This window comes from Pinus tabuliformis, chromosome Q (genome assembly GCF_031772625.1).
Source record: "Pinus tabuliformis cultivar Carrire ecotype Pingquan chromosome Q, CPIR1, whole genome shotgun sequence".
NCBI classification, from domain to species: domain Eukaryota; kingdom Viridiplantae; phylum Streptophyta; class Pinopsida; order Pinales; family Pinaceae; genus Pinus; species Pinus tabuliformis.
The window spans coordinates 1,039,617,998-1,039,906,355 of NC_142296.1; the positions used below are offsets into that span (position 1 = coordinate 1,039,617,998).

Genomic DNA, 288,358 nt, shown 5'->3' on the forward strand with positions numbered 1-288,358 from the left:
TATAGAGCCTTCTCGTATTCTACGACCCACAGACACACTTTACACTTCAACTCAATCACTTAGACTTCTCATGCTTCTATTCGTTTTCTTTTTGTTTCCTTTATACTTAGAGTCTCACTCTATTTATACAATCCCATGGTCCACGGACCGTGGGTAGGTTTATCCAGCCGACATTAAATTACAAAAACTAGGGTGGACAACCCTGTGACTCTATTATACTTTTGTGCCCCGCGCCCGCAATTCACAGAGTTTTTACAACAAGATTCAGTCAAAACTTGGGCTTTAAGCCCCAAAACATGCCTTGGGGGGATTCCATCATGTATGTCCATGGGGTAAGTGGGGAAACTGAAGTAACCCGAATAGTGATTTAATACTCCCCGAAAGACCAAGGCCTTGTCCTAGCATTGAACCAAAACATAGAAGCTATAGTTCTACCAATGTGTCACCAAGTGTTGTAGTGGCTACAACCACCCTCCAAAATTTTGGCCTGGACCAATTTCAGAGCCTCCTTGAGATTTTCACTTGATGACTGCACACACTTGGGTTCACTCCGTGAGCTTGTGTGAGTCTTTGCATCTGCCTTGCTTGTTCATTTCATTCAAGTTTCTGCATGATGGTGTCTAAGTCATGCTTACAACCATGTTCTGGTTATGCTCAAAGTCTTCGCTTCGTATGTGCTTGTTGTGTTCGTTATGAAAGCATCTATCACATCACACAGGGCATCACATTCACTGTCGCGCAAGCGTCGTCTTGATTAATGAACGATCAATCACGAGTGTCGCGCTTGTCACTTGCACCGTTGGTTAGTCATGTTGAACATTTGTGTTTGGATGGTTTGGGTCATTTCATTGTTCACACACTTAGTCATTTTTGCTGAAGTTCTGACAACCAAACTCCCCTCTAATAGCCGGGCCATCACCCTGCTTTCGACTTGATTGACTGTCAACCAGAACATGGCAAAAGCACCAAGCTAGACTTTTTAAGTTGCGCTGCCTGTCAGCAATTCAATCAACCCTCGTGCTGACCACTCGGATAGTTGGACCCGATAGTCACCCCGGGGCTGATTCCCCTAAAAAATTGCATAGAGGCCACTGACCTTACTCACTCAGCTAACTGAGGAAATTGCACAGACAGGCGGGATAGACACCAAGTGCCTGTCCCTATCTCCCTCAAAAATATGCGCAATTTTCCTAGTTAGACATCTCGATAGTGGACCCACTGCTCATCTCGGAAATTGCGCAGTTTCATGAGTAGGCCTTCCGCTTCCCAAAAGTCTGCTTTGCTCAGAAATTACGCAGAGATGATCAACAGGCTGACCTCCCGACCTCAGTGCAGTTTCCCCTACCAGCATCTCCTAGCGGCAGACTTCTAGTTCCCTCCAGGAATTGAGAAATTTCTTCTGCCAGTGACTGAGCAGCCAACTACCAATTCCCTCTGGGAATTGCACAGTTTTGGCTGCCAGTCCCTCGGGTAGTTCCCCCAAAAACTGCGCAATCCTTGCTTGTTGACCCTCCTCATAGCCCGACCTGTTCCTCCAGAAAATTACGCAAATTTGGCCTTCCAGCCCCTACTGCCCACTCATTCCAGAAACTGCACAGATCCTGGGTACCTTTCCTTCCTGCAGTCCAGACTGTCCCTCCCAAGATTTGCACAATTTTTCCTTCCCGCCGAGCCAAACCTCGCAGAAAGTCACTATCGACTTGGACTGTCCATCTCCATCACTTGGTGACTCTTGCACAATTTTCATCAGCAGTGCCCAGAGCCATCATCCTGCTTCGCAACCTTGCTGCCTCTCCCAGTCACCTGCATCCTAAATGATCATGTGTCATGGTAGACTAGGAGGTTTTGGATTTGATGTCATCTCGTCACGAGTGACTGCAGATACAGGTACACCAACAAACATGGCAACACGAAGAATGGGACAAATGAATGGAGCACATGGAGAAGGACTGTTCTCGAACTGTGGTAAGGTCAGCAACACACTAAGCTGCTGCTTGCTGGATCTATTGCATACGTTGTTCTGAGACCTCTGTGTTGGAAGTGCTTCTCTGTATTAATTCGTGCATCCCCTGCATTTGTGTGAGCTTGCCTTCAATTTCTACTGTGATGGTGAAGGCCTTATCGATCCAAGGCTGACCGCGTGCCTTCAGGACTACTTCCTTGTGTCGTGCCGCATCCACCTATTCTTTCAACGCTTTAGCCTATTTCATCTGCACGAGCCTCTGAGTCAGTGCCACCGTCTGCGCAGTTCCTTTGATGTTGTCATAATGTTGTTGGAGTTCTCACGCCTCTGTCTCTAAGTGCTGGATGTTGGGGTCCTCCTCCAAATTTGTGAGGATCTCAAATGATTATTCCAACATGCTGGTGCAGTCTCGCACTGCATTGCCAATTTCCTCCAGTCCCGCGGTGATAATGATAGCTCACTCTTCTTTGACTTCCAGGGGGGTGGACGACTACGCTTTTAACAACAACTCGATGATCTGAAGGTTCAGTACCAACTAAACCTTTGTCATTTCTTCCCTCGCCTCACGTACCCCTGCTGCTAACCTATGGATCTGCACCTCTGCTGGCATGTTTGCTGGGATGGCCAGGTTCGGGACGCTTTGGCAAGCATCGCCTATTACCTGTACCAATAGTTGATTCTGCGACACCACTTCATCACACTGCAAGCTCAATTGTTCCATATTGATTTTATGCTTGCTGAGGACTTGTAGTGTGCGGATCTCCTAGCTCGCAGCTCAGCTATTATCCCATCTTGTAAAACATATAAGGTCTCTCATGGGAGTGCAGCTATGTTGATACCGAGACCCTTTAGTACACTAACCGTACGTCCGTTGGCCTCATTTATTGTCACTGGTGCCCCTTCTGGCAGCACTATGGTATTCATCATCCACGCGCGCAACATCTGTTCTGCTGCCGTTGTTCTGACTGCAAGGGTGGTTGAAAATATACCAGCCTGAGGAGGGCATACCTGCAATTCTTGCAACTGTGCTTAAGGGCCCCCAACAAAATCTGGTTCTCCTGCATGAAATTTTGGAGGGCCTCAGAGGTGACATTGCACACTGTCTCGCCGATTTCGTGCAGATCACCCTCGGTTAGGGTGGTCGGGTCAATCGACAACTTCGATGCCTTCACCTTCTTACGCGACCCTGCCTGCTCGGCTGGGTGCTAGCGCTTTAACTGTGTTGACACGGTTTGTGGGTCCATGCCTTCCTCTTCTTCCTCTGCTTCCTCTGCTTCCTGCCCATGCGAAGGCGATGGTTGGCCCTCGCGCGCCTTCGTGGCTGCCTCCTGTGCTGCAGCCTGTTCCTACTCAAGTGTTGTCTATGCAGCGTCCCGCGCCGCCGACACTTCTACTGCCACTACTTCCTTCCTTCGCTTTTTTGCCAACTGTGCGATGCGCAACTTGGCCTCGTCTTTCATTGTGCCATTGACTTCTCTATCTCCACGATGTCTGGGGTGCACCACTTTGGCGGCCATGCCTCCAATACATTAAAATTGATGTCGTTTGTGGCTACGAAGGGTAGCTTTATCGACTGTTTGGTTGGGTCCTTGCGCGCTCTAATCTAAATGTTGTGGATGTTCGCTTTGAATTTCGCAAAACTTTGCAGGATGTGGTAGACAGTGGGCGAAAACCGTGGCTTGCGGTTGATCTCCATTATGAGGTTCATCTTCATGAACACCCAAAATATTTTGCTGTCGTGGATCCTCTTGGCATCCTTTGTGGCCTAGAGTGAAGCATACTTCACGACCTATGGAAAGTCCCTGTCAATTATGGGGAATTGAATATCCTCTGGTAATTCCCCTACCACGAGCACTATGGACAGCAGAAGCCATGCATAGTGGTATGTTTTTCCCTATTTCTGAGCTTCGCTGTAATTCTCTAAAAACTCCTTGCAGAGGAACTCGGACCAATTAAATTGGACCCCCTCCGTGCACTGCTTAGCTAGTGTGACCACCGCCGCGGGTACTTCGTTTGTGCAGCACTTGCGCATAACCTTACTAGCCAGTATTTGGGTTGCCACTTTCACTGCTTTGTCACTGATGTTGGATATGGCATAGCCCCTTTTCTTCTTCTGCAGCTTGAATTTTTTCTTCATGGCCTCCGCGATGGCCAAGTCACTGCTCTTCCCCTCCGAGATGTTTGCGAGGTCTTCTCCTTTGCATGGAAGCCGGGAGATGCGGTGAATCAAGTCTGCCGTGATGGGGATGGGCTCCTCCAGCCACAAACACCCATCATGCACTAGGAAAAGCAGCTGCCTGATGACGAAAATTATTATTGGGGCACAGTAGAAATGCGTCACCTAGAGCAAGTTTAGTAACCCAGCCTTTTCTGCTTCGCGCAACCACTTTCATGGCTTTAATTTTGTAACCCTCGCCGCGGTGTTTTGCGTGGGCTTCATGAGGTGCTTGGTCTCAAGGTGAGGGAACTTCTCGTGGCCAGCGAGGTCCCAATCTTCAAATTTTAGGCTCGGCACTCGTCCTAGGTGCGTGCCCTCAAAAATAATGTTGTCTGGGAGGAGTGGGATCTGGAGCGAGCTCTTGGTCTCGTCCAAGTCCTTGGGCACTTTAGCCTTTCCTTTTCGTGGGGGGATATAGGCGGGAAACTTTTTCGGGGGTGTGCAGGCCGAGTTTCCTCCTCCATGCCTTCAACGATGATTAGGTCCTCCAGGTCTTCCTCTTCTTCATCGGTCTCTATGGTGACGACTTTCCCCTTCTCCTCCACTGACAACTTGGTGCACAACAGGTTCTACGAGGACACACGTACAAGAACCATTGCTTGTTTTTCCTTCTTGGGTCTTGGTGTGCGTGGTGATTTCAGGATTTCTGCCACAATCCCGACACCTTCCGGAGCATCCCCCATAGTCAGGGCCTGCACGACCTCCTTGGCGGTCATTTCAGTTATCTCCATAACATCCTTAGTTGTTTCCATCGTATCTATCCAGAAATCTAGCACTCGCGAACTTAGGGGCTCAATCAACACTTGACACACAATAATCAAGGCTCTTCTCAATAGCTTAATTCACAAATGACCAAGTGTTGTTTGTTGGGTAGCTCTTTGTATTTTATAGTGCTTTTTGAATTTGAATTTGAATTCTCCGTTGGCGGCATATTTTCCCAAATCTTGCCCATAATGTGTCTTAAATGCGTGCCGCCCACTTCATTTGGTCTCAAGTTGAGCATCCCATCATGAATAGTGACTTCAACAGTCACTTTCTGGTCAACCTGCGTGGCAGCGTAGCCCACCGTGCACGGTCGCGGACCTTGTGACTCTTTGCTTCTGTGCGTAGCTCTCGGGAAAAATAGTTTATAGTCTCGTGCTTCCTTTCAGCTACCTGGAGCACTAAGACTGTACTTCCTTTGACTAGTCAGGTGGTCGCACCACTCGTGTAAAGTTTCATCTTATTTACATCATGTTTCCTAGAAAATACCCACCTTTTATTGTTACGGTCGGCATCGCACACTTTACCATTTGCAACATACTACCCTAGTCAATATGCTTAGCAATGTGCGGTCCAAGCCAAGGCATCAGACTGATCAATTCGTGGAGATATGCCTTAAACCTATCATCGTGATCGTACACATCCTGCCTTATCACCTTGGTTTTTTTGTCGAGAAAATCTTCCTTTATCTCGTCCTCTAGCTTCTTGACTTTCGCGTCCACCAGAGCTTTTTTCTTCCTTAATCGTACCCTTTCTTCTTCAAGTTCTTGGAGTCTAAAATTTCCCTGTTGGATTTCTGCTTCCAAGGTTCCGCGAACCGTCGTATCTACTGGTGTTATCATGCGCAGTCTAAGCTCTCCAAGTACTATAAGGCTTACAGCGGTTGCTTCATACTCCAGCCTTGGCGGTGCCTGTGTGGTAAGGTTCTTGCACGCGGTCCTATAAACCCACAGAACCACTGGTACGCGGAGGTCCTAGTCAGTTCACATCACATTGTGGACCTTGTTCAGCGCTTTGTGTACTTTGTTAAAAGCTTTTGCATGGATATTCTTCTGCGCACTTGGTCTTTCCATACTTCGTGGTCCCAACCGGAGAGGTTGTTCACGCCATTGCCTTACCTGCACCTACTTATCGATCGTGTCCTCTACTGCTAGGACAGTGTGCATTCGTGCAGGTTTCATGCCATATGCCTGTATCTGCCTAGATAGGTGGGTGTGCGGGTTGGTTCGTTTGTCATACTTGTCTTTCAATTGCATCTGAGGCTTCCCAAACCCCATGCGCATCATACTTCTGCATTCGCGCCAGTCCTCAAAACTTCTTTGGTGCGTACCCCACCATCTTGCGGGCATAACTCGCAGTACCCATCTTAGAGCATCGAAACGCTGCTGTTCGGTACTTCTCTTTCAAATTTGTTCAGGAAGTCATCCACCTCGCTCAACCCGTCATACGTAGGCAGATCTTTGACCTCTATTGCTACGTAGCGTAGCGACCTTGTCATCATGTTACAGTTGAGCGTGGTTACTTCGTGTAACCGGTTCTGCCATTGTTCTATCTCCTCGTCAGAATCTGATGTGCAGGAGCTTTTGTGTTCCCATGAGATTCAACCATATGTGGTTCGATTTACCCAGTCCTGCTCCCACACGGCTATTTTGTAGATACAGTCCAAGTCATCGTCGCTTTCATAGTCCCATAAAAATTTTATCACTAACCTTCATAGTTGCACACGTGGCTATCCCTTTTCCACGAATAATGGGGGTTGACGCGACATTCTCTCGAATTATAGGTGTGAAAACTGGAAGGTCAACTTTTGAATGGGATAACTTTTTCATACATACTCTGATTGACGTGCTTCTTGCGTCGTTGGAAATATCTTTGTGTGTAGAATAACATGAAATGGTGCAACTCAAAAGAAACTTTTACCCCAAAAAAATGTCATTTGATGCCTCAAAATTCTCCTAGAAGGTTTTAGACCCTTTTTTGCCAAACTGGCTCCCATCGATAAAAACGGTCCCGTGAGTTGATTCCTCCACTTTTTCCACTCCAAATGCATCGATATGGATGACAAACAATATAATGATACAATCCAGATCAATTCAATTTAGTTTGAAATAAATAAGAAAGAAAGTACTTTAACTTTAAATATTTTAATAATAGTGTTGTAAACATAGCCAAGACATCAAAAATAGGAAATTCCCATTAGTTGTCTGACACACATGTCTATCTTTGGAATATCCACTAGATGAAAAAAGGATAGCTTCCTTATATATAAACTATTATGTCTATAAGCATATATATGCCAAAATATTGCAAAATTTGAAAATATTTACAACAAATATGAGTTAACTGAAGGAGGGATTACATCCCCACACCCTAACCTCCCAAATTATGGGAGGATTGGAACATTTAGCTTAGACATATCTTATTCTCTATTACTAATGTTATTGCTAGAGGAGGAGGGTTCCACATGCTACTTGCTGAGAGATATATGCAACTCTTCGATATGTTTATGAAGGCTAGTTAGTTCATCCTCTATTTTATGCATCATAGTGGACTATGATCTACTAGAAACTCTATAGTAGTAGTCATTCTAGAGACTATTTATTTATATTTTATTTGTTGGGAATTTATTTCTTTCTGGAGTTGAGAAATCCTCTCCATAATCTGCTTATACTCCTTACTAGTTTGATGTGGCATAGCTATGGTTTTCCACTTATACCAACTATATCAACTAATCATGGCACACAATAAAATATAATTTAACTTATATATCAAGCCAAATACTAAAGGAAGTTCCCCACGAGAATTGGATATCCCTTATGCCACTAGATTGCATTAGTTCTAACTTGAACTTGCCAATTCTGGTGAGCACAAATAATCTTGAAATTTAACCACTGGAACTAAATTCTCCCCACAAACCATTGTTTGATGTTTTTAGCGTTAAGGGAGATCTATTCCAATATTGACTAATAATTCCAATAGGTAATATATAGATCTTGCACTTCCCTAAGACATGGCATGTACCACCACAAATAGAGCGGGTACAAGCTGACAAAGAGAATCATGTTTCTTGCACTTGTTCCCAAAATGTCAATGCTCGTGACAACCCAAATTCACTAAAACATGCATTTATGAAATCAATTGACCCATGACACTTACTCCAGAGAATTATCCCACTCTCATGACATAATATAGTATGCACACCTTGATATGGATGGCGATTCTTATGCCAATACTTTCCCAAAGATCCTGATAAAGACAACTAATGCCTAATACAGTAAATACAAGGATAAAAGAATTCCACTAAATTTGACAAGACAAGTCTTCAATAGTGCAATGCATCCCATGAAATATGAAATGCAAATTTAAATAGAAGGATAAAGTGAAAAGTTTTCAAAGAGGCAAGGCTAAAGGGACATCACTTTTTGAGCATCTAAAATTCCAAATTCCTTTTTTGAGAATGTTGTATGCAGAACATCATGTTACCTTCTAGAAATTAAGGAATCCACACTCATTGAACCTAAGTGATGTCCTCATAATTAATTCAAAACCCTTACCTGATATCAACCTTTTATTCCACACACAACATATCATTAGAGAATCACTTCCACCTCAAATGACACCCCCAAATTATGCATCAACGGGCTTGGCAGGGATCAAATTTACTTCCAGGTACATAAATCATTCCAAAAGAGTACCTATTAACCTTGTTTGTGCATGAGAAGTGCAGCCTACCATGAATTCCCCTGTCATAACCGATTGAGAGCATTGATTACAGACCTAAAAATATATGATTAAGTATCCTCAACAACCTTTTACATGTGATGACATAGTGTGGTTCTGCATAGACCAATCTCTACTATACATTATTAAAATAATTCTTAGATGTCTCTTTTTCCACCCTGATATCACCTAGCACCAACCAATGAAACAAAGCTTTAAGTTAATTTTGTTTAACATAATATTATGGGATGAGACAAAATAACTTATTGTCATTGATCATGATTCCTCCTATGGTTAATGAAGAGCCTATATTATCCAGGGAATCTGTAAACTAATTAAGTTGTCTCAAAACATCATGCATTTCATATGAATTAAAATTATTTAAAATCCCCTAGATTTTCTTTATAATAACTTTCAAGTTTTCCTAACTAGGCTTTAAATAATTATTCTAGGGTCTCTAAAAATTGATATACTTGAAAACTTCCAAGCCTATGCTAGCATTAGTCCCTGAAGAAGGGAATATGCCTCAAATCGATTTTTGGATCATGACTGGACACCCCAATAAAAGGTTAATTCAATCAATTCGTTGGGGAAAGAATAGTCCCCTGCTCTAGCTACCCATGGGTTATTTTTAGATGCTCCACTAAAACGAAAAATGTGCCAAGACTTTAAGTGTATCCACTATTTGAACTCTATATGAAATAAATGGAGTTGTAAGGAGCAATGAAAAGATATTCTCAAAGAGGAAACCAAGGAGCAAGAGGAGGGATGAATCATTTGATACATCCAAGTTGTTTCACTTACATCTAGGCCCTAAAAAAGAATGGAGTAAGATCTCAATTTCCAGTGTTCTACCATCAAAGAGAGTTCTCTCAAGGAAAATTATTAAGCCAAGGAATTTTTATCTTAAGAAATTATTATGTTCTAGGTAAGCTAAATTTTCCAAGAAATGAATTTGGGAAGAGCTACCCAAACCTATTTAAAGGGGGATTTCCCTTGGAGGGACCTGGCATAATTTTGTGCCAAGACTCAAACAATTTTTTCATAGTGTATGGACAATTTAATCTTATAGCTAAGGACTGAAGTGGAATATTCCAAAATTATTTTGTGAACTAACATTCAAGAAATATATGAGGAATATTTTCTTTAGAAGATAAGTATAAATGGAATATGGAGGGGCCATGACTACCCCTCTTTAAGAGTTTGTTAGTTGTAAAAATTTTCCAATGGACAAGTGACAAACTAAAGAAATTGATTTTGGGAACACCATTGGGAGTTCAAATGTTTCCCAAAACCTAATATTTTGTTGGTTCTCCTTGAGGAAACAACGAAGTGGGATATCCTTCTTTTATTGAATATCCTGAAAATTTCCAACCATAATTATCCAATTGTTCATGGTGTTTGGGGGCACAACCTTAGAGTAGAACCTTAACGATGCATATTGATTCCTTTAGATGATATAGAACCCCATGAAAATCCCATCCTCATCCCAACATCAAATGTTAGTTAAAGAGAATTGGTTATGTTGATCCAACCATTCATGAAGAGAAGGGGAAATGTAATTTCCCCTAGCGGAGGTCATCTCGTGATACCACACCTCCATATATTGATTAAATTTTCTTTACCTAGGATCCAAGGTAGGTTATCCTATATCAAAGGTGCGGAAGTAGATATGATTTCCAAATTTATGATCCTCCTCTAACTAATAAAGGTGAATCAAGACAAGCCATCCTATTCCCTATGAAGTATTTGTGATATATAACAATTATCCATCATTCTTTTTTTGAAGAAATTAGCCTCTAGACTAGATTTTCTCCAATAAATATATTCATTAGAGAGGTGTCCCTATTTCCCAACCCACCATGACCTTTCAGAGTACAGAGATCCACCAATTTGACAAGATGATTTTTTTTAATTAGATTTTTCCCTTGGCACAAAAATTTCTTAATAAATTGAGATATTTTTAAAATGATTCCAAAGGTATCCAACAAGTCTGAGAATTGAAAGAGGAGTAGGGATGATAATAGTAATTTGATTAATATAACCACGCCAGTTGAATTTAGCCATGGTGATCCCTTTGCTCAATTCTTTTGCCAATTTAGAAAGAATGTGGAACCAAGATAAATGAAAAAAGGGGGTTTATGTAAAAAGGAATACCAAAATATTTGAATTCCATCTATTTTTCAACCACACAAAACACCATATATCTATTAATTTGTCCTTTTTCCCTCTTACAAACATTCCAACTATAAATTCGACTCCTTTGAATCAATCAAACCTTCAGAAGCTGAAACATTTTTGCAATTATAACTGACACTCATCCTAATAACAAAGTATCATCCACAAATCGCTAATTATTATATTTTTTGTGTTGTTCATATATATTATTCCAGGAATCATTTTGATTCTTATTTCATGGTCTACTCTCATACTTAAGGCATCAACCATGAGAACATATAGCATAAGAGAGAGATGGAAACCTTGTTTTAATCCTCTTGAGGCTCGGAAAAATCCAGTAGATCTCCCATTAACTAATGGTGAGATCTTAGGACTTGAAATATAGGTAAAGGTATATCTGAAAACTTGAGCATAAAATCCAAAATTTTTGAGATTTTGAATAGAAAACGATGATCAATTTTGTAATTCCCCATAATAATATTAATAATAAAATAGATGAAATAATATTAAAATATAAATAAATAAAGAAAGGATAATAATAGCAAATAAGTAATAAATAAAGAAGAAAAAGATAATAATAATAATAATAAACTGAAGTTCTAAATAAATAAATATAAAAATAGTAATAATAAGTTAAGTTAACAAAAGTAAAAAAGAAATATAATAAGCAAAAGTTAAATTAAGAAAAAAGGTTGAGTTTAGTAAAACTTAAAACAAATAAATAAAATCTGGCATGTTGCCACATGGATTGTGTGCATGCAGGGCCTTTCCAATCTCTTTCTATTTAAGAATTGTTTGTTCTATTTAATGGATGGAAATAGGGGATGAGAATAATTCATTCATTGTTTTGGAAGAAGAGTGTTGTGAGACAAAGGATTCCCTGACAGTAGTAGTTGATTAAGGGCTTGAGGGTGACCACCTGTAAAAATATTGTGCAGTTGAGCCTATAGTTGGGTAGAGAGGCGTCCCCAAAACGTTTTTGCTATTAGCAAGATCTGAGTAGCGTTACAACTATGGAATCACAAGTAAGTCTTTTTTGCTTGTGGTTTTTCGAAAATTATATGCTAAATGGTTGAATAGTTGTGTGTTCATTATTAATCACATAAGTTTATATAATTAGTTTCATATTTAATTCTAGGTCGTTACAAATTTAATTGAATGTGTTGCCCATTTCCAATTTAATAACTATCCCATTTTCACCATGAACTTTGTTAGATTTGATTTCTTGTTGGACTAAAATGATATTGTCAACAATTTGTCTATCTCTGAAAAACCCCCCTTGATTTTTGGAAATTAACTTGGGGAAAAGAAGCTTGATTTGAGGAGCTGTAAATTTTAAGAACAACTTATAAGATACATTGCAGAAATAAATAGGGTGGAAGCATGCAAAAGAGGAAGGATTAACTTCCTTAGGGAGAAAAGATTATAAGGAAGTTTTTAATCTTCCCCCCCCCCGCCCCCCTACATAACCATGTTTGAATGAGTATTTTATTATTTGACAAAGAATGCTATTTATAATCTCCCAATATTTTTGAAAAAAAAATGGTCGGAAAAACCATCTGGTATGGGAGGTTTATCAAGGTTGAATGAGATTAATATATTCCAAATTTCTATTTTAAGCCATAGACTACTTGATTTTATTCATCATCTCTCTTCTTCCTTCTTCAAATCTTTGTGGTACAGATCAAACTCCTTCCATTCTTCTTGTAAAATTTTTGGAGAGATATTGACATGATCAATTTTCATCTAAATGCCTTCCAAATTTATTTTATGGAGACTTGCTTCCTTGCCCCAATTTGACTAGTTTTTTTTGCCCCATTTATTGAGTACCAACTACAGTTCTTTGATTTTACATTCCCAGATGTAGATTTGGGAACGGTTGATTCATTTACTCTTAGTGGATGAGATTATCTCCATTATTCCTAGTTGTTGAAGCCAAAGTGGGTTGAATTGAAATGGAAAAGGACCATACTGCACATATGGACACATGGAAATAGAAATATGATGGTGGTTCAGTCCTCCTCATGTAAGAATGTTGGAGGAAAGGGAGATTTGCTAATCAAGAAAGACATTGTCAACTAAAAATCTATCAAGACTTTCAACAATGTGAACGAGGAAACCTCTTTTTTTACTCAGGAGTATTTCTTGAAAGTTGGTTTAATATCCACCAGTTTAAGGGAAGAGATAAGTTATTCCATAATTTTCCTAAAAAAGTCTTCAGTTGGAGATCCTCATTTTTTATTCTAGGGGTAAAAATGAGATTGAAATCTCCCCTAGTGATAACATAATGATTGAATCATGATTCCTTTAGGTTGATAAGAGAGGCCAAAAAGGAAAAAAATTCATGATACAACAATGGCATATATATATATTCACAGTAGAGCATACATGTTGAATAGGGATGTGAAGATGGTGGGTCTTTAACTAATGAGGAAAACAATCCACCAATAAAAGCTAGAAAATTATATTTGGCCAAAGAGTACAAAGGCCCCCAAAAGCACCACTTGAGCCCACAACCTTAGAAAAAAAAAACTCACCAAAGGGATATACTTTTCTAGGGAATATCATGATCACCCATTTTTGTTTCCTAGAGTAGGAGGATTAATATATTTTCTTGTTTGATCAAGCCTTTTACTTCCAAAATCATTTTTTTAATCCTAATCCCATATAGTTTTGGGATATAATATTCATTATTTACTGTGATATTTTGATCCCTTGTGAATGATGGGGGACTATTTAATTTTTTATTTATCCTTATCCCTCTAGAGAAGGCCACATCTATCCTTTTTTGGAGCCTTAATCATTTCTCTTTTTCAACCTATTACATCATTAGATCATTTTTTTCTTTCCTTCCAACTTTCTTAGAAGGAAATCTTCGGCCCTACTCTTTTTCACATTCCTCCTCCGATATTTCATATGTGGATCCAACAGAAAAGAGGCGTAGATTGACTCGTTTTCTTTTGGGAAAGAGAAAGAAATTCTCCATCCTCTTCCAATTTAGATACTTCCTCATTCTATTCCAAATTTGGAATATCCTATAATGGAAACATCTCCTCATTATACTTCCCTTGTTTTTTTTTCATTTGAGTTCTCCAAGAAGATGTCCTCTTGAATTTCTTCCTCTTCTACTACATGCTCCATTTTGACTCGTGAATAATTCACCCCTAATAAAAAACCCGTGGAAACCATTGCAATATGAATCTCTTTTGAAAATTTGATATAATGAAAAACATTAAGTGGGGTCCTCGTAAGAAATGAGGTATTGGCTCTTGAATTTGTTAAATTACATGTTATAAATAGTTGTATCATCAATTGGTTATTTACATGTGCTATGATTTATGAAATCCATGACAGAGAATCAAAATAAGAAAAAAATTATTGGTAAGAAACCAAGTTTATCAGATTTATTGATCTCTTTGTTTGTATCCTTTGAAAGAAGACTATAGTAAATAAGTGAGAAACAATTATTTTTGGCAATTTCTATCAGGTTCCAAATTGGCACAAGTAACATATTCCTTATTAGTGGCACAAAAAAAATATTGGTTTGACATGACAACGTTTATTTCTATTCCAAATTTGGAATATCCTCTAATGGAAACGTCTCCTCATTATTTTTCCCTTTTTTTTTTTCATTTGAGTTCTCCAAGAAGATGTCCTCTTGAATTTGTCCCTATTCTGCTACATGCTCCATTTTGACTCATGAATGATTCACCCCTAATAAAAAAAACCATGAAAACCATTGCAATCTGAATCTCTTTTGAAAATTTGATATAATGAAAAATATTGAGTGGGGTCCTCGTAAGAAATGAGGTATTGGCTCTTGAATTTGTTAAAATTACGTGTTATACATAGTTGTATCATCAATTTGGTTATTTACATGTGCTATGATTTATGAAATCCATGACAGAGAATCAAATAAGAAAGAAATTATTGGTAAGAAATCAAGTTATTAGATTTATTGATCTCTTTGTTTGTATCCTTTGAAAGAAGACTATAGTAAATAAGTGAGAAACAATTATTTTTGGCAATTTCTATTAGGTTTCAAATTGGCACAAGTAACATATTCCTTATCAGTGGCACAAAACAAATCTTGGTTTGACATGACAAATTTTATTTCATTTTCGATGGCATATGTTATAAAAGGTGGCAATCAAAATGTTTTGTTGTTTACATGATAAATTTATATCTGCCAACATTGGTGGAATAATTTTCATATGGTTACATATTTTTTTTGTTGCATATGATTTACCCTCCATTGGTGGGACACAACAATAGTTTGGTCTTTATGATACCAATTGTTGGTGGCATATGATTAACCATGGCTTATGTCATGTGATGTGCATTTATTTTGACACTTTGGATGGTGCATAAGGAAAACAATGCTAATACGATGGTTCTTTCAATATGGGTTGATGCGACACATCCCAAGGCATTCATTGGCCTGGATGCATACATCACATAATGGAGGTTGGTGAGCCTTGAAGGTAGGTTGCCAACCCACCTCCTCATTCATTTGACATTACAATTCAAATTCTGCCCTTAGCTCTGCTCGAACCCTAATGTATCTATTGGGTGCAGAGCTTGATTATCTTCTTGATTGTTCAAGGTTTTTTGTTTCGGTCACGTTGGATCTCTGTTCCTAATAGGGTGTTAATGTTTCCTTCTTAATTGCTACCAGGGGGTCCAAGGGGGGTGACAACGACTTTTATGAGCCCCCCTGGTGGGGGTTCGTGGGCAGTGCCCCCGAAGCTAAAACTAGATGAAAATTTTCCTTGTAAAATATTGTAATTTCGTAGTCAATATGGGTCGTTCATTAGGCGGATGATATGACGATAGAAGTTATGTTAATTTAAAGTTTTTTCCCCTAGAATGAAACCCTTGGTTTATATAAGGGAATTCTATTACAGTTGCGTATTATTATTTTGAGCGAGAAAGAGAGAGGAGATTGTGTGAGAGCGAAGAGGAAATTACATCAAATCTGTTATAGATTGTATCTCTTCATTTTGTTGGATAATAAAAAAGGAAGGACTGGTTGTTTCTCCATGGACATATCCCAAATTGGGTGAACCACATATATCTGTGTCTCTCTTGTTTTATGTGTTTTTGTATTTGTGTTTCCACAATATTTTGTATATTTCATTGCTCCATTAATTAATTTCTAATAGTATCAATGAAGAGGCATCAAGATTAGTGGCTAGAAACTTTGTAATAATGGTTTTGGGGTTATTGGAAAAATGGCATAAGAATTCAGTAACCCCGGTATGCACAGTTTCAACTCCTTGGAAGAATATTTTTTCTAGAAAACTAGATGATTGAATAGTTTACCTATTATAGCTCCATCTTTGTGACATTTTTTAGGTTAATCCCATCATTCGTTGCTCATTCATATTCCATTTCACTTCCCAGTGTTTTTTTTTTGACATCATTCTGCTTATAATCGTCATGCATGCAAATTTTTTCAAAAGCTATGAAATGGTAGTCTTGTATTGCTCACATGTTCTTTTGTTTTAAATATTTTTGGGACAACTCCATACAAGGAACATAAAAAAACTCATTCTTGGTCTTTTATTTTAGTTCTAGGGAATATTATGGTGGTTGCATTGTCCTTTTGTGCCATTTCTATTTTATTGTTGAACCCACAATTCAAGAATGTGAGCTATACATTTGTTCTATGACCAACTACCTTTCCACTGCATAAAAACCCCAATACTAATATCTATACTCTAGCTTTTTTGAAAGAGTAATGCACCAATATATTGATGTGGGTAATGGAAAAACATCTCTCACTTGTTGGCTCAGGTTGAATTCATTGTTTCACATGCAAAGCTACAAGTTTCCAAGGTCCCAAGTTGAGGAAACTTTATTTACTTCAGCTCACAATGCCACCACAATTGTGTCCTTACTCTAAAATATATACTTGTCGAGTTCATAAATTTTATTTATTCTCATTCATGTTGTCACTCTTATTCTCGCATGTCCATCCTGATGTCTTGAATGTATCAATTGTCTCATGAGTTATACATTGGAATATCTTAAATGGAGGTCTCATATTAATTTTTCCTTATTTATGGCTTGCAAATTCTAACTCAAATGCATTGTTAACCATCGTATAACTACACTTTTGTTCAAAATATATATTTGAGGACAATCTTGTATACTTTCAATCACCTTTTTCATGACATCTACATCCTATTGCACTTTGTTAAATTCCTTTTTTTGTATCTCATTCATGCACCTCATTATTAACCTTTCATAGTATATTGAGAAATAAATATTTCTAGACTTATTCTCATAGTTTAAAATAAATTATTTAAGAGTGATATGGGATGCTTTAAAACTTGTGCTACTCAGCCACATTTTGTTTTCTTGGAGAAGATCACCTTTCATTTTTATCCATTTCATACATTGATAGTAATTCCATCTTGTCTCAATGCTTTCTTATGACTCATTATCAGAGCATGAATGAAATATTTTGAGAACTAGTAGATTGATGAACCATAAAAAATGATTAGGTGTATGTTCCATTCGTTGCACAACCATATTTTTCTCACTTCATAGAACTTACAACAACGCTCTTTCTTATGCATGTTCAATCAACTTGGTTATAGATCCCAATTTTTGTTTAGTTTTCATCTGCAAAATGATATGTGGCAACCAATCATTGAACTTGTTTTGATATACATGGATGATGAAGCCCATGATGAAGGTTTTGAAACTATATTCATCATATTTCCGTCATAAGCTTTTATTCACTCCCTCTATCATATATTTGTTTCAAGCACCTAATTTGTTATACCAAATAAGTGTTGTACATGTCACTGTTTAATTTTGTTTTAAGTTTTTAATTGTCATGTGATTGAAGTAGATGGTGTCATAATAAGATTTTTTCTATCTTTGCTATAGATGAGTTCCTTCAGCAAGGGTTCCAGGGGGAATAGGAGAGGATAGGGTATAAGGTCAAACATGTTTTTGTGTGAAGGAAAGAATAAGAGAATAATATTTTCTATTCACTTTGATGCATATTTTGATGAGTTCAACCAATAAACTCAAACTAGGCATCTATATCTAGGTGGTCCAATGTGTTATCCTCATGCATCATGTTGTAGCTTATATTATGTTTAAGCTTATTTATCACTTTTATCACAATGCGCGGTCTAAAATCACTGCGGGGGTTCAACCTCAATGAAGCTCCCTTATTTTCTTTACATCCACAAAGTCTAAAAGAAATGAAGTAGTTTGTTTATTCTATATTGAAATCACTAAAAGAACAAGTATAAAAGAATCTGCCCCGGTATACCCATGCGATCAAGTTAAATCATAACATAAATGGTTATATGGAGTCATAACCAATATCTATATATATATATATATGTTAAGTCATGCGGTTAACCGCAATCGCAAAAATGCAGTGGGCAGTTATGTTATTATCACAGGAATCACCGATTCTCGATTGCGATGAGCAATTATATGAAATCACCTCTGGCCGAACCCGAAAACATATATATCGTGTCTTATAGTTTTGACGGATGCGCCGTATCGCAGAACGCCTCAGGTACATATATATGGGTTCCTCGATTGTGATATGTGATGGACGGATCTGATATTTTATATATTATGTTTAATTCTTCCAGCATGTTCGTCTTATCGCAGATTGTAAAGGTTTGTATTGATATACCATTTAAAAGCGTCGATTACAATCTGCAATAAAGATGTCAGACCCGATAGTTTATATATTATGTTTTACAACTTCGACGCGTTTGTCATATCGCAAAATGTTAAGGGTTGGGTCGATATAACAATGGAAAGCATTGATTGCGATTTGCGTTGGGAAGTCAACGGAGCGCTGAAAAGGCGAAACCGATGGGTTTATGCAACAGATTTAATTATTTTTGAGTTCCGCGGTAAACCAAAGGTTTGCATTAATTTCTTTGTATAAAGGAAAATCAACATTAAAGCCGAATATGAAGAAAAGGCAATTGGTCGAGTTTCTTGGTGTTTTGGCCAATTGAAATGCGCCCGATACATGCGTAAGCCCAGGTTTACTCAAGTCAAACACAATTTATTACGGCTAAAGCATATTAAGCATTATTAAAGCATCCATAGAGGAAGTTAAGAGCCGATTAATAGAGCAAACCAATAGTTATTATTGTCATATTTTAAATTCAGTTATTTTCTTGTTATTTCATTTTCTTTGAGGTGTCTTTTATCCTCTGTGTACAATTCTATAATAGTTTTTACTTCGGATAGTTAGAGAAACAATTTAGTAGTTTGACAGTTTCAAAGATCAACAATTGTTTCACAAATGTATAAAAGGAGTAAAACTCATAGACAGGGGGTGGGAATTTTGGAGAACCCGAGACTAGGCCACTGTATTCTTGATATAACTATTGGTTAATGAAAGAATCAGAAGTTTCCATGAATTGTTGGGTATAATTTTGTAACTTCTCTGTCATGTGTCATCTTATGTTTTCTTCTTTCAAGTATAGTAATGAAGCTGCAGGTCTTTATTTGCTTATGTAGATAAAGTTAAAATTCCTTAAAAGAGTGCTCCTATACTTGAAGTTTTCACCTTCCTTTCTAAGTTATAGATAATAGTTTCTGTGTAAGGCAAAATATTATCTTTAACTTCTCCAAGGGTCGCAGATAGTAGTTTCTGTGTCAAGTAGCATATTGTCTATGATTCAGTTCTCATTTTCATAATTCTTCCAAGTGATGTATAGTAGGTTCTGTGTTAATCAACATATTATATTTATCTTCTCCTTCAAACTTTCTTCATTCATCATTTATATCTAGCAACAAATGGCATTCTGAGATTTTCCGGTCACATATGTATTAAGGGTTAAAGACCAAGTTTTCTAGGTCCTTCATTTAAGAATACAACAAACAATAAAGTGACAAATAAGTGACAACAAACAATAATCATTAATGTCTTAAGCACAATTTCTCTGCAGCCAGGAAATTGGTTTCTTAAGGTACAACATTAATTGGTGTCGTTACAGGGGAGAGAAGACAAGAATACTTTTCCCTGGGTTTTCACTATTTTCCTCTGGTTGTTCAGTGAGGAGGAAATACTTGGCTGTTTTGAATAAAAGCAATAAAAGGCAACTCCATAATAACAGAGACCACAACCTGCAAAATAATTGAATAAGAACACTTTTCCATAGGTTTATTAAGTTTGAAGCTGATCCTTGAGAGTGACAAGTTTCAGCAGTTGGTTGTACATTCACACCTGTGATTTTCACTTACAACATTAATTGGCGACTCTATTGCACTTTGAAATTTTCTTTTCTGGGTTTTAATGGATCTTCCTGCATTCTTAGTCCATAAATTTGATCCATTTGATTTTACTGGGATCACTGACTATCCTCATGATATGCCTGCATTTTCTACGTGGAATGAGTATCTTCCAAAATTCAATAGAAAGGAATATGAATATCCGGCTCAACACCTCCAAGAGTTTCATGAATGCATGGAGCAGCAAGGTATCATTCATGAAGATGTGAAGATGAAATTGTTTTTGTTCTCTTTGGACCTAGAAGCTAGGGTTTGGTTCAGGTCTCTGCCTCTTTCAAGCATTTCATCTTTGAAAGATTTCCATTTAGTGTTCAATTCTTCTTGTAGAACTTATTATCCTCACAAGTTTCTTTTTGAAGGTTGTTGTGAATATTATGATGCTAAAGAAACTTTAAAGGCTCAAGATAATCTTGTTGATGAAACTAATGATTTTGTTGATAATATATCAAGCATTCAGAGAGGTTATAGCCAGATTAATCAAATCCAAAAAAACGCATTGGAGATAGAAGCAAATCTGGTGGTTGCAGGAAAAGCACTAGAGACACAACCTATCCAAGACAAGGGAAAGGAAAAGATGGAATCCTCTCAAAGTAAAGCATTGGAGGATAAGTGTAATGTAATTAAAACTTTGTCAGATAGGTTGAATAAGTTAGAGTTAGAAAATAAGAATTCTCAGAGACCTACGTTATATGTAGTGGATGAAGCTGAACTTGGTATTGAAGGAGAAGAGTATTGATGCAGGGGCTACTTCGCGTATACCCACAGTATGCATGTACAATGCATAATCACATTTGTCCCAGGAATTGTTAACTCTCTGTGAGTTAAATCCTCATTACTTATATGGTTAAGGCCCTTTAATAAATCTCATGCGGAAAAATTCATTACAATAGCCCAATCTTTCCCTTAATTAATCCTCCTTTCTATCGGGACTCTATAACTCCACATAACCCTTCATTAACCTTTTGTTAATTCTTAATGCCGCATATATATATCCAAGTCCCGTAAACCTTATTACTTTGGGTCATTCAAAGACTTAACCCATAAACCCTTCATGTCGGCTCTTTAATCTATTATAAACCTTTATAACAGAAATACACACAAAATCATGTGATTCATACCTTTTTCCGCTTTAATACGGCCGTTGCACAGTTTCCGAGATATCCCTTTATCGCAATCGCAATATCGCTTCTCCACGGTCTCACTACACATGAACCCTTCCGCTTCCGATATGCGATAACGCCAGAACTTAAATCATAATTAACCACACTTAATTACATTATCGGGTCCGCTCTTATTGTTTGTCGCATTTCACTCCTTGATCCCGATCAACGCTTGTCGCTATCGGCATATCGGCCATCGCACTATCGCATTCCTATTGTCCCTGTCACTTGACTTTGCCGATTTCTGATTTGCGATTGAATCACGACCATTGATCTGGTTCCGATCCAACGGTTCTCGATCAATCGGCGATCACTCATCGCACTTGTCCAAGGCCCAATTCCGATATCTCCATAAGGATCCCGCCGATGCGATTTAATCCTAGCCATTGTTCATAAAGATCCAACGGCTACTGTGCGTCGATTCTTCACTTCTCTGCTCTTCCGCTTCACTTGGTTTTTACACTGTTTCTTCAATTTTTCTTTGTGGTTCGGGTTTCTTCAAAAGGTTCTGGGTCTTCGCTATTCCGCTGCGTGACTCCCTCCTGAGCTTTCCTCTGCGGGTTCCTCAAATCATTATCATTCCAGGCTTTGCTTGAATCCTTCGAATGGATTCAAAGATCCTTTTCGATCCACTGTCACGTGCTTCTCCACTGTGTATTCTGCTGAACTCTGCCTGCATACATATTTGTTATACAGAATATCTAACACACACATAACTCATCATTTGATGCTCAAAATGCACATTCACACAGTTTTTGGAATTAAATCTCTGGTTATGTATTTACAGCAAATAATCACATAACAAGACTCTCAAGATTCTCTGACTCTCTCTGGCCTGATCTTCTAATTAGTGGCCCCTCTTCCTCTCTTGCCCGTAGGCTTACAGACACACCTGTCTCCCCCCTATCTAACCTCTTCTCTTTTTTTCTTTTCAATACATCATTAGCAGTTTCTTTACAGTTGAGGAACTGTTCCTCAGTTACTTTTCAGTTGTTCAACAGTTTCTTCAAACTAATTCCTAACTAATCCTAATCCTCTCATGTTCTCCTACATTCGAGAACATTTACAAATATGTCTCACAATATCTAATTAATTCCTATTCTCATTAAAATCACTCAAAGGCCTAAATATTTACATTAATTCAATACTTAGGAAACCAACTTCCTTAAAACACAAGACCCCCTATGTCTACTAAAATACAATGATATTGTTGGGTTGAATGCTCCTGCATCAAGTATGAATATGATGAAACAGATGCCATTCATGATGAAAATAAAATTGATGAATATTGGAAGCAATTCTATGATTTTATGCAGATTGAACTACATAAGAAATATGACTTGAGATTGAGGAAAAGATCAAGAAGTCAAGAAAATAAAAGTAAGCAACAAGTTTCAACTTCCTCACCAAAGGCGACTCCACAAGAATCTCAGCCTGCAAAACAAGTGAATAAAGGAAATCAAGAGAGTATTCAAATGGAGGAAAATTCAAACATGCATCAAGAATTTATGCTCAATAGTCGAGAAGAGGAAGAAATAATTAAGTTGCAAATAAATCCCAAGAGTTCCTATTTTGTTAAATTTGATGATCCTCCTATCTATAATGAAAATGGTTTAAATGGGGAATAGGACGAAGCTCTTCAAGTTCATCAGTTAGGTGTTGAACATACAGGAAGAAACCAGCAAGTGGGATATGTTGGACAACAATATATTGAGCCATCTATCATAGCAAAAGAGGCTATCTTATGTAAAAATAAAGCTGATAAAGAGATTGTATATCATTGCATTGAAGAACATAATGATGCCCATGGATCAGAGGTAAACAATCTATTTGAAGTTGATCATATGTCGTATAGTAATGAGAAAAAATTTCTTTTTCTTCCTGAGGTTAGAATTACAAATTATTTTCAATCAAAGCTTAGAGATGAAAAGTGGAGACATGAAAGTGACATAGATCATTTTCTTAAAGATGTTGTTGATTGTTCTGTTGAACATATTATCCCAACAGAAGGTTTATTTGAGCAAGAACCTTCACACATAGAGAATTTCTTTTTTGGAGCTGATCAGGACCATATTTTTTCTTATACTTTTGAAGATCCTGTGGCAGATTACATGGAAGAATTTATCAGCAGTCTACACATATCATTTTGTGGATATACTCCTAATTTTTGTTGTGAGCTGCTTTTATGCATAGTTTATTTTCCGTTCAGGATGAATTGTTTTTTAAAATTTCACTGGCAGAATGGTTCTAGATTAAGCACCCAAATGCTAACCTGGCACCATTGGAAGATTGACTTCACCTGATGGAGATCAATCATGTACATATGTAGGAACTTGTACATAAATAAGCTCAGGTGTTGAGCATTTGGTTTCCAGTTGCAGTTCTTCAATTTAATCATTAGTTGATGAATAAGGGTGACTTTCTCAGTTGGAAACTGGTTTTCAGAGGTGTCAGACTTCAAGATTGTTAGGTTCAGTTGTCAAATTTAAGGGTTTTCACAGTTTTGGACTCCATGCCCAACTAAGGTTACTGATCTATGATTCTCAATATTTTTCTATCAAAGTGCAAGCATCTTAACACTGCAGATATTGGCGTGGGTTCACTGTACAAATTTTCACACAATTAAGCTTGGTGAAGCAATATATGACCCCATGCCCAATGGATAAGGCACTAATCTACAATTCTTAGTGCTTATGTGGCAGAAGAACTATCCCGGTTGAAGCCAGATGTTGTAGCTTATATTGTGTTTAATCTTATTTATCACTTTTATCACAATACGCGGTCCAAAACCACTGCAGGGGTTCAACCTCAATGAAGCTCCCTTATTTTCTTTACATCCGCAAAGTCTAAAAGAAATGAAGTAGTTTGTTTATTATATATCGAAATCGCTAAAAGAACAAGTATAAAAGAATCGGCCCCAGTATACTCATGCGATCAAGTTAAACCATAACATAAATGGTTATATGGAGCCATAACCAAAATATATGTGTGTGTGTGTGTTAAGCGATGCGGTTAATCGCGATCGCAAAAATGCAGTGGGCAGTTATGTTATTATCACAGGAATCACCGATTCCCGATTGCGATGAGCAGTTATATGAAATCACCCTGGCCGGACCCGAAAACATATATATCGTATCTTACAGTTTCGGCGGATCCGCCGTATCGTAGAATGCATCACGTACATATATATGGGTTCCCCGAATGCGATATGCGATGGCCGGACCTGATATTTTGTATATTGTGTTTAATACTTCCAGCGCGTCCATCTTATCCCGGATTGTAAAGGTTTGTATTGATATACCATTTAAAAGCGTTGATTACGATCTGCGATAAAGATGTTGGACCTGATAATTTATATACTATGTTTTATAACTTCGACGTGTCTATCATATCACAAAATGTTAAGGGTTGGGTCGATATAACAATGGAAAGCGCCGATTGCGATTTGCGATGGGAAGTCAACGGAGCGCTGAAAAGGCGAAACCGATGGGTTTATGCAACATATTTAATTCTTTTTGAGTTCTGCGGTAAACCAAAGGTTTGCGTTAATTTCGTTGTATAAAGGAAAAATCAGCATTAAAGCCGAATCTAAAGAAAAGGAATTTGGTCGAGTTTCTTGGTGTTTTGGCCAATTGAAATGAGCCCAATACATGCGTAAGCCTAGGTTTACTCAAGTCAAACACAGTTCATTACGGCTAAAGTGGATTAAGCATTATTAAAGCATCCATAGAGGAACTTAAGAGCCGATTAACAGAGCAAGCTAGTAGTTATCGTCATCTTCTAAATTCAATTATTTTCCTGTTATTTCATGTTCTTTGAGGTGTCTTTTATCCTCTGTGTAAAATTCTATAATAGTTTTTACTTTAGATAGTTAGAGAAACAGTTTAGTAGTTTGAGAGTTTCAAAGATCAACAACTGTTTCATAAATGTATAAAAGGAGGAAAACTCACAAAGAGGGGGTGGGAATTTTGGAGAACCCGGAGACTATGCCACTGTATTCCTAATATAACTATTTATTATTGAAAGAAATAGAAGTTTCCATGAATTGTTGGGTATAATTTTGTAACTTCTCTATCATGCGCCATCTTATGTTTTCTTCTTTCAAGTATAGTAATGACACTGCATGTCTTTATTTGCTTATGTAGATAAAGTTAAAATTCCTTAAAAGAGCGCTCCTATACTTGAAGTTTTCACCTTCCTTTCTAAGTTATAGATAATAGTTTCTATGTAAGGCAGCATATTATCTTTAACTTCTCCAAGGGTTGCAGATAGTAGTTTCTGTGTCAAGCAACATATTGTCTATGATTTAGTTCTCATTTTCATAATTCTTCTAAGTGACAGATAGTAGGTTCTGTGTTAAGCAACATATTATCTTTAACTTCTCCTTCAAACTTTCTTCATTCATCATTTATATCTAGCAACAAATGGCATTATGATATTTTCCGGTCACATATGTATTAAGGGTTAAAGACCAAGTTTTCCAGGTCCTTCATTTAAGAATACAACAAACAATAAAGTGACAAATAAGTGACAACAAAAAATCATCATTAATGTCTTAAGCACAATTTCTCCACAGCCAGGAAATTGGCTTCTTAAGGTACAACACATCACATAACTCTCCTCCTTAGCCACATCTGAGCATAATGGAAATTCCTGAGCCCCATCCAACACCACAACAACACCCTCAGTCTCATTATGGATGGGAACCAAATCCCATCAGATTATCTTTTGACATTTCTCATTGGCCTTCCAATTCCATGCATGTTATCCCACCACCTATTATGGTCCCACAAATCCCATCTGTTGTATCTCACATCGATCATAACTCCAGAAAATATCCTTTGATTGCCCCTACACATGCAGAGAAAAATCAACATCATGCACTTGCCTCTCATGTCTTCTCATCTACACAAGTGACTTCAACTCACTCACATACCAATGCACATAGAATTGAAATTGAAGGAAGCAGAGACTTCTCCTTCCTGGACATGCACCTTGAGTTGTGTATAGAAAATAAATGTGATGAGAAAAGGAAGGTCACTAGTTTAGATATGCATATAGAGATATTTTAATTGTGATACTTACTTGACTTTATGACTCCCTACTTTTGATAAAGACATGTTTTATGACAGTGGTATCATTTTTGGTAATGTTGCTATTTTGGGCATAAGGGAGACACAAGGTTTTTGTCATACATGTCATTTTGAAATTGTTGATAAATCCTCATATTATATTTTATGATAATGGTATATATTGGTTGATGATGCATTAGGATGATATGGTAAATGATGGTGGATGATGTTGAAATTTTTATCATGCTACCATTTATATTATTTTTTAAGAGAGTCACAAGTTGATATTTTAAATGATATATTAAAACGTAAAGATGTACAGTGGGACCCCACCTACTTAAAATAAATTAAAAATTATAAAAGTTTCGTCAAAGTCCTCTTCTCCAGATTAAATACATAAAAAAGGAGGAAAGTAGTTACTTTATAATTGATTGAAGGATATTACAAAAGGAGCAAGAGGCCATTGAGGAGAGGACTTTTTGGAGAAGTGAACTAAGGTATGCTATACTTTTAAGTCACATTAATCATACAATTAATTTTCTGAGTAATGAGCTAACTATCTTGTTGACAATAGAAATTTCTTGAGGAGTGACAAGGAAGAAGTCATTTCATCATTTCGTTGTTTGTGCCTACAAGGTTGTTTTAGTTTTTCATGTCCTTTTTAAAATGTTTGATTAATTTCAATGCTAATTAGTGCACTTTTTGCAGAACTCTGACTAAGATGATCTTATCAGAAGAGTCCAAACCGGGAATTTCTATTATCTTGCTTCTTTCATGGCACTTAGTTTCCTGTGTATGGATATTTAACATCTTTGGCTTCTAAAGTCATTTTATGGTCCACATTTTTGCAAAAAAATGAAAAGAGGGTCGGTTGTACACTCATATTTGATCAAATAAAATCAATTTCTTGACTCTTTCATATTTGGCACATACCTCTTTAGCTTTTTAGATTATTGTTTTTAAATAATGGGCATATCTATGACATGTGTTACATTCTTTGGCTGTCACATGTCATAATATTTAATGCATGCACGGTCTTTTTAGGTTGTTGATGTAAAATTTTAAACTTTCAAGTATCATTTCTATTATTTTATTGTACATATGATGAATTTGATTTAATTTATACAATTGTAAAGTATTGTTTTTGTTTAACTATATAGTTAGTTTTCTAATTTAAATAATTGTAAATTTGTAACATATATTAGTAGGAATTAGACAAGTCTTTAAGCAATCGGGCTCAATTACCATATCTTACTTAGCCTTGTGAGATTTGAAGTGTTGTTAGCAAAACATCAAAATTTCACCCTCAACACTCAAGAGACTCATATTTATTTCCAAGATGGGATGGATTCTTTCTTTGACTTGAGAAGGAAACTTGTACTCCTTCAAGGGAAGTGATCTTTTTGGGGGAAAGGGGAGCATTGGTCACCCCATTATTTTTTTGTATACCTTTAGCCACTACATTTTAGTGACCTGCTCCTCCTCTTCTCTTAGGTTTCTTCCACTAGTCCCCATCTTCTACTTGATCTTGTTGCTCATATTTCGTACAATTCCTAGAAAAATGATCATATTCATGATAGAGTTTACACTTGAATGGTAGTTGATCATAATATGCCTCCTATATAAAGGAAAAATTATATAAGGATATAAGAATGTAAGTGGGAAAACCATTATTCGTATCCACTTCAACATAGATCCAAGGACATGCAAGCATTCCTTCACATGGTTCAATCCGATCTATATATTTTCCTGGGGAATTCCAAACATATCTAAAATTTTCAACATTCCAACAATATAAAGGAAGATGGGGAAGATTTAGTAATAATAGAATGACTTACAAAACTTCATTCTATGGGTTGAAGATAGGGTTCCAATATCCAAGTATAATTCCTTAGCACACATGAAGTATGGACCATTGCGACAGGTCAAATCCCTATCTGCTTTCTTTTCAAAGAGAAAAGTGAAAACTTCATGGCCACAATATGACAAAGAGTTGGCCTTTAATGAGGGACCTCCAATTTTTATCTATCTAGAAATTTAACGGTCTGGGGGAGGGGGGGCTAAATACTAGTAAATTGGCCAACCAAACCCTAACCCTGTTTTTTGAGCATCACTGTCTAAGATTGAGTAGTGTGGACCACCATATTTGGAATTTCTTCAAAAATTTTGACAAATCGAGTGGGATTAGCCCATGGAGGTCACAAAATTCCTGAAACCAATGCATTGAAGGATACAATTTCAGGGGTAGGGAGGCTAGCAAAGGAGCAGGAAGCCCAAATCTCGAAGCCATCACAAAGGTCAGTTTGTGGCTAAGATTTAGTTAAAAACAAGATTGATGCAGATTGAAGAAATTGCTAGTCGAGTTCTTCAATATGGTTGATTAATTATTTATTGGAAATGCATTGTTTAATTGATTATATAGATGTTTTGTAACTATTACATGATCGATTAAGTTTAATTGTACATATATGCACAGTGAAAACTACAAATGGATAATACGACATACATATGTTGGCAAATGAAGTGGTAGATAGTATAAAAGGTGACGATGATGGTTAGAATGGTGTGATCCACAGACAATCTAATTTATGGCTAATTTAAACAATTGCATGACTGAGCATGGACAAGACAATCTCCTTTTTACGTCAACCATATGGACAAATACGTGTTGTAAGTGTATTTTGTACCATGTGGGAAAATTATGCATTGCATTAAATTAGGTAATCAATTTGTATAACAACCATACAATGAGTATGTAAAAGGTTGCACAAAGTTCAATTAATTGTATTGCAATTGTGTCCGAGTACAATGTTGTAATGCGTACAATGGTAGAGATTGATAATGGATCAAACTACAATTTTGTATAGAATATGTACAAACATGCAACTGAATTATGATTTTTTTCTTTCGTGTAATTGTTAGAATGATCTTCTTCTTATTTTTTTAGTTTTCAAACTTTTTATAATGGCCAAAAGACAATCTATTGTCAATATTGAGGGAAACAAAGAAACTCTAAAAAGTGTGGATTGGTCAAAAGCCAAAAAATATGTTTCCAAGGAGAATGAAATATTTGACCAAAGGTTCTGATAACTAAAGGCCCTAGATTATACTTTGCTCTAATACCAAATATGACAACCAAACTAGCTCACCAATTAAGTATCCAAAATATTTGGAATATAAAAAAGTTAAGGATAATAAATATATATCAAATGTATGAGAACTAATATGATAAGATGATAAATGAGGGCCCCATATAAATACCTAGGTGAGAGTGTCTTTCATTAAGAGTCATGTCCTATAGTTAATACATGTTATTTCATTAAGATGTGTACATTTACTAATTACACATGCACACACATATTCATTATTTATCTAATTAATATTTTAAAATTTTCCATATTTTGATATTCCCTCATGTCATTAGGTGTTATTTCTTTCATTCTTTTCATCTTAAATGCCTCTAGTTTTTCCTTTATATTTCATAAATGTAACATTTTATGTTTTATTGAGATCTTCATACAATTTTAAAATATAGAAATTATTTTTTCTTCCAAGATTTTTCTTGAGGTTCTTTCTCCTTTGCTCCCTTCATCATCATTGAATCTTGATTGTGATACCTCCATGAGACTAGTCTTTACACCTTGAACATTACATTTTCCTTTCTTTTCTTCCCTTTTTTACTTTTTCTATTATTTTCCTCTTACCTATTTGACTTTTATTTTTAACATTCTTTCTCAAACTCTCTAGTGTATTATGAGCTTGTGTTATCTCTTCATTGGTTATGTATTAGGTGTGATTCTCTCTTTTTTATTGACATTTGTTTCCTTTTCAAAGATCATTAATAGGGGTTTATTTTCTTTATTTTCTCCATTTTTGGCTCCATCTTCTTATCTCCTTGTAATCTTAATTTATCCCTTATCTAGTTATTATTATTAATTATTCAATGGACATGTTTACTTCTTCAACAATATGTTCATCCCACTTATCTTATTCCTCCTTTCTCTACACCTAAAAATGTACCAGGTTCATAATGGCATTTATTTCCTTTTTTATGGACCAAATGTGTGTGATATAATAATAAACTAGAGTACACTCAATGTACACAAGATGTGAGTTTGGAGCACAACTCTAAAATGAGTTCAAAATAATTCCTTGAATAGGAGAACATGTTCATGTGTTCATAGTGACATATACCCTTATGGTCATATCAACATCCTTCTTCTTTTATCAATAAGATATTTGTTTCCTATTATCACACGTATTCATATTTCTTTTAGTGACTACCATGTTTCTCACATGTATGGAAAGTAAGTGATCATTAAATACCCATACTCTAACATATAAATACTCTTCCATATCAAACAAGTCTCTATTGTCTTCTACTCTCAATATTATTATTTCAACTTCAAATATTGGAGTGTTTTCATCACTCTTCCCCTCTATAAACCTACATCACATGAGCATGTCATCTTTTACATTTTGATAGAGTAAATGTACACATTTTTCCCAAATTCTAGGGTAGTGCTAGGGTATTGGTAGTGTTATGAACACACACACACATATAACAATAAGAATCAATTACTAGTTAACAAAGAGACATGTGGAAGGGCATGCCTATCAAAATATATGATTTTTTTATAAAATGGCACTCTTGCCTAATATTTATAATGGGACCCCTATTTGTAGCATCATATCAATTCGCTCGTACATTATTTAATATATTATTATTCCTAAAATGGATTTCTTTATTGTATTCCAAATATTTTGGATATCTAATTCATGAGCTAGGCTTGGTGATCACATTTATTATTAGAGCCTTGTTTTTTTTATCAAGTTTTTGGCTACCTTGCTTATTATATTTTCTATGACTTTCCCTTGGCCACAATCATTATTTTTTATCAGGGTTTCTCTAAATTATCTAATCTATGACCACTGGTGGGTTTTGGCCATATTTAAAACTAGAAATTTTGATGAAGAAAGAATTACATAATTTCCAAGAAAAATCAAAGAAAAAGCAAGAGAAAAATAAAAAGCATTATATAACATAAATAGAAAGAAAAAATAACAATAAATAAATTAAAGGAAAAATTATATATATATATATATATATATAGGCATAACTATTAGGAATAAAATCATAGAGCAATAAAATAAAAATGAATGCAAAAATAAATTTAGAATGAAACAATATAAAGGAGACACCAATATATGTGGTTCATTTGATTTGGGCTACATCCATGGAGAAATAGACATTCCTTCCTTTTATTATGTCCAACAAAAAGAAGGGATTTCAACTTGCAGCACATCTGGTGCAACCTCGTCTTCTCTCTCTCACAATCCCCCTCCCCCTCAATTATAATTCTCTCTCAATAATACACAGGCGCAATACAATTCTCTCATAAAAAGGGTTTCCTTCTAGGAAAAAAGAAACATATTCCATCATATATGTGACCTAATGGAACGCACTATATTAACTATGAAACTAAAATATTCTACAAGGCAATTTTTCCAAAAAAATCTCTTTCGGGGCACTATCCCTAAAACCCCACTTTTGGGCTCTAAAAATTTGGCTTTGCTCTCCCCTAGACCCCATGGCAAGACTAGGAGGGAGAAAAGCCGCTCCACATCCTCCACTCAGAACTTGGGTCCAAACACGACTAAAAAATAAGAGCTCTAGATTAGGAAGATAATCAGGCTCCAAAACCAAGAATGTCCTACTTGGGGACTGATTACAACAACTCCACTCCTACTACACATGTTGGACTATGCTTCAAATTTGGACCAAGCTAGTTTCTCATCTTCATCGCCATGCTTGAAGACCAATTGAAACTAAACAAAAACTTAGTTTCTCCTTAACTACTTCCTTCATTAACATGTATGTAGGATTATGGCTAGTATTTATCTTTTCCAACTCAATTTTCCATCTTCCAATATTAATCATATGAAGTGGTACCTATCTTGTATATGCTTACTCTTATAATGAAAGGTTGAGTTCCTGTAAAGATGAATGGAACTATCACTATTAATATACAACCTATTATTCTCACACTTCTTTCCAAATTCCTCCATGAGTCTTTGTAACCAAATCATCGTTTTACTAGCCTCTGTACCAACAACATACTATGCTTCTATTATTGAAATTGCAACAAAAGCTTTGCAATTTTGAAATCCAACTTATTATTTTCCACCTACAGGAAAAATATACCATATGGTACTCCTCTTGATATATGTATCACTAGCCATCTCCAAGTCAATATATCCCCGCAAAATGGTGTTTGAGCCTCCAAAGCATAATTCCTGAGTAGTAGTAAAAATACCTAAGCATCCACTTAATTGCCTTCCAATGTTCTTTACTTGAATTATTCATATGTATACTCACAACTCCCACTACATGTGCATTATTTGTCCTTGTGCACACCATCAGATACATAAAGCTTCCAACTATCGATGAATATGAAACCTTCGATATGTATTGTATCTCCTCTTGAGTCTTGGGACACATCTCCTTAGTCAATTTGAAATGGTTAACCAAAAGTGTACTAATTTGTTTTAGATATTTCATTTTAAATATTTCCAACACCTTTTCAATGTACTCACTTTGACGCTGTTAATTTATGATTTTTCCTATCTCTTTTTATTCTCATACCAAGGATTCTTTGCAGCACCCAAATCCTTTATAGAAAAATAATTATCTAAGTTCCTTTTGATCTCATTTATATCCTACATGTTAGTCCTGACAACAAGCATGTCATCTACATATAATAACAAGATAATATAGCTACCATTATTGAGTTTCTTAAAATAAATGTAGTGGCCAAATTAACATCTAGTATAACCTTGTTCTCTCATAAACTTGTCAAACTTCTAATACCACTACCTTGGTGATTTTTTTAAACCATACAAACTCTTATTCAGTGTGCATACTAAATTTTCCTTCCCTTTGACCTCATACCCCTATGACTATTGCATATAAATATTTTCCTCCAGTCCCCATGGAGAAACAATGTCTTTACATTTAATTGTTCAAAATGAAAATATTCTACTACAACTAAACTTAAAATAGTTCTAATTGAAGTCATTTTGACAATAGGAGAAAACATTTCATCACAATCTATATCTTTCTTCTGTGCAAACCCCTTTACAACAAGTATGTCGTTCTACCTTTTTTGCCTCCATCTTCTTCTTTTAACTTGCAAACCCATGTATTACGCAATTCTCTTTTACCATGGACAATGGGACCAAGTCACAAGTCTGTTTATGTTCCAAAGAGCCCATCTCTTCTTTCATGTATTGCTCCCATTGATTTCTAGTTTCTACTTGCATTACTTCTTCATATCCTTTTGGTTCACCAGAATCGATAAACAAAAATACATAATACAATGAATGAGAGTAAATTCAAGGAGTCTACTTAATCTAATTTATCTTCTAACAACACTTGTAGGAGTCTGGGGTACTTGTTGTTATTGTTGTTGTTGAAAATTTTGATTTTATGACACCTTTGGAATTTCTTTTTTTGTGATTTCATCGAGTACTATATATTCCATGTTTTCCTTTTCATGTTTTTTTCTTTGCAATTGATCTTTGTACTTGACCTTCTCATTGAATACCACATCTCTACTTGTAATTATTTTGTGATTTTCATAATATCATAAGCAATAGCCAAAATCATTAACTCCATATCCAATAAAGTACACATATTGGATTTTGCCTCAAGCTTTATTCTATTTTCTTTATCAATATGGACAAATGATTCACAACCAGAAGTATTTAAAAATGAATAGTTTACCTTTTTCCCTGTCCATGCCTCATCTGAAATTCCACCATCCAAAGACTTGAAGGCTTTCTACTTATTAAGTAAACAAAAGTATCAACAACATTTGTCCACATTAGAGGAATTTTGAGGTCTAAAATGGGTCTCCTAAGAAAAAAGTACAACCAAAATAAACTTTATAAGAACCAATAGGATTCAATGTGATGATGTCAACCATGGGGGATGATTCACCATTTTTGGAGTACACCCATAGGGAGATAAGTTGAAAAAGCAGTTTTTTTTTTTTTTTTCCTCTAAAATTTGATGATGTAATCTAATCTTATTTTATTATTTCCACTGTTATTTTATAATTTACTTAGGATGCCCATTTAGACCTAAAAATTACCCTAATGAAAACTATAAGGGAAACCTTACATGCAATCTCATACTCCTTGCATGCTCCATGATTGTCTTGTTCATCCAATCTGACACACCATTTTCTTGTGATATTCCTGGAAGTGACTTCTTTCTGTAATCCCATGGTATAAACGATAACCATCAAACTCCTTGCTATAATATTTTCCTCCATTATCTTATATGAGACACTCTAGCTTATTTCATGTCTCATTCTAAGTCAAATCTTTTCATTTCATAAAAATATCAAGGACATCATATTTGTTTCTAATGCAATAAACCCAAGTTTTCCTAGTTGCATCATTAATAAAAGTAACATAATAATAAAATCCATCAAGAGATGATACATGAATTGGTCCCCATACATTTGTATGTATAAACTCTAAATTTTCACTTTTATTTCCTAATGGACATTTGAGCCTTAAATCTTCAGAACTGACGATTGATCCAATCCATTAGGGTATGTTGAGACCCAGGAGGATGAATATCTTAAACGTGAAGTACATCATAGTTTATTTGTAACCACCCCTCCCACATTTACCCTCTTTAACAAGCTCTCTAGGGTAAACATGAGTTGAGTGCTACTATAACATGACCCGACCTCCAAGTTCCAGTTATGGAAGTGGGGCTTACAAACTGAAAGCTTATTGCGATCCCTCAAGAACTATAGATCACTCAGGGGCTTGAGAACCACCCCAGGTGTTCAATCCCTGAGCTGGAACTCTTTTTCACTAACCTAACTCCGCAATCGCACCCTTAACACTTCATGCATGTAGTTATGAAGCTATAACTGCACCCACAAGCCTGTCTACCAATGGTTATGACATAAAATCCCATGTTCTATGCATGTGGTCACGAGATTTATGCCACTTTTTCAGGCAAGCCTCTAGACCGTTGCCCAGAACTACTATAACTTTCCAGAATGATGAAAATGATGATAATAATGCTAAACAATCAATACTTGAGCAAGATCTTGACCAGAACATGTCTAGTACATGATAGATGTTTTTGCAAACATATGGTAAACATGAAAGCTACACGTCATGAATGCATATCTTATTATAATTTTTGAACTTCATATAAGAATCACCAAGGAGGATTTATTCCCTCTTAAGCTAGCTACAACAAAACTTTTTATCCCATGCATTCATCAACCATTCAATAAACTCTCAAATCATGAACAAGAGTCGTAGCTAGAGCACGTCATAAAACCATACTTATAACCAGAATAAAAACTATGACAAATCAACTGTAAAATTCACATAATAACAAGTACATGTGCTTAATAATTACTTTAGAGGAATAACTCATATAGCTTATGCAAAATCCAACCAAGTCATGGACTTCCACATACCACCTGACCATAGATTAAGTTGAACCAAATCTTTCTTTCAGCGAATCACCTCTGTGCCATATTCCAAGCAAGAATGTGGGATCTGATGGGATAAACCAAGACATAACCAAACAGGGACTCCAGAGGTTAAACCATTTACACCCTCAAGCTACCTATTGCGATCTCACCTAAACCGGTCCCAAGATCACAAAACCAAACCAAACTTGGATGCCTCAGAATTCCTTCACCATACCTTGAGGAATTTCACTGTCTCCACCCACCTATCGAGGGCTTCTTTGAAAAAAACCATCTCCACCCTAACCCTTGGGATTTTCTTGAGACCACCTCAACCAAACCCAAAACCTTCCAACAATCCAAAACTCAACCAAGAATGAATCCCATCACACCATGGCTATCTAAGAAATGACAAGACCAAGTTGAAACCATGGTCAATCCAAGTAAAACTTATGCCAATGACAACAAATGAACCAATAATCACATGCATGTACCATGCATATTAAATCACACATGCACACTGTTACCTGCAAGTCCACAATTATTTTTGTCTTTACTTTATGTTGTCCAAACTTCCTCTTGCACTCCCTTGCTTTCATTTGCTTGCTTGCTCCCTTGTCCTCTCTCCTTTGTTGATACTGATCAAAGGCTAAGAAAAAAGTTTTCAGTTGTTTCTCATGTGCCTTTTTATCGTTGATGTCTAGACTCTTCTTTTCCTTTTTTCTTTTTCTTTCATTTTCCTTCATTTCTCCTCTAATTTCCTTTCCATGCATATTTGTGTTTCTTCACCTTCATTTATCTTATTTTCCTTTATTTTCATAATTAAATGCCAATTGTTTCTTTTTCTGTCTTTGCCAATTTCCATAGTCATTATTAAACTCCAAGTGATGCCCACTTTAATATTTTGCCCACCATTCAACTTCGAATACATGTCCCATGACCTTGGTTTTATTTTATTTACATGGAAAATCAACCGGGGGCTATTACAAGCCTCTTCCCCTTGAGGGAACACCATCCTATGTGTTTTATGACGCTTATGATCAACAAAACATACTACCTATGAAACTTTATAACACAACTCGATGCAGTATTTACAATGACAATTGCTGAAAACATGACAAACATACCGCTTATGTAGATTTATAAACCTAGTTTGATGTGGTATTTACAATGATATACACATACATACTTATGCACATTTTCTTCAACCAAAAAATAAGCATACTGTCTAGAGATTTATAATCACAACTCAACACATTATTTAATAATATACACATATATACTTATGTACATTTTCTATTACCAACAAATAAAAGCATATGATGCCTACATCAACAACAAGAGAATCTAGAGGCTCACATCTCCACCCTCAAAGGTAGCACCATGATTCACCTTATTCCCAGGAAGTCTAGAATTCACTGCCAAAATCAAATTTCGCGTCCAATGTCCAACGTTACAATCCTTGCGCTACTTGTTCTTTTAGTGAATAGTTATTGGCTCATTGTTTCAGGGAACACTCCCAATGTGCTTCTAGTTCTATCTGAAAATGATAATGACCAAAAAAATGTATTCCCTAGCCTTCCCTTCTCTGCTTCCTAGTCCCTTGGGCAATTTGGTCACCTCCTTTTGTGCGTCCGCTCACCTTCCAATTTCCCCGACATCCCCTTCTCGGGAAATCCATCCCTTGGCAAGGTTTCCTCGAATTGAAAGGTCCAAAAACCAAGGCATATCCTTGCCTCAAAGACATCATACCGACCATCGCATGCTCGTGGAGATTAATAGACACTATTGGGTACCAATGTCCCACAATGACCATGCTACTAAATTGATTTACCAACATAATGTTACATGCTCCAATTCATTTTGTTGTTGCTGCTAATTCTCTTGCAACAAATTCAAACCAGAAATTTTCCATGCTTTCCTATATCAAGCACATAATTTCCATTATAATCGAAAGGAATTGAAATAAATTCAATATCATATCTCATTGATAGCTCATCAATAAGGTACACTTGCAATTATGTTTACTTTCTATCACAAGCCAAATTAGCTCTTTGATTAAATCATCATATATAAACATATCACATCAGACTGGTTCAAAACTTAACCATCATAAATCAGAATCATAGATTATGTGCATAATTAAAACTGGAATAATATACTGATACTTATATTTCAAATGGTTCTTTGCTTCTTCCTTTGTTCTTTTTCCTTTCTATACACACACTGGATTGGTTGCCAAACTCGGAAAGCACCCAGTGCCTTCTCTTTGACCATGTGCACACACTGGATCTGTTGCCAACCCAGCAAGCACCCAGAGCCTTCTCTTGTCTTCTTGTCCAAAGCAACAAGGGAATCTAGAGACTCTGTCACCTCCTCCCTCAATATCATCAACAAAGACATCCAAAGACTATATCGCCTCTACCCTCAATATCAGCAACTCAAGATTGGTCTCTTCCCAAGCTGTCCAAGGATTCAGGGACTACTATCTCAACCCACAAACTCCAGGGAACCCAAGCCATTACAAGGCTCCATCCCACGGCCTCCAAGGAACCCAAGCTATTATAGGGCTCTAAATGTCTTGTCCCAATCCACAACCTCTAGGGATCCCGAGAACCAATTCTTTTCACAACACACGCACATACACAATATACAACACAAGGCATACACTTACACACAGTGTACAACACACAAATACACGTCACAATACAATGACTACACAATACAACATGTACACAACACAACTTGTACCCATGTACACAACACCACATGTACAACATGTAAACAATAGTAGTATTGCACACCCAGATTCTACAATGTCTCTATCACGCAACCTTATCTCTAGTGTCTTTCCCATTCCTTACTACATGTATACACAAGCCAAGTCTCGGGTCTATGGTTCTTTCTATTATCCATGCTTGTCCCAGCGTGTCGCAAATCACACTGCTTTCATTCCGCCGATGTATCCTTCAACATTGCCTACCATAACATAAACATAGGCATAGTTATAAACACATAATTTCAAAATCATATCCACATAATACTAACCTCACAGGTTTTCCAGGTATACTCTGCCCACTTGATTCTTCATAACCAAGAACCCTTTCATATCATTCACCTGCATAAAGCAATCATTCTTCCACAAGAATTATCCTTAGCAACCTTGTCAGACAATGGCATTTATACATACACACCCATTTATATATATATATATATATAATCATGACCACAACACAATTACCAGTTGCATATATGTATATTCTCTCAGTTGAATTAAACTTCTTAGGCGAAGCCACATTTTACTTATCACCTACATCCTAAGATCATAGAATTCCTTGGCCTTTCTGTCATGATATCTCTCAAATAGATTATTTCAAATTCTTCCCATGTAAGCTTCTCTTCCTTGATGCCTTTGACATGCTTCGCATCTTCCCACCAAATGTTTGCTTTCTCTTTGAGACTGAAGGTAGTTATCTTGGCTTTCATGAATTCTATTGGCAATTATCGCCTCTCTGTCCTCCTATACAGATGTTGGCTCTAATGGCGATGATGTCTCTTAGAACCGGAGCTAGGATAAAATCCATGAATGTTGGCCCTCCTGTCAAGTGTATCCAAAGATCTGCCACCTCTGACTATATCATTTTTGTCCAACCTATACCCCTTCCGAGATCTGCTACCATATGCCCCATTAGTATTTTCTTCATGTTGATCCTCATGATGGATTCCCAATTTTCCCTACTTCTGCAAATATGAAAGGCTTTAAAGAATCATTGCATTGACCTTTGCTTTCTTTTCCTAGGCTCTAGAGAGCCTTTCCTGTGCCTCAACCAACCTGTTATTATCTTCCTTGCAACTTCTGATATCTGCCCTCAGACTCAGTGTATCTGCTATATCAAGAGAACACTCTTCTCCTTGCTGCTCAATTGATCTCTCCCATCCCACCAAAGTCTCTTCAGGCTTGTACGGAGAGTCATATGAATTGTACTCAACTATTCTTCTCTTCATCCCTGGTCTTCTATTGTCCTGCAATATACCATGTTAGATAAACCAAATAGAAGACATAATCAAAATCATACTTCAATATATGTCAGGGGAGGCTATTACATCTGCATAACTCAGTCCATATTAGTACGATACATAATAATATCAAGAACTTAATTGTGATGACAATAATCATCATGCAAATGACACAATGCATATAACAAGTTACTTATCATGCATGACTAATTTATGCACATGCATATGACAACACTAATAAACTAACATCTATCATGCATGTAACCTCAACAATAATAAATGACAAACATGCATATATTTGTGATGCATATAACAACCATTAATCATCATGCCTACATGCCAAACATATAAACATGTATGACAATCTGCTTTTACCTCAAGGTTCAGTATTGCAACCTCACTCTGCTACCACTCTGAAACCACCCCTCCCACATTTACTCACTTTTACAATCTCTCCAAGGTAAACATGAGTTGAGTGTTATTATGACATGACCTAACCTCCAAGTTCCAGATATGGAAGTGGGGTCTACAAACTGAAATCTAGTTTCCATCCCTCAAGGATTACAGATCACTCAGGGGCTTAAGAACTACCCCATGTGTTCAATCATAGAGATGAAACTCTTTTTCACTGACCTAACTCCACAACTGCACCTTGTTGAAGAATCTAGGGCAATTAGAGTTAATGTGATTCTTCTTAGCATGATAACTATTTGTGAGGTATTTTATCTTTAGCTTATTAGTACAATCTTTTCTTGATATCATTACTGAGTGTATTTCTTACTTCATCAAATAGCTACCAAAACAAAGAGACAAGAACACACGATGTTGGCTTTCTGCCAGGGCCAAAACCTCTCCTCTTGAGAGGAAAACCCTTCAATCTCTTCTTATAGATTCTTTTATTGACGAATACCAAGACCCTTAACAAAATACTTGACTCAATTCTTCTTCAAGACACTTGTCACTATCTCTTGCATTCTTCGGCCTTCATAACCTTCTTCGTTCGCACTGTATCACTTTAGTCCTTCTTCACACTGTTATTACATTGTCACTAGGAGAGTCTCGATCTCTTTTTTCCTTCACAACCTTAGACACAGTGCTCGGCCTTCACTGATCTCTTCATTAGGTCCAAGATAGCCTCTTTGTCTTCAGTCTTCTTCTATCACCATTCAACACTTGATATAGCCCCTAATTGTAGCTTCCACTATCTTATAACATACTTTGATCCTTCGCTTAGATGGCAGACTTAGCACGAGAACCCTTTGAGACATTTACGCACCTATAGTCACCTTCCTTCTTCACTGTAATACCCTTATCTTCTTCGCTTTGAGATTTGTATTGTTTGAGATCAAAGATGTCTGAATTGCTTGACGATTATAAGGTGAAGTCACTTTATATATATAGTGACTTATGCTTGTCATTTAGGTCGACATGAGATCCTGGAAATAAGTCGACATTACCTTAAGGAGAATATTTTCCTTCTTTTAGCCAATTGCAAGAGAGATAGTGGCAATGTATAGGAGTGTAACTTTGACATGTGTAACATGACTTCATGACTTCTTAATTATATTCATAACAAGACAACAAAAACCTAAAGACATCAAGAAGAAGTCTTTGACCTATGAAAAACACTTCTTGCTCATGAAACCCATGATGCAAGAAATAAAATAAATACATTTGTTTCTTCTTTACATGAAATCATAATTATAAGTCATTATGAAAACCAAACCTAGTTACACCTTTCTTCAACACTCCCTCTTAACTAGGGAGGTATTCATAAATGGTACATGGATATTCTCAATACTGAAGAGATCTTATAAGAAGAGTCAAACTAGTAACCCATTTGTATAGCATCATTATAACCAACATTGTCAAATAACAAGGCCTTGACTAACAACTCTATATCTCAATAGATCATAGCACACAATGTTGGCGAGACCAATGATTATAGACACCTTCATCATTGTCTCTCAAGGTACATACCCACCCAGGTGTTCACTAAGTATGACCTTCTAGGACTATTCTTATCTCGGGTTCCCAACCCTCAAAGAATATCTGTCCTCTTGCCTACTCTTATCTTGGATGTCCTACACATCCTCAAAGAGCATCGAAGGCTAGATCATTACCCAATCCTCCATTCTTTCTTCCAAATGAAGACAAGAATGTTGTGTTTATCTCTCCCTCTCAACTAGGGAGGATATCACGTGTTTGTATTTCTCTTCATGGCCTTCACCTAGACTTACGGTTGTTAGTCCTGATCTAGTGCATGACACATGAAATAGAAAAAAAACAATTGTCACTCCTTTTTAATCAGGGGTCATCCATTCCAAGCTCCCTCTTGATCAAGGACTTATCAAAGCTCCCTCTTAGCTAGGGACTCTTCTATACATCAACAACTTCTTCGTGGGTCCTTCAGTTGCTTGATAAACTTCTCTCCTTGATGTCATGAAAATCAGTTGAGCTTCTTCCTTGTAGGGCAACATCCATCGATCACTTTCCTCCTTAGTTCATCATGTCATTTCTTTCTTCATGGAAAGTGGCGTTCTTAATATTTGGAATCTTTGTTATATAACTACTTCTTTCTCATCATGCTTCTTCCATCCATCACATGAATGCTAGTTGTACTTATATTTACAACTCTTGTTCGAGTAGTCCTGCATTATCCAGATATTATTCAAGAAATCAAAACATCATATTAAATCAAATCATACCTTCCGAGATGGCTTTTCATCATGACATCTTTCTTTAGTTATCAGCATACTGCATACATGTTGATACATCTCCCAAAGATATCCATTGTCAAGGGTCTTTATCTTTTTCATCAGAGTCTTCATATCTTTCCGGGATATTTCTTAGTCAAGTCTTCTCGGTCTTTTGGATGTTGATCACCTTCATCAAGGTTGCATATCTCATGATTTCTTCCTTCCTCACACATTTCATTCCTAGTAGTTTTCAATCAAAGTTTCTTCATTGTAGTCAACCACCTCATACTTCATATGAGGACATATTATGTTGATTTCATCTAGTGTGACTTATGCCTTCTTGCATCCTTTCAGAGGAGGAAATTATTTTTCTTCTTGATCATACTTCTTAAGATAGAAGCAATGATCCATGTTACCTGCAACCATATGCCACGAGATTAAATATAAGCATACATAACTCATTTTACCTTTAGGTCATCTAGGCTTCTTCGAGCAACTTCCTTGATTGAAGAGATCTTCAATTCCTTGATCTGCTTCATGTCATCACACCATTATCCCATGAATTCCATATGTTGGAGTTCTTGATGAAACACTTGCTTCCTCTCTAGATTAGTGAACCCTCCAATGAGGATTCCATCAGAGAACCTTGAGGATCTTGCATATCCCCATCTAGCAGATGTTTCTTGATGTATGATGAGCCTTGTCCTGGATGACATCTTTATTTCCTTTAATGTTCAATGAGATTCCCAAGAGCTATATCCTTCATGTTTGATTGCCATGGATTTTGTCCTTTTTGTCCTTCATGATTCCCATGGTGATGTCACGAGCTCTTAATTCTAATGCTTTCATGATGCCATGATGCATCTTATTATCATTGTCATATCTTATAACACAAGACATAGGAGCTTATGATAGGATCCTTTTGTGAGGGATACTATCTTACTCATAGGAGAGATTTGATACTCCCTCTTTCCTTGGCCCTTTTCTTTAGCTTCTTCCATCTTTCAGTGATATGAGATTCCAAAATCTTTCTATAGCATTGAATCTTAACTATACTTATTTTTGTCTATGCTTGAGGACCAACCTTGCCTTTCCTTTCTGCACATGGTTGAATTTATTTATCCTTTAATATTATAGACTGCAACTTGTCTTTCTCTATCTAGCATAGAGACCACAAATTGTCGGGTGAGGTAACCTTCTTTTTTCATTGATATTTGTTATCTTGCTCATCAATGATGATTACCTTCTCATCATCTTTCCTAGATCTTCATGAAGTTATTCCTTCATTCTTTGATGACTTTAATATTCTGTAGGTCTAAGTGACCTTCTTTACTTTAATTTCTGAGAGTATATCTAGCATTTCATATATCTCTCTTTATGTCTCCTCTTCTGCTATTTAGGTATGAGAGGACTTTTGAGTGATATCATATGAATCCTATGAATCTCTTGAAGGATTCAAACAATGCTTGACCTTCATAGACATGTTCATAGATATCAATGATTTCTCTTTTCTATGAGGATTATGACAATCCTCCTTATTCTATGAAAGGAATTTTGATTATCTAACCAATTTATAAGTCCACTTGCAATCATGAAATCATTTAACCAAATCTGATTATAAAATTGAAAGATACTTACTTGGTGTGTGAATATGAGATCTTCACCTTCATGCTTCTTTTGCTTGAGCTGCCCATCATTAATATCCTTTCATCACGACTTCCTTGGAGACCTTCTAGCACCATGACATCAGTGGTCTTGAAATCACTGAGACTACTTCACGACCTTCCCAATTCATTTTTATGGTACTTTTGACTTCAACATATTGTTGACATGTTAGTGATACTATGCTCTGATCCAAGCACCATGGTATTGAGATCATAATCATAGACAAAATTCGAGACAATGACAAGTATATTGATATGGCACTGTACAGTGATGTCTATGTGCATTCTATAGAGAGGCAATGTATTGAGAGCCCACACTTGTCAATGAATAACATAACTAAATTGTGGGTGGCACTGTATAAATAGATCGACTCATCACTGAAATTGCCTTGATGTAATAACTATACTGAGATAGTGATGTAATCATTGATTGTGAGAGATATTCCTTAGATTACTTCTGCAATATATATATACCTGAGACTATCTTTTATGGCATGGAGAAAGTTCAGTGATCAAGAAGTGAGGATCACTAATACACTCCATCAAACTGAGCATGAGTTGAGTGCATGACTGTAATTACTAAAGTTGATACTCCATCATTGTTGTAGACCTGCTTGTTGTATACTTGTTCCTTTAATCCTTTCAACCTACTTTGATTTCCTTGAAGACAGATCCTTGTATGTCTCTTTTGCTGCCCTTCATATGACTTAAACACCTTAGCTTTGATACCATGTTGAAGAATCTAGGGCAATTAGAGTTAATGTGATTCTTCTTAGCATGATAACTATTCGTGAGGTATTTTATCTTTAGCTTATTAGCACAATATTTTCTTGATATCATTAGTGTGTATATCTTACTTCATCAAATAGCTACCAAAACAAAGAGACAAGAACACACGATGTTGGCTTTCTTCCAGGGCCAAAACCTCTCCTATTGAGAGGAAAACCCTTCAATCTCTTCTTATAGATTCTTTTATTGACGAATACCAAGACCCTTGAAAAAATACTTGACTCAATTCTTCTTCAAGACACTTGTCACTATCTCTTGCATTCTTCGACCTTCACAGTCTTCCTCCTTCGCACTGTTATTACACTGTCACTAGGAGAGTCTCAGTCTACTCTTTCCTTCACAACCCTAGACACAGTCCTCGACCTTCACTGATCTCTTCTTTCAGTCCAAGATAGCCTCTCTGTCTTCAGTCTTCTTCTATCACCACTCAAACTTTGATATAGCCCTTAACTGTAGCTATCATTGTCTTGGAACATACTTCGATCCTTCGCTTAGATGACAAACTTAGCCCCAAAACCTTTAAGACATTTACGCACCTATAGTCACCTTCCTTCTTCACTGTAATACCCTTATCTTCTTCACTTTGAGATTCATATTGTTTTAGATCAAAGATGTCTGAATTGCTTAAAGATTATGAAGTGAAGTCACTCTATATATATAGTGACTTATGCTTGTCATTTAAGCCAACACAAGATCTTGGAAATAAGCCGACATTACCTTAAGGAGAATAATGTCCTTCTTTAGCCGGTTGCAAGAGATATAATGACAATGTCTTGGAGTGTAACTTTGACATGTGTAACATGACTTCATGACTTCTTAATTATATTCATAACAAGACAACAAAAACCTAAAGACATCAAGAAGAAGTCTTTGACCTATAAAAAACACTTCTTGCTCATGAAACCCATGATGCAAGGAATACAATAAATACATTTGTTTCTTCTTTACATGAAATCATAGTTATAAGTCATTATGAAAACCGAACCTAATTACACCTTCCTTCAACACACCTTTGACACTTCATGCATGCGGTTATGAGGCTATAATCACACCCAGAAGCTTGTCTACTAGCGGTTATGACCCAAAATCCTATGTTTTGTGCATGCGTCATGAGATCTATGCCACATTTTCAGACAAACCTCCAGACCACTGCCCAAAATTACCTGTAACTTTCCAGAATCATGACAATGATGATAATAATGTTAAACAATCAATACTTGAGCAGGATCTTGACCAAAACATGCCTATTACATGACAGACATTTTGTCAAACATATGGTAAACATGAAAGCTACAAGTCATAAATGCATATCTGATTATAAACTTCTGAACTTCATATATGAATCACCAAGGAGACTATGCCCTCTTCAGCTAGTTGCGACAAAACTTGTTAGCCCATGCTTGCATCAACCATTCAATAAACTCTCAAATCATGAACAAGAGCCATAATTAGAGCACATCATAGAACCATGTTTATAACCAACATATAATCATAATAAAAACTGACAAATCAAACATAAAATTCACATAATAACAAGTGCGTGTGCTCATTAATTACACTAGAGGAATATCTCACATTAACTTATACAAAATCCAACCAAGTGAGGAACTTCCACATACCACCTGACTATAGATTGGGTTGAACCAAATATTTCTTTTAGTCAGTCACTCACGTGCCATATTCCAAGCATGAATGTGAGATCTCATGAGATAAACCAAAACATAACCAAACAAGGACTCCAGAGGTTAAACTGCCTCCACTCTTAAGCTACTATGATCGCATCTAAACCGGTCCCGAGATCACAAAACAAAACCAAGCTTAGATGCCTCAAAATTTCTTCACCATACTCTGAGGAATTCCCCTGTTTCCACCCACCTGTCAAGGGCTTCCTAGAGAAAAACATCTCCACCCCCAACCCTTGGGATTTTCCTAAGACCACCTCAATAGGATCCAAAACCTTTTGGCAATCCAAAGTTCAACCAATAATGAATCTCATCACACCATGGCTATCCAGGAAATGACAAGGCAAGGTTAAAACCACAATTAATCTAGGCAAAACCCATGCCAATAACAACAAATGAACCAATAATCACATGCATGTACCATGCATCTAATCTAGGCATGCTAAATCAAACATGCACAATGTTATTTGCAAGTCCACAGTTATTTTTGTCCTTGTTGTTGTCCAAACTTCCTCTTGTGCTCCCTTGTTTTCCTTTGCTTGCTTTCTCCCTTGTTTGTCCTCTCTCCTTCGCTAATATTGATCAAAGGTGAGCAAAAAGTTGTCAATCGTTTCTCAAGTGCCTATTTATCATTGATGTCTAGACTCTTCCTTTCCTTTTTCTTTTTTCTTTCATTTTTCCTCTAATTTCCCTTGCATCCATATTTGTTCATTTTCTCCTCTTTTCCTTTATTTTCATAATTAAATGTCAGTTGTTTTCTCTTTGTCTTTTCCAATTTCCATAGCCATTATTAAACCGCAAGTGATGCCTACTTTAATGTTTCCCCCACCATTCAGCTTGGAATACGTGTCCCATCACCTTGGTCTTATCTTATTTACATGGAAAACCAACCAGTGATTGTTACGTTATTTTTTCACTTGAAACTTCGGCCTCCAAGTGATCTCAGATCCGATTAATTCATGAAGCAATGTTAGGAGATGTAAATTTTTAATCTTTTGTTAAACCATCATTGTAGTAATCGACCAATAAAATGTAAAAATCAAAATCTTCCATCCAATCCCAGATCAAAATCATTTCACCCCATCACAAGCTCAATATGTTCCACAGGCCATTGATTTATTCTAATACTCAAACTCATATATATATAGATACATATATATAATTAATTTCCAATCCATCATCCTCTGAAAATTTTAAAAAGCACTTTAACTTTCCTAAACATCCATCCCAAATCTCACATTCCAAAAACACATCTACACGAATATTTACACAAATACTAAGAAAAGAGAATAAACTAGATTTTACCGTCTAACAATAACGAAAAGTCTTATAATTAATATGAAAGTTATAAGTACTTCATATCTAAACATATAATTCATTGATGCATTATAAATAACAGATGCAAATGCCGTCTCAATAAGTGACATATATGAATGGAATGTTGGTTGTACTAAGGTCTTTATTATAATATAAGCACAAAAATTAAAGTGGGCATTCCTTGGTTTTAAGGATGCGAGTAGAACATATCATAAAATAGGAGACATTTAAAGTAATGACATCAAAATTAGGGGCCATGTGCATATTATAAAAAAAAGGGTCAATTTATCCGCCTGTATGCAGGAAAGTTCAAAGATTTCACAAATAAATTAAAATATATATCCCCAGATAATATCAACTCCGGCACTAATAGAGAAAGGAATACAACTAGCCACGCCTTATATTGTGGGAATTGATCTTTGCTTCACCGTTATTTTTACTGCACAACAATAAAAGAATTTCCCGCTTAGGCTTATGGCAATTATTCATAATATAATACCCCCGCCCATGCTTAGATGCCTTTGAAGGTTCCACTTAAAAAAAACATCAAATACTCTTATATTAAGCTTTCCTTCACTGAGCCATGTTTCAGTTTTATTTTGGTTTAGAAAAGAATTAAAACAAGGTAAACACCTTTCTCATGCACCTCCATAGAAGTATAAACTTTGCACTCTCCATGTCTAGTTATACTCTTGCAATGTGGAATATGTTAAACTGAAATTGAGATTCAGTGAAAATATCACATCCTGCAAGTTAAATGGTTTCGATATATTTTATCATAAATACTGAAAAATCTTGTAACTTCAAAAGCCATCTTTTATCACAATGTACTGCCAAGGCATATACCATGAAGGGATTCGGCAACATGGTACAAACTGTCGCTTCCACCTAATTAGACTGAAGGAAGATATTAACAGATGTCATTTACAGATATGTCCATGGAATTTAATGAGACATCTAACAAACACACAAACATAATACAAAGGCACATGTGATGATACACTTAGGGGCAGTGTGGAATTGGATGATTTGAAAGAAACCTAAAATGTAGACTAGTATACAAATTAAAGAATGATTGGCAATCCACTGTACTTATTGTTACTCATAGCAATCTGGAGTGCGATCTCTGGGCCAGGCAAAAACAATAACTTAAGCATTTTTCGGCAGATCTTATACACCATTTTGCAGGGGAAAAAAGTAATCTTTTCTCATGAAAGCGCCATTGCTTGAACGCCTAGAACAAATCAACAGACTTTTTTCGCATATCTTGCTTCCACTTAGGCTGCGCAGAGAATGTCTTCTGGTCCATACCAAAAACCTTCTGGAACTCCTCTGGGGATAAGTAAGTCTGCAAAATATAGAGATCTAATTTTAGTTAATGTGTGTTCAAATGTGAACATGCTAAGAATAGAACCCAAACCCTACCCCTGGCTGGTGGACTGCTCTAATACTGAGCAACATACCCGTTTCGAACCCAAAACCTACCCCTGGCTGGTGGACTGCTCTAATACTGAGCTACATACCTGTTTCGCAACAGCCAGCCAGCCAAGCCATACTACAGCCATACTTATAGCCTATAGGCCTATGGCTTTAGGAATTCATAGCAACTGAACTAAACATGGTCTAATACTATGTTAAAACTCACATACGCTAGGAATGACCTGCTCTCAGCAGGCAAGCTGTTCTATCATATTCCTATTAAATGCTTTGAAGTTACCTCAAACACAGCATTATAAAGTCCACAAACCAAAAAAAGGCTGGTCACCAATTGAACTTTTAAAAAAAAGGAAAAAAGGGCTACCTCTCTTTTCTTATGGTCGATTCCAGGAGCCGGATTAGTGGATTTAGTTCTCAAACGTTCATAACTGTAAGTATCTGAATTTCCATTCTCTTCTTGCTTGGCTTCAAACTCATTTGGCTCAGAAACTTCTTTGCTCTCTGGATTAGACTCTCCTAAACTTGTTTCATCTTGGGTGGTTGATCCATCTTTCACAGGCAACTCCTCAGTTTGGGGTCTCAATGTATTGTTTGTCACTGCTGCACAAGTGGACAATTTAATCTGGTTGTCAACTAGGTCCGCTTCAGCTTGTACACATCATGAATGCCACTGACTGTATTATATTACAATGTTTAGAAACTAATAATTGAGCTTCTAATATGTACGTACCTGACGCTGTCCCAGCTGTGGATGATTTCTTGTCACCACCTACTATTGTCCTTGTGGGTGAGACTCTTTTAGGTTCAGCATTCAAAACTGTGGATAATGCTGCAACTGCCGCTGCTCTCTGAGAAGATTGATTGGAAGGAGAGATAGATGCCTTCGCAGCTCGTGGTGCAGCTTTACTCCCACTGCTTGAACCAAAAGCAGATGACAGGGCAGCTAATGCTGAAGCTCTCTGAGTTGGGCCACTTTGTTTTGAACCATTGGATCTGTCAGAACTACGTGTTGGACTCTCAGACGAGCCAGCATCAGTTGTTGAGACTTGCTTTTTTAAGTTCTGTGTTTCAATGGAAAATGACATCACTTGAAGAAGCATAATCAGAAAAATTGCATGAGAAAAATCTTTCATATGAATAGAGTTCAGACCTCTATAGCCTGTATAGGTATCCCTTGGAGAGTAACAAGCTTTTTCTGAAATGAGTTTCCCTGAATCTGCAGTTTGCTTAAAACAATGTTAGGCAACCTGAAAAACTGCTTTTAAAAAATAGTTATGTAGGATATTCTACTAATAGCTGCTACTAATAACATCCACAAGCACTAAAAGATAGCAAATCCTGAAAGGCATAACTTGCATGCCTTATTTGTTTTGTGATCTAAGAAATAGCAAGTTGAAATCACAATTTGTCTCTACTACAATCTTCGAAGAAGGTGAAGGCTTGAATGATGAGGGTTCTTTACTGACAAAAGAAATAGGGAGCAGTTCAAACAATCAGTCACTGCTATTCCCTTAAAGCAAGGTGGTTTGCCATGCCCAAAAATAATTATTTGACAAAACTAAAAGATCGACAACTCAACAACAAAAAATTGTTTTTTAATCGCTGACTAATCAGCAATTCTGATGACATTCTCTTTTCATTCAACAATCAATAATGAACTTGTTAGAAAAATGAACGTGTAAATTGTTGTTAACAGTAGGGCCTATTCTCATGTCCAATTGATGATGATGATGATTGTTAATGTCCATTGAGACCGTTTGATCTATCAGACCTTTAGAAAAATGGATAGGAATTACTTAGACTGCTTCAGAATTTTATTTCTATGCTCAACTTACAGCAGCTTTGGCTGAATCCCATGCAAAAAACTTTGTAAAGAAAGAAGGCTCATTCCCCTCTGTAACTTTGTAAAGCGGTATATCTGGCAATAAACCTTCTAACAGTGCTGCCTGTTCCATGTACTTCTGAAATATATAATACCATTCGTAAGCCACATGAATAGTCTAAGAAGAATAGCTTGCATCATGTACTGTTAGTTGAAACTAATGTTCTGACCTGGCCAATCTCAAAAGCTTGCTGCTTTTGTTTGATATCTACATGTTGGCCAACCCAAACAAAGACCTCAGAGTGTGTATCAAGTATCATGATATCCTCTGTTAACAAGTCATCTTGACTGAAATTGAAGACTTCAATGACCTGGCAATAAGAAAAACATATTTACAATGGCAACAAACACATAATATACAAGCAAACCATGGAGAAAATAAACTTCAAATAGGCTCCATTTTTCTCATTAGAAAAGATGCATATCGATAGTATCCAAAACCGCACCTCCAATGTTCCTGAAATGATTTCATAGCCAATAAGTAGCGAACAGGTTAGTTATTTGTGCCCCACAAATGCACTCAATTATCTTAACATATAAAAAATAGCTAGTACACCGTAATAATCAGGATGGAAGAAATATAGAAAATATTTTTAATTTTGGAGAAGATATCTTCATTTAAGAACAAATTCAGGAAACATAGAAAATAAGCAGACATGCGACATTTCAGGGCAGAAGAAGGCTTACGCACTATAGTACTCCAGTAATGACAATTTCTAGGTAAAAAATTTACCTTTTTCATAAGTACAAGCATATAGATGAGGATCCCTGCTGGTTTCCTGGGCTTCTCTTTTGCTTGAATAGCTTTGCTTCCCACCCAATGCATACCAGAAAGCTGCTGTTTCCGTCCCTTCCTTTGCATGCTTTAAATTAACACCAGGCTGACAGAGCACAAATATTAAATACAATAATCAGAACTGTAAAAGAAACACACAATTCGTCCCCTGTGCTAAAAAGTATAAAAAATTTGATCCACTTGTCTGTAGCCTGGAATTAAATTAGAATATTTTGCTCAATGTGATCAAATAGCAAAGAAGCAACTAAATTTGTTAGTTCGTTGTAACTTGTGACTTTCAATCCAAAGAAGAACATGAGACAAATGAAGTGGGGAGATATCATATAAAAAGATTTGGTATCTAGAAAAGGAAACAAGACCCACTCTCAGAAAGTCTGCATATCTGGTTGCTAGTTGTTGTTGCTCCAATGAACTGGAGTTCCCGTGCCAGATGAAAAATGATGACCCAGATTGCAACAAGAAGCAATCAGCAGAATTTAGAGATGCTGGCACCTGAACCAACAAAAGCAACGTAGTAATCAGGGCATCAAGTTCACCTCTAGGTTGGGCACATGAGTTTGCATGATATGACTTAAAGCGAAAGTACAATAACAAATAATGTGAAACAATGAAACTTCTGCTCGAATAGCTAAACATGGATGAAGCTAAAATCAATCACCGAAGGACAATACAAAAAATGTTTAAATTTTTTTACCATGTAGCTGTTTCTGAGATAAATTTCTGTCCAAGGCAACAAAGAGCTTTTAAAATTATTTGCAAAGAAATAAACTCTATGAACATTCTTTCAAAATATATATTATAAATGTCATTACAAGATGTTTAAGAGTCAATTCATAAGAGCAGGAAGATTTACTGAACAGTGCTAGATTCTCAGGACAGCACTAGGTTCGAAGCACATGGCAATGGTTAGCTAATCTCTTATTAAGGTAGTTACATAGCCCATAAGGTTTAGTCACTTAACCCATTGGTCAAGTGGCAATTCTGAATATTGGAATACTTATAATTGTTGGAAATAATACTAAGAGGGGGGGGGGGGGGGGGGGGGGGGGGGTGAATCAGTATTAGCAAGTCAATAATTTTTCATTTCCATAATCAAATTCATATACGCTACTTCAGTTGATGGAACTCGCGTGTATACGCAACTGTGTTTAAGGCAACTAGCGTATATCCAACAAACTTATGATTCAGTGAATTCATCATATGTTGATCTTTAATCAGTGCATCAGAACCATATAAACAGTAACCAGGTGCGGTAAAAACAGAACAGACAATCACACACATGAACACAAGATATAAGGTGGAAACCCAATGTGGGTGAAAACCACCCTCTGCAATCGTCTCTATCTTCTTTTTAATAATAATAAACTTCTTTTTACAATTTTTGTACTGGTGCAGTCTTATACCAGTACGCAAGCTTCTACCTACAGAAGGCTACAACTTTCTCTCGTTCTCCAGCTTCTCTTGGAAGGGGGCTACAACCCCCTAGCTTTTGTACTCGCTAATATGTTTACTAGTACGTAGGTGCCGGCCTACAGAAGGCTACAACCTTCTCTTTTCTTCTAGGGACCACGTTTCATAAATTTTCAGACTGGATCCATCAATAACATCATTCAATCATCAAATATATCTGCATCAACCAATCTCCTTTGCACCAACCACAACTAAATCAATCAATCACTTTGACAACCCTTCAATCTGATCTTTCAGAATGTTGTAACCAGAATATAGTAACCAGAACCCAAGCCAGAACCCAAAACACTGCAACAACAAACAGAAGCAGCTAAAACATATTTTATAAGGTATACGCTACTTCCATGTGTCGAACCTGCGTGCATACGCTCTTTTCTCAAGGCGAACCTGCGTACAGATCTGCAAATCAAATTTAAGATGTATACGTTGTTTTGATATGCAAAACCAGCATGTATACGTGCTTTGTCTAAAGTGAACCTGCGTACAGATCTGTAAATGATGATTTGAACATTACAACAATTCTAGACTTGTTATATCCAGATCATCATATTTAGTATTTACAGACTATAACATGCGCCAGTTATTCAGATAAATTATCAAACCACATAAAGATAATTCACTTCAAGCCTTAAGATCTTGACCCATCATTAGATCTTATCCTTCATCAAGCGCTAAGGTTCAGATCCAGCTATGCACCATAACCCAATACCCTGTATACTAGATCTTGCTCTTCATCAGATATTCAATACTCGAGTGCCCTAGCCTAATGATCTTCCCCTCCTTTTATAATCTTAGGCCTTACTCAATACCATGGACCAAAACCACTTAGGACCCAATACCTAGGGTCAATACCTTGGACCAATACCATGGATCAAAATACCATGAACCAAATACCTTGGACCAAAACTTAGTATTCCAAGATATACGCGCCTTGCATTCGGTGAAAGTTCGTGTGTACATATACGCGACTTGCATACAGTGAACCCGCGTGTATACGCGACTTGGCCAATGGTGAACCTACGTAAACCTCTCTTTCTTCATCCTGTGAAGTCTGATCTGAACTCTGTGTTGTTATCCTGCTAAACTGTGATCTGTCATCTGAGTGAGTTGCCATCAAGGACAACACCTGTGTCATAGTGCCAACAATCTCCCCCTTTGGACTTGATGGCAACCCTAAGTCACTCTCCCCCTTTGTCATCAAGGGCAAAGGGCTATGCTCCCCTTGAGTACATGCTGAATTCTTTGATATGCTGAAATGTGTTGATTGAGCTCCATGATCGAGTCCATGCTCCCCCTGAATATAAGCAAGGTCTGCAAAAAGATGTTCTAAAAGAAGAACATGACTCCATACATACATCATAAATGACCTTCGGTAACAAATTAGGTCGTTTCATGACCTTTTCATTAAAAGATATACATGACATATATAACAGAGACCAAATATCTTAAACAAGACCATGATAGTCATCAACAACTATCATCAGCAGCATCTGTCAATCAGCATCCAGACCAACAACCATGTTCTCCCCTTGAACCTGTTCCACCTAAAAAAAAAAACTGTGTGAATCTGTACCAAGATCTTCTAAGATAATGTCAACAATACATTATTAGAAGCATATGCTCCCCCTGAACCTATGCCAGATGATCACTGTCAAATCTGATCATTTCATATAATCAAAGCATCATCATCAATCAAATATACATCAAGTTATTAGCAATTTATTATTGTCAATCTTTGTATATAGATTGCTATCAACTGATCCCTTTGAAAAACCTTGTTGATGGAGATATTTGTCAAGATGGTAATACCAAGCCCTTAGAGCTTGATTTAGACCATAGAGAGCCTTTCTGAGTCTGCATACAAGTTTTGCAACATTTCCAAGAATGAATCCGTCTGGTTGCTCAATATAGACTTCTTCTTCTAAGTCTCCATTAAGAAAGGCATATTTTACATCCATTTGGTATACTTTGAATTTCTAAAAACTAGACAGAGCAAGAAACATTCTTATGGCTTCAAGTCTAGCAACAGGTGCAAAAGTTTCTTCAAAGTCTATACTTTCTTGTAGAGCATATCCTTTACAAACAAGTCTCGCCTTGTTTCTAATACCTTCTCCATTTTCATTCAGCTTGTTTTTGAATATCCATTTAGTTCCTATGATATTCTTATCATGAGGTCTAAGTACTAATTCCCAAGTATTATTATTTTCAATTTGCTCAAGTTCTTCATTCACGGCCTTGATCCAACATTCATCTTTGCATGCTTCATTTACATTTTAAGGTTTGGTGGAAGATAGTAACGCTAGATAGCTTGAAGCTTCTGTAATAGCTCTTCTTGTCTGCACACCTGCCTCTTTTTGTCCCAAAATTTGAGTTTCTGAATGATTTTTCTGAACATACCTGGACAAAGTCTTTTCTTCTACCGTTATCTCTTCTTCTGGTGCTTCATTGGTTTCTTCTTCAGAATTAGTGTGATTTGATGTGGGAGGATAATCCTCATCTTCTTCATAATCTTTGGTTTTTATCTCTTTTGGATTTTTGCATGCTTCATCAACCACAACATCAATACTTTCAATTATTTTCCCAGGTCTTTTATTATAACATTTATATCCTTTACTTCGGGAAGAGTAGCCAACAAGAATACCTTCATCTGCTCTGGGTTCAAACTTACCAAGTTTTTCATACCTTTTGATGTAACATTTGCTTCCAAAAACTTTGAAGTATTTTACAATAGGAGTCTTACCATACCAAAGTTCATGTGGAGTTTGAGTGTTGTTTACCCAAACATTTGCTTGGTTGAGAATAGTGACAACAGTGAATGCAGCTTCACCCCAGAAGGTTGCAAGAGTTCTAGACTCATCTAGCATAGCACGAGCCATTTGTTGAACAGTTCTGTTCATCCTTTCTACCACTCCATTTTGTTGAGGAGTCCTTGCAATCAAGAATTGCCTTTTTATTCCATGTTGTTCACAAAAGTCAAAGAATTCATCCGAGGTAAATGCCCCTCCTCGATCAAATCTGAGGCATTTAATTTTGTGATCTGATTCATTTTCAACCAAAGCTTTGAAGGCTTTGAACTTTTCAAATGCTTCATCTTTATGCTTTAGAAGACCTATCCAACACATTCTGGAAAAGTCATCAATGATCAATATAAAGTATTCTTCTCCACGAGGCAACTTTCTCCTTGATGGTCCACATAAATCAGTATGAACAAATTCAAGAGGCTTACTAGCTGATCCTTCCTTTTCAGGGAAGTGTGATCTGGTTTGCTTACCGAATTGACATGATTTGCAGATTGTATTTTCAGGAATGCTGATATCAGGAAGATCACGAACAGCTTGGAATCTACATGCTTTTCTTATTTGAGAAAAGCTTAGATGCCCCAATCTTCTGTGCCATAGCCTGTGTTCATCATCTTTGCTTAGGTAGCACTGTTGTTATCCTCCCTTGAGTATGTATAAGTTGTTTGGAGTTCTTGTACCTTTGATCACAGTTTCTCTTGTATCAAGCTCACAAACAACACATCCGTTTGATTGAAATACTACTTCATTTCCTTGATCACACATTTGTCTGACACTCAACAGGTTATGCTTTAGACCATCAACATACATAACATTCTCAGCTTTAACCTTTTCTTTTAAAAAAACAGAGCCTTTACCTTTTATGACAGCAAGAGTGTCATTTCCAAAAGAGACCTTCTTTTCCTTTTCTAAAGCGTTATATGACTGAAGTTTTTCTTTGTCACCTGTCATGTGTTTTGAGAATCCATTGTCGATGTACCACTAATTTTCTTGTCCTTCTGCATACAAGGCTATGCCACATCTTTCTATTTGTGGTTCTTTCTTTCTCCATATTTTGGGTATTAATGGAGTTTGCTCCTTCTGAGATGTTTGCCGAAATTTACTCCTGCATTCAGATTCTTCATGACCGAAGTTGTTGCAAATAGAGCATTCTATTTCATTTTCAAGAAGAGAAAAGTTATTGTAGGACCTTTTCATAATCCCTTTCATATTCCTTTGATTTCGTGTTTCTCTAGTCATGGTGGTCTTGTAAGCAACACATTGAGCAGCTTTGTGTCCAAAGTTATGACATGAAAAACATTGGCCATTAAAGAAGTTCCTGCGATTATCGAATCCACTGACCTGGTGATTGTAGTTTCTATTGATATTCATACTTGAAGGAGATTGAGTATGATTTACCTGAGGTTGGTTGTAGCTTCTATTCATCCTTGAAGTAAATTGAGCCTGATTTACTTGGTGATCTGCTTTATGCCTTTGTTGATGATTGTCAAACTGTTCACTGCTCTTTGCTGCATCAAGATAGATTTTAGTGGAGGTTGACGGCTTCTGTGCTTGAGATGCTTCTTCAGTATATCCAAGACCTGTCTTTATCAGAGGAGAACGCTGCCCTTTGATAATTTCATTTATGGTTTCTGATCATCTAGCAATCTAAGATTGAGAGCTTTTGTTTTCTCAATATCTTTTCTTAGACCCACAATTTCACATTCTAGTTTTTCATTGTGTTTTTCTCTTTCAGCAAGTTGGAATGTCAAAGTATCTATAATCATATTCTTTTCTTCTAAACAGATTTTGAGTTTAGAGATTTCTTCATAAAGGTCATCTTCATCTAAAGCATCCAAGAAATCATCATCTTCAAAAGCCATCAGAGGTCTATAGTCATTACTATTTTCATCTTCATCAATAATTGATAAACCATCGCTATCTTCATGCATATAGTAGCTCTTTTTACTTACACTTTGTTTTCTATTCCATTTTGCATATTCCTTACCTTTATCAAACTTATCTTTATGAGGACATTTCGCACCATAATCACTAACTCTTCCACAAGCAAAACATTTGAAAGGTAGTTTACCTCTGAATCTTCCGGAACCTCGTTGAAGGTTCTTGAGAAAGTTTGCTTCTTCTTCTCCTTCTGAAATATGTCCTGATTCATTGAGTTCTTCTTTTCCTGAAGCTTTAAAAGCGGCTTCTCTCATATCCGATGGACCTCCTTTTCTCATCTCGAAAGCAGTTAAGATTTTGTGCAGCTATGTCATAATAATAGTCTGAAAATCCTTCTTTTCTTCTATGGCAAATACTTTTGATTCAAACTTAGCAGACAAGGATCTTAAAACCTTTTCAACTAAAGTAACTTATTTTATCTCTTCACCCAAATTCTTCATGCAATTAACAATCTCATCTATAAATGAGAAGTAACTAGCTATACTTTCATCCTTGTGCATCTTGAGAGTTTCATATTGAATTCTGAGAGTTTGCAGTTTTGCACATTTTACCTAAGAGTCTCCTTCATAGCTTAGAACGATTTTGTCCCATATTTCTTTGGTGGATTTTAGTTGCATAACTTTGACAAACTCTGATTGTGACAGACTTCCCAATAATGTATTGACAGCCTTGGCATTCGTTTCATATTGCTTTTTTCCTGCCGCATCTGTAGGAATTGCTAATGGAAATGTATATCCTCCTTCCACGATTTCCCAGATATCTGTTCCAAGAGATTGAAGATAGGTTGTGGTTCTTACCTTCTAATAAATGAAGTTGCTTCCATCAAAGATTGGCGGTTTGATAGATCCCTCTCTTTCTTGATTACTCATGATGATGGATCTTCCTTCAAGCGATCAAGCTTCTTCTGAAGGACCTGCTCTGATACCAACTGTTGGAAATAATATTGAGAGGGGAGGTGAATCAGTGTTAGCAAGTCAATAATTTTTCATTTCCATAATCAGATTCATATATGCTACTTCAGTTAATGGAACTCGTGTGTATACACAATTGTGTTTAAGGCAACTAACGTATATCCAGCAAACTTATGATTCAGTTAATTCATCATATATTGATCTTTAATCAGTGCATCAGAACCATATAAACAGTAACCAGGTGCAGTAAAAACAAAACACACATGAACACATATGAACACAAGATATAAGGTGGAAACCCAATGTGGGTGAAAACCACTTGCTACAATCGTCTCTATCTTCTTTTTAATAATAAGAAACTTCTTTTTACAATTTTTGTATTGGTGCAGTCTTATACCAGTAAGCAGGCTTCTACCTGCAGAAGGCTACAACCTTCTCTCATTCTCCAGCTTCTCCTGGAAGGGAGCTACAACTCCCTAGCTTTTGTACTAGTTGATATGTTTACTAGTACGTAGGTGCCAGCCTACAGAAGGCTACAACCTTCTCTTTTCTTCCAGGGACCACGTTTCATAAATTTTCAGATTGGATCCATCAATAACATCATTCAATCATCACCTATATCTACATCAACCAATCTTCTTTGCACCAACCACAACTGAATCAATCAATCACTTTGACAACCCTTCAATCTGATCCTTCAGAATGTTGTAACCAGAATATAGTAACCAGAACCCAGAACACTGCAATAGAAAATAGAAGCAGCTAAAACATATTTTATAAGGTATACGCTACTTCCATGTGTCGAACCTGCGTGCATACGCTCTTTTCTCAAGGCGAACCTGCGTACAGATCTGCAAATCAAATTTAAGATGTATACGCTGTTTTGATATGCAAAACCAGCGTGTATACGCGTTTTGTCTAAAGTGAACCTGCATACAGATCTGTAAATGATGATTTATACATTACAACAATTCTAGACTTCAGTTATACCCAGATCATCATATTTACAGACTACAACATGCGCCAGTTATTCAGATAAATGATCAAACCACATAAAGATAATTCACTTCAAGCCTTAAGATCTTGACCCATCATTAGATCTTATCCTTCATCAAGCGCTAAGGTTCATCCTCGATCCAGATCCAGCTATGCACCATAACCTAATAACCTGTATACTAGATCTTGCTCTTCATCGGATATTCAATACTTGAGTGCCCCGGCCTAATGATCTTCCCCTCCTTTTATAGTCTTAGGCCTTACTCAATACCAAGGACCAAAACCACTTAGGACCAATACCTTGGACCCAATACCTGGGGTCAATACCTCGGACCAGATACCTTGGACCAATACCATGGATCAAAATACCATGGACCAAATACCTTGGACCAAAACTTAGTTTTCCAAGATATACGCGCCTCGCATTCTATGAAAGTGCGTGTGTACGTATACGCGACTTGTATACAGTGAACCCGCGTGTATACGCAGCTTGGCCAGTGGTGAACCTACGTATAGCTCTCTTTCTTCATCTTGTGAAGTCTGATATGAACTCTGTGCTGTTATCCTGCTGAACTGTGATCTGTCATCTGAGTGAGTTGCCATCAAGGACAACACTTGTTTCATAATGCCAACAATAATGCATACCGCCAATGCTTTTTACTTGTAAAGGATTCAAGTTTGTAAACATTCCATAATCATGATAAACAATGCTCACTTGTTCTTGTCCAGACAAGCTATCATCAAAACTCTTTTCTCAGAAGATGCTAGCTACATGGATTATTGCTCAGACTCGACATTCTACATGGTGTTCTAACTTGGTGGTCGTCAGAAAGGAAAATGGTCCATAAGATTGTGTGTCGACTTCAGAAATTTGAATTTGGTATGTAAAAAAGATAACTACCCTTTGCCTAACATGGAAACTTTTCTTCAAAGGATTACCGGATCAGGGATGATGTCCCTTTTAGATGGATTTTTTGGGTATAATCAAGTTATAATTAAGAAAGAGGATTGGCATAAGACCACATTCACAACACGATGGGGAACATTCGAATAATTGAGGGTGCCTTTTGGGTTGTCTAATGCTGGAGCTACTTTTCAAAGGGGCTATAGACTATGCATTGAAGGGGTTAATTGGCAAAATTATTGAAATTTACCCAGATAGTATTTTCAAAGGATGGACTAAGCCACATAAGTCATCTTAGGCAATTTTTGAGAGCTGTCGTGAATATGGCATCTCTTTGAACCCAACTAAATCTATATTTGGAGTCACTGAAGGAAAATTGTTGGGTTATGTCATCTCAAAGGATGGGGTGAGGATTGATTCTGAAAGGGTTGAATCTATAGAAAAGGTTCCTCTACCCCATAACATGAAGGCTCTCCAATCCTTTTTGGGCAAGATAAATTTTATTAGGAGGTTCATACCAAATTTTGGAGAAGTGGTGAAGCCCATCCTTGCACTCATGAAAAAAAAAATGCAAAGTTTGAGTGGGGTGATCAAGGAAGAAAAGCTTTCAAGGATATATTAAGGGTTCAATCACGAAAGCTCCCATGCAAAGTTTGAGTGGGGTGATCAAGGAAGAAAAGATTTCAAGGATATTAAAGGTTCAATCACGAAAGCTCCCATGTTAGTCAGTCCCAATTACTCCAAGGACTTCCTAGTTTTCTCTTTTGGATCTAAAGACACCATTGCAGGGATCTTACTTCAGAGCAATAACGAAGACCAAGAACATCCCATCGCATTTAGAAGCAAAGCATTGTATAGTTTAGAATTAAGTATCACATCATGGAGAAGCAAGCCTGTGCTTTGGTTAAGTCACTTAAGCGCTTTAGAGTATAAGTTGGATATTCTAGGATAATAGCTTATGTCCCTCATTTTGCAGTAAAGGATATTTTGACTCAACAAAATTGCTTGGGGGTTAGAACTAGGTGGGTCACAGAGATTCAGGAATACAACTTGCAAATAAATCCCACCAAGTTGGTTAAAGGACAAGGTCTAGCTCAGATGCTAACAAAAGGGAATGAGAAGGCATTGGGGCTAGTTTGTTAGAATATCTCATCAGAGTCAGCAGTGTCCCCAGAAATTCAGAGGTTGGAACAATTGGATTGGTATCCTCTACTTGTAGAACCTTATTTGCTCAAGCCACTTAGTAAATCATAAAAGAAGGGCACTAAGGCTAAATGCATCCAAATATTGCATAATTCAGGATGGATTGGGTTGGAGGAATCCAAAAGGCCTAATACTCAGATGTGTTGATGAGGATGAAGCAAAAAGGCTTATGACTGAGTTCCATGCAGGATTTTGTGGTGGTCATAATGCAGAAAAAACTACAACCCACAAAATCCTTCTTGTTGGGTATTACTAGCCCACTATTTTTGCGAATGTGCACAAACTTGTCAGAGGTTGTCAGCCATGTCAGTTGTTCACTTGGAAACAAAAGTTGGCTGCTTTACCTTTACAGCCAGCAGTTGTGGAAGCACCTTTCTAGCATTGGAGTCTTGACTTCATAGGGCAGTTTAAGGAGAATTCAAGCAATGGTTACACTTGGATACTAACTGTCACAAACTACTTCACAAAATGGCTTGAAGCCATTCCAACCAAGTATGATACTGAAAAGGTTGTGATGGACTTCTTAGAAGATAAGATCATAACAAGGTTTGGCGTGCCTACAAAAATCACAACCGATAATGCCAAGGCCTTCAATTTGACAGAATTTTCTTCTTTTTGTTTCAAATATGGCATTATAGTATCCCACTCGTCAAATTATTATCCCCAAAGGAATGTCCGTACAAAGTCTAGCAACAAGAACTTAATGACCATTATTAAGAAAATAGTAGGGGATAATAAGAAATCATGGGATAGTAAGATAAAATATGCACTAGGGGTGGATAGGATAACTAAGAAGAGTGCAACTAGAAAGAGTCCTTTCGAGCTAGTCTATGGTCTAGATGTCACCTTGCCAATGCATTTAAAGCTTCCAGTATATTAGCTTCTCCAGAATTTCACTTCAAAAAAGGATAAAGTACAGAACAAGATAAATCAAATTGTGGAGTTAGATGAGATCAAGAGAAAAGCTTTTGATCAAAGTTGTAAAAATCAAATAAATATTAAACAGATTTTGATAATTCTTCCGGACAGAGAACATTTCAAAAGGGTGACATGGTGTTACTCTGAGATAAGACAAGGGAAAAACAAGGAAAACACGAGATTTTTGATAGTTTGTGGACAGGACCCTACATTATCAGAGATGTGGCTGGCCATAATTCCTTTCACCTCACAACATTTGTAATGTTCCAAACTAGGAAAAATAGTGTTATGCAAAGCAAACAATAAAAAAAACACCATAAAATTGAAACATTCAGTGCACACCCATAAAAAGTCCAAGAATAACCAACAGCTGAGCCATTTTATTATAATCTGGGAGAAAAGTACAATAATGTGGAAGTGATGCACCCAGGCTTGCCTCAATGGCAACCGTGATCAAGCCCAGTGGTAATATGTCAAGCCTAGATGGCACAAATAACTGCTGCAATGATGCCCTTGTGAAACTATGATGTCCGTTGCAAAGATGTTGTTGGAAAGCCCACCTCCGGTCCTCAGAAAATTACGGGAAATTAACCCCGGCCTCTCCACCAACTACCCAGAATAACCCACGAAGGAATTGGCCAAATGTTGACCTCGGAATTTTGGCCCGAATTCCCCTTAGCTCCTTTAGCTGGTGGCTGAGTTGGGAGCCTGTTTGAACCCTTAGATCTGCTCAGAAAATTCTATAAAATTAGGAGTGTGATCCTTGCCCAAAACCCAGAAAAACCGAGAAAGGGCTTCCCTTGGTTCCAACCTTCAAAAATTGACCCTTCACAGCTTGGCCCTCCTCCAATTTCGAATTTTGTAGTTGTCACTGATCCTATCAACCTCTGCTCTACCAACTCCAACAATTCTCCTCAAATGGCCCTCTAAATGATCTCCCAGCCTCCCAGCGCCAAACTCCCCCAAATGGTGTTGCCCCAAAGAGCCTCACTTTAATGACTGCGCAGTCATGGAGGAGATGACACAGTCCTGTGTGTGATGAAATGAGAGTTTCATGTAGGATGGCCCTCTTGTTAGTAGTTGCCCTCTATACTCCTGAAAATGATGAAGGATGCTCCTGTCTCCCCAACTTCCAAGGGTGCCGCAATCCCTGCGTTGTTGTTACTCCCCCTGTTGTTGGTACTCGACTTACAATTGTTGTAACTCGTCTTCCTATTGCTGCTATGAATTGAAATGAAGAAGAATTCCCTTCTAGGGTTGGCACTCGAAGTCCACTGAAGCAAGGGTTGAAATCTCTGCGCGAAGAAACTCGTGTGCTAAACAACACAGTAACCCGGTTAAGTAGCTCAAGCAATTAATATTGAGTTCAATATGTCAAAGATAAGATGTTGAAATGAGGAGAGTTGCCTTCCTTATATAGATTTCATGGAGCACTTTTCCCTCCATTTTCCCTCCATCGTGGGTCCCTCACTTAACCATCGATTTCCCCTATGTGCAAATCGAACTAGGGATGTGTATTCTTCTAGTGTGGGTGGCCCTCACGTACAAATTAACCACATCGAAATAACTTCTACTAAGTCTTGCCTCCTAAAAAATCGAATGGGCCCCATCACCTCCAAAACTGGCCCCAAAATGTAGAAATTAATCCAATTCCAAAATAATTTAGGAAGGGACATTACAGTCCTCCCCTCACAAATTTTGTTTGTCCCCAAGCAACTTCAGTGTTGGATGCTCAAGTATGCGCTCGCCCTCCCAAGTAGCATCCTCATCCTGCAAGCTCCTCCAATGCACAAAAAATCACTTGTCCTCAAGCAATGCCTAAGCAAGCATCCTCTCTAACTGTTGCTCCCCACTGTCACTGCAAAATGTGCCAGGGTCCCAGATGTACACTGGATCGTGCCTAACCTCTGCACTGTCCTGGTATGAAAGAATCCTTCAATGCTAAGATCCCAGGCCATCCTGTCCAACATGAAGTTCCCCTCGCTCCACTCATTATCCTGTCCGGTGTAAGTGCCAAAAGTAGCCAACACATCCCTAAAGGTTATTGCGCTCTGAAGTGTTGTGATGCCCTAGTTCCCTGCTAGTCCCAGAGTGGTGCCACCATGTTGACATTGCGCTACTCTAACTATGACATACTCCCCATCATGCGTAGACAATATCCTCCCCTCCTAAGGCCTAGTGGCGAAAAATCTATGAGAGTCAAGCTCATTCTGTCCAGGCATATCCATGATGCCAATATCTACCCCTCCACTGCCAATCTCAACTCTGAGCCATAACAGGACAAGTTTGCCTCGCCGTGCACTAGAGGTTTCAGTAATCCCCCATGTGTCAAACCAAAATGAACTGGATCATCCTCTGCCATGACCCTGCTCGTCAAGTGGAGTGATTTGCTCGCCGACTGGATCCCCGGATTCCCCAAACATACGGGGAGCTCATAACTCCCACTCCTCATAGGATGTCATTGCGTAACGTCGTTACGAGTTGGAACCGATCGCTGTATGTATTCCCTGGGTGGACCCCAAGTACAAGGAGTAGGTCTCATGCCTGGGAATCTTCCCTGCTCCTGCCAGACCATGCAGTGAAATCCGTTATCCCAACTCCTGATGATACAACTCAACACTGCTTGGAGTTTAGGTACCCTCTTGTAAACGAAGTCTGACATCCACTGTCCCTCAAGTGTGAGCTCAGGGGTGGAATATATGCTACCTCGGCTATCAACCACGCCATCCCTAAGCTTGTATCCGACAACTCGTGCACCTACCAAGGGTCTCAACTGAAGTGTCTCCTCTCGGCTCATGGCACGCGGTGTCTCATCCAACTATCTAGGTTGAGCCTCCCATACTCTGCTACCGGAATGGAGAGTGTCAAGGGGAAACAACCAAACACTTTGTGACTGTAAACAACACTGGAGGATGATGGACGGGTATGTCCCAAACGGTATGATCAAAATTCTGCCAAAATGCCCAAGAGTGATCCTACAGACGACACTCTCTCCACCTCGGATTTGCTGATAACTCTCTCGAAGCCCTCTCTCCGCTAAGCATGGTGTCCCCAGATGTTCAACAATGTCCTCATCGATCCTAAGTGAGCTACATCCAACGATACACCTAATACCCCTGTCCATATGCCTCCTTGGAGGAAATGCTCCAAGATCCCGTTGCGGCGCACCATGTGTTACTGCACACCACCAAGCAACACCGCATTCCTCAACATGCCATTGTATTTCGCAACATGTCCCTATACACCACAGGACACCCCCGACTACGGCTATGCCATCTTGTACTGTCCTGTGTCCCACCTGTGTCACTGCACCGGTCACTCCCCACATGTACTCAATGCGATGTGAGGCACTCCCCCATGCGTTTCCATGCCCATCTGTAGACCAATGCTCCACCCTAAATGCTCCTACCCATCCCTGAATGAGATGACCTAAAGTTGTGTCCCTATGCGTCGGCCCACACCGAACCAGTATCATGACCTCCATCACCGCATCATCATACCCTCCGGTGAATGGATCTTCACTCCAAATCCTCCCTGAGGGATCCGAGAAGTGAATCTCTCTATGTGTTAGTAGTGATGCTACCCCTGCATTGCTCCTCTATGTCCTCTATGCCCCACACAAAAGTGAAGAATCCCCAACTCCATACAAGGCGTCATCCGGTGGCCTGCCAATGCCACCTCCTACGATAAACTCCTGCTAGAGTGTGTTGATCAACCCGTGATCATGTGTACAAACGTCATACCAAGTCAACCCAAGAATCATGTCCATAAACTAGTTGGCCACTAGTGCTGACTGAAACTCTCCTAGCGGAGGTGCACACTCGACTGCTAGGTCAACTATACCCTCTAGGTCGTAGTCAACCGGTATACCTAGGAAATAATAGGTGGTCCCTCCCGGATCCCAATGCCAGACAAGACCATCTCTCCACTTGGGTCCACTACCATATCCACAGCCCACTCCACCGGGTACCAACTCAGAGTCTCTCACCACCCAACCCCAAGAGAGGGATCGAATGCACATACTCCCGCACACAAAACAACCCCATCATATGGGTGTTGCACCCTGTGCAACTCAGGTCGTCTCATCTCGCTATCATGGTCAATACATACAAAAATCTGACTAGGTAGCTCTGTCTCTCTCTATCCAATGGGCCAAGGTAACCTAACAGTGATGTCAGCCCCGTCTATGTATGCCCGAAGAGGGTTGCTCTCACACTCCAACGTGCACTCTAACTGCACCAGTAGGGAATCCAACCGCTCCCCAACTGGAGTCAATTTGGCCATGGACTCGGCACAAACCGCTCTCATGCCCTCGAGCTCCTTGTTCTGTCGCAGAATAGCCTCACGCACTAATGCGACCTTCCTTTTTAATGCTAGAATATCAGCTTGAAACTGGTGGAACTGTCATGGGCATCTATTGCCTGTAAACTTGGTCACAGCTCCAAATACCTCAGCAACTGTTGGCATCTCGTCCATGCGTGGCTCCTCCTCAATAGATGGTTGTATGTGTGTAGGCTCTATCTTCTCCACCAAGGTGTCAACTGGGGCTATCAAAGAGGTCTCTAATAAAGGTGACTCCTGTGCCACACCGAGTATATCGATGTGCTCCTCACCATCCTGTGGGCTTTCAGCATCATGCTCAACCTTCTCCTCAAGCGCCTAATATCTAAAGCAGGGTCTCCACCAGCAAAAGTGCCCCCTAGTCTCACCCTCTAACTGTCTTTGTCCTACCTACTCCTTTTCACGAGATCTGGTGCCCTGATCTGGTAGACTTTCCCCACATGATGTAGATGGTTGCACCCCCATGACCTGCTCACCTCTAATGTCTTTGTTGTAAGAGTGAGGATGGGTTTGGTCTGTCACCCACCTCAAATGGGCCAACCGCTCATCAACCCAATGAATTCTACCCCATAATTTCTGCATAATAGATTTCCCTTGAGACATGGGTTTGTCTCCGGTTTCACCCATCACTGTGCACTCATACCCAAAGCTTCCATGATCTTTTGGCTAGTTTCCCACAGCTGGGCCAAGATCATGCTCTAATACCACTATAATGTTCCAAACTAGGAAAAATAGTGCTATGAAAAGGTAACAGTAAAAACAATACCAATTTTAAACATTCAGTGCACACCCATAAAAAGTTCAGGAATAACTAAAAGTTGAGCCATTTTATTATAATCTGGGAGAAAAGTACAATAATGTGGAAGTGGTGCACTTGGGCTTGCCTCAATGGCAAGCGTGATCAAGCTCGGGTGATAATATGTCAAGCCCAGATGGCACAAATAACTGCTGCAATGATGCCATGCGCTGCCCTTGTGAAACTATGTTGTTTGCTGCAAAGATGTTGTTGGAAACCCCACCTCCAGTGCTCAGAAAAATACGAGAAATTAACCCTGGCCTCTCCACGAAATACCTAGAATAACCCACGAAGAAATTGGCCAAATGTTGACCTCAGAATTTTGGCCCAAATTCCCCTCAGCTCCTCTAGCTATTGGCTGAGTTGGGACCCCTGCTTGACCCCTTAGATCCACCCAGAAAATTCTATAAAATTAAAAGTGTGATCCTTGCCCAAAACTCAGAAAAACCCAGAAAGGGTTTCCCTTGGTTCCAACCTTCAAAAATTGACCCTTCACAACGTGGCCCTCCTCCAATTTCGAATTCTATTGTTGTGACTAATCCTGTCAATCTCTGCTCTCCCAACTCCAAAAGTCCTCCTCAAATGGCCCTCCAAATGGTCTCCCAGCCTCCCAGCTCCAAACTCCCCCAGATGGTGTTTCCCCAAAGAATCTCACTCCAATGACTGCACAGTCACGGAGGAGATGACACAGTCCTGCGTGTGATGAAATGAGAGCTTTGTCTATAGCTACCCTCTATACTCCTGAAAATGATGAAGGATGCTCTTGTCTCCCCAACTTCCAGGAGTGCCTCGCGCTGTGACTGCGCAATCCCTACGTTGTTGTTACTCCCTCTACTGCTGGTACTCAACTTACAATAGTTGTAACTCGTCTCCCCGCTGCTACTATGAACTGAGATGAAGAAGAACTCCCTTCTAGGGCTGGCACTCGAAGTCCATCGAAGCAAGGGTTGAGATCTCCGCTCAGAGACACTCGGGTGCTAAAGAGCACAGTAACCCAGCTAAGCAACTCGAGCAACTAAGATTGAGTTCAATATGTCAAAGCTAAGATGTTGAAATGAGGAGAGTTGCCTTCCTTATATAGATTTCGTGAAGCACTTTTCCCTCCATTTTCACTCCATCATGGGTCCCCATCGATTTCCCCTCCAAGCAAATCAAACTAGGGAATGCGTATTCTCCTAGTGTGGGTGGCCTCCATGTACAAATTAACCACATCGAAATAACTTCTACTAAGTCTAGCCTCCTAAAAAAATTGAATGGGCCCCATCACCTCCAAAATCAGCCCCAAAATGTAGAAATTAATCCAGTTTCAAAATAATTTAGGAAGGGGCATTACAAAGTTAGATGGAGAGCCAATTGACTTGCTTGCAAATGGGCAAATGTTCTTCACTGAAAATATCTAACGCCCAGGGGGCATCCTTTGTAATGTATTTCTAACCTTGCTTGCATTTTGTTTTCTTGTTTTTCAATTTCAGCATTTTATTTCTGCATTTTCATTTCAGTATATTGCTTCTCATATTTCAGTTGTATATTGATGATGTTATTGTTGAGAAATCAAGTGTAATAGGATTTAGGATGATTTCTTTGTCTTGATAATTACTTGTGAGTATCTGTTGGCTTCTTATTACTTGTATTATCTTCTTCAACAAGCAATTACCAAAAATACAAAACATGAAGATCACAAAGAAACAAAGGAACACAAGAAATTAGGCTCCAAGCCAGGGAAAAACCTCACAAGGGGGAAAACCCAAAATCCTTCTCTTATAGAATCAAATCAAAAAAAGATATCCAAGACCCAATATCAAGACCGAGACTGCCACAAAGAACCCAAATCAGCCCTCCTCCAAGTCACCTACAACAAGTCAAAGTCAACAAAAGTGAATGCTAGTCAAATCTCTGAAATCTGGTCAACTCCTAAAATTTTGGGCCTGCAGTACCTCAGAAAAATTCACACATGTGAACAAAATTAGGGAAAAACTACTCATCTTCTTTCTCTTTTGATTGTCTTCTCTCTCCTTTGACATTCGCTGATTTTTCTCCTTGTTCTTCCACAAAAATCGATGTGATGTGATGGATGAATCATTGGCTCCAGGAAGGTTGAATAGATGTCTCTTAGGCCGCCTTGGTCTTGTGGTGACATTTTTTACTCTTTAACTCATGACAAAAATAAATTTCCTTTTCTTACAAGAAGTCCAAATGGGATTTGACTCAATAACATTTCTTTTGACTCAATTGACCCTATAAGCATGAAGAACATGCTTTGACTAAAAAAAATAATGATGAATAAATGAATCTAATAAATATATCAATAGTACATTTGAATTACATTATGAAAATTGACATTAGTTACATTTCCAACACTCCCTCTTAAATAAGGACGTATTCATAATGACATAACAAGATAATCTCAAGTTGAAATATTCTCAATTTCTCATAAGAAAGGATTTCAAATTGATAAGCATCAAAGATGATTTGCATCATCATAACCAACATTGTCAAACTAGCAAGGGCCTTGAATAACAAGCTCTATATCTCCACTAGATCAAAGCTCGGAGGCATAAATTTGGACACCACTACCTCTCAGGCACATACCCCATCCGGATGTTCACCAAGTATGTCCTCACAAGATATTTCCACACATCAGGAAATATCGGTCCTCGGGACTATTCTTATCTTGGATATAAATCCTCAAAGAAAATTGGTACTAGATGCTTATCCATCCACCATTCTCCGTACAAGTGCCTTTACTAAGGCTTACGACTGTTGGTCCTAACCTAGTACATGACACATGGAAAATACGGTGGCCACCCTCACTCCCTCCCAACCAGGGAGGAGATCCTCATCCCCTCTCAAACAAGGAGAAATAACCACAAGCCTAAGTTGGTCTCAAAAATACTCATCAATGCATCGGCTACCTGTTCTTCCATGGATATTTGTTGTAGCTTCTCAGCTCCTATCTACATCACATCATAACAAGCTTCAACCTTCCTCGTTTTCAATCAATCTTCATATTGAATTCAACATGTCATCAAATAGTCTATCAAAGCCAAACATCTTCTCAACTAATTGTATCAATCACCACATCTTCTGCCACAGAATTTTGCTCCATGCTCTTCCAAAAAATCATATCAGTTCCTAATCATCTATCAACATCAGTACTGTCAACCCAATCAATGTGTTCCTGAATTCAATCAATCAGTTGTCAGTACAATAATAACAAAATTCTTCAACTTCTTGCTAAAGGGTATTGCCAGCTAAGTTGAGTGAACTTCCTTCTTTCATGTTGCCATCTAAAACTACTTTCTCCTTCTTCAATTATGTCTATTAAGATTCAAATAAGTCTTTGTGCTTTGCTGCATTTTTCCAATTCTTCCATCTGTTAGTCAAGTTTAGATAGTTCTTGTCTTTGACCTACAAGCTATATTCAAAGACTATGAAAGAACAAAAAGGCAAAGTACAAAGACAATAAAAATAGTGTGAAAATTTATGAATCTAACACATCAGAAACCCCTACTGCAATATCTGGTTTACTATCTCCTACTTGTTCTTTACATTAACAATTTATTTAATAACATAAATATCTAAGTAAACACAATTGCAACCTTCACAAATATACAGATCAACAACTGAAATAAACTGAGACAACACAAGGGACACCGTAATTTTTGGACAATCGTCCCTGGAAAAACCCAATTCGGGAAAATCGGTGCAGCTTATAGGAGGGTTTTATTATTAAGCAGATTTTTGAATACAACTAGGGTGCCAGAAATGGTTCACCCTTCAGAGAATATCCTCGGTAGTAGTACCTCTATCCGGAGACAGATATTCCGACAAATTAGCAACCGCATGAACAATCCCACAGTGACTCTAGTTGTTCCTTGTACTGGACAGCGAAAGCTACTCCAAGCACTCCTCTAGAACTGTGTCACCCTTCAAGAACTGCATCACCCTCTCTCGGCGCTGCGTTAGCTAATCTGCTCCCAGTCTGTCCCACAGACACTCCCAGCGCTACCTCTGAAGCCCTCTTCGATTTTTGCATCAGCCTTTGCGGCTTCTGCGTCAGCCTCTACGGCCCTCTGCGTGCTCTATGCTAGCCTCCTTAGCCTCTGCGTCAACCCTCCTAAGCTCTATGTTGCCTCTTCCGGCACTTTGTTGCCTCTCTGATATGTATTCTTCAGCCTTGGACCGAAATCCCTTGTTGAACTGCCCCTCATTGCAATTGTTCACTCACTCGATTTCCTCGGCAAACCTCACCCCAGAAAATCAAATTCTTGATTTCTCTTGGTGTGTCTCCAACTGACCCTCAAGCCTCCTCTTCTACTTTTCCTGTTGAGTCTTCAACAACCGAGATTAAGTCCCTAATCAACAACTAAGATTAGAACTGACTTGATCCTCGTCACTTAGAACTTTCTCACCCATTTTAAATTAATACACATTAATATTTTTATTTTCCTAAGTTTAGACTTAGGGACCCATTAAAAATATTAATTATTTTAATATCTCTTCATCCGAGTGGAATTTCTCCAAACGATTTCTGGGTCTTGGAGATCTCATGTGCCTTAGCCTCTCCACCAAATTTCATGGCTAGAGCACATTCAATGCTACCCAAAATCAACAAATAGTAGTAATCAAGGAGATGTAGAGTACTTATTTTTTGAGGAAAGACAACTTCTTGATCTTGGACCTATTCGCCAACCTTGTTTTCACATTAGCATGATGTCATTATCACCAAGGGTTAGATCTACCTTTTAGGGAAACAATTAGATAGGGTTTTGTTCCTGGGGTTCTTCTTAATCCAAACTATGCTAGGGTTTACAAACCATCGATGCCAAAGTCTTCAAGACTCGCCATTCAAAAATTGCAAATTCTACAAACATACTAGAGAGTTAGTTGCAAAAACCTAGTGATTATGTTGACAAGCCTTCTATGCATGAGATTTCATTCCTTGATCATAAAACCTAGTCTACATATGCAAGGAGATACTTCAAATGCTAACATGTCAATGATCTCTACATAGGTCCTTTTATGATGCATTACTATCTTACAAGAGATCACTATATTATTATGCACTATAAATGACCAAGGTTTTACACGTACCTTCTTCAGTTTTACCTTATCCTTGCAAAGACAAGGCGGCTTTATCCTTCATTTATGTATAGGAGAGTAGCATAGCAACTTCACATACTTGTGCCATTGATATGAGCTTTATATGCTTTCAAATGTCTTAGTCCTTCATTGTATCAGAATGGTCAGTTTTGTAGTTAGTGCTTCCTTTATGTATGGCATGGTTGTGCCTATTTTCTCAGTTCTTTCATGGAATTCACAAGGTTACAACTTCTATAGACTTGGTCCCTTCCACTAGAAAACTTCTACAAGTGCTAGAACTCCAATGCAATTGAATGTCTAATCTTGAACCACTACCTCAAACCAAACCCAAAGAGCTTTATGTTACTGAACTCAGATCAACCTCAGGACTCCACATCAATAAATGTATCTCGAATCACATAGTGATGAATTTGTATTGTCACTATAGAGCACAGCCTAGAGATTAGCTTCAAAATGCAAATATCTTTTCACAAAGTTGTAGAGTTTGGAGAAAGAGTAGACTTTCGATCTATATAGGTTATGTCATAAAGTATCATCCCCAAAACAATATATCTAAGAGTCTGCATGTATGTATGCAACAAAATTCGCATAGTACTTCATTCAAGGTGCCACGGAAATAGACTTCATGTATCTTAAGATAATAGGCTTCCACCATCTAATTAAGCAGATATTACTTAGTATTGTGTTGTATGCCTTGGATATGAAGTGCTTCCGACAAGCAAATTTTATTGTGAACTTGGATGCCACAAAGAAGATTCAAATATCCTATTGTCATAGAAAGTTTGGGTGCCATGAATAGTACATGTTGTTGATTAATGTCATCCTCAGTAACGAACTATTATACCACATAGACATACAACGATCTTTCTGATTTTGCTTGAGTGAGTAGCCTCATATGTATGTTGTTGAGCTTCAAATCAGATCTTCAATATCTTTCAGGAGTGTACTTTGCATATATATATATATATATATATCAAAGATACAAAATTTCAAAATTTTGAATGAAATAGACTTTCATCGTCTTCGTTTCAAAAAGACATATGTATCTTTTGATAACAGTAGTCTAGGATTTATCTTTTCAGTTTTGGTCTTGGCTCCTTTATGACTTTCTTTTCTAGGTCTTGGTTTATATCCTTGAGATGAATCTTGCTTAGAGTATCACCACAGATTCAAATTGTTTAAAAGCTACCACAAGATTTGTCCATAGAGAAAACATGTAATAACTCGGATGCCACATAACATATGTTGTTACAAAAGTTCGAGTGCCAGAGAGGATATGCTACTACAAGGGCGATGATTCTTCAAAACTTATTTTGCCTTTGATAGAAAGAAATATAATTGTTGTAGGAGTGTCTTCAAATATGCCAACAATATGTGATCTTCAAACTGCCTTCCCTTGGCTCTAATACCATGTTGAGAAATCAAGCGTAATAGGATTTAGGATGATTTCTCTGTCTTGATAATTACATGCGAGTATTTGTTAGTTTCATATTATTTATATTATCTTCTTCATCGAGAAATTACCAAGAATACAAAACATGATGATCACAAAGAAACAAAGGAACACAAGAAATTAGACTCCAAGCCACAGGAAAACCCCACAAAGGGGAAAACCCAAAATCCTTCTCTTATAGAATCAAATCAAAATGAGAAATCCAAGACCAAGACTGCCACAAAGAACCCAAATCAGCCCTCCTCCAAGTCCCCTCCAACAAGTCAAAGTCAACAAAATTCAACGCTGGTCAAATCTTTGAAATCTCGTCAACTCCTGAAATTTCAGCCCCTATAATTTTGGGCTTGCAATACCTCATAAAATTTTGCACATGAACAAAATTAGGGCAAAAATAGCTCGTCTTCTCTCTCCTTTGACTTTTGTTGATTTTTCATCTTGTTCTTGGACACAAATCAATGTGATGTGATGGATGATGAATGAATGGCTCGTCAAGTGGTCGAGTTGACTTGTATATATATAAATGTCCAGGCGGGTTGAATATGTTGAAAATGTAACTAGTATTGGTCTTCATAATTGTTGTCTAGCTCATGACATGATGTAATTCATTTGTATTTATAAAAAGAAGAAAAGAAAAATTATTGTAAAGATCAAAGAAAATTATTTTTATAAAGCATGGGTTTCATGCTCATTCTATTATGTTTATAGGTCAAAGCACCCATTGTGTGCTTCTAGGGTTGAGTCATGAGTCATTGTCATTGTCATCATGTCCTAGACCCTTATTGGGCATTTTGTATCAAAGAAGAAAAAATATTTTCATGTAATTTGGTCATGTAAACCTCCTCCACCAAGTCGGCCTCATTAGGGAGCTTCAACCACTATATATAGCAGTGCATTTGACCTATTGTGACACATTCAAGCAAGAAGTTCAATCTGCAATCCAAGGAAGCGTGAAGGCAAGAAAAGGAGCCAATAAAGGCTTGAAGAAGGAAGATACCCTAGCGAAAGAAGGAGATACCCTAGCAAAGGAAAGAAGATCATTTTCTCTTGTTTCTAGTCCACACGTGCGAAGATTCTGAAGTTGTAGAAGGGCCAAAAATTGCAAGTCTACAATAGAGGTCGAGATCTTGATGCAAGAAGTCGAAATCTGTGATTGATGCAGGATTGAAGAAGGTTGACTTTTAGCAGATTTTTGGAAGGACTTTCTTGGGAGGTTGACTTGGTGGATCGGAGGTTGACTTGGTGGATTGGAGGAGGTCTGTGTCTTGGTCAAAGGGTCTTGGTTGTCTCTTTTGATTTGGTTCTTGATGAAGAGAAGAGAATTTCTGGGTTTTCCCTTAGGAGAGGGATTTTTCCCTGGCTGAGAACCTACACCCTATGTCCTTGTTGTTTTGATCTTCATGCATTTATGTTTTGGTAGTTGCTTGATGATAAGAAGATAAAAGAAGAAAATAAGAATACAAAGAAATCACAAGTAATTATCAAGATAAAAAAATCTTTCTGCCTTTCTGATTTTCTAATGGAATAGAAGCCTCTTAGGCCAACTTTCTAAGAAGGGTCGACTTGGTCTTGTGGTGACATTTTTTACTCTTTGACTCATGACAAAAATAAATTTCCTTTCCTTACAAGAAGTCCAAATGGAACTTGACTCAATTACATTTCTTTTGACTCGCAATAGATTCTCTTTTGACTCAATTGACCCTATAAGCATGAAGAACGTGCTTTGACTAAAATAAAATGATGATGAATAAATGAATATAATAAATATATCAATAGTACATTTGAATTACATTAAGAAGACTGACACTAGTTACATTTCCAACAATTATATATATGGTGCATGTGTTGCTAATGTTTTTGTTGCAAGATGTTTTCATTGCAGATTCTGAAGTTCTTACCTGCTTTCCTAAAGATCAAATACACACCCCCGCTAAGTTGTACCTAGCAGGAATGAAGACACCATGGCCCAATATACAAGGAACCTATCAAATTTTCAGGTTTTAGAAGTCCAACCGCGCAAATCCTGCTCCTCCTCTCTCCCTCTCTTCTTCTATCTTCTTCTATCTTCTCTCTCTATGCAAATTACAAACCCCGATGAGGGAATTGTATAATATGACACTAGCATGATGAACTTATGTAACAAACTTAAACCCTTGGGACCTGGTTAGTAAGAACATCACTCTAGAGAATTTTTTTAACTTAATTAATTACTCTCGCTTTTTAGCAATAAATAATTAATTGAGTTTTTTCACTCACATCCTCCAAAGTTGGAGTGTGATTATTAACTAGGCCTTGAGTGTGTTTTCTATGTCAAGGGTCAATGTATATTACCATGCTAGGAATTTTTCAATGTATATTACCATGCTAGTGTACTGTCCTAGTGTAATTTCGCCCTTAGGGTTTTTCCTTCAGCTAGGGTTTCAATCAATCAGACGGATTATAAGACGACAGTGCATATTCATTCATGTAATAGTAGATATCACTAAGTAAAATAAAGACGTCCAACAATAAGATAGAGCTAACTGCCCAAGAACAATAATCTACCAGATTTGCAGTGTAGATATTCAGTAAATTATTATTCAAATAACATTATTAAACTCTACTGTGCTATATCATTCACCCAAGTGACTTTCAAAATTCACTTCCAGAACTTTACAGTGCCCAGCACCTTGCATAAGTATCTATACTACCATTTAAAACTACCAGCTTACAAATTCTTTATGCTATTGTCCTATGTATCACTTGAATTATCTTGTTCAAATCAGGGTTAATCTATTTTATGCTGCAGAGATTAGTTTCCTGAGTGAATTCCTTTAGATGCTTTGGACTGCCACAGAAAACCCTTGCCAAGAGGTTGTTGCCTTAATCGGGACCTCAGAATAAGCCACTCCCTCAACTTGTCAACAGTTTTGGGAATTTCAATGCCCTGATATAGGTCGGAACCCTCAACCACTGTGGCCCTTGACTATTCCACAATGTTGCTGCAGCAAACAAACTAGGGTTTCTCGATCACCAGGAATTAAATTCAGACCAAATTCCTTTCCTCTGAACAGACTGCCTTTGTTGTGTAGGTGCCCTGCTACCCTCTCAGTATCCTTTGATACTCTCTCAGCCAAAACTTGGTGGCTAAACAAACCATAGAAATTCGTAGAAGGAGATTAGCTTCTTATGGATCTTCTTGGACAAATTTGTTAACCAAATAGTCCACCAGACCAAGCCAAATATGCTCCACTGCTATTGTTGTGCCAGAACAAGGAAAACAGGTTGACTAGGTAGGGTGGGATCACCTCCAACGAAACTAGTCAAAGAAAAGAAAGGGGTCTTAAAACCTTCAGAGCCTCAGTCTTAAAGAAAAACAGAGACAAATCAATCTAATTCCATAATGATCAAAATGACTCTAACTCCCTTGTATTTATAGATTTTCTTGTGGGTGTTTCTCCTCCTTAATTAATTGAGAGGGGCTCATGGCAACCCCCAATTTTGGGTTTTTTCGCCCCAACAGCCACAAAACTTACCCCATGTTGCCCAAACAATGGGTGGGGTTTTCCCCTTTATCAAAGACTATAGGCTATAGGGATTGATAGGCTACTTCATCCGTTGGGGCAATTAATCCATTGGGGACATTACAATCCCCCTTCCCAACATTGATTGTCCGCAAGCAATGATAGATCTGGGTGCTACAAAATTTGCCCTTCTAAAAATGAAAATTCCTCTTCAATTTTTACAACATCCTTAGATTGTGTAGCCTGATAATTAGCATGCTAGCGGGGAACATCATAATGCCATAGTTGTTGTTTCCGCTTGTCACATCGTAAGTGAATTTTGGGCAAAAGATACAACTATGTGTTGTTGTTGAATTAAGTCCCATATCAGATGACGCTCCTTCTCTTAGCATAGCAGCAATTTTTCGAAAAATATTGTAGGTAGTTGATCCCCCCTTTGGTAGTAGAACCCTTACAATAATTTCCACAAGTTGTCAATGCTTTGCTACTGTCTCCTCTTCCCTTGAAAGTGACATATTCCCATCTTTTAGAGTGTTATCTCCTAGGCATGGTTGGCCATTGAAAAGCTTCAGCTCTGTGTAGGTGAAAGGCCCATCAACCTGTGAGGGTTGAATGGCAATATATTTCCCTGTAATCTTGCATCTATTTGTCCTTGATAGGAATGGATAGGCAGCCTTCATAGTAACTTCCTAACTTCGAGGTGGACTGAAAATCATCATATTCCTATGAAGCAGCTCTTCCCTTCCTATAAATTTGGTCACCCCGAGATGCTTTGCAACAATATTGTGAGCATTGGGTGTGGTGAAAGCTTTGTAACAAAATTTGGCATGTAGTTCGAAGGCATGAGGCCTTCCTAGAAAATTAGTAGTGTTTGTTGCAAAATAGTGACTTTTTACATAAAACAACATACTTTACATTCTTTATAACATTGTTGCTTACCAGTTTTGTTGTTATGTACCTTTTTTCACGTCTCTTGAAGTGCTTTTTATAACTAGTACAACTTGTGCTGCTTCCTTTTACATTTTTGGAGGAATCTGCTACTACAATTTGTTGTCCCTTGTGGCCCATGTTTTCACCAATGGTCTGTTCCATATACACTATTGTGTAGTCCTTGAACTAAGGGTGACTTTCCAGAGTGACCTCAGCTGGTTTGTCATGTGTAGTTCTAATGAGCTTCTCCCTGATTCAGAGACAAAATATATCTCATCTTCATTGAAGATGATCTTGTTTTCCACCTTGTACTTGTCATCATGAATGAGTCCGTCCAATAATTCACAAGAAAACTTATCCTTGGAGTAATCTACTAGGATGTGGGCTCTCCAGTCTCTCAAGAATGTGTCATGCTCAGCATTCTCTTCATATCCCAACTCATTCGATTGTAACTTGTTACTTGTACTTCTACACGTTTCCATGCAAATTACTTCGCCTTGTTTGGGTGTGACCTCCATTTTCTTCGCTATTACAACTAGGGGACTCGCATTGGTCATGCCTCTTGGTACTACCTTGCTGCAATTTGGGTCCCAGAATTCCATTTCCATCTCTTGGTAGTTCATTACGAATATTTCCAGTGAGTACAACCATTGTACTCCCAACATCACATTAGCATCTTCCCATTCTATCACATAAAAATCATCAAAAAGTGTATACTTACCAAGTGTGACGCTCAATTGTGGCACTACCTGTGTGCATGTCATATGATACCCATCAGATGATCAGAGGTCCTCACTTTGAAGCCCTCAAAATCTTGAACAGGGATGCCTCTTTTTACCACCATGGTTACATCAATAAAGTTGTATGTTGCTCATGTTGAGAAAAAGGGTACCAAGGAAGTGTTTCCTAGTGATTTTTGCCTTTGGCCTAGGAAAACACATGAGACACTCTTTTAGTGGGTGACTTTATGAGTTATTAAAGTCATGTGACTTTTAGTCACTTTATGAAGTTCAAAAGGTACTTCGTACTTTATAATATTAAAGTCACTTTATGTTTTTAAAGTGAATTTATGTGCAAAAAGGTACAAGGTACAAAAACAACATTAAAGTGACTAGGGAGGCTCTTAATGAAGGGGGAGACATAAAAAGGGGCTCAATGGGAGATTAGATCTCCACACTTGATCAAGGACAGTTGAGATCTAATCTCAGCCATTGATCAAAGGGATAGGGTTTCTCCTCATTATGAGAGACTAAAAAGGGAAAAAGCAAGTGGAGCTTATTCATTCTTTAAATGTAGAGTTGGAGAAGGAGAAGTAGAGACGAGGAGGCTGAGAGAGCTTCAAGAGGAGTTTGAGACAGCTGAAAAGAAGGAAGAGGTTGTGATAACTGAGGAGAATGAGGGAGGCTGAGATAGCCTCTATTATTGGAGACATAGTATTCAAAACCAGAACTGATGACCGGACCAGTGCACTTATCAAACAAGGTTTCAAACCGGGACTAGTCAGATCTCAATGAACTGATCTTTAAAAGTATACATAGAGAAATTAATTTTTAATTAAAAAACTCTTTTTAAGATTTAACGCCATGATTCCAAACCAATAGAACAAAATATGCAAAATTTGCTCATCTATATACCATGTAAAGGTGAATATATCAAAATGGCACCAATTGTAATACATATCTGCAACAAAATACATAATCAATGAGGCTCTAAATGGCCTTTAAAGTCCAAAAACAATGCTACAAGCTATGGGGCCATTGGCCTACTACAAGTCTACATATCAGTGATCAACATGATCACCCCTCTGCAACCTCAGTAGCAGTGGTAGTGGAAGCAACAAAACTGGACATCAAAACTACAAATCACAGATCAACATGATCACTCATGAAACTCATCATTGATTCAATGCTACTAGAAATGGGATCATCAACAAGAGATACATAAACATCAGCTAGCTCAAAGCCTTCAGACTTGGATTGGTCAACCTCATAATGATAGAAATTGAAAAAATTTAACATGCCTAACCAATGGTTTTGGTTTGAATGAAGGGTTCATCTCCTCAACCTTGTAATGTGGTAGAAAAAGTTTAGCCTAACCAATTATTTTCCATTGAGTGAAGGGTACATTTTTGTTAAGGCCATGGTAGAGGAGTTCAACAATCAATACCACCAACATCAACAAAGTTCAGCAATGAATGCCACCAACATCAAGGTACTTAAAAGGCTTCATGCTCTTAACCAAATGTCAATCTCATACCCTCACACATGACAGAATCAAATGGAAACATTGCAATCCCCCAAACCATGAAATCCTAAAAACCATTAAGTCTACAGAATTTTGAGTTAAATCTAAAATTCTAGTTTCTCCATATGAAATCCAATGAGGTCAAAACCACTCTCAAACATCTTGAGCCATTTCACGGTAATGTTAAAAATTTAAGTAAAATCACTTTTACTTTAAGAACTTAATATTACCATTGATAGCCAACATTGCTAGGGTTGAGATGTGCGAGGCAAATGAAAGGGGAGGCATGCTTTTCTTGGAGGGCCTATTTTTTGGAGGGAAACAACCCCGAGTTTCCCTTAAAACCAGTTCAAAACTCACAAAACCACATTTGGTGAGGTTTGTAGCCTGCCTAGCAATAAACCGGTCGGTTTATGGGAAAACCAGTAGGTTTCATCATAAACCGGTCGGTTTATGCCCAGTCATACCAAAAAATTGGGGGGTCTGCTCAAATAACCCAATTTTTCAACTAGTTTGGTGGCCTAGGCTAATGAACCAACTAATTTGATTGGTTTACGATTCAAACCAGTCGGTTTTGAATACTATGGTTGGAGATAATCTACAACGAGGAGGAGGGAGGCTGAGATAGCCTCTGTTGGAGGAGAGAAATCGGGCTACAGCAAGGAGAAACCTTAGTTACAAACATGAGTTTAAAGGCAGTGAATGTGGCATGCAATCCAAGGTAAACATGTTCATACTCAGTGAAAATTTCAAGGATCTTCAACGTGTATTTCAAGGTGTTGAGGGCAGAGTCTCAACAAGCTTTTTGAGGTTTGTGACATGCTGACATAGGCATACTTTTTTAGCAAGAAAAGGCAGACTAACAACACATATTTCTAAGAGTTGTCAGTGCATTTAATGCAAGTCAGTAAGCACAAGCTTCGGTGGTCTATGAGTTGACTAGTGGTCAAACAATCGAGGGGTTTGTATGCTGAGATGTGGCATGAAATTTGAGATTTGTATGTTGAAACGATGCATGGGTTCCTAGATCTAGAGGAGCAATTTATGTCATGTTCTTTTTTAGCAGAGAAAGCAAACAATGGCACACAATTCCATACCAACAACATATTTCTCTAGGAGGTTGAGCACAATATTCAAAGGAGAGGTAAGTCCTTTGATGTGTTATTTAGTATTGTAATCATTTCTCTGAGATTAGCAATAAAATACTCATTCTAGACTAGTTTTCCCCTTGTTGGTTTTTCCAGGGTCGAAGATTGCCAGAAATCCGAGCGTCAAAATTTATGTGCGCGCTTGTGTTGTTTATGTTATCAGCTAAAAAGTTTAAGGCAAAAAGAGTAGTGTAGCATAGCAGTGTTTCATTTGAATGACATTTATGATTTATGTTTATGTATCAACTACATTGAAATGGGTTGTGGGTATTAAACAATGATATGCAAAAAAAATTGAAATAGGAGGGGCTACAAGGACCTATAAAAAATTTCTACAGCTCCACCATCTATCAATCCTATGATTTGTTGCCCTGGTATAGCACCCTTGATTTTTGAGGGTTCTTTAAGGGACTCTTGAGAGAATGGCAATACTAACTTCTTCAATTCTCGAACATGGCTTCTTAACCTCTTTCAGGGATTGCACTTCTTCAAAAATGTTAGGCTCCTTGCTTGGTGTTTGTGTTGTAGCACTCTCATTGTGACTAGCAAGCAGTACTTCAATGTAGTGAATATTTCCCTTTCCCAAACAATGGTGGTCGGGCTCCGATGGCTCTTTGCAAGTGAAATAGTGCTTCTTTCTTCTAAGCTTGTTTCAAGTTTCATCATCCAACGGATCCTTCTTAGCTTTGTCTTTCAGAGATGTCTTCTTATCCTTATCTTTTGGAGGGATTTGTGGAATGGGTGGAGTCTTTACCTTTGGTGTTGCACCGCCCATTTCTCGAGTCTTGATCATGAACTCTTGTAATGTGGTAGGTTTGAAGGCCTTAACCCATCTGTGTAATGGTTCAGCTAGGCCTTCTACAAAGAGCATGACCCGCCTTTGCTCCAAGAGGTATGTTACCATGATTGTTGTTTGTTCGAATTTTGCAATGTACTCATCTAGTGCCCCTGTCTGCTTGATTTGTTCCAATTGTCTTAAATGTAGATCAGGATCCCTATCAAGGAACCATTCCTTGATAGGAATGGTTTGGTAGCCTTCATAGTAACTTCCTCACTTCGAGGTGAACCGAAAATCAACTTATTCCGATGAAGAAGATCTTCCCTTCCTGTAAATTTGGTCACCCCAAGATGCTTTGCAACAATATTGTGAGCATTGGGTGTGGTGAAAGCTTTGTAACAAAACTTGGCACGAAGTTCCAAGGCATGAGGCCTTCTCGGAAAATTAGTAGCTTTTGCTACAAAAAAGTGAATTTATATAAAACAACAAACTTTGCATTCTTTATAACCTTGTTGCTTACCATTTTTGTTGTTAAGTACCATTTTTCACATCTCTTGAAGTGCTTTTTATAACAAGTACAATTTGTGCTTCTTCCCTTTACATTTTTGGAGGAATCTGCTACTACAATATGTTGTCCCTTGTGGCCCTTGTTTTCACCTACAGTTTGTTTTGTGTAGTCCTTCAACTAAGATTTTCTAGAGTGAACCTTAGCTATTTTGTCATGTGTAGTTCTAATGAGATTCTCCCTGAGTGTAGATTCGGGGACAAAATATATCTCATCTTCATAGAAGATGATCTCGTTTTCCACCTTGTCCCTGCCATCATGAATGAGTTCACCCACTAATCGCAAGCAAACTTATTCTTGGAGTACTCTACGAAGAGGTGGGCTCTCCAGTCTCTCAAGAATGTGTCATGCTTAGCATTCTCTTCATATCCCGACTCATTAGAATGTAACTTGTTACTTGTACTTCTACATGTTGCCATGCAAATTACTTCGCCTTGTTTGGATGTGACCTCCATTTGCTTCATTGTCACAATTAGGGAACCCCCATTGGTCGTGCCTCTTAGTACTACCTTGCTACCATTTGGGTCCCATAATTCCATTCCCATCACTTGGTAGTTCAATACAAATCTTCCCAACAAGTACAACCATTGTACTCCCAACACCACATTAGTATCTGCCAATTCTATCAAATAAAATCATCAACAAGTGTATACTTAACAAGTGTGACGCTCAATTGAAGCACTACCTGTGTATATGTAATATGATACCCATCAATAGCCCTCACTTCAAAGCCCTCAAATTCTTGGGCAAGAATGCCTCTCCTTACCAGCACAACTGCATCAATAAAGTTTTATGTTGCTCCACAATCTATCAATGTTATGATTCATTGCCTTCCTTCAATTCTCAGATGTCGCTTCTTAGCCTCTTTCATGGATGGTGCTTCTTCAAAAATGCTAGGCTCCTTGCTTGGTGTTTCTGTTGTATCACTCTCATTGTCGCTATCAGGTAGTACTTCAATGTAGTGAACCTTTCCCTTTCCCAAACATTGGTCATTGGGCTCCCACGGCTCTTTGCAAGTGAAATAGAGCTTCTTTCTGCTAAGCTCGTTTCAAGTTTCCTCATCCAACCGATCCTTCCTAGCTTCGCCTTTCATAGATGTTTTCTTGTCCTAATCTTTTGGTGGGATTTGTGGTATGGGTGGAGTCTTTACCTTTGGTGTTGCACCGCTCATATCTCGAGGCTTGGTGATGGCCTCCTATAACGTGGTAGGTTTGAAGGTGTTGACCCATCGATTACTAGGTCTTCTACGAAAAGCATGACCCGCCTTTGCTCCGAGATGTTTGTTACCATTACTGCTGTTCGTTTGAATTTTGCAATGCACTCACCTATTGTCCCTATCTATTTGATTTGTGCCAATTCTCTAAAATGTATGTCAGGATCCCTTTGATCAAAACACTCTATCAATTTTTGGGTGAAGTCCATATAATATGTTATGTTGGAGTGTCCAAAACTGACCAGTCCATGCTACCATCATTCATGCACCTCCCCTTGCAAATGTAAAGTGGCAATTTGCAAATTGGATCGCATCTACTTTCTACATGGGATTAAGTCAGAAATAGGTGTCAAACTTTTGTACCCAAGTCCTTGTTGAGCCTTTTGATGACACATCAAAGGAGGGGATGGACAACTTTCCTACCTTGCGCATCAAATCCTAATTTCATTGTTCCTAGGATCTATTTTGGTATTTGATGTTGTTGTATTCTCGGAAAGATAGAGTTGATTGTATTTTATTCTAATGTTGCATGCTACTCAAAGTATTCATTAAAAAGTGCATCTTGTTATGTCGCTCCTTGAGTTTCCATTGTTTGATTATCTAAAGTCGAGGAAGTAAGGATTTGTGACTTCTTTCCACTAGTTACCCCATTGTTTGCTTGAGCAACAACATTAGAAGAGTCAAGACTATGGTTGCTACTCCCTTGAACACCATTCCTATTACCAACATTCAAACCATTGATACCTAAATCATTTATAGCCTAGACAATGAGTTGCATCATTTGTTGTTGCCCTTGTACGAGCATATTAGTCATTCGTTACTACTCCAAAATTATTGCCTGCGAGAGATCACTAGGCTCTTGTCCTCCTGGCCCTACTTTACCTCCCATAGTTGAATGATGGTTGTTCCTTTTTCTTCTTATTGTAACATTGTGAGTACCTTGTTGTGTCCTAGGGTAATTTTGCCCTTAGGGCTATGCCTTTGGCTAGGGTTTGTTGATTTGGGGTAGCATCGGATGTGCTCTAGCGACGAAATTTGGTGGAGAGGTTGGGGCACATGAGATCTCCAATACCCAAAAAGGGTTTGGACAGATTCTAAAAAGATCATGAGATATTAGAATAAATAATATTTTTAATGGAGTCCCCTAAGTCTAAACTTAGGGAAAATAAAATACTAATGTGTATTAATATGAATCTGTGTTAGAATGGTCCAAAAGACATGGATCAAGCCAGATCTAATCTTAGTCGTTGACTAGAGACTTAATCTCGGTCGTTGAGATGTCAACAGGAAAAGTATAAGAGGAGTCTTGAGGGTCACTTAGGGAACACACCAGAGTGATCAGTCATTCTATTATCTAGAGCGGGGTTTGCTAAGAGAGATAGAATCAGTGATCGGGAGAGCCGCTGAGAGGCATTGAGTACAGAGAAACAGAGAAGGCAGAGATTGCGCCGGGAGAGCAGCACAGCAGCCAAGGAGAGTGACGCAGAGCCAGTAAGGGCTCACGCGGGGCCACGCAGAGGCAGCCAAGTGTTGCGTAGAGCACCAGAGAAGCTAGCGTGTCTGACACAGGGCCTCCTAGGGCTGACGCAGGCCAAGAAACGCTGACGCAGGGCCAGCATGAGACAAAGAGGGGCTAACGCAATCCAAATTGGGTAGACGTTGGGGTTGCAGAGCAATTTTGTGCTGAGGAGCTACCAAAAGGATTTTCCGGGGTTTCAACCAGGAGATTTCTCTCAAACTGTGAGGTATAGCTGCTAAGGAAATTCTCTGTTGGGTAGGCTAGTTTCGGCACCCAGATTGTACTCTGATATTGCTTAATAAGAAAACCCTCAGATAGTTGCACCAGTTTTCCCGCATTGGGTTTTTTCTGGGGACATTGGTCCAAAAATAATGGTACCATGTGGTGTGTTTGTTCTTGTTTCTTTTAGTTGTTGATCTGTAATATGTTGAGCATGCACTGGTGTTTATTTTCAGTATTTACTTTGTAAATAACTTGTTAAAGAAAAATAACAAGTAGGTAGGAATAAATCAAAAAAAGTGCATGAAGGGTTTCTAACTAAGGAAAATTAGAAACTTCAACATGGTATTAGAGCGTGATTGCAGATCACCAGAGGACTAAAAGACATCAGCCGAGCGGAGCAAGAGTAGCAGAAAACAGATGTCCCAAGGTGAAAGAAGTTGTTTCTAGCAGTGTAGAAGCCAAGAAGGGTGACGTAGAGCCAGCCAGAGCCACGCAGAAGAAGCCAAGAGCTGCGCAGAGCCTCAGAGAGGCCAGCATTGCTGACGGAGAGGGCCAGAGGGCTGACGCAAGGCATTCCAGGGCTGACGCAGACCCATCTAGGGTGATGGAGAGCCAGCGTGAGGCAGAGAGGGGTTGACGCAGTTCACAGAGAGGCAGTTGTTGGAGTCTAGAAGGCTGCAGAAATATTGCAGAGTGGAGCTGATGAGATAATGTAGTCAGAACAGTACCTGACAGAGCAGGGCCAAAGGAGTTGTTACCGAGGGTTTCTAGCCGAGGAACCTGGATCAATAGTGCAGTTGCACAAGACAATCAGAGTAGGGGGCATCTCGACAAGCGGCAAAAGGATTTTTAGGAGGGAAATCAGGACTCAGAGGGAGTCCAGAAGAGAACTTTCAGACGGGAAGTAGAGACTCAGAGGAGTCGAACATAGAACTTCCAGAAGGGGAGTAGAGGAGCGTCATGGCACTACACGGGGTAAGAGACCAGGATAGAATGGATGGAGCATCGAACTTCGCACTCTGGAAGACCAGAATCTTATCAGTGCTTGACAAGAATCGTGTCAAGAACTTCGCCTTGAAGGTTATAGCTGTCCCAGTCGACCCCAATGAAAATGAAAGGTACGAAAAGGCGATGGCAAGGGCCAAGTGCATTATCCTTGACGGGGTCAAGGATCATGTGGCACCACATATAGCCAAGAAGGAAACGGCAGTTGAGATGTGGGAGGCTCTCAAGCAATGTGGAAAAAGTCGAAATCGGGATTAATTCGGCAAGGGTCCAAAAGTTGAAAAACTCGTCAAAGTCGGGAGTTTTTTTAAAAAGTCGGCAAAAAGTCGGCAAAATTAAAAAAACACAGAATTATTCATTTTTTTTAATTTTTTTTAACATCTAGAGTATCCACAACATCAAATAAATGCATTTCCACATAAACATGTAAGGAAAGCTAATATATAATATGTATATGAAGTCTAATGCTACATCACATATCAAAATAGTGAATCAACTCCTGAATTTTGAGTCCTGTCTGAGTCTCAACTCTCAAGAGTCAAAATATCAACAAAAAATATAATAAATGTATATCATGAGTCATCTAAAAGTCATCAAGTAATCAGTCACTCAGATCTTCTTCCCCTTTTAATTTTTGTTTCCGCTAATTGTATTAAAAAATAAGTCATGCATCTATTCAGTAGATTGTAATCTGCTTGGGTAATAAGGTGTCAGGTGGTAGGTCCAATGAAAATTAACAGTGAGTATCACAATAGATGTGAAAATTAATGCTTGGTGAATCCAAGCTGCTTATTTTCTGAGAAAACAGTAGATGTCAGATTATTAACCTAGCCTTGGCATCTATTATTCAAAAACTCTTGGAGGTAAAATCCATTTCTGATACATAACCTTTCCCCACATTTACAGGGAATTCACCACTAAAGAAGATTCCCTTTCAAAACGTGCTCTCATTGCAATAAGGATCTTTGCTGTCACAAGATTTCACAAGTACTTTGTTCCTGTTTGAAAAATGGGTTCTTTTTTGAGGCACTGGTTTTGTTTTTTTTGGACAGGTTGTTGTTATTTGATCTTCATGACCTCCTCTTTGTTGTTTCTCCTGGAAGCATTTAACAACTGTAACAATGTTTTTGATGGTGTGGGGTTCTTTCTATGGAAAACTGTTGTATGCCTGTCCTTTTGGTACTTTTGTAATCTTTTGAAGGGGCAGTGGCTGTTAGAGTCTGGATCACTGAAAGCCTGGAGGCTTAGCCAATGTATACTTTGCTTTCTAACTAGAAATATGAAGTATAAAGATTTGTTTTTCCTTGGAAAACAAAAACATATCTTAACCTCAAAACTAACAGATTACAAATGAAACTGCTATGCTCGCAAGAAGTATGACAAACAATACAATGCAATAACTTGAAAATGCATGGATGGAAGCTTCAATTTATAGTTTTTTCACCTTTGCGGCCTCTTTATCCGCGCCCTGGGAAGGGAGGAAGACTTTTTGGGTCGACTCCCGATTAAATCGGGAGTATAAGGAAAAAATCTCGATTTTTTCCTTCGTGAAAAAGTCACCAAAAAGTCGGGGGATTAAATCGTTTAGTTCAAAAAATCACGTTTTTAGGATTAAATCGGGATTTTTTGCAGACTTTTTCCACACTGCTCTCAAGAACCTATACCAACATACTTCTGTGCAGAGAAGAATGTTGCTCGAGAACCGGATGAGGTCGTATCAGATGAAGAAGGTTCAATCGATTGACACCTTCCTCAGAGGACTGAATGAGATCCGAGACCAATTTATTGCTATAGGAGCGACACCAGATCAGGAGCTTATAGTGAGGACAGCCCTGAATGTTGTCTCAGAAGATTGGGAATTGCTTGTCCAGAGTAGCCTGGGCAGAGGGACTCTCCTACCTTGGGACAAGATGTGGGCAGCTCTTCGCCAGGAAGAGATCAGACGGCAGTCAAAGACAGGTAGCAGCAACAAAGGGATCAAGGTCAAGGAGAAGGAGGAGGATGTGGCCCTAGCATCTGAGGGAAAGCAGGAGAAGCGGAAGAAGAAAGATCTCTCCAAGATCAAGTGCCTCCACTGTGGGGAGATGGGTCATTATGTGACCCAATGCCCAAGGAAAAAGAGTAAGGGAGAGTCTTCCGAGACTAAGGCAGCGCTAGCACGGGCAGAGAAGGAAGTTTTGGCAGACGATGACAGTGTCATGAGTGCACACACACCACTTGAGCGGAAGTGGGGAGACATCGAGTTGTAGTTAGCCGAGCTACAGGCGATGAGGGGCAGGATCCTTGAGGTACCCAGCCTCTTGGATAAGACCTTGCTACAGGAGCCCAGACGAGGAGTAGCAGGACTGGCTGAGTGGGTAGAGATGGATGCGGATGGAGCGACAAAGAGAGCTACAGTGCATGAGTCCCGAGACAGCACAGAGCAAGCATGCTGCAGCAGTGCGAGAGGCACATGAGTGTTGCACCAACGCAAGAAGGCATAGAGAGGTGTGCAATGGTGCGAGATGCAAGGAGGTGTTGCAGCAACACAGAGGTCAGAGAGAGGGAGCCCTTGTCAGTGTCAAAGGGAGCTTCAGCATCAGTGGGTGTTTCTAGCCCAACAGGGAGGTCAGTTGGGAGATCAGTTACTTACTTCTCAGTAACTGAGTTGCAGTGCAGCAATGAGTAGCACGATGCAACATGATGAGCGGAGGTACAGTGCAGATGCAGTGTTGGGAGAAAGGACCAGCAACAGCACAGATGCAGAGGGAGTTGCAGTGCAGATGTAGCACTGGGAGGAAGGACCAGCAGCAGCACGGATGTAAAGGGAGTTGTCATACAGACGCAGCAGTGGCAGTGACAGAACCATGGGCAGCAGCACGGATGCAAAGGGAGTTGTCATACAAACGCAGCAGTGGCAGTGACAGAACCATGGGCAGCAGTACAGGAGGCAGTAGTGCAGAGGATGTTGGGCAGGAAAGCCTAGCATCAGCACAGGTACCGATGTCGGATGATCAGAGTAATACTCAGTGAGGAGTATTGCTAGAACATAGTCCTCGCTAAGAGGGAGTGTTGATTTGGGGTAGCATCGGATGTGCTCTAGCCACAAAATTTGGTGGAGAGGTTGGGGGCCGGGGCACATGAGATCTCCAATACCCAGAAAGGGTTTGGGCAAATTCTAAACAGATCATGAGATATTAAAATAATTAATATTTTTAATGGAGTCTCTAAGTCTAAACTTAGGGAAAATAAAATATTAATGTGTATTAATATGAATCTGTGTTAGAATGGTCCAAAAGACATGGATCAAGCCAAATCTAATCTTAGCCGTTGATTAGGGACTTAATCTCGGCTGTTGAGATGTCAACAGGAAAAGTATAAGAGGAGGCTTGAGGGTCACTTGCAGAACACACCAGAGTGATCCGTCATTCTATTCTCTAGAGCAGGTTTTGCTAAGAGAGATAGAATCAGTGATCGGGAGAGCAACTGAGGGGCATTGAGTACAAAGAAACAGAGAAGGCAGACATTGGGCCGGGAGAGCAGCGCAGCAGCCAAGGAGTGATGCAGAGCCAGCAAGGGCTCACGCAAAGGCAGCGAAATGTTGCGCAAAGCACTAGAGAGGCCAGCGTGTCTGACGCAGAGGCCCAAAAAGCTGACGCAAGTCCTCTTGGGGCTGAGGCAAGCCAAGAAAGGCTGACGCAGGGCCAGCGTGAGACAAAGAGGGACTGACACAGTCCAGATTGGGCAGACGCTGGGGTAGCAGAGCAATTTTGTGTTGAGGAGCTGCTGGAAGGATTTTCCGGGGTTTCGGCCAGGAGAATTCTCTCAAACTGTAAGGTATAGCTGCTAAGGAAATTCTCTGTTGGGTAGGCCAATTTCGGCACCCATATTGTACTCTGATATTGCTTAATAAGAAAACCCTCAGATAGTTGCATCGGTTTTCCCGCATTGAGTTTTTTCCGAGGGCATTGGTCCAAAAATAATGGTGTCATGTGGTGTGTTTGTTCTTGTTTCTTTTAGTTGCTGATCTGTAATATGTTGAGCATGCACTGGTGTTTATTTTCAGTATTTACTTTGTAAATAACTTGTTAAAGAAAAATAACAAGTAGGTAGGAATAAATTAGAAAAAGTGCATGAAGGGTTTCTAACTAAGGAAAATTAGAAACTTCAACAGGGTTTCCAATCAATCAAATAGATTATACGACGATAGTGCATATTCATTCATTTAACAGTAGGTATCATTGAGTAACATAATGTCATCCAATAGAAATAAATATCTCAATAACACAATTAAATGGGGTTAATTGCCCAAGAACAATAGTCCACCAAATTTGCAATGCAGATATTCAGTAAACCATTCTTCAAATAACATTATGCAATTCTACCATGCTATATCATTCACCCAAGTGACCTTCAAAATTCACTTTCACAATTGTACAGTGCTCGAAACCTTGCATAAGTATCTATAGTACTATTTGAAACTACCAACTTACAAATTATTTTCTACTACTTTCCTATGTATCACTAGAATTAGCTTGTTCTAATCAGGGTTAATCCATTGTATGTTGCTACAGAGATTAGTTTCTTGAGTGAACTGGTTCCTTAGATGCTTTGGACTGCCACAGAAAACCTTTTGCCAAGAGGTTGTTGCCTTAATTGGGACCTTAGAATAAGCCACTACCTCGGCTTGTTAACAATTTTGGGAATTTTGATGCCCTGATATAGGTCGGAACCCTCAACCATTGTGGCCCTCGACTATTCCACAATGTTGTCGCAGCAACAAACTAGGTTTCTTAGTCCCCAGGAATTAGATTTAGACCAGAACGGACTGCCCTTGTTGCGTAGGTGCCATGATACCCTCCCAGTATCCTTTGATACTCCCTCGGCCAAAACTTGGTGGTTAAACGAACCGTAAAAATTCACAAAAGGAGATTAGCTTCTTATGGATCTTCTTAGACAAATTTGTTAACCAAATAGTCCACCATAGCAAACCATATAACATCAATCATCTAGAAGTTATAATCTTCATCAACCACGTCCACAAGTTAGTAACATACAACATATTGAGTCTCATGATTCATCAATCTTAAAGTTTCAAGCTTTCAAAATTCAATATATAACATTTATCATCATTGATCACCAAAGTTGTACTTGTAAGCTAAGTGTAACCATTACAACAAAGAATATCTAACATGAAATGAAACAACTTTCAACTTTCACGAAGCATCATATTCATAATTCATTACCAATAATTTATAATTGCCAACTTCAAACTTCAAACTTAAATTGTCATATATTGTTTACAAAAAATATCATAATAAATATGAAAGAGTCAACAGTTATTAAAACTACTAGAAACTAGAAAAGACAAGTAAATCTATTATCTACAGCTTCCTCTTGCCACGAGAAATGTCTAATTTCTAAGCAGGTCGTGGTGATCTTCTAGGAGTCTCCTCCCACATAGTCGCACGACCAAAACCAGAAGGCACATGCCCTCCACATGAGGATGTAGATGGAGGTGACGACAACAAAGGAACAATAGTTGGAACTCGAGCACTAGCACTTCTATTGGATGGTGGGGGTGGCATGGTTGTTGTTGCTTCATCATAATCTCTCAAAATTTATGCTTCCAATTCTTCAAGATGTATAATGCCATCCTCCAAATTATCGTCCTTTGGGTGGTTGTCCCAAATTTTATATGTCAGCTCCCCATAAGCCCAATCACAATAATGACTCAACAACCTCAAGTTGTAGTGCACATAAACCAAGCTTTCTCCCCAGTTTTCATTGAGTCTATTTCTTCTCATATTATGTATGAAGTTGTAGGTGCTCCAACACCTCTCTGCAAAATAAGTATTCACAACCTATGAGAGAACTTTTTTTGCCAATTTTGGCACAAGTCCCATGTTGCCATATGCTTCCCACCACGTGAGAGCATCAAATATGTCTCTATCTTCCATTGCATACAAAGAACCAAACAAACCAGTGCAACTGAAGTATCTGCCTAATTCAAGACGCAGATTAGAACACTCTTCCTTATCAAGTACCAACTTGTCTAATGCTTCCATATATCCTTTAGATACCTCTGGTTCTGTATGGGGTTTGATCCTAACCCCACCCAGGTGTAGGTTGGCCCAACCAAGATGGAGAGTAGTATTTTGGCATAAGGATATATGCCAAGTCATGTAGTGGAACATTAATTTTATTCCACCGAGCACACACACAATTGTGAATCATTGTATACAAGTTGGGATCATTTTCCTGAACAATATCTTTTATTTGCCACAACACGTTATCCATCTACTCATACACCTCCCCAATCACTGGTTTATCTGTATCTACAAAATGAATCATGCTATAAATGGGCTTGGTGAATTGCAATACTTCCCTCACACGTGCCCAAAACAGACCATCAAGAGCGATCTCCTCCACCTGTTCAAAACCTTGCTTGTCAACTGCATTTGGAGCCCTGTCCTTTAATACCTGCCAGTGTTGACTTGATACCATGCTAACCAATGACTCTCTTACCTTCAAAAGGTGCCTGAAGGTGAGGTAATACCTAGTAAATCTAGTCTTCGCAATCTTCAACAACTCCAATCGAGTGACTGGGGAAAATCCCATGGGTATTGCTATGATTTGTAATAAATTTTATCATTTTTTTGCCTCTCTTGTACAAATCACCAATCCATTTGTATTGTTGGTTTTTGTTCTTAATAATATAATGCATCAAAAGGTTCATTGTGTGAACCAAACACCCAGACCAAAATATGTTGAGGTATTTATCCTCAATAATTGCTCTCGTTGCCTTACAATTAGCAACATTATCAATGATGACTTGGATGACATTGTATGGCCCAAAACGTTCAATTGTTTCAAGTAATGGTTCTACAAAATTGATGTCAGTCTTGAACTTCTCTGAGTAATCATATGCTGAAAGGAAGATGGCACCACTAACAAACATTGCAAGAACACTTATCAATGGCTTACCTTTTACATTTTCCATCCATCAAATACAATGGACACTCCATGCTCATTCCAAGAATTTATCATTTTACTCAAAGAATGTGCTATTTTTTATTTTTCATGATCAAGTTTAACGGTTCTATCCTTGTCATACCCAGGGCTCTTGTATCCTTTAGGGGCATCATTTATGGTAGAAACTGTTAGGCCCCTATAATACTAGTGATTCCCCCATTACTATTGTCATTATATCCCTTATTGTTATTATTGTGCCCCTATTGTCCCCATATTATTATTAGTATGCCCCATAGAAACCCAATATTGTTATTATTGTGACCCTATTGTCCCCATATTAGTATGCCCCATAGAAACCCACTATTGTTATTTTTGTGCCCTTATGTTATTACTGTTATGTCGGATTGATTATATTGTGAACCCTTAGACTCCTATATATAGAAGGGAGGTTTAGTCATTTGTATCATCCAAGAATTGTTCATTCATGTAATGTAAAGGAGGTTGCCCCCTCGAAGAGGCTGAATTCTAAGGCGTTGATCTATCTTTTCTATCATTTTGTGAGTTGGTTTCCTAACAGAAACCATTTCATGCCAATAAGGTGAGCAAAGAACATTGAATGGTATCCCACATGCATAGAGAAACCGGTAAATTTTTTAATCCACATCATTCCTACACCCTTCGTCAAGGAAATGTGATATGGTTCTACACCTTAAAGAGATGTTTGTTCCTGTGCCTCCATATCCACTGCCATGGGAGGATGTTGATAGAGTTATTTGTGCATGTGATTGTGAGCTATGTTCAAAGAAACCCTTTGATTTTTAAGATTTGTATTGGGCTTCCTGCTCTTCCCTTATATATTTGGCTCTTTTTGTTGTTGACACACTTACACAAGATTTAATTCCTGTTTGCTTATCTCCATCCCATGGCCTTTTCCCACAGAGGTGCCTTCTGGCACGGGTGTATGAACCTGTGTAAGTGTTGTTGCAATGGGTGCATGTAAATTTAGTGGTTCCAACCCCTTTCCCTACTTCAAACCTAGAAACATATTTCCACAATGGGGTTTGGTCTTGTTTAGCTTTTGGGGCCTCACTATCTCCACTCTCTTCCTCCTCACAAAGGTACTACTCTCCAGGCTTTTCATCAAATCCACTATAACCCACTTCTTCATCCTTTTCATCATGATCAACCCTCCTCCTACTCTCAACAGCATAATAACAAAAAAAGGAACCTACAACAAGAAAATTCCAAGCCATATAGCCATGATGTTTGAAGTTTTGAGTCTACAAAAAAATGGAAGAATGGGAATGGGAAATAGAGGAGAAAATTTGTATTTAGCAATGAACATATAAAAAACAAAAATGTTAGATTAGAGTGTAGATCCTACCTCTTTGGCCTTCAATCCCAAGCTCCAATCTCCCTTGCAAGCTCCTCAAGCTCCTTCAATCTCCCTCCTCAACTCAAGCTCCAAGCTCCTCTCTCTTGCTCTCTCCAAGCTCCAAACTCTCTCTTGCTCTCTCCAACTTGACAAATGGTAAATAATGGGAGGGGAGAGGGCCTTTTTAACCTTTCCCCCCCTCCTCTTCCCTCCTTTCCTCATCGTCCGCCACCCCTCCCTCTTTGTCCACCAAACGACCCTCCCTCTCTACCGCGCGACCGATTTCGCCGCCAACGGAGCGATTTTTTAAAAGAGGGAGCGATCACTCCCCGACCACTCCCTCTTTTAAAAAATCACTCCTGAAGCGAAAGGGAGCGGTCAAGGAGTGACTGCTCCCTTAATCGCTCCCGAAAAAATAGGGAGTGAATTTTTTTAAAGGGAGCAGGCTCCCGAAATTAGCTCCCTTCCATAGCACACTCCTGAGAAGAGCGCAAATTGGGAGCGGGTTCAGGCGGGTGCTCCCCCGCAACCCCGACTTGTACCTTCATGAAAACCACAATACTCAATTTATGCAAGCTGACTTGAACACTCATTGCAGTTGCCTATGTTATTAAGGAGCCATCTAAGTCGATGCTGTATGAAAACCGGTATAATAGCATTCACTAGTGAGATCAATGGAATGTTAAGCCAACTAAGGCTCCATTCTCACTATGGCTTGTCCCGCCCTAATTGCAGGTTCCAAAATGAGACGAGGCCAAGTGCAAGCCCTAAGCAATCTAGGCAGAATAGATATCCCTTCAGACTTCATACGTGAGCTAGAGGAAGTCCATGTTATACAATGGAGCACTCAACCTCCATGTGTGTTTCTCAAAGAAATGTCCAAATTGTACATGCATACATATGATATGGGATGGACATTTCCCATCATCAACATACTTTTGTCTCTCGTACTTGATGTGTGTTGCTCATATTGTAGTGAATTTAGCCTTAAATAAATTATGCAAATAATGAGAATTTGAATAATTTGCTCTATCTTTATGTGAAAGTTTTCACATTTCAACTACGCTATCATTCCATTGTAGCAACTCATTTCTACATATAGAAAACAACATCATTCTTCTTCTAAAGGATCTACTATAATTTTTGACAAGGATCTCAGCTACAATGAGACAAGAAAGCAGGCATAATACTGCATTGATAAATTTTGAGGTGCAAATATTTGTAAGATACATCACACTTCATTTAACTGACTACCAAGAAGATTTTTCAGTCCCATTCCCCGCTTTAGGCTACTAGTGGACATTAATATCATATTTCTTAAAAAATTTCAAGAAATCATCCAAAAAAGATCATGTTTTCTTATTGTAGAAACTCTAAATTATTTCAGAGGAACCAAAGGTAAAGAATGGCATCAGAGAAGATATATACAGACTATACATACAAGTCACTTGGACATCCCCCTCGGTGAGCCTTGGCCCAAAGGTGTCCTTCTACCAAGAGCATTTTTTGGAGCTGCAAGATGGCCTCACCATCCGCCCCCATTATACTCAAACACTAGATGCACTCACTCAGGATCCCACTGGGGCAACTTCGAGTTGGGTCCCATCAACTTCGGGTGGAGACGGATCACCATATACCATGATCTGACAGAGTCTACCATTTGTGCCACCTACATGAGCCGAAGACCAAGATGCACCTCATATTTTGGTGCCCCATATATTATGAGATTAGAGGATGATATCACTGCCTATATAGAGAGTCTAAAGGATCCCTCTACCTTCTTCCGGTATTCTAACCAAAGATGCCTATCCCTCTTCACCGGGGAGATATTTAGACACAAATCTCAAATCTTACATACCCTGCCTCACTCAGGTGCAATTTGGACTATCACATCATACTTTCAAGTTGACCCAACTGATCAGAGCAACAAGAGATGAGCTAAGTCCCAGGGTATTCCAGATAGTAAAGTAGTGAGACCTCGAGTCTCCCTCAAGCCCCCCATTTGAATAGCCAACCGATATTGTCGAGACCATTGCGAAGGTGCTGAACAACACAAGTTCATTCACATCCAGAGCATCAGAGGGTTTAGTACCAAATGATTTCCGAACATCCCTTGCTCCTACATCCCCCAGGATCATGCATCCATATTCCTCATTGGATCCGGGGGACTCAAATAACTCTAGCACCACAGTCACCCCCCTCGTCGTCAGCTATCAGACTTGAGCATTCTTGACATCATCAACCTCTAGCCCTGGACTTATTCACTTAGCCTTCTACATGATCCAGTTATATACATGTTTACAAGGCTATCCTATTATTGTATCCTTTTTTACTTCATTTCATTTTATCCTAGAATTAGCTTGGGCATTTTTCTAGGAGTTGCATTTGCACTCCAGCCTTGTGCTAGCACTGGTTTTATCCTTCAGTCCCATTGACCTTTTTATGGTCATTTGTTGGATATCAATAATTTTTCTTATTTTATCTTATCTGAACTTTTGGATATCTATATCAACTGTCTAGCTTTTGTATATGCATTGTATTGTCATGGTATGGCTTGAGATTAGAATCTATAGCTAAAAACATGCTATGTAATTTTGTAAATTCAAAATTGTCTCTATCCTAAAATATAGAAGCATACTCCTGCATGTTTCCTTCGCTGCATTTTCATCCTAACACGAAATATCCACACAGATTTTAAGGATTTTCTGTTTGAACAATATAGATATATGATCAGTGCCATGTGCATGTCACGTCAATGACACTTCTAACAATTTCTGAAGTCCAGCAAAGCATTAAACAAGTTTAATATAATTGCACAAAACCAGCTCTGATAGAAACTGAAGAATCACTAAGAAAATTACCGGGTCAACTTGTACTGCTTTACTAAAATGTGGCACTGAACCAGACACTCTAATTAGTGCTAAGCAATCACTGGTATATGTATCATCATTTAAACCCTTATCAGTAACGGACTTCTTATAGCCAGTACTCAATCCACCCTGCAAGAACAAATGAAATAATTCACAAATCCAAATAAACATCAAAATACTGCTTGTCCTAGTTAAAAGGTAATTGGATATCTTGATATCTCTAAGATTCATAGATGTGTATTCTCTTGAGAAAGCAATATAAAAGTTGGTCATTTGATATGCTAGCATGAGAAAAATGGCTGAAGGCAAAGATTGAATCAAACTGACAAAGAAAAAAGTTGTATATGGTTTATGTGCAAACCTTCAAAATTATCATGTTTGGGAAGAGACCAATAAATTCAGCAGGCTCTTTTCCTTGAACAATACGACCCTGAATCACCAGTCAAATAATCTCAACTTTTGACTACAGTCTCATATTTATCATATAAAAAACAGATCCGTGAGACGGAACTCAAATATCAATGCCAATGGCACCCAATTTTTATTTATCCCAAAATTTCCAGTGAAGGAATGTCAACAAAATTCGCATATTTAGAATAATACTCACCTGTACAGGTTTTCCTTTTAAAGAGTTTGCCATCGTGTTCACTAACCGAGCAGCAGTCATTCGGTCATCCTAACCAGCGAGTAAGAAAAGTGAACAACACCAAAGAAATATAGCAAAACAAGACCAGACAACAGTGTATTTTCATGCTATTTTTCTTACTGAGGATTGACTGGAAGTATGCCATTTATACCACTTTACAAAAACAGATTACATTAAAAAAAACCATTAAGTCAACTGGCATACCGTTATGCTCTGCTGCCCTAGCCAGAAGCAGAGATAGTAATCTTCTTTTCGGTCCCCAGAATGATAAGTATACAAAATGACATAGCAATCTCCACCATAAAACTTACCAACCTCCTCTTTTGAAATGGGAGTCTTAATGTTATTATTGACCCGCCATACCTAAAGTCAATTCCATTAGTCAAAAGAATAATTCTCTTTGAACAATTTCAGAAGAATAATTCTCAAATTGTGTGCAATAGGAGAAAAATGCAACAAAGCTTAAATCACAGAATATCAAATGGACTATAAGAATCAGACCTCTAGCTTTCCATTTCCTTCAAGCAAGGGTGGAAACTCCTCCTTTGCTGCAGTTGTCTTCAAAATTCCTTTTACATCAACTCCTTGCTGCTTCAGTAAGGCTACAAAGGGCATGCAATGCGATGAGATCAGAGATACCCATAGGTTCAAAAGAACACTTTTCTCAATTAATCGCTGCAAAATGTAACTTCTTCACTCACCAGCAACTTTGCCTCTCCCATCTTCAGAGCCAGGAATTCCACTACCTAGTGGCCATGAATCAAAATTTGATTTAAAAGGATGTGTCTCAAATCCCTGAATGACCCGTATTATTCGTGTATACTTTGATCTTTTCTGACTCGTGATAAATTCCTACACAAAAAGTTTATGTTAAAACCCAGCAAAAGATTTAATGTCTCTCATGAGTTGCACTAATAGAATTGAGGGAAAAGTAGGCTACCTCTGCAACTGAACTTGCAGCTTTCCTATCCTCTAGCTGGGTCACACGACCAACCCAAACATATATCTCAGCTCCACAGTCAAGTAAATAGCATTTGTTTGACTCTAACATCACCCTAGACAAAGGTCCCTCAATGCTCTTTGGTTGTCCATCCACAATACTACATCAGAGAAGGCCAAACAAAAACTTAAGTAGGGAATGTTAAATTTGCCAAAAATAAACTTCTCAGAATCAGTTGAATTAATTCATTTCAAAGCATAAACTAGGCACTTTTCCATTATGCAAAAAGAATATGATAGCCGTGTTAACCCAAAATCAAGCATCATTTTCAGCAAAGCTTAATGTTAATGTAAATACATACACAAATGTTCTAAAGCAAAATGTTATTGGGTAATTATATGATATATCCTGCAAGAAAAATGAGCCATTTCAAAGCTAAATATCATACATTTTTTTAAAAGAGTGAAATTACTGAAAGCCTACAATATGTTTCAAATAACATCTAAATGCATGTTGCAGAGAATATATCCATTTTCCCCCCATCAAATTTTGATACTCTGTTTTCACACAATGCTTCAGATTTATACACAGCCTCATGCGTCTCACGTTTATAAGCATTTTGCTTTCTTTCCAGCAATAAGATTATTTATTTCATTTCATGCACTTGTTTTAGCATTCCCTTTGTGATGTAATAAATCAACACATCAATTCTGTGTTGAACATTTCATCTGCACTTCTAGTAGCAGTGAGCACTCTTGACCCATAAGGTTATCCATGCCTCCATAGTGGTTTATATTTCGTCTAGGCAAAAATCACAGTTTGTAGCTTTTCAACATCATCATCATAGTACTTGTAACTAGTAAATATACAGGGCCACGTTTGCTGCCAGTCAAAGGAGGCCGAGTTGCCTCATTTGTGGGGACCAAGTTTGACACTTGAGTGAGGCCGAGTTGAACGCGAGTTGAGTGGGGCATGTGGCAAAGCCACTCCCACTTCCTTTACACATGCCTCCACTTGGGCCCACACATCTCTCATGAGGAGCCTACGCATCTCTCTTGGAAGCCTACGCATTGCCACATAGAGAATTCGCACCTCTTCTTGGAATCTCCACCTTGCTTTGGGTTCATCAATCTCTCTTGAGATCTCCTCCCTCAGTTCTTATAAATTGAAGTGCTCCCCTCCATTGTAAGCTAGTGTTGAAGAGTTGGAGCTCTTGGGAAATTGCTGCTATTGTATTGTTCCATCATTGTTGAAATAATAAAAGGCCTTGGAGGCTATATGGTGTGCTAATTTTTGTGTGGTGGCTTGGAATCTTATTGGAGGTATACTTTGTTATAAATTGGATTTGCTTTGAATTTGTTGCTATAAGTCTTGAGAGGGGAATTGTTGCCCAAAGGAGAAGACAAACAATCTCGGTTGTTTGTTTGTCTTCTTAATAGTTATTAGTTTGTATTATTGGAATTGAAATTCACATGTGTTTGTCGGGTCAATTTATGTTTATACATTTTCCATATGCAAGCTTCACCTATGATTACTAATCTCTTGGCAAGATCTTAAGAAGTTTTATAGGTGCCTTAAGCTTTGAAGATTTGGAATCCTCCTCGATTGGCATATCCATTATCAAACACATAAGAAGCAAATTCCCACCAAGCACCAAGTGTCTCTAAGTGCCTTGAAGACTCCATTTTCTCCTCTTCCTACACATTCTCTAGAAAAAATCTCAAAAGTTTATTAGTTCGATTTTGTGAACTTCCATTGATATATCTAGCATTTCAAAGGTTAGCTTGTTGATGTCCTAACAACAACAAACCAGCCAAAAAAAACCAATTAAACTTGGCTTTTCTTGGGTGTTGTACACTACAAATTTCATGTGAATTCTCTAGCACTTTGCTTAGGATTTTTTTGGGCTTTTTGTACGAACAATTGGGGATGTTCCAAAGCAATTTTGGGCATATTTCACATTTTATGGTTGCTGCTTTTTAGCAGTGTCACTGAAAGTACAAGGGGAGGTGCTGCCGAAATTTCACTAAATTGATAATCAAAAACACCAAAAGGAGGCTTATAACCATATACTTTGTAAAACAGCATAAAAAAACCGTTTTTCCCTTTATTTACAAGGGATACCCATCACTACAAATTCATTGTAATTTTGAGGAAGCTAGAAGAGTCTCGTAGGCATCCTGTTCCCCCTTACCCAGAAGGGGGGGCCTCTTGTATTTTGTCTCATTTTCATGGCATGCTTTTTTGGGCTTAAAATTAACCTTGCACTGCAAAACATTAGAGTAGTTTAATTTCATTCAAATAGATTAGATCTCAATTTATGCTTTTAGATTAGATCTCTTTTCTTGCAAAGTAACAAAACCCTTCAAGTCCTAATATGCTCTCTGCCATTGCAAGCTTAGCTTGATCCTCGAGCATGATCAGAGAGGACTTGTTGGTGACATAGTTTAACTAACGAAAACCAATTTTACATTTATCGTAAGATTGGGGGAAAGAAAACGTTGACTTGCGAAATCAAAGGTGTGGACTAGTTTCCCCTCCTATTGGATCTCCTTGCAATTGGTCGACCTGTGAAATCAAGGGAGTACTCATTGAAGCAAAGCTTCCTCCCATTGGATCTCCTTGTGACTTTCTCAAACCCATTCAAAGGATAAGGGTGAAAGGAGAAAAGCACATTAGATTAGAATTATTTTCATTGAAAATCACACAGATCACCACATATCGATCACTTAACATTCACTAATCTAATAAAATTTACCCAGAACACTTTCCACAACATTTTGTAGCAGCATATTTCATTTGGGTCATGATCACATTTGCCAGATTTATTTTCAAGTGATACAAGCATTTTTTTATTGGCACTGACCTATATTGTTATATGTTTTGCTTACGAGTATTTCATTTATGTGATTGTTATTACTGAATCATTCACTTATCAATTGTGTTTACATGTTGTGAATTATATGTCGATGACTAATGGACTTTTGGAAAATTAAATTAACTCCTAGAATATTTTTTGTTAACTAAAGCTTAGTCAGCCTCAGTTGTTTTTAAGGACTACCCCCCCTGGCTTCGCTAGGAGTTAGCATCTTAGCCTAGACGGAGGAGTTGAGATTTGAGTGACAACAACTCAACTCGAGACTTGCCCCCAAGGCCACACTTAGTGGATTAAAGATTTCTTTCATGTAGCCCAAAGGTGTGGATTAGACAGCAACAATCCTCACAGGAAGAATCAAGTGAAGATCCACACAGTAAGGAAAGAGAAAAAAAAAGGCTTCAACACAGGTAAATGATCTTATGGAAGACTGAGTCAGTAGTGCAAGGAAATCCATCCCTCTCATAGAAAAGATCCCAATTTAAGACAGATATAGAAGACAAAGAAGCTCTTCAAGAGCACAAGATCTATCAGAAGGTTATGTTGCAGCAGAATATGAAGATTATGATGAGGAAGAAAACAAATTTGAACTTGGAAAATGAAAACAAATTTAGAAGAGAAATACAAAAAGAAGAAAAGTAGCAAATGATCAATGATAGTTACATTGTATTTTTATATCTATTTTATTATAAATCTTTTCAACTGAGTGCAAAAAATAATGAAATGTCAAGTGCAATTATGATGAAACAGATATACCTGTACATCTTTCCGGGAGTAGTCTTCATGTGGTAGTCAACTTCACTTCCACTCTTCTTACTAATGGGGGCAAAACCTCCAAAGAGGCCCCAAAACTCACCAGAGTCAGCTTCTGCTACAAGCTTACCATCATCTGGAAGAAACACAACTTTTCCAAGTTAAGATCCACCCAAAATGATGAATCATGAAATACTAGTAATGAATTCCAACTAGTAGAATCTCACAGAATTATCTCCTGCACCTACCAATCACTGCAACTTCACACATCCCGTCATGATATTTATCTTTTAAGTATTGAACAACTTCCAAAGCCTTTGCTCTTTCCTGTATATTAGAATTAGCTCCATTGAACTGATAGACCTTCAATTCAGTGTCCAGAAGAAAAACATCATCATGATTCAGTGAAGACCGTGCAAAAGGAACCTGTGTGATCATTTTGATTGGATCAGCAATCTTTCCAACCTTCCAGTGTTCACTTACAAAAACTGATTGTTCATTTCAATATTGGAGATGGAAACCATAAGCCTTGCATAACCAAAGCGATTACCTGCTTCACTCGTACAACTCGTTTGCCTTTACATACATATAAGCGTGGCTCAAATTTTATCAACTCTGGCTTTTTGAATCCAGAAGATATGCCCCCTTCCAAGGGAATGATGCAAGGCTTGAAATATGACAAAAATTTGTCAGTTTCATGGCCTTGCAATTCTCTGTATTGCACTGCACGACCTCCTAGGGCAGCATCAAGTTCAACAGTCTTGATAGCTGCTGTTCCAGCTTCATCCTAGGATAGAGATATATAAATGTTGCCAGAACAAAACCATTGTTTAGTTGACAAACTTTTTAGAAAGCTTACAGCCTGCAATAAGATCAATTATATTACATTTAAAAGTCACCTGGCTAGTGTCCTTGCCAAGCCAGAAATGGACATCATATTGATGACTTCCACTCTTTCCTGAACTTGTCTGTAACATATGATTGCTAAATCAGATTCGAGCACAGCAATATTCAAACAACCTGAAAGATCATTCAAGCTACATGATCCAGACTAAACATAATGTGTGTGACGTGTAAATAATTTTCAATTTGCAAACCCCCTCCCCTGTAACACAAAGGAATTAAAATTTTCAATTGACATAAATATATTATTAAAATTTAATATATCTATTAAATTATAGAAAAAATAGCAAAATAACATTATAGATATCTAGATAATAAAACAAGTAATAACATTTATGCAATATCATGATTTTTATAGATAGGAAAAGGATAGAATTATTGTGGACTGAAATACCATCACAGGGATATGCTATTGTAATAAGATTGCTTGCTACTATGGACATCACACAGATTAAAAACCACAAGCCAGAGAGGGCCCAGAAGGCATGACACTAAAACTATTGGCACCGGAGTAAAGCAGGATGCTACCAGATCAACCTGGGATGTGCACCCCAATGCCAGCTTCCATATAGGCAAAGTTTTTGGTATGGATAAGACCTCATAAACCACCTGTCTCACAATTGTTATCCATGTGTGTTTTGGCACAAAGACTAACAAAAAATTGTAAATAGTCGTAACGTTAATCAAATGATATTGAAAAACAAAATAAATTAAACATAAAAATATGAAATGCTGTTAAATATTCCTATAACCATAATAAAGGAAAAAAGATTATTGTGGTAATTATTTGGCATGGATCAAAGAAGGGTGTGTGTCTCAGTTTTCAGTTGCCACCACCATCCTTATTCTTAGAAGTCTTGCAACACTTGAAAACACAATACACATCTGGAGGTGAAAGTGAAAGATAAAGGTGTAAACTACCAAAAACAAATAAATAAACCAATTTGTTTCTTATGCAACACTAAAATTCTAATAAAGACGATGTTCCTTAAAATGCATCCTTATATCTAAAGGTAAATCATTAGAATCATTGAGAAGGATGAGGGATTAGCTCTTGTCTGTCTTTTTTTGATGCAAATTTATCAAGTCTGTGCTTATGAAATTTGCACACAAATTTCTTGTATTAGAGAACAAATAAAATTAACACAATAAAATAGGATAATAAAGTCCTTGAATATCACACTTACCTGCAGAACTATATAAGAATCTCCAGAATAAAATTTACCATAGTCAACCTTTGGTATAGGAACCGGCTGAAAATTTTCAATGCGCCAGATATCTATACCACTGAAAACGTGTTAAGCCTAACAAGACTCAGACAAACATCCATCCTTTCCAAAGTATAAAAGGTAAATCATAGACATGATATCGTTTTTTACACAATATGATATCTAGCATAAAGGTTCCATATGAAAAACAAATTTGGCAAGCAAAATGATGGAAAACAGAGAATCAAAATGAGATCTATTACATGCATCCTCTCCATGATATTAAACATATATTCAACTAAATATAGAGAAGAAACGTATTTTGGGAAGAATTGTTAGCTGCAATGAAGCTCAGAAGCAGGCAATTGCAAAATTGCAAAAAGGATACGCTTTCTGACCAACTCCTTGAAATGCAGGATCGAGATTCTTCATTGACACAGCCATTCCAGATGGTCTAAAATTATGCTACCTTTGGCAACAAGAAATTTCCTTCCAAAGGTTGAATCACCTGTGTCTCCAGAGAAACTTCACAAATCTGATGCCTTGCAAATCAGATTTGACTGTAATAGAAAAACAAAATTCATTAGTACTCTGTAGAATTTCCAAGGCATTGTTTGTTCATGCAGAAAAAATAATTAAATATCCATGAATCCATGAAAGGGGAATGGGTCGATAAGCAACAACGGATATCATACCCACCTGTTGAAAGGTATTGAACCTTAATATAGCAATCAACCTGAGTTAAAAGTTCAGAAAAACCATGTAACCACTTACATATGCAAACACAACATTAACATAGATATCTACATCAGAGTGCTCAGATGAATCATGTCACTGCTTATTTCAAATTTAAAAATGCCTCGGTGTTCAAATAAACCTAGAAAACAAACTACCTAGCAGAAGTAACAAGTGGGAAAAACAAAAGACCAAAATTGCAAACTTTAGGACAAATGTACCCAATCTACAGAGTGAAGCAGGGTAGTGGATACAACCCAAAACCCCTTGGAAAGAAAGAATCTGTACAATCTGTACTACACAAGCCATTAAGTACCAACAAAACACTTTCTCCTAGAATGGCCAATCTGTGAATCCATTAGAACTAACTCTCCTAGATATTCTATGCCACAAAAACCAAGTGGACCTAGGAAATTTCAAAACTGAGTTGTTCAGCCACAAAAACAAGATCCTAAAAACTCAACACCCATGATTATCAATTCTGATTAAATTGATTATTCAACTTTGATTCTAAGAGAAGTATTAAGTAGATATTTGAAGTTTGAACCTTAATAATAAATATACCAATCCACCTCAGAGTGCTCAAAGAAATTACGTAACCACTTACGCACACAGACACAACAATAATATAGATATCCACTTCAAAGTGCACAAAAAAACCCATGTCGCCACTTTTTTCAAAATGCATATAAACTCACAAAATATATCAAGGAAATAAACTAGGAGAGAAGAGAGATAACCATAGAGTTGGAAGAGAGAACCAACAATATTTTTTCTTTCAACATAGAAAAGATCCTATTACATATATACAAGTGAAGAGGGAAAGAGGTTACATATCGTCTTTCCATTCTTTATTAATTATACTGAATTACTCTCATATGATTTTATTTATGTAAACTAAATTCCTATTTACCAAGAATAACCATAAACATTAATTACACTAACACCCTCCCTTAATGGTCATTCTAGAAAATACACCAAGTTTGTTTCTAGATTTAACAAAGTTATCTGAACCAAATGGCTTGATGAAGATGTCTGTAGCTACTCTAGCATGGTCATTTTAGAGCACCCTGACTGACACAAAAGAAGGATTGTTGGCTCAGTATGTTCAAGCATCAAATTTAAAATCTCCCCACTTCACATGCTTCTTTTGTCGCTGCCCTATATCATACCTAAGTAGAAGAAACTGAAACAGCATGCTGTTTCTTGATATCCCATGAAACTGCAACTGTTCCAAAACTAAGCATGTAACCAATTGTTGGTTTTCAATCAATACTGATCCTGCCCAATCAGAATCTATATAACCAGTTAATTTAAGTGCATCACTTTCACCATATAATATTGCAAAATCTATAGTCCCTGTAACGTACCTCAAAATATTTTTTGCTGTTGTGCAATGTTCTACTCTACGATGTGTCATGAATCTGGATATGTGGATGAGTGCAAAACTAAGATCTGGCCTAGTGGCTGTAAGATAGATCAGATTTCCCACTAGTTGCCTGAAAATTGACTTCAGTTGACTCTGGCTGCAGGTTTCAGCCCTTTCTCCATAGATGTAGATGAACTTTTACAATCAGCCATCTTGTATTTGTTTAACCAGTGTTATTGGAATTGGACCAGAACCAGTGGAACCAGCCGGTCCGATTGGTTTGAAGTTTGAACCTCAAACTGGTCTGGTTGGAGGCTTGGAACCGGAAAAGGCTGGTTCGGTGCTGAACCGGCTCTTTTTCACTGAAACAACTGGTTTTGTACCAAACTGGCCGATTTTGTACAATGCAACCAAGGACATTCCAAACATAAATTTATAAATAAATTATAAATAAATAAACAAATAATTTTTGAGTGGGGCAGCCTAATATTCAAGCCTACAGCCCTACTATTGTTGTGCAATTAATGGCAATGTTAAATTCTTAAAGTAAAGATTACTTAAATTTTTAGCAGTACCATTAATTGTTTTAGGATGATGGAGAAAGTAGAATTTACACCTTGCTTAAAATCCAGCAGACTTAACAGTTTTATGATTTCATGATTGGGTGGATTGCAAAGTTTCCACTGGATTTTGTCATGTACGGGGTATGAAACCAGCGTTTAAACAAGTGCACCAGGCCCTCTATGTACCCTGATGTTAGTGGCATTGACAGTTGAACTTCTTTGTCATGGCCTAGTAAAAATTTACCCATCACTTGGTGTTTGTAGCTCAGGTAGGTACTTCTACACAGGGTTAAGTGTCTAGGCATGCAGAAGTCTCCCACAATGTCCTTAGAACACTTGCTCAAGAGTGAGCAAGTTGCTATTGTAACTTATCCTGAGTTAGACTTAAGAAAAGCACATGAATATTTAGTTGGCTAATTGAGCTAAAGTAAACTCAAGAGAAGTAAATTAATTACTTTAACGAATATGTTCTAATCTTAGCCCTCAATCTCAAGTGATGCGAGATCTAATTGCAGCCAACAAACACTTTGGAGATTAGGATTAAAGATTTAGCTCAATGTAAAGTTAAAAAAGCAAAGCTAGGGCGAAGGAGAAGATACCATATAACAGCACAAGACTAAGAGAGGCATCTCAATGAGAATGTGATACTCTAAGTGTGTTGAGTCGAAGGAAGGGGCAGCAAGGAGATCCATATCAGCTAAGGAGGGCATGATCAGCTAAATCAGATCCAGTGTTGTACGCAATTCCTCATGCAACTCCTCAGTTGGACCATTTTCCTAGTAAGGGAGCCCAAGTAAGTTTAGAACTTCAAGAACTCAAATTGGGCAAAATTTGTTGTCATTTTTGTGATTAAGATTCATATTATTTGCTTTCCGCTGAATTTATTTGGTTAATACCCTAGTTGGTGTTTTATTTAGTGTACATAGATATGCTCCGAAGTTCCGAACTAATTGTTGGTTTGCTAGGGTACAAAAAACTAACATGGTATTAGAACATAAACTCTTAAGAATGTCGATCTTTAATTCCTGAAATTTGAATCACAAGTGCCAAGTTCGTACTGGATCGTCGGGGTTAGGTTTGATCGCGATCATATGAGTAAAAAAATTTTAAGGGGGGCAAAGTAAATCAGTTGTACAATTCCCTAAAGAGAAATTTTCTTATGAGTCCAAGAAAGACAAAAAATCGTGAGGGGGGCAAATTTATTTTGAGGAAAGATATTAAAAAAAAACAAAATACAACCAGCGTAAATCCATCTTAACTCCGTATCTATCAAGCACCGAGAGGGATCAAATCTCTCAAGGTGGAAACCTTTCTCAAGTTTTTCACTCAAAAAAGAGGTTTAAAGATTGAACTTGAGGAAATGTTTGCACCTCTAGGGATTTGATCTCTTTCGGCACCTGATAGATCCGGAGTTAAGATGGATCTACGTTGATTTACATAATAGATAATTATACGAAAAAAAAAAAAAGCATAAATTTTGACATAAGGACTATAAATACATGAATCAAAATCATTGAATTGGGATTTCGTACTTTTTTTTAAACTTTAACTGTAAGACACTCATACAAAAATAAAGCCTTACTTTTCAGACATAAGGACCATTTACAAAAGCTTTAAAGGAAGAAGTTAATACACTTTCATAAAACACTCTCATGTTGGAGGACAACAATAAATAGAGGTACTTTTGGTTTGAGAGTTTTCTTTTATTTACACAAATCGTTCATAGAGGATTTAAAATATAATTTAAAAAGAAAAATAAAATTAAAAGAGAAAATAACTCTTCAAAATTTTCCCTAAATTCTTTTAAAAACTTTGCCTATAAGGCACTTTGATACAAAAATAAAGCCTTAATTTGGTGTTCTACAGGGGAAGGTTTACCTTTACCAATTGTGAGCCATCCATCAAGACAATCCCCTAAGCCATGAGGAAGGTAGTCTTCACATCCATTTGGTGGATCTTCCACCCCATCTGAGTTGTAAGTGCTATAATGGTCTTAGGGGAAGGTTTACCTTTACCTAATTTGGTGTTCTATCGTGAGCTCCATCTTAATCTTTGTTGCCTTGCAAAAATTCTAGAATATATACTCGATCCCATTATCTGATCTTAACACCTTAATCTTCTTCTCGGTTTGGTTCTCCACAAGAGCTTTAAACTCCTAAAACCGATCAAAGACCTCATCCTTTGTCTTTAGGAAGTAGATCCAAGTTTTTCTAGAAGAGTCATCTATGAATGTCGCAAGGTACAAACACCCTATGATTGATGTCACGGACATAAGACCACAAATGTCTGAGTGCACCAAATCTAGTACTCCCTTAGACCTGATCTCGTTGTGAGGACACATAGCCTTGGCTTGTGTTCCAAGCGCACACCCTTTACACACTCCATCCTGCTCCACCCTAATCTCTGGAAAACCTGCAACCATTCTCTACAACAAAGGGAGAGCTTTATAAGTTTATAGTGTAGGTGTCCCATCTTCCTATGCCATATCTCACTCTAGCGATCACTCTCATGTATGAGATCCTTCACCGACTATCCTCTCAATTTATAGAGACCCTTCTCCCAATTACTCGTTTCTTGTTGAGATCAGTGCCTTTAGGCACAACAACCACTTCACCTCTAATAAATTTGGCTTCTAGTCCTTTGCCTTTTATGGCCAAAAATGAAAGGAGATTCTTCTCCAGATCCAGCACGCACGCCCTCTCTCACAACAATTCTTTATTCCCAACAATTTATCTAATTAATAAAATAAATCTTGAATTGCCAAAAAATAAAATCACTGTTATTTTAACATCTAGAAATATATGCAATGGAAATAAATCAGAGAGATCAATCACACATTGCAATAGAAATAATTCACCTGCAACAATTCTCCATCATTTATGAATCTAGAAAATCAGGGTTTCAACCCACAGAGAATTTGCAAAGAAAAATACAATGACTGGAACCCACAACTCAGCCCCACTGGAATAACTCGGCCCAAGGAAAAATGGCCATTACAAATCAACCTCTGAAGAAATTCAACCTAAAGAAAATCAGCCCACCTCTCACCAAAAAATTGGCCTTTGCGCCCTCACAAATCAACCTCCCCAGCAATTGCGCCTTCTTCTCACTTCAATAATTTAGCCTCTCCAAATCCCAATTCCTCCTTATCATCAGTCGAGTTGAACCTCACACTCCAGAGAATTCGCTCTCTCCTTCTTGAGAAAAACGCTTTCCCAAAAATGTTGTAGTTGTCTCACTCTCTTGTGTTCTTGTATCTTCACCTCTTCGTTAGGCTTCTTTTATAATCGTCATTGAGCCCAAATCTCTAACCCTAATCTCCCTTCTAGAGGATCTTGGAGATCAATGGTTGAGATTATTTCTAAGTTACTTAAATAATTAAATTATTTATCTTTAGAAAACGACTTAATAGTCTACAATAATTTATTGAATTTAATTATTGTACTTTTCCTAAGTTAGACTTAGGAAAGAAGACATAAATCACTTACTCCATCAAGCAAGCACCTAAAGAGGCAATAAATCATGTTCCAGATGCTAAGACACCAAGCCTATGTAGAAGACCTTCCAAAGCTACCACAAGCTTCAACAATGTGGATCCAAAGAAAATTGAAGCAATGAAGGATCGACCTCACCCCAAAACTCTTAAAAGTTTAAGAAACTTTCTTGGTCTCACTAGTTATTACAAAACATTCATAAGGAACTATGGTAAAATCATAGCTCCCCTTACAACCTTGCTAAAAAAAATGCTTTAAATAGGAATGATGTTGACAAATAAGATTTCTAGGACTTGAAGAAGGTTATGTGTACAACCCTAGTACTAGCTCTACCCAACTTCACTAAGACCTTAGTCTTAGAATGTGACACCTTGGGTAAAGGTGTTTGTTGACCACTACTGGTCAACTACCCATGCAGTACACCCCCTTTTTCTTTGCAAGAAAGGGGCAGCACCTGATCAGCGTATCCGTGCCATCCAGCAGTCGTCAGCAGCTTGATCATTTCAGTTGTAAACCCAGTATGCATGTATGAATTGTAAATAATCTAAGCAGATCAGAGTCATGTATGTAAAATTGCCTAGGTGGACCTAACTTTCTATGATAATCTATGTCCCGGAAGGTTTTTTGTCTCACCGATCCACGGATCGGCAGAGTTTTCCTTCAAACCTGACCCCAAAGCCGGGATTGATTTTGTCATTAGAACTTTAGGAGAATCCTAGTGTGTTGATCTGCTAGATTATCGTGGTGTCGCAGAGCTGGGTGATTTATGAGGGTCTGTATTAAGTGGGCTTGTCCCCTTGAGATGTAAATTGTAAAAGTCATGATGTAATGTGTCCTGAAGGTCGAGAAATGTTTTAAATCCCCTCATGAGTCCTAAGTCCTAGGTCCTAGGTGATGTTTCCGAAAGCTTAGTTCAGTGATCCATGTTAAATGAATTAAAAAATTAAAAAATGAATAAAAATAATAAAATAATAAAAAAAAAAATGAAGCAAAAACCCTAACTAATAAAATAATAATATTTTAAGTTAATAAATCGACGGATGAGATCAAGAGATGTCTTGATCCTCATCAGCGGTCGAGATCATTTCTACATGGATCACTCAAACTAGCCGTTAGGATCATTTCCTTTATATAGGGTCTTAGGGGGTTATTTCAAATCATTCGATCTGTGAGTCAAAGACTGAAGAAGCTCTCTTGTAAATTTGTTTCTGGTTAATAAAGAAGACTTTGGGGTCCATATCTTGCTGGTGTTACTCTCTTGAAATGCTGTGAGATTGTTTTATTTTTCTGCATATGTTATTTTTAGCTGTTAATAATAGCTTTTGTAGAGTATTGTGGGTACAGGTATCTTGCTCACTTGCTAGGGTTTGGGTGTTGTTAGGGTTTCTGAAGTAATGGCAGGTATCTCCATTACTTCCTGAGATCTAGCAGCATTCTTGCCCTCTTTACTGATGGTTGTTTCTGAGCTGTGCAGAAAAACCCTTGCTGAAGAAGATTTTGTGGGCGTTCGGGGAAGTTCTCAGCTGAACCAGCCAACTCCCGCAAGCGTTTTTTGTTGAGCCCAGCTGGATTTGATCCTGGGTCTATCATTCGGTTTTATTTTTCTGATCTGCATGAGAACATTTCTGAAGTTTTTTCACAGTGACAATCTAAAATTTCTTTTCTTTTAAATATCTTCCGTGCTTATTGCCAGATCTGGCTATTAAAGAGCCAAAATCTGTAAATTATCAGCTGTCTTAGGGTTTCAAAATTTTCTGATTTAGGGTTTCAAAATTTTGCTTATATACAGATTTTTAATTATGGTTTTCAGTGAATTTGTTCTTTTCAGGTTGCCAGAGACAATGACATGAACCTGTGATCAGCAAATCCAAGAAACCTCCGGACTGCATGCCTGAATCTCATATACGCGCATTGCTTGGTATATTCTTGAAATATTGCTATCAGATTTTCAGTGTGAGGATCAGCCTACAGACTTTGTGAACGTTTTCATTCACCTTCACGTTAAGCTTTTCCTTTACGCTGTCATAAAGCTGAGACGCAAGCCCGTTGTGGCATTTAATTGCAATTGTTTGATTTGGATGGAATAAGCGTATAAGGGCAATAGACAACGTCGTCCAACTAGGCAGAAAACCTTGAATCGATCCACAATCACCGCACGTTTCGGAGCCTCTGCATATTGTCTTCAGAAACTCTGCGTATTGTTTCCAGGGTGTTCTGTAGGCTGCCGTCAAGGTATACGCTGCAGAAATTCCTCAGACACTGGTATCAAATCCGCATTCAGCTACCCGTCAAGAAATTCATCCACTGTCTCAGTCTCTTGCAATCCTCAGCGATCTTGACGTCTGCAAATTGGTAACGTTCTGCTGGGTACATGTATGTCGTCTCTCATCGTTCTCGGGCCAGGTAACTGCGTTTTCATCGATTTAATTTTTGGTAAGTTGAGCGCTCATCGTTTTGGGTGGTTGCATTTTAGTTTAACGTTCAGTCATGCGTAGGTTTAGTTTAGGGTTAGACTAGTTGTAGTATAAGATTTATTTTTTGATTTTTATTTTAATGAGATTTTAATTCCTTTAGATTTGTTAGATTTTAAATTTGTAGATTTTAATTTATTTTTATTTTTAGTTTTAAGTTTAGATCTAGATTTTAATTAGATTTCATAGTTTTGTAATAAATAAATAAATAAATATTTTTTTTTTTTTATATTTTAATTTCATTTAGTTTAGTTTTAAAATTTTCATTAAAAAAAAAAAATATATATATATATATATATAAAATTTTCATGGAAAATAATTTTTACCAGTCTCAGTGGTCTTCATGTTATATCTTTCATGCTGGGATCTAAATTTTCAAGTCGAGATACGAAATTTGATATCTGGTTAATGATTTACGATTCTCGTGGTGTTTTAAGGCATTTATCTCTTCGAAATTTTTAGTTGCCAGATATCGTTTTGAGCATTATGATTTAGCTGATGATAGATGATTGCTGTTCATGGTTCATGTCTCTATATCATTTAACAAGTAATCGCTTTCACAACAATCTCTTAAGGCACTGGTCTGCTCAATTAATTAAATCTTTTTAGTGCTTATCTTAATCGTGTCTTGTGTCTCCCAACCAACTGGTCGACAGTTGGCCTCATCATCTCACAGGGACTACCCCCCTTAGCCGCGGGAGACAGGCTTAAACGGAGGGATCGGGGATCAGAGTGACAGCCCCCGATCCGAGCGTTGTCGTGTCAATCCGCGCGACAACATTTTTTGGCGTCGTTGCCGGGGACAGAGTTTTTCTGTTCCTGGGGTTTCATCGACATTCACCTTCTCATCTTCCTCATCTCTCATTTTGAGTTGGCAGATTCAATATTTTGGCATCTATTCATCACATATCAGCAGCATCTCTTCGGTTTTGTTTCTTGTTTGGGTGGCGACTCCACTTTCTCATTTTTCCCAGACAAGAAGCTTTCCTCATATCTGCTTGTGGTTACTTTTTGGATCTTAGAATCAGATTCATTGTTCAAGTGGCGACTCCACTTCTTTCATCTTTTGATTTTCTTGAGCAAAGAGCTAGTTCTATCATCCATCTGATCCCTTATTATTTATCATGGATTATACATTTAAACAATGTCGTTTTATTCACCATCTCCATGATTTTCCAGAAGAGGCCATTTCTAAATTACCTATTTTTTCAGGTGGTGATCCAATCGCTGTTAGAAGGCATCTAGGCTTGTTTGATCGCATCATGATCATATATTGCAGATCCCCTCAATTTAATCATGAAGATATCAAAATGCGTCTATTTGTCCTTTCTTTAGAAGATGATGCTTTGAATTGGTTTAACAGTTTTCCTAAGGAATCTTTCACTTCTTTAGAAGACATTATTGATGCTTTTAAAGATAAATATGGTTATCCAAACAGCTTGCCTTCTGCCTCTAAAATTGTGCAGCAGAATGAAAGTAATTTAATAAGAGGTCCCGCTGAAAGATCCCAAGACGATTCATCATGTCAGAATGTGTCATCCACCGGAAATATTGCAATTCATGATAGTGAAAAATCAGGGACAAATGACAATGAAAGGGAAGAGCAAAAGCAAATAATACAAGATTTAATGATGCTGGTGAAAAATATGGAAAGCAATCAAACTAATTACGTCAATGATGTCAAAACTTTATGCACCCATCTGGAAAAACGTAATAGGGAGATTGAGGTCACGCAAAATCAGCATGCTAAGGAAATTGAGGCCATAAAAACTAAATGTGAAATAGAAATTAGAAGCATACAAAGCAAGATGTCAGTCTTAGAGGAAAATATGGTGACCATGAAAACTGATAATGATAGGGAAATTGACTCTATGCAAAATAAGTTATTCACCATGGATGAGGAAATGACTATCATGACATTCAATCATAATAATCAGTTGGCTGACATGCAAGCTAATCACAGAAAAGAAATAAATTCCATACAGCGTTGCTTGATGAACATAAAGGAAGAAAATGTTAAAGTAATAAAAGATATGCAAGAGCACCATGCCAGACAAATCAATGCTATGAAGGTTGAACACTCTAGTCAGATGGATGCCATTAGAATACAGGTTCAAAGGTTTCAGCAATTGGAAAATGAGAGAAACCAGGGAACATCAACAGATCAGGAGCCTTCTCATTTGTTGCAACAAGCTCCATCTTATTATGAGGAGGTTATTGATTCGATTGAAAGATGGTTAATTGAAGGTGATCCGGACAGACTTAAGAATGATAAAGACCAGATGCGGGCTAAAGAAAGACATATCATGCATACTTCATCTGATAGTTTTGAAACAGAAAGTTCCAGGTCATCAGTAATTCCACCTGCCAGAAAGAAAAAACGTAAGAGAAAGAAGATGAGGCGAAGATTTGATACATCAGACGGCCGTGAGCAGCTTGATTTTCGGATAGGAAAAAGTCCTACCATATGCAAAATTGGACATGGCACATCCGACAAGAAGCCCACAGATTTGCCTCAAAGCAGGCAAATGCTCAGTATGCACTACATTGAACACATTTGATGCCGTAGGGCATCCTTTTGTATCGTATTTCTAACCCTACTCCTTGTTTTTCCGCATTTTCATTTCTGTTTTAGATAGTTAATAAATGAAGAGCTTTTTTTTCTTTTCTGTGCTTAATGTATATGCTGATTTTTGGATGGACGCTACTTATTTTTGTGTTGTATGGATGCAGATTCTGGATTCTCACATTCCTGCAAGCAGCAACGTGTCCCCAAGTAGAGCCAGATGTTGACCACTACTGGTCAACTACCCATGCAGTACACCCCCTTTTTCTTGCAAGAAAGGGGCAGCACCTGATCAGCGTATCCGTGCCATCCAGCAGTCGTCAGCAGCTTGATCATTTCAGTGGTAAACCCAGTCTGCATGTATGAATTGTAAATAATCTAAGCAGATCAGAGTCATGTATGTAAAATTGCCTAGGTGGACCTAACTTTCTATGATAATCTATGTCCCGGAAGGTTTTTTGTCTCACCGATCCACGGATCGGCAGAGTTTTCCTTCAAACCTGACCCCAAAGCCGGGATTGATTTTGTCATTAGAACTTTAGGAGAATCCTAGTGTGTTGATCTGCTAGATTATCGTGGTGTCGCAGAGCTGGGTGATTTATGAGGGTCTGTATTAAGTGGGCTTGTCCCCTTGAGATGTAAATTGTAAAAGTCATGATGTAATGTGTCCTGAGGGTCGAGAAATGTTTTAAATCCCCTCATGAGTCCTAAGTCCTAGGTCCTAGGTGATGTTTCCGAAAGCTTAGTTCAGTGATCCATGTTAAATGAATTAAAAAATTAAAAAATGAATAAAAATAATAAAATAATAATAAAAAAAAAAAATGAAGCAAAAACCCTAACTAATAAAATAATAATATTTTAAGTTAATAAATCGACGAATGAGATCAAGAGATGTCTTGATCCTCATCAACGGTCGAGATCATTTCTACATGGATCACTCGAACTAGCCGTTAGGATCATTTCCTTTATATAGGGTCTTAGGGGGTCATTTCAAATCATTCGATCTGTGAGTCAAAGACTGAAGAAGCTCTCTTGTAAATTTGTTTCTGGTTAATAAAGAAGACTTTGGGGTCCATATCTTGCTGGTGTTACTCTCTTGAAATGCTGTGAGATTGTTTTAATTTTCTGCATATGTTATTTTCAGCTGTTAATAATAGCTTTTGTAGAGTATTGTGGGTACAGGTATCTTGCTCACTTGCTAGGGTTTGGGTGCTGTTAGGGTTTCTGAAGTAATGGCAGGTATCTCCATTACTTCCTGAGATCTAGCAGCATTCTTGCCCTCTTTACTGATGGTTGTTTCTGAGCTGTGCAGAAAAACCCTTGCTGAAGAAGATTTTGTGGGCGTTCGGGGAAGTTCTCGGCTGAACCAGCCAACTCCCGCAAGCGTTTTTTGTTGAGCCCAGCTGGATTTGATCCTGGGTCTATCATTCGGTTTTATTTTTCTGATCTGCATGAGAACATTTCTGAAGTTTTTTCACAGTGACAATCTGAAATTTCTTTTCTTTTAAATATCTTCCGTGCTTATTGCCAGATCTGGCTATTAAAGAGCCAAAATCTGTAAATTATCAGCTATCTTAGGGTTTCAAAATTTTCTGATTTAAGGTTTCAAAATTTTGCTTATATACAGATTTTTAATTATGGTTTTCAGTGAATTTGTTCTTTTCAGGTTGCCAGAGACAATGACATGAACCTGTGATCAGCAAATCCAAGAAACCTCCGGACTGCATGCCTGAATCTCATATACGCGCATTGCTTGGTATATTCTTGAAATATTGCTATCAGATTTTCAGTGTGAGGATCAGCCTACAGACTTTGTGAACGTTTTCATTCACCTTCACGTTAAGCTTTTCCTTTACGCTATCATAAAGCTGAGACGCAAGCCCGTTGTGGCATTTAATTGCAATTGTTTGATTTGGATGGAATAAGCGTATAAGGGCAATAGACAACGTCGTCCAACTGGGCAGAAAACCTTGAATCGATCCACAATCACCGCACGTTTCGGAGCCTCTGCATATTGTCTTCAGAAACTCTGCGTATTGTTTCCAGGGTGTTCTGTAGGCTGCCGTCAAGGTATACGCTGCAGAAATTCCTCAGACACTGGTATCAAATCCGCATTCAGCTACCCGTCAAGAAATTCATCCACCGTCTCAGTCTCTTGCAATCCTCAGCGATCTTGACGTCTGCAAATTGGTAACGTTCTGCTGGGTACATGTATGCCGTCTCTCATCGTTCTCGGGCCAGGTAACTGCCTTTCATCGATTTAATTTTTGGTAAGTTGAGCGCTCATCGTTTTGGGTGGTTGCATTTTAGTTTAACGTTCAGTCATGCGTAGGTTTAGTTTAGGGTTAGACTAGTTGTAGTATTAGATTTATTTTTTGATTTTTATTTTAATGAGATTTTAATTCCTTTAGATTTGTTAGATTTTAAATTTGTAGATTTTAATTTATTTTTATTTTTAGTTTTAAGTTTAGATCTAGATTTTAATTAGATTTCATAGTTTTGTAATAAAAAAAAATAAAATAAAAAAATATTTTTTTTTATATTTTAATTTCATTTAGTTTAGTTTTAAAATTTTCATTAAAAAAAAAAAAAAAATTCAAAAAAATATAAAATTTTCGTGGAAAATAATTTTTACCAGTCTCAGTGGTCTTCATGTTATATCTTTCATGCTGGGATCTAAATTTTCAAGTCGAGATACGAAATTTGATATCTGGTTAATGATTTACGATTCTCGTGGTGTTTTAAGGCATTTATCTCTTCGAAATTTTCAGTTGCCAGATATCGTTTTGAGCATTATGATTTAGCTGATGATAGATGATTGATGTTCATGGTTCATGTCTCTATATCATTTAACAAGTAATCGCTTTCACAACAATCTCTTAAGGCACTGGTCTGCTCAATTAATTAAATCTTTTTAGTGCTTATCTTAATCGTGTCTCGTGTCTCCCAACCAACTAGTCGACAGTTGGCCTCATCATCTCACAGGGACTACCCCCCTTAACCGCGGGAGACAGGCTTAAACGGAGGGATCGGGGATCAGAGTGACAGCCCCCGATCCGAGCGTTGTCGTGTCAATCCGCGCGACAACAGTGTCAAAGCGGTCCTCATGCAAGAGGGATGACCATTGGCTTTTACCAACAAATAACCATGTGAGGGGCACTTGGGAAAATCAACTTCTGAAAAGGAGATTACAATTATATTACATGCTCTAGATATCTAGAGTCCTTACCCATTCGAGAAACATTTCCATATTAAAACCAATCATCACAACATAAAATACTTCCTGGAGCAAAGGATTTCTTCCCCTAAGCAACAAAAAAGGATCACCAAAATGTTGGGATGTGGCTAAGATAATCTATGATAAGGACAAGGAGAATGTGGTGGCATATGCTCTCTCTCAAAAGTATGAATAGGAAGGGTCCTTATTTTCACTCTCCTTTATAGTAGTAGATCGACTAAATGACGTGCACTACAAATGGTTGATAGATCCCAAAATTGCTAACATGATCCAACAACCTCAAATGGAACCCCATGCATATCATGGCTACACTTGGAAAAATGAAGACTTTTGTTATAAAATGCATCCTTATTTGACCAAGAAATCAACATTTAGACAGGATTAAATGGGCAGGATGGAACGCTCGTCCAGTAACGTTTTTTGGAATCCTACATTCGATGGCGCGCTCGACGGTTTTGTAGGAAAAAAACCTGCGGGTCTTCTGCATGCAGATGACCAGAAATTAGACGAAGCGCCCGAGGGTTACAAGACGGTGTATGCTGCCAAGTGTAGCAGGCGATATTTCATAAATGCCGAGTATCTGAACCATCCGTTGCTTAGGGTTCTGATCGTTGAGAAATTTAGGGATGGCTTCTCAGTGGACTGCGAGGTGGTGTTGTTCGAGCACTTGGTGTGGATGTTGGAGAATGCCGATCTGGAGACAATACAGAGCGATTCAACGCTGGAGGAATTGGCCCAATTCGAGAAGGAGTACCCTGGACAGGTACTCAGATACGAGGACAACTCAGACGCAACCAGCAACGTCTCCGCCATCAAGAAATTCGGTCCTCCCCAGGAATTCTTTTCACAGGAAAAGAGCCCGAAAGCCACAGATCTGCCATCATACATAACAGAACAGGCAAAATCCGGTAGGATTTACATCGACCCGGAAGCGGCAAACAAAGAAAGGGACCTGCATGTAGCAGATCTATCCTCTCCCATACTAGATCGGGCCAAATATGGCAGATCTGGGAGGGATCTCTCAGATCTGTCCAGATCCAGGCAGAAGATAGGCGGGAACCAGCCAGATCTAAAAACCAAACCCATAAAATTGGACCTGGAAAAGGCAGACTCAGTGGATCTGAAGGCTTTCTCAACAGATCTATGGTTCCAAATCTTTATAAAGCCCCCCACTGGGAAATCAACCCCAATCTGGGTTCAAGCTTCAGACAAGGTCTCAAAACTGAAGAAAATCATTGTCAATCACAGTGGCCTTCCGGAACGATACCAACATCTGCTCTCAGAAGGCAGATCGTTACAAGATCACTGGACAATAGGCCACTACAACATCACGCCAGGATCTAACATTATAGTCAACATGAGGCTTCGGGGAGGCGCAGCAGCCAGCGGAACACAGACTCCAGGCTCCTTTCGTGATGCAGTCAATGGAACCAGCTCAAAGAATACAGGCTCTTACAAGGGCACGGTGAACGGTAAAGGGGAAAACATTCAACCCAAACCAGTACCAGCTCCAGAGCTACCAGGACCCTACATAGTGGAACAAACACTGGAAGCTCCAACTATCCAAGTAACTTCACCGGGGGTAAGCAATCTACACATTGATCTAGCCACTCATGCTGTTATATGTAGATTTAATGGGTTCTGGCCAAAATCAGATGCCCTGCATCACTGGATCCTCACAACATGGTCACCTGACTGTGAAGTTCATCTATGCTCAAAGGGTTTCTTCATAGTTCGCTTTACAACAGAACAGGAACGTGACAACATTATCAATCAGGGGCCATGGTTTTGGGGAAAGGCTGGCCTCTTCACCATCCCCTGGTTCCCTGAATTTGATGCAAATACTATGAAAGTAACAACCGTACCTGTTTGGGTGAGACTGCATAACCTCCCTCTACACTTCTGGCACAGCAAAGTTTTATCAGACATAGGGAATTCTTTGGGGACATACCTCAAAACAGATGAAGAAAGAATTAACCAAGGAATATTCACCTATGCTAGAATATGTGTAGAAGTGGATCTAAGTTTGGGGCTACCTGATCACATCACATTGAACTATAATAACACGCAGAGGATACAACCGCTGGATTATGAAAATACAGCATTCAGATGCCTTAGATGCATGCAAACAGGGCATCTTCAAAACACCTGCCCTCTGGGCAAGAAGGACCCCAAAGTGAACAAGAAACAACCAAAAAAGCCGAACGGATGGCAGCACACCGATTGGAGGGAAAAAGAGGACATGCAGAAGGCAGAGCATACAGTGAACCAAGAGGAACCGGATACAAATATGGAACAGAACGGCACACAGGAAGAAAAAGCACCAGACCCTCAAATGGAGGACCAACTCCAGCAGCAGACAAATCCACAGCTGGAATTTAGTGGCAACAAAAGAACTCACGGATCTGAAGGATCAGAATCCGACAAAGAATCTCCAGTGAACATTCAAGAGCACCCGCAGGCCATCATTATTCCCCCTCCTGACTCACAGGGTTGGCGTAGGGTGGAAAAGAAGAAGGGCAGAAAAATATAGGCTTGATGTATTTGAAAATTTTTTATATTTTTATCTTAGTTTTTGTCCTAACCATGGACAGCCATATGCATATGCTTTAAGCATCTACAAAATGTAATTTATTTCAATCATGAATATAAATTACGACTTTTTTCTACGTGAAAAAAGAAATCAACATTTAAATCTGAACTACATTCCTCTCACACAACAAGTCATTCAGGGTTTCATAAAACATATGAAAAGGTCAAACGTTCACGAGCATGTGCCCCCACCCTCCAAAACATCTTTTCGGTTGCTATTATTTTTCTATTGTTTGAGCTATTGTTATCATATATTTTGTTGTTAGTTCTAATTATTGTTGTAGTTATTGTAAGCAATTTTTGGTACAAGTACAATGCATTTATCATGGCAACCACTATTAAGTTTGCACCAAGGTTCTAGCCACTACATATGTGCTACTCTTCTTGCTAGGCACAAAAAATGGTGAATTGGAAAAGTTTTAATGATCCTTTTGATCCAATAACTCAAAATAGTTCCACACCTTGGCATTTCTACTATAGTATTTCAAACCTCGAATTTTCAACATGTTTTTTAGGCATTTCTCTTGTGTTTTGGTAATTGACATGGATTGTGTGGTCTGCAAAACACAAGGAGCATGAATTAAGCTTTGCAACAATCCAAGAAACACCTTGATGGAGATTGTATGCCAAAGTTGTAGTGTTGGGAAGTTAATATATCAACTAGTCTCCTTGGGGCCTATTGCCCACCATCAGTGGGTGAACCCTATAAGAGAATTCTTCTCCTAGACTTGTCTTCAATCGGTAGCCAGCAGCCCCTTGCAACCACCAAATAGCTTAATGTGCCACAAGTCTCTGCCACCTGAGCCAGCATTATGTGACCTTGCCCATCCGTTATGATCATATGTTTGAAGATGGGCCTTCCAACCCCGAAGGTATGGCTTTTCATTATGCAATTGGGTAATTTTGCTTGCTTTTCTTGGACACAACTAGACATGGATTAGTGGGGGGATTCAATGGAAAGAATGGGCTTTGTCTGTACCCTTGTTCCCTTATCCCAACTTGGTGGTTAATCTCTGTATCCAAGTCTCGTGGGATCTCCTTTATTAGTTACTAGCTTTAGGAGTGGCACTACATGGGAAACCTTGACTTTGGTTGTGTGGTCCCGCTTCCCAACTCCATATACATCACTCCTCTCTACTTATTATAACCCCTTTTTCACACTTTTCCCATCAGGGTCCACACGGAGTTAGCCTCCCCCTCCCTTTGTCCACACTTTGGGTCGGACCTAGTCTCTAGAACGATGCCTCGGAGGCAATGTTGCACGAAGCGGGAGCGAAGCGGAAGCGCGGAGCGCGGAAGCGTCATTTTCCAAAAATCTAGGAAGCGAAGCGTCCGCGGAAGCGTCTGCTATATATATATATTTTTTTGCATTTATACTCAAAACAAACATCCCAAATACCAAATTAATTGTAGAAGACATGAAAACATGCATATTTTTGCATAAATCAAGATAGATATGGCATCCATGATTCCATTGTAGTTACTAGTATGTACAACAATCATCTATATTCTAGCTATTACAAACATACATCAAATTTTTAAGCATATTATAAAACATAAAACATTTAAGCATATTATAAAACATAAAACATAGAGCATATTATGATTTATCTAGCAAGTGAGCAACTGTCAACATTTGTCATGTCCAAAATTCAAATAATAATGTTTACAAAATATGTCACTTGGTCACCGCCAAGCCAAAAAGGTTCAAAATTCAAATTCACAAGTCTACAAGTCTAATGAGTAATCTATGACAAAAAGAAGTAGATTGTGAATATATCTACTAATCTCTCCTCCTTCCACCACGAATAGAACGTGATGGCGGGCCTCCACGTGGTGGCAATGAAGAAGATGGTCCGTGTGTAAGTCGTGGCACTGGAACTGATGAAGAAGAACCCCCTGCTGTTGGTGTTGAACCATGGAACCTAGGAACCAAGGGACCAGATGGGGGTGGGGGTGGTGGCATATCAACACGGTCATCATCATCCTAGAATCGCTCAAAAAATTCATGCAAAAAAAAAAACACTAGTTAACAAAAAAATTAAAAACATGAATTAGAGAAATGCTTTATAAGGGAAAATTGGAAAATTCATACCACAATGGACATACCTGGATAAGAGCATCCTCTAATTGCTCTAGTCGCAACACTCCATCCTCCAAATTGGGCTCCTCTGGATTCTTGTCCCAAATCAACAAGTCTTTATTAGACTTTGCATCTTCACAGTAATGGGACAACAATCGCAAGTTGTAATGAACATAAACCAAGCTCTCTGCCCGGTCTAAATTCAACCTGTTCCTTTTAACACTGTGGATGAAAGAATAAGAGCTCCAACACCTCTCTGCAGAAGAAGTGTTTACCACCTGTGATAGCACCCGCAATGCCAAACTCTGTAGAAGTGGAGTACCCCCTCCATGCATGTTCCACCACTCAAGAGCAGAAAAAGTCTCTCGATCTTGAATTGCATGCATGCTCCCAAATGGACCAGTGTTGAGCGTATAGTTGCTCACCTGTCTCCGTACCAATGCAGCCTCCTCATCATCAGGGATTAATCTACTCAATGCAGCCATATATTTTTCGTGAACCTCTCTATCTTGGTGTGGTTTTTTCCTGCTTCCCCCCCCAGGTGCTGGTGTTGAAAGCCATGATGGATGATAGTATTTAGGTGTCAAAACATATGCTAATGCATGCAATGGAATATTTAGCATTTCCCATCGGTTTTGCACCTCTACACGAATATAATTGTACAAGGTGGTATCTCTAGGCTCAACAATGTCTTTAATCTGCCCCAACATGCTATCCATTTGCTCATACACCTCCCCAATTACTGGTCGATCTGAATCTGCAAACTTGATCATGTAATAAATTGGTTTGGTGAATTGCAAAACATATTTAACCTGTGACCAAAAGTAACTGTCAAGAACAGTGTCCTTGACTACATTAGCACCATCTGTGTCAGTGTTAATTTCATCCCATGTTTCAGCACACACCAGATTAGTTAAAGCTTGTCTCACCCTCACTAGCCGCCTAAAGGTGAGGTAATAACTAGCAAATCTTGTCTTTGCAATTTTAAGCAATTGCAACTTGGAGTAAGTGCCATAGAAGTAGTTTACCCTTGTATGCCCTGTGATGAATTTAATGAGCTGCTTCCCTTTCCTGTAAACCTCAGCAATCCACCCACAATCTTTGTGTTTCACAATATCATGCATCAAAAGGTTCAATGTGTGAACCAGGCACCCAGACCAAAAGATGTGTGGATGAGTACGCTCAATAATTTTTCCTGCTGCCTTACAATTTGCTGCATTATCTGTGATCACTTGAACCACATTATTCGGACCAACATCTTTGATTGATTTCAATAGGAGATCTGCAATGTTTTGTGCAGTTGCACTGATGGAGGAGGAGTCATGACATGCAATAAATACTGCACCACTAGAAGAAACACCAAGAACATTTATCAAATGTTGGTTTCTAATATTTGTCCACCCATCTGATACAATGGATACCCCAGAATCCACCCACTCATGTGTAAAACGTGTCAAAGCTCTTTGAACCTTAGCTTTTTCTCTTTCTAATAACACTGTTCTAGCTTTCTCATAGTTGGGGGCCTTGTATCCTTTTAGGGCTTCATTGATGGCCTTTACCATGTCATGCCAATAGGGAGAGCGAAGCACATTGAATGGTACACCGCAAGCACAAAGAAAACAGACTATCTTTCCATCCACATCATCCCTCCCAGCAACATTAAGGAAATCCCCTATTGTTTTTCTACCTCCAGAGGTTGCAGAAGTACCATGAGGAGATGGGCAACTACCAAATTTAGAGGTTGCACTTGATTCAGAATGAGTTTTTTGTTTCTTGTTTTTTTGTTGTGCAGCCATCTCTATTTGGATGTATTTTTTTCTTTGTTCAGTTGAAATGTTTGGGCAAATTTGTACCCCCACAGAACCCTTTTTTTCATCACTATCCAGCACCCCACAAAGATGCCTCCTCAGACGGGTATATGAACCCGTATATGGTTTTCCTCCATGACAACCATGAGGGCACACAAATTTGTAAGATCCACCACCCTTTCCCCCTTCAAGTTTGGTCACATAGTTCCACAAGGGTGTTGATGTACCTTTCCCATCTTGTGCTTCAGTGTCCCCTTCAAGTTCATCCCCTTCCTCTTCAAACCCTTCCTCCTCATCATACATTGGGTCACTACTATTAGGACCAAGTTCATCCTCTTCCTCTTCCCCTCTATTCCTCACCCTTGCCATCATTAAAACCAAGAGTGGAATGATACATAGAAGCCAAAAGAACACCATCTTGGAATATGGATATAGCTGGTGGACAACCTGTAAATAAAGGAGCAAGTAGAAACAATGGGAAAGAGTAGGAGAGGGAGGAGAAAAATACAATTTTTTTTTCAAAAAAACAAGGGAGTTTGGGGTTTGAACTTACCTCTTTAGCTCTTGTAGATGAAGTCCTCCAAGCTCTTGCTCCAAGCTCCTCCTCCTTCTCCTAGCTCCTCCTTCTTCACTCCTCCAAGCTCTCCTCTCTTCTCCTCTCCTTTCCTCTCTTCTCTTCTCCTCTCCTCTCTTCTCTTCTCCAACTCTCATAAACTCAAAGTGAGAAAATGAGAAGAGAATGGCGGCTTTATTCTTTTCTAAACTCACCCTAAACTCACCCTAACCTCACCCTAACCCACCCCCTCATGCAAACTCAAGTTAACTTTTAAAAAAAATTAAAAAAAATTCGAGTTACATTGCTGCACCCGCGGAAATTTCCGGAAGCGCGGATCCGGAGCTCGTGAAGCGTGCGCTTCCGGGCCGAAGCGAGGCGCTTCCGGAGGCCCGAAGCGCCCTCCGAAGCGCGGATCCGGGCCAACGCAACCTATATTCCAGGAATCGCTTAAAAAAACAGGAATCGCGCTTCATAAATTTTGGAATCGCGCTTCGCCTGGAGGTTCCGGAACGCTTCCGTACGGGACGCGATTCCGGCCTAGGATCCGGGGGGGGGGGGGGGGGGGCGATTCCTGCAACTATGCTCGGAGGTTGAGACAACTAAAAAGAAAGTTAAAAGCATAATTTGGCCACTTACAACAAGAAATGTACCATAAAATGCAAAAGATGGTCGGGACATAAAAATTTAGCGTGTGGGCAAAAGCAGAATATGAGTTCTACCCTTTATCATTATGGCCATCAGCCTAGTTCTTAGGACCCCTATGTGTGCCCCCTGCATCATTAAGGAACCCATGATTGTCCCAACCCTTGGTGGGCGATGAACTGCTCAACCTTAAGGGGGTACTCATTGCTTTATCATACGCATCATGCTCTCATTCCCTGGAGCCCTGAGCAATTAAAGGAAAGAAAAATCAATAAAAGGCAAAAGGCATATGAAGAAGGGTGGAAAAACAAAGATCAAGGTAACTCATGTACAATGATTGCTCCCTCCTACATCTATACACCCATGTGTGGGCTTCCCTTGTATGAAAAAGGGTGGAAAAACAAAGGTCAAGGTAACTCATGTACAACGATTGCTCCCTCCTACATCTATACACCCATGTGTGGGCTTCCCTTGTTATAGCTACCCTTGTACCATGGCATGTGGCTTGGAGCCTTCCCTGGTGCCCCAGTTGTTAAATTATAGTATGTTCTATGCTTAAGAATAGTTTACTTCAATTCTTCTTATTAGCCCAATGTCAATTTCCAGTATAGCAATCACATTAACATGAAAGTAAAATGTTGATAGAACATAAATCAAAACAACAAAAGACAAGCCAAGACAAGAGACACAAGATGTGGTGCTAGCCAGGGACAAACCCCAATGTGGGGAAACCCTTTGATTAATTCTTCTATATTCTTCAATAATTCAGCAAAGAGAGAGAGATAATACAATATCACAAACCTGTGATTTACAACAACAATAATGAAACACTTGAACAGCAAGAGCAAGGGTGATCAAACAGCTCCCAAATGTGTCCAGGACAACCTAGGAGAACTCGGTCTCCAACAGCAGTGAAAGCAGCCCAAAACAATCAATGTAATATGGTCAAAACAGCAGCCAATGCTACAGCATACTGCAGCCATCCCTAACCAGTCAACGCTATCCCAAATCAGCGCTCCAACAAGTCAACGCAGGCTGTACCTAGCCTAAGAGAGGCTGCCCACACAAAGCTGCAGTCAATGGGGGCAATACGCTGGTCAACGCAAGCCTAAATCACCCCAAACAAGATTGTTGTACCTTTTTGCATCCTTGTTGCTCTAACTGCGTCCTCTTTCCCACGTGAGAGTTGTGTCCTCTTTCCTTTGTATACCCAAGAGACAAGGAGCGAGAAAGAGATGTGAGGATGAGATGAGTGAACTAATGCCTCAAGGTCTTTTCTATTTATATGCCACGTTGGGGTTTAGTTGGGGGTGTGCAACACAACTTTACTTGTTGGCCGACCTTGACAAATTGTCAAGAAACACAAATAAATTCATATCTCCATGAATACATGTCGAAATCGGATGATCATTAGATCAATCCTACACCTCTTGACGAGAGGAATCAAAGAAAAATATCAGCTGCCATAAATCAGATGACCCACATGGAGTTTGGCCCTAGTTGCCAATTTTAACACTCCCTCTCAACTAGGAAGAACTCCATCTATTAATCCACTTGACTGTCGATACTATCTCTGCCATCAAATGCACTGCTCTGCATTGCTCGGCTCTGCTCTGTTGAACTATGAAGAAAAAGAAATGATCAAGAATGTATCATACCATCCTCTACTGACCCGAAGTCAGTCCCAGATAAAAGAGAGTGTCCAATAGCACTCTTACTGACCCGAAGTCAGTTCCAAAAGAGAGTGAGTTATATCACTCCTACTGACCTGAAGTCAGTTCCAATTGATCCCAAATCAATGTCATCCTAGCATAGTGAGTACAATAGATACACGATGCGTCCATCGGTACTACTATGGTCCCTATCCTCATTTCCCTACTCATTGGCCAAATGAGAGGTACTTCCCATGAGTCTGAGACTACATGGGTAGGATGTCTCGAGAGGAGAATGATGAACCATCATCCTGCCTACATGTCACCACGGGGTATCACAAGGGAAGGTTGAATCATTTACCCCATACATAGCGCACCACTAGGTGAGGGTGAGTCACCCTATGGTCGCTCGTCACTCCAAGAAGTACCCCAAGCCCCCCGGAGCTCCCAGAGTGTTGATTTGGGGTAGCATCAGATGTGCTCTAGCCATGAAAATTGGTGGAGAGGCTAAAGCACATGAGATCTCCAATACCCAGAAATGGTTTGAGTAGAATCTAACCAGTTTGAGAGATATTAAAATAATTAATATTTTTAAAAGTCCCTAAGTCTAAACTTAGGGAAAATAAATATTAATGTGAATTAATATAAAACTGAGTTAGAATGGTCCAAAAGTCATGGATCAAGCCAGAACTATTCTTAGTCATTGATTAGGGACTTAATCTCGGCCGTTGAATTGTCAACAAGAAAAGTATAAGAGGAGGCTTGAGGGGCAGGGCTTGCTGAGGAAATCGAAGGAGTGATCAAACTTGCAGCTGAGGGGTAGTGAATATAGAAGCAAAGAGGCAGAGAGGGTACCAAGAGCATCAACGCAGAAGCCGGGAGAGAGGGATGCAGAGCCAGCTAGAGGCCACGCAAAGGCAGTCAAGAGCTTTGCAGTGCCTGAGGAGATCCAGCGTGGGTGACGCAAAGGCTCTAGAGGCTGACACAAAGCCTCCAGAGGCTGACGCGTCACATAGGGCTAGTTGGGCTGACGCTAGGCCAGAGAGGCTGACGCAATCCCTAGAGGTAGATGCTGGGAGATTTCGTGGGGCAGATTGGAGTTGAGAGCTGTGGGATTGTTCATCCGAGGTTTTTAGCCGAAATATCTGTCTCTGACTGAGAGGTACTACTGTCGAGAGCATTCTCTGTTGGGTAAACCATTTCTGGCACCCCAGCTAGAGGCCACACAAAGGCAGCCAGGAGCTGCGCAATCCTTGAGGAGAGCCAGCGTGGGTGACGCAAAGGCTCCAAAGGCTAACGCAGATCCTCCAGAGGCCGACGCAGGGCTAGTTGGGCTGACGTTGGGCCAGAGAGGCTAACGCAGTCCCTAGAGACAGATGCTAGGAGATTCCGTGGGGCAGACTGGAGTTGAGAGTTGTGGGATTGTTCATCCGGGGTCTTTAGCCGGAATATCTGTCTCCGACTGAGAGGTACTACTGTCGAGAGCATTCTCTGTTGGGTGAGCCATTTCTGGCACCTAGATTGTATTCTGAAACTACTTAATAATAAAACCATCAAATAGCTACATCGGTTTTCCCGCATTGGGTTTTTTCGGGAACATTAGTCCAAAAATAACGGTTTCACTTGTGTTCTTGTTTTTCCTTCAATTGATGATTTGTATGTGTTGAGCATCTACTTGTATTTATTTTCAGTATTTACATGGTAAATAACCTGTTAATTAACAGAACAAGTAGGAAGAAATAAATTAGAAAGTACATGAAGGATTTCTAACAGTTAGACTTAGAAATCCCAACACAGAGCTCAATGTATGCATCATACAGGACCCTCATAAGAGGGTCTCTCCATGAATCCTACTCATTCTCGGAAAGTCAAGAATCTGACCTTTCCTAGGGGCTTTGTTAGAATGTCGGTGACCTGCTCATCAGTCCCAATACGATGGAGCCTTATTGCTCCTTGTTGTACCATATCCCGGATAAAGTGGTACCTGATATCGATGTGCTTGGAGCGATCATGAAATACAGGATTCTCAGACAAATGAATCCCACTCTGGTTGTCGCAGAGGATCACAATAGTATCCAATGTATTTCAAAACAGCTCACTGAAGAGCTTCCTCAACCAGACAGCCTCACAAGAGGCCATACTTGCAGCAACGTACTCTACCTCAGCGGTGCTCAAAGCCACCGACTTCTGCTTCCTACTCATCCAGGATATTGAGGCAAAACCCAAAAAGAAACAGCACCCAGAAGTGCTCTTTTGGTCCACCACATTGCCTACTCAATCAGCATCAGAATATCCAAAGCAGGTCCGGCAGCACTACCGCATAACTTCTTGAAGTTAAGCTCCATCCGGGTAGTCACAGGCTTGCAGTCTACCATACCAAATCTCTCCAAAATCTTCACTACGTATTTTCCTTTAGATAGGAAAATCTTTCCTGGCTTTTTCCAGACCTCCAGCCCTAGGAAATAGTGTATCAGTCCTAGGTCCATCTCAAATTCGGAATCCAACTCCCTCTTACATTTGTGAATGAGAGGGTCTGCACCTGTCAGAAAGAGGTCGTCAACATACAGCACCAGTATGAGAGGCTTATCATCTTCAACCTTAAAGTAAAAGTTTGGATCGGCTTCACTCCTAATGAATCCCAGCTTCATCAAGTAGCTATCGGTCCTCTCATACCAAGCTCGGGGTGCTTGCTTCAGCCCATAAAGGGCTTTCTTCAACCTGCATACATGAGATTCCCGATTATGAATCTCAAACCCCTCGGGTTGTTGCACATAGACTTCCTCTTTAATCGAACTATGCAAGAACGCAGTCTTGACATCCATCTAATGTAGGTTCCATCTTTGCGAAGCGGCAAGGGCTATGATCAAGCGGATGGTGGTGTATCGGGTAACAGGTGCAAATATCTCATCATATTCTACACCTTCCTTTTGAGAGAAGCCTCGAGCAGCAAAGCGAGCCTTGTACTTTTCAACACTCCCATCAACTCCATGCTTGATTTTGTAAAGCCATTTTGAGGTGACAATTATTTTGTCCTGGGGTCTGGGACCACATCCCAGACATCATTCTTCATGATAGACTGGTATTCCTCATTCATAGCATCCTTCCATACTTGATGCTTCCCGGCTTCTTCGAACGATGAAGGCTCATTTTGAATGATGGCGCTCATAATGGTCAAGTATCCCTAATACCTGGTTAGCTTCTTACTTTCACGGAAAGTCCCTCTGGGTGCAATATGTCCTTCGGCATCATCAAGTGTCCCCCTAAGCCATGAGGGCCTCTTCCTAGAAGAAGAAGGTACTTGCGAAGGGGGATCAATAGGATCCATAGGTTCTTCCACATCAGGCATCGTCTCATCTTCCTTCTCATCCGACTTCCTGGTGTCAGCTTCTTTATCTTTCCTTAGAATAGGAAGATTGTCAACCTTGCTAAGAGCCATATCTTTGTCAAAGGTGACATCATGACTTATTTTGACTTCCCTTTGATCAGCCACATAGATTCTATAGCCCTTATAATTTTTACTATAGCCCACGATGATTCCCTTCTTTCCAAATGCACCCAATTTGTTTCTTTTCTCTTTCGGCACATGAAAATATACAGACTTCCAAAAATTCTAAAATGAGAGACATCAGGCTTCTTACCAGTGAACATCTATTCGGGGGTCTTGGAATCCAATGCTTGATGAGGGCATCAGTTTTGAACATATACGGTGGTATTTGCAGCTTCGGCCCAAAGAAACTTCGGAAGCCTTTGATCATGGAGCATGGAATGAACAGCTTCCATAATTGTACGATTCTTCCTTTCCACCACACCATTCTGCTCAGGAGTGCATGGTGTTGTGGTCTCCCTCTTAATGCTAGCTTCTTTGCAAAAGTCATGAAACTCATTGGATTCATACTCGGTCCCATTATCAGTCCTTAAGATCTTGATCCTCTTCTCAGTTTGATTCTCGATCAAGGCTTTGAAGTGACGGAACCAGGAGAACACTTCATCCTTCTTTTTCAAGAAGTATATCCAAGTCTTGCAAGAATAATCATCTATAAAAGTGAGATAATATAGATATCCTCCCAAAGAGTTCACAGGCATCATACTAGATATGTCGAAGTGAACCAACTACAAAATGTCAAAGGTCTTGCTATGGCTAGAGGGGAATGGTCCCCTTTTGAGCTTTCCTTCGGCACATCCAGGACATACACCTTCTTGCTCTACTTTAAACTCGGGCATCCCTGTCACCATCTGTCTCACATTGGTAGAGCCTTATAATGAAGGTGGGCAAACCTCTAATGCCATAGTTCAAACTGTAGAGTTGTGTCGCAAGACATGACTCCCAACAAACTTCCTCCAACTTGATATAAAGAGTCAACTCGAAACCCAAGAGTGAAAGCATCTTTAAAATTCTTTTTCCACACACGTACCTTACCATCAATGAAGGCCACCTTGTAGCCTTTGTCTTCCATTACCGAAATGGACACCAAGTTCTTCTTGAGATCAGGTACATATAAGACTTCTTGCAAATGAATTGTGTTACCCTGATTTAATTGAAGAGTAACATTCCCTACACCCTTTACGGGATAGGTGGAATTGTCTCCAAGAATAATCTCCAAGTTTGTCTCCTTCTCTATCATATTAGAGAGAGCTTCCTTGTAACCAGTGAAGTGCCTTGAGGCACCACTATTAATAAGCCAATTTCCCAACGAGTCCGGAGGAGAGGTAGTGGAGAGGGCCGATATTAGATAATATTCATCTTGCTTATTGTTAACAACATTTGATTCATACCTGGAGTTCCTTGCGTTCTTGGAGGCTTGACCACTTCCTTGATTTCCCGCATTTCTCTTTCCTTTACCAATGAACCTGCCATTCCTTTGATTGTGGCTGGAGTTGCCTCGGGAGTGATTTTGATCATCGTCATGAGATGTGTCCTTCCTATTTGGACGCTTCCTTGCATAGTGGCCAAATTTATTGCAAGTGAAGCGTCTTCCCTTCCTTCCACCCTTCGATCCGGTCTTTCCTTTGAAGTGACCTTTAGACCAAGAATTATTTCTTCTTTTGGCTTGAGAGGAGAAAGTAGTGGGGTTGCCTTTGCTTGAAGGCATTTCTTGCTCCACCATCCTTGTCTCTTCTTGAATGCATCTTCCCATCAATTCCGCAAATCCCAAAAAAAATTGTTGTTGAGAAGAGTGGTTCTAAATACATACTATTCAGATGGGAGCCCTCCAAGAGTAGTGATAGTTAATCCCTGTCAGCAATGACTTCTCCAATCGATAGGAGATCATTCTTGATCTCAGTGATCCTTAAGAAGTAGGATTGAATATTTGCATCCTTGCCCTTCTTAATATCCTTCAGCTTATTTTTGAGGAACAAAAATTGATTTGCATCACTAACTTTAAACAAGCTTACCAGTCTATCGTAGATCTACTTGGAGGTGTTCAACTCAAAAACGTAGGCCACCAGATGCTTGTCAATAGAGTCCCAAATGATCTTCTTCGCTTTGACTTCACCCTTAGTGTACTTGTTCCTTGTAGCAGCCAGTGCATTTGATGGAGGCTCCATAATTTTGCCTCTCACATAGTCCAACAGTTCTTGCTCTTCCAATGCCAAATCAAGAGACATCTTCCATCTGTGATAGTCAAACTTCTCATTGAGCTTGTCTTCGGCGAGGAAGTGTGATGAGGAACACATGAAGCCTTTTGACTTTTTCCAACTGTCTTCGGTGATTGCTCTTGCTCTTGCTCTTGCTTGGGCTTTGTCTTCACCTCAACTCTGATGCCATGTTAAATTATGGTATGTTCTATGCTTAAGAGCAGTTTACTTCAATTCTTCTTATTAGCCCAATGTCAATTTCCAGTATAGCAATCACATTAACATGAAAGTAAAATGCTAATAGAACATAAATGAAAACAACAAAAGACAAGCCAAGACAAGAAACACAATACGTGGCGCTAGCCAGGGACAAACCCCAATGCGGGGAAACCCTTTGATCAATTCTTCTATATTCTTCAATAATTCAGCAAAGCGAGAGAGATAGTACAATATCACAAATCTGTGATTTACAACAGCAGTAATGAAACACTTGAACAGCAATAGCAAGGGTGATCAAACAACTCCCAAATGTGTCCAAGACAACCTAGGAGAACTCAGTCTCCAACAGCAGTGAAAGCATCCCAAAACAGTGAACATAATATGGTCAAAATAGCAGTCAATGCTACAGCATACTGCAGCCAGCCCTAACCAGTCAAGGCTATCCCAAATCAGCTCTTCAACAAGTCAATGCAGGTTGTCACTAGCCTAGGAGAGGTTGCCCACACAAAGCCGCAGTCAATGGGGGCAATATGTTGGTCAACGCAGGCCTAAATCACCCCAAACAAGATTGTTGTACCATCCTGCGTCCTTGCCGCCCTAACTGCATCCTCTCACAATGATGCCCTGGTGCGTCCTCTTTCACACGTGAGAGTTGCATCCTCTTTCCCACGTGAGAGTTGCGTCCTCTTTCCTTTGTATACCCGAGAGACAAGAAGAGAGAAGAGATGTGAGGATGAGATGAGTGAACTAATGCCTCAAGGTCTCTTTTATTTATATGCCACGTTGGGGTTTAGCTAGGAGTGTGCAACACAACTTTACTCGCTAGCCAACCTTGACAAATTGCCAAGAAATACAAATAAATTCACATCTCCATGAATACATGTCGGAATCGGATGACCGTTAGATCAATCCTACACCTCTCGACAAGAGGAATCCAAGAAAAATATCAGTTGCCATAAATAAGATGACCCACATGGAGTTTGGCCCTAGTTGTCAATTTTAACACCATTCCTCCATTATTTCACACGACACCTGCCATTTGACAGATGTACCATGGACATGTCACTCCCTTAGAGGTTGAAACCACCTAATAGGGTCCTTTATTAATCTCCTTCTTGAGCTTGGGGACACTTGTACATTCTAAAGCCCACTTGGAAGGGCATGCCACTATGAAGTGCCCACTTGCACCCCTGATTTGGAAGCTTATTTACTCAATTGCTCTATGAATTGTTGTACTGGAAGGTGAGGAGACGCATTGGATCTTAATACAGGATTGCAGGTGGGTCTTCATCTTGGGCTTGGCGTCCCTATATGAGATCCAAACCCTTTAGAGAATCACGATAGCACTTGTAGGGTGAGCGTTGAGAGCCATGGGCCTCCTCCACAGAAGAGCATTGATTGCCATGCCATGGGCTTCTTCAGCACCATGTATTTCTTGTTAGTGCCCCAGTCATACAGAGATGATGATGCACTTGGACCACGTTGCCCAACCAACCACATACTTGCACCATACACTTAGCAATTGATCCAGAGCTCAGACGGGGTTTTGTCTCACCCAAGGAGACATGGGAGGGCTTGTATCGTCATTCTAGTCCTTATTTATGGAGCATGGACATGTTCGATCTAGTTGGAGACCCATGAGACTATTCATAGTGCCCTAGAGACACTTGGGAGCACCATAGATGTTTTACTTGCAAACCAAGGGGCCAACCCCTTGGTCATCATTATGAAAGCCCTCCTCTTCATCTTGGCACATGGAGAACTTATCTAGGCCTTCCAATGGCTCTGATGCGCCATTATTCTATCATTTCAGCCTCATTAGGAAGGCTTGTTGAGTACTTTTGAGCTATTTGGTGGGCTTGTCACCAATTGGATTGTTATTTTGCACATTAAAGTTGTTTTTAGGGGCTTATTAGGCTAATTAGACTAAATCGAACCCCTTAAGGCTCATATAAATAAAAGCAAGCCTCATTTGTAAATCATCATCATTTGGATTGGGATTTCTCTTGTAAAAAGAATTCGAACCTGCAATTGATGGACGAAATTGGATCTTGTTAATGCATTTTGATGTTTGGATTTTCGCTATTCTTGTCTTGGAGCTTCTAAATGCAAAAATGATGGATGGATATATTTGTTATACCTTGTAAGTGTTATTTTGATGATATTTCTTTACTTTTGTTACATGATTAATGTATGGAATGTCTTGTCAAATCTTAATGTGCCCTAATTGGAATGTGAATTCATGAAAACACTAGGATTTTGAAGTATTGCATGCATTACATGTTAGGTATTGTGAATGAATGTTCCTAGAGGTTGGTCATGTTTGTTCCATCCTTGAAACTCCATCATTTCTTGCCATACAAAGTATAAATTCCTTTGTTGTTGGGTAGTTGCCTCATTAGGGATAGCGAAAATTGCATTGGACTCCTTGGTAGAGCAAAGTCCCCTCATCAAAGACAGTCTTGACTCCATTTCTCCCAATTATCAAGGCACTGGGTCCTAATCCTAGTTGATCACCCCTGAACCTATTCCTTTCACTTTTTTTCATTTTTTTCCCAAACTCTAGAAGGCCAACTAGGGCCTAGTGCGAAATGCATTAGGGTGGTCACCTTCAAGAGCGAGTTGGCATGCTACTACGTTGGGGTCTCCTCTAAGTGTCCTCAAAGTTTGAAGCAAATCCCACTACTAGATTTGGAGAAATCTCGAGCCCTAGCTCCAACATCATTTCTACTCCTAGGCTTCTTTGGTTAGCAGATTTCCATAGGTCAATCACTCTTGAAAACTCGTTGGAAGTTAACCATTCCTTGACCTATCCTATTCTTGCTTGACCTAGGGTATCTTATTCCTCTTTGATTTTGCAAACCCTAAGCCTTGCTTGGAATCCCCTAGGTCTCTCTTGTGGTCCCAAATCTTTGTATGATCACTATCTCACAAACCCTAAGAGAGGTCCTTTTATACCCTTAGGAAGCTCTGGTCTAGGTATATCCCTTGCATTGAGTATCTCTTCATCCTAGGTCTAAGCATCCTCATAAGCCTTTCTTGGAGAGCCATTTTCTTGCCTCTAAAGCAAACAAATCATTATCTGAACCTCTACCTTGAATGGGCTTTAGTAATCACACCATACCTAGCCATTGATCTTATTATTCTAGTGATTTCCTTAATACCAGGACTCCTCCCATTGGTGAAAGTCCGTAAAGAGCAGGGGACATTAACTGAGGTGACAGTGGATCCTTGTCCCATTGTTGTCATTAGGTCTAGTAGTTGTCCCTTTGGTACCCCTTCTAGGACCACTACTAGATTGTGTGGCAACAGGGCCCACATCCCTTTTGCCACATCATCTCCTAGGGTTAGGGTTTTGCATCTTTAGGTTTTTGCATCTTATAGGTTCATACTTTAAGTTAAAAAGGCAATCTTGGCCTCTTGTAATGTCTTCTTACGAATTGGCATATCAAACAAACCTCCCTTCAAAGATAAGCTATCACCACTCTAACTAGTTTATATTGCTTTACATTTTATAGTTTTCTTCAATTTCATTCATTAATAGAATTATTGTTTCATTATATTGTTATACAGTCTACAATAACTATATGTTTCCATTTATATTTCTACCTCTATTTCGTTCTCTACATAACTTAGATTAATGGTATCAAAGCAATCAAAAGTCAATGTATAAGGAGTTGGGTCTCAAACTAATTGAACTTGGGGAAGACCACTCTCACAAACCTAAGCAACCTCCCATGGTGGTAGAAAAGAGGTGGCAAAGCAAGAGATCCTATCAAGTTATTGCTCAAGGAAGCCCTCAAACAACAAACAAACAAGATGATGGATAATTTTGCCCAAAATCGTCAATATTTTCCAATAACAATAGAGGCAACTTCAATAAACATCATTTTTGAAGTGCAGCACCCTTCAAGGTACAAGTTAGTTTGGCAATCCTATATTTGAAGGCCAGATAAACAAAAATGCTTTAGATAAATAGTTAAATCTTTTAGAGGGTTATTATTCCATTCAAGATTATTCTAACCACCAAAATATCACTTTCTTGCTCCTTAAGTCCCTTCTCCATGTCAAAGATTGGTGTGACAATCATTGGGAGAGACATGTTGAAGATAGGTCTACAACATTTAGGACAAAACTCACTTGGGTGACTTTCGCTGATGCCTTCAAGAAGGATTTCCACCCTATTAGAAACTATGATGACTAGTACACAAGATGTACAAGTACACCAATATCTTCCATACCCTGTGCTCAAAGATGGGCATCAAAGACTCCAAGAAACACTTGGTTCAAAAGTACAGTAATGTCCTATACAATTATATCCAAAAGGAGTTATTCAAAATACCCTCACTAGGAGTCGCTTATCAAGATGTTGTCAAAATCAAGCAAAAGAATAAGGAGTTTGACTCTATAAATTTGCCACAACGGAAGCATGGTAAAGGCAAACCTAACTTACAACAAATGACAAAAAAAGGATAGCCTAGCTCAAGACGACCAATCTAAGCCACATGCAAAGAAGGGTAACAAGAAATCAAAGGAGGACATTGGAAAATTGTGTGAATTCCACAAAATACTTTAGTACAAATGCTACTCAAAGCAGTCATCATTGGCTGAGCTAGAATCCTCAAAGTAAATCAAATCAAATCATTGTTGCGAAACACAATGTTACCATTGCAACCACAAATATCAAATCAAAAGAACCAAAGGGACTTAAGCAAGGGGAGAGCCTCCTCCACTCATAGATGTGGGTGAAGGGAAGTTCGTTACATTTCGTTATTAACAACAGTAGCCAGAAGAACATAATTTCAACAAAGGTCATCAAGACATTGAAGTTTCTTATACGCCACACCCCAAACCATACACCATTGGCTGGTTGAGCCAAAGATGAGACATCCACATCAATCAATATTGTCTCCTACCCTACAATATCAAGCCCTTCAAAGATGAGGTATTTTCTAATGTTGCCCCACTTGAAGTTTTGTGATGTTATTTTAGGACAACCCTATATGTGGAAGCATAATGTTGTTTATGAGTCTAATCCCTATAGTGGCGTTGTTACTTTGGGAGGTTAACTCTACAAGATACTAGAGATAGCTAAGTACTACAATCTCTATGATCTCAACGAAACAATGTAGGAAGGTGATCTCTCAAAACAAAAATTTATCATATCATGAAATGGTCAAAAAGTGAATAAACAATCACTACAACCACCACAACCTTTGCACATGGCCTCTCTACATAACAAAACCCGGTGGACAAGAGAGTGGAAAAATACAAAGATATCTTCACTTCACTTGCAAGGGTACCTATGTACTACAAGTCAAGCATTCAATTGATCTGGTACCCTCCTTTACATAATGGTCCAATAGACAAATGCACTCCAGATTAAAGAGCTCATCCAAAAGCACCACGTTCGACTGAGCTCCTCACCTCACAACAGGTTGATTGTGTCAGTTCAAAACAAGGACGGCGCATAGTGATCCTGTGTCGATTACAAAGCTCTGAACAAAATCATGGTCAAGAACCAATATCTAATTACTCAGCTTGGTGATCTTCTTGATTAGCTCAAGGGCACCAAGATTTTCAGTAAGATTGATCTAAATTCAGACCATGAATAGGTACCAATTAAGCAAATTGATGTATTGAAGACTACCTTCAAGTCTAGAAAGGCCTTTTCAACTGGTTGGTCATGCCTTTTGGCTTGACTAATGTTCCAACAATGTTCACGAGGATGAAGGATGATATCTTGTGGTCATTCATGAATTCTTATGCATTCATATATTTGGATGATATCCTCATCTTTAGCAAAAATGTAGGCAAAACATTTGCAACACATTCAATGGGTCTTGTGCACCCTGTGTCAACAGAAGTTATGTCCCAAACTGAAGAAATGCTCATTCAACATGCAGAATTCAATATCCAGGATACATCACGGATGAAACACCATGTGCATGTGTATTTAGCGAAGATCTAAGTCATTCACAATCAACCAACCCTGACAACTTTAACAAAGCCTTGAATTTTCTTGGGCCTCACCAACTTCTATTGCAAATTTATGTTAGGGTTCTCTCATATTGCTTAACCCCTAAGCCAAGTGATGAAGGGTGGAGCCAAAGCCAAGTTCATTTGGGTCAAGTCAAAAAACAAAGCATACAGGCACCTAAAACACCGCCTTTCTTCAACACCAATACTCACTCTACCAAACCTACAATAACCCTTCCAGATTGAGATAGATTCTTCAAATTATGTTGTTGATGCAGTCCTTATTCACCATGGATTTCTAGTGGCCTATTATCATGAAACAATCTCCAATGCAATTTGCAAATACCTCACATATGCCTCATTATGCAAGTTTGTCACCAATGGAAGCATCACATTCTAGAGAAAGAGACAATCATCCACACTGATCACAATCTTTTGCAGTTCATGCAAACCCTAGGAAAGTTACAGAATGACCACAATTATAAGTGGTCCACATACTTGCAACAATTCCACCTAAACATCAAGTACAAGAAAGGCAATACAATTCAAGTTACAAACTACATTAGTTGACCTGTAATTGCAGCATTGACCATAAGTTCAATTCTCATCAACACTAGACTTACGGGTGGCCCCAATTTTATGCAACGACCCCGACTTCGCTATTACCTATCAGACATTGGACATAGGTAAACCAATCTCACACTTTCGTATGAAAGATGAAACTTTATGCCATTTGTAATGTTCCCACAAAATTAAGTGCCAAAAAGGACGAAATAGCCTATCGATCCCCATAGGCTACAGTCCTCAATAAAGGGGAAAACCCCAAAATTTCCAATTAGGCAAGTTTTGGCATTGTTGGGCCAAAAAACCCAAAGTTGGGGGCTTGGACTCTGGAGTAAAGTTTACTCAATCAATTAAGGAAGGAGAGCCCCTCAAAGAAGTATAAATTCAAGAGGATTGGATTCAATTGGATCATAATTGGATTGGATATTTTATCTCTATTTTTTAGCCTGAGGCTCTGAGGGGTCTTTGAGGGTTTTAAGACCCCTCTTTGCCCCTGTCAATTTCGGTGGTGAAAGATCCCACCCTAGTTGACATATTTTCTAATCTTTATTTTCTATCCTAGTAGAGGGAAACTATCTGAAGATTAGCAAAAATTATCTGGAGGACTTGTTTGGGCACAAGATTCAATTTCTGTTTGATACAGGGGTTTTCTTCGAAGGGAGCGAGGAAGGAAAAATATTTGTGTTGATTTGGGGTAGCATCGGATGTGCTCTAGCCACGAAAATTGGTGGAGAGGCTAAAGCCCATGAGATCTCCAATACCCAGAAATGGTTTGGGCAGAATCTAATCAGTTTGGGAGATATTAAAATAATTAATATTTTTAATGGAGTTCCTAAGTCTAAACTTAGGGAAAATAAAATATTAATGTGAATTAACATAAAACTGAGTTAGAATGGTCCAAAAGTCATGGATCAAGCCAGATATAATCTTAGCCATTGATTAGGGACTTAATCTCGGCCGTTGAATTGTCAACGAGAAAAGTATAAGAGGAGGCTTGAGGGTCACTTGGAGAACACACCGAATTGATTAAAAATTTGATTTTATGGGGTAGGGCTTGCTGAGGAAATCAAAGGAGTGATCAGAGTTGCAGCTGAGGGGCAGTGAATGCAGTAGCAGAAAGGCAGAGATAGTACCGAGAGCATCAGCGCAAAAGCCGGGAGAGGGTTGACGCAGAGCCAGCTAAAGGCCACGCAGAAGCAGCCAGAGGCCACGCAAAAGCAGCCAGAGGCCACGCAGAAGCAGCCAGAGGCCACGCAGAGGCAGTCAAGCGCTGCGCAGAGCCTAAGGAGGGCCAGCGTGGGACACACAGAGGCTCCATAAGCTAACGCAGAGCCCCGAGACGCTGACGCTGGGCCAAAGAGGCTGACGCAAACCCTAGAAGCTAACGTTGAGAGATTTTGTGGGGCAGATTGGGGCTGATATCTATCTCCGACTGAGAGGTACTACTGTCGAGGGCATTCTCCGTTGGGTGAGCCATTTCTGGCACCGAGAATGTATTCTAAAATTGCTTAATAATAAAACCCTTAGATAGTTGCACCGATTTCCCGCATTGGGTTTTTCTGGGGACATTAGTCCAAAAATAACAATGTCACTTGTGTGCTTGTTTTTTCCTTCAGTCGATGATCTGTATGTGTTGAGATTGTACTTGTATTTATTTTCAGTATTTACATGGTAAATAACTTGTTCATTAACAGAACAAGTAGGAAGAAATAAATCAGAAAGTACAGGAAGAATTTCTAATAGTTAGACTTAGAAATTCCAACATGGTATCAGAGGGTGGTTGCAAATCAAAGGATAACTGAGAGCATCAGCCGAGCAGAGCGGCAACAACAGAAACAGTTGTCCCGAGTGACAGAAGTTGTTCCTAGCAGAAAAGCAGCAAGAAAGGGGTGACGCAGTGCCTGCGTCATCAGTTTGAGCCGGGAAGAGAATCAGCGCAGTGGCAGAGAGGTGCTGACCTAACCTACGCAGTGCCCGGTCATCTTTCTCAGTGAGGAAGGATTGACGCCCGTGGTCAGGAGGTGCTGATTTTGCTGATGTCGGGATTGCGTAGAGCCTAGAGGCTCTAACCTTCAGTTTGTTGGGGCATAGGAGGTTATGGGTAAGTTGCGGAGTGACATTGGTGGGGTACTGTGGTCGGAACAATACCTAGCAGGGCAAGACCAAGGAGGAGGGAGTTTTTGCTGAGGATTTCCAGCCAAGAAATCCGGATCAGTGGTGCAGTTGCACTAACGATTAGAGTGGGGGCATCTCGACATTGGCAGAGAGGTTTCCAGGAGGGAAATCGAAGCTCCGAGGGAGTCACACTGAGAACTTCCAGGAGGGAAGTAGAGAGACTCGGAAGAGTTGAAAGAGGAGCAGTGAAATGGCAGTGAACTGGGTAAGAGATCAAGACAGACTGGTCAAAGCCTCAAACTTCGTAGTCTGGGAAGGCCAGGATCTTATCTGTTCTAGACAGAAATCGTCTCAAGCACTTCGCCTTAAACACGATAGCGATCCCAGTTGACTCGAATGAGAACGAAAAGTACCAGGTGGCAATGGCGAGGGCCAAGAGCATCATCCTTGACGGGGTCAAGGACCATTTAATACCACATATTGTCGAAAAGGACACAGCAAATGCGATGTGGGAGGCCTTGATGAAATTGTATCAGCATACTTCCGTGCAAAGGAAGATGCTACTGGAAAATCAACTGCGGTCATACTAGATGTAGATGAGAGAACAGATAGACAACTTCCTCGTTCGATTGAAGGAGATCCGAGATCAGCTAACTTCCATAGGGGCCACGTCGGATGAGGAGATGATGGTGAGGGCCGCATTGAACGCAGTCTAAGAGGATTGGGAGGTATTTGTCTAGAGCATACTGGGCAGGTCGACCCTTCCAGATTGGGAGGAACTGTGGGCGGCTCTTCATCAAGAAGAGATCAGAAAGCTAACCAAGGCGAGAAGCAACGGCAAGGGCATTAGAATCAAGAAGGAGGAAGATGAGGATGTTGCCCTAGCATCTGAGGGAAAGCAGGAGAAACAAAAGAAGAAGGACCTCTCAAAGGTCAAATGCTTCCACTGTGGGGCACTGGGTCACTATGCGAGCCAGTGTCCGAGGAAGAAGAGCAAGGGAGAGGCTAATGAGACCAAGGCTGCGCCAGCAAGGGCAGAGAAAGAAGTGGAAACAGATGATGACTGTGCCATGAGCGCTCATGCACCTCGAGATAAGAAGTGGGGAGACATCAAGTTGTAGTCAGACGGACTATAGGCGATGAGGGTCAGGATCCTCGAGGTACCCAACCTCTTGGATTATACCTTGCTACGGGAGCCCCGAAAAGGAGTAACAAGACTGACGGATGCCAAAGTTGGGAGATCAATTACTTACTTCTCAGTAACTGAGTTGCAGTGCAGCAATTAGCAGTCGCAGTGCTATGGGCAGCACAATGCAACATGATGAGAGGGGTTGCAGTGCAGATGCAGCAGTGGCAGTGGCAGGGCCATGGGCAACAGCACAGATGTAGAGGGCACTGTCCTACAGATGCATCAGTGGCAGTGGCAAGGCCATGGGTAGTAGTACATGATGCAGCAGTGCAGAGGATGTTGAGAAACAGGCCTAGCATCAGCACAGGGACCGATGTCGGATGATCAGGTTGATGCTCAGTGAGGAGTATTACTAGAGCACAGTCCTCGCTAAGAGGGAGTGTTGATTTGGGGTAGCATCAGATGTGTTGTAGCCACGAAAATTGGTGGAGAGGCTAAAACACATGAGATCTCCATTACCCAAAAATGGTTTGGGCAGAATCTAACCAGTTTGGGAGATATTAAAATAATTAATATTTTTAATGGAGTCCCTAAGTCTAAACTTAGGGAAAATAAAATATTAATGTGAATTAATATAAAACTGAGTTAGAATGGTCCAAAAGTCATGGATCAAGCCAGATCTAATCTTAGCCGTTGATTAGAGACTTAATCTCGACCGTTGAATTGTCAACAAGAAAAGTATAAGAGGAGGCTTGAGGTTCACTTGGAGAACACACCAAGTTGATCAAGAATTCAATTTTCTGGGGCAGGGCTTGCTGAGGAAATCAAAGGAGTGATCAGAGTTGCAGTTGAGGGGCAGTGAATGCAGTTGCAGAAAGGCAGAGATAGTACCGGGAGCATCAGCGCAGAAGCCAGGAGAGGGTTGACGCAGAGCCAACTAGAGGCCACGCAAAAGCAGCCAGAGGCCACGCAGAGGCAGCCAGGAATTGCGCAAACCCGGAGGAGGGCCAGCGTGGGACACACAAAGGCTTCAGAGGCTGACACAGAGACCCGAGTGGTTGACACTAGGCTAGAGACGCTGACGCATACCCTAGAGGCTGACGCTAAGAGATTTCGTGGGGCAGATTGGGGCTGATATCTGTCTCCGACTGAGAGGTACTACTATCGAGGGCATTCTCTGTTGGGTGAGCTATTTCTGGCACCCAGATTGTATTCTGAAACTGCTTAATAATAAAACCCTCAAATAGCTGCACTGGTTTTCCCGCATTGGGTTTTTCCGGGGACATTAGTCCAAAAATAACGGTGTCACTTGTGTGCTTATTTTTTCCTTCAGTTGACGGTCTGTATGTGTTGAGACTGTACTTGTATTTATTTTCAGTATTTACATGGTAAATAACTTGTTAATTAACAGAACAAGTAGGAAGAAATAAATCAGAAAGTACAGGAAGGATTTCTAATAGTTAGACTTCGAAATTCCAACACTTGGGGATGTCACCTGTGATCAACAAAGGTCACTGTACTTTCCTAGAAAAATCTGCGAAAGAGCTAAGGCAGATTCCTTCCGCAGTAGAAAGTCTTGACGGCACATCGTAGTGGAATTCTGGAGGGATGTTTGGGTGGTCCAAACTCTAGTCCCGTGCAAGGTGACCAGCGAAGTAAGGAATCAAGTCTGCAGCGGGTTGGATGTTGTTCTAAGGTGTTTGGTGCCGAAAACTTCGGTCTATCATTTGGCAACAGTCATTGCCAGTGGTGTGGGACCATGGCTCAGGAAGATCCTGAAATTATACAGAACGTATGATTTATCGTTCAACAACAATCATTGTTTGGCAGTGTGGGACCGTGGCTCCAGGAAGATCTTGGGACTATCCAAAGGATCTGTAGCACGGATAGATACGAACAGGTTACGACTCTGTAATTTCAGTGTGTGGTTTTTAACCGGGAACAAAGATTAAGAGTTCTGCTTGGATTAAAGACCACACTCAGCCCAAGGTACTCTTCATTTACTTTAAAGTTTGACACCATGGTTAGAAAACTTGAGGCTCAAGATTTATACGTTATTTTTGTAAAAACTGTAATTGTTATAAATGTGAACTAAAATTACGCTGTTGGTTAATTGGTGTGAACTGGATTACGTGTTAATTGAGTGTTATAACCATGAACTGGATTTACGTTGTTGGTTGATATAATATTGAACAATACATTCGACTTGTCAAAATATGGAGTTATCTCTGCAAAGTTGGAATAAATTATTCTTTGTATCACTGGGAAAGAAAGGACAGATTGGTTGTTGTATTGAATGCCCCTACTATACTAGAAGGAAAAATTTGTTATAAAAAAAAAACCTAGGGCAAAATTACCCTGTTACATCACAGTGGTATCAGAGCAGAGATCTTGCCAGCCTGGATGGTATTTAAAAATGGAACCACCAAAAGCAGATTTTTGGCACAGGTATGCAGAATCTTGGAGAAAGTTGGACGAACAGCAAGCAGAGATTTTTAGGAAAATGGAAGAGCAGCAAGCCAAAAATATTAACAGGATGCAAGAATGGAACAGAAGACTAGAAGAATATAACAAAATAACCCAACATATAAGAAAGAAAAGTTGGGACGATTTCTGGAATAGTGGCAAGAAAAACAAGTCGAGTACAAGAGAAACTAAGGCAGTGGCAAAAGCATGGATGTGGCTGTATCCCCCTAAAAAAAGGAAAGGAATGAAGGTGAGAGATATTTAGTAGATGATTCCTTGAACTCTGTGAGCATTTGAACTACAAGTTCAGAAAGGTCATTAAATGGACAAACTGCTCTGCAACCAGCACTCAGCAGTATTACCAACAATGACAGTTGAAGTCAATAGGCACTGTGACTGAAGTATCCTATTCTATAGACAATGATCGTGATGGAATTTCCAGCCATCAACAGGAAGATGGAATGCTAACCTTAGTTGCCACAGTTGTTCCACCCATTAAATGTGATAATGATATGGGTTTGGATGAACAATTTGATGGAGAAAGTGGTACAGATCTTGTGAAAGACATTGATGGACAAGTTGCCCCTAAGATTGACGAGTGCTCAAGTATAGATAGCGTTGGGCATCCTGGTCAGGAAGGTTCCACAGAGTTGGGAAAGGATAGCACACACCTTGATTATAAACATAACCCAGGATTTCCTTGGGCCAAACTGAATTGTGCTTCAAACAAGCGAAAAATGACTCAGATTTTGGGGCTGCCAACAACATGTTTCTAGAAAGCAAGGAATCTTTAAAAGCCAAATCGAAGGTAGATAGTTCGGAAAAATCTAACTGTCCCGAGTTGCTAATGAATAATAATTCAAATGCAAGTGATCAAAATGCTGGGTCAGATATTGACCATACTGCTTTCTGTATTAACAAGAGTGCATATGCTAATGAAGCAACAACTAGTACATTATGTAATGCTACTTCATATCAAACTGCTGAGCAGTATTTGTCAAGGAGTGAATCATCTGAAGTTAGGTGTAGCCATGACCAATAAGATAAGTTGGCAGAGGCATTAGCAACTGTTGCTCCGACTATGAACTCACTACCAAATAAACAACCCACTGATGGAGTGATAGGCATCATTAAAAAAATCTTCATGTCATGAGGCAGTAATTGGTTTTCTTGAAGCTAAAAGGTGGCTTGCATATAAGGAAGGACCAAGGGGAGGATGCTCCAGAAGTGAGAAAATGCCAGAGAGTAGTTGCAAAAGATCGACATCACACAATAAGGGAAGTTCTATCAAGTTGGTACCTACAGATTCCAGATTTCCAAAAATGACTGTCTCAGTGAACATTTTACCAGGCAAGCTGAAGAACCGGTTGCAAAAAGGTGACCTCACACTAGAAAGCAAGTTGGTAGTTGCTTCAAATAAGGTATGGAGACCAGAGAGTTACCTTCCTCTTGCATTTGTCAAGCATAATCTGGGACAAGGCGGAGGAATTAAAGTACAAACTGCGGCATTTTTTGAGCACACAACTCACAGTGCTATTTCTCCATCTGAGGTGTTGACTTGTCTACCAGAGGTTCCATGGAAAATACCTATAGAGGAGTTTAAAGTGAGGAGAGATATGGGAAATTTCCACATATTCTCAATTGATCCTCCAGATGCAAAGGATGTAGATGATGCATTGCCAATTAAAAACCTAGGGAATGGTGTCATGAGAATGGGAGTCCATATTGCAAATGTTTCCTACTTTGTCCATCTCGAGACTATGTTGGATAGAGAGGCACAAGACTGTTCTACAAGTATCCAGTATATGCTACCAATGTTGCCTCGTCTTCTTTATGAAGAACTGTGCTCATTGAACCCAGGAATTGATAGACTAACCTTCTCAGTTATGCGGGATATTCATCCTTCAGGGGACATTCTGGATCACTGGATTGGGCCGACAATAAATTGTTCGTGCTACAAGCTTTCCTATCAACAGGCACAGGAAATTATAGAAGGCATCTTTGACTACAGTAAAACTAATGGCAGTAAAAAGTGCTATCCAGAACTACAGGGACTATTTGGCTGGCAAGACATTGTTGCAGGTGTTTATAATCTGCATAAAATTGCTAGACAGAGCAGGGAGAAAAAGTTTGAAAAAGGGGCTTTGAGGCTAGATAGCTCTAAGCTTGTGTTTGTTCTAGACAAGGATGGTCTGCCGTGTGTAAGTATGCTTTATGAGAACAAGCATTCAAACATGCTCGTGAAGGAATTCATACTCTTAGCAAACAACACAATTACATCAACTAATAGGGTTGGTAGCAGCAGTGGTAATGATGAAATTGTGTTGAGGGATGAAGGGAATTTGGAAGATACAGCCACTTCTCCAAAACGGACCTCAAATGGTGTAGATATAGGGGCCAAGACAGTATACACCTTAAATTATGATTTGACTTCAGAGATGGAGAAGATTGATATATCTGACAATATGACCTTCCCTCAATATGTTGAAAGAAGTATTGATGTATTTTCTATTAAGCCTCCTGATTAGGTGGGATGGGGAAATATAACCGATATTGAGGGCAAGTCTGGCAAAAATTTGTTCAGAAAAAACAATCCTTTTGAAATGGACATCGGAAATCCATTAGAGGCAGGTGTTAATTTAAAATTGGCTTGTACAGGCCAAGGCTAAAGGACAAAAACAGATCATGTAATTGGCAAAGAGACAATTCAAGGTACCTCTGTTCTTGAACTACGAAAGGAGGCAGAAGCCAAGGAGCTAGCAAAGAAATATTGTCTTTGTTTGAAGAAAATATCGAATTTGTTGATGAAGAAACAGAAATGAATAAGAAAACCAGGGAACATGCTCTAAAGGAAGGAGTTGAAGGAGCCACAACAAACTTGTCATTGCTTGAGGACAAGCAATGTCGATAAAGGGGGACTGTAATGTTCCCGCAAAATTAAGTGCAAAAAAGGACGAAATTGCTTATCAATCCCCGTAGGCTACAGTCCTCAATCAATGGGGAAAACCCTAAAATTTCCAATTTTGGGCAATTTTTGGGGCTGCTGGGCAAAAAAAAACCAAAGTTTGGGGCTTAGAGTAAAGTTTACTCAATCAATTAAGAAAGGAGAGCCCATCAAAGAAGTCTATAAATTCGAGAGGATTGGATTCATTTGGATCATGATTGGATTGGATATTTTGTCTCTATTTTTGAACCTGAGGCTCTGAGGGTCTTAAGACCCCCCCTTACCCCTGTCAATTTCGGTGGTGAAAGATTCCACCCTAGTTGAAATTTTTTATTCTTTATTTTCTATCTTGGTACAGGGAAATGAAGATCAACAAAAAATTATCTGGAGGACAAGATTCAATTTCTGTTTGGTGCAGGAGTTTTCTCTGAAGGCAGGGGGGAAGGCAAAATCTTTGGGACTTCATCTGTGATCAACAAAGGTCACTGTACTTTCCTGGACAGGCCTGCGAAAGAGCCAAGGCAGATTGCTTCCGCAGTACCAAGTCTTGATGACACATCGTAGTGAAATTCTAGAGGGATGTTTGGGTGGTCCAAACTCTAGTCCCGTGCAAGGTAACCAACGAAGTAAGGAATCAAGTCCGCAATGAATTGGATGTTGTTCTAAGGTTTTTGGTGCTGAAGATTTCGGTCTATCATTTGACAAAGTAGTTGTCGGTGGTGTGGGACCGTGGCTCAATAAGATCCCAAAATTATACAGAATGCATGATTTATCATTCGACAACAATCACTGTTTGGTGGTGTGGGACCGTGGCTCCAAGAAGATCCCGAAATTATACAGCTCATGCAATCCATCGTTCGACAAGATCACTGTCCAATGGTGAGGGACCGTGGCTCCAAGAAGATCTTGAGACTATCCAAACGATCTATAGCATGGATAGGTACGAACAGGTTATGACTCTCTGTAATTTCAATGTGCAGTTTTTAACAAGGGACAAAGATCAAGAGCTCTGCTTGGATTAATGACCACGCTCGGCCCAGGGTACTCTTTATTTACTTTAAAGTCTGACGCCAAGGATAGAAAACTCGAGGCTTAAGATTTATACATTATTTGTGTAAAACTATAATTGTTATGAATGTGAACTAAAATTACAATATTGGTTAATTGGTGTGAACTGGATTACTTGTTAATTGAGCGTTATAACTGTGAACTGGATTTATGTTGTTGGTTGATATATTATTGGACAATACATTTGACTTGTCAAAATATGGTGTTATCTCTACAAAGGTGGAATTATTTATTCTTTGTATCACTGGAAAAGAAAGGACAAATTGGTTGTTGTATTGAATGCCCCTACTATACTAGAAAGAAAAATTTGTTATAAGAAAAACCTAGGGAAAAATTACCCTGCTACATCACACCATCTACACCATGTCCGTGTTCGCTTGAGAAGATAATTTGGAAGGCACGTTATAGATGAATGGCAAGGCACTTCGACATGGAGAAAACAATGGTAGTGATGGACACCAAGTTGACCAAATCCACTATATTCCACCACCAAATTGGTGAACAGATTGAATAGACAAAGGTTCTCAAAATGACCGTTGCGCATATCTTAAGAATGTACAACACTAAGCATCCATTCACATGGGATGAGATTCTTCATTACGTTCAACATAGCTACAAGTTTAAAACAAATCCCTTCATAGCTCTATTGGCCACAAGTTCACAACCCTTTTCAAGTGTGTTTAAGGTCCCAACCATTGGCCCGAATTAACGTAGCTCTAGCCATTACATCTACATAAGAAAAATCCACCCATGCTTAGACCAAGGCTAATAAAAAAGCAGCCAAATCTGATGAACAAATCTAGCACGTCCACCAAGAAGCTCATGATGTTTTGCACAAAGTCAATGCCAAGTATAAGTAAGTCATGATCAACATTGAGTTCCACACAAGTTTTAGATAGGAGATCAAGGTATGGTCACATTTGTAGAAAGAGCACTTCAAAGGACCCCATCGTAAGCACGACCCACTCTGATATTGGCCTTACACAATTGTCAAGGTTGTGGGTGAGAATTCTTTTAATTAAGTATTCCCCCATTCCTTGGCTTGCATCTACATTTTATGTGGAGTTGCTTCAACCATATTTTCACCTCTCTTGGACACCTTGAATGTGCTTGAGCACTTGGTACCTATAGAACTCAATCTTGACTGCATTATGTAGGCAATAGTCGATTGAATCATGGACACCAAGATAAAGGCCACCCACCAGTAGACTGTTGAAATTTTTATGTCTAACCCATTAGAAATTTTCCTACGCCATCTGGTTTATTTCTCCTACTTGTTTAATTACTGAACAAGTTATTTAACCATATAAATACTAAAATAAACACAATGCAGTCTCAACCATCTATAGATCATCAACTGAAAGAAATAGACAAATACACAAGGGACACCATTGTTTTTAGACAACCGTCCCCGTAAAAACCCAACTTGGGAAAACCGTTGCAGCAGTTCTGAGGGTTTTATTATTAAGCAAATTTTCTTGAGTACAATTGGGTGCCAAACTGGCTCACCCAAAAGAAAAATCTATCAGGAAATAATACCTCTCTTCGGAAGCAGATATTCTGAAAGTTTCCTCCATGAAACTACCTCCAACACCTCTCTAAGGCTCAGCGCCAACCCTCCTGGCCTCTGCATCAGCCTGAAACCCTCTGCGTCAGCCCTCTGAGGCTCTGCGCAGCCTCTCTGGCACTCTGTGTCACTTCTGCAGCCTCTGCGTCACTCACGCAAGCCCTCTGGCCCTCTGCGCAGTGACTATTGGCCTCTTCGTGGCTCCTTTTGGCTCTGCGTCTGCCTCTCTGCCTCTGCGCTAGCCTTCCGGCACTATCTTTGCCTCTCTGCTATGCACTCACTGCCCCTCGCTGCAACTCTAATCACTGGTTCAATTTCTCTTAGCAAACCCCACTCTAAAAAATCGAACTGACTGATCACTCTCGTGTATCTCCAACTGACCCTCAAGCCTCCTCTTATATTTTTTTTGTTGAGTCTTCAACGGCCGAAATTACATCTTTAATTAACGGCTAAGATTAGGTTTGGCTTGATCCATGTCATTTAGAACCTTCTAACCGAACTTTATATTAATACCCATTAATATTTTTATTTTCCTAAGTTTAGACTTAGGAACCCATTAAAAATATTAATTATTTTAATATCTCCTTCATCGGGCAGAATTTCCTCAAACCTTTTCTGGGTCTTGGAGATCTCATGTGCTTTAGCCTCTCCACCAATTTCATGGCTAGAGCACATCCAATGCTACCCCAAATCAACATAGACCATCCAACCATATCGGGTTGTCAAAGCAAGGAATCTCCTTCATCGGGACTAGTGGCTCACCAAGAGTCAAACTCAATGGAAGTTTCCCCATCTAATAGAGGAACTTGATGCAATGGAGATTATTGCTTCCTAAGGGAGGAGAATTGATCCAAATCGATATTGGTGGCCACCCACTTGTTTAATTGACTTAGAATGTTTCCACGCCTTGGAAACTCTACTACAATTTTATTGGTCCCAAACTTTTGATGCATTTTTCAGGCATTTCGTTTGCATTTTTGGCAATTGACATAAAGCCACACAAACGGATTACATGACCCACTAGAACATGCAATTAAATTTTGTAACGATCCAAGAAACACCCTAAATGCAGTTTGTATACAAAAGTTGCAACCTTGAAAATTAACATATCAACTAGCCGCCTCGAGGGCCATATTACTTTTCCCACATCATCTCCTAGTGTTAGGATTTTGGCTATTTAGGTTTTTGCATCTTAGAGGTTCATAGTTTATATTAAAAGGTAGCCTTGACCTCTTGTAATGTCTTATTGTGCATGAGCATAGCCAAAAAATCTCTCTTCAAAGAAAAACCACCACCATTCTATTATTCTAACTAGTTCATATTCTTTTGCATTTTACAATGCTTTTTTTACCTCATTCACTAGTAAAATTTAGGCTTCACTATACTATTATGCTCTATACAAATCTCTGTGTCTCCATTTATGCTTTCATTTCGTTCTCTACATAATTCAAATCACCTTTCTATGGGTCAATTTTGAGGGGTAAATGATTTTCATATTGACTGGTGTCTATTGCACTCCCAGAGAGAGGAAAGGCATGGTTGTGTTTAAAGTCTCCACTCGAAGCTTAGGATTGTGCACAAAATAAATCATTTGATCCTTGGGGGGCTTGCAAACCTAGAAGATACTACTAGATAATTGTATCTTCTTAAGTTTACCCTATGGCGAACGGGGTCAAAAGTGCCTAAACCTCTAAAGCCTACTTATTACTCTAACCGCTGTCAAAATTAAAAGCTTATCCATGATTTATAACATTGGGAAAGCCTAATATGCAATTAAGCCATTTCTCCATTGGAAAGGAAACCAATTGACTTTCAATTCATCAATCAATAAGCACTCCCTCTAATGGTATTTTGTCATAACTAACAACAAAGGATCTCTAGCCAAGAACCATTGGTATTCAAGCTTATGTTTATCTAGAAAGGGGATCAAAACGATATACAATATTTTCTTTTATACAAAGGGATTGGGATACTCTACTCATAGCTCAAGGGTACTTTTAAATTGAGGAATTCAAATAAATTATTTACTGATAAGATCAATCATATCATGGCAAACACATTGGACTTCACAACTTTGGTATCTATTACCCCCACTCACCTAGGGGTAACTAGGATATTTTTTCTTCGATAATCCACATTGTAAACAATGATCCTAGTGATGATGACCAGCATTCTCCACATACAGCAACCCACAAATGCCTCATATATTATAATTTATGATCAACTCACTAATTTGATGATGATGACCCAACACACACGAGGCACATTAGCCATTTTTTCATACAAAGTGTTCGGGCTTAATGTTTTTGGCATTTAAGTAAGGATCATGGGTTAAAATTAGATAATGAATCATGATCCTTGGAAGTTATGCTTTTTGCGTTGTTTCCCCTTAGTGTCTATCATATGTCTTCTAGTCAAGTGTTGCCACTCCCAAGGAGAGGAATACTAATGGGGGGCCTTGATAAGGGTAATGTCCCATATTTTTTCCATGCTTAACATACTCCATTGTCTCCACTTCCATTGTCCTTTCTTTTGGGTTGGTTGTTAGATGTATCCCAAAAAGATCTATACCTCATACTCCTATGGGAAGAAGGGGCTAGAATGCCCGAGGTTGATACAGTCATATAAAAATGGGAGAGCATGATATAAATTTCAAAATGCAAAAGAAAAAATGAAAGGGATAAATAAAGATAAGTCAAAAGCAAAAAAAGTGAGACCTCTACCCCTCACTATGAGAGCATCATCCCAAGTCCTAATGAAATGGATGCATAACTAAAGAAAAGACTTAATTAAAATTATCCCGACCCCCATGCAATGAAAGGGGTCTTGCAAAGCAAAAACAAAGAATACAAAGAAAAAGGTAAAGAGAGGGGCGGAAGGAAACAGTGCCAAGGAAACGGTAACTTAATGCATGAAGCAATGCCTCGACAAAGGAACCCATGGAGATGATCATTACACATGGCCTTACATGTCAAAGACACCATTCCCATGAAGTAAATCATAAGTCATCCCATACTCATTCAAATTTCACACTTGCACCTTGAGTGGCTTCCTCTTGAGAAATACTACAAGTCATGGGTACGAACACACCTAATATGGTTCTATTATGATCCTTCCATATCTAAAATTGGCAAATTGAATAAAATCATAATCTAGTGTGAAGTTTGAAGAAGATACCTAAAGTGATCTACTTAATGGCTTTTACATTAAACATGACTCACTTTTTATGTTACGATGACTCTTGTATACATGTTGGTTGGTCTCACTTGATTCTTGTAAACATGGTCCTTTCAAGGACATTGAAGATCTTCTCCCACGCTTCATTGAGGACATTGCATACCCTTTGGAGGGTGTTGGGGACTTGAGATGACATGAGGACTTGTTGAGATGCCCTATTTTTCATGATGAGTATTGCGCCCTTGATGAGGACATTGAACCCTCTGATGTTATACCTCTTTGGAGAAATCATGAAGCCACTTGATTTGATAATGTCATGCTCTTGCTTGAGGGCATTGTACCTTTGTGATGATATGTCACTATACTTGAGTTGATGAATTGGCACTTTATCATGATGGGACATGACTTTTGAGTGAGGCATTGCACCTTTTGGTGAAGAGACATGACTTTGGGAGCATTATTACACTATTATGGAGACATCTCCCTCACAAGCTCACTTTCACCACATATGTGGTGTCTATGGAGCATTTCTTAAGGACAACTTGATCATTAAGCATTTATTCTTCATTGTAAAGGCATTTTTTGAGGGTCAGTCTAGACCTATCCACCTTGTAACATGGATTTTCATATGTTTTGGGGGTTTTCAGTGGATATTATCTTTCGTAAAGGTATAGCACTTGGTTTCCTCATATAAATAGAGGAAGTGCTACCCTCATTTGGATCATTGCTACTTGTCTACTCTTATACTCTTATCTTATCTATGGATGAATGACTATCGTGACCTCTTGGAGAGATGAATTGTGGATGATTTCTCAAGTTTGATGGATGATTCAAGGCTAGGGTTTATGGATGAGCAATGATTTATTAAGTGTTCCTCTTAAGTCATGGATTTATTTTTTGAATGTATTTAGTGAAATGTGCTTATCTAATGGTGACAATGCATTCTCTTTGTACTATTCTTGGATAAATCCTATCTTGTAAACCTTAGGAGTATTTCTAGTGGAGAACCTTCCCTTGATTTTGTCTTTAAAGCTTGTAAAAGTCATAGGAGAATCTTCTAGGGATAGTAGTGAACAACCCTCGTTGTCACCCTATAGGAGAACCTTCTAAGGTTAGTAGTGGACAACCTTAATTATCACCCTTTATCCATTCTTTACCTTCTTCAAAAGAATCCTTGATTTGACTCCATATGCGCCCCCCCAAAAAAAAATCGTCATTAATCTCTCCCAATAGTCAATCATTAAAATCAAATCTCAACCTTTTTATTTTGTGTTTTAGAGTTAGATTAGGGTTTGTGACAGCTATTATTACTTTTCAACCATATGGCTCGACATCTAGGGTTTATGAACATTTGCATGGTTAGAAATAGATCTTATCATTATTTATTGCATTCCTAAATTATTTTCCAGCCCTTTAAGGCTTGACATCTTGCATCTTAGGGCTGTTATATGCAATTTAATTTTCAGGAATAGTTAGTTGCTTAGGCCCTAGTTTAACTTGTACTTTTCAGCCACAGTTTTCATTAATCATTAACTTGTCAAAGGATTGATTTGTTTGCTGCTGTTATAACTTGATATATTACTGAAATTTGCTATCTTGCACACAAGTTTTACAACAGCCATAGCTTCTTTTTTTATTTCTCTCTGTAGTGTTTGTGGTAACCTCATGACCTATTTTAACTTGCTAGATATCATAAATTGTCTTGGATACTTTAGACACTGAAATCTGGAAATCATTTTGAATAAGCTACCTTGTTCTCACCTCAAACATCTTAACCAAGTGGTGGTGATGTGAATAGCTAATATAGGAAGACTTATACTCGAAAACCTCTTACCTCAAGATTCCTTAGAGTACTACAAAAGCATCTTTTGTGTTGGTTATGTTCTCCAGTAAAGTGATTGCCTAGGTGAAAGTGGTAACACTTCAATGTTACACTTGTCTTAGCACCTTGTGAAAGACTTTGCATGAAGGTGCTAGATTTTGAAATAACAATTTCAATCCTCAAGAAAACAGTGGAAGGATTGGACTTGGAATTGCAAGAAACCATTATGAAATACAAGTTGAATGACGAATGGAAATGGTTACATCATAGACCTCCCTTGGATACTAGACTCAGCAAAATTTAAATTTTCCAATTAGCTCTTTAATTTTTGGGCAATTTAGAAGATTCCTTTTAAGCCTAAAACCTAAGTTGCACGAAGCACCGAAACGTTTCAGAGTTTCCGAAACGGGTACGTTTAGAAACGTCACCTCCCAAATGGAAACGTTGGCTGAAGCACCCTCTAAACGTCATATATGTTTACATATATAAAAATAAATTTATAAATAAGTGAATAACATAATATTTTGCAAGAAAAAGGGAATAAGACCCATAGATGACAATTTAGAAGGAAAACCAAGTCTATATTAACTCTCATAGATGATTACATTATGGTCGAGTTTCAACCAAGTTTCAGAGTTTCGAGTATGGGTACGTCCCGAAACGTCGGGTTTCTAGATGTTTCGTGCAACATAGCCTAAAACACATGTCTTGGCAAGGGTGGTTGTAAACAATGGCCTTGCAATGGGCTAACAGTAACCGTCAAGAACTTATTCTAGCTCTATAAAAAATTCAAATGGGATTTGGTCGCACATTCTATGGATGCCTATCCTTGACCTCGCTCACTTAGAAATCAACTCTTTTATGGCAACAAACAACCTTGGATTGTTGAGAATGATGTTGCATGCCATCAATTAAGAGTGGGATTCCATTTCATATATGGAAATGTCACCAAGATATTCTATTGAAGAATACAAATGCTTTATTTTTCTTGCTCTAGCAAAATTACAATAATGAGCAATCATTCCTTGTAGATCTACGTCTATGTAGCCCAAACGGTTAACTCAAGTGGTCCAAAGCCAAACATGAAGTTCTTTGATATTGTTGCTAGTTGTTGTTGATCATTGGTTCGACTTTCTTCGATTCCCTTCGGGCGAGGCCCTTTACTTGGTTTACCATCCATGAAATGTGGGGAAGTACTCTATGGTTTCCCATGCTTTCATTCCAAGTAAAAAAAATAAGATCTAGGCCTACGCTAGTAAATTTGCTATGGACTTAAAGCAGTGGTTCCAACTACTTGAATATTAGGCGATTACCCATTAAACAATGAGTTGCGTCCACTAAGGGGCAACAGTTGCAGGGAGCACAAGGGGGTTCATCTATGATCTTAAACAAACAATAGAAATTGCATTTGTGTGGGAGAAAGAGACCTCGACCAATAATGAGGTGAAACTCTAGCCTTATACAAAAACCTTGCAATTCCGAAAAGCAAAGGGGTTTGTCAAGCAATGGTGTGAGGTACTCAACAATACTTATAAGATCAATGCATTATCAAAAGCCACCTAAGAGCCTTCATCTAAATAGTCTCATTCAAATAATTCTCTTGAAGTTTCAATACATGGAAATTTATTGAGATTTTTCACAATCTCCAAGGGCATGATAAGCTAGCAAATGCACAAGCAAATAAAGGGGCCAAGTTATCAAAAGGAGTATGCAATCTAAATGGCAAGGTTAGTCACCTTACCACCCCTTGTGGCTTGGTTAGTCATAATGGATAATGCCTCACGATTCAACATTGGTACACCATGCAAAGTCAACAAGATAGTGGTTTAAAGCATCAATGTCTCCTCCATTCACTCATGCCCAAGGTTACACAACAAGTAATAATGTGCAATATAATGGTGGTGGGTATGGATGCACATGGATTATTACTCAATATGTTTTGGAAATGGAGTGAATCAATAGCCATCACTTCATACAAGTGATGAAATAGCAAACACATTAGTCCGAAGATTGGCCCTTGACCTAGACTTAGGAACCCCATTAAAAATATGAATTATTTTAATATAATCGTCTCTGGGTAGAATTTCCCAAAACGGTTTCTGGGTTCTTTGGAATGCATGTGCCCAAACCTCCCTGCAAAATTTGAGGCCTAGAGCACATCCGATGTTATCCCAAATCAACACTCCCTCTAAGCGAGGAATGTGTTATAGCAATATACTGCTACTGCATACTGCTCTGACTCTAAAGCATCATCCTCTACGCTGTTGATGTCTGACATTCTGTCCACCAACTACTGTGTTGTTGTTGCTCCTGTACTGTTTCCTTTGACACTGCCACTGCTAATGCCACAATTGTACTACAGCTCCCTCTAAATGTTGCATCTGCTATGCTGCTAGCACTGCCACTACTAACACTACATCCGTATTGCAACTCAATTACTGAGAGAAGCAACTGAAAACACCCAAAACTGGATAAGTATCCCGTGGATACACCTCGGTGTTGAAAGTCTGACTGCTACTAGTCCCACGCTATCTTCTGGAGCCACTACGCTGCTAAAGCTTTGCATTGTGTCTCCATGCACTGTTGCCTCTCTGCTCTACGCTGCTCACATTCTGGCGCTACTAACTACTACATCTGTCGAATCAACACTCCATGGCACCCACAGAAAACTCATCCCTCCTGCTACTACTAATCATGGGCTCCCGTAGCAAGGTGATGATCCAAGAGGTGGCTCCTCAAGGATCCTGCCCATTTGTAGCTCATATCAACCCACCTCCCTCGTGGAGGTATCTTGGCTATCATGGTGAACTCCTCCTCTTGTTCAATCTTTGCGGCTACAACCTTAGGATCGTGCTTCTCATCCTTGTCGTTTTTCTTCAAAGGACACTAGGATGCATAGTGGCCCATCTCGCCACATCTGAAACAATTCACCTTGGAGACGTCCTTCTTTCGTCTTTGATGCCCCTGTTGCCCCTTCGATGCAAGGGCTGCATTATCCTCCTCTACTTTGGGCTTCGACCCACTGTTGTTGTTGCTTCCGTCAAGTTTGACCTTGACCAAGTCTCTCCTCAGCTCTTCTTGTTTTAGAGTTGCCCACATCTCATCCCAATTAGGCAATGTTGCTCTACCCAAGATACTCTAGACAAAGACTTGCCACTCATCCGAGACAAAATTTAGGACCAGTCTCACTAACTCTGAATCCTGAGGTGTATGCCCTGCAGCCGACAACTCATCACAGGTCTCTTTTAGCTTCGTGAGGAAGGGATCCACACATGCTCCCTTCTGCATCTGCGCAGATCTCAACTTTTGTTCCAAGTACATCTTCCACTGCCTGGAAGATCCCTGATACAATGTGGCCAAAGCATCCCACATCTCCTTAGTAGTTGCTATGCTCGCAACGTGGCACACCACGTGATCCTTGACTCCATCCAAGATCATCCTCTTGGCCTTCACCATCTCAGCTCTATACTTCTTTAGTGGATCTACATCTGCAAGGACAGCTACCACACTATCAACATATGTCTTGAGGGCATGATCCTCTAGAATGAAAGATATTTAGCCTTCCAGATGACGTAGTTGGAAGCTCCAACGAACCTATCCTAATCCCTCAAGCCAGTGGTTTCCATATCTTCCGAAAATTGTTGAACAACTCCCTCCTTCTCCTTACTACGTAGCTTCTAGGCTGGCTTACGCACTCCCTAATGGAGCTGGTAAGTCTATTGCTCCTTTGTTTCCTAGCAAATGAGAAATATTGATTTCCTCGGTAAGAAATCACTAAGGAAGTATTCCCTCACTATGTGATCTGCTTCCTTCTTTTGATGACTTTACTGCTCAGCACTCAGCTTGCAGAAAACTGAGGCTCTGTGCTGAGGCTCTGCATGGCTCTCTCTTCCTTGGCAAATTCTCGATCTGACAGTCTTACCTCTCTGTTGACTCACTCAAAGAGAGACACTCACAAAAATATAGCCCTCCTGGCTAGAACTACGCAATCCCTCAAGGGATTCGAACCACTGCTTGCTGCAGCAAGTTGGCCCTTGCGTCAGTGCTAGATCTACTCTTTCCTGTTTCACATCAACAGCTCTGATACCATGTGAAAATTCATAGATCTAACAATCTCAAGAATCCTACTGCAACCAATTGAATCTACTTCACCTAGATTGTAAATTACATTACAAACTTATTTCAGATTTCTTCTTGAAATATTGAAGTAAATTACTGAAGTCGCCTACACCAAATTAAATATGATTATGAAACATAGAAACTGAGCAAGGAAATACAAACACATAGGACACTGTTATTTTTGGACAAATGTCCTTGGAAAAACCCAATGCGGGAAAAGCAGTGCAGTAGCTCTGAGGGTTTTATTATTATGTAGGAGAAAATCTAAGTACAGTTCTAAGATGCTCAACTAGCAATCCGATACAGAGAGAATATTGGACAAAAGAATGGCGAAATGATCTCACTCTATCACTGGGAGAATCAGTGACTGATCCTGTTGAACTCGAGCCTCTACGCAAAACTGCGTCACTCCCAACAATTTTTGCATCACCCTATTGGGTATTACGCTCCCCCTCTTCTAGATCCTCTGTTGGCTGAGAAAATCGATGCCTCCGGGACTCACACCCCAGCTCCCAGCAACTGAAACTCGACTTCTCTTAGTAGGAAACTCAACTTTCCATCAAGGTCTACGCTACCACTGCGTCAGCACTACATGGGCCAACGTCTGCCTCTCTCTGGACATCTTTCTGTCCTCCCTCTGCCTCGTACTCTCCAAAAATCCCTTCTTCCGGATTCTCACTGCCCCTCTACTGTAAAAGATCTCTCAATCAGAACTTCCTCCTGAGAACTTTTCAATTCAAAAATTTGATCTATTGATCTCTCGGTGTATCTTCCAAATGACCCTCAAGCCCCTTCTTATATCTTTCTATTGGACAACCAACAACATTAACTCCTAATCAAAGGCTCAGATCGTTTTGACTTGATCTCCGTCTTTTCCTAGAAGTTTCACCCATAATTAGATTAATACCCATTAATATTTTAATTTTCCGAAGTTTAGACTTAGGAACCCCATTAAAAATATGAATTATTTTAATATAATCGTCTCTGGGTGGAATTTCCCAAAACGGTTTCTGGGTTTTTTGGAATGCATGTGCCCAAGCCTCCTTGCAAAATTTGATGCCTAGAGCACATCCAATGCTATCCTAAATCAACAGCCCATTGTCACTGTAGTTGTGGATGTTGTATCCTTTGTGAGTTGAATGAGATTAAGTGGAGTCTAGCAATGAGAAGGAAACCACAAAGGCACATTGTAGTGTTGTTAATTGAACCATACAGTAAAATAGATGGAAGGACAAGTTTGTTATTGCATCCCCTCCTCCTGCAAAGGATTCTAACTCCACTACAAACCATTCCCTAAGTTGCCTCAAAAGACTTTGGGGGATGGTTGTGCATTTTGAGGCACTAACATGACGGATGGCACAGGTAAGGTTGTCCCTAATGCCACTTGTGGAAAAGAACAACGCAAGATTGGACTTGGAACAAAGTAACCGATGGATATGACAATGGACACCCATCCTATGTAAGAAGATTAGTAGTTTTCTACTCTAGCTTTTTCATGTTTTATTGCATTGTATTTTTACTTAATCAATTTGTAAGGTAGTTTACTTGTCAAGCCTTTGGAAGCTGGAATAAGATTGCTAGAATCTATAGGAAAACGGGTAAACATCCCCATTATTTGGACACTTGGCCAAAACCATGTTTAAACTCGAACCTTTTTGTATTGCAAAAATGTCTAGCTTAGCTGCAACATTTTCTAACATAAATTATTTATGTCACTATGAAAGAAAAAAGTAGGGTCCCACCAGATCCCTCACCTACCAAATCAACCACATCCATGTAGCATTTCATATAGGAGTCTGGCCAATATATAAGACATTAAGAAAACTAATAAGTGAGAGAGAAAAGGAGAAGTGCTAGTGTTGGCCATGTGGCAGCCATGATGATTTTGAACACCCACAAAGAGACAATAAAAATATTTGCATGCCTTTGGTGATTTATTGAGGAATGTGGCCCTAGGATGATACAAATGATGGTTGGATCCACCATTCACCGTAGAGCAACTCCATGTCTTTAGATCGCAAAAGCCAAACAATGATGACCATCCCCCGTATCTACAGTGGCATCTTCAAGTACCAAAGTATTTTATGTTTTATGCTTTGTTGATGTGATTCACCCTACTTTAAATTTGTATTTGGTCATACTGAACTCTTTGCTAAATAATGCTAGATTTTGATATTCTAAGAATTAGGGCTTTGAGGGTATTTTTATGCAACTTACATTTTGATTTTGTGGCATTCGCCTACCTGCCACATACTCCATTTTTTGTGATGGGCATTGTATTTCTATAGTAGTTAATAGATTAGTTGTCACATATTTCGAAAAAAGAAAAATGGAGAGGAGCCAAAAAGGGGGCAGAGGAAGTAAGCAAAACAGTTGTTTAGCCATAAAAGTGGTTACAAATATGGAAAAATATAGCATTAGCTGGAATCTAAAACTAGGAAATGATGGTATGTATAGCCCATCAAATATAAAAACAAAGCATTGCAAACCGCAACAGTTGAGTCAAACTCAACAACTCTGACCGTCTTTACCTGCAGAATGAAAATATTTACCTGCAAAGCATACCCTTCATTGAATGCATTGTCATAGAACCAATGTTGCAAACATCGGCATCAAGGATAAAATCGGCAAGAGTCCAAAAAACCAAAAAATGGTAAAATTGTAAAAATATCAGTAAAAATCAGCAAACATCAACAAAATTAATATACCACCAAAATATGAGTGAAAAACGGCAAACATTGGCTAGGCCAAAAAAATCACATTTTCACGATTTTTTCGCCATAAAATGGGGATGTTTGCAACACTACATAGAACTGTTAAAATGTAGCTACATTTTTCCAGTATACTATTGCTATAAAGCAACTAAGTGTGTTATCTTCAGGATGTTCATTCTAAATATGGGTGCTTTGTGAAGAGTTTGAAGTTCAATGACGCCGTGGCTCATTCCAAATGCAAAGAAGGCGTTTCAACAATTTCACGGAGAAGAAAAAGGCACTCCCTCAAAATGCGAAAAAACAGGTCATTCCATAAATACAGGGGAAATAAAATTACTGTTGCACAAGGGTAAAGGTAACTTTTAAAGTCAAAGACCGAGGCAACACGGCAAAGACGCCCTTTTTTTCTGGGAACACACCCACCCTGTCCCTTTCGGTTAGCTCAGGAATACAAGGCACTCTGCCTCTCTACCTACACCCTCGGAGGCTCTTACTAAAACGTAAGTAAATAATTTAATGTGGTTTACCTAATCACTGTAGGATTTTGCTTGCTGTTGCTAGTGCAAATAAAAAAATATTAATCCGTTTTAGATTAACCTGCAAAGTTTCAGGACATCTACAAATATTATTCGACTTTGGTATTAAAGATACTTCTCGCAGTTCACCACGGTGAAAATACCAAATCGGTTAACGAAGTTGACAAGATAAAGAAAGCTAAGCCAGTCAGCTGATGGCTGCTTACTTAATTTTAAGTGACTCAGTCAGAGTCCTCCATTTAACTCACATTAAACTGAGCTGTACTGTTACATTCGAAGGGGCGAGTTATTACATCCTATGGACAGCTTAACTATTCAGATTTATAAGGGGGAAATAAATCTGGACAATCCTATATATGCGTATCCATGTTCCTAGAAAGTAAGAGACCGGCATCGATTCAGATTTCATTGGATTAAATATAGTTTAAATTAAGTTACGCGAATGGATTCCACCTGCTTGGCAAAGGGAAAAGGGCTGAAAAGGACTCACCTTCAAACTGATATTTTGATTGATTGATCGATCGATCTTATCCCCTAAGCCTCAGCCTCCGCCTCCGCCTGCGCTTATTTGCTCCACCCACTCCAATGCAGATCACCACATAGACACAGTCAATCTCTCCTCGAGCGGAGCAGATCAGCATATAGTTAATAATAGTAAGAGGAATAAATGATTTTCTATTATGTATATTCCATGGCGTGGCTGCGTGTGCAAACATACAAACGATACCCATCATGACTCACTTTATGACCTGTTTGCTTTTCAACAATTTTTTGCCCATAAAAAATTGCGGTAAAGCGGTCTGAACCCCGTAGTTAACGCCAGCAAAATTTCTAAGTGATCATTGCAGGTCTTACCACAACAGCTATCGTAGATTCCAACTTTCGGGCACATGATTTTTTAACCTTTTTTTTTAATATTCTTTTGAGCTTAGTCGCATTCGTCCACGCGTCACATCACCCAATATATGGTACCATTAATATAATATTTTATCACATTTATATGGTATCATAAATATAATATAATATTCTATCACATTTATGTATAGGTCCCACCATAGTAGAGATTGGATGCGTTTTTGACTTCTATATCTGGATCTGTTTTTTTTTTTTTTTTTTTTATACTTATTGAAATTGGATTAAATGATATTATTTTTATTAAGGTATAAATTGATTTAGTAATGTGTTAATTGAGTTTAATTATATGGGATAGGAGGAATGAAAGTTATTTTATTTATCTTTGTTGATTTTTGGGAATAATATGTTGACCAGTTATATTATTGTAATGGGTTTGAGTTAATGTGGTTGAGCCTCAGTTTATTAACTTAGGATAAATTGGGTTTATATTGGGTATCATTTATAGGAGGAGGGGAAATATGTATTGAGTCGGTTTTTTTTGGAATATGTGCTCTATGGTTTGAAAAAGTAGATTCAACATTCACATATACTTATATTGCAATTTTATTGTATAATGTCAACGTTTCATCCAATCTAAAATAATCCCTATTGAAGTTAAAGTGAAATATAATAGTTTTTTATAAGTTTTGAATTAAATTTTTTAGCATAAGAGTATATTTAACAATTTGCAAACCAAATATACCAATAATTTATGATTTAATAAGAAAATGTTTAAATATTGTTTTTAAATACTATGGTGAATCGATAATTCATTGGAATAATTTGGGTTAGGCTTATGATCAAACTTTCTCGCCACCACTAATTATAACACCAAGAGTATATCCAGCAGCTCACAAGCTAGATATACCAATAACTTATGACTTAGCATGAGTCAAGACATCTCAAGCCCACTAAAGTGGGGTCTACCCTATGGGTCGCCTACTCTTCGAGCCTTATCACAACAAGCCAAACATATGCCTTGGAATTCAACAAATGGTGTCACCTCTTGACTTTTTCCAATACAGATGTCCATTATTGTCCTTGTAGAGCATAGCTCTATCTAACAATTTTTATCCTCACTAAAGTATTTTCATCAAGATGGCATTGTGGGTTGGAGATGTGTCATTGGTGAGTGAGTGCAATGTTGGCATTGTGTTGGTTTTTCACATTAAATTTAAAATAATAATAATAAATTTGGCGCCATTGGGTTTATCATGGGTGGTTGAGATGAATGATAGGGACCCTTCCCACCCAAGTACAATTCCCACAAGTGACATTATAAGCTTCGATGCAATAGCTTCAAGCATATGTTGTAATGGGTTGAAACATGTATATTCCACATACGGAATATAAAGTATTTTCCACATGGAAAAAAATATATATTAATAAACTTTTATGAATGTGGGGAAGCATCCCTAGGATTTCCCCCTGAAGTTTGCCTTGGGGAAAAAATAATCACCTTGGATTCATTGTGACCTCGGAGCTATCAAGCAACGAGAGGGATCAAATCCTTTAGGTGGGAACATTTTGTAACACTCTCCTCCCACATCTACCCAAGCAACAGTCCAGTTAGGGTAAACATGCGACGAGAGCCCACTATGATATGATTCAACCTCCTAAATCACGTTAAGGAAGTGGAACCGACGGAAACACACCATGCGGACCTTCAACATCAACAATAGGACCCTCAGGAACCAACCCAACCTTTTTGCCCACCAGCCCCTGGGTCCCACTGACATTTTGGACCACTTGACACCCGGATGCTCCCATACTATAGGCCTACCAGTGTCCAGGAGGCTCTGGACGCTCTCATGACAAGGCATGCCAGCGTCCATGGACTATTTTGCTCAATGTTGTGCCAACATCCCTGGGATTTGAGCCACTTTTTCAAGCCCAGAGGCCAGGTCACTACCCGGAATTGAATGACGCCTTCAGAATAGTAAGATAACAAGGAAATGGCAGTACAAATGTAATTACTTGAATAAGACCTTGACTAGACCCCTACTAGCCATGACAGGCATTTCGTCAAACATGTCACAAATATGTAATCCACAGGTGTAAATAACATATCTGAGCATAAGGGTCTCATACTTAGCTGAGAATCGTTAAGAAGCATTGATGCCTCAACACATTAACTACCATTTCATCCATTGGGTCATAGATACATTATTCATTCATTTACCAGTAAAAACATGATGAGATCCATACATAGCTACTATCATAAAACACATACTTAACCTACATAATAGGAACAAAAATACCAATGAAATCACAGCCATATGATCCACATATAAAGCAGTATAATACTCATAGAAATACAAGGAGAAATAACCTCATATTGACGATGCAAAATCCAAACTCGGGATGGGACTTCCACGTTCCACCTTACCATAGAATGGCTGAGCCAAATCTCTCTTCAGTCATTCACCCTTGTACCATATTCCAAGCATGAATGTGGGATCTCATAGAACACATTAATCGAAAACCATCCAGGGCTTCCAGAGGCCATCCACCTCAACCCATCAAACAATATTCCACCTCACGGTCGGACATCAAAAAACCATCATCAAATTGGTCTCTATCCAAGGTATCCAAGGCTTCCAGAGCATTTTTTCCAACCAAACCTTCCAGGGCTAGTAACTCAACCCACAGTTGTTGTTGGGCTTCCAGAGCATTTGTCCAACCAGGGCTTCCAGGACTAGTAACTCAACCCACAAAGGGTTTCCAGAGCGTTTGTCCAACCAAGGCTTCCAGGACTAGTAACTCAACCCAAACTGTTACAGGGCTTCCAAAGCGTTTTTCCAATCATGGCTTCCAGGAACTAATAACTCAACCCAAGCTAAAGAAACATGAGAACCAACCAAAACAAACAAGGAAATAAACCCACAACACCATGGTTATCCAGGAAATGGCAAGGCTAGACAATCCACTGTCAATTCAGGCAATCCTTTGTGTCAGTGACAGATCATGACCAATAATCCACATGCATATGTCATGCATTCCAAAACTAGTGAGGAAAACATACATGCAACTGAGTACTTGCAAGCAAAACTCGTTGTAGTTGTTGATCCCGACGTCCTCTTGCACTTTCCTACTCTTCCTTTGTCTTCTTGCCCCAAAACTCTAAGTATGTGACACCCTCCAAGAGTGCTCCAAGAAAACTCTAAGTATCCAAGAGTATGAGAGAGTGTAGAATTTCCTGTAGATTCATAAGCTCATGCAATTTACTAAAGCACAGGACAAGAATCTACTTCTACTTTCAACCAGCAAAAGCCAATAGATCAATGAACACAATATGAATAAGAAGACAAATCAATGACACATAACACAATAAGTTTTCTTAGGGAAAGCCATAGCTCAAAACCCCGCCTATCTGTATTGCATTAAATCATAAATATGAGTGAAGATACAAAGCTTGTTCTCACAAGAACAATTCCGCACAAGTATGCTCAACTCTCTACCTCACAAGCCCGCTATTAGCCAACACTTAGCCAATTTCCACTGCCTGCCAAGCCCCTATTTCCTTGTACAATTCCTAGGATGAATAACCTGTATTTAAACGGAATTCATGCTTCCAAAACTGCACAATCCTAATTAGGTCCTCTTCCTAATTGCATGCATGATATTTACAACTCAGTAAATCATACAACTGATAGTACATTGTCCCTGCATTCTAGTCTCAACTAGGTCTTTCTTTGAATTAACATGCATGAGTTTCTCATGAGGGAATCTTCAATTAAATGGAGTAACACTTGTGGATGCACCAGTGCACCAACTGACGATTAGTCCTCTATTAGTTCTACAAACAGTTAGAACTAATTTAACTGACCATAACTCAATAAATTGAGTTATCTAATTACAACTCAATTTAAACTCATACTGGATGCCTAAAATTTAGGGAGAACATATACATGACTACAGAAAGACTTCCAACTCGAAATTTTTAAGCTAATTAAGTTAATTAAACTTAATTAACTATTTACAAGTTGCTATGAGAATAGAATTCAATTTTAATTCTCAGTTTAAATTCAAGGACAAATTTAAACTCGAATTTCTTCTTTCCATTTCTCAACAAAGAGAGAGAAGTATGAGAGAGCTCCAAAACTGAATTGGCAAAATGTTGCCAACTATCCTCAAAATCCTTTTTATGAATGAGGCCTCTATTTTCTTAATTTTCCATTATTTTCCTTCAATTTCCTCCTCATATGCAACATGTGATCTTTCACCTCCCTTTTCTCCTAATTTCCATCATTTTCATAAATAAATGTGCCAAAAATGTCATTTTGCCTCTCCAAATCCTTAGTCATTGCCTTTGCCAATTTATTTGGCCATTAATAACCAAATGAACACCCACACTAGGATGTTTTGCCCAACATTCAGCTTGGAATAAGTGTCCCATCAACCGTGGTTATTATTTTTCCTTTTTTAACTTTTATTACATGGAATTTTCACGGGGTTGTTACAGAACCCTCCCCCTTGGGGGAACACCGTCCTCGGTGTTCAACAACACCTATAACCACAAGATTGTTGTAGCAAAACATACTGTCGATGGAGCTTTATAACTTAGCTCGATGCAATATTTACAATGATCAACCTGCTGAGAAGCAAACCAACATGAAAACATAACAACATAACATCATAATGACATGACACCCATATCGCTTATTGGAGCTTTATAACATAGCTCATGGTGGTATTTACATCCATATACATATGTACATATACCAAACATATACCAAACACTATACCAAAATTGCTTTTCCTCAACCGACAAACAAGGAAGGTTACATAACCCGCATATGATCCGTCATCTCCCATGTAGCTTCATCGGGCCCAAAGTGCTTCCACTACACATTAACCTACTCGATTGCTCAGTTCCGAAACATGAGCACCTTACTCTGCAATATACACTGAGGCTCCGGCTGGATTCTCCATCTGGTTCCACCTGCAATACAGACTAGTCAATCACATGATCAACATCTTTACATACTTCTTAATCAATAACACATGGAAAAAATCATGGACTTTCACTGTCATAGGCAGTGCAATTCGATAGGCTACTGGCCCAATCCTCTCAATGATATTGAAGGGTCCACAAAACTGTGGTGCTATCTTGGCACATGATCCAATTCGTAATGAGCCCTTCTTTGGTTTGATGCACAAGTACACCTGTTCCCCAACTTGAAAATCCTTGAACAACCTATTCCGATCTGCATAGCTCTTCTTCCTATCCTATGCTGCTTTCAAATTCTTCTTGATTACCTACATTTCCTATTCCATGTCCACCAACATGTCTGGTCCAATCAACACCATGTTAATTGGATCACTCCAACTGATGGGAGTATTGCAACTTCATCCATACAACGCCTCAAACTAACTCATCCTTAAAGATTCCTTATACCCATTGTTGTAAGCGAACTCTTCCCACTTTCATTGTTTATGCATCACATACATCCTCAACATGTCCTCCAATATCCTATTGACCCTCTCTATCTGTCCATCTGTCTGTGGATGATAAGTTGTATTGAAGACCAACTTTGTGCCCAAACCTGCAAATAACTCCTTCCAAAACTTGGAAGTGAACTTCACATCCTTGTCTGACACAATCTTCTTCGGAACACCACGCAATCTAACCACATCTCTAATGAATACCTATGCTACATCGCTAGCTGAGAACGTAGACTTCATTGAAATGAAGTACACAACCTTTGTCAACCTGTCCACAATAACCATGATGGAATCATGTTGTCTCACTATCCTCGGCAAACCTATGATGAAGTCCATGGAAATGACCTCCCATTTCCATTATGGAATCGTAAACAGTTGTAGCAGTCCACCTGGGTGTTTACACTTTGCCTTCACACGCTAACAATCATAACACCTAGCCACAAACTCTGCTACATACCTCTTTAGATTCTGCCAATAGTAAAATTTCTTCACTGTGGTCAATGTCTTTTGGTAGCCCAGGTGACTTGAATATGGTTTTGCATGAAACTCCCTTAAGATCACCTTCTTTAGCTCACTACTATTCGACACATATATCTTGTCTCTGAATCTAACTAATCCATATACGGTTAGGCAATAGTCAACATCCTGTGCACCTGTACATGTACATGTACCTGTACTACCACATGTACTTGTACTTGTACTTGTACTACCACATGTACATGTACCTGTACTACCACATGTACTTGTACCAGTACTCTGCTGCAACTTGTGCATAATCTCCATATGCTTGACATCCTGCTGACCTGGCTGCAAGATCCTATCATGTAAGTTTGTCCCATAGGAGCTCATAGTGGCTAAGTGTTTTACCTGTATCCACCTGCTAAGAGCATCTGCCACTTTGTTCTTTTTATTTTTGATATATTTTATCTCAAAATTGAACTCACTGATCATAACCAACCACCGAGCCTGCCTGCCATTCAGATTCGGTTGGCCAAATAGATACCACAACCCATTGTGATCGCTCATCAATGTTAACCTCCTGCCCAGAAGTTAGTGCCTCCACATCTTCAATGCATGTATGATCACGCCAACTCAAGATCATGTGTGGGGTAGTTCTGCTTGTGCTCATTCAAGTTTCGCAACTCCTAGCATACCACATGTCCATCTTGCATAAGTACTCCACCAAGTCCCTTCTTGAAAGAATTTGTGCATACCACAAACTCTTTGTTCAGATCTGCAATATTTAACACGGGTGCAAGTGTCAACAACTGCTTAAGCTGCTCAAAACTAGCCTCACACTCCTCTGTCCATTCAAACTTCTTACCCTTTCTCTGCAATGACGTAATATGATAAGCAATCTATGAGAAGTCCCTGATGAACCTCCTGTAACAACCTACTAACCCCATGAAAGATCTCACCTCATATACATTCCTGGGAGCTACCCACTCCATGATGGCCCTTATCTTTTCTGGATCTACTGCAATGCCCTCCTTGGAGACAACATGTCCTAAGTAGTGTACCTCAATCTGAAAAAAAACTACACTTGTTGAGCTTAGAATACAACTGATTCTCTATCAACAACCTCAACATTGTTGCTAAATGCTAGACATGCTCTTCCTCATTTTTAGAATATACCAATATGTCATCAATGAACACAATAACAAACTTATCCAAGTACGGACGCAACACACTATTCATCAGGCACATAAATGTAGCTGGAGCATTAGTCAAACTGAATGGAACTACAACAAACTCATAATGCCCATGCCTGGTCCAGAAAGTTGTCTTGTAAATGTCCTCCTCTTTGGTACGTACCTGATGATATCCGGATCCCAAATCAATCTTCAAGAACATTAATGCTCCCTTCAATTGATCGAACAAGTCATCAATCCTCGGCAACGCATACCTGTTCTTGATGGTCACTTTGTTCAACTGCTTGTAGTCAATGCATAATCTGAGAGTACCATCTTTCTTCTTTACAAACAAAATAGGTGCACCCCATGGTGATACACTTGGCCTAATGTATCCATTGTCCAACATTTCCTTTCACCTGTAGCTTCAACTCTACCAGATCAGGCGTACCCATTCTGTAAGTTACTTTTGATGTCGGAGTTTCCCTTGGCACTAACTCAATAGAAAAGTCTATCTCCTTGTGCGATGGAAACTTTGTAATGTCCTCAGATAATACATCCTGAAACTTCTATAGAACTGGTCAAAACATCTGTATCCTCAACTTCCTTACCTTTGTCACTAGAATGTACACTGTGAATAACATACACCCTTTGCTCCGACTGCGCTTCGCCTGCATAATTGTTACCATCCTAACTGATGTGGCTTTCTTCTTACCTTGCAAGAACCTTGGTTCCCCATTGTCATCAACACACTCAATGGCTTTGTTATAACAATCCACATCGGTTCTATGAAGGTACAATTAATCCATGCCCAACAACATAATGTATGATCCCAACGGTAATATATTCAAATGTGCTACGGTAGGCATATCATTCAAATCAAATGCACAAGCTCTTACCCAATGGTGAACTCGCTTCTTTTTACCTATAACCAGCTACACTAACCAAGATTTTGCATGCAATTCCTTACTCAAACCACACTTATCCACCAAGTTAAGACTAACATATCTATAATTAGTTTGAGGGTCAATCAAAATAGAAATAACTTGATCACAAAGCTTATTGTCCATCTCAATGATAGATGTCTGATGGTCTGCCTGTTTGTTATCCAATGTTGCATAGATACGAGGAACACTCTAACCAACATCCCCAACAGTCTATGTGTCTTGTGCACTATATACCTGAGGCCTACCACCCTGATTCCGTGGAAAATCTCTCCTACGATGATCCTTGCCACAATTCCAACACTCTATGGGCTTCTAGCTTGCATCCTTGTTCTGTTCTTCTGATCAAAATCCATGTCCTCTATCTGATGCATTGAACTTCTTAGATGGTGTTGCATTCTCTTTATTACATGTGCCTTGAGGTCTTGCTCGCTTTCTGTCCCACTTTCCTTTGTTCTTTGCATTACCTTTCGAGTCTACCTTAGTCTTAAATCTGCTCTTCGATTGTTCATAGCAATTCCTTAACTTTCAAATGGTTTCCTCCAATGATTTTGGCCCATCGAACTTAATCTTGTCTTTGAATGCAACTGGTAGTACACTAATGAACCTACGAACCTTGGCCTTCTCCATACCTTAGTACCGCTAAGAACCTGCTAACGTACTCCTCATCTGTCATTGATTCCATTTTTAGCTCATAGAATTATTTTTCCCTGTCATCAAAGTATCTCTCTGATAGGTACTTCTTCTTGAATAACCACTCAAACTCACTCCAATTCAAGTCTTCCTCATGAATACATCAGACATTCTCCACATATTCCCACCAAATGTCTACTTTACCTTTGAGACTGAATGTAGCTACTCTGGCTTTCATGTTCTCTAAATAGTCATGTAATCTGAAGAACTTCCTCATGCCAAGCAACCATGCCTTTGCATCCCGTGGTTTCTTCATCTCTCCATCAAAAGTAGGTGGCTTTTCTTTCTTAAAATCATCTGACAAGTATCCCCTATCACTCCTCCTGTAAGGATGATAACGATGATGATCATAGTGCCTATCTGAATTAGTACTAGAATAGTACCTGTGTCTATCCCCTCTCCTATCCGGAGTGTCCAACAAACTTCCATCTCTAACTATGTCATCTCTATATGACTTGTGAACACCATGTGACCTACTGCCATAAGCCCCATTAGTTTTTTCCTCCTGCTCATAATTGATTCGATGTGGTCCCTATTGCTACAAATCTGACAAACTCTGAAGTATCACTGCATTTACCTCTACTTGTTTCTCCTGTGCCTGTATGATTTTGTCATTATCTGCCTTACAACTCCTTATTTATACCTTTAAGCTTCTCAATGTATCTGTCAAATCGGAAGAATTCCCAACACCATGCTACTCATCTGATCCATAGGGAGAGTCTTTGTAGTCTACCATCTTGCTAGCCTTTTTATATTTCTTACTGCAAGGTATACCATGTCAACTAAACCAAATCACAATAAACCAATGTACCTTAGTATAGCTCAGGGAGGATACCTTGTCTGTAAGATCAATAGTATAACATAATCATGACAACATATAGAAACATAACACATAAGCATATAACCATGCAACCATCATTCTAGCTAGAGTCCAATCATCAATGCATGACCTTATCAACAACGCATACGACGACCTCATGCATGACAACAACCATTACATCACTGTACACTTGACCACATGCATAAGCAATGCTTAATCAACCACACACACACATAAACACATGTAATCAAGCATAAATGAATAATACTTGAAACCAAGCTTACAAGAATGATACATACAACCAAGCATACAAGAATGCAACCAAGCGTACAAAAATGATACATGTAAGCGACATATAAAGACATGTAACCAATCATACACTCATGACGATGCACTTCACAATAACAACATCAACTTCCACATGGAAACATCACTACAACCATGATCAACACCATGCAAATGTAACAAGCATATGGAATGCAAGCATAAGAAACACACATGCAACTGACATGAATGCATAAAAACACACACAACCCATGTTGTCTGAGGGGTGAACCATGCTCTAATACCACTCTATAACACCCTCCTCCCACATCTACACAAGCAATCGGCCAGCAGGGGTAACACATGCGATGAGAGGCCACTATGATATGATTCGACCTCCTAAATCATGTTAAGGAAGCGGAATTGATGGAAACACACCATGCAGACCTTCAACATCAACATTAGGACCCTCAAGAACCAACACAAATTTTCTGACCAGCCCCTGGTCCCACTGACATTTTGGACCACTTGACCCCCGGTCGCTCCCATGCTATAGGCCTGTCAGTATCTAGGAGGCTCTGGACACTCTCATGACAAGGCATGCTAGCATACAGGGAATATTTTGGTCAATGTTGTGCCAACGTCCTCGAGATTTGAACCACTTTTTCAGGCCCAAAGCCCAGGTCAAAGCCCAGAATTGAATGACACCTTAAGAACAGTAAGATAGCAAGGAAATGACAATACAAATGCAATTACTTGAATAAGACATTGAGTAGAACCCTACTAGCCATGACAGACATTTCGTCAAACATATCACGAATATGTAATCTACAGGTGTAAATCACAGATCTAAGCATATGGGTCTCATACTTAGCCGATAATCGCTAAGAAGCATTGATTCCTCGACACATTAACTGCCATTTCATCCATTTGGGTCATAGATACATTGTTCATTCATTTACCAGTAAAAACATAACGAGAGCCATACATAGCTACTGTCATAAAACACGTACTTAACCAACATAATCACAACAAAAGTACCAATGAAATCACAACCATATGATCCACATATAAACCAGTATAATACTCATAGAAATACAAGGAGAAATAACCTCATATTGATGATGCAAAATCCAAACCTGGGATGGGGCTTCCACATTCCACCCAACTGTAGAATGGTTGAGCCAAATCTCTTTTCACTCATTCACCCTCATACCGTATTCCAAGCATGAATGTGGGATCTCATAGAACACATCAATCGAAAACCATCCAGGGCTTCCAAAGGCCATCCACCTCAACCCATCAAACAATGATTCCACCTCACGGTCGGACATCACAAAACCATCATCAAATTGGTCTATATCCAAGCCTTAAAGGGCTTCCAGAGCATTTGTTCCAATCAAGGCTTCCAGGACTAGTAACTCAACCCATGGCTACCACCAGGCTTCCAAAGTGTTTTTTCAGCCAGGGCTTTAAGGACTAGTAACTCAACTCACCAAGGGCTTCCAGAGCGTTTATCCAACCAAGGCTTCCAGGACTAGTAACTCAACCCAAGCTATTACAGGGCTTCTAGAGCGTTTGTCTAACCAGGGATTCTAGGAACTAATAACTCAATCCAAGCTAAGGAAACATGAGAACCAACCAGAACAAACAAGGAAATAAACCCACAACACCATGACTATCTAGGAAATGGCAAGGCTAGGCAATCCACTGTCAATCCAGGCAATCCTCCATACTAGTGATAGGTCATGACCAATAATCCACACGCATAAGCTATGCATTCCAAAACTAGTGAGGAAAACATACATGCAACTCGGTACTTGCAAGCAAAACCCATTGTAGCTGCTGATCCCAATGTCCTCTTGCACTTCCCTACTCTTCCTTTGCCTTCTTGCCCCAAAACTCCAAGTATGCCACACCCTCTAAGAGTGCTCCAAGAAAACTCTAAGTATCCAAGAGTATGAGAGAGAGAGAGAGAAGAATGAGAAAGCTCCAAAACTGAAATGACAAAAGATTACCAACTGATCCTCAAAATCCTTTTTATGAATGAGGCCTCTATTTTCTTCATTTTCCATTATTTTCCTTCAATTTCCTGCTCACATGCAACTTGTGACCTTTCACCTCCCATTTTCTCCTAATTTCCATTATTTTCATAAATAAATGTGCCAAAAATGCCATTTTGCCTTTCCAAAGCCTTAGTCATTGCCTTTGACAATTTCCTTAGCCATTAATAACCAAATGAACACCCACACTAGGATGTCTTGCCCAACATTTGGCTTGGAATAAGTGTCCCATCAACTGTGGTTATTATTTTGTCTTTATTAACTTTTATTACAGGGAATTTTCACGAGGGTTGTTACACATTTCCACAAGTTTTTGCAGTGTCGAGATAGTTTGCTCATTGAGGAATTTACAACCTCTCAAAACTTGATAAATTTGGCATTAAGCTTGATCTAGGTAAGCTTTCACTAAAAGCATAATCAACCTCAACTACCTATTTAGCATGATCTTTGTGATTCTATGTTTGCACTAGATGGCCTGGGGTGCTTATAAGTTGCATCATTGTTTAAACTTTCTAAACATCATATGCCAATGTGGGTACCTTTGATGGTAGTTACACTCATACGAACATAATGATTGATTGGTTGCAACATGCGTATGTATAGTCAATAAGCCTTCCCTTACTCCTTTATAGACTATGTTGTGTGGGTATAATAAAATAATTAACAACAAAATACATTGCATTTGTCATCTTAGAATTGTTTATATAACTTTAAATCTCTTCTACTCTTCTCTCTTCTATCCATATTTAACGATGTTCACTTACATGCACATATAAACTTATAACAATAGGTTTCACATATAATATCTCTATTTTTTTTTTTCTGAATAAAGACTAATTCTATTAAGAAAAGAAAAGTATAGTACAATCAAGCTTGCAAGCAAGCGAAGCAGAAAAGCAAGGGAGCCACCGGTGAAAGGCAAACCACCTCGCGCTAAGAGACATTCCATGAAAGGACTAAGTAGACAAAGGAGAACAAAAAGAAAGAACTCGGCTCAGAGAACTACCCCGAGGAGTCATTTCCAGCCACACGACATTTTTTGCCTTTTTTCTTGTTTACTTTGACCCACCCAGTGGAGTTTGGCTGAGCCATGACAATCTGAAGACTATTCTGCAATGGCGGTAGAATCTCCTTGTCAGAATCTGAGGAAGAAGACAAATGAGTACGTTTCTGAGAAAGCTGTGGGTCAGAGGATACTGCTGGAGCACCCGAGGGAGTGTCCATCGGAATCACATCATTCTTCACATCTGCTACTGTAGCCTCATCATTCTGCAAAACATCTTTAGTTTCCTCCTCATCAGAGCTAGAGAAATCTAGATCGTACATTGAGCGGGGAGGCTCACAAGGATTCCAGCGCTTAGATTTGGGTTTGCGATTTAGATTCTTCTTTTTTTGGAGGAACTGAGAACATGTACTTTGGAGGTGCCCCGTTTGATGGCAATGACGGCATCTGAAGGCTGTGTTCTCGTAATCCAAGGTTTGAGTCCAATGGAAATCTCCAATCTTGAGAATAATCTGATCCGGTAGTCCTTTACTGATGTCTATTTCTGCACAAAGTCTGCCGTAGGTGTAAAGACCATTTTCCTTTCTTGAGCTGTCTACAGCCAGGAACCGTCCCAAAGATTCTCCAATGGCAATGAAAACAGATGCATGCCATAGATGAGCTGGAAGATTCGGGAGCCTAACCCAAATGGGAAGCTTGGTGATGACTGCTGTAGAAGGGTCAAAATCTGGAAACCAGGGGGTGAGAAAGAGCCCAGCCGCACCCCAGAACCAAGGGCCTTCCATTAAGGCCTTCTGGTAATCTTCATTTGAGTCAAAAACCACAATGAAGAATCCTTTTGAACATAAGTAAATCTTGCTTTTTTTGGTCCAAGTGGAGTGGATCCATTGGTAAAGATCTGCTGTGCGAGGCCAAAGCCCATTAAATCTGCAGATGAGTGCCGATTCTTCGAAAATCTGTAAACGATTTTCAATCTCAGGATGAGAGAAATTGAGGGAGGGAATTTCCTCTGATTTATCTACCAAAAAAGGCTTTGGAGCCCCGTTTGGATGGGCTGTTTTCGAAGAAGACTGAGGTTGGGCAGCGTCTTTGCTAGCTGCATCTTTGTAAGAGAAAAAAGGGGCAGAGGAGGTCTGCCCAAAGGAACCACCTCTTAAACGAAAAGAAGCCTCGATGGAGGCGTCCTTATGAATGCTGTAAAAAGAGAGAGGTAGGGGATTCAATAGTTGCTTACCCTTATATAACAATCTGATGAGGGAGGAGGGGATCCCCAGCTGGCATTCTAGTTTTTGCAGTAGATCCTGGACTAGATCTGTTGCTCGAACCCAATGCATCCTTGTCTTTCATTTGAAATTCCTGATATTCTTCCAACAGATCTGGCTGAATCAAAAGAGGAACCTCTGCATGCAAGTCTGGCGAGAATGAGGAGCAGATTCGCTGCTTGCTTCCGGCTAGAAGTGCCTTGTCCATACAGTCCTTCTGCGCATGTCCTGTATTCATGGTAGTCCCTGAGACCACATTTCTCTCGTCCACTCTCCCATTCTTCACAGAACCAGAAAGCGATGCATTCCAATCAATAGCGTCTCGTTCAGGACTTTTCTCAAACACTTTGTCTGCAAACTCCATTTTGCCCCATTTAACATCGTGTCTCCATGTGAGCGTGTTCAAGATGCCTCGGCACATCTCGGACGTCACCAGATTCCCATCTTTCCTCGCACTGAACCGCAGAGCCACAGCAACGTGCTGACTGAACCCTGGCGTGCAGCTCGGATGGTCAGGCAGGTTTTCAGAAAGATTGATACAGGCAATCCTCATCATTGTCTTCCCGGCTCTCTTGCTGTCCGTAACCTGCAGAGACCTCCATTCGGATCCTTCCGGGGTTTTCACAGCAAAAATTTCTTCCAATCGCCTGGAAAGTTCGCGCTCGATCTCTGCCACGCGGAAACGGGCTTTATCGACGGCCTCGTAATCCGGACGCTCTCCCAGGGACTGCAGCTCGGATCTTGTCTGAACGACGTCGGAAACCACGGCCTTCATTTTAGCCACGAGCTTCGGCTCCCGGAGCATAGGCATCTCTTTAAGCAGATCCTCGCCATGAGGTTCATTCGCTTCAAAATCCACTTTAATGGCGCTCGAAAACGAGGGTTTGGAGCTCAGCTTTAATGGCTGCCGCAGGGGCCTCCGAGATAGAACGTAAGAAAGAAACGGGTGAATCTTTGAGTCGACTTCCATGGTTAGAGTGCTACAGATCATATAATATCTCTATTACTTATATTAATAAAATACAAATTCATTTTAACTATTTTTTAAGCTTCAAATTAAGTTTATGATTACTATTATTATTGTTGAGTATTTAGTTAATTTCATGCTAACAAACACCTAATTTCAATTTCTATGAATCAAATGCACTAATTTATTTAAGCTAACAAGTTTATTCAAAATAAGATTTATGAAAATGAGAAAACATCTTTTGAATTTCCATGCCCAAGATAGTAAAAAAAAAAACCACTAAAAATTTTCCTTTTTAAATTAAATAACATCAAATTAATCGAAAAACGATATATATGTTTTTAGAACCACTTAGTGTACTCAAATATATAATTAATATAAATAAATATTTCCTTATTTTTTTTAACATAGGGAAGACTTGCGATTCCAGAATCATATATCTAGGGTTACCACCTCATTATCTATTAATCGTCGCAAGATTATAGTAATCAATTTGTTCTTGGACTAGTTTCCCTTGACTTATGCCATGTTTAATGTTTGATTATATATATATATATATAAAAGAGAGTGTAAAGACATTTATATTTTAAAATTGTAATGTAATTTTTAATAATAATAAAATATAATGTTAAAATACAAGTAAATAAATAAAAAATAAAAATAATAGTAAATAATAACGAAAATATAATAATAATAAATAAACAAGGGTTATATAGTAGTTAGTATTTGTCACTTAGTTTAAATATAGCTTAGTTAAACTAAAAAATAATAAAGACAAAGATTGTATCACATAAATAAAACAATTAATAAAATATTGTATTATTGCTAAATGTCATCACAAAAAATTAAGAAATATGATTAACTAATATTGTTTATATTAATATATATACACTTTAATATATATATTTATTTTATATATGTCTATGTGTTTTATTTTATATATATATATATATATATATATATATATATATATATTCATATATATATATATATATATATGATATATATATATATTCATATATATATATATATATATATATATATATATATTCATATATATATATATATTCATATATATATATAGTTTAATTTATTAAGATATGTTTATAATATAATAACAAGTCATTTTAAATTGGAAATATGGATAAAGGAAAAAGATCAAAATATAAAAGAAATGAAACAAAAACAAAAAATTAGTAACTAATAGAAATGGAGCTTACTGAATAATCCATAAGAGTTCTTAATATATAAGAATCAAATTTTGAAAGAATAAAAATAAATTATTTAAAAATGCCTTTGGTGGAAAGTGTGGTGGGCTAGAAACAACTGGGTTTTCAATAACAGGCTTCCGAATTCAATGGTAGTGGTGGCCAAAGTGAAAACCCTCTTGCTAGAAATTGCAGGCAACTGAAGCCGGTTTCACTCGATCTATCCGGGGAAAGAATCAAATCCCATGCACTTGCAATTCCTGGGTTCCCCTTGGACGCTCCATCAAAGAAGATCGTGGTTTTTGAGGTCCAAACTTTTGGTAATATATCCGCTATCCGATCTTGTTAACAAAAAAATAAAAATAAAAAATTGATTGTGTTAATAGTAAATTATTATTATTATTATTTTTCTAAGTTAGGCTAATTTCTATTAAAGTAAGAAAAATTTCATACACAGAGGCCGAAGCCTGTACTTAGCTATGCCATAGGAAAGGCGTCAACTAGCAAAAAAACTAGATTTGAACTGCCTAGAAGGGAAACCAGTTCTTAACTGAGTTTTCAAAAATATTATCTTGCTGCCCCCGCAGGGGAAACCAGCAAATTAACAAGTTTTGCAACATTGTATCTGAGGATATTAAAATTAAACCCAACAGAAGAGCCTAACAGCTTAGTATTCCCCAAGAAAACCAGTAAAAACTAGAAACTGAATGAACAAACTCCCAATGAACCCGAGACATGTGGCGGTTGACAGGGCAGGCACGTGGCACGTTGAATGGCCGCAGGGTGGTAGACTAGGTGGCTAGCACTTGGCATCGAGGTGGCGCTAGGGACGTGGCGGCGATGGAGGGTGCTCCTCCACGATGAAGCATCGATATTCATCCATGTCGCCACTTGCCAGTGGCTCCGCCTCTGTGTCGCCCGTCTGCAGCTCCGGCTGCTCTTCCTCGATGATGCAACAATACTCATCAAAAACCCAGTTCCTTTGCTGAGCCGCTTCCACTTCCTTCCCTGCTCGTCTGGTTGGAAATTCAGTGCTGCGCTCCCCTGCACCCTGAAGACTTGATTGAGCTAGTTCATTTTTGGCTTTGTGATGACTGCTTCCCGTAGTGGTTCGTCCTCCCGCATCAGTGCCTGAGAGCCCCATTGCGTCAGTGTAGCCTTCATCCATTGCTCTGTGTTGCTCACCTGCCATGAGTCGGCTGCCAACCTTAGAGTCTTGAACCTCCGAATTCTGCTTCTCCTCATGAAAACTAATGGTAATTGTGGTTGTGATGAGGGGTTGGTTCAGGGTCGAGCGAAAGGTAAATTGAGCATTATGGGACTGAGGCTGAGGGGCAGGCGGAGTGCTTCTGGTAGACGGGCCGAAAATTGAGGGAGGCGTAGTAGAGGCTCCTGAGTGGAAACGACCTCTGCCACTACGGGTGTTGGGGTAGCGGCCAGTGTTCTGCTCAGCCAGGGAGGAGGTGGTCTCCGAAGCAGAAGAGTGCCTGGAGTGGCTCAAGCTCCCTCGGTTCCCACCTCTTCGATTGCGCATCCTATGGCGCACCATGTTTTCCACAATTGGGGGCGAGTTTGGGTCCAAATTAGGCGTAGTGGGCTGCTGCGTTGCAGCGGAATTACCAAGCAAATCTGCGGAGGAATGAGCTACCAGGGCCGAGGGGATGAGAATTTGCAGGTTCAGGCTGTGGGTGAAATGGATGCCCGAGCCAAAATCGATACAACAGTAAAGACTACACCACCTACCAGTGGTGGTGCGGGAGCTGGGCGCCGCCACTGCATGAGGGTAGAGGCAATGCAGGGGCCGAGGTTGCAGAGGAGTAATGGCAGGTGGTTGCAGAGGAGGAATGGCAGGAGCAAAGGTGGTGTTTTCCAAAGAGCCCATCATGATTTCGAGCCGAGGTTGGAGTCGGTTATCAGAGCGGTGGCAATAATCGCTCGAGGCACATTTATGGCAGTGGTTAATGCCATGTTTGGATCTTTGTGCCGCCCTGTGGGAGGCCATGTGCTCTCTCCACGTGCCAACCCAGTTGGTGGCCACTTCATCATCCGCCATTTTCACCCGCATTCGGGAGTGTTAATAGTAAATATTATATGGATGAAGAATATTTAATAAATTTGAATATTGTTTGTATTTATATTACATTTCAATTAAAATGGACCTTCACCTGTGTATATAATATAAGCCTTGAAGTCATGTTTTAACATAGAATTATGTTGGATATTAGGGAGCCTTTGAAATTAATGTGAATCAACTTAGTCAAGATTATTTTCTTGTCCAATTTTGTGTATGTTGATAGTTATGGTTGCATCTCCCTGCATTGATCAAAAGTGGTAATCATTTCTTTTTTTATGCATATAATATATGCCTTGAAGTCATGTTTTAACATAGAATTATGTTGGATATTAGGGAGCCTTTGAAATTAATGTGAATCAACTTAGTGAAGATTATTTTCTTGTCCAATTTTGTGTATGTTGATAGTTATGGTTGCATATCCTTTTCCATGCATTGATCAAAAGTGGTAATCAATTCATTTGATATCCTTTTTTTGTTATATTTCATAAACTATTGCTTGAAGGCAACCTTGTGGTTAGGTAAACAAGTTATAACTAGTATTTTCACATGTTCGTGAAAAGAAAAAGCTAAAAGCAGCAGGGAATTCTCCCTTGTTCTTGGGCTCATGCAGGTTCCATTCTATACGCGATTATGATATTGAAATATGGGCAAACTCCCCTTCAAATCATGGTTTCCAAACGCCCAGGACCAGTGGCATCAAAACCAGTTCTGTGGGATCTGGACTAGGCCCTGTGTTAACCAACAAAGACGAGAATCTGCTTTGGACGGAGAATGGGGACAACTCAGTCAATTTCACGGTGGAGAATGGTTTGAGTGCCCGCAAGTGCTCTTCCCCAACGGTAAAGAGAAAATGTCCGCAGAGACTGGATATTCGGTTCCAATTGTCGGACCTAAATTCGTTGTTCTTAGCAGTGGAGCAGGTGAAGGAGGTTAATGTGGAGCAGGTGAAATGTGCAACGTCAAGTCCTGCTTGTCCACAAAGGGAATCTAGGAATCTTACGTGGCGACCAACGAATCTAGCTACAATGTCGTGAGGCAAAGCCTCACCATTTAAAAAATAAAAAAATAAAAAAAAATCCTTCGGCTTAACAAGTAATTCATGGCATTAAGAAATCCCATATGTTAAGGAGAAGAAATAACTTATAATGAGTCTAAAATGGGAGGATGATGCCCATATGTTAAGGAGAAGAAACAACTTATAATGAGTCTAAAATGGGAGGATGATGCCCTTTTATATGCTCCCTATAACATGACAATTTTCATAGAGGCGATAATAAAATTATGTTAGTAGACATGTACTAATAGTCCATGAAGAAATCAACATGCATCTTATGTGTTTAATAATGTAAAACTAAAAGCATCAACATGCATCTTATGTGTTTAATAATGTAAAACTAAAAGCTTGACATGAACGTTGAAAAGAGGACTTTAGATATGAAGTGTTATACATGCAAAACTAGTTTAATTAATATGGGAATTAAAGAGACAATAGCTATTTGGCGAAGGTGTCAGGAAATAATGGTGGAATTTCAGGGAAGTAATGAGTATAAACCTAAGATAGCAAGAAACTAGCGTTGGGAGAACTACAAACCTATTAGTAGAATAAGATGATGGAAAAAGATATATAAATAGACAAGAAGCTAAAGAAATGAAAGAAACATTGACAATCAACTAAAGAACTTGAATAATAAAGAAGGCCATTATCAAGGGCCCTGAAGGGTATGATGATATTGGATTGAAGAAGTGAATCCATAATCAAATATATCAATTGGAGGAAGATAAGTTATGTGATTGGAGGAATAATAACAACATTACCAAGTGTAACAATTTATACATTTAAGAGAGAGGAGGAAAAGAAACCATGATGAGTCAAGGCGAGAAATCAAGGTCAATTTGATAATATTTAAATTCTTGAAGCTAATAGACATGGAATATTAGAAAATTGAGACTATGGGAGAAAACAAAAGTATATCTATAGATATTCAATATGAGGAAGTGAAAGGGTGATTCTATCGAGAAGAAAGTTCTCTTAAAGCTATGATAAGTGGATTGATCAACATGATTGGTAAGGGTCAAAGTGATGACCTATACTTTTAGAAGTGTCAAGGTAGGAAGTTCTGAGCACTTGTAATTGGTGAGAAAGGAGAAGTGATAAACTAGGAAAATGTTTCAAGGATAACGACTAGTTAACTTTGGAAAAAGAAATACACTATGTAGACTAATGAGAAAACATCGAGCATGAAGCATAGGAAGAAATACTATTGAAAATTCTATAATGATACCTTGAGAAGGATTACACATAATTGGGAAAAGAAGTGAGAATTAACTAATAAAGGGTGTACTTGAATAAATGTCATTCATGAGTGGATTGATTATCTATTGTTACGTCATATAAAATAACTTACTATTGTGTGTCATTAGTATTAAAAGAAGTTATTTCCAAACACATTGGGAATACCAAATCATTCATGGAAAATAATCGTGGTAGTGGTTCCAAGCATTTCAAATTCTAAACTAAAGAGTTAAAGTGGAAGAATCCCTAGTTCAACTTGAAGATTTGTGAATCTACGATAAAAGAGATCAAGTGGGAAGTTATGAGATAAACAAATCTTTTTTTAGATGAACAATGATAAATCACCAAAGGGACAACAAGCCCTCCAGTGGGTGGATTAAACAGACATAAGACTTCAATAATAATAGCCTAGTGTATATGTGCCATTTGAATAAGCAAAATATGTATAGTGAACATTTAAAGAATGATTGTACAATCAGTGATATCTTAACAATGAATTTCACTAAAAATTCCTTAGGGAAGGAAGATTATATGATGAGAGATTAAGTTTCAAGATAATGGGGCTGATGTGAAATTTAATGATGTACTTAAATCAGTATACCTACGGTGTAAATGGTCAACTTCCAAGTTGAAAGAAGTGGTAGTGATTATTGAAAAGTAATTCGTATCTTGATGAAAACATGACACCAACGGTAATAATTAGATAGCCTAGATCCTAGATGGATGTTGAATGATCTTATTTCATAGTTGGTATTCATTATTTATACAAGCAAATGAAATTGATTTTTCTAATGAATGATGATAAGAATGTTTATAGTGTATTATTGCTCTATATTTGATATGTATTGAGATGATTCTCATATTTATGATGTTATGATATGAGGTTATATTGACATGTGGTTCATTTATTATGTGATGATATGTCTTTGATGTTGATGTTATAACTTATGAGGATATTATGATATGAATCATGTGGTAATTGCATGCATATTTTATGACATGCAAGAGCATGCAGTTCTTTACTCTTCACAATGTGGTGATTAACAATGATGTTACGTTATCATGATGACATGCAAGAGTTGGCATGTGGATTATTTTCCATGATACTATGATTATAAGTAATGCATTGGTTGCATGTTGAGATGTGGTGACTGATTGGAACTCCATAAATGGACCGAGAGGGTCGGATTATTTGATGATCTCGTTGGAGCCCATAACTGCGAGGGAGAATATGTAACACCATATGGGTTGGGAACATACTCAATCAAAACTACATATGCCAGTGGTTCCTTTGTTTTGTATAGCTCTTGAGGGGCTATGGGACCATCTTGAGGAGGCTAAGTGCTTGCTAATGGATTGGGATGCTGAAGCTAGTAGTAGTGTAAGGAATTCGATGCCTGGGGTTGTGCACTTTAGTGGGCGTGGAGGGAGTGGGCCAATTTTGCGAGATGCCTAGAGTCATTGAGAACTGGGACCGGATGCCTGCCTTGGGGCAGATGAGGTCTAAGTCTTGGCGTGAGCTTTGGGGCCAGCCATAGGTTATGGTATAAACTGATGAGGCTTATGCCTAGTTCCAAAAGTTGGAAAAAATGATAGAGATTCCTTGGGATTTCCCTAGTATTATGGAAACTTTCGATATCTTATGGTTATACTAGTTCAATAGAGGGTGCAGGGCAAACATGAAGTAATAAATAACTAAATAAAATAAAATGTTAAATGATTCAACTTAACTTCGGGATGAAGTTCCTTAAAGAGGGGGAGTATGTAATGCACCATAATAATAATAATAATAAATAAATAAATAAATAAAATTAAAAATATAAGCCCCAAGGGTTAGCTTAGTTGGTTGAGTTCTCGTTGCTAAGTATCTTGCCAGTTGGGAGGTCACGGGGTCAATTATCTTTGACACCCTTGGGGTTAGTCCCTACTTGTTTGACCAGTAGGTAGATCCCTTCAAGTTGATCTGCCTGGATTTTCCTGTGAATGTAGCGGCCACTAAGTGTTCGTGAACCACCTTAAAAAACTATAATATTAAAATATAAGTAAGTAAATAATAAACAATAAATAAAATATAATAATAGTAAATAAATAGTAAACAATAAAGAAAAGACAATAATAGTAAACAAATAATAAATAATGAAAAGAATATAATAATAATAAATAAATAAAATAATAAATAATAAATTGCAATTCTAAATAAATATATATAAGTAAACTATATAAAAGTAGTAAGAATAAGTAAAGTTAACAAAAAGTAAAAAGGAATAAAATAAGAAAGAGTTAAATTAAAAGAAATATTAAATTAAGTAAAATTTAAAATAAAGAAATAAAAGTTGGCATGCTGACACATGGAATGTGTGCATGCAAATCTCTTTCCAATTTTTGGTCTATTTAATGGACGAGGAGGAGGATGAAATCATTCATTCCTTCATCCATTCTCTTGAGATAAAAGTGTTGTGAGACAAAGGATTCTCTGGCAGTAGTACGTTGATTGACGACTTGGGGGTGGCTAGCTGTAGAAAGATTATGTGCAGTTGAGCCTTCGATTGAGTGGAAATTCATCCCCAAAACTTTGTTGTGGTTAGCAGAATTCAAATAGCATTCAACTTTGAAATCACAATTAAGGAATATGAACACTACAGGTAAGTTGTCTCTGCTCATTTTTTGAAATTATATGTTAATTAGTTGTATATTTAAATTGTAGGTTGTTACAACAATTTTAGTTATTAAATAAATTAAAAGTTGTATTGTAGTTTTCTTAAGATACAATGTCATGTATATTGAAAAGAATTTACCACTTTCTTGTCCCAATATCCATGTCGTGCTTTATGGAGATTTTGTTGTTAATTAATAATTAATATTATTACTTGTGATAATTATTATAATTTTATCGTGAATCAATAGTATAAGATGTTATTCCCCCAAGGAGGGTGCCCAGGTGTGGGCGTTCCCCCCTACCTTGATATGATACCAACTCACACGAAAGGGGGGTGCAACTCCCATTATACTTAGTGCATTGCATGCGCTCCTGTCACTTCATCTATCATGGTATGACATCAACACAAGGTTAAATGTCGTTTGAATATTACAAGGGGCATAGGGAGGTACAAGAGGACTTAATAGAAGAATTCTACCAGATTAGCAAAGTTAGAGGAAAAATTAGCACTGAAATACACTTCTAATTGTTGGAACTAGTGATGGACATTCAACTCTTATCTTCTTCCTCAATATGATGGACAGAGAAATAAATTTCTAATTGTTGCAACCAATGATTTAGCTTGAAAGAGTCGATCTCCCCTTGGCACGACTTGATATCAACCTTCACTTAGATTTTGAATAAGGACTGTGAATGATTCACGACACTCGAACTGGGTTGACCTTTTTTCGGGTCCTTTCTTCAACTGGTTCTTTATTTCTTCCTCATCTCATTATCTATATCTTGTGTTTCCAACCATGAAAACCTCTCCTCTATAGGATCATGAGGGTCATTCATAAATTCATTTGCCATGATTAGGATCTTACAATTTTTGGCTTAATCAATCTAGATCCCCTACAAATATCCACAATATACCTAAAGAAATCTGCTATGATACCAATACGATATGTAAATTGTTGTGGATATTCCACTTGATAGTTCGTCACAACAAATATGATAAAACTATATTTAAAAATATGAAATCTACATTATCAGGGTTTTGTTTTATTTCTCTTTAGATTTATGGGTCTATTAAGGTTAATTGTGTATGCATGCAAATTAAAATTATGCAAAAAATAGAGAACAGAAAAATAAAAAAATCACAAACCACGATTTGACACAAGATATGACATGGAAAATCCTTTTGGGAGAAACCATGCTGGAAGGTGAGGCTGCCCTGCTCTCTTTCTTTGAATATAAAATGGTTATGAGTACAAATAAGTATGGCATGTGGAACATGAGCTACTATGGTGCACAAATCCTCTTTGGTTTCTCTATCTCCTATCCCTCTAGGCTACTTTTGCTAATCTATGGAACAAATGCACTCGAAATAATGGAACCCCTTTTCCTCCTCGTGGCTCGGTTATAACATAGATCGATAGGCTACTAGAGGTTACGTTTGACTACCTCAACTCTTAACCAGAGTCACAATATGGACTCTTCTAGAGTCTTCTTCGTCATAATCATGTGGCTAGCTCATTTTCCATGAGTAATGGTGGTTGATGTGGCATTTTCTTGAATTATGGTGGTGAAAATAGGAAGGTCATTTTTTTAGTGGCATAACTTTTGCATACAAACTTCGATTGAGGTGATTCTTGCACCCTTGGAAAGTTCTTTGTGTGTAGAATATGAAGAAAATGTGTGGCACTAAAGCGACAATGTTTTACCCCCATTAAACGTCATTTGATGCCTCAAAATTCTCTCGGAAGGTTTCATACCCCAATTTTCCAAACTAGGTCCCGCTAGTAAAAATGGTCCCGTGAGCTAATTCCTCCACTTTTTCCACTCTAAAAGCATTGAGATAGATGACAAAAAAATCATGATCTAATCTGAATCAGAGTTTGACAATCTTGGTGGTTTTCGAGAGGAAGATATTAAATAATGGTTGGTTACCTTTGTAAATGATAATGAAGATCACTTGGCAACAATTGAACAATTATGCTAAGAATTTAAAAATTATGAAAAATAAATATTTTAACTTCGAGTAAATCAAGACATTACAGTTCCATCCATGGAGGAGTATATTTTATATTTGCTTATAAGTTCTTTAATAGAAATTGTTAATCTTAAATAGCCATCAAAGGTGTTTACATCAAGAAAATTTGAAGCCCAAATATATGTACTCCAATACTTGGATGTTGAATAGATATCATTCCATCCACAAATCCTCTACAGATTTGTGAATGCATTTTTACCTTTGAATCCCTTCTTTCATCCCAGTCTTTGATCACCCAATTTTATTAGGTGTATTGTCATTTGTAAATCCAATCCTCTCATTTTCTTCCAAGTTATTTTCACTATTTTATTTGGTCCACGAGACTCGCATCCCAGTTTGCTTGAACGAATGCATTTTATTCTATAGTTGAAGTATTAGGAACATTGTTATGTGTGATAGTTGCACATTTTATTCAAACTTGAACATCAATTTGTAATATTTTTTACTCTCGTAGAGAGTTATTCCAGGATTTCATGACATTTGTGGTTTCAAAACTTCCTATAAGCATGAGACCTTGTGCATGTTTCTCCCATGCATATTGCGATTTTAAATGAATGAAATCATTTAAAGCTCTCTGTATGGGCCATTAGTATTATTTTCTATCTATGAATATTGCTTCAAATATGTTTCCTTCATTATGTGAATGGATGGTTGTGACTGAATGAGTTTAGTTAATTTTGTTTGTGAGGTTATCATCTTTCAATTGTACTTTATTTATTAGTTTTTCTTTTTAAGCACATGATCCACCCACACGTGTAGATATAATTAAAGCTTGATTTTATTACTTGAAAAGTGTATTGAATATTTGAGTGGGAAAGAGGAGTACCACCTCTAGAAAATGTAGAGGGAATATTAATAATTCCCTAGGAGGTTGATTCTTGTCCCTAACAAGAAAAGAGATCAATATTTTTGGTGAGAATATTGGGAAACAACTAAAGATCCTTTCTCTAGTAAATGACTCATCTTGATTTTTCCTAACCTTATCTTCTCATTGGATTAGATGATCAAAGAAGTATTTGAATAAGTTGTATATTTTTTGAGAATGCACCAAAAAATGTTTGAATCCAATAGGGGAATGACTAATATGATCAAAAAATAATGAAGTCACATTCCTAACAAATTTTCTCCATAGATATATCTGTGACCCACGGTTATTCCTCACAAATTTGAGTCTCTAGAAGAAGCCCACTCTGAAGCCTTTGTTGATAAATCCCTTTTGCAACACAAATATCCTTTATAATTTTTGGCAAAAAATGAAATTCCATTCTATTTTTTGAGAATGCACAAAACATTATTTGAATCAAATAGGGGAAATATTGAGATTATCAATAGAATTAAATCACATGCCTAGCATTTTTCATATGTAGATTTGTATGTGACCTATAATCATTCCTTACAAATTCAACTGCTCGAAAAAATATACCCACTCGTGTATCAATATATTTGGTTAGTGATAAATTATTGTAAAGGGTTACTAAAGAAGAAGGAAAGTTTTCGTAATCATCCTCTCATTGGATAGACCCATGTCTATGTTTCATCCAACACTTTATAGAATAAAAACCAAAGGGTGTTTCCTTAAGATAGTGCTAATTTGATCCAACAACCCATGGAGTTAACTTACCCACATCCTTTTCATTCTATCTTCCTCAATTATCCATTTTATCCCTTTTCTTCATTTTTCATCCATTTTCTTTATTAATTTTATTTTCCCATCTTTATTTTCCATTCATTATCCATTTTCACTCTACCACTTTACCTCCTCAAAAGAGTTCCAACACTTGTTGTTTCTTTTCCACACCCTCAATTGACTATCTTTTTCACACTCTCTATTTTCCACACCCTCATACTTAATCAATTTTATGTTATTGGTATGTCACAAGGTCAGGATGACTCATCACTCCCTTTCCATACCCTCATCTTGATGCTTTTCCACAACCTTAATTGACCATCTTTCCCAAAATATCCATTTTCCACACCCTCATACTTAATCAATTTTATGTTGTTTAGATGGAAAGAGTTTGGGATGACTCGTCATTCCATTTCCATCTCCTCATCCCGATGCCTTGATTCCACACTTAGTCATTTCTACACTCACTCACTTTCCATACTTAATCATTCTCCATACTCCCTATACTTAGCCATTTCATGAAATCATAGCAAGGCTCCTCACTTCACCATTCCTCACCTCATCCCAACACCATGCTTCCACACTTAGTCATTTTCTTTACTTTTAATTACATTTACTTTCACCTCATCTAACCTCATCCTATCACACTCCACTTCCACACTCATCATTTTTCTTATTTAATTTCACCTCACCTCACCTCATCCCATCACCCCAGTTCCACAATTATCAATTTTCTTACTTTTAATTACAATTACTTTCACCTCATCCCATCACACGACTTCCACAATTATCATGCGCATCTACACTATCATCCATACTTAGAGTATTTTCAACATTCACATTTATCATAAGTTCCCCCTACCTTTATTAGCGCACCTTCCAAGGACATGTAGCGGGAAAGTGTAGTTATGTCATGATGACACTTGAAAGGTATGGATCAAACACAGATGACTTGAAAATTACTTGGCATGATGACCTGCCATTGAGGTAGTGACCAAAATTTTACACTAAGCATAGGCTACACAAGGTTCAATGGCTCTTTTTATTTCATACACAAATAACATGGGAAGCCCATTTCCTTATAAATTGTTACAAATGCCCTGCAACAACAGATGCAAGATAAATAGGGTGGATTTAAAAATCAAAGGCCAAGATTCACATGGAGCAAATCAATGGTTGTTGAGTCACTATCTTTTGGAGGTCATAACTTGAGTTCTCAATGAATTAGAAAAACGAGAGCTCGTTATAAAGATAAAGACATAAATAAAACCTTGGAAATAGTTTCCATGGCTGAAATGACATCTATAATTCCCAAAAAATCAAATTACAATCATGACCATTTTTAACTTGGTAACAAATTATGTTTTAAAAATGGTTGATTTAAAGGAATTTTCAAATGTTTAAAGTGTGCCATTGTTTGGGGAATGAATAATAAAGTTCATACTTGCCAAAGGGAGTTGATTCAATAACAATAAAGAGGCAAAAGGCCTAAGTGTAAACTAGTTCCAAGAAGATGAAGAGAATATTGTAAAGAAGATGTGTAACATATTCAAAGTTCCTTTCTGGGGGGGGGGGGGTGGGGTTGGTTGAGAATTTTTATCGGGTTTCTGGTCGGAAGCGAGTTTTGCTTTTCCAAGAATTGAAAATTAGTTTGCATGAAATTATCCTTCATCTTTTCTTCAACCCATTCCATTCCATTAGTTTTCCATGTATATTTTGCAATAGGGGGATCTAAGGCTGGTCCACTCTTTGTGTTCATCCAAGCAATTCCATAGCATTTTAGGTCCATAGGAGGAAAATCCCTACATGTAAAAAAATAAAATGCAGTTTATTTCAATTTAACTAATGGTTAGTGAAATATTTTTGAGGTTGCTTCAACCCTCTTGTTTCAAACATTGTTAAACATGTTACATTTTAGATGTTGTTGTTGATTTCTCCCTCAAATAACTATTCAGGTGTCATCTTATTTATATGAATCTACGTGGTGATGTATAAATGGATTCTTGTGTATGTGATGCTTGGTATCAAAGAAGCAATCCATTAAAGTTCTTTGATGACTTGACCATTTTATTTTTCTTTCATCTTGCAAAATCATAATTGATTTTGAATCAACATAATTTTAAAAGGAAGATAAAGTACATGCAAAAAGCAACCCAATAAATAAAATTCTTTACAATTATATTTATTCCTTAAGTGCTTTACAAGTAAATATGATATATGAGAGCTTTCTTGAAAGATTTCTTGGGGTTTCCTCATTGGCAGTCACCCATTGCATTCACTTGAGGACATAAGAAGAATTTCCTATCAATTAACAAAGGAGTATCACCTCTATAAAAATTAGGAGAGCCTTTATTATTCCCCACAAGATTTTCTCTCAATGTTGGTCATTTTCTCTTGACGAGAAAAGTGATCAACATCACTCTAAAGTATTTGTTGGTAAAATTCTCTTGTACACAAATCCTCTTTGAAAGTTGGAAAATTAATGAAATAATTACTATGATTTTAATTTATAAATATAAATCTATGAAAAAATAAAGTCTCATTTTTGTGTGTGTGTGCATATTTTAGCTCATTAATGATAAATATGTGTGTTATTTTGTTGTTCACTTACTTTAACAATGCATCCTTTTTATGATAAGTGTGCCACTTCTCATTAAACGTTAAAATGCATTGTTATAGAATTTAAATGACAAAATGCAAATATAAACCTCTACAATAAATTAATTTCATAGATTTTCCTTATTAGAGACAAAAATAAAGGACATAAACTGGTGCTTTTAGTTATGTGACGCACCAATGAATTTGCCATATAAATTAGCATTAGACCATTATTAAGTAACTAAGCACATTGACAATGTTTACAAGCCTTTGGACATTTGTTTGAAGTTAAATTGTTCTACACTTCCAAAACTTGCATTTAAGAATAAATTCATGCATTGATGATCGTTTTGGCTCAAATGTAGGAAAAAATTATAATATCAAATGATTAATTCTTTATATTTGATCTCATTTGATATCCTTGCAAGTTGAAGTTCCGCCTTGTCATTTGTAGTAAATCTATATTTTTTATGATTGAGTTGTTATTTTGCCATGTGGCAAATGAGTTCGAGGGGGGGTGTTGATTTTTCAAGTGCAATAGATACAAGCACAAATTTTTGAAATACTGATAATTACTTCTAATGATGTAGATATTCTTTTAGCACTTTTAGTTTATCAGTAAGCAATTACACTTAAGGAATTCAACCATAAAATCATAAGGACAATAAAGATCACAATTCACAAAGATAACACAATATATACCCTGGGAAAACCTACTCGGGGGAAAGGCCCAACAAACTTTTCCTTAGAGAAATTCTTCAGTTCAACAAGAGATACACTTAATACTGCTAGTCAAATATGATGGTCAAAATGAACAAAAATGTTATGGTCAAACCAAGTCAAACAACCCTCTTGTCAAGTCACTCTTCTGCCAAAAAACTTTGGCCCTCTTTGATCTGCATATGAAAAATTTCGAGCTCCCAGAATATGTCAAAAAACTCGGCCCTGCTACCTAGAATGATCTACCCAGAATTTCAGCCCTACTGCCCAAAAGTTCGGCCTCCTTCCTAGAATATGCTAATAATGTCACACATTTGAAGTAAAGGAAAGAGAGAAAAGTGGTAGGGATGAAATAATCATTCTTCGTTCTACCTCCTCCTCCTTCTTCTTTGCTGAGATGCCCATAACATCTCTTGTCTTGTGAGAGGTTGAATGTTGCTTTGTGGAGGAGATCAAATTCTCTATATATAGTGTTATGCTTGTCGAATGGGTGTCTCTTCACTAAGGACAATTTGACTTAAAGAAGGGTCGACTTGACAAGTTTGGAGCCAAAAATTCAAATTTCAAAATTAAAAAGTTTTCTTTTTTGAAGCATGACATGAAGAACATGTATTAATTTTTCATTGTATATTTCAAGGGTTAAAATATAAATTATGAAGACTGACCATCGCTACAAAATTCAACACTCCCTCTTAAATAGGGAGGTATTCATAATGATTAACTAGATGTTCTCATGCTAACAAATTTCTCTAAGAAAAGGTCATAACAAATCCAATTACCATAATATGGTCAGCAACTGTGACACATGGTAAATCAATAACATCAACCGATTACCATAATCTAATCAACGATTTTGACACATGAAAAACCAACAACATCAATAAGTTACCATAATCTGGTCACCAATTGTGACACTACATTAGTAGCATCAACTAGTCACCATGATTTTGGTTGGTGCTTTTGACCCTTGATATACAGACCAGTCGTGGTTCACCATCATCCTGGTCAATCTCTCTGACTTGTGGTGAACCCCTAGGCACACATTCAATCCATTTGAGTAATCTGGTCCCAAATCCAAAGGCCTCACTTTAGGCCACGATGCTAAATGAGCTCACTCTACCTACCTAGAGAGTAATTTGAGCTTGATGTTGAAAGGAACCCACTCAACTAAGTGATACTGGGCCTCTAAGATCATTATTCCTAATATGGTCAACATACATGACACAAGAAGAGTGTTCTTCCTAATTTGGTCACATTTAACATAGGAAGAATGATTGTTATCTGTTGGACCATTCTCCCTAATCTAGTCAACATAGTTGACACAAGGAGAATGCATGTCCCTGATATTATCTCATCAACACTCCCTCTCACTAAGGGAAGCATTCGCAATAAGTCCAATCTTGTCCCTAAAGTATACAAAGTTTTCTTTGGAGAGAGGCTCTGTAAGAATATCAACAATATGCTCATCAATGGAGATGTATTGGAGCTCCACTCCTCCCTTCTACACCATGTCATGAATGAAGTGGTACTTGATCTCGATGTGCTTCAACCTATCATGAAAAAATAGAATCTCTTTAAGCTTCACACAACTTTGATTGTCACAATATATCATAATAGGTTCTAACACCTGATTAAATAGTCATGCGAGTAACTTTCAAAGCCACATTGCTTCACAACTCACTAAATTGGTTGCAATATAATCGACCTCAACAATGCTGAGTGTAAAAGATGTATGCTTCTTTCTCATCCACAAAATCATAGTGGAGCCCATACTGAAGCAACCTTTGGATGTATTGTTTCTGTCTTCAACACTCCCTGCCCAATCTGCATCTATATAACCATATAACTGCATATCACCATCTGGTACATATCTGAAACACAATCAACTATACCACACAAATATCTCGATACATGCTTTGTTTCAATCTAATGATCATGTCTTGGTTCCACGTGGAACTGGCTCAAAGTGTTTACTGTAAATAAAATGCCTAGCCAGGTATTAACCAAATGCATCAAAGAGCCAATCAAATTTTGGTACATGGATGGATCTACCAAATCTAACTTAGAGTCTCTCAAATTTCTTATATTTGTTACCATGGGAGTTGCCATATATTTATAGTCCATCATTCCAAATTTCTATGGGACCTTGGTAACAAACTTTCCTTGACCAAGGAAGATTTCACCAAGATTATGCCATACTTCTAGCCCCAAATAATAGTGCATCAATCCAATATCCTTCATATCGAATTCATAAGCCAACTACCTCTTACACCGAAGAATGAGATTCTAAAAAATTGTAAGAAATAAATCAACAACATAAAATAATAGAACCACAGGTTCATTCTTCTCAACCTTGATGTAAAGATTTGGATCAACATCACTTTTGGAGAAACTGAGTCTTGTCAAGTAGTTGTCAATTCGAGAATACCGGGCTCTAGGTTATTGCTTAATTCCATACAAGGATTTCTTCAATCTTCAAATGTTAGACCCTTTCCCATGAACCTCAAAACCTTGAGGTTGTTCTTTGTACACTTCTTCCTTAATCACACCATTTAGGAAGGCGGTCCTTACATCCATCTGATGTAAATTCCAACCCATAGAAGAAGCAATAGAAATAGCAGATGTAACAGTAGTGTACCTGGAAACTAGAGCAAAATTCTCATCATAATATTCTCCCTCTTTCTGGGAGAACCCTATAGCCACAAATCTCACCTTGTATTTGTCAATACTGCCATCCACTGCATGCTTAATCTCATATACCCATTTGGAGGTTACCACTGACTTCCCTTCAAGACAAGGCGCAATCTCCCATACATCATTCTTCATAATTTATTGGTATTCTTCCAACATTGCATCCTTCCAAACTTACTCGATAGCCACTTCTTCATTGGTGGAAGGTTAAGAATCGATGAAATTAGTCACCAATGTTGTATATCTAGAATACCTCTTCAGTCTCTTGCTTTCCCTGGAGGTGTCACATGGTGTTGCATGTCCTTCTGCTTCTTGCAAAGTAGATATAAGCCAAGTTAGCCTTTTCTTGATTTCAAGAACAAAAATTGGGTCCACTTGATTGCTAGGCTCTTCTAGCTCTTCTTGATTATCTATGGGATGTTTTGAAGGATTTGATGGTTTTGATCCTTCTTTCTTGGGAGCTTCATGTTCTTCATCATCATCAGAATCCATAGGAACTTCTTTAGACTTGTAATAGGGAACATTCTCATCAAAGGTGATGTCTTTGCTGAGTTCAACTTGTCGTTATCGAGGAACATAGATTCTATAGGCCTTTTATGACTCACTATATCCAACAAATATTCCCTTCTTTCGTGAAGGCTTAAGTTTCTTCCTTTTGTCTTTAGGTACATGAATGTAAACATGACTATTGAGCCTCAAAATTACTCTTTCCCTAGCAACTCTTCTCATTCCTTTCCTTTGTCTTTTCATAAGAAATATGCATTCTCATCACTAATAACTGGTATATATTGTCTTGAGGAGGACATTTAGTGATTTACATGTTATGCTTTTTATGTTTTGCTATTTGAATAAATTTTTGTATATTAGCTATGGAACGCAGCCTATTCTGCAACTAATCGGCTGTTCCGTAGCTACCTCCATGCTCTAACAGGTTCCAGGTGTCAGAAGGAGAAACTAGCCACATGGGCAGCTTTGAAATCATCATGACATGGACCCTATCCTATTCATTCAGCCCAGGTCGACAAAGAAGATGGCATAAGACTACGGTCAATGGATAAGTCAAACACAAAGAGACCGAGGGTAACAAGACTCTGTTTCATGGTTAATTAATGCGTTTCACAATGATGGGAAGCGTTATCCGGAGCAACTACCTGTACCTATGGACTCCAACAGCCACCTGTATAAACAAATCCAATAGCCACCATGTCTTGGATTTATTTCTCCAGCAGCCGAGGAAGAAATTTCGCATATCTGTCTTCTACGTGTTTGGTTGTAGCATGCTTTTCTCCACAAACATTTATATGATTTTTCTTATAAATACCTGTGTAAGGGACTGAAGAAGTTAGTAATATTTTTAATGTGAAATCGAAGTTCTAGACTCTATAATTTTTGGGCGTTTTGTGTCCCTGTTTTAATATGAGAAGACCGTATGTTTTTATGAACATCTGAAGGAGTTTTCTTGGAGTTGATTGAGCAAGCGTAGCCTAATCAATTGCAGAGGGCCCCTGCACAGAAGAAGGTTTCATTTTATTTATTTTTCTTCTTCTTGTTAACTGTAAATTCATCGTTTTCTTTCTAAAACAATGTTTATAAACATTTTCTTACTAACAATGTTTATAATGCAATTTCTATCATTTTCTTACTAACAATCTTTCTAATTTAGAGCAGTTTCCATTAGCTTGATTTCTTTTTAGTTCTTATCAATAGTTTAGAAGATAGAACTCAGTAGTGTAATCTTGTTTCTTCAATTAAAAACTAACCTTGTTTCAAGATGAGAGTAGGATTGAAGAATGATAAGGGTACATTGTTGGATAGTTTACTTCATTCACTGTTTTGCTAGTTTAAATTCTCAATTAAACTGATTAGTGTCATTTACTATCATTGCCATTTCATTTTTAGTTTAAAATACTAACTCATGGTGTTAATGAATGTTTATGGAAAACCCTTTAAGTTGATAATTCATCCTTAACTAGGTGGTTGAACATTTCATCTATGAAATGAGTTATTTCTGCATCTTTGTATTTGCTTTCTCTTAGATTAATAAAGTACATAATTACTTAAATATCATCCCAAGGAGACTTTCTCCCAAAATTGAGAGGCAGAGTAACCAACTATTTCTTTTAGTTTTATTTTTGTAATTAGTTAGACATCAATTGCAAATTTCACTTCCAGTTTTAATTCATGATTTGGAAATAATGGTAAAATAAGAATAGAAACTTTGTTTTCATTTCTTTCTTAGCTTTGTTTCCATATCTTTCTTAGTTCTGTTTTCATTTCTTTCTTAGCTCTGTTTTCATTTTTAGATTTTGAGCAGTCTTTAAGAAAGTTAGATTTAGTTTTGATAATTTACATTGTAAATCATTAGGAATTAAAAGACCAAAAACCCCCAAAACAACATAAAACATAAAAACAACGAAGTAATTAGGGTTAGCTAGCACAAAAAGTGCACTACACTTCATCAATTTACGATACCCGGATTGATAATTTATGTAGAGCAATTTAGGACACTAAATTCATTAAACATTTTGGCGTCATTGCCGGGGAAGTGTAACTAGGTAACTTTATCTCTTACATTAAAAAAAAAAATGATATGCATAGAGAAAGAGACTCTAGGGGTAGATTTATAGCTAGAGGCAGAAGTTCAATTCCTACAACACCACCTACTCCACCAAGAACAAGAAAAGATACACCTCCATCCCAAACTCATACTCCCAGCCATAGAACTCCTGAAGTTCCAGGAGCAGAAATCCAATCAAAAGAATCTCCTACTTCATCTACCAAGTCAGTCCTAGGGGAGAAAAATCTTGAATCTCCAACAGCAGGAGTAGCCTTTTTCACCTCCACAAGGGAGCACATTTTAATTGAAGAATTAGGAATACTTGGTGAGGAAGAAGAAGTAGAACCTCTCTCCCATATCCCATTGATAGAAGAACTAGAGGAGGAGAAAGTAACCTTGCAGGTTGAACCCTATACTGACCCTGAAGAAACTATAATGGCAGAAGAAGGAGAAGATGGAGAATTCACACTCTTTGGAGGAGGGGGTAGAGGAGAGGTAGAGGAAATAATGGAGGAGGCAGAGGAAATAAGGAAATAGATCTTTCTTTTGGATTCCCTATAGTGGATGAAGAAACAAATGCCATAATGAAAAATATTTCACCTTCTGTCCTCCCAAAACTTCCATGGGTTAAAAAGTGAGGATCCTAAAACATTCTTATTTGAGTTTGAAGTCTTGTGCAGAACCTATGACTATCTAGAAGACTCTCAAAAACTTAAGTTGTTCCCTTCAACATTGAAAGGAGCTGCTTTGAAGTGGTTCATGGGGTTAGTCACTCAGTCCATTAGAACATGGAATGACATGAAAAAAACGTTTTTGGATAGATATTTGGATTATTGCATGCCTACCAATCACAAAGATGAAGTTTTCAAAATGATGTAAAGAGAGGATGAAAACTTGAGGATTTGATTGAGAGATTCAAATATAATTTGAAAAGAGCAAAGATGGACAATTTAGATGAAGATACCTTAAAAGCTCTTTTATTAAAAGCCATTAGAGATGAGTGGATATATATCCTTAACATGATGGGGAAGGGAGATATCTCTCAACTCCCATTAAATGATATAGGAGAATTATGTGTTCATCTCTCGAGGGGGAAATCCAAAACTAGGAAAGGTCCAAGAGATCCTTCTCTTGTTAGAGTAAATAAATCTGCAACTGGATCTGTAAGTAGGGAAAAAATTGGTAATATGCTTGATGAATTTAAAACTGACATTCTAGGGAGTCTTAGTGAGCAAATAGACACCCTTAAGTTGCAAAACAAGCAGAAAACCGAGGTTGATGCTTTAGCCATTTTTTGTCCAAAAAAAAAAAAAACATGCTCTAAGAGAATGTCCTTTGGATGCAAAAGTTGTAGAAACTTGTATGATTTGCTCAGAAAGCCATGAAACCAAGGGTTGTCCTTCAATTCCAGGTCTTAAGGCTGTCTTTCAAAAGGAAACAGTCCCAAATTCTGCAGAACCTCTTTGTTTTGTTGCTAGAAGACCTTGGCAGGGGCCACAAAATCAAGGATTTCATAATCAAATGTATCTTCAGCCCCCACCAAATTGGAATTCTTGGCAACAAACTTGGCCTCAACCTCAACCTCAATCTCAATCTTGGGCTCAAGGGGTACAAAATCCTTATGGGAGATTTTCTCAATATTACCAATATCCTCCTATTGAAGCCCCGAAAATCGGGTCGACAACAAGGGGGATACCCACCCGATCCAGACCTTGGTTGGAAGCTCCTTATCCGTTTGGTATAGCGGGTCTGACTGGGGATAATGGGACTAGTTTCCCAATCTATGAGTGTGTGTGTGTAGAATTTGATGTTGCTGATCTAACAGTTCCTATCTAAGATATTCTATTTCAAACTTTTAATCTAATTCTATGCTATTGTAATCTAATAAACAACACATCTAAATCTATACTAACCCGGGATGTAATTCTTCTATTATGCGATCTAAAGAGATTTCAAATAACAATTGGTAATAAAGATCATTCAGCGATTATAAGAAAGGAAATCAATCAAGATGAACCACTTCGCATAAAAAGTTAGACGAAACAGTTGTGAAAAGCATATCGCATAATGAGCTATTCATACATTAGGCATAAATAAATAGCTATCACCGTACAAAAGTGCCAAATGATAACTCGAGTATTCATGCAATAATACATAAACAACTAAAAATTGTATATCACTTTAACATATAAGCAGAAATGGTCAAGAGATAAAAGTACCATTTATGACTAGTCCTACTCATAAGCTTCAAGCAACAATGATTTATCTCTCCTTGCTCTAACATCCACTAAGAGTACAGAAGTGCAACATCAGTAGCAGATATCAAATGCAAACATCAACAAATCTTGATCCATTCATTCACCAAAACCTCCTTTGAGGGTGCAAAAGTGCATGTTCTGAGGACAAGTTTTTGATAAATTTCTGGACCCTTCTCTAAATGCATGAGAAGGGTTTAAATACTACTAACTAGATAACTTAATTACACAGATTCAGGATACGGTTTAAATGACCGCCCTTTTTCTAAGCAAAACTATTTCTAAAAATTAAATCTAATATCTAACTATTTCTGCATTTACTCCTTAATGTTGCGAGCATTCAATATTTGCTTGGGTAGAGTCGGCTGACTGTCTTCCGCTTTTGGTTGAGCTAAGCAAACAGAAATGGTAAGAGCTGGCACCATCTTTTCAGCAAAATCGATGATATACTCGAGAGTCATCCTCTAGTTATGTGGATTTACTGTGTATGCCAGTAATAATCCAAGTTCCACTTGGTTAATCCTCGAATTGCTTCTGCCTCTTCTTTCAGCTTTGTGTTTCCAGTTTGTTCTTTACCATTGCTTTCTTGCGTTTTCCGGGCTTACAAGTGACTAAGCAGTTACAGGCTTTGCTTTTTGAGCAATTTTCTCAGCGCTAATCGCGCATCGAAAACTGCCTCCGTTCTTTGATCCGGGCCTCTCTGATGCGTTTTTCGCCTTTAGCGCCTTTTCCTTCACCGGGTATAAGCTTCAAAATTTGTAAGCATACTGCTTTCGTGAGCTTCTGACCTTGAGCGTTAAATTGCCTGTTGATATCAGCATTGTTCAACTACTCATTCAACCATGGCTGTGAATGAAAGATCTGTAATGGATAGCTCAGCAGCGCTCTGTGAATCTGCGGCTCTGTTGCATGCGGTATCCGTTTATGATGGCATCTTTTCTTTGTCTCTGAGCATTAGAGCTTTACCCTTTTCCTTCATGGCTTCCTGCACATTGTTTTTGTGTTACTTTTGTTTTTCGTTCCTGCAGTTCACACATGAGGAGAGAGTAATGATAATAAAAATTGACAAGAAAGCTTTAAGCTCTACAGATGTACAAAAACATGCCACCTGACATGAACTGACTCTTTGAAAAACACAAAACCGCCTTTCATTAACAACTAGCGTATCATTCATTAATTATTATTAAAGCGCGTATCCAGTTCTTGGTTTATGGAAATCTTTTCTTGAATGTTGAGCCGGGGAAAATCTGTGATGGAATGTTTCTGCGATTCGCATCGCAGCATCGCATATCGCATTATCGCATTACCGCAAATTTCATTAAGATGTGTTATCGCAGGGTTGCTCGATCGCGCTATCGCAAAACCGAGGATCGCAGTATCGCGCTATTGCAAAATCGCAGATCGTTACAATTGTCAAATGGTTATGTGTTTTTCATGCGACATTGTGATATGCGATATCCGCTATCGCATATCGAATATCGACGATTTTTTAAAGTTTTCCAATGTGAGCGTTTCTTAATGCATGTGATGCGATGGAATTCGCGTCGCACTTTCGCAGTTTATCATTTTTACTCATAAGGAAATGTCCTATCATTCTTTGCGCGATGCAATGTTTTCTTAAGGAGTAAAATACATGAGTTTTAATTGAATCTTTTGAATTTTTTGTTAAGGGTCCCCACTTATCTAGTGTTATTGCTAATACTAAATAAGGAGGGGGGTTGTTGGTGGCCACAACAATTGGCGATTCACTTGGAAGAACTAGTTATCTCTGCTTTTCTATTGAATTTTTTCAAACTTCCAAAACATAAAATTTTTCAGAAAATTAAACTTTGTTATGGAAAGATAGAGTACATTATGCTCTAAACCGTCAATGATAATTTGTTTCAACCATTTTCTACTTTGACTATTTTCTTCCTCAGGCTAGTCCTTGTATTTACATCAGCCATTACTTGGTCTTGTAAAGATAAAACAAAGTCTCCTCTGTAAATCGGTTTTAAATATGCTCATTTGTCGTAGGTAGAGCCTCTGCTGCCAGCAGGCGTTTATAGCCTCGACAGGGTTACCTGTTACCCAGCAATGATCCTGTATCCTACTTAAGGTGACCTACAACTTTCAAAGAAGAATCCATATCCACACTTATTGCTTTGATTTTCTTTTTATTCTTAAAGAACAATGTCTTGGTTTGGTAGCCAAATTATGACACAGTCATTCACTTGATTTATAACTTTGCTGAACAAGCTGGCTCGTGATGAGACCCCTTGTCTTTTGATTGCAATAATCTTGAGTCATTGCCCTATTGTGGTGTACAGTATTGGCAAAGTCAGCAAGTTATAATATCTATGATAATGATAAGCCGACTCGTGATGAGACCTCTTATTCTTCAAGATAAAGTGTATCCTTGGGTTATTCCTCTGAAAGTTGCGATTTTCCTTAGCAGGGAGGAAGTCATTGTTTCCTTAAGATAGCTCTTGACGACAATAATAGAGTTTTTGGAAACAGCTGTTCGACAGAGAATCTTTATTTTGTTATTGATACCTTTCATTGTACTGAGATAAAACAATTTCTTCACTAAAGGTTGCTTTCATCAAATTTTTTGAAGTTGAAATTAGTATCATATCTAAGCTAAAGTTTTTAGCTGTATCTATCATTAATAAAGATCAGTTTTCCAAAAGATTTTCTATTTATACAAGCGAAAAGTTCAAAATCTGAAAGAGAATTGGTGTCTTTTTCGTAAATGCCTAATGTAACCACTCACAACTGGTTTTATTATGAAAAAATAACAACTATTCTACAAAAATAGAAGAATAATCTTCTATGGAAAATATTTCTTGAGAATTTGTCCATTAACAGGCAAAGGATCCCTCTTACCTGCTAAATCCTGTAACACAAACGTTGATGGACCTACGACTTCTACAATCTGAAAAGGACCAAGCCACATCCTTTGAAATTTTGTATGTTTGCCCTTTTCTTCATGAGCCTTGTCCCACTTTAAAACTAAATCTCCCATATGAAAATCTTTTCTGGTCATTATGTTTGAATCAAAAGAGGATTTTACTAGTTCTTGATGATGAGCATGCGTTTTCCTAGCTTGTTCTCGTTGTTCTTCTAATTTAATTATTTCCATTTGTCTTAGCTGTAAGGAGGAAGTGGGTACTTCATCAATGTATTGTACTAAAGACAAAGAGGGAATTGCTAAGTGAGTCGGAAGAACCACTTCTTTCCCATAAACTAAATTAAAGGGAGAAGTGCTGATAGAAGCTTTTTGCGTTATCTGATCTGCCCATAAAGCATATATCAAAGCCTTGTGCCAATTTTTATGATTTTGATCAATTGTTCTTTTAATAATCCTGTTTAGGTTTTTATTTGTTGACTCAGCTAACCCATTACCTTGTGGGTAGTAATTGGCTGAATATTTAAGTTTGAATCCTCTTTTAAGTGCAAATTCAGTATTTGCATTTCCAGAAAAGTATGATGCATTATCAAACATTAAAGCGGATGGCAATCCAAACTTGGTGATTATAAATTGATCTATGAACTCAATGATATTTTCAGGATTAGCCGTCTTGAGTGGAACTGCTTCTACCCACTTAGTAAAATAATATGTTGCTGTGAAGATGTATCTATGCTGCTTAGAAGAGTGAGGAACGATCTCACCTATTAAGTCCAAGCCCCACTGACTGAAAGGTTGCTCGATGTTTACCGGCTGTAGTGGCAGGGATGGCTTCTTTTGTCTTCCAGCAGTAGTTTGGCAGACTTGACATCTTCTCACGTAACTGTGCGAGTCTTTAAACAGCGTGGGCCAGTAATATCCTGCGCGTAAGATTTTATGTGCAGTAGTATCTCCAACGTAGTGTCCGCCTGCCGGCCCATCATGGAGTTCCTGCAAAACTTTTTCAGCTTCAGCTTTCTCAAGACACCTAAGAAGAACATAATCATAATTTTTCCTAAAAAGAATATCATTTATGAGCTGATATTGCTTAGCTTTCAACCTTAGAGCTCTTTTCTTAGTATGATCAAGGTGTGAAGGAGCATACCCGTTCTTAAGATAATAAATGATATCAGCATATAATGATTCTGCATCGTTTAGGCTTACCTCACACATTTGTACCTCTTCAAATGGAATTTCAGAAATTTGCGATGCTCCAGCCAGCATTTTGCAGAAGCCTTGACCTCTTACAATGTTTGTTGGTTTGATCTCAATATCATATTCCTGTAAGGCAGTAACCCAATTGGCCTTTTTCTCACCCACATCCTTCTGTACTAGAAGATTCCTTACCGCTGGAAACGGTACTATGATCTTAGTATGGGTTTTAAGTAAGAAAGGTTTGAAGTATTTGACTGCTTTGAAAACAGCATAAGCCTGTTTCTCCACGTCTGAATAATTTAGTTCAGCACCCTATAAATTTGAGCTAAAAAACGCAATTGGAGCTTCCGCTTTTTCTTGATTTGCTTGAGTTAGAATCGCAGCATATGACTTATCTGAGGCGAATGTGTATAAAATAAAAGGCTCTGAAAAATTCAGAGTTGCTAAAGATGGAGCATTAATAATAGCTTGTTTGATCAGGTTGAATGCTACATGTTCATCTTGACCCCATTTAAAATTTGAATTCTTTTTAATCATGGTTTGCAAAGGAGACATGATTCATGAAAAATCTGGAACGAATCTCTTTACAAAGTTGATCTGACCAAGGAAAGATTGCATGGCTTTTTTGTTATGAGGTAGGGATATTTCAGAAATTTCTTTGATTCTGTCGGGATCAATGTGAATACCGGATTTTGACACTATGAATCCTAGAAGTTTCCCTTCACTTAGTGCAAAAAAAGATTTCATTGGGTTAAGTGAAATTCCATACCTTAAACATCGTTGAAACATTTGTTTCAGGTCTTTGAGATGGTCGCTTCGCTTCTTCGAGTACACTGTTATATCATCCAAATAAATCACTACAGATTTATTGACTAAACCTTTGAATGCGATGTCCATGGCTCTCTGAAATGTGGCACCAGCATTAATCAAACCAAATGGCATCTTTCGATATGCGTATGTGCCCCATTTAGTCCTGAATGTGGTTTTCAATTGATCATCAGGATGTACCAACACTTGATTGTATCCTGAAATTCCATCCAAGAAAGACATTAATTCTGAGCCCGCCACTGCTTGCAGTATCTGTTCCATAGGTGGTAGAGGAAAATTGTCTTTTTGACAGGCTTTGTTAAGGTTCCGAAAGTTAATGCAAATCCTAATATCTCCGTTTTTCTTTCTAACAGGTACCATATTGGAGACCCATTTGGAATGTCTGACGGGAAAGATTATCCTGGCTTTCAATAACTTATTGAGCTCAGTTTTTATCTGATTTTCTAAATTGGGGTGGATCTTTCTCAACTTTTGTTGGACAGGTTTTTCCTTATCGATCATGGGAATAGTATGCTGGATGATGGAAGTGTTGTATGTTTTCAGCTCATCATAATTCCAGGAAAAAACATTTTTATATTGTCTCAAAAGACGAATATACGCTAGTTTTTCTTCAGGGGCTAGGCCGAGGCCTAGATTAATGTTTTGTGGTTTAACATCGGTCCCTAGGTTTACTAATTCGTAGTTCAAGGTTGAACTTTGGAGTTTTGAATTGGTAGACCTCTTAAACCGATCTTTCAAATCGTACAAGTTTTCTAACTTGACCACCGACTTAGGTATAGCATTATTAGTGCTATTTTGTTGCAATTGTCGATCACGCTGGTCTTCGTCAATTATTTGATTGGAGCAGGATCCTTCAGACGTGAGGAAATTTACAATATCAGGATCGTCATTGAATACTCTCCAATTTGTGATGTTGTCAGGAATGGACGGTCTAAAGATTAATTCTATTGAGAATCTATCTGGACTAAAATCTTCGGACGGAATAAGCTTAGAAGATACGTTAGCTAAAAGGTCTGCACTTGCGTTTTGGAGCCTGGGAATTGAAGAAATATTAAACGCTATGAAATGCTCAGTCAGATCTTGTACTAAGGATTGATAGTGTTTTAAATGACCTGATAAGCAATGTATAATGTTATGTACCTGTTTAACCACACTCTCAGAGTCTCCAAAAACTTGAAGATACTTGACGTCTAACTCGATTGCTTTGTACAGGCCTTGAACCAAAGCCTCGTATTCTGCTGTATTGTTCGTGCAATCGAATTCGAGTCTGCAGTGAGCATGATTTTATCTCCTTCTGGACTAATCAGAACGCATCCTGCTCTTGCTCCTTCGTTAGATCTGTTAGCACTTGAAATTTCACCTCAGGCTGAAAAGGCAAATCTCAAAGCTACATCAAACCATTTAGCCTCGTAGCTAGCCCTACGGGGCAGGAGAAGGCTCTCTCCGGTCAATCTCGGCAGATCTTCAATGGGATGAGATGACCAACAAGGTAACACTGATATTAGGCTAGTAAACTGATTAAAAAGGTTGATTTGGGGTTTTTTGGGTTTTTGGTGGCAAATTGAGGAATTGCAATTTTGGGTGCGGGGATTGGACATAGTTTCTGCAGGGGGTTCCTTGGGGCGAGGTAGGAAACAGTATTGATGCCTTAAATCGAGATGGATGATCAGGAAGGAAAGATGAGGAGCTAAAGAGAGCAAACAATGACTTTGAATTCCCTTTAGACAGTAGAAAACATTGAAATTAAACAAATTTAAAAGCAGAGCATGGCTAGCATGAATTCATACTTTAACACTTCATTTGTTTAATGCGCAGCAGTAAAGAAAGGAAATGAATCACATAACAAAGCTTACAAGAACATGAAGAAACACACCATCAACACATGAGTCCAAGAGAATCCCAAAGATGACTGCAAAACCCTGGTCTTCCTTAGCCAAAAATTGCAGAGATATAGTGAAAATATACAATGATAGCTTCTCCCTCAAGAGTCCAACCATGAAAATGAACAAGAAAGTACATAATATAGATGATCTAACCTCTTTCCCTGCCTCCATGGGTCGAGCTCACTATCCTAGGAGCTGTTTGAACCACTTCTAAACTAAGCACTACAAAATAGGCAGTCAAAACAACTTGCCTCTATAAACTTGGGAACCAGTTCATACAATCAATTTTTACCCTTTACATGAAAGAATCTTCTAGAAGAGTTAAACAAGAGTAAAAGTACCCAAAAAGTGTCACAATTACAGTCAAGAGGACCACCATCCACCTCAAAAAGTCAAACTGGAGCTAAACTGCGTTTTCTGAGCTGAACTGGTCAAATCTGGCAAAGTTTCCTCAACGGGTCGCGCACATTTCCTCAACAGGTCGCGCACATTGGAGCTCTGTTTGGAGGCCTTCCCGGTGTCATAATTAGGCGCAGGATAGCTCATTGGAAAGGTCTCTGAGTCTTATTTCCAACCCAACTAGAATTTTTGGATTTGGAGGTCATTTGCCCAGTCAAAAGTCAATTCTCCGAAGACTGCTTCTGCAACTCAAAAAAGGGGCAGAAAGTCAAATTTTGCCTGTATTTTGATCTTCTGGAGGCCCAAATCCCCATAAAAACTCAAGTCCATCCATAGGCATGTGTAACTTTGCATGAAAAATCTAGAAATGTTGAGTTTTTGCAAAATGGAGCTACGATGACAAAGGGTCTCACCGGGGGTGAGACCCGTTGAGAAGCCAAAACCTGTAAATTTCCCAAAAATACCAAAATTACCCAAAATTCTCAAAATTTTTTGGGATTTGTGCTGTAGCTGATGCTAGTGAGTGCCATGATCTCTGAGGGATGCCTCAGCCAAGATACGGAGTGGATTGGTCTTCTTCCTCTGCCTAAGAGCCTCGGACAACCTCCTTTGGAACACTTTCATCTTGGCTTTACATACATGCATTCTTGCCCAATAATGATTCTTCATGTTTCTCAGCAGCCTTTTCTCTTGGTTGGCCTTAGCCAACAGCCTCTCCAAGTGAGCATTCTCCTGAATGAGCAGTGACTCTCGGTCAGCAGGCAATGGATCACCGGGCCTCCTACGGTTCAAGACTCGATCGCTACGAATCCTCCATAGCTCATCAAGTGCCTTCTCCTCCTCTAGCTGTGTGTTCCGCTGCTCCAGGTAGGTGATGGTCCATTGGGCACCCTCAAGTCTCCTCTGTAAAACATCATTTTCAGCTCTAAGATGCTGAATGATCTCCTTCACCTCTTGGCTACAAGAACTGGCCTCGAGATCAATCACCGGATCCTCATGAATCATGGGCTCTTTGCCCCTCTGCAGTACCTGTGCTGGTGAAGAAAGCGAGGCCCCTTCCACCTGATGTGGAGATAACACTCGCTGAGCTGAAGATGAAGGCGAGACCCCTTCCACCTGCTGTGGAGATAGTACTCGCCTAGCTGCTGCAAATAAGGCCCTTGGGCCTTTCTGATAAGTGACCAAAGGAGTGGAGCTAACATGTCGGGTGACGGGAGCATCAGGCTGCTGAGATGGTCCTCCCTCCTCATGAATGACCTCCTGATGTGGCTGATGTGGCACTGTGAAAAACTCACGGGAGATGAACTCCTCCCATGAGATGCCCTGCTGAGTCAACTGATGTGAGACTATGAGCTGAATCAAACCATAATGGCATAGGCTCCTGTACTGCTGGGCCGGGGTCTTCCTCTGCAACATGGGCACCATCCTCTGAATGTTATGAAACAAGAAGACCGGGAGGTTCATCATCCTCACTCGGATGAAATGCATCAAAAGGCGAATGTGATATGAATAGACCTGTGAAAATCTACCCTCACAGGTAAAATAATGCATAATAAGCCTCATGAGGGGAGCATACTCGCTCCGGAGAAATCTGAATGGGAAAACACCCGTCAAGAGTCTCACAAATGATGGTCGGACATAGGGCTCAAAGTGAACAAAATCAAGCAACCTGCGCTTAGGCCACACCTCACCCACATTTGGTATCCCTGTAGCCTGTGAGATCACCTCAGGTGTCGATGTGAAATTCACCCCTGCCAGAGTGACATGTCCATCAAGGAGGTGTAAGACAAACAAGCGGGCCAACTCTCTATGATGCTGAATCCGAGAGATCCTCTCACAAAACTGATAGCAAGACATGTACTGGAAGCAATTCACTGCCAAAGGACAGGCCTGTAATTCTGCCAAAGAAGTAGGCTCTTCCCGCTTATGATGTCCTCCCTTACCCCCTCTACGAGGCCTCCTCTGTTCCTCAACCTCTGTAGATGATGAATGGTCATCACTTTGCTCATAAGTTTCGGTTTCTGACATGGTTTTGGAGCAAAGTGGACAAACTGAACTGCTGTCTCTGCCTGCAAAAAGTGCTGAAATCTATGCTGTTTCAAGGGGAACCAGACATGAGGGAAATGTTAGGGGAGGGATCTTTTAACAAGGAATGGGAATATATAAAGATAACAGGGAATTTTTAAGGGAAATTTTGCAAATCATATTCATAAAGGAACACATATTTGTGATAGGGAAATCATTTGCAAAGATTGTTGCATATGGGAAAAAACATGCATAAAAGTGAACATGGGAACATATGCATACATGTTTAATAGGAAGGGAAACCATACACCACACATGTTGACATTTTACCAACAGTTTTTGTTATCTTGCATATGCATGTGGTAGAGGGGAATTAGGGTTTTCACTTTGTTTTGTTTTTTGATGCTTTGGGAGAGGGGTAGGGTTTTCAGTTTTAGTGATTTAGGGATGGGAAGGGAATTCATATTTCATTTATAAAATAATCATGGGGAAAGGAAATGTACATATGAGTGTGGGCAAAAGGGAAGGGAAGGAAACCAATCAAAGGGAAAAACAGCTTGAAACACCATAAACCCTAACACAATTTGCACATGAATATTGCAGCCATACAAGTCCTTTCATTTGCATGATTTGAGGTTAAAATCATAGCATTGAGGGCTTACAATCCATCATTAACCTCCAAGACAATGTGTAAAGAGCCTACCTCGACCAATTTGGATGATTTGAAGGGAGATTGAGGAATTCGGTTGAAGTTTGGAGGCAAACAGCTCAACGGGTCGCGCCCGTAGTATTTCTGCACTGCTGAGGGGTCCTGGACGGGTCGCGCACCGCCCAACAGGTCGCGCACCTCCTTCAACAGGTCGCGCACCACTCTGCTGCCCGAAATCACTGCGATTTTGCTCCTTTCGCCTATCACTCTCTCAAACCTCTCTTCCAAGCGTTGAGACGCATAATGAGAGTAAAAGGAGGAAAGTTGAACCTTTATAAAATCCATTTGAAAAATTTCATCCATAAACCCACTTTATAAAGTTTATTTTTGACACTTTTTAAAACACTGATTTTTTGGTTTCCTTTATCCTGAATTTGACTTTCTGAGTGCTTTGACTTGATTCTTTTTGCAGGTAAATCATCTGAGGGACTTTGGCAAGGGGACCAGGGTTATTGCTGCCTTTTTGAAGACTTTTTGGAATTTCATTCTTTTTACAAAAATTTAGCATGACCTTGGCTTTAAAAACAGAGTTTTTAAATCCAAGGTTAAAAATGAACTGTACATGATGAAAATATCAAAGAAACATGTTTACCATCCTCCCTCTGGCTTGCTGGGCATTCAAAGACTCTTAAAGACATGACCTAGCAGAGATAAATGACCAAAACCCTAGACCTAGGACCTTTGACCTCAAGACAAAACAAGGCAATCTTGAAAGAATTTTAATGACTGATATGACCTAATCCAGCAAAACCAAGAGGGGTATAAATAGACCAACTCCTCCATCAGGGTTATGGCATGCCTAACGGGATGCAAAATTTGACACTGATGAGACACCTACTAATGCAAATGCAAAGAGCTTTGATCACTGATGGAGGGCTTTCAATACCGACACTAACATTGGCTCCAATGGGGATGGTAGCTCCTTAGAGGTACCAAGAACCTCAGACCTCTGGGAGAGCAGACCAATGCCTTTCAATCATTGGGCAATGGAGTCATTATTTCGGCAAACGACACAAGAATTTGACTCATTTATTGAATGAAAACTTGACTGAAACTTGACTCAAACCGACTCAATGGCAAACTGAAATAACTTGAAAAAACTCACTCAACAGACCAAAGACAAATGACTCATGACCGGCTTAAAACAAAACTTTACAAAGCTTTGGAAAAACGGCAGCAATCCATCAAGATTTGGAATCATGATGACAACCACCTGCATACTAATGAAATATGTACAATCATGTATAATGAGCTTTCCAATGTAACCAATCCAGCAGATGGCTACATACCAAATTTCTGCTCTCGCTTATCTCAAGCAGGCGAAACGATGAACCTGTAGGCAACTCAAAATAACCACTGAAACCAAAGCTTATGATAATGAACCAGACAACATTTATCTTTTCTAATGCTTGCAGAAGAATGCCAAAGGGATCTTGATAATCCTGAAGCACTTCCTTGTTTGGAGATCCAGCTGCAAAAATATAAGTACTCGCTTCATTCTAATCTGAAAGAACAGTGGGTTGCTGATTGATAGGAAGGCACAGAGAAGTATAAGCTTCTGCCCTATGAGTGTTGGCTGTAAATTCCTTGACCGTGAGAAATTTTGACATATTGTCTCTCTCAAGCTTATATTCCTCAATTTCATGGTCTAAGTCATTCTTAAACAGAAAACAATCCTCAAGATCATCAAACACGACAGCCTCATCATCTTCATGAAAGAAAATATTATCTGTTTGTTGATCTATAAAACTAATTACAACATTGTCATCATTTTCAAAAGAGGAAGAAGTTTCACCAACACTTTCGTGACCATGTGCACACTGCCGATTTGCTTTAGCTTGGGTTGTAGCATGACCTTTCAAAAGCTGATCTATCTCGTCTTCAGACAAAGGAGATAAGACTTTCTATTTCCCTTTGCTCAAACAAGTCTTGTCTTCTTGAAATAACATTTCAAAACATGAAAAATCTGAATGACAGTCCTGATCTTCTGAAACTTGGAAACATTGTTGATCATCTTCATATGACATGGCAATCAAACTATCCAAATTATGATTGAAAGAAGAGTTTTCACTTACTTGAACAAAGATCTCATCTTGCTGTTCATGAGCTGGCTGAATTACCTCCTCATGCAGGCTCTGTTCTGATGGCATAAGGACATTTGGATCAAGAACTTTGTCCATGATCTCAACAACAAAACTCTCCTTTTCAGGATTCGGCACAAGGTATTCTTGGTCACCATGATCTGAATTTTGATCTGAAATAGCTGAGTTGACTGCATTACATTCTAAAATTGAATCTTGGCTACCTTGCACGCCGTCTTCTTCTGTGGGCAGATCTGAAACAAGCTCTTCTCTTTCATCAATTACAGCCATATGGCCATCTTCAACCTGCTGATCTTGACAAGTATCCTCTAAGATTTCTATGTGCTGCTGAAACGGCTTTTCATACAGGGCTTCCATGATCTCTTCATCCATGAAATTATCATCTTCATAAAACTTCTCAAGGCTTTCAATAAAACTATAGGCATGCTTGCAACAGTCTTGAACTAAATTCAATGATGGATAAGATGCTTGATATCTTTCAATGAACAAGGCATGAAAATCCTTTAAACAGTAAATACAAGCAGGCGGCAAACTTTCATACCATGATTGGGCTTCACCTTCCAGAGTGGCCAAGAATATCTTCATCAAGCAATCTTCAGGAAAATTAACCTTCAACTTGCGAATATGCATATGAAATCTAACTAGATGAAGAGCAGCATCCTTCTTACCATCATCATTAAATATAGGTAGATTCCTTGACCAATCTACCTTTGGAATTTTATTTGGAAAACCAGGGATGTGATCTCGGCTCAAGGGAGCATATCTTCTTGCGATCCGATCCATCTTGAAAAGCTCAAAGCTACTGATCTTCCTGCAGTGAAGTCACCATGAAGCATAGGTTGCTGGATTCTTCAGTGAAAGGAGTCGCCAAGTGAATGATTTCAGCCTTGTCAGTGTCTGATCGTTGTCCACTATCAACAATCAGATCTGAACTTGATTCATGTACTGGGGTAATATACAAATGAAGTGCTGTATTCACAAGCTCACGGAGATTGATTGAAGCAGCGTTTATATACTTCCGCTAATGCAAAGCAAAAGCGTTTCGAAGGCTACCTGGCATAACTTCAGGCTCCGTCTAAGACCTATGAAACAAACACATCAATCCACAAACAAGTTTGTTCTCCCCAGTATGGTCGCCAGTATGTTAGCACTTGAAATTTCACCTCAGGCTGAAAAGGCAAATCTCAAAGCTACATCAAACCATTTAGCCTCGTAGCTAGCCCTACGGGGCAGGAGAAGGCTCTCTCCGGTCAATCTCGGCAGATCTTCAATGGGATGAGATGACCAACAAGGTAACACTGATATTAGGCTAGTAAACTGATTAAAAAGGTTGATTTGGGGTTTTTTGGGTTTTTGGTGGCAAATTGAGGAATTGCAATTTTGGGTGCGGGGATTGGACACAGTTTCTGCAGGGGGTTCCTTGGGGCGAGGTAGGAAACAGTATTGATGCCTTAAATCGAGATGGATGATCAGGAAGGAAAGATGAGGAGCTAAAGAGAGCAAACAATGACTTTGAATTCCCTTTAGACAGTAGAAAACATTGAAATTAAACAAATTTAAAAGCAGAGCATGGCTAGCATGAATTCATACTTTAACACTTCATTTGTTTAATGCGCAGCAGTAAAGAAAGGAAATGAATCACATAACAAATCTTACAAGAACATGAAGAAACACACCATAAACACATGAGTCCACAAGAATCCCAAAGATGACTGCAAAACCCTGGTCTTCCTTAGCCAAAAATTGCAGAGATATAGTGAAAATATACAATGATAGCTTCTCCCTCAAGAGTCCAACCATGAAAATGAGCAAGAAAGTACATAATATAGATGATCTAACCTCTTTCCCTGCCTCCATGGGTCAAGCTCACTATCCTAGGAGCTGTTTGAACCACTTCTAAACTAAGCACTACAAAATAGGCAGTCAAAACAACTTGCCTCTGTAAACTTGGAAACCAGTTCATACAATCAATTTTTACCCTTTACATGAAAGAATCTTCTAGAAGAGTTAAACAAGAGTAAAAATACCCAAAAAGTGTCACAATTACAGTCAAGAGGACCACGATCCACCTCAAAAAGTCAAACTGGAGCTAAACTGCGTTTTCTGAGCTGAACTGGTCAAATCTGGCAAAGTTTCCTCAACGGTTCGCGCACATTTCCTCAACGGGTCGCGCACATTGGAGCTCTGTTTGGAGGCCTTCCCGGTGTCAGAATTAGGTGCAGGATAGCTCGTTGGAAAGGTCTCTGAGTCTTATTTCCAACCCAACTAGAATTTTTGGATTTGGAGGTCATTTGCCCAGACAAAAGTCAATTCTCCCAAGACTGCTTCTGCAACTCAAAAAAGGGGCGGAAAGTCAAATTTTGCCTGTATTTTGATCTTCTGGAGGCCCAAATCCCCATAAAAACTCAAGTCCATCCATAGGCATGTGTAACTTTGCATGAAAAATCTAGAAATGTTGAGTTTTTGTAAAACGGAGCTACGATGACAAAGGGTCACCGGGGGTGAGACCCGTTGAGAAGCCAAAACCTGTAAATTTCCCAAAAATACCAAAATTACCCAAAATTCTCAAAATTTTTTGGGATTTGTGCTATAGCTGATGCTAGTGAGTGCCATGATCTCTGAGGGATGCCTCAGCCAAGATACGGAGTGGATTGGTCTTCTTCCTCCGCCTAAGAGCCTCGGACAACCTCCTTTGGAACACTTTCATCTTGGCTTTACATACATGCATTCTTGCCCAATAATGATTCTTCATGTTTCTCAACAGCCTTTTCTCTTGGTTGGCCTTAGCCAACAGCCTCTCCAAGTGAGCATTCTCCTGAATGAGCAGTGACTCTCGGTCAGCAGGCAATGGATCACCGGGCCTCCTACGGTTCAAGACTCGATCGCTACGAATCCTCCATAGCTCATCAAGTGCCTTCTCCTCCTCTAGTTGTGTGTTCCGCTGCTCCAGGTAGGTGATGGTCCATTGGGCACCCTCAAGTCTCCTCTGTAAAACATCATTTTCAGCTCTAAGATGCTGAATGATCTCCTTCGCCTCTTGGCTAGGAGAACTGGCCTCGAGATCAATCACCGGATCCTCATGAATCATGGGCTCTTTGCCCCTCTGCAGTACCTGTGCTGGTGAAGAAAGCAAGGCCCCTTCCACCTGATGTGGAGATAACACTCGCTGAGCTGAAGATGAAGGAGAGACCCCTTCCACCTGCTGTGGAGATACTACTCGCCTAGCTGCTGCAAATAAGGCCCTTGGGCCTTTCTGATAAGTGACCAAAGGAGTGGAGCTAACATGTCGGGTGACGGGAGCATCAGGCTGCTGAGATGGTCCTCCCTCCTCATGAATGACCTCCTGATGTGGCTGATGTGGCACTGTGAAAAACTCACGGGAGATGAACTCCTCCCATGAGATGCCCTGCTGAGTCAACTGATGTGAGACTATGAGCTGAATCAAACCATAATGGCATAGGCTCCTGTACTGCTGGGCCGGGGTCTTCCTCTGCAACATGGGCACCATCCTCTGAATGTTATGAAACAAGAAGACCGGGAGGTTCATCATCCTCACTCGGGTGAAATGCATCAAAAGGCGAATGTGATATGAATAGACCTGTGAAAATCTGCCCTCACAGGTAAAATAATGCATAATAAGCCTCATGAGGGGAGCATACTCGCTCCGGAGAAATCTGAATGGGAAAACACCCGTCAAGAGTCTCACAAATGATGGCCGGACATAGGGCTCAAAGTGAACAAAATCAAGCAACCTGCGCTTAGGCCACACCTCACCCACATTTGGTATCCCTGTAGCCTGTGAGATCACCTCAGGTGTCAATGTGAAATTCTCCCCTGCTAGAGTGACATGTCCATCAAGGAGGTGTAAGACAAACAAGCGGGCCAACTCTCTATGATGCTGAATCCGAGAGATCCTCTCACAAAACTGATAGCAAGACATGTACTGGAAGCAATTCACTGCCAAAGGACAGGCCTGTAATTTTGCCAAAGAAGTAGGCTCTTCCCGCTTATGATTTCCTCCCTTACCCCCTCTACGAGGCCTCCTCTGTTCCTCAACCTCTGTAGATGATGAATGGTCATCACTTTGCTCATAAGTTTCGGTTTCTGACATGGTTTTGGAGCAAAGTGGACAAACTGAACTGCTGTCTCTGCCTGCAAAAAGTGCTGAAATCTATGCTGTTTCAAGGGGAACCAGACATGAGGGAAATGTTAGGGGAGGGATCTTTTAACAAGGAATGGGAATATATAAAGATAACAGGGAATTTTTAAGGGAAATTTTGCAAATCATATTCATAAAGGAACACATATTTGTGATAGGGAAATCATTTGCAAAGATTGTTGCATATGGGAAAAAACATGCATAAAAGTGAACATGGGAACATATGCATACATGTTTAATAGGAAGGGAAACCATACACCACACATGTTGACATTTTACCAACAGTTTTTGTTATCTTGCATATGCATGTGGTAGAGGGGAATTAGGGTTTTCACTTTGTTTTGTTTTTTGATGCTTTGGGAGAGGGGTAGGGTTTTCAGTTTTAGTGATTTAGGGATGGGAAGGGAATTCATATTTCATTTATAAAATAATCATGGGGAAAGGAAATGTACATATGAGTGTGGGCAAAAGGGAAGGGAAGGAAACCAATCAAAGGGAAAAACAGCTTGAAACACCATAAACCCTAACACAATTTGCACATGAATATTGCAGCCATACAAGTCCTTTCATTTGCATGATTTGAGGTTAAAATCATAGCATTGAGGGCTTACAATCCATCATTAACCTCCAAGACAATGTGTAAAGAGCCTACCTCGACCAATTTGGATGATTTGAAGGGAGATTGAGGAATTCGGTTGAAGTTTGGAGGCAAACAGCTCAACGGGTCGCGCAGGCCTCCCAACGGGTCGCGCCCGTAGTATTTCTGCACTGCTGAGGGGTCCTGGACGGGTCGCGCACCGCCCAACAGGTCGCGCACCACTCTGCTGCCCGAAATCACTGCGATTTTGCTCCTTTCGCCTATCACTCTCTTAAACCTCTCTTCCAAGCGTTGAGACGCATAATGAGAGTAAAAGGAGGAAAGTTGAACCTTTATAAACTCCATTTGAAAAATTTCATCCATAAACCCACTTTATAAAGTTTATTTTTGACACTTTTTAAAACACTGATTTTTTGGTTTCCTTTATCCTGAATTTGACTTTCTGAGTGCTTTGACTTGATTCTTTTTGCAGGTAAATCATCTGAGGGACTTTGGCAAGGGGACCAGGGTTATTGCTGCCTTTTTGAAGACTTTTTGGAAATTCATTCTTTTTACAAAAATTTAGCATGACCTTGGCTTTAAAGTTTTTAAATCCAAGGTTAAAAATGAACTGTACATGATGAAAATATCAAAGAAACATGTTTACCATCCTCCCTCTGGCTTGCTGGGCATTCAAAGACTCTTAAAGACATGACCTAGTAGAGATAAATGACCAAAACCCTACACCTAGGACCTTTGACCTCAAGACAAAACAAGGCAATCTTGAAAGAATTTTAATGACTGATATGACCTAATCCAGCAAAACCAAGAGGGGTATAAATAGACCAGCTCCTCCATCAGGGTTATGGCATGCCTAACGGGATGCAAAATTTGACACTGATGAGACACCTACTAATGCAAATGCAAAGAGCTTTGATCACTGATGGAGGGCTTTCAAGACCGACACTAACATTGGCTCCAATGGGGATGGTAGCTCCTTAGAGGTACCAAGAACCTCAGACCTCTGGGAGAGCAGACCAATGCCTTTCAATCATTGGGCAATGGAGTCATTATTTCGGCAAACGACACAAGAATTTGACTCATTTATTGAATGAAAACTTGACTGAAACTTAACTGAAACTTGACTCAAACCGACTCGATGGCAAACTGAAATAACTTGAAAAAACTCACTCAACAGACCAAAGACAAATGACTCATGACCGACTTAAAACAAAACTTTACAAAGCTTTGGAAAAACGGCAGCAATCCATCAAGATTTGGAATCATGATGACAACCACCTGCATACTAATGAAATATGTACAATCATGTATAATGAGCTTTCCAATGTAACCAATCCAGCAGATGGCTACATACCAAATTTCTGCTCTCGCTTATCTCAAGCAGGCGAAACGATGAACCTGTAGGCAACTCAAAATAACCACTGAAACCAAAGCTTATGATAATGAACCAGGCAACATTTATCTTTTCTAATGCTTGCAGAAGAATGCCAAAGGGATCTTGATAATCCTGAAGCACTTCCTTGTTTGGAGATCCAGCTGCAAAAATATAAGTACTCGCTTCATTCTAATCTGAAAGAACAGTGGGTTGCTGATTGATAGGAAGGCACAGAGAAGTATAAGCTTCTGCCCTATGAGTGTTGGCTGTAAATTCCTTGACCGTGAGAAATTTTGACATATTGTCTCTCTCAAGCTTATATTCCTCAATTTCATGGTCTAAGTCATTCTTAAACAGAAAACAATCCTCAAGATCATCAAACACGACAGCCTCATCATCTTCATGAAAGAAAATTTTATCTGTTTGCTGATCTATAAAACTAATTACAACACTGTCATCATTTTCAAAAGAGGAAGAAGTTTCACCAACACTTTCGTGACCATGTGCACACTGCCGATTTGCTTTAGCTTGGGTTGTAGCATGACCTTTCAAAAGCTGATCTATCTCGTCTTCAGACAAAGGAGATAAGACTTTCTGTTTCCCTTTGCTCAAACAAGTCTTGTCTTCTTGAAATAACATTTCAAAACATGAAAAATCTGAATGACAGTCCTGATCTTCTGAAACTTGGAAACATTGTTGATCATCTTCATATGACATGGCAATCAAACTATCCAAATTATGATTGAAAGAAGAGTTTTCACTTACTTGAACAAAGATCTCATCTTGCTGTTCATGAGCTGGCTGAATTACCTCCTCATGCAGGCTCTGTTCTGATGGCATAAGGACATTTGGATCAAGAACTTTGTCCATGATCTCAACAACAAAACTCTCCTTTTCAGGATTCGGCACAAGGTATTCTTGGTCACCATGATCTGAATTTTGATCTGAAATAGCTGAGTTGACTGCATTACATTCTAAAATTGAATCTTGGCTACCTTGCACGCCGTCTTCTTCTGTGGGCAGATCTGAAACAAGCTCTTCTCTTTCATCAATTACAGCCATATGGCCATCTTCAACCTGCTGATCTTGACAAGTATCCTCTAAGATTTCTATGTGCTGCTGAAACGACTTTTCATACAGGGCTTCCATGATCTCTTCATCCATGAAATTATCATCTTCATAAAACTTCTCAAGGCTTTCAATAAAACTATAGGCATGCTTGCAACAGTCTTGAACTAAATTCAATGATGGATAAGATGCTTGATATCTTTCAATGAACAAGGCATGAAAATCCTTTAAACAGTAAATACAAGCAGGCGGCAAACTTTCATACCATGATTGGGCTTCACCTTCCAGAGTGGCCAAGAATATCTTCATCAAGCAATCTTCAGGAAAATTAACCTTCAACTTGCGAATATGCATATGAAATCTAACTAGATGAAGAGTAGCATCCTTCTTACCATCATCATTAAATATAGGTAGATTCCTTGACCAATCTACCTTTGGAATTTTATTTGGAAAACCAGGGATGTGATCTTGGCTCAAGGGAGCATATCTTCTTGCGATCCGATCCATCTTGAAAAGCTCAAAGCTACTGATCTTCCTGCAGTGAAGTCACCATGAAGCATAGGTTGCTGGATTCTTCAGTGAAAGGAGTCGCCAAGTGAATGATTTCAGCCTTGTCAGTGTCTGATCGTTGTCCACTATCAACAATCAGATCTGAACTTGATTCATGTACTGGGGTAATATACAAATGAAGTGCTGTATTCACAAGCTCACGGAGATTGACTGAAGCAGCGTTTATATACTTCCGCTAATGCAAAGCAAAAGCGTTTCGAAGGCTACCTGGCATAACTTCAGGCTCCGTCTAAGACCTATGAAACAAACACATCAATCCACAAACAAGTTTGTTCTCCCCAGTATGGTCGCCAGTATGTTAGCACTTGAAATTTCACCTCAGGCTGAAAAGGCAAATCTCAAAGCTACATCAAACCATTTAGCCTCGTAGCTAGCCCTACAGGGCAGGAGAAGGCTCTCTCCGGTCAATCTCGGCAGATCTTCAATGGGATGAGATGACCAACAAGGTAACACTGATATTAGGCTAGTAAACTGATTAAAAAGGTTGATTTGGGGTTTTTTGGGTTTTTGGTGGCAAATTGAGGAATTGCAATTTTGGGTGCGGGGATTGGACACAGTTTCTGCAGGGGGTTCCCTGGGGCGAGGTAGGAAACAGTATTGATGCCTTAAATCGAGATGGATGATCAGGAAGGAAAGATGAGGAGCTAAAGAGAGCAAAAAATGACTTTGAATTCCCTTTAGACAGTAGAAAACATTGAAATTAAACAAATTTAAAAGCAGAGCATGGCTAGCATGAATTCATACTTTAACACTTCATTTGTTTAATGCGCAGCAGTAAAGAAAGGAAATGAATCACATAACAAAGCTTACAAGAACATGAAGAAACACACCATAAACACATGAGTCCACAAGAATCCCAAAGATGACTGCAAAACCCTGGTCTTCCTTAGCCAAAAATTGCAGAGATATAGTGAAAATATACAATGATAGCTTCTCCCTCAAGAGTCCAACCATGAAAATGAGCAAGAAAGTACATAATATAGATGATCTAACCTCTTTCCCTGCCTCCATGGGTCGAGCTCACTATCCTAGGAGCTGTTTGAACCACTTCTAAACTAAGCACTACAAAATAGGCAGTCAAAACAACTTGCCTCTATAAACTTGGAAACCAGTTCATACAATCAATTTTTACCCTTTACATGAAAGAATCTTCTAGAAGAGTTAAACAAGAGTAAAAGTACCCAAAAAGTGTCACAATTACAGTCAAGAGGACCACCATCCACCTCAAAAAGTCAAACTGGAGCTAAACTGCGTTTTCTGAGCTGAACTGGTCAAATCTGGCAAAGTTTCCTCAACGGTTCGCGCACATTGGAGCTCTGTTTGGAGGCCTTCCCGGTGTCAGAATTAGGTGCAGGATAGCTCGTTGGAAAGGTCTCTGAGTCTTATTGCCAACCCAACTGGAATTTTTGGATTTGGAGGTCATTTGCCCAGTCAAAAGTCAATTCTCCCAAGACTGCTTCTGCAACTCAAAAAAGGGGCAGAAAGTCAAATTTTGCCTGTATTTTGATCTTCTGGAGGCCCAAATCCCCAGAAAAACTCAAGTCCATCCATAGGCATGTGTAACTTTGCATGAAAAATCTAGAAATGTTGAGTTTTTGTAAAACGGAGCTACGATGACAAAGGGTCTCACCGGGGGTGAGACCCGTTGAGAAGCCAAAACCTGTAAATTTCCCAAAAATACCAAAATTACCCAAAATTCTCAAAATTTTTTGGGATTTGTGCTGTAGCTGATGCTAGTGAGTGCCATGATCTCTGAGGGATGCCTCAGCCAAGATACGGAGTGGATTGGTCTTCTTCCTCCGCCTAAGAGCCTCGGACAACCTCCTTTGGAACACTTTCATCTTGGCTTTACATACATGCATTCTTGCCCAATAATGATTCTTCATGTTTCTCAGCAGCCTTTTGTCTTGGTTGGCCTTAGCCAACAGCCTCTCCAAGTGAGCATTCTCCTGAATGAGCAGTGACTCTCGGTCAGCAGGCAATGGATCACCGGGCCTCCTACGGTTCAAGACTCGGTCGCTACGAATCCTCCATAGCTCATCAAGTGCCTTCTCCTCCTCTAGTTGTGTGTTCCGCTGCTCCAGGTAGGTGATGGTCCATTGGGCACCCTCAAGTCTCCTCTGTAAAACATCATTTTCAGCTCTAAGATGCTGAATGATCTCCTTCACCTCTTGGCTAGGAGAACTGGCCTCGAGATCAATCACCGGATCCTCATGAATCATGGGCTCTTTGCCCCTCTGCAGTACCTGTGCTGGTGAAGAAAGCGAGGCCCCTTCCACCTGATGTGGAGATAACACTCGCTGAGCTGAAGATGAAGGCGAGACCCCTTCCACCTGCTGTGGAGATAGTACTCGCCTAGCTGCTGCAAATAAGGCCCTTGGGCCTTTCTGATAAGTGACCAAAGGAGTGGAGCTAACATGTCGGGTGACGGGAGCATCAGGCTGCTGAGATGGTCCTCCCTCCTCATGAATGACCTCCTGATGTGGCTGATGTGGCACTGTGAAAAACTCACGGGAGATGAACTCCTCCCATGAGATGCCCTGCTGAGTCAACTGATGTGAGACTATGAGCTGAATCAAACCATAATGGCATAGGCTCCTGTACTGCTGGGCCGGGGTCTTCCTCTGCAACATGGGCACCATCCTCTGAATGTTATGAAACAAGAAGACCGGGAGGTTCATCATCCTCACTCGGATGAAATGCATCAAAAGGCGAATGTGATATGAATAGACCTGTGAAAATCTGCCCTCACAGGTAAAATAATGCATAGTAAGCCTCATGAGGGGAGCATACTCGCTCCGAGAAATCTGAATGGGAAAACACCCGTCAAGAGTCTCACAAATGATGGCCGGACATAGGGCTCAAAGTGAACAAAATCAAGCAACCTGCGCTTAGGCCACACCTCACCCACATTTGGTATCCCTGTAGCCTGTGAGATCACCTCAGGTGTCAATGTGAAATTCACCCCTTCCAGAGTGACATGTCCATCAAGGAGGTGTAAGACAAACAAGCGGGCCAACTCTCTATGATGCTGAATCCGAGAGATCCTCTCACAAAACTGATAGCAAGACATGTACTGGAAGCAATTCACTGCCAAAGGACAGGCCTGTAATTCTGCCAAAGAAGTAGGCTCTTCCCGCTTATGATGTCCTCCCTTACCCCCTCTACGAGGCCTCCTCTGTTCCTCAACCTCTGTAGATGATGAATGGTCATCACTTTGCTCATAAGTTTCGGTTTCTGACATGGTTTTGGAGCAAAGTGGACAAACTGAACTGCTGTCTCTGCCTGCAAAAAGTGTTGAAATCTATGCTGTTTCAAGGGGAACCAGACATGAGGGAAATGTTAGGGGAGGGATCTTTTAACAAGGAATGGGAATATATAAAGATAACAGGGAATTTTTAAGGGAAATTTTGCAAATCATATTCATAAAGGAACACATATTTGTGATAGGGAAATCATTTGCAAAGATTGTTGCATATGGGAAAAAACATGCATAAAAGTGAACATGGGAACATATGCATACATGTTTAATAGGAAGGGAAACCATACACCACACATGTTGACATTTTACCAATAGTTTTTGTTATCTTGCATATGCATGTGGTAGAGGGGAATTAGGGTTTTCACTTTGTTTTGTTTTTTGATGCTTTGGTAGAGGGGTAGGGTTTTCAGTTTTAGTGATTTAGGGATGGGAAGGGAATTCATATTTCATTTATAAAATAATCATGGGGAAAGGAAATGTACATATGAGTGTGGGCAAAAGGGAAGGGAAGGAAACCAATCAAAGGGAAAAACAGCTTGAAACACCATAAACCCTAACACAATTTGCACATGAATATTGCAGCCATACAAGTCCTTTCATTTGCATGATTTGAGGTTAAAATCATAGCATTGAGGGCTTACAATCCATCATTAACCTCCAAGACAATGTGTAAAGAGCCTACCTCGACCAATTTGGATGATTTGAAGGGAGATTGAGGAATTCGGTTGAAGTTTGGAGGCAAACAGCTCAACGGGTCGCGCAGGCCTCCCAACGGGTCGCGCACCTCCCAACGGGTCGCGCCCGTAGTATTTTTGCACTGCTGAGGGGTCCTGGACGGGTCGCGCACCGCCCACAGGTCGCGCACCTCCTTCAACAGGTCGCGCACCACTCTGCTGCCCGAAATCACTGCGATTTTGCTCCTTTCGCCTATCACTCTCTCAAACCTCTCTTCCAAGCGTTGAGACGCATAATGAGAGTAAAAGGAGGAAAGTTGAACCTTTATAAACTCCATTTGAAAAATTTCATCCATAAACCCACTTTATAAAGTTTATTTTTGACACTTTTTAAAACACTGATTTTTTGGTTTCCTTTATCCTGAATTTGACTTTCTGAGTGCTTTGACTTGATTCTTTTTGCAGGTAAATCATCTGAGGGACTTTGGCAAGGGGACCAGGGTTATTGCTGCCTTTTTGAAGACTTTTTGGAATTTCATTCTTTTTACAAAAATTTAGCATGACCTTGGCTTTAAAAACAGAGTTTTTAAATCCAAGGTTAAAAATGAACTGTACATGATGAAAATATCAAAGAAACATGTTTAGCATCCTCCCTCTGTCTTGCTGGGCATTCAAAGACTCTTAAAGACATGACCTAGCAGAGATAAATGACCAAAACCCTAGACCTAGGACCTTTGACCTCAAGACAAAACAAGGCAATCTTGAAAGAATTTTAATGACTGATATGACCTAATCCAGCAAAACCAAGAGGGGTATAAATAGACCAGCTCCTCCATCAGGGTTATGGCATGCCTAACGGGATGCAAAATTTGACGCTGATGAGACACCTAGTAATGCAAATGCAAAGAGCTTTGATCACTGATGGAGGGCTTTCAAGACCGACACTAACAAGATCTAGAACCATCAAAAATAACTTCCAAAACAAAGATTTATTTACAGGTTTATCTAAAAAATTGATACATTTCGAACTATCAGTTAGAGAAAAATTTTCGACTTGGGACAAAACAGAGTGTTCTAAATAGGGTGGCGTGTGAGCATTGAAATTGCCAAGGAAAGAATCTACCGAGTAATTGCCAATAATGCTGCTGTTATAAGCTACTGGTTCATTTTCTCCCTCTAACTCCGTTACTACATACTTCTGGTGTAGCTCTCGTTCAACTTTTATTTGATTCGGTTTACCGTTGTAGGGCAGCCACATGTGTGACCAGTCAGTTGCGAAGTATCCATGGAGTTTTTCTGACCAATCCCTGCTAAGAATTAAGCCATAGAATTCTAGGATATCGGCAACTAGAATGTCAATAACCTGACATACCTTCGGGTTGGATGACAACCTTATGGTTACTTGATTTAGTTTGCCAATCACTTTGACTTGAGATCGATCTAGCTGAACTATGCGGACTGCGGATTTCTATGGTTGAACATTTAACTTGGCACATATAGATTTGGGTAAAATATTCGATGAAGCACCGGAATCTACCAAACAATTGTGCACATTTTTATTGAAGATTTCATAAGTAAGGAGAAACGGGGGAGTGTGAGATCTTGATCTTCCTCCAATTAGAGCGATGTCATTTGGATCAATCTTATTGATCGCGTTAGTTGGAGGTCTTCCCATGTTATGGGAAGCTTGAGAAAGTACAGCGGTAGGCAAAGGTGCAACTGGTACGGCATGTAATTCTTTCATCATTATCTTCTGTTGATGTTTCAACTTGCTCAATTCGTAAAGGGTGATGTTAGCCCTAATCTTCTTCATGTCTTCAATAATATTGTACTCCATTTCATCCGACACTATCAGTGTTTTAGATGGAGTCGTTTCATCTGTTTGGACTGGGCCGGTTTGAGTCGCTTTAGATATCGTTTTCTTTGTCGCGACTTTATCCTTTATTGCGGACCTTGCGCTCTTTGGCTTAGGGATAGTTTGGGGAGGATCAAGCTAATTTTTGCTTCGTGTGCTAATTGGAAATACTTCTTGATCTTCTTCTTGTGGGAGGATGAAATCCCACATTCCTTGTAATTCCGCAACTTCTTCGTCATCAGTCTACCCTTCAGTGGCAATTTCCTCTTCTTCTTCCTCGGATTCAACATTTGAAATGGCATTGGGTGGCTTTGCATCCGTTGAAGGATATCTTTTAAAAGCTCTGTAGGGCTTTTTTGAAGAAGTTTCTGCTACTTGCTTTTTTATGTCGACCATTTCATTGGACATGGTCTTTATAACTTTCTGCAATCCTTCCAAATCAAATGGATCTTTTTCTTGTTTCTTCTTGGAGTCTTCCTTGAAGGTGACTTTTTTGGATTTACGTTCCTCTATCGCGGATCTCTTTTCCAGGGCTATTATTCGTTTCTCTACTGCTATCGCTTCTTTCATGTTATCAGCTAAGGTTATTTTACTGGCCCTGTCCACGAAGATTGCTATGTTCGATGGTAGAGCTGTAATATACCATTCACATTGTACTTCTTCGCTGGGCTGGGAAGCAGTAGGAATTTTGTTGAAACGTAAATTGAAGTCCTTGATAGGCTCTCTAGTTTTGGCTTTAAGATTGGATAGGTCATCGATTAACGTTGCCGTAGACCTGTCATCACCAAACTTGGTTAGGAATTGGTCCTGGAAGATGTCCCAACTTGTGATGGATTCGGAGGTTAATGAAAAGTACCATGACCCGGTTGTTCCTTGCAGTGTATAAGGAAAAATCCGAACAACAACATCTTCATTAGTAACCCCATTGAGATTAATGGAAAGCATGAAGTTGTTTATGTGCTCTTCTGCTAGCATGCCTGCCTCGGGATTGAATTTAGGCAGCCATTTCTCAGGATGGGCCGGTATTTGACTCAAGGGTGCAGGCATTAGGACTGCCCCAGGGTTATTCCATGGAGATTGGGCCATTGCTGAACTGCTAACAGAGGAAAGTGCAGAAGATGATCCCTGCGGCTGGGAGGATGAGGATACTACGATTGTAGATGATTGAAGAGGGGTTGTGGGGGTTCCGATGGACGGATGGACGATGATCTGGAGAGGAGGAGTGGATGGTTGACTTCTCGATGATGTAGTTGAGATGGACGATGTTGAAGAAAGAGTCTCACTGTCAGACTCTTTAGGTGATTTCCTCGCTCTTTTCCTGGTGGGAAGACGTAATTCGGTTGGCTGGACGCCAAACTTTTCACTCTTTAGCCTGGTCAGGGGATGAGCAGGGTTGTATTGCGAAGTCACGCTGCCTTGAGATTTATCAGACCTCTGAGGAGAAATGGAAAATCGCTGAAGTTTGTGAATCAAGGATTCAACTTCAGGAAGTTCTACGGTAGATTGTTCTGAAATATCAGGGTGTGTAGCAGCGGTTGATACTCGAGCGACTTTTGACTCTGGATTTAAATGTAATGGAGAAGTCGGGGGAGATGATGAGGGCGATTTACTCTCAGAATGGTATTTAGATTTTGATTTACTTGCCATTCATAGTTCAGGCCTTCCTTCTAGCGCCAAATATGTTGAAGCCCCGAAAATCGGGTCGACAATAAGGGGGATATCCACCCGGTCCAGACCTTGGTTGGCAGCTCCTTATCCATTTGGTATAGCGGGTCCGACTGGGGATAATGGGACCAGTTTCCCAATCTATGAGTGTGTGTGTGTAGAATTTGATGTTGCTGATCTAACAGTTCCTATCTAAGATATTCTAATTCAAACTTTTAATCTAATTCTATGCTATTGTAATCTAATAAACATCACATCTAAATCTATACTAACCCGGGATGTAATTCTTCTATTATGCGATCTAAAGAGATTTCAAATAACAATTGGTAATAAAGATCATTCAGTGATTATAAGAAAGGAAATCAATCAAGATGAACCACTTCGCATAAAAAGTTAGACAAAACAGTTGTGAAAAGCATATCGCATAATGAGCTATTCATACATTAGGCATAAATAAATAGCTATCACCGTACAAAAGTGCCAAATGATAACTCAAGCATTCGTGCAATAATACATAAACAACTAAAAACTGTATATCACTTTAACATATAAGCAGAAATGGTCAAGAGATAAAAGTACCATTTATGACTAGTCCTACTCATAAGCTTCAAGCAACAATGATTTATCTCTCCTTGCTCTAACATCCACTAAGAGTATAGAAGTGCAACATCAGCAGCGGATATCAAATGCAAACATCAACAAATCTTGATCCATTCATTCACAAAAACCTCCTCTGAGGGTGCAAAAGTGCATGTTCTGAGGACAAGTTTTTGATAAATTTCTGGACCCTTCTCTAAATGCATGAGAAGGGTTTAAATACTACTAACTAAATAACTTAATTACACAGATTCAGGATACGGTTTAAATGACCGCCCTTTTTCTAAGCAAAACTATTTCTAAAAATTAAATCTAATATCTAACTATTTCTGCATTTACTCCTTAATGTTGCGAGCATTCAATATTTTCTTGGGTAGAGTCGGCTGACTGTCTTCCGCTTTTGGTTGAGCTAAGCAAACAAAAATGGTAAGAGCTGGCACCATCTTTTCAGCAAAATCGATGATATACTCGAGAGTCATCCTCTCGCTATGTGGATTTACTGTGTATGCCCAGTAATAATCCAAGTTCCACTTGGTTAATCCTCGAATTGCTTCTGCCTCTTCTTTCAGCTTTGTGTTTCCAGTTTGTTCTTTACCATTGCTTTCTTGCGTTTTCTGGGCTTACAAGTGACTGAGTAGTTAGAGGCTTTGCTTTTTGAGCAATTTTCTCAGCGCTAATCGCGCATCGGAAACTGCCTCCGTTCTTTGATCCCGGCCTCTCTGATGCGTTTTTTGCCTTTAGCGCCTTTTCCTTCACCGGGTATAAGCTTCAAAATTTGAAAGCATATTGCTTTCGTGAGATTCTGACCTTGAGCGTTAAACCGCCTATTGATATCAACATTGTTCAACTACTCATTCAACCATGGCTGTGAATGAAAGATCTGTAATGGATAGCTCAGCAGTGCTCTGTGAATCTGCGGCTCTGTTGCATGCGGTATCCGTTTATGATGGCATCTTTTCTTTGTCTCTGAGCATTGGAGCTTTACCCTTTTCCTTCATGGCTTCCTGCACATTGTTTTTGTGTTACTTCTGTTTTTCGTTCCTGCAGTTCACACATGAGGAGAGAGTAATGATAATAAAAATCGACAAGAAAGCTTTAAGCTCTACGGATGTACAAAAACATGCCACCTGACATGAACTGACTCTTCGAAAAGCACAAAACCGCCTTTCATTAACAACTGGCGTATCATTCATTAATTATTATTAAAGCACGTATCCAGTTCTTGGTTTATGGAAAGCTTTTCTTGAATGTTGAGCCGGGGAAAATCTGCAATGGAATGTTTCTGCGATTCGCATCGCAGCATCGCATATCGCATTATCGCATTACCGCAAATTTCATTAAGATGTGTTAGCGCAGGGTTGCTCGATCGCGCTATCGCAAAACCGAGGATCGCAGTATCGCGCTATCGCAAAATCGCAGATCGTTACAATCGTTAAATAGATATGTGTTTTTCATGCGATATTACGATATGCGATATCCGCTATCGCATATCGGATATCGGCGATTTTTTAAAGTTTTCCAATGTGAGCGTTTCTTAATGCATGCAATGCGATGGCATTCGCGTCGCACTTTCGCAGTTTATCATTTTTACTCATAAGGAAATGTCCTATCATTCTTTGCGCGATGCGATGTTTTCTTAAGGAGTAAAATACATGAGTTTTAATTGAATCTTTTGAATTTTTTGTTAAGGGTACCCACTTATCTAGTGTTATTGCTAATACTAAATAAGGAGGGGGGTTTTTGGTGGCCACAACACCTCCATCATATCAAAATTATCCTCCCCCACACATTCCACAACAAAATCAGCAGCCACATCTTCAAAATCAGAACCCTCAACTTTCATTACCATTTCCACAACAAAATCCACAACAAAACCAAAATCCTCAACTCTTACTGCCATTTCAGCAGAAACCAAATCAACTACCTGCCCAACCATTACCAAACCCCAACAATAAAAATCCTCAGAATGCTTACATGGTAGAAGGACAACAATTTCCAACCTATATGATTACTCCTCTAGATCTTAATGATGTTCAACTAAGATTCGGTAGGATATTAGAAAAGGAAAGACCTTATGTAGTTATTCAAGAACAAGATAATTCTGAGGAAGATTCTCTAAAGGTCAATAAAAGTTTTGAGGGAACATCTCTCCAAAACCAAAACATTGAAAAAGAAAAACAAAAATAATCAGTGAAAACAACTCCTATCATTGAGCAACCAACATCTACTTCTACACCTCCTTTTTATGAAAGATTACAAATTGATAGAGGAGTAGAAAATCAGATTATGTTTCCCAATTATGATTTTCTAGATGAACTGAAGAATGTTTGTATCAAAATCCCTTTGCTACAAGCCATTAAAGAAATTCCAATTCTAGCCAAAACAATAAAGGAGTTGAGCATAAAGAAACTAGGAAGAAAAACAAAGGAAACAAAAGGAATTCACCTGGTAGGAAAAATAACAAACATAATGATGGGAAGAATTGCCATACAAAAATATGTGGATCTAGGAAGTCCAATTGTGAAAACACATATCAATGGAGTTGAAATTCCAAATACATTGATTGACTTAGGGGCAGCAATAAAAATCATGAGCAAACAAACCATGGAACAATTCAAGCTTCCTAATCTTCTTTACACACCTACATTACTGCAATTAGCAGATAGATAAGTAATCAAACCAGATGGAGTGTTAGAAGATATTTCAATATCCTTAGATTCTTGGGAATATCCTGTTGATTTCATGATCTTAACTCCCAAGAACAATCTAGGAGGACATCCACTCATATTAGGAAGAACTTGGCTGGCCACAGCTGATGCTTTTATTAGCTATAGATCTGGTGACATGTATATTTCTGATGGTAATTCAACAAAAAAATTTACTCTATATCCTCCAACAAAAGCAATCACAAAAATAGATGACAAAGAATGGATTGATGATGAAGATGATATTTAGCCTCTCTTTACTATTTCAGATATTAGTGAAGATAGTCAAATTTTAAATACATTGGAAAATTTTGAATCATATTCAGAGTATGACCATGAGCAATTTCAAGAAAAATCTAATGTTGAATATTTGTCATCTAGGCAGATGTCTCTCTATTCTATGGAAGAGTTTGGTAGATCTACAATTGAAATTTTTCCAGGTAGGACATTGAACATAAATAAAAACTTGGAAAAACTACAACAATAAGAGCTAATCAAAACATTACAAAAACATTCTACTGCATTTGCATGGGAATACATCGACATGAAAGGCATTAATCCTAAGACTTGTATCCATCACATCTACATTGAGGAAAATTGTAGACCTATCAGACAACCTCAGAGAAGGATGAATCCAAATCTTAAAGAGATTGTGAAAGAAGAGCTCCAAAAATTACTGAATGTAAACTTCATTTACCCAATTTCAGATAGCCAATGGGTTTCTCCTTTGGTAATTGTGCCTAAAAAGAATGGTAAATGGAGGGTGTGAATTGATTATCAAGAATTGAATAAAGCAACCCTTAAAGATCATTTGAATTTGCCTTTTATAGATCAAGTGTTAGATACATTAGCAGGTAAGAAGTATTTCTCATTCTTGGATGGTTTTAGTGGTTATAATCAAATTTAGGTAGCACCTGAAGATCAGGATAAAACCACATTTACTTGTCCATTGGGAACATATGCCTACCGAGTACTTCCTTTTGGGTTATGTAATGCACCTGCAACATTCCAAAGAGCAGTACTAGGGATTTTTTCTGATCTAATACATGATTGTGTAGAGGTATATATGGATGACTTTATAGTCTATGGCAATACATTTGAAGAAGCTTTGGGGAATTTGGAAAAAGTTCTTAAAAGATGTAAAGAAGCAAACCTTTCACTAAGCCATGAAAAATGTTTTATGATGTTTACAGAAGATATTGTTTTAGGACATCAAATTTCAGGAGATGGGATTAAAGTTGACAAATCTATAGTTGAAGTCATCTCTAAATTATCAATTCCAAATTGCCAAAAGGATGTTAGAAGTTTTCTAGGATTTACAAGATACTATAGAATGTTTATAGAAAATTTCACTAAAATAGAATCCCCTCTCTTCAAATTGCTTACCAAAGATTGTGAATTCAATTGGAATTCTGATTGCCAGTTGGCATTTGAAACCTTAAAAACAAAAATTTCTGAAGCACCCATTTTAAGAGGTCCAAATTGGAAACTCCCTTTCCATATTTCAACAGATGCTTCAGATACAACTCTGGGAGCTGTATTGGGACAAAAAGATTTGATTCCTTATGCCATTTACTATACAAGTAAGAATTTGACTCCCACTGAGTTAAATTATACTGTGACTGAAAATGAATTTTTAGTTGTTGTTCATGCAATTAATAAGTTCAAACACTATATAACAGGCTATGAAACCTTTGTTCATACAGATCACTCTGCAATTAGATATTTAATGAATAAACCTATTACTAATGGCAGAGTTACAAGATGGCTTTTACTTTTGCAAGAATTCAACATTACTGTGCTAGATAGACCTGGAAAACAAAACACAATTGCTGATTTCTTGTCCAGGATTCAGAATATCAAAGAAGATTCTCCAGTTGAAGATAAGTTTCCTGATGAATATCTTTTTGCAGTAACTACTCAAACTCCTTGGTTTGCAGATATTGCTAACTATTTAGTCATAGGAAAGTTACCTTCACATTTGTTTCCTAGAGAGAAAAGAAAAATTATTCAGGTAAGTGCAAGATATTCATGGATCACTAATGAATTGTATAAAACATGCCCAAATCTTATGATCAGAAGGTGTGCCAGGGAAGATGAAATGCCCGATATTCTTAAGGCATGTCATGATGAGCCATGTGGTGGACACTTTGCTGACAAGAGGACAACCTATAAAATCCTTTTTTTAGGATATTATTGGCCATCCATCTTCAAAGATGCTAAAGAATATGTCAAGAGATGTGACAACTGCCAAAGGGTAGGGAAACCTGCTCCCTCAAATGAAATGCCATTACAAATTCAGGTACTCATCGAACCTTTTGAAAAGTGGGCCTTATATTTTTTTGGACCAATTAATCCTCCATCTAAGCAGAAGAAATATATATTGGTATGCACTGATTATGTCACTAAATGGATAGAAGCTAAAGCATTACCTTTTGCTAATGAAAAATCTGTAGTGAATTTTCTTTTTGAGGACATCTTTACTCGTTTTGGTGTTCCAAGAGAAATTGTGACAGATCAGGGATCTCAATTTACATCTAACATGGTTGAAGGGCTTGTGGAAGAATATAATATCAAACATAGGAAATCTACTCCTTATCATCCTCAAGCAAATGGTTAAGTGGAATCTACAAATAAAGTGATTGAAGGAATCCTCACCAATACTGTGCATCTACATAGAAGAGATTGGGCAGAAAGGCTTCCTGAAGCCTTATGGGCCTATAGAACTACATGGAGGAACATAATGGGACATACACCGTATGAACTTGTTTATGGGAAACCAGTCCTGTTCTCTATAGAGTTCCAAATCATAACTTTCAAGATGGCAGTCCAACTGGGAATAGATTTATCAGAGGCACAAAAGCATAAGCTGGAGCAATTAAATGAACTTGATGAAATCAGGCAAGAGGCAGTTCAAAGGACTAGTATAGTCCAACAACAGAGGGCTAAATGGCATGACAAATATATCAAGGACAAGAGGTTTCAAGTGGGAGATTGGGTGCTATTGTTTGATTCAAAGTTTAAAGATTTTCAAGGGAAGTTTCAAACTCATTGGCTTGGGCCATATGAGATTGAAAAAGTCTTTAGTAATGGAGCAGTGAGGATAAGAACAATAGATGAAAGTAAAACTCCTCTTCTTGTGAATGGTCATAGATTAAAGATATATCAGAAACCAATTTCAAAAGAGGAGTTCATTAAGATTTTCCAAGACAATTCTGAAATGAAGCTAGTGAAGAATTCTTCTTCTTCTCCACTAACTTAGTCTTTATTTTTTCTATAAAAAAAAAGAGAAAAAAAAAAGAAATAATAAAATAAATAAATAAATTGTATAAGGTTGAAAACCAATCATTGATTGGAATACTTATACAAAAAATACAGGGTGAAAATAAGAGGTTTCTGACACCCTATATTTCCATTTTCTTTCTGTAATAAGTAGTGACAAAAAGCTACAGTCATTCTGCAATTTAGATTCTGCAAATTCATCATCTCATCTCACCTCACTCCGTTTTATTTTTGTAGTTTCACTTCATGTCATTGTCATATTTCATCAATAAATTTTTCAATTTTTCCTTTTACAACTTTCATTCCATTTTCATTTCATTTATCATCTTGTCTTACATCTCATTTCATTTCACTTACATAGCCACTTCCATTTCATTCATGATCCATAAGCCATATTTCACTTTCTTTTTCACGTTCTGTAGCTGATTCTGTTCTATAGCTAATCTGATTCTGTAGCTACAATTTGTTTATCAATTTAGGCACAAGTGTACAGCTCATAATAAAATCATGTATGTAGGGAATTGAAAAAAAAATCAATTTTTGAAGACCAACCATGCTCAAGGTACCTGTGGATCAACATACAAAAAAATAGCAAGCGACAGGTAAAGGTTCCAAAGGTAAATGCAAATATATATTTCAAAAAGCAATTTGAAAAAATAAGTTTGTATAGTATGTATAATCACATGTCTCCTTAATCAACCATCATTTGATTTGACCGCCAATATATCTCCGCGATATCTTCCATCTTTAATGACAAACGATCTCAATGATTCTTTCATAACAAATCTCCGCTTCAAACTCCATAACCTGTACTCAAACGGTCCTCCACAACTCTACCTGTTAATGGTCAAGATGATGATGTGACCTACCTATCTACGACTCTCTAAACCCTTACTATCTATTTATTACACGCAAACTCTTAAGTTTATCTCTCCTATAACACACAGTCATTCTATCACATAGACAACAATGATTCCATTTTCATATACATGCAGTCATTTCATATACACAGTCTTTCCATTTTCTATATACACAATCATTCCATTTTTCATATACACACAGTATTTCCATTTTCATATATACGCAGTCATTCCATTTCCATACACAGTCATTCCATTTCTTAAATAGCACTCGTTTTATAGACAGTAAGAGTAATTTTGAAGGTTAACCAAAAATAGGGGATATGGGGCTTATTGTCAGGACAGAGCTCGTAGGGGTAAAGTATATGGAGGGGTGTCCACAGCTTAAAGGGATGCTACAGAAGGCCAGATGGTTAAATTTTATTGAGAAATATGATGGCTACCACAAGGAAATTACCAAGTCTTTTGTAAGGTCATTTAATGGCACAGAAGTGGAGATAGGAGATATTAAATTTGCAGTCAAAGAATCCTTCATAGAAGAAGCAACAGAGCTGTCGAGACAAGGAGAAAGATGGTTTAAAAACAAGGAATTTCATCGTGAATCTTGGAAAGTGATCCTTAGAAACCCAGGTATGGATGTTACAGTATTTAGGAAGGGAATTCCTATTTCAGCACTCAAGAACAAATGGGGTAATATACTGTTGATATTGCAAAAATTCATTATATGTGAAGGAAGATTTGGGCTTATGTATGTTTACCATATACGCTTATTAATGAATTTCTTACAAAATGGAACCATCAACCTTCCCTTATTCCTTCTAAACAGTCTAAGAAGGATGGCTACAAATGTCCAAAAGAAAATTGAATCCATAGAAACAACTATGTATCATCATGGATTAGTGAAAATACTAGTTGAATTCCATTTGAAAAGTATAGGGGATACCTGGGAAGATTTCTTGGTAAGAAATTTTTTCCAGGATGCTCCAGAGTCACCTGAGGAGAGTCATGTTAAGAAAAGTAGGAGGAGAAAGATCAACATTAACATTCAAAACAAATCTGGAACCTCCTCACAAAAGAATGATGCAGAGACAACTTCTAAACCAGAGGTTAGAAAGCAGACTAAACAGAAAGGAAAAATGAAAGAGAGAGCTGAAGAAATCAATGAAGACATTCCTAAACCTTCATCACCACAAGAAGATGAACAGTTACTCTCCGAAAGACTGACCAAGATTAGGGAGCAAATCAAGAAAAAGAAGGAGATAGGGAAAAGGAAGAAGGACACAAGAGAAGAAACCATAAGCTTCCAAAACCTGAGAAGGAGCTCTAGACTCCGAGGTAAGGTGAGGAAGGTAACATCAAAAGGAGCCCAGTTCATAAACTTAGAAGAAGAAACCCCAGTTCAATCTCCTGATAGTATTCCACCTAAACACAATCCACAAAACTCTCCTCCACAGAATTTTGAAGGCAGCCCAAGCAGAGCTTCTCCTGGCATAGATCTAGTACAGCAGCAAGTCTATGACTACATAGAGTCATTAGAAAGGAAAGACACCTCAATGGATTCAGGATCCTCAACCAATCTAGAGCAGCCTGTCAATCCACAAGAACCTCTAACTAGCTCTCTCAAACAAGAAATCTTTGAGTTAGAGATTTTGAACAGGCATATTCAAAAAGAAAATGAAACTTTGAGGGAATAAAACAATCTGGATAAAGCCATTCATGACAACACAATGTTGCACCTAGGATTATGGTACAAGAAAAATAGGAAGCTGAAGAGGAAAAATAGGAATTTGAGCATAACACTTATCAACCTCAAATACAAACTTCTTATGAAGAAGCCCAGGATGGCAGTCAGTGCAAGGAGAAGTAAGAAAAGGAAGTTGGATGTGTTGGTAGAAGTGTCAGAATAGATGCAATAGGAGAAAGAAGTTCACATTTTTGAAAATTGCATGGGGACATGCAATGATTTTGTAGTGGGGGTATGTTGAGCCTCAAAATTACTCTTTCCCTAGCAACTCTTCTCATTCCTTTCCTTTGTTTTTCCATAAGAAATATGCATTATCATCACTAATAACTGGTATATACTGTCTTGAGGAGGACATCTAGTGATTTACATGTTATGTTTTTTATGTTTTTCTATTTGAATAAATTTTTGTATATTATCTACGAAACGCAGCCTATTCTGCATCTAACTGGTTGTTCCATAGCTACCTCCATGCTCTAACAGGTTCCAGGTGTCAGAAGGAGAAACTAGCCACATGGGCAGCTTTGAAATCATCATGACATGGGCTCTGTCCTATTCATTCATCCCAGGTCGACAAAGAAGATGGCATAAGACTACGATCAATGGATAAGTCAAACACAAAGAGACCGAGGGTAACAGGACTCTGTTTCGTGGTTAATTAATGCGTTTCACAGTGATGGGAAGCGTTATCCAGAGCAACTACCTGTACCTATAGACTCCAACAACCACCTGTACAAACGAATCCAACAGCCACCATGTCTTGGATTTATTTCTCCAGCAGCCGAGGAAGAAATTCCGCATATCTATCTTCCACATGTTTGGTTGTAGCATGCTTTTCTCTACAAACATTTATATGATTTTTCTTATAAATACCTGTGTAAGGGACCGAATAAGTTAGTAATAGTTTTAATGTGAAATCGAAGTTCTAGACTCTGTAATATTTGGGCGTTTTGTGTCCCTGTTTTAATATGAGAAGACCACATGTTTTAATGAACATCTGAAGGAGTTTTCTTGGAGTTGATTGAGCAAGCGTAGCATAATCAGTTGCAGAGGGCCCCTGCACCGAAGAAGGTTTCATTTTATTTATTTTTCTTCTTCTTGTTAACTGTAAATTCATCATTTTCTTTCTAAAACAATGTTTATAATCATTTTATTACTAACAGTGTTTATAATGGAATTTCTATCGTTTTCTTCCTAACAATGTTTATAATTTAGAGCAGTTTCTATTAGCTTGATTTCTTTTTAGTTCTTATCAGTAGTTTAGAAGATAGAACTCAATAGTGTAATCTTGTTTCTTCAATTAAAAACTAACCTTGTTTCAGGATGAGAGTAGTATTAAAGAATGATAAGGATACATTGTTGGATACTTTACTTCATTCATTGTTTTGCTAGTTTAAATTCTCAATTAAACTGATTAGTGTCATTTACTGTCTTTTCCATTTCATTTTTAGTTTAAAATACTAACTCATGGTGTTAATGAATGTTTATGGAAACCCTTCAAGTTGATAATTCATCCTTAACTAAGTGGTTGAACATTTCATCTATGCAATGAGTTATTTCCGCATCTTTGTATTTGCTTTCTCTTAGATTAATGAAGTACAGAGTTACTTAAATGTCATCCCAAGGAGGCTTTCTCCAAAAATTGAGAGGCAGAGTAACCAAGTATTTCATTTAGTTTTATTTCTGTAATTAGTTAGACATCAATTGCAAATTTCACTTTCAATTTTAATTCATGATTTGGAAATAATGGTAAAATAAGAATAGAAACTTTGTTTTCATTTCTTTCTTAGCTTTGTTTCCATATCTTTCTTAGCTCTGTTTTCATTTCTTTCTTAGCTCTGTTTTCATTTTTAGATTTTGAGCAGTCTTTAAGAAAGTTAGATTTAGTTTTGATAATTTACATTGTAAATCATTAGGAATTAAAAGACCAAAAACCCCCAAAACAACATAAAACATAAAAACAACGAAGTAAGAAGGGTTAGCTAGCACAAACAGTGCACTACACTTCATCAGTTTACGATACCCGGATTGATAATTTATGTAGAGCAATTTAGGACACTAAATTGACTAAACAATGACACCTAAAGATTCTCAAATGTCCAACATGTGGTTTTTGTCCAGTGAACACTTCTTCAAGAGTCTTGTCTTCCAAAATTCAATGAGGACTTCTATTTTGAATATAGACTGTTGCCATTGATGCTTCACTTCATAAAAGCATAGGCAAGTCTTGATCATTGATCATTGCCTTAATAGATTCTTCAATGATTTTGTTTTTTCTTTCAGAAACTCTATTTGTTGTGGATTGTAAGGGACTATCAACTCCCTCATAATCCCAACTTCTTTACACAATGAAACGAGCTCCTTGGAAGTATATTATCGTCCATTATTTTATCTCAGAATCTTGATTTTCTTTCCCTTCAAGTTTTCCACTTCAGCCTTAAATTCCTGAAACTTCTTGAAGAATTCATCCTTTTTCTTCATGAAGTAAATCCATATCTTTCGAGGGAAGTCATCAATAAAGGTTACATGGTAAAAAGAGCCTCCAAGAGATTTCACTGGCATTAGACCACATACGTCAGAATGAATTAGATTCAAAATTTCCTTAGACCTACTTTCGTTGCTTGGAAAATGCTTCTTGACATTCTTCCCAAATGCACAACCTTTACAAACTTCTTCATGCTCCATTTGTATTTTTGGATCACTTGAAACCATTTGATTTAAATCTAGCAAAGTTTAATAGTGAATGTGAGCATATATTCTATGCCAAATCTCACGTGGATTAATTTCATTATGCATTGATGCTTAAGCAGGGTGTTTCAAGAGTCTATAGAACCTTCCTTCACAAATTCCAATTACTCTAGTAGAATCTATACTTGACCCTTTTGGCCATACAAGAACTTTTCCATCAATAAATGTTACTCTATCTCCTTTCTCTTCCAATCATGAAATATAAACCAACTTCTTTTTAAAACTTGGTACATATAGTATATTACTGAGATGAACGTTTTCACCTGATTCAACCTCAATGGATGTTTTCCCAATGTTTTTAACTGCATAATTGTTGTTGTCTCCAAGCCCTACATTTTGAGTTAATCTCCTTTCCATTAGACTCGTAAGGTTGTCACATTCTCTTGTCATGTGTCTCAAGGCACAACTATCTACTAGCCACAAATCATCGCTATCTGCAATAGGACCTGTAAGATCAAACAAGTAAAAGAAATATTTGTTACTTGAATATTCATTCTTAGGTTTCTTGGAAGTTCATCAATGTCTGTTGTGGTAGCATGTTGCTTTCCTTTTCTCTTTATATCGTTCGATCCTTGAGGACATTGGTTCTTAAATTGACCATATTTGTAACAATGATAACATTTAATTTTCGACATATCTTAATTTCCTTGAGGAGTGGCTCTTGTACCTTTATGTCTTCTACCCTCATTTCTTCTCTGGAAAACAAACTTCTTTCTTCCTCTACTGTTCTTGAAGTGTGTTGCATATGCTTGAGATTCACCTTCTTCGGATCTTTGAATCTTTCTTTTTGATATGAGCCTACATTCTTCTTGAGTACATGCAATCCATAGTTCTTCAAACTTTGGAGTTTCCTTACCACCACATATACTAGATGCAAGTGGGTCCCATCAGGTAGGTAAACCATTAAGTGTTGTAGTCACAATTTCCCTTTTAGAAACAATTTCATCAATTGCTTGAAGTTGATCTCTTAGTTGTGATATTCTCATGAAATATGAAGCCATAATATAATTCCTTGAGATGGTAACATCACGAAGTTCATTCTTCACTCTCATTGATTGACCAATGTTGTTGATGGTGTATAATCAAACTAGGTCACCATACATCTTCTTTGAAAAGTCAAGATTTGCAACATATGGAATTAAGTGATCTTTGATAGAGTCCATAATGATGCTTCTAGTTGTGATGTCATATATCTCAAAAAAAAAAAATGCTTCATTGTTATAAGGTTCAGTGACCTTGCCTTTTACAATGCCCAAAATTTCATTCTTTGCAAGAATAAGTCAAATACTTGTCTTCCAAGCCCTGAAATTTGTAGCTCCTTCCAATTTGTTTTCCAACTTAATAGAGGAGCACATAGTCATGGAGAAGTGAACAAATTGTAGATGTAGGTATTTTTTAATGCTATTCCCTTTTACTAGTGATCTTCAAGAGTGATCTCAATGTCCTTTCTTTCATCAAATGTTTTATACCATGTTGATTTTTCAATTGCAGTAGAAACAAGCACAAATTTCTGAAATACTGATAATTACTTCTAATGGTGTAGATATTCTTTTAACACTTTCAATTTATCATTAAGCTATTACACTTCATAAATTCAACCATAAAACCACAAGGATAGTAGAGATCACAATGCACAAAGAGAATACAAGATTTACCTCGGGAAAACCCACTTGGGGGAAAAACCCAACAACCTTTTCCTTAGAGAAATTCTTTAGTTCAACAAGAGACACCTAATACTGCTAATCAACTATGACGGTCAAAATGACCAACAAGTCTATGGTCAAACCTAGTCAAACAACCCTCTTGTAAGGTCACTCTTCTGGCCAACAGCTTCGACCCTCTTTGATGTACGTAAGCAGAATTTTGGGCTCCTAGAATGTACCCAAGAACTCGGCCCTGCTACCCAGAATGCTCTGCCAAAAATTTCGGCCCTGTTATCCAGAAACTGCTACCAAAAATATGCTTTGAAAGTCACACATGCAAAGTCAAGGAAAGAGAGAGAAGTGATAGCAATGATATGTTTCTTCTTCTTTCTTCTTCTTAGTTGAGGTGCCCATAATATCTCTTATCTTATGAGAGGTTGAATGGTGCTTTGTGGAGGAGGTTGAATGCTATATATATGGTGTTCTTCCTATCCAATTGGGTGTCTCTTCACTATGGATGACTTGACTTGAAGGAGGCCTACTTGACAAGTTTGGAACCAGAAATTCAAATTTCAAAATTCAAAGTTTTTCTCTTTTGAAACCGACATGAAGAGCATGTCTTACATTAATCTTTTCAAGGGCTAATCAATAATAATGACATGAGTAACATGTCTTATATTTTCATTATATATGTTTCAAGGGATTAAATATAAATTATTAAGACTGACCATAACTACAAAATTCAATAGGGGGTGGCATGGCCCCACCCCTCCCACCCCGCATGAGGTGTGGGAAGTAAATTATGTCATTTTATAGAGAGATGTATTATGGATTCTTCTTATATTTGGTTTGTGGTGAAAGGAGAGAGTGTGAACACTGAGTGTATAATTGTTGTGGTGTGGGTGGGATTTTTGTTCCCTTTTCGAAGCTGCAAAAGTGGACATTGCTATGTTTGTTAGTCAAACATCTGGATTGGAGATGGGAATACTTGATTCTGAATTAGTATGTTAGAGGTGGCATGATGACTAGGGTTCATAGCTGTTGTAGCTCCTTGCTTTTCTGTATTAGTTTGGGAAATTATTGCCAGGATGGTGATGGATTAGCTGGTAAATTTTTAGACTTAATATTAGTAGTTATTTTTCACATTGGTGCTTTGGATGGTTGGCAAAGTTTCTTTGGGTGCAATTCAAGCTTGACAATGTTGAGTTGCTTTATCTTGGAATTCATCCACGGATTTAAGTGGGTAATGTTTCTTCTCCTACTTAGTATTATAATTTTCTTTGCTTCCATTTGTCTCTGGTATGGTGTAGACCTCTCTGAAGGGTCTAAATGGCGGTATGTTGTTGTTTTGTGTTCCTAGAGTGGGGAGGCCTTGTTTTCTGGGGAGAGGGATTGTATCTCTAGTTTTTATGCTCCTCGACATAGGGGATTGTAGAATTTTCATCCTGGTGACTAGTCTAAAAGGTGAGGTTGGTTCAGATTTTATAATTTTTGGCCATTGTTCGACCAATCTAGGTGTGCCTGTAGCAGGTTAGAACATCCTTGATTGGAAATTGGAGTGGGGAAGGGTAGTTTCTCATGAGCCTTTGATTTTACTATTTGAACTTGAGGGGTGGTTGATGAGGTGTGAATTTTGGGATTGGTGAGGTTTCTTTCTCTGGAATTATGTTGGTTTATTACCTATGTCAGTGATTATGCCTCGCTAAAATGTGTGTGGGAATCGTGGGGTTGGTGGACATGGACAACTTAATCGATCACGTGTTCAATCACAGGCACATGAGGCAACAACTACTGATTTCTCAACAACCTCTTATAGTACCTGGACAAAGATTCAATGACTTTGAGACCAAGGCTACACAAAACTGGCAAGCTTATTCTGATTCAAAACTCTTAAAGGAGGTGTCCCATTAGATTCCTAACCTTGGTCATACAAGGGGAAGAAGGAGCGAGTATATGAATTTAATTACACTTCATTGGAAGTTAAAGGCTTTATTGGGATGAATCTTAAAGGAAAAGCATGAAGATAGGAATAACATTATCTCCTTTCTCATTGATATTCATCACAATCATTGGAAACAACAGGGTTGTTTGGATAGATTCGAATCTCACTTAACTCACATTGGGAGACACATTTAATGTCAGTTTAAGCCCTCTATGCCATTTGGTTAAGGTGTGAAGAATCCAACTCTGCTACCATCATTGAAAACTTTATTTGTTTATTATGTTTTGGTTATGTTATTAGAGGCCTTTTTATGTTATCCAGTCTTTTGTTTAGTTACTATTCCTGGCTTTCTATGTAGACATTTTGTACTTTTAATACTAGCCAACAACTTTGGTTTCCTGTGTGGCAAGGTGAGGCTAGTAGTTTTGATCATTGGCTCTGTAATGATGTAATATGATTTTCAGAGGTAATATAATTAATTTACAAAAATAAAAAGAAATTATGTTATTTATGCATGTCCATCTGAATAATTCTTCATTGATTTTTGTAGAATCACGATTCATAATCGAGTTCAGATACCCAAAATATTCCACCAATGCAAAAATTCCATAATCTCTTATCAAGAGAAAGATACTATAGGAGGATATTTGATGAAAATGGATAGTCACTCTATCCTACAAATTGTAGCACCATAACATCTTCTAGCACTAGAAAATGTCAATGGTACTTGACTGTGAATTGGATCTCTTTAATAACACCCCAATAGTGAATTGATTTTTCAATAGAACTATGCAAATGTATTACTTACTTCGACAATTTTTTTTATAAAGTGGTTGGTTGCATATTTATTATTATGAAAAATAATTCCATGCTTCTAATAAATGTTTTGTATAATCTTTGAACATATTAAATGCATCGTGTTATTAACATTATCAATGTAATAGTCAATATTTTACAGTTAGGATTCTGATAATGAGAGACTTGTCTAACATCTATTGTCACTCCCCATTACGATGTCAAATTAAGAGCTAATTGTTACACAAGCATAACTAGGAGAGGAAACATACCAAGCATGGTTGAATCAACCACCTATTCAATTCCCACTACGTCCCGAGTCACCAATTTAAAACCTCTATAGTAACACTAGTTCTTCACATGTTGGTCGGGATGTAGGCAATGATATAAAGGTTAGAATGGATGATTTATTATGGGATACGGATGCCCGAAATTTACTCAAGGGCATTGTAACCAATGATCCATTATACGAGGAGCATTGGTGTGTGAGTATTCATATAACACATTGATAAAGCCTTTAAATTGGCACACTAGTAAAGTTGCAATGCTCCATGAGTTATGGTGCACTGACATTGTTACGATGTTGCATCCTAGTAGATGCCCAAATGTGCTAATTTACAACTACAAAATTGGTGTTATATTGTTCAAATGTATAATTTATAATTTGATCACTTAATATTTAAATTTGTACTAGAGTTCCAAGACATCAAATTTGTTGCTTCATTATATGAAGAGCACTTATGTGCCTATATAAATGTAATGCATCAATAATGTAGATTTTCCTGTAGATTCACAAGCTCATGTAATCTACTAAAATAAGAGACAAGAATCTACTTCTACTCTTTACAGTGGAAGCCCATAAATATCGATGAAAACAATAATGGACAAGAGGAAGAACATCAATGCCACATAACACAATAAATATCCGGGGAAAACCACAGCTCAAAACCCCACTATCTGTATTGCATTAATCAGAAACCCAAGATGATAATACAATGCTTGTTCTCACAAGAACAATCCCAGCACTCAGTAAAATCAATCTCCAGCTCACAAGCAAACTGTACAAGTTTCATCGTAGATTAAACTGATTATGCAATGTACTAAAGCAAAATACTTAATCTACTTCTACAATCAAACTTGCGGAAGCTTAATCGATTTTGAGCAAGATCAAACAGAACACATATAATAGAGAAGAAGATTCAATCACACATGAAACACATAAGAATACTCTGGGGAAAGCCTCAGCTAAAAACCCCGCTATTTATATTATCATACAAGTTGAAATATCTCAGGATTACACAAAGCTTTAGCTCTCAAGCTATCCAGCTCTCAGTACAATCCCTCACTGATGCTCATAGATAGAATAGACAACACATATGTCTTCCTTCAGTCCTCCAAGCCTCTTATTTCCTTGCGCAGTTTCTCCTGGGTCCTCAAGCTGTCACCTGTGTAATAATTACCTCACACACTGCTCTGACCTCTATAGTAACTGCGCAATCCTGAAGGAGTGAATTCCTTTTGCATGCAAGAGATTTTATTATAGGAAAATCCTAGAAACTGATAGTACACTATCCCTGCCTTTAAACTCAATTGGGTCTTTCTCTGAATTGACATGCATGAGTTATTTATGAGAGAATATTCAGTTATCTCGAGAACACTAGTTGCATGCATGCATGCATTAACTGACTGAACTCACAATTAGTTCCACAAACTGTTTGAACTAATTTAACTGGCCTTAACTCAGTTAACTTAGCTAACTAATTACAACTCAAATACAACTCATCCTTATCTCCTTAATTAAGGGATAACTTCCTTAATCAAAGGGATAACTGTTGCATGTCTTCACAAAGACTTCATGTTTGATTTTCTCCAACTAATTAACTCAAGATGAATTAATTAATTATTTTTCAAACAGCTGCTCAGACCAAATTCGAATTTTAATTCTCAATTTTAATTCAGGGACTAATTAAAATCGGAATATATCCTGAAATGCTATCTATAGCAATGCGATTTTTAGCATTTCTTGTTTCTATTTTCAACACTCCCTCTCAACAAGAAAGGCATTCAACTTGAACTCGATCCTGAACCTTCAGAATGTTCTGCATGCAACACTTCTCTCAAGTGTTGTTGCTTCAGCAACTCTAGAAACAAAAAAATATCCAACCTGAATCAGAATGATGCCTCTGTCATCAAAGTCTCTGACTGCTATTGCCTCTGTCGACTGAAAAACTCTGCGCTTCTGCTAACTCTGCCTAGTTAGTCCTTCTTTGCACTCTTTAGTATTTGACTGCTCTAGCCTTTGTCACTTTGATCTCTAACTGCATCAATCCCACTGATTCCTCCCGCTGCATCCGTGCTGCTGATGGTCCTTTCTCCCAACACTGCATCCGCACTGCACCTCCTCTCATCATGTTGCATCGTGCTATCCAGTGCTGCACTGCAACTCAGTTACTAAGAAGTAAGCAACTAATCTCCCAACTGACCTCCCTGTTGGGCTAGAAACACCCTCTGATGTTGAAGCTCCCTCTGCCGCTCCATCCGCATCTGTCTCTACCCACTTAGCCAGTCCTGCTACTCCTTGTTGGGGCTCCTGTAGCAAGGTCTAATCAAAGAGGCTGGGTACCTCAAGGATCCTGCCCCTATTTCAGCCTTCTTGGGACTATCACTTCACATCGCCCCACCTCACACCTGGAGGTATGGCTGCATGTGATCCATCTGCCCACTTCTCTAATTGTGGCTCCTCCACAATTGTCTGAGGCCACTTCACCAATTGTGGCTCCTCCATAATTGTATGAGACTTCTTCTGGTGCTGCATGTTGAGAGGTAATGTACTCTCCCTCTCAACCACCAAGTCTCCAACATTTGCCTTGCTCCTCAAGGATTTGCATGCATCTTGAACCTCATGAGCATACAGGTTCTTGACTCGTGAACCGATCTGCTTCACCTGTCCCGTGGTGATGTGTCTAAGGAAAACCTTTCCCTTACTGAAGACAACATTGTATCCTTTGTCCTCCAACATTGCGATCGATACCAAGTTCTTCTTCAGTCCAGGCACGTACTTCACATCTGTCAAGGTGATGAGAGCTCCATGCTCCCTTTGAAAAGCAACCGTGCCCAGTCCTGAAACACTATACCTTTCATCATTACCCATCTATATGCGCATCTGGAGGTCTTTCTCCTCCAAGGTACTGAACAAACTCTTATCGCCAGTCATGTGGAATGAGGCTCCACTGTCAAGAAACCAACCACAACCCATCATAAATGAAACCATGCATGCGATGAGGGTAAAATCCAATTCGAACTGAGAGGCGAATGCCTCACCTTCAGATTCTTCCGAGGATCCCTTCTTGGATTTCTTCAATGGAAAATTAGTTGCATAATGGCCCACCTCATGACAATTAAAGCATCTCACTTTAGATTTGTCAATCTTCTTCCCTCCATGAGAAGAACTCGATTTGGGATGAGAATCCTTCTCCTTCCCTTTCCTTGCCTTACTCGCTAAGGCGAAATTTTCTTCATCCTCCTTTGATGAAGAACCATCTCTAGTGCTCCTCCTGATCTCCTCCTGCATCAGATCCGACCACAGTCATTCCCAATCTGGTAGTTTCTCTCTTCCATTCACTGAGTCCTGGTAACTATGCCAACTCTTAGGAAGACCGAGGAGAGCAAGACTCACCATATCATCATCGACTGTCGTGATTCCTACACTTCCAAGCTCATCTCTACAAGTCGTGAGCTTGTTCAGATATGTAGAGATCGTGTTTCCCTTTTCACACTTGATTTTCTGAAGCTTGTCCTTTATTGCCAGCTTCCTCTGGTCGCTGCTGTTCTGATATATATCCTTCAATGTCTTCCACAGTGAAAATGGAGTCTCCTTCCCATGGAGACTCAAGACAATATGGTCTCGAACTCCCTCCAGAAGAATCCTCCTCGCTCTTGCCACACATTTATTCCATTCCGCCAATTCTTGGGCACTAGCTGCTGCTGGCTTGGGGACTTCTTGATCAATGAAGTCCTTCAAACCATTGTCCTCTAATACGCCTCCATGCGATCCTTCCATGCTATGTAATTCAAGCTGCCATCCAGGGCATACTCGAGTCTCAAGCCATTGAACACCATTGGTGAACTTTGAGATGTGATAAGAAATCGATTTTGTACCTACAATCAAGAACTTCAAACTTCGAAATTCTCCCTTATTTGTATACTGTTCTTTGCTTTGATCACCTTTGCTCCGATACCATGTAGAAATTTCACTGTAGATTAAACTGATTATGCAATGTACTAAATCAAAATACTTAATCTACTTCTACAATCAAACTTGCGGAAGCTTAATCGATTTTGAGCAAGATCAAACATAACACATATAACAAAGAAGAAGATTCAATCACACATGAAACACAAAAGAATACTCTGGGGAAAGCCTCAGCTAAAAACCTCACTATCTGTATTATCATACAAGTGGAAATATCTTAGGATTACATAAAGCTTTAGCTCTCAAGCTATCCAGCGCTCAGTACAATCCCTCACTGCTGCTCATAGACAGAATAGACAACACATATGCCTTCCTTCACTTGTCCAAGCCTCCTATTTCCTTACGTAGTTTCTCCTGGGTCCTCAAGTTGTCACCTATGTAATAATTACCTCACACATTGCTCTTACCTCTATAGTAACTGCACAATCCTGAAGGAGTGAATTCCTTGTGCACGCAAGAGATTTTCTTATAGGAAAATCCTAGCAACTGATAATACACTGTCCCTGCCTTTAATCTCAACTGGGTCTTTCTCTGAGCTGACATGCATGAGTTATTTATGAGAGAATATTCAGTTATCTCGAGAACACTAGTTGCATGCATGCATGCATTAACTGACTGAACTCACAATTAGTTCCACAAACTGTTTGGAACTAATTTAACTGGACTTAACTCAGTTAACTGAGCTAACTAATTACAACTCAAACACAACTCATCCTTATCTCCTTAATTAAGGGATAACTTCCTTAATCAAAGGGATAACTGTTGCATGTCTTCACAAAGACTTCATGTTTGATTTTCTCCAACTAATTAACTCAATATGAATTAATTAATTATTTTTCAAACAGTCGTTGAGACCAAATTCGAATTTTAATTCTCAATTTTAATTCAGGGACTAATTAAAAATGGAATATATCCTGAAATTCTATCTATAGCAATGCTATTTTTAGCATTTCTTGTTGCTATTTTCAACACAAACTCTTGGCCAACACTTAGCCAGTTCTCCATCTCTCTAAGCCCCTATTTCCTTGCACAATTCCTATGGCTGATTAGCCCATCTTAAAGGGAAACCAGTGCATCCAAAATTGCGCAAGCCCTTCTAGGTTCAGTTCCTGGTTGCATGCACCATCTGTACAACTCTAGAAAATTATATAACAAATAGTACACTGTCCCTGCGCTCTAGTCTCAACTGGGTCTTTCTCATAATCAACATGCATGAGTTTCTGACCAGGGAATCTTTAGTTAACTGGAGTAGCACTAGTTAATGCATTAGTGCACCAATTGACTGTTAACTCACTATTAGTTCGTCAAACAATGTGGAATTAATTTAACTGGAATTAACTCAATAAACTGAGTTAACTAATTGCAACTCATAATTAACTCATCCTGGACCCCTATAATATAGGGAGAACATATACATGACTTTAGAAAGACTTCCAACTCGAAATTCCTAAGTTAACTAAGTCAACTCACTCTAGTTAACTATTACATGTTGCTATGAGAATAAAATTCGATTTTAATTCTCAGTTTAATTCAGGGACAATTTAAATTGGAATTTCTAGATTCTATTTTTAACATTTCTTGTTGCTATTTTCAACAAATAAGACATGCGAATTGGTGCAAAAATACAGTTCCAATGCTCCTTGAACTATGGTGCACCAATATCATCATTGTGCACCACAATTAGGAGCACCCTAATGCACCTAAATCAATTTACCACACTAGAGCCATATTTTCAAATTTACTAATTTTTTAATTAAATCATTTCATTTTTCTTACAATGCATAGTAACTGAGTGCTCCATCCTACGTGGAGCATCGACGTGCCTATGTTATATGTTGCACCCTCTTGAAAAAACATAATATGAAAACATTAATCAATGCACTCTATTTGGTGCGAACAGACATAGGGCACACAAGAGATGCATCTTATGGTGATGCTTTCTGTTTTAAACAGACCACACTGTAATAATTCTTCTTATGTATAACAAGGTACATCATTACTTATTTTGATGTGATTGGAACAATATAAGCACATCATGTATTTATTTATTTATTTTAAATGGGAAAATTTAAAATAAATTTAAAATTTAAAATAAATTTAAAATTTAAAATTGGTGAAAGTTCAAATAGGGAGGTATTAAACAATTTACTTGGTCTCTTGCCACACAAGGAGGCATGGTTGCCACATAAATAAAATTTTTTAATGTCCATTGTTTTTATATATATATATATATAGATATGTTCATCTGTGTCCAAATGCCCCAAGGCTTTATTTATTTAGAACACACTGAGGTGTTTTTGTGGTGGTTCCGCAGTAATTTTTTTTTGTTTTTTTAAATGGCATTTTTTATATTAAAATATCTCGATTACATGGCCATAACCATTTATAAGCTTTAGTGATTTATGCTACTTCAATGTTCCAGTATAATCACAACAAAATTTTCTTGTGTCTACAGGCTTATTGCACTACAATTTTACATTGAAACCTCCGGTGAATTCTACAAAATTATCCCCAAAAGAGTTCATAATTGGAGTACATAAAGGAATATTACTTAGTTTTCCCAAGAGGTGCCAACCTCTACTACATTTTTTAGGATCACCTGCTTGCCGCAAGATGAGCCTCCTTCATATGCCACACCAACCGTTTCCGCCACCTGGAGATAAAAATCGAGATGAGAGAGTCCATTCTTGGATCCAACGTCCTCTACATTCATCACTTATCCAATAAATTGCATCTTCAGCAAAAGTAATCTATTCTATGGACCAACCAACTTCCTATCCACGCATGTCTTCAACCCTTCAACTTTCTTTTCCAAGAGTTTAAACCTTGCCTCCCTCTCACTCTTAACAAGCTCCAACCTTCTAGTTGTAATATTTCCATACCCATTAGAACTTTTAATAATTTCTCTACTTAATGCTTCCAATGATCTAATTCATCGTGAGGGACATGACTCTCAAGGGCGACCATGAATGCACTTCTTAAACACTAGTTGTGAAGTCACGAAACCAAACATAGAGCAATAGGGAAAGATGCGAAATTAGCCCAAAGTGTTAGAAATCACTTAATGGAGCAATGAAATACACAAAATATTGCGGAAACACAAATATGAAAATGCATAAAATAAGAGAGACACATATATACGTGGTTCACCCAATTTGGGCTACGTGCACAAAGAAACATCTAGTCCTTCCTTTTATATTATCCAGTAAAATGAAGAGATACAACCTACAATAGATCCACTGTAATTTCCTCTTCGCTCTGACGCAATCTCCTCTCTCTCTTTGTCACACTCAGAATAATCATACACAACCACAATGCAATTCCCTCATATAAACCGAGGGTTTCCTTCTAGGGAAAAAAACCCTAAAGTAACATAACTTCTACCGTCAGATCATTTGCCTAATGAACGAACTGAATTGACTACGAAATTACAATATTTTACAAGGCAAAATTTCATTTATTTTTAGCTTCAGGGACGCTGCCCTCGAACCCCCGCTAGGGGGGCTCATAAAAGTCGTCGTCGCCCCCCTTGGACCCTCCTGATGGCAATTAAATGGGTGACATTGCTGCCTTATTAGGAACAGGGATCGAACATGACTGAAAAAAAAAGCCTCTAAATAACTAGGAAGATAATTAGGCTCCAAACCCAACACAAATCCCCTGCACATTTAACTTTTCTTCATCACACCATCTAGGATGTAACTTGAGGAGAGGCATTAATTCGAACTCGACTCGAATTCGAAGATCCGCCACAAGGAGGAATTTTTCCATTCAAATTAACTGCAAACCAAGGCCCATATTGCAGAACATTAAAAACTGACACCTCAGAGAATTTCATTTAGATCAATGACCTTAAGTGAGATAATGAATCCCATTTAAGACTTGTCCTTGAGCATGCCCATTTGTCTAGGTTGTAATTATAAAGAGATGGAGAAGGAGATGCGGAATGCTCTTCATCTCCACAGGGAGAATATCTTAAGTTGTCAAAGCCAGATGGAAGGGGAACCAAATGGCATGCAACATTTAATACATGTAATCCATTAACCAAGGTCCTCCTACGAGACGACGGGCCACTGATAAGCACATTAGCCAAATGAACTTGATTCATGGAATTGGGGAGAAATTTCTTTGTCCAAAGTTTTTTTCTAAAATTCCTTGCTCAAGCTCAGACCCATGCTTTCCAAGTTTGTCTGCTTCACCATTTAGAAGTCTAAGAATATGAAAGAGGGAGATCTCCTCAAAGTTTTTTATTTGCAAAGCTATCCCGATAATAATTTTAGATAAATAAGAGTTTCTTCTTGATGACACTTTGGAGATATGCCTGATGACAATCAAGGAATCTCAAAGGACCTTTAGTTTCTTTATAAATTTATTGATGGCATTCTGCAAACCTTTCCACAATGCGAAGAATTTAGCCTGATTATTAGTCGTTATACCTAGACCCCAAGCGAAACTAAACATTGATTGTTCCTCAGGGCAAATGATCACCATTCCGGCTCCTACCGTCCCTCGGTAAAGTTTATCTTGTTTTTAAAAAATATATTTTTTAATTGAATTAAAAAAAAAACTTTTGTGTTTGTTGCATTCTTCTCATGCACCCATGTGCGCTCTCTTTTTTTTTTTTTTTCTCTCTGATGCCCCAAAATATTTTTTCTATAGAAAGATATATTAAAAATTTATATTTTAGCATTTTTTATATTATTATTATTTTTAGCAAGAACTGAGAATAGTTATTATATTGAAAGAAACTAAGCTAAAGCTCATTTTAGATACATGATTTGCATAAGCAAGTTGAAGCTAGTGGACATGGTCAGAATGGAGTATGTATCCATGACCATCTATAGAATTCTAACCTTGAAGCTTTTGAACGAAATGCTACAATATCTACAATATTTCACTTGTACATTTGCCAATACTGACCTAACAAAAACCAAAATTTATAAAGCATCAAAATTATACATTAAACCACGAGGAATTATTCCTCTACTTTGATTTTTGAGTCTCTTGATTAAGTATTAAGGAAGGGGGACACACCCCTTTTTGCCCCTACCACCAAAGTTGATCATTATTTAGCATTGACCCCAAATTATCCATGTGATTAACCTTGAAATTGTTTGATATGAGAACATGAAGACATTTCTTCTTGGGGATAGACTGATAAAATTGATAAATCCAGTTGAAAATCTAACTTAACTCTATATATGAGGGGAGATATCCTGAATATAAATGATGAATTGTATTCAAGGAAATACCAAAAAAATCACCTCGTGAATTCCTAGATTCGCAATTGTCCTCGAATGTTGATATAAAGCATAGTCTTTAGCAACATATTAGGAAGTGTGACATAAAACCCAAGCATACCTATGTTTTTCTTTATTCTCAAGGCAAAAAACTACATCGTGCCCACCTCGCTCCTACCACCCCTAGTATTTTTTTATATTAATAACTAATATCAGTGCACCTAATTCATGAGACATTGGTGCCTACCTTTAAATGATACGCATCGGGGCATTGTGGAGGAAGCACTCTAGGCAGTTATATTAAAAACTAAATTATTGCTTTTTATAATAATATTTGATATCGTTTCTTCCATATAAAGGAGCACCATGGTGTTCATTATAGGGAATGCATCGAGGCGTTCATTTGAAGTGCGCTAGAAAATCTATATAGAAATATCTAATCAAAACTATATTTTCATATTTTTTTAACTAATATATGATATCAGTGCTTCTATGTCCAAACACCCAAGTGTGTTAATTACTAGGAATGCGCCTAGGCATTCTTGTAGTAATGCCCTAGTATTGTTTACATTGTTTTAATCTATTTATTTTTTCATTGAATAATAAAAAATGTCTTTTATGTTCAGTGTTTTCTTGTTAAGTACCCCAATGCAATCACATTTTGTTGAAGCAATGGAATCTTTTATATAAATATATATATTAAAAACACTTTTTAGTATTTTTTATATTGATAATTGATATTGGTGCACCTATGTAATGAGGCACCGATGCCTTATGAAATCAAACACATTGGTGCATTGTTTCAATTTGTTGCACACCTATTAAAAACATATGCAAAAACCTATGATTGCACCCTTTTTCTAGCAATCTTCACTATAAATAGAGGATGGGTAATTTTTTGGGGAGGTTCTGTAAAAACCTCCACATCAAGGCATTCTCCTTGTATTGCTCATTCTGATTTGATGATATCTCCAACGGAGATCCAACTTAGTAAAGAAAACTATTTCATGCAATTCATCTAATAATTCATCAATGGCAAAAATATGAAACCTATCTTTGAATCATGGTGATTTTGTTGAGTTTTATATAATTTGGATACACATGCCATGAACTGTCCTTTTTGTAATCATTACCACTAGTGGAGAGAAAGCACTTTGGCTAGGTTGATGATGCCAACCTCTACTATTTCTTGAATCAAACACTCAGTTTCACTCTTACATGCATATGAGTACCTATAAGGCTTAATGTTAGGTGGTACATTTCTAGGCCACAAATGAATAACATGGTCATGAGCTCGAGCAGGTGGAAGACCCTTAGACATCTATCCAAATACTTTGGAATGGTCGTTGGTAACTTTTTATAGGTCCACTATAGCATATGATATAGATGTTTGAACATCTAATGAGTACAATTGTGCAATTACACCAATGTGTCCTTTTGAGTAAATTTTTCATGCTATTTGAGCTTACCACTTTAGAGGGTTTCCCTTGGATACCTATAAGCTTAATTTCCTTGCCTTATGAGGATATCTCATGAAAATATGTTGAAAATTAAGGGTCATTGTTCCCATAATACAACATCAACACCACCCATTTGGATTGCAATAATGGGACTATCCAATAGATACTCCCCCCCTCATTATTCAGCTTAATACTATGGCATTTCCTTGAATAATTTATGGTACCTTCATCTGTGATTATTATTTGAAATTCTAGAGCTCGAACTACAAAAAAATAACTGAGAACTTTTACTAATTTGTAATTGATGAAGTTATGGGTACTATTGAAATCAATCAACATGGTCACCTTTTTCTTTTTCATACACGCTTTTATCTTGAGGGTTTATGGAGTACTCATGCCAACCAATGCATGATAATACATCATTGGAGTAGTGTCTTCCAACTCCAAATCCTGCAATGGTTCCAATTCTTGATCTTCTTCCTCTTCACAATATATGTAGAATAATTTATTCTCACCACATTTATGCCCCTTATTGTACTTGTTATTATAACCCTCCCTCCTACCCCCTTGGGAATCCCAGGTTAATGGGAGGTGTTACTTTTAATTATTCCAACCTCTATTAATGGGATTAAAAAATTTCCTTTACTCCAAAGTTTAGCATAATTAACCTTGGGTGATATCGTCACATCCAACTCGTTAAGAGATTTTTGGTGATGTAGAATTTACCCTAATCTGATTCCAGGATTGAAAGTTATGCCCTCATGAATATTGAATAACCAAGTAGTGCCACATGGCACCCCATGTGGCCAACAGATTAACCACTTCATAGCTTAAACATTTCCCCAACTTTCTTTATTTAAATCAATGGTTTGCATCAATAGCAAGACCCTGTGCCTCCCCCTAGATAATTTACAAGATTTGTTGTTGGCACGTGAATTGAAGAACAATCCCTTTATCGTGCCTTTTGCTAACCATGCCCCCAACTAGGGATGATTCAATCAAACTTGGCGCTGGACGGAAGGCGCGGATGGAAAACCTTCTTGTATGTAGACACCAATATTTAACATCATGCTCTCTATTACTCGTGCCAAGAGATAAGGAAGAGCATCATGGATCTTTTCATAGGTATAGTCCGAGATGACATGGCGTGTCACGTGGAACCACCTAGCACCCATGTGTTTGCATAGATTCCACGTTAGTTGATTTCATGTCACCCTACCTTCATAACGTCTTGTTGATATCATATTGTCCTCAGGATGATGTCATATTTCCACACGGTATCCTCAGTTGGTGCCACGTGTCATCCAAAAAACAACCACTTGGCCTCTGAAATGACTGCTTCTTCTTGCCACATGTCACACTGAAAATGAGAAACATCATCAACCTTACCACGTCATTCCACATACATGACATCTACATAAACTTACTCTGCCTTCGTGGTGCCTACCACCTCAGTCTGCTTTAGTTCCCACAAGACAAATCGCTTCGTGCAACTTTATGCTTTCATGTTCATAAACAGGGAACCCTTGTTGCACTCTCTGTCAACCACACCTAGATCCAACACAATTCAATTGATCTCGATGCTAACAGATGGCATGATGTGAAATTTCCCGTGATATGACATCAACCCTTGGTGTCATACTTTTTGTCTACGACACCCATTCCAAAGAGTTATTGCCTGGTAATGAGGCATAGTGTTGGATTAAGCTTTAATCTCTCACTTAAAGATAAACCCAACATTAATCTAATCATAACAATTAGCGCTAATGCAAGTCCCCGACCAACAATACAAGTTTGTTCTCTACAATGTCCAGGCTTAGAACCTGAAGGGTTTCAAAGAATTTGCTCAAACCTTTACCTAAGACCAAGCATTGCATTGAACACTAGATTTCCATAAGCGTAAGACCCCTTTTCTTCACAAAAATCATTCAAAGCATCACATAAACCACACTATGGATCCCAGACAGACTCCATTATATCTACTAGTGAACATATGTTACAACATAAAGACACTCGACAGTCCTAATCAGAAAGCCATACCAAACAATGAAATTCCACACACTATATCAATTAACTATGCACATAAAGAATTCATTCAAATCATGTAGACAACTCTGTAACTCAGTAAAACATCAACAAGAGTATAGGCCTCCTAGCCCCTCATAACCATGAGAACATATACACAACATCCCATCAATTTCAACTAGGAATATCACATTGCTTTATAAATAATGATGTTACATGCATTGCCACAATACATAGCACTATTATTTACCATTCATGGTACACCATATGAACAAGTGAATATACTTATTTGATTAACTTACATGATTGACAATGGACAAATGAAATTCAACTCTCCAGCCAACCGTAGGCCAACTACACTACAATCTTTCTTGTATTTGTCCACCCTCGAGCTAGATTCAGAGACTGAGGAGTCAAGTGCTCAAGGGAATTCACACTAATACAAGTCAACCAGATCACATGGGAATATAGAGCACATAGTGCCTCCACCTGATACACAAGAGTCCATAGCACATAGTGTCTCCACCCAATCAAACACTTCATGGAATCCATAAATCACAGTGCTCCACCCAATCAATCACTATAAGAATCTAGAGCCCATGGTGTCTCCACTCGATTCACACTACGAGAATCCAGAGCCCACTATGCCTCCACATACAATTTGGCAGGAATCCAAAGCACACCATGCCTTAACTTGATAGGTTTCATGAGAATCCATTGTCTACCCTCAGGTCTCCACCTATGAAACATCACAAGAAATTCCAGAGTCCACAACATCTCCACTTGATGAGTAGTAATCTAGAGTGCACTAACCTTCTCCACAAAACAATATTTCGCTTTACCTCACACTGCTCAACGTGTTTCCATGCTTATGAATACACAAATAATTTGACCTTTTTCCAACAATTTTCTTGTAATTATCATTGCACAACCGAGAGTATCCACTCTCTTTGTGTGCTTTTGCATAACTATGCTACTTCTCCCCATGTCTCCGAGCATCCTGCTTTGCACAACACCACCCATGCCTTCTCCATTTGCCCCTTACATGTTGACTCCACAACATGTTCCCCGAGTAAGAGGCCATATGTTATTTTTGTCCTTTATTGCAGATAACCCATACTTATATTCAATGCTTGTACCAGCAATGTCATAACTTCATCAAGGAGATAGGTGATAAAATGAATGCAATGGTTTGGGTTTACAAGCAACTCCTCCTCCTCAAACCTTTGAATTTGTGTCCATTCGTCTAGCTCAGTCATCGTATTGCATTTCCAAAATATTTACATTGAATTACAATTCCTAGTGACATTTAAAAGAGGGGTTACAAAAAGGGTTGTCACATCTATTACAATTGAAACATAACCCCTTTGCTCTTTTTCCATCCGTTCTCTAAGGTGTCAACCTTGTTTGGTGAGTGAACATAGGAGAGGAAGCATGATGTTCTCTATAGTTGTCAGTGACCACTCTTCTTTTAGCCATATTTTTACTTTCAACTTTCCTTGAAAAATTGAAAGCAAGCTCTAAGGATTTAGGTTCAAAGAGGCACACCTCATATTGGATGATTTCCCTTGAAGTTTCCTTAAAGAGGCATAACAAATTATCCTCTAGAATTTTCTTTACCTTGAGACTCAACTTTTTGGAATTGTTGAATGTGCTCTCTAACTAGACCTTTTTCGCCAAAGATTTACTTATTGACTAAAGAATGAATTGCTCTTAATATCCCCATAATGTGCTATCAAATACTCCATTAAATAAGCCCCAAGGTTTAGCTCAATTGGTCAAGTTCTCATCACTAAAAATAACCTCGCTAATGGTAGGTCACATGGTCGATTCTCCTCGATGCCCATAGGGTTAGGCTTTGCTAATAAGCCAACGAGATGTGATCCCTTCGGGTGGATCTACCCATATATTTCCTCGAAAAAACAATCCTACATTAAATATAATAGAATCCATTTTCCTTTCACAAATCCATTTGTACTTATACAAATTGATCTTATTCTAAACATACAGATGCAATATTTACCTTTTCTAAGTTGTCACTTGGTGTAGATCTAAGTGTCTCCATTTAGAATATACATGTTATATGATCATTATCATTAAACTTCCTCATATCAATCTTTAGAATGAAGTAATTCCTTGGTGTCACATTGATTTCTTGATGACATGGATATTGAGGTGATGAAAACTCATGATTTTGGGATTTAAGCTTTATTTCCTCCACATTTTCATGTTTCCTCGTGTCTCGATATCTCCTTTAGGGAGTTTCTCCTCTACATGATTCTGCGACTTAAGCTTTATTTCCTTCAAATTTTCATGTTTTCCTTATGTCTGGATATCTCCTTTAGGGATTTTCTCCTCTACAATATGTCAAAGGAGGGTGGGCATGGAATTTTTCAAATCTTCCATATTCTTTTCCATGTAATCCATTTTGTTTACCAATTTCTTTTTCCCCTCTTTAATATAGTGAAAAATGTCTTCTCTTTGTTCATGAGTCATAGTATAGCTCTCTGAGGATTTAGTTAGTGAGGTATATTTTGAAGCACCCTTAGGAGACATGTGAGAAAATAATAATTCTCCCATTTTTCTTGTTCATAAAAAATTTAAATCACCAAAAAACAATCTTGCAATCAAAATGTATGCCAATTGTAAGTTACATACCTTTAAAAAACCTAATTTGTAGACTATTTGGATGGCTAACATTTGTTCTAATACATCTCCAAAATTTGATCCCTTTTAATTCTGAAATTTGTTCCTGCAGTACTTTGATATGTCTTATTTATTCCATAGGTTTGATCAAAATTCGAGGTGCCAAGTGAAGGTTGCGGCCACTTTTCCAAAAAATTGTGATTTTTGGCCCCTTCTTAAGAGAGAACTTGCACAACATCCACATATCCAATTTGTCAAATATGATTTTAAAATTTCTACTTGAGGTACTACATTATATCTCCTTAGAACCCTAAAATTTTTATCGTATGAAACTTCTTTAAGAAAAAGTTACAATAAACCTACCAAGATGACTCATTCAAAATATGATTTTGTTGAAGATTTTGTAGCTTCAGAAGGTGTTCTACATAGGCTTTGTGTCCTAGAATGTAGTAGATATTTGATTTCCTCGTTAGGTGCTTGCTTGGTGGAATAAGTGATATTATGATTTCTTTCCTAAGGTTAATATAGAAAAGTACAATAATTAATCTAATTAATTATTGTGGACAATTAGGCCAAAGTTCCAAGGATAAATAATAAAAGTATTTAAGTGACTTAGATATAATCTCAATTTTTAGGGGTGGTAAGAGTGGGAGGGGTTATCTATCACCCTGATGAACAATTACAGTTACAATACGCTTGGGGTTTAGGCACTACAACTGACAACCAAGATGAATATATAGCACTTTGGCAGGGATTAGAATTAGCGGTAGCAATAAACATCTCCAAAATTATGGTGTTCAAATACTTAATGATGGTGATTTGACATGTGTTGGAAGTAAGGGGATTGCATAACATCACCCTCCTCTCCATCCTACAAAGGATTACCTTACAAATCTAGAATTTTTAACAAATAGAATTCTACCATGTGTACATGCAACTAAATATAGAAGTGGACACAATGGAAAACAAAGGGACGACATTGGAACATGTGTTAATGGAGATAAACCAAAGGTTAGCAATAAACCTCCCTTTACCATGAAATTACTGGACACATATCAGGGTCAAAGTAACAAAAATAATGGTCCCTATAGCCAAATAAATGATCAAATGTTCACATTGGGAGATATAACAATTGCCCCATCTCTAAACAAGTGGATCCTAGCGTGAATATCGATGATCCCAAGGACGGAATAGAAGATTGTCTTAAATATCCAAATGTGAAGCCTAATGGAAGTGTACCATTGTCTTATACAATGTCACAACTTGTGGATAAACGTAATCCCATGCATGCACAAGTGGCTATAGGATTCAACTGTTAATAATGGAAAATTTTGGACTCAGTTGGCAAATTCATCAGCCTTGTTAAAACATTCAATTCACATTAGAAGGGATTTAATCTCCATATCATCCATATTTTTCATCATTATCAGAGGCAGGGGTCAATTTATATGATTTGGTGTCGCCCTTAATAGTGCTTCACTGTTGTATGAACCTAACTGCGAGACGAGGTGGCTATCATTGCGTGAAATTAGAATCTTCATGCAACAAAGGGAACTTCTCATGGTGGAATTGGGAAGTCCATTTCATGGGCACAAGCAAGCCAAGATCAACCAACTCATGGAACTTTTGTTGGAGGATATGGAAGGGTCGATTAATGCTATGCAACAACAGAGTGCTTCGTAGGAAACAGAGGCAAACATATCAATTATTAATGGAAAAGAGGTATGATTTGATGCAAATCAAGATGGAGAAATTTCAAGTTGAGATTCAAATAGGGATGGCTGCAATGGATACTAGATTGATAAAAGTAGAAGAAAAAATAAGCAATAGAGCACAGGGAATCATGGAGGAGTCTGAGACTAGTGAGGGACCAACAAATAAAAAGGCTAGAAGAGTTGGGGGACAGGACCAACAAGTCAAGGACAATGATAACGAGCTGTAAGGAGAAGTTGAAGAGGCAGGATCACCATTTGCCACATAAATCATCATGCCTTGATAATTTTTGATGTTTTGTACATATAAGCTATTATTAGGAGTTCTTTGTAATGATTACAATAGCCATTTATTTAGAATAATAGAAAAAAATGCTATAAGCTTAGAATATCTATACTTTGGACTATTGAATGTAGTATAATAGTGGATAATGGAGAACTATGTAAGGGTTCTGTTCCCAAAACCAACTTTTCATTATAATATCTAACTCCTAATTGTTTCTTAGAAAAAGAAGAGGAAGATATAATCTCAATCGTTCATCTCAAGTGAGGCTTAGGATTTAATCCTAGCGATCGATCACTTAGGGTATTAGGGTTAGGGATTTTGGCTTAGTGAATATATGAAATAATCCTACGGGAGAGGTGAAGACACACGATTGTGGAGGAATCAATTTTCTTTGGAGTGAGAGGTTGAACTAGACTAAAGAGAAGTGTAGTAGGGAATTTAAGGAGAAATTCAAGTAGGTCCAATTGCTAAAAAAAAGGGTTGAATTATGGAGGATGTCAAATTATCCAAAGAGGTTGATTTCTCTAGTGCACAAGGGATGTAAGAGACAAAGAGAAAGGGAGGTCAATTTTTTGGTGACATAGGTTAATTGTCCAAGGTTGATTTGATTCATGTGGCTCGATTTCTAGAGGTCGAATTCTTTGAGGCTGGTTTTCCCAATGGGGTCTAGTTTCCAATTTTGCAACCACTATATTTTTATATGTATTCTCTATGGGTCTAACCCAAAAATTTCCCAAGAAATTTAATGAGGAAGATTGTTTTGGGTGTAAATTCTCCATTGTAGCATGATTGATCTCTTCATTTTATTCATATGCACTTTTAAATTAATATATCGGTGTATTTATTTTTCAAAAAAATCTGAAATATTTGCAATAAATATTTTTTAGGATTTTATTAGATTGTTGAAGAAAAATAAATCAAATATGGTATGAGAAAAAAAATACATGGTATTAGAGCTATAGAAACTTTGTAGGGGAGATGATATATCACAAGGGTTTTACAACAACGAATTATTTTTATAACAGTGGAATTTTTATTTTACAACAAGGGTTTTGTGTCTAAATTTGATATGATAATATGGCTAATCAAGTCTAAGATATGAAGACAAGTTGGAGGGGGTTGTAAACTTCAGTCCATGGAAGGAGCGAATCACCCTTGTATTAATGGAAAATGGTTTGTGTGAAATTGACAACCAAGCGATTCAGGTTCCTCAAGATTCTACCTAAGCAAATAAACATAAGTTGAAAGATATAAGATCCAGGAGCATCATTTTCGATGGTGTGAAGGATCACATAATCCCTCACATAGTGAAGAAAGATTCATCCTATCAGACATGGACGAACTTGACTAAGTTGTAATAGAGTGACAACTAGAATAGAAAGATGGTGCTAAGGGAGAAGCTGAATAAAATCAAGATGAACATATTTGAGACTATGCTCATTCTTCACAAGGATTTAGGAGGTTCATGATGAACTCTCAATTGTTGGGAAAGAGGTGGCTAAGGTGGATCTTGTCAAAATATCATTGGAAGGGTGTACCAATCAGTGGCATGTGTTTGCAATAGGTATCCTAGGTGGAGATAAACTTACTAATTGTGCCAAATTGTATCACCCAAAATGAAATTTGAGAGGAATCTATAACCAGTGGAAAACTCAATGGTGCAGATGAGGAGAACCTTACTATTGTTGGGAAATCAAAGAAGGGCAAGGGTAAAGCCAAGCAAAATCATAGTGGAGGCGCATCTTCATAAGGGAGGAAAGACCTGAGCAAAGCCAAGTGCTTTGCATGTCATAAGTTTGGCCATTATGTTAAACAATGTCCAAACAAGAACAAATACAAGGGGAAAACAACAACACCTACATTTGCATAGATGAATGAGCTAGATGACAAATTCGAGAAGGAATTTTCTCTACTACCCTATCTTTGATAACCATTATAATAGGGGTGTGGTTTCTGAACAATGGAGCATTTCATCACATGAAATGATCTCATGATACCTTCACTAGTATGACCAAGGAGAACAAATATCTAAATGTGGAGCTTGGTGACAACACTAGGGATGCAGTATAGGGCATTGGAAGAATACAATTCCAATTAGACTCAAGGATTATTATGGAGGTGAAGGGGGTAATGCATGTACTTGGGTTGGAGAAAAAATTACTCTCAATTTCAGCCATGGAGGACAAATGACTTTAGGATAGTTTCACAAGAGGTGATGTGTTATCAATTTGAAAGGGGGTTGATCCTAGTGTGAGGCGAGTCATAATTAGTAGGGAGAGTACTCTATATTTATTGAGAGGAAAACTAATGAAAGCAATAGTACACAATAGTGACAACTAGAGTGAGATTTGGTACAGGAGGATGGGACATCTGCACTACAGGGCTCTACCATTGTTATGGAAGATGTTCATTGGTATTCTGAAGTTTAGTATAGATCACGATGGTGTGAATAAAGGATGTGCATTTGGAAAGCAGGCCAAGGTAACATTTCTAGCAATGAGACTAGATCTAAGGATGTATTGGATTTGGTGCATTCCTTTACCTATATTTTTATGTCAGTAGAGTTTATTTCAGGGAGAAATTATTTGTGACATTATTGAGAAGATTTTTACAAGAGTTAAATTGAAGGTAAGTAATCTTTGCATATTTGGTAGTCCATTATATGTTCACATCCCTTCAGAGAAGAGGACTAAACTGGAGCCCTCATCAAAAAGGGGCATTTTTTTTGGGATATAGTGAGACTTCTAAGGCATACATGATCTAACTTCTAGGATGGAGGAAGATAGTGGTAAGGAGGGATGTCAAATTTAAGGAGGGTAGGACCTTTAGGAGGTGGCATGGGATAGATCTAGTAGTGACAAAGGATCAAGAGTGAGAGACTCTCAAGGTTGAGGAGGGATGAACAACACCAGTAGCAGGGAAAATGCAATCTTCATATCAAGAGTAGGAATGATATGTTCCTTCAAGCTCTTCCAAGAGAAGGACGAGATGGCCTGAGCGGATCTTAAGGGATTTAAAGGAACATGTGGAGGCTCCCAACAAGACCATTAGGGAGACTAGACCACTAGCTAGATTTTCTAGTTATGTGGCCTTGATGACCAACATTAGTGAGTCCAAGATTTCTATCTTCAAGGAAGAAACATTTCAGTAGGCTTGGAGGGATGCCATGGTGGAAGAGTATGGTTCCATAAGGAAGAATGATGTTTGGGACATAATATAAATGCTAGTTAATGGGCACTTCTCAATAAATTTATAAGATCAAGCATGTAGCTAATGGAAGTGTTGAGAAGTATAAGGTGAGGTTCGTGGTGAGAGGGTTCTCCCAAAAGGAGGGAGTGGACTGTAAGAAAAAATTTGCACCTGTTTCCAGATATGCATATATCATGGCATCTATATCTATTGCCTCAAATATGGGGTGGTTGGTACAATAGATGGATGTGAATACTGCCTTCCTCAATGGGGTGATTGAGGAAGATGTTTATATTGAATAGCCTCGGGGCTTTGAGTTTCATAGGATGGAGTCTCATGTATGCAGATTGAAGAGGGCCCTTTATGGACTTAAGAAAGCACCACACACATGGTACTCCAGGATTGATGGGTACCTACTTGGATTGTGCTTCAACAAGAGTGAGGTGGACTCCAACTTATACTATTTACTTGTTGAAGTTTTTTTCCCTAGATTGGCCTTGTTAAGGGTCAATGCCAAGGCATCCAATGGATTTTTATAACACTTCCTTGCTTTAGGTCTTAGCTTGGCCCCTTAGACTAGAGAGGGTAACCCTTGACATGTCACAAATGATGTTTTCCCAAATTACTTCAGAACAATTCTTTAATATGTTAGATTTCCAGGTTAATGATGGTATGTAAGATAAAAAAGTGGGGAGTTAATAATAAAGTAGAGATAATAAACACTCAAATTAAAACGTGTTAATGAAAATATATCCAATAGCCGTCATCATTTCCATAACAAAGAGTTCTCAAAGTTGATAGGTGATAGGTTAAGAAGAGCGATATGCCCAAGTGTATGTCATTAGTATCCAACGACATAAAAGAAGGCATATATATTAAACACAAATGGTAATAACATTAATATTCCCACACATATTTTATAGTAGAAAGCATACTAAATTTATATCAAGCAATTCATTGCATGTGTGAAAACAATGAATCCAATGTGTAAATTTAATAACTTACAAAACAATTATAAACTACAAGATTAAATTTCTGACAAATATATTCACCATGACAGATTAATGATAATATATATTGAACTAATATATAATTTCCAGGAACACAAATAAATCAAACCCTACCTCAAACATTTAAACTATCAAGGAAATATTTCATATTTCTACATAATAATTTAATCATTTATTAAAGTTATCAATGAAACATTAATACATTATCATAATCCGTGAACAACTAAATTATGATTTTACAAAGTTGTATAATTGCATATAGATAAAAAGGATTTTGAACTCACATATTTTTTTTGCATTCACAATGAGAAGAGATGAGCCAATCTGCATTGTAGGAGATACATCTACTCGCTGATCTTTGACCTTCTGCCTAAAAATTTGGCCTACTAGGCTCTCCTGAGCATAGTCTCTTGCCCCTACATAAAAAAACTCCCCTCCCTTGATGAGTTTGAGCCCTTTTACTTTATATTGAAATTTGGTTTACCATTTCCATTTTAATAACTTCTCCCTTAATAACAACCTTAGGGTTAATGGTAATTTAGATTACTCGTTCTCATGTTGAATTTGTGGTAATTTAGTAAAATAAATTATTCCTTTATTGTAATTTATTCCAATCAAGTTAAAATATTTCTACCCAAAATATTTAAACCATATCCTATTAGCCTTCTTACTTCACATAAAAATGAGAATTAGTTCCTTAGAAATTACATAATGATTTTGAAATGTAATGAAGTAAATTTATTTTCTTACCTCTTTGCATCACCATTTTTTAGATAATCTTAAACTATAACTATTCCAAGTACAATATATATTTTAATTGTCTTTCATTATATGTAATATAATTGGGTTACCTTTTGTTTCTATATTCAAGAGTAAATAATTGTATAAAAAAATCCCCAATTAACCCATACATGATAAAACCATAAAAATATTGAAACATGTTTCATGTTTAATTTTGGTAAAATTTGTTTTCCAAATTTCAATCAAAACCAATAACAAAATGATAGACTAAAGTTTGGAGGGAATAGATGGATGGCTAAATTTTGATAGTGGGTCGAGATTTATGTGAAGTTTAATTGTTATGTGTGAGACTTATGTATCAAATGGCTGAGAACTAACAAATTTGACAATTGTAAAACATATTATGTAAAAAAATGTGCAAAACATAACCTTTTGAGTTTCACCGAATGAAATTTCATACATGTGCATATATAAAGTTGGTTTTGTTTTGAAATAAAAATTCTAGTTTTATGTACCTTCCACTTTTTGTGGACATTATTATTTATTGATCTTTGAGGCATGGTATTACTCATTTGCTCTTTCTGGTATTAGTTAGTGTTTGACCAAAAATTTCTACCACTTATCCATAGTTTAACATTGAGAATTCAATTTTTATTATTAGTTAAATTTATTTATTTGTAAGGTGATTCGTTGAGGTGGACTTTTTAGTAACTTCCATTTATGTTAGTTAATATTTTTTTTGTTTTTAGTTTAATTTCCTTTTTATTTAACTTTTTTTATTTTATTTTTCTATTAATTCCATTTTCCTGAATTATAGTTTTTTCTCCATATTTTCAATTTAAGATGACTTATTATTATATTAAAAACATATTTTAATAAGTTTAATTAACACACACACATATAAAATACATACATATATATTAAAGTGTGTATGTGTTAATATAAACAATATTATATATATATATATATATATATATATATATATATGTATATACATATACATACATATACATACATACATATATATATATATATATATATATATATATATATATATATATATATATATATATATATATTTGTTAAGCTTGGCAGGACCATTCCATTTTCTATTAAACAAAAGCAATTTTACACCACAGAGATTGACCAAGTAGCCTCAACTTGCCTCGAAGGGAAACCAAGTTTGTTAGCCACCTTTCTGCATTATGAGCCATCCAAAACTAGTAAAGTCTTAATCTATCTAGCCAAGCTAGATATGTCTCTGTTTCATGTCCACACACTACATAACTATCTAAACTGATATTTGCCTCACAAAAATTAAAAGTTATCCGCATAAAACAAAAATATGCATAGGTAAGAGTCTATTCCTTCTGCTCCTCCAAGGCAGATTCAACAGGTGTCGGATCCTTGGCGGATGCCCCAGGCATGTCATTCAACTCCAACATGCAAGGGATGTGGCGGTCGATTCTATCCAACCTGATGTCTTGTTTATGCATCTGGAAGAGGATTTTCTCTAAATCCTACTTATAGCTCGGCATACCCTGGAGTGTCACTGCCAGTCCCACAAAAATTTGTTCCATTGCCTTGCCTAATAAACTCTTCATTAACCAGTAAAGGTATAGAGTTTGCTTAAACTATGTAATTCTTTCTCGGGTGTTACCCGGATTTGGAACTAAGGTCCTCCAATTGTCCATTTCTTCCTTTGTCTCACTGCCTTGTTTTATTTCCTCCTCCCACTCTTCTAACAATTTTTGGATTCCTGCATCCATCCCCTCATAGTAAGCCTCCGCCGCTTCAGTGATAAGGTATTCTATCGACTTCCTGCCCCTGCGTGGTTCTGACATGCTCGACTCCTTATCTTTCCTAGGTGTCAGGCCTCTCTTGCCACGACCACGTCCCCTCGTAGCACGAGCGATGACCTGTTTTACAGAGCCATAGCGACAATAATAGTTAGTTAAATCAAAACACAACATTGCAGTTATGCGCCACCCCCTGGTGACTCTTTTCTAAATTATTTTTCCATCGTTATGCGCCATCCCCTGCTTCTCCTCTTCGCTTGCTCTCATGGTTTCAGAGCTGAGGTGGTCTTAACACTGCAACGTGCAATGGGGAGGTCCATAGACCAAGCCCACTGTCGCACCCCTTTTCTAATCCCCATTATTATCGTTCGCATGCAGGTCAACCGACCCTTGCCTAAGCCATACTCGCAGTCCCTTCTTTCTTCTTATAGTTTGCCTGGAGTAATTCATGTCCCTTTCCCCCTCTGCCCAGGGATTAGTGGAGCTTCCCCTCGGTTCCACCCAATTGGCTTTCCAATCGGATTCTCTGGCCTTTCCATTGGTCTGAGAGGAATTTCGGTTAACCTAGCACTTGCTTTGCATGCATCGCGAATGGCTGCACCCCATGCATCCTACCAACTGCTTCCCCCTTCCCACTTCTTCCATCTCCTGCCCCTCATACACTCACTTGCAACAATCAGCCTCACCCCAAGCACTGTTTAGGGAGCACGGTGCATCAAAACCCAATAGCATGCAATTGTCCCCCCAGCGGTTATAGGCACTACCTGTCTGGAAGAGGGTATGGATACAAAACCAGGCAATTGCCTTCCCCATTCCCACCAGCAGTTCTCTACCCCCCAGGTCTTCTTCCTGTTTACCCTCCATCCCCCCCAGCAAAACCCCAACCACAAAATAATTACAATGGTGGAGTGAAGTCGAATAACATACCGAAGATCAACAGGCGTTTGTTGTCGAGCTTGGCGTCTCTGGTTCCATCTTCCTCCCACACCACTGTGATACCACCTTCCTTCACAAGTTAACACTCCAACACTGAACGCTCCCCTCACACGTCTGCCTATATTCCTTACCTTACCTCCTAACCCGCGACCTTTCCCACCTCCCCAACATGCATTCATGCCAAGGGTCGTCGCACCCATTGCCTTGAGCATGTGGGGGGCGATGGTACTAATTGCAAAGGTACTGATCATTAGTACAAATAGCCTATCCCAACTGTCGGACTGCATCCTGATAGGGGTATATTTTTTAATTTTTGATGATGGAATTCAACAACACGATATTTTATTAGTTGTTTTATTTTTGTCATGAAATATTTGCCTTCATTAGTTTTTAGTTTAAGTAAGTTATATTTAAGCTAAGTGGCAGGTACTAGCTGCTATGTAGCCCTTATTTCTATATAATTAATGATATTTGAAAGTGGTAGTTATTTAGAATACGGATGTTGACAATATTGAAAATATACATATATTGTCAATACTGTAAACATTTGTCATGTCACTTGCAAAAATTAAACCTAGGTGGGGAGAGTTCCATCCTTCCTTCCAACCACCTAGGTTAACCTCAATTAACAAACACACACACACACACACACACACACACACACACACACACACATATATATATACTTGATTGATAATATCATTATAATGAAACATTTACTATCTATATAACATTGGTTGATATGGTTGTTAAGGTCTTTTACAACATTAATACTTCTTATTATTGTTAAAATTTATCCAATGGTTAACCTTTAAATTAGATCATGTGATTAAGATGTGGTAAACTTTTACATTATTGTTATGTTCAAATGTTTCAAAGCCGAAGTGATTATGATCAGTGACTTGAAAATATTGAAGCATAGGTTAACTATAAGGTGCACATTAGCATGAAAAAAATGGGCTTTAAGAGATAGAATAAGGCAAGCGGTTACAAGGTGAGGGTCCATGTGGAATAAAGTTTGTAGAGATAACTTAATTTAAAGAGGGTTGAATTGGATACTACATGGTGAACCACTTATCTTAGTACTGTATGTTGACGATCTCTTCCTCACGAGATTAGACAAGCTCATAGGGATTTGTAAGGAGGACCTTGCTTTGGAGTTGGAGATGAAGAACATTAGATTTATGAACTAATTTTTGGGATTGGATGTGTGGTAATAGCCAACAGAGATTTTCCTTGGGTAGGGAAAGTATGTACTTGAAATTCTAAAGAGATTGAAGAAGGAGGATTGCAAACCGATGTCTACACCTATACTCACCAAATTGACTAAGACAAATTGAGGAAGCTAAGTGCTTTTGAGGGTGAGTTGGTGGATCCTACTTTGTATAAAAAACTTATTGGGTCCTCGATGTACCTGGTCAACAATAGGTCAAATATTTGTTTTCATATGAACACACTCAACTAGTTCATGGTGGGGCTGAGGAGGGTTCATTGTGTGTGTTGTCACTCACTACATTGTGGGTTTTAGTTGGTCAAAGTTGCCCAAGAACAATGAAGTTTGAAGTCACCTTCCCATGCCACAAAAGATCTCAGAGCTAAATCATACCCTCCATATTGCATAGTGATTGGAAAGAGCTTTCCAACGGTATATGGAAGTCCAAGAATGGACTTCTATATCAGGATATAGACCAATTTTAAACTTCTCCTTGAGAAGCTAGAAAAGAAAAAGAAAAGCCCAAAGGACCAAGGCAGATCGCAAATCGGGCTCGGGCACAGTAAATCCTGCACTACCGGCCATCAGCGAATCATCGAAGCAGAGGGGTTGCCACTCAAGAAAACTTACGGGGTTGTGATTCGCCGATATAATGTAAAGTTGTTGGGGAAGGCCGATTTCATTTAACAAAGGGATTCCATGAAAAACAAAGGCCAAGCCGCCCCCTTCTCTCTCCTCCACGTGGTGGCATAATATGTTAAATTCCTGCACTCCTGCATATCAGGCATCTCGCAGCTTCACAATATATCCCTCATATCGACTATCGGTGGGGTCCCGGGGCACAGACTTAAGGTTATCAGTGGTTCATGATGCCGAACGGTGATATCGACAATCGGTGGATTAGCAGGGTTCTAAACTTAAAAGACTGGAGAAGCACCAATTTTGCGATATAGTGTTACATCGCGGGGGAGGCTGAGAATCGTTAACAAAGGAATTTCAAGGAAAAACCAAGCCCTGGTGACCTCCTTCTCTATCCTCCATGTGGCGGTATGACATATCAGCGATGAGCAATCCCGCATTATCGGCAATTGGCAGAACAGAGGGGCTACCACTCCAAAACTTTGCGGGGTGAGATTCTGCGATATTGTGTAAAATCGCTAGGGAAGGCCGAGATCATTTTACAAACGAAACCCATGCGAAAACAAGGTCGGGCGGGCCATTTTCTCTCTCTTCCTGAGGGCCACGTGGCGTAATGTGATTGGTATTGATGGTTGACATGGCCGCTGACATCATCAATGACGTGGCAGTACGGAGGACACGTGACACTCAGTTTCGGCATTTTCAGGGGTCCTATGGGGCTGTTTCTGGGTGACACATGTCACCACTCATAGGGTGACACGTGGTAGTGATGACGTCACCGCGGGATCAATGATCGCACAAAGTGAAAGTTCATTCTCTGCCGATATCCTTCCTGGCATGCGATTGCGATTGCGATAAGGAAAAAGGCCCCCGTATGTAATAAGTTATTACCACATGGTCTATAAACATTTCACGTCCGGGATATCAGATAATGTGGTATAAAGAGTTATCAAAGGAATTTATGGTTTTATAAAGGAAAAGGCCCCCGCACAACAGTGGAAAGCCTTAGCACCTGAAGGGCTAAGCCCTTGGTTCTAGCCCCCGGTCATATGGAGAAAGTTACAAAAGGGGAGCTAAAGTGAAAAGGGCTAAGGGAGGTCAGGTTTCATCTGTTTCACAACATTTTGTACAACCAGAGGCCAGAATGAGCAAGTTCCCCCATATTTCCATCAAGAGAGACTCACCTGGTACATCAAGGTGCTGATAGTGCAGGACAGGGATTTAAAGGGCGTGATGGGTTGACAACTGTGGTTTTAAGAAAAACAAATGGTGCATTCAAAGCACAAGATGGGCTGATCCAGAAGAAGCCTATTGTGACACAGATCTGGAAGTCGGTGCTTGAATGAAACATAAATGACAAAGGTTGGTGAAGCAGTGCAGGAAGCCATACCACAAGTAGAACAACCCCTGCAGCAGAGATGATCACAGGATGGGCAAGGAGAGTTTTTGTGTATTTTTGTCTAAGTATTTCTTATTCACTGTATTGTAACATGCCTCCTTTCACGAGGCATTTAATTCTGTAATATTTTTGGGCCACAGAGCCATTTATGGTTGAGACAACTAGTCGACCTGACAACTAAGTCTAGACTAGAGATATTTTGTTGTAATGAATGTTCTTGCTCCCCTCTCCAGATAAATAGGGGAAAGCAAGACTTAGAAAAGGTTCATAAATTCTATAGAAAACACTACATGCTATTTTCAGACTATAACTCTTTGTAACTCAAAATTTTCAGAATATCAAGGGAATGGTGGTAATTCCCTCTTCAAGAATTACAGTATGTGTTCCCTCCGTTAAAACCCATTTTGTGTTCATATTTCTTCTCTGTATTCATGCAATTATAGTTGCTAGAAATATTTCAAGCTTCCTCATAGATTTATTTGTATTGATATGTGAATGCAAGTGCATGTAATTATATCACAGGTTCACATGTCTCAATACTATTGAGCCATATACCTGTGTGGACTATTGAAATCATATATTTAAATCTGCAACATGTGAACCATAGCTTTCAGCCCCTCCTTCATCCATTATTTCTGCTTGTAACTCAAATAAGTATAAAAATCCTTAATGCCTCAAGCTCTATGTGTTAAGTGTAGAAGTATCGAAGCCTTATGCTCTATGTGTTAAGTGTAGAAGTCTTGAAGCCTTATGCTCTATGTGATGAGTTTCTCCTTCTCTTTGTCCTCTCTCATCTGCTCTGCAAACGCTTATTAAGATGTAAGCCCTTGGACTACTCGGCCTCCACTATTTTTATGCATATTTATGAGATCTGAACATGTAAAGAAGTACTAGAAATCCATGTCTTATTTCTTTGGATAAATGAACCAACACATTTCCTATAAATATATGTATTTATAGCACATAAGTGATGTCTCCAGTTTCCTGTAAATCATTTGAGACACACAAATCTAGATGTGCCCAGGAACTGGTCTTGTAAGCAATCCAAGGTTGTCTCTAGGAGCTACAACAGGGTGGAAACAAACCATGTGCTTAGGTATCTTTGTGGTATAGTGGAGTATAAACTAAGGTACATTATAGTTGGTGGAGTGTAGTTGCAAGGCTATAAAGATTCAAATTGGGTAGGGAGTGTAGTGGACAAGAAATCTACTTGTGGATGTTGTTTCAACTTGGGATCAGTTATGATCTTGTGGTATAACAGTAAGTAGCAATCAATACCACTTATCTCAACAAAGGCAAAGTACATGGAAACAAGTCTGGTGAGTTGTGAGGCCGTATGGCTTTGTAAGATTCTCATATGATTATTTGATCATGAAATGGGGCCAATTGTGATTCACTATGCCAATCATAGTTGCATTAATCTCTCTCAAAATCAAGTATTTCATGATAGGTCCAAGCCTATATAAATAAGATACCACTTCATCAGAGATGGGGTCTAGAAAGTTTTTGTGAGATTGCCGTACATCTCCACATAGGAGAAGGTAGTTGATATTCTTACCAAGGCTCTATTGAAGGGGAATTTTGTGTTTTACATAGACAAGCTGGGGATGGCGGAGAATGCATTATTTAATAGGAGGGAGTGTTGAAATTTTTGCAGTTTTAGAAGGCCTTCTACATAGGCTTGGTTTCATAGCATGTAGAATATAGTTGATTGCCTATTTAGGTTCTTTCTTGGTGGAGAAAGTGATATTTTGTTTTCCTAAGATTAACTTAGGAAAAGTACAATAATTAATCTAATTATTTATTGTGGATTACTGGGCTAAAGTTATAAGGATAAATAATAAAATTAATTAAGTGACTTAGATATAATATCAATCGTTTATCTCAAGTGAGGCTTAGGATTTAATCCTAGCCATTGATCACTTAGGAGAATAGGGCTAATGATTTTGGCTTAATGAAATTACAAAATAAGTCTAAGGGAGAGGTGAAGACACATAGTTGTGGAATAAGCAATTTTCTCTTGAAAAAGAGGCTCAACTAGACTAAAGAGAAGTGAGGATAAGTGCAACAAGGAATTTTGGGGGAAATTAAAGGAGGAAGAGTTCAAGAAAGAAGGAGGATGAGTTGTTGAAGAATAAGGTTGAATTGTGTAGGAGGTTGAGTTATCCAGGGAGTCCGATTTCTGTAGTGTGTAGGAGTTGTACAATACACAAAGAAAGGGAGGTTGATTTGTTGGTGAGACAAGCTAATTCTCTAAGGTTGATTTGCTTCAGGTGGTTTGTTTTGAGGTTGAATTCTTTAAGACTGATTTTCCCAGTGGGGTTGACTTTCCCTGTGCCTAACAATTGTATCTTTCTATGTATTCTCTATGGGTCTAACCTCGGATTTTCCTGAGAATTTTAATGAAGGAAGATTATGTTAGCATGTGTAAAGTTTTTGTTGTGGTGTGACTGATCTGTTTGATTTATTTCCATTGCATTTTTAAGTTAATATATCGATGTATTTATTTTCCAAAAAAAATCATAAATATTTGAGATAAATACTTTTTGGGGTTTTAATAAATTGTTGAAGAAAAATAAATCAGATTGAGCATGAGAAAAAAATAAGAAATTTTACATATAGTCACAAGTCCTAACTTCCACAAGGTATTCTTTGAAATTATAGTGAACTAAAATCTAAAATTTTAACCACTAGTGCCCTAATATCTATCCTTAATAACCTCAAAAATTGCAAGTTGAATTCTCCAAGAAAAAGGTTATAATGAAAATTCTAATATGATTCCTTTGAAACTAATTTTAGTACTAATCACAAAATCTAACTTCCATAGGGTATATCTCCAAATATATACTAAAACAAAATTTGAAAGTTGATCACTTGTACTTTGATATTTTTCCTCGATTTCCTTAAAATTTCATTATCTAAAGATTCACACACACACACACACACAATTCTAATATTATTCCTTTGAAACTAATTTAGTACTAATCACAAAATCTAACTTCCATAGGGTATATCTCCAAATATATACTAAAACAAAATTTGAAAGTTGATCACTTGTACTTTGATATTTTTCCTCAATTTCCTTAAAATTTCATTATCTAAAGATTCACACACACACACACACACATAAGAAAAATGCAAATATGTCTCATTTGGAACAACAAAACCCTAGGAATATAGCTTTCATACCAAATGTTTTGGGAAATTCCTATGAATTCACACACACACACACACATAAGAAAAATGCAAATATGTCTCATTTGGAACAACAAAACCCTAGGAATATAGCTTTCATACCAAATGTTTTGGGAAATTCCTATGAATACGTCGTTATGTATAAATTTTACATTGCAGAGTTTTTGTTAAACAAGAACGGGTAGTATTTTTCATTAACAAAACTGGAAACAAGCGAAGTCCCTTACAATCGAGATTATCTATGTCTTATAGTTTTGCAAATACATAATCATAGAGACCCTATTTCTACCAATTTTATTTCTATATTTTTTCTTTACATAATTCAAACTATATCTTTTCTAGTAAACCCCACAGATTTTTACTATCCGAAAAAACATGAAAAATGAAAGTTATAGTCTACCCGTGACTTCTAGGTTCAGTTTCCTCCTGAGCTACCTTAGATGGCTGGCCCAGTTCCACATTCCTCACAACATTAGGCTCTCGTAGCAACTGCACTTTCCTTCACCATTGGAGCAAGGCCATCACATAACCCAAATACCTCCTTCAACACCTCAACAATGGCCGTTTCAACTCGAACTTCAATATTATCCACTTTGTGTTTCAAATTGACCATTCTAGTGTTCATGTATGCCATCGCCTTTTGCACAAGATCCATATCCTTCCCTAATCCAGACAGATGGGAAAACACAACTGCCATACTTTCCTAAATCTCCTTGACTATCTCCTCAACCATTTGCTTGCTTGAATTGACTATCATCTCCTCCACACTCACGCTATGCCCGAGCTCCTCTGCTTCATTCGCATTGCCATTGTTACTTGCAAAGGCCATCTTTTTCGCAATCCTTCCCTGAACGAGAATGATTCTATGGTTGAGTTGCATCAACCAACTTCTATAAATAACCTCCTTTTCCTTATCGACTATTACTGCCATCTTGTCAAGCTTTAATGCCTTTCCTGTTTGCAACATAGCCGAGCCACCTTCTACCATCTCTATCACCACCAAATTCCTTTCGACTCGAACCACAATGGTGCTGAAAATGTATTCACCTGAATTCCCATTTATTAACCAAGGGAAGCAAATCCACTTGTCTTATAACATGGATGCCTTACGATCCCACACCCATCTGTCCTTAAATGCCTAGCTACTATAGACTACTCTCGAGGAGCTCCTACGTATCCTCATGATATTATCATAATTAATGGTGTGTTGATCCTTGTTTATTCCTAGGCTCCGGTTGTGATCCATTAAGGATTTGATTAATATCTCATTTAAGGTATGTGACATGTGACACTATAATGATCAATATATAATATTTCTTGTTCTAATTCCACTCCCTTGTTGGCTTGGAGATCGACCATATGGTTGTTTTCTCTTTTGACATGAATTTTTTTGTATTCCTCTAATTTTATGAGAAGATACATTATCATTATGACCAAGGGAGAAGTATCTAAGTCAATAAGGTGCTCATTCCTAGAAATTCGTATGAATTTTTGTATTACCACCATTGGTTCATTAAAAATAATCAAATTCTTGATGCCTTTAGAGATGCTAATCTTCAGGCCTTACGAAAGTGAGAACGCTTCAACTTGATTTTTCAAGGCTTTCTCTAGTACCCAAGTGTGCTTTATTTCAGATTTTTCTTTGAGGTTATAAAGCACCCCTCCCACTTGTACCTTTTTGGGGTTACCTTTCAAAGCACCATGAAAATAGAGCTGAAATTGTCCTATATTTCTTTGCCATTCTTCGTAAGGATCCCCAACCAGTCTGATACAATAAGGAGGAAATTTATGAGATTTTGAACTAATCACTTGGGTTTTGGAATAGGGAATTCTGAGCCACTCTTTTTCAATAGTACTCAAATCGTTCAATTCCAAGTCCTCATATCTCCTAGAGGAAATCACCTCAAGAAGAAGCATCATTCCTTTGATTTCTATATATTCTGGAGAGCACCATTTTCCTTGGAAGATCGCCTGATTTCGACAAAGCCAAATCGACCAACAAAGATATTTAGGAAATTCCATCCAACAATGCTTAAAGAAGGAATTTGATTTCTTAGGAATAGGATATTTAAATATCCAAAGGATAAACCTCTCGTACCACTCCTCAAGGATAGAAAGAAATTGAAACATGGGCATAAGAGAAAACTTCCATGTTTCCTTTGAGAAGGGGAAGTGGAAAAAAAGATGTTGAATAGATTCCTCCTCTTTGCCATAGAGCACGCAGCGAGAGGGGCATTGAATATTCCTTTTTCTTAAATTTTTAGTTGTTAGGATTTTCTCAGGAACCATTTCCAAGTAGAATATGTTGACCCTAGGAAGACCATCCCTATTCCAAATCTTTTCCCAGATTTTTAAAGGAGGAGGGGAGGATAGATTCTTAATGAGAAGAGCATATCCCTCCTTAACTGAATAGATTTTACACTTCCCTCCCAGCCAATTATGATTGTCCAGTTTACTGGTGACAATTCGAGCAAACACCTTCAAGTGAAGAATCAAGGATTGCAAATGATTCAGAAAATGATTGGGCAAATCTAAAGACTTCAATCTACTCCAGATTCCTTGATCACCCCAACTTGAGATGCCAGCAAGACAAATATAACCATGCTATTCCATCCGTTTGGAGAATTCCACAAACCCTTGTTTGCTAGCCAATAGATCTGACAGGAGAGAGCGATCTTTCCATAGGTGGATACGTTTTCCATTGCTCGGTTTCCAACCCAGGTGTTCCAACATAAACAGGGCCACCGCTTTACATAGCCTCGAAATTTGTGTTCCTTCCCCTCCCAAGATTCTCCTTTAGGTCTAAGAAGTCAATTTTTGTCGAAATACTTCGTTGTAAAAGGCTTTTTTCACTACGCATTGGAGTTTGAAAGAATCCTCCAAACCAATTTTGTGCCAAGAGCAAAATTCATGTGTTCAGGATCCTTGATTGCTAATCCTCCAAGGTTCTTTGGTTGTCTTACCAATTTCCAATTGACAAGGTGAAACTTAAGAAGAAGAAAAAATCAGTAGAAATCACATTGAAGAATTTTTACCAACACGTTTCGAACCATCCAATGTGGTTCATCATCATGATCATTATTTTTTCCTCCTTGCCATAGGAACTTCCAGATTAAACTGCTTATTCTGCGAGTTATATTCTTTGGAGCTAAAAGACATGCTCCCAGATACACTGGTAGAGAGGAGAGAACCGGTTTGATGAGAGTAACTCTCCTCGCAAGATTTAGCCACCTTACTCCCCATGATTGTATTATTCTCTTAATTTTCTGTAAGATTGATTCTCAATCCTCCCCTGAGGTATGCTTAAATGAGATTGGAATGCCAAGATAAGAGAAGGAATTCTTATTTTATCCATAGGAAATCCCAGTAATCGAGCAGTTGCAATCAAAGTTTCCCCTGGACAGTTCCAGCCAATCAATTGACATTTCAATTTGTTATTAAATCCTCCATAAAAATGAAGATAACAGTCCAAGACCTTTTTTAATCTTGAGGCTATCGCTAAGGAGGCACCTCCAAGTAGGAGGGTATTATCAACAAAATGGGAGTGGTTTATTTCTAGAACATTTCTGGAAATTCTTAAACTAAGGAGAGACCCTTCTAACCTTGCAACCTCAAGATTCTAACTCAATGCTTCAACCATTATTATATATAACAGAGGCGACATAGGGAAACCTTGCCAAAGGCCTCTGGAGGCAGCAATAAAGGAGGCTGGTCTACCATTGATCAAAGTGGAAATCCAAGGGCAACCAATGCAAGCATTAATCCATAAAATAAAATCATTGTTGAATCCTAATTTTTCCAAAACAAGGAAAAGAAAGGAGTGATTTACCCTTTCAAACGCATTTTCCATATCCAATTTAATAACCATTCCAACTTCTCCTGCTTATTTACTCTAATGAATAGCTTCCTGAACAAAAATGATGTTATCAAGAATATTCCGTTGCTGCATAATCCCTCCTTGATTCTCAGAGATGAAGGAAGAAAGCAAGGGTTAAATCCTGTTGGAAATTATTTTGGTTAGGATTTTATAGGAAGAATTGCATAGCAAAATGGGACGAAATTTAGAAAAAATTTAAGGATTGGCTTCCTTGAGGATTAAAGCAATAAAGGAAGAGTTTGTGCTCCCTCCAAGATTATTTTTAACTCTGTTGTGGTTCAACATTCTGATGAGATACTTTTTTTTTATAGTATTCCAGTATAATCGGTAAAAGCAAATGGAAAAACCATTAGGTCCAGGTGCTTTCTCAGTTTCCAAGGACCAAACCGCTTTTTGAACTTCTTCTTCCTTTATTTCGTCGAAAAGAAACTGATTAGCTTCAGGGGACATCACCTGTGGCATTGCCTGAAGAAAGTCGATCAAGAGGAATATGGTCTTTACTAAGGAGGGATTTGAAGAAGAAGAAGGCCTCTTCCTTGATTTCTGCAAAGGTGCAGACCTTCGGCCTTCATTCATGCATAATTTCACTAATTCTATTTTGAGTCTCCCGAGATTTAGCTTGTTTATGAAAGAAGAAAGTATTCGAGTCCCCTTCTTTTAACCATAAACTACAGAATTTTAATCTCCACATATTTTCTTCTTAAAGAATATATCTATCTCGAGAAGTCCTTTTCTTATTTTATGACTTTATCCTCTATAGAAACTTCCTCCATCAACTTGTAGTGCTGATCAAGTTCTTGGACTTTGTCTCACCTTTTTCTTAAATTTTCAACTGTTAGGATTTTATCATCAACCATTTCTGTTGAGAAATGGCAACAAGAAATTCAAGTTTAATTTCTCCTTGAATTAAATTCGAATTCTATTCTCATAGCAACTTTAAATTAGTTAATTAAGTTTATTAAACTTACTTAACTTAGGAATTCAAGTTGGGAGTCTTTTTGTCGTCATGTGTATGTTCTCCCTACTTTATAAGAGTCTAGTGTGAGTTAATTGTGAGTTGTAAAATAGAAGACTCAGTTTCATGAGTCATTTCAGTTAAATTAGTTCTCAAACTAGTTGAAAGAACTAATAGTGAGTTAACAGTCAGTGGTGTCACTAATGAGCTCCACCAGTGCTACTCTAGTTAAATGAATATTTACGCATCAAAAAATCATGCATGTCGATTCTGAGAAAGATGCAGTTGATACTAGAGTGCAGGGATAGTGTACTATTTGTTTTAGATTTTTATGAGTTGCACTGACAGTGCATGCATTCAGGAACTGACCCTTGAGGGATTGCACAATTTTTAGAGGCTTTATTTCCCTTTAAATGCAAGTTATCATCCATAGGAATTACACATTGTAATAGAGACTTGGAGATATTGTGAAGAGGCTAAGCTTTGGCCTTGAGCTTGATTATGAGTTGGAGATTGAATTTGCTGAGTGTTGGGATTGTTCTAGAGAGAACAAGAATTGTAGTTTCATCTTGATTTTTCAGATTAATACAAAACAGATAGTGGGGTTTTGAGTTGTGGTTTTCCCCAGATATTTATTGTGTTATGTGCCTTTGATTCTCTTCCTATATTGATTATTGTTTGCTCGATGTTTATGGGATTCCACTATAAAGAGTAGAAGTAGATTCTTGTCTCTTGCTTTAGCAAACTGCATTAGCTTGTGAATCTACAGGATTTTCTACATGGTATAAGAGCTGAGAACAATATACTAGAGGATATTTTGAATTTTGAGTTTCTGGGTTACAGGTGAAAGTTGAATTTGCAATACATACTTTAGGATCGGTAGATGGAGTTCCATGGGTTGAGGCTTGAGTACGCCTTGGAAGGCAGCTCGAATTTCATAGCCTCAAGAGACAAGATGGAGGATGTGATAGAGGACAATGGCTTGAAGGAATTTTTTGAACAAGCAATTCCTAAGCCAACAACTATTGATGCACATAACTTGGCTGAGTGGAAGAAGTGTGTGGCGAAGGCAAGGTGGATAATCCTTGAGGGAGTTCAAGATCATATTGTCTTAAGTCTCCATGGAAAGGAAACCCCACATGCTATGTGGAAAACATTGATAGACTTGTATCAGAATAACAATGATAAAAGGAAGTTGGCACTAAAGGATAAACTTCGTAAAATCAAGATGGAGAAAGGTGAGATGATTCCAAAGTAATTGACCAAGTTCAATCAATGTCAGGATGAACTTGGAAGTGTTGGAATCATGGTTTTCGAGGAGGATATGGTGAGCCTTGCTCTTATTGGACTCTCAAAGAGTTGGCATAGTTATCAGGACTCTGTCAATGGTCGGGAGAAGCTGTCAGATTGGGAACGACTATGGTCGGATTTGATGCAGGATGAGATCAGGAGGAACACCAGGGACGACTCTTCATCAAAGACTGACGATGAAGAGAACTGTGCCTTAGCGATTAAGGCGAGGAAGGGGAAAGGTAAAATTTCCCATTCCAAATCAGATTCTTATCATGGAGGTAAGAAGAAGGACATGAAAAAATTTAAATGCTTTCATTGTCACAAGATGGGACACTTTGCTACAAATTGTCCATTGAAGAAGTCTGTTTGGTCAATTTAGTGTGTTCTAAATTGCTGATTAAAATGTCAATCCGGGATTCGTAAACTGACGAAGTGAAGTGTACTATATGTACAAGATAACCATTTTCTTAGTCTTTTGTCGTTTTTGAGTTTTTTTAGTTTGTTTTTGGATTTATCTTTTATGGATTCCCTAGTGTGTGATGGCGAAAATGAAAGTTAAGTATGGATGGTAATGGTGATTTCTACAGTGATTTTCAAACTTAAAAGTGTTCAAAAAGAAAGCTCTAAAATAACTATAATGAAATCAATTCTTAAGAGGAAGTAAATGTATCAAACAGTGAACTAATGACAATGGCCCAGTATCCTTACTGCTGTATGAAAAAGAAAGTAAAAACTGAACTTAAAGCAACTCAAAGACTGAAAGCAAAGCAACTAATTCACACTACTTCAACTCTTCTGATCCTTTACCCTTCAACTCAATCTGCCTTATGGGAAGCAATCATGAACAAGTTAAGCAATATGATATCTAAATTGCAGGAAATTAAATTGCATAAAGGAAACTAATCACACTACTTCAACTCTTCTGATCCTTTACCCTTCAACTCAATCTACCTTATGGGAAGCAATCATGAACAAGTTAAGCAATATGATATCTAAATTGCAAGCAAGCAAACTAAATCACACTACAATAAGTAATATTCTGATTCCTTACTAATAGAGTCACTTGACTATAGAAAGAAACCATAAACAAATGAGTAGTATGATGTCTAAGTAGCAGAAATATAAATAAGCAAAACACAATTTGAAAAATGACAGTGCTAGAATTAAGCTTCAGAAAATGAAAATTAGTAGGAAGGACAAGATGATCTCATATGTCAGTAGTTATCTACAAAAATATGTAAATCTGCCCGGGCTACCTACAACAAAACCTGTAAAAGAAGCACTGATCAGCTAACAGTTAGAAAAGAAACATAAAGGAAATATAGACAACAATGATCATTAGAACAACACACTATATATACAAGCAATGATTGAAAGAAAATAGTAAATGAAAGCATGTAGAAACTATACAAGGCTCTGGTGTACAGGGGCCCTCTGCAACCTCGGCCAGTCAATGAACAGTCACAAAAACGAGCTCAAGAAAGTAGTATTCTCATGTATTAAAGCAACGACAAAACACGTAAAACAGAGTACAGTGGGGTAATAACAACATTCAAAATTACATCTCAAAAGCTTTTTTTTTTTTACACGACGTTTATCAACACGTTATTTATAATGAAAAGTGTTGTAACTAACTCCTAAATCCTATGCTGTTAACTGCGTTGCCAGAGACACGTAGATCTCCTCAGCCCGAGATCTAGTGTAATGGTCATCATGTCCATTAAATCCTCGGAGTGGTAGCTGCTGGATTCAGGTTACGGGGTTGATCTCCAGGTGTGCCGATATCTCCGTGAGCTGAGGACTGTGCCAC

At 38.4% G+C, this 288,358-nt stretch overlaps 1 protein-coding gene and 1 pseudogene across 1 annotated transcript; one reads left to right on the top strand and one right to left on the bottom strand.

The window, feature by feature from the left end:
- Window positions 1–48,794: 48,794 nt before the first annotated feature.
- LOC149223046 (villin-3-like) lies at window positions 48,795–167,067 on the bottom strand. The gene is made up of 22 exons (XM_089385729.1): window positions 166,900–167,067; window positions 107,033–107,204; window positions 106,624–106,723; window positions 105,433–105,501; window positions 105,084–105,320; window positions 104,782–104,959; window positions 104,537–104,669; window positions 100,906–101,065; window positions 100,667–100,817; window positions 100,467–100,567; window positions 100,170–100,328; window positions 99,927–99,995; window positions 99,681–99,749; window positions 99,311–99,448; window positions 52,526–52,654; window positions 52,093–52,247; window positions 51,537–51,681; window positions 51,320–51,445; window positions 50,635–50,700; window positions 50,215–50,545; window positions 49,849–50,084; window positions 48,795–49,395 (listed from the first exon to the last, which is right to left on the bottom strand). The coding sequence occupies exons 2-22, from the start codon at window positions 107,086–107,088 to the stop codon at window positions 49,282–49,284; spliced, it is 2,922 nt and encodes a 973-aa protein (XP_089241855.1). The 5' UTR covers window positions 107,089–107,204; window positions 166,900–167,067; the 3' UTR covers window positions 48,795–49,281.
- LOC149223047 (inactive exonuclease DIS3L2-like) lies at window positions 148,413–150,990 on the top strand (annotated as a pseudogene).
- Window positions 167,068–288,358: the final 121,291 nt, after the last annotated feature.

What these genes read in the sequence shown, in the direction of transcription:
- LOC149223046 (XM_089385729.1), bottom strand. Translation starts at nt 107,088, where the DNA reads ATGGCTGTGTCAATGAAGAATCTCGATCCTGCATTTCAAGGAGTTGGT. An exon ending in TTGGCAAGGACACTAGCCAG is followed by an intron (nt 105,321 to 105,432) that starts GTGACTTTTAAA and finishes TCTCTATCCTAG; the next exon opens with GATGAAGCTGGAACAGCAGC. An exon ending in TAAAAGGAAAACCTGTACAG is followed by an intron (nt 99,750 to 99,926) that starts GTGAGTATTATT and finishes CTGGTGATTCAG; the next exon opens with GGTCGTATTGTTCAAGGAAA.